We start from the raw sequence: 251,565 nt of genomic DNA on the forward strand, positions 1-251,565 counted from the left end.
GCTCCGGGGCTCATGGCCACATCCCACACAAAAGGAAACCTGAGAAAACGGAGAGCTTTACCTGACTCACGGATTGGAAAATTCAATACCACAAATGTGAGAATTTCTCTCAAATTAGTATGTAAATTTAGCAAAATGCCTACCAAAATCTCAATAAAGATTTACAAGCCAATTCTAAAATTCACGTGGGAGAGAGAAGGCCAAAGAATAGCTTAAGTGACTGTGAAGAAAAACAAGAAGACTGACCCTGCCAGCTATTAAGGCCTATGAGGAAGCCACTGATCTGAAGGAATTCGTGCAGGAATGGAATAGACCAATGGGATAGAGGGGAGAGCCCAGAAATAGACCCACATGTATCCGAATACCTGACATATGACCAAGGATAGCCCATTCAGTAAACAAGGTCGGATAATTGGTTTCCATACGGAGAAGTGAAAATTCAAGATGGAACTCAAGAAAAAAAAAAGAATGTGAGACTTTTTGGAACAGAATGTACATATAAAAGGCTATAATTATGGCATTCAGGTAAGGAAATATTTTTTAGAGAGAAAGAACAACAACAAACCCACAGACCATAAAGGAAACAATAAATTTATTGTAAATTAAGATTAAGGCAAACGTTCAAGGAAAGACACAACCAAATAAAAAGATGAGATGCAGACTATATCCCGAATAAGTAAAGAACTTCTACAATCAATAAGGAAAAGGCCACCTAGCAGAATATAATGAACAAAAGGTATGACTTGGAAATTCACAAATAAATGACACCCAAATGTTCAATAAACATAAGCTTCACCTCCACCGTAATTGGGAAAATGCAGATTAAAATAACAATGAGGTATTTTATCCCCATCGGATTGGCAAGACTTTTAAAGTCTGATAACGCCAACTGTGGATTGCACTGGTGCATTCTGGGTAAGACAGCACCGATGGCAGGAAATAGGCAGGATCCCTTAGGAGAGCAATGTGTTCCTACCTAGTGAAGATGAAAATAAATATTCCCTATGATCCAGCCATACCAATTCTACACATGTAGGAAAAACTCTTACACGTCCAGAAGGAGATATACACAGGATGTTTTCGTGATATCAATTATAATAGCAAAAAAAAAAAAATGTCTCTCAGCAGGCAAATGAGCAAATCAAATGTGTTACAGTCACTCAGTGGAATACTAATCAACAAAGCAGACCCTCATGAATAATTTTCAAATATCAACATGGATCAATCTCAAAGACAAAGGTAAAACATCATAATTTCACAGTATGAATTCATATCAAATTAATGTTTAGAAATATGAAAAACATTACAAAACCTTGTTTAGAAATATATGCCTGTATGGTAATGGTGTAAAAATATATATTAGAATGTTAAGCACCATGAAGAACACCATTCATGAGGAAAGGGAATGTATCCCTTCGGGGTTATGATTACCTATAATGGTTGTGTTTCTAAAAAAAAAGAAAGAACAACAAAAACATCTGAAGCAAACAGGGCAAAATGACAAGATTTGTAAAGCTGTATGGTGGGGATAAGACTGATGTGTTATGCTTTGTTTCCTTGTTCACAATACTAGAAGAAAGTCCCCAGGTCCCTGCTCTCTGAGTTTCCTTCAGATGCACAATTATGGCTTGGGAGAACACAGGGCAGAAAGGTGTTTGCCTTATATTTATACCCAGGAATTTCCCCAGAGACTGTGCCTCTCCTAACACGTTTCTCACTTATGGCATTTGATGACTTCACAATCATTAATTCAGTACCAGTTAAGTGCCATGCGCTGACTAATTCAGGTCTGCCCCTTCCTAATATAGGAGTTTACAGGCTCTTAGAAGAGACACACAGGTAAATGGTCATGCCGTGATCAGCGCTACAGCTGAGGTGTGTTTAAAAACATTGGGGTTAGTACAGTAGGAGCGAGCAGTTCTTTCCGTCAAGGTGTGGGTGCAGGTAATGCAAGACCTTGAAGGTTAAGTTTGCAAGACATAGGGTTTCAGGAGAGTATAGCATGAGTAAAGGAAATGAGGCATGGGGTCCCTGTCGTGTTATGGGGCTGGATATCAGCCTCCAGATTGGACATGTGCTTCATAAACATTTTCCCCACAGTGGTGGAAAAACCCAACAAAGCAAGGAAGCTGGTTAGGAACCCACTGAAGGGGTTTCAATGAGAGATGATGAAAGCCTGAACCACAACACAGTGATTTCGGTTATTGTTTCCCCCACGAAATTGCAAACTAACCAAGGGCAGGCACAATGGCTTAATCGGGTTTTGTTGATCTCTGCACCCCACAGGGTCTACAGTTGCACCCAACGTCTGATGGGAGCTCAGTGAATGCATGTTGATGGAAGGGAGGGAGGAAGGGAGCGGCCAGGCCCATAGTCCTACTCCCTCCTTTCACAGATAAGAAAACGGAGAGCTGCGGAGGGTAGTGATGTTTTCAAGGATGTCCTTATCTGGATGCTTACCACTGCCTCTAACACAGCAAAGAGCCCTGCAACCACCCTGCTAACAACGTAGAAGCACGTAGGATTGTAACGACAGAGACCTTGCAGGTGAAAAGTTCTGATACAACGAATCCTGTTATAAAGCTGTGCTCTTCTGCGGAAGTGCTTTCTCTTCCTCCCAGGCAGAAAAAGAGTTCCTTTAAGACAGATGAAATTCTCTGAGATGAATAATACAAAACAATAGCCCTTCACCTGGCCTCCTGCAAATAACAGGCTCTATTCAGGTGCCTCTGAAAATACCTGATTGTGTGCTGTTGGCATTGTGGGCCGGGCAAGCCCAGCAGCACTGGGAATTTTACAAGTCTTTTGTTCTGCCACCAACCAGTAATTGGCTCTCCACCCCCACATAGTAAACTTCCAGTCACCTGAACACAATTCACCGACATTAACAGACTGTAAAGGAAAACAACCTCCAAATCGCACACAGGTGTGAAGCCTTTGCAGCCTCCCTGGCCTCCTTACCTCCTCGCTGTGATTCCTCTTGTGTCTGAGAGAGACCCATCCTCCTCTGGTCCAAGGCTGTCCCTCCTCCCATCTCCCGTGGATCTGGCCACGGCAGGTGTCGAATCTGCCCCTCTTGACCCTTCAACATCTTTCTGCATCTAAACATGCTAAGGCTTTCAGCGGAGAAATGAAAACCCCAGAAACCACTCTCTGTTCTGCCTCTTCCTAGTCTGTGTGTCCCTTTCTAGTCAGGGGATTTTGCAAGGAGTCCTCCATATGTACTGTCTACCCCACCTCACCACCCATTCACTTCTTAGCCAACCCAGGGAGTCTGTACTTAATATTTATCTGGTGGGGGGGGGGGCACACTTGGGTGACTCAGTTAAGCGTCCAACTTTGGCTCAGGTCATGATCTCACTGCTCATGAGTTCAAGAGCCACGTCGGGCTCTGTGCTAACAGCTCGGAGCCTGGAGCCTGCTTCAGATTCTGTCTCCATCTCTCGGAACCTCCCCTGCTCACTCTCTGTCTCTGTCTCTCTCTCAAATATAAAATAAAACATAAAAAAATTAAAAAAAATTTATCTGGGATGGAAGGAGGAAGGGAGAGAAGGAGGGAGGGAGGGAAGGAAAGTGGGAAGGAAGGATGAGAAGAAGGAAGGAAAGAAAGGGAGGGAGGAGCTGACATTTATTGTAACTATGTACCAAACAATGTTCTAAGAATTTTTCATGTAAAAACTTATGAAATCCTGACATCACTGTGATGTAAGAGCTATTTGTATTTACATTTTATAGATGAAGAAAGGAGGCATTGGCAGCTGGGTATTTGCCCTGAGTCATATCAAGCCAGAATTTGGGCAAAGGCTCTCTGGCTCCAGAGCCTGAACATTCTTACTTTGTACCTAGTTCAAGGTGCCTTGAAGTTAAAAATACACCAGAAGATGGCATGGACTTGTCCCATTCATTCATTCAGTCAGTCATCTGTTCATTATTTAACTCTTATTGAAGTCTACCATATGCAAAGCAGAGGGATAAAGACACAAATCTGCCATTAAGATTCTCAAAGTCCAAAGAGAGAGGACAATAATATGGGGTGAAAAGAACTCTGGTTACTTGGTAGGCGGGGAGCTGGGGGAGCCCAGAGGAAGCAGCCTGCGTGGCTTAAAGCAGTGATTCCCAGACTTCACCATGCAGTGAAATTGCCTGAGATCTTTAAAAATGACTGATGCTTGGCTCCCACCCGAGATGTTAGGATTGAATTAGCCCTGGGAGTTTTAAAAGCTCCCCCAGGTGATTCTAATGTTCAGCAAAATCTGGAAAATACTGACTTGAAAGGTATGAGTTGGGACTTCAATTTGCAAGTAATAAAAAAACCTAATTCAAACTATTTTAAGAAAAAAAAGAGTGCGGAAATGTGTTGGCTTACATTTACAAAAGAGACCAAGGGTATATGGTTATGGGTAGGGTTTGATCCAGGCCCCAAAAGATGTCACTGGGGTGAGGTTTTCCTCTGCCCAGTGATGGCCCCAATCTGAGGCTCTCCTGGGTCACAAGATGCAGCCATTCTAGTCTCTGTACCTTCTTCCTTTATGTCCAGTGTAAAGAAGAGGTCTGATTTCCCCATAGCTCAAATAAAAGCCCAGAATTGTGTTTCATTGGCTCTGACTTGGGCCTGAGCCAATTACTGGGGCCGGAGAGGTGGAGACTGCCAGTTGGCCCAGACTGGGTCACGTGTCCCACCCCTGGGGCCAGGAATTGGGAGCAGCTTCACCTGAAAGCCCACCCATGCTAGAGAGTGGAGGATTTGTGATAGCTTCTAGCATATTCTGGGGGCTGAGGATGAGGAGTTTAACTGTATACTCTAGAAGACGGAGATACTTAAATAGGAGAACAACCTGATTGCTTTTGTCTTTGGAACATGGAATCCTGACAGTTATGGAAAGGACACATGTGGATTTTCAAGAGGTTGTTGTAGTTGTTGAGAGATGTTGGGACCCAAACTAAGACTGTGGCAACAAGGCGGGATAGGAGGGAGGCGACCCAAGAGAGGGTTCTGAACTATACCGACATGCTTTGTTATCTACTTGGAAAAGAAAAAGATTTAGAAAAAAAAGAGAGGAACCACAGAGGACTCTGAAAATTCTAGTTTGGGAAGTGGGGTCCAACGTTAGTAAGATTAGGAATATTTAGTGCGTTTTGGACAATTCAGTGCGCATCTGTTGAGTGTGAGATGTCTCGAGGACTTCTGGGAGGTCCTGGGGGCAGATGAACGCAGGGATCTGGAATGGAGGAGAAGTTGGAAGTGGCCGGTGTCCGTGTGATAGTGGGCACTGGGGCAGCGGATGTGATGACCCGAGGGGAGCTGTGGACGGTGAAGAGAAGAAGGCACAGAGACTGAGGCTGGGAGGCCAGAGGCATAGGACAGGAGGTGTCTGGGAATCAAAGGAAAGAGGGTTTTGAGAAAGGGGAGGGGGCAAGACGTCATGCGGTGCAAAAACATGACGGATGACGAGGATGACGGCTGGAAATAGAACATGAATTTGACAACCAGGAGGCCCCCCCACCCTCAGGAGAGAGCCAGGCGACAGCATTTGGGGTGAGGGAGCCTGGAGACAGACAAAACCAGCAGGGACAGAAAGTTCCTGATGGGACTTCTAGGGCCTCAAGGAGAGGAGCCAAATCGTTCCTCTGTGTTTGCTTGTAGTTTTGTGTTTGTTTCCCTTTCTTTAAGTTTGCTTTAGTTTGTTTGGAGAGAGGTTTGAATGGAAAGCTGTCAGGAAAATCTGAGGGAGAGACAACGGTTGAAGAGAAAGTGATTTTCCTTAGAGATTGAAAGCAGATTAGTGGTTGCCAGGGGCTGGGGCAGAGAGGAGTGGGGAGAGCCAGCCTAAGGGGTGTAGGATTTCCTTTTGGGGTGCTAGAAATGTTCTGGAAAGAGACAGTGCTGATAGTTACTCCACATTGTGAATTTACTAAATGCCACCGAGTTTCACACTTTGAAATGGTCGAAATGGTGAATTTCTTATTATGGGTATTTTAACACGTACATAAATGCACACCACAAATGGTGATTTTATATGTCATGCTTGGTGGACTTTCTGTGGATCATTTCATTTCATCCTTACAACAACCGCATGACAACTTTGTAACAACTTTACTGTCCCTATTTTATATACCAGACAACTGAGATTCAGAGAGGGATTAATTATCTAAGGTCACACAGATGTCAGTTTAAGGTGATTCAAATACAAAACTCAAACTTGTAACCCCTTTCTGATCTTGCCTATATAGCCACACAATTTCATAGGTGCATATATTGATACTAGAAATAGGTCCATATCCAGCAAGGTATTGATTCTCCAAATCTCTGGGTGATGACATTACTTTTTATATTCCTCTTTTTGATTGAGCACAGCTTTGATTAAAAAAAGGAAAAGCCTGGGGCACCTGGGTGGCTTAGTCAGTGAAGCATCCAAGTTCCGCTCAGGGCATGATCTCATAGCTAGTGAGTTCAAGCCCAGAGCCCGCTTCGGATCCTCTGTCCCCCTCTCTCTCGCACCTCCCCTGCTTGCCTTCTGTCTCTCAAAAATAAATGAACATTTCTTTTAAAAGGAAAAAGCCTACTTTTAATATAAAGAAGGAAAGGATGCAGGAGATACGGCCCTTCTCTGAAGACGTGACACATGTGTAAGAAAGAACTGGAGTGTCACAGGGACACAGTGTTCACAGGATGTGGAATGAACATGAACCAAGGCGATGAGGAGATGTCACAGGGTGGTGATCTAGACAAGTCTGAAAGGGAGTGATGGTCCTTGGTGGGAAAGCAAGAGGAAGGGCCCTTTGGAGGGAATAGTGGTATGAAACTCTGAGGCCAGAAGGGCTGGGGGAGGAGTGGGGAGATACAGGCTGGAGCCAGTGGGGTGATGTTTTATGTCACCTCTTTCCTAGTCCTCCCTCTGCCCCTCTCCCATGTCACTCTCCTCCTATTCTGCCCTTAATGAGCCATGCATGCCACATAAATTTGCTTTGCTCCATTCGGTCCACGGGACAGCCATGGCCTCATCATAAGATGCTTCCCTCGGTCCTCAGGGAAATGGAAAACCTTGAGGGCTGGCCTCTCAGGCATTCTTAGAAGGCCGCTTTGGCCATGCCTCCCTGCTTTGTGCTGGGATCCTGTGACTCTCAGGCACAGACCCAGAGCAGCCCTCACTCAATTGCTTCTTTGATTTTCTCCCAGTTGGACTGTCAGAGATTGTTGGCCAGTGGGAGGGTGTTGAGTGGTGAACTGTGCAGAGAACCAACTACTGCATTTCTTTCTGCCAGAAGTCAGATATCTTTTCAGACATGGCTGTACGGAGAGCGATCAGACCCCTTCAGCTGAGACACAGCCTAAACCCATGTGCTTAAGGTGCAACTTGTATGATGACCAGCAGACCTACAATGCATTTCCTCTTGGCAGTGCTTGTACACCTTTTGGGGTAAGTTCCATTATCTTTTTTTGTCACCTCTTTGGCATCTTGAGCATTTTAAACTGATAAGTCTAAGAGTCTTTCCTATTCCTAATGAGTATACATCACATTTGCAGCCTTTTATAATTAATGGGATAATGCTCCTGACGGGTTTCAGAGCCAGTGAGTGACAGGAGTTCAGGCACAAGAGTGAGATACACCAGGGTTTGAATTCTAGTTCTGCCAGTTACTAGGACACAGTATTTAACCTCTTTGGTTTGGGTTTAGCCAAGTGTGGTGGTTAATTTTATGTGTCAATTTGGCTGGCCCAGATATTTGATTAAACATCATTTCAGGGAGTGTCTTTGGGGGTGTTTCTGGATAAGAATGGGTAGAATGCCTGTTGCCCTCCCCAATGTCAGCAGACCTCATCCAATGCCTTGAGAGCCTGTAAAACAAAAGGGCAGTAGAAGGGGGAATTCACTTCTTAGCCTGACTGCTGAACTGGAGCATTGGTCTTCTCCTGCCCTTGGAGGAGGCACGACTCTATGACTCTTGCCTTCGGCTGGCTGGTTCTCAGGCCTTCAGATTCAGATTGGAATTACACCACTGGCTTTCCTGGGTCTCCAGCCTGCAAAGGGTAGATTGTGGGACTACTTAGTCTCCATAATCACATGAGCAAATTTCTCATAATGAATCCATTTGTCTATCTGTCTCTATATATCTCCTATTGGTTTCACTTATCTGGAACCCTAATATAAAAAGTGTAAAATAGCGTCAATAGTCTCAGTCAGTAATTCTCAGAAATTCTCACAGTCCTATGTGGATGTTGTGAAGAATAATAATGCATGTGCCCGTGGTCGGCTTACAAGAAGTGGCAGTTTTATTTACCATCATACCAGGGATTGATCAGGGAAGCAGGATCATGCATGGGATCTGGAATAAGGTATGATCATAGGGACTGGAGTTCACAACACAATGGTCTATGGAAAGCAGGCACCTCGTGTCGGCTGGTGGGCCCAAAGTTGTATCCTTTGGCAGAGCTGGTAAGTGGGAAGAAAATTTGGATGGGAGTGGGAGAAATTAAGAGGAAACTCGAACCCGGGCAACCCGGAACCCTTGAGGAGAAGCTGGGATTTGTATTTATTTCTCACCACTCACAACCTTAACGATGCAGTGACCCTTAGAAGCAGCTTGTGCATTTTGCCAAATTGGTGCATGAGCAGGGGCCCCGGATTCAGGGTTGCTGGAGGAAGCTACCGCCAGGAGCCCAGCTACTGCCCCCTACGCCATCAACAACACGCATGCGCGGCAGTGGCGCCTGAAGCCCGGCACTGACCTTCCCGGCGCGCCCGCAGCCTGCTGTCCCTTTCACCTTCCTAGTCTCCTAGGGGCTGGTGCTTGCTTGGAACCCTCCAGGAAAGGGTGTTCTGGGAACCCCAAGGGGGTTCATGGCAACCCCAAGCAAGTTGCCATGAAATAAAATCGCCACACTCACAAATAGGGGAGAAAGCAACTGACATTTAATGAGGTCAACAATAAGCCTTCACGTTTGTCATCTGATTTGCTCCCTACTCTCCCCTTATGAGTAAGGGCTATTCTCTTCATTAACTGGCTTGCTGGAAGTCACACCATTATGGACAGCAGAGGTTGCAGACAGGTTGCTGGAGCCTGAACACTTTCCACCAGGATTTGACCTGTGTGGCTTGCTCAGGCTTTTCTGTCCCGGGGCTCCAGCTCCATCACGGTGATACCGAGCGCCCCTGCATACTGCACTCCTCTGACAAGGGGAGAACAAGCCGTTCTGAACCCATCAGGGGTCAGGTTGCACTGCGCAGTCTAATGCCATCTGAACTGCATTGAGGGGAAAGATTTGAACAGAAAAGCAGTTGGGCAGGAATTCGATTTTAATTAAAATGTATTTACTACAGGATGCACTGCACTTAGAAGCTTAACGGGGGTTGGTATGTGGGGCAGGTGGGGGTACAGTGTGGACGGGGGGAGGTCAGAATGACATGACTCTCTGAGAGACAAAAAGCACGAATTCATTCTGAGAGTTCATATGTGCCCTGATCTGTACCAACCCAGCACATGGCTGTGTGTCCCTCCTTCCCTTCCTAACTGTACTCTGCTTTCGATCAAGCGACGGCCTCCCTCCCGCGCAACCTGGTGTCTCAGGGGAGGCTGAGTCCCCCCAGAGCTAGGCAGGGGCCCCGCCCTGCACAGCCAATCAGCACATTCCAGTCCTCTGCTTACCCTAAGAGTTCAGGTGGGCATGTGATGCAATCCAGGCAGAGTGGGTCTTAGGACTCCTGCTTGGAATGCTGGGCCGGAAATGTTCTCTTTTGGATAAGGTTGCTGGTGGCAACAAGAGCTATTGGCAGTAGCTACAATGAGGAAAACCAGACTGAAGACAAAGCCAACTCAGAGGAAGGCAGAACCAAGAGAATTGCAAAGAAAGGTTGTTGGGGATCTCACTTCTGGTCTCTGCAATCATAGGAATCTCTTTCTCTCCTATTGTGGTTGGGTCTCTTCTGCATGGGGAACAGGCTGACAGCTAGCCTTGACTTCTTCGGAAAGAGATAGCTCTATCTACACACTGGTCCTGAAGGCGAAATCCGCTTGGACCATGGGCACATCTGTTGGACCAGTCACCACTGGGGCTCTGGTGTTGGCCAGGCCTGGGAGCTGTGCCCAGTCTGGTAGCCGGGAATATGTACAGAGCACAGGCTCACACGTCAGCCAGTCAGATTCACCCTGCCATATGCTGGTTCCTGCGAGAGCTTGAGGGAGTGACTTCACTTCTGCAAGATTCCATTTTTTCATCTCTAAGGTGTGGATGATAATCGTACTCTCTTCAAACACACAAGTTTAGAGATGGGAGTGGCTGTGTCCCTGATCTGGAGTTGCTTATAATGATGCCTCTTAGAGACTCTAGTTCCCTACATCCTTATTAATATCACCCCTCATTTACTTTATTTAAAAACATTTATACATAAATACTATGTACCAGTCACTGTAGTATGCACACATCTCTCTATTACTATTCCCCTATTATAGGTGAGGAGCCTGCTGTACAGAGAGGTTAAGTCACTTGCCCAGGGTCACACAGTTAACACATGGCAGAGCTGAGATTCAAACGCAGGCATCTTGACTTCAGAGACTATGTTACTAATTACTTAGCTAGAACGTCTCTTAGAATAACTGCACTGTACATATTTATGGGGTGGATATATGATGAATGGATGGGTGGGTGGGGGGGTGGATGGACAGATAAACTTGAGTGAGTCCCCTCCATGAGCTGGAACAGAGAAAAGTATCCCTGTCCTTGCTCCTTGCCAGCTGCACTATGGAGGATTTGGAAGCGGCTTCCCTAGCTCCGTGCAATTTCAGCAGTGTGCTCTAGAATGGGTGGCAGGTTTGCATGAACGCGAGTCTGCCTGAGCTGCAGGTGTGGCCCAGCCTGCCTGGAGGATGCAATGGGTTTTATAGCATTGTTTCACCTCTTGTGTCTCTAAGGACCAGACTTATGTCCTTGTATTTCACAGTTGGCTTTGAGCTTGCACGTGTGCACACAGACACACAGGCATATACACTCCCCAGGGTATCTGGGCCTGGGGATAGACAACTTTCATAATCCCATGTCTCACCCTCTGCACACCCACTCTCTGTCTCTATTTGCTCTGGTTGGGATTTCATCTCCTTCCTGCTCTCAGCTCTCCAGCACTGACTTTCCCATCATTGCTGCCAACATGCACACAGTCCCCAAAGAGCTACAGGCATTACTGATTTTGACAGGTGCCATTTCTCCCCCAAACTGTCTCTGGAAAACCCACCGAAAATGTGGTAGGCCTGATGAGTTCCTACGGACCTTGAAAACATTTATATGTCTTCTCTATGGAAAATGGAGCATTCAGAGCCCTATCAGGAAGATAACGGGCTAGAACAAGGACCTAGTGATCTTGCTTCTCATACACTGTTTGAGGGAGGCACAAATGTTTCCACTTCCTGGCTTAGGAAGTCCTTCTCCAAACATAGCTCCTAAGGTGGCCTGGGACCAGTCTGCCTTTTGTCATCATTTAAGAAGGTCATTGGACTTTGTATAGATACCAGTCTTCCTGTTTCTTCTGAAAGCCCAAAGGCTTTTGGTAGCAGTGTGGGGATGAAGCTGATGAGAACCAGCTTTCCTGGAACATCAGTACAGGAGGAAGAGGTCTGAGGTCCTGGACCCTTTTTCATTTGGACGGGGAGACACAGGTGGTATATCTCTTTTTCCTGCCATTCAAATGCCGTGAGAGGCACCTTGGCTCCCCCACAGAAAATCTCTGCTTCAGGAATCCAGGTAATGGGGAATCTAAGAAACAAAACAGATGATCATATGGGAAGGGGGTGAAGAGAAGAGAGGAAAACAAACCACAAGAGACTCTTAATGACAGAGAACAAACTGAGGGTTGATGGAGGGAGGTGGCTGGGGGATGGGCTAGATGGGTGATGGTTACTAAGGAGGGCACTTGTGATGAGCACTGGGTATTGTATGTAAGTGATGAATCACTGAATTCTACCCTGGAAAACAATATCGCACTGTATGTTAACTAACTAGAATTTAAATAAAACTTTGAAAAGGAAAAAAAGGAATCCACTTAGTTCAACTCTGACCTTCAAGCAAATTGCTAGGCTGGAAATAAAAAGAAGCCAGCCCTAACACCCCCAGAGCCTTTTCAGAACCCATCAGGTAGATAACCAATGATGACGGAGATCACCAGCTGAAGTTTTTTCCAGGGAGGCACGTATGTGCTGGTAAACCCATCGCTTCCAGTCTGAGATGCAGATATTTTTAGGGATGAATCTGGGCCTTCCTTCTCTCCCTCCCTCTGATGCTAATGTGGCCATCTGTATCTCCCAGACAACCTTCACCAGCACACATTCTCCGTCCTGACAGAGTGGGCTGAGGAAGAGATTATTATTAAATATAGCATACTGAGCCACGGCACAAGGAGTGTGAGCTTGCCTGCGTGCTAGGAGTGAGGCGGGGGCGTTAGAGACCTGGAACCCACTCCCACGCACCGTGACACTCACGAGCACCTTCCCTTCCCTGCAGCTCCGTTTATTTTTCTATTTCTTTAATCTGTTAAGTGAGGGGCTTAGCTGATATTTCCTCCATGGTCAGCTCTAACATTGCATGGCCTTCTCTTTGAAGAGCTCAGTTGTATAAACTCCCAGACACCAGTCCAGCAGGATATGCCATGGTTACTGCTCTGTCCAGAGGGGGTGGCATTGTCTCCTGTCTCTTTTTCTATCCACCCTTTGGGGAGATGGCCAGGAAGGGTGTCTTGTGTGTGGTGGTGAGGGGCCCTGGCCACTGGCTTGCGAAGTCCCGAGGCTTATCCTCATCCACGCAGTTAGCCCCCATCAGCTCCCAGCTTGCCCTAAAAGCTCACCTAGCAAGGGTCTTTCTTACCCAAGCCCCAGAGTTAAAGAGATTGGGTGGGAGTAGGGTGGGGGAGAAGAGAGGAAGAGTCTAGAAAGGCACTGGTAAGTTTCAGTTTTTTGAGCTAATCAAACTTCTATACTGAACAGTGCTATCTTGCAAAACTTGGTTGGCCCAAAGTGCTCCTGAAGTAGTGTTAAATTTAACTTGGAGAACATTGTGCTAGAGATAAGGTGATTGGAATTATAAAAAAAAAAACACATAAAAGTAATATAGAATACAGTTCCCATAACACCTTGTACTTATGCTTATGAAGCATGAGTTACATGAATGCAGGAAACACATTCAGCTTCAGCTGGCAATAGCATTTGTGAATTGAATGAATGACTATCTCCAGCTAGATCCCCAACATGGGTGTCTCAGACACAGGCCAGAAGGAAGAGGCCCTGTGTCCACTGAGGCTTTGTGGTGAGGGTGTCTCCTGAAGCTCCTCTCTGTCTAGGGTTTCCTATATCAGTGTGTGAATAAAGCAGGGCCAGGCTGCTCTCATCTCTCGCCCTGACAGTGCCCAGGCCTGAGCTCAATGGAATGTTTGGGCAGGTCAGGCCCCAGAGCAGTTCCTTTAGAGATAGACGTGGCCTGTCCAGTGCTCCAGAGGCACGGGCAGGACTGTAGCGGCCCCAGCGCACTGTGGTTAGGCATGCACATTCTGGAATCAGATAGCTCTGGGCTCAAATTCCAACTCTGTTACCTATTAACCATGTGACCTTGACAAGTTACTTTGCCTCCCTGAGTCTCAGTTTCCACATCTGTTAAAGGGAAGGATAATAAAGATACGTACCTTACAGAGCCATACTCAGGATTCAATGAGAAAACGTGCCCAGAAAACACTCCATCAACTGGCCTCACAGGGGGAGTTCTTTCTGAGTGGAGAGCTGCCCCTCTGGGAGCCACTGCTGTTTTACACACGGAGCAGGGGCGGCTTTTGCTGAGGCTTATTTGCAGGAAGTTGATTGAACTCGAAAGATGCCAAGAGAACTACCGGGTAGGACAATCCCTGGGAAAACTCAAAAGGCCTGGAGTAGGATCACCTGGTAAGGAGCAGAGAGAACAAAATAAACCCCGGGTTTGATGGGGGCCAACTGTTCTGTTGGTACTTGCCTGGCAAGGGAACGTAGTGTCTCTAGAGGGTGGTCCCGTGCTGTGGAAACTCCAGCAGCCTGGAGCCACAACACTGTTTTCTCACTGCCCAAGCTTGCCTGTTCTCTCCCTGGTCAGCTCAGTTCCAAAAACCTTTATTGATGCCTACCTGGGGCCAAGCCAGTGATAGGCCCTGGGTCTCAGAGGTGACCAAGATATGGCTCCTGCCCCTGGGATCCCTGTTTCGTGATCTCTGCTATACTGGAGAAGTCCTGCACAAGCTATGTGTAGTATTTGCCGCTTACGGAGTCGCTTTGCACCCCTCGCTAGGCCCCACGCTGTTCACACTGTATTTTCTGTGGATGGTGCCCTCTGGAGCTGAGGGGGTCTGGGCAACCCAGGAGCGTGGGCAGAGCAGAGATTAAGGTAGTCATCTGACAGCCAAGAGAACAGGGTGCTTCGGTGATTTTGACGAAGGTAACACAGGTGGTCTGTACTACCCTTCCTCTTCCCACCAGCTGTATTCGAAGCAAGGCCAGTCCAGGTGAAAGGAAGAGCCTATTAGCTAGGACGTTTGCGGAAGCCCAGGGTAGTCAAGGAGCAAAGCAAGAAGGGAGGTCCACGACCGTTACAGGAAGTGCCATGCTGCTCCCGCACTTTCAAAAGGGGAAGCTGAGGCTTGCTTTCCAGCTGCTCAAGCCAAGGAGCAGAGGCCCAGCCCCAGCCTCTTCCTTCACACTAAGGTTCTAGCGCCCAGGTTTTCATCTAGCAGCACCATCACGCCCTGCCTTCATTGGCCCTCCGCTGGTCTGGGTGGGAGCGCCCGGGGCTCCCCGCGCTGGGGGCAGGCTACAGCCCACGTGCGCCCGCGGCATACTCGGTGACAGCTGGCCCCATGGGGGCGGAGCGGGCGTGGAACGGGGGTGGGCTCCACGCCGCACTGCCATTGGCCGCGGGCCTCCGATCGCGGGCGGGCCGCGCCCCCGGCTGCTCTGTCATTGGCCGCGCCGTCGATGGGGGCGGCTACCAGCCGGGTTGGCCGCGCCGAGCAGAACTGCAGGCGCTAGCCCGGCTAAGCCTGCGCGGGGCTGCCTCGGTGGCTCCCAGCTCCGCAGGCCGCCTGCGGGTCCTGAGCGCCGCGTCCGCGGCTCGAGGCGAACGCAGAAGCTAACCCGAGGCTCGGCGGCCGGCGCAGATCTCGGTAAGGGGGTGGGGTGGGGAACCGGGCTCCAGGGAGGGTGGGCGGGTGGGGACCGTGGGCAGCCGAGCCTGGACTCTGCGCCCTGGCCCGCGCCGGGGAGAGTCAGGTGCGGCCGCAGCATCTCTTGCCTCAAACCCACCCCGCGGGGAGCCCGGCAAGCAGGTGGCCCTGCCCCAGGGAGGCCGGGGCTGCCCGATAGGTCTCGGAATCGATTAGAACGCAATTAAAACTTGCCACTCTAGCCCGAACTACCTCTTACTCCTCCCCAACAACCAAACCTTGTAATTCTAAGCCTAGAAAATCCCCAAACGTCAACACAGAGTGGGCGCCACGCGCCCGTAGTACCGCATGACACCGGGGCAGATCATTCCCAAACTTTGCTTTCCCATAATTTGGGCTCCGCTCTGTTCATGCTCTTTCCCGGCTCTTCACTGGGCACTCCCCTACCCAGCCCCAGTTCTCCTCCCTCCTTAACAACAGGAAGTTAGGTTGGGCCAAATGGCAGTGGCCTGCCTGGCCTCCTGCGGGCTGGGTTTGGGACTGAGTCCGGGGCGGGTGGTGGAGGTGGCCAGGGGGCCGTGGCGCAGTCCTCTCTCTGCCGCATACCCTGCCCCCCCCCCCCCCCCCCCCCGCCCCCTGCAGCCCAGGCGCAGCCCAAGCGCACCCAGGTTCGGGAGCACCCCACCGGGCATCTGCCGCGCCTGCCTTGCTGTTGCCAGACTGGCTCTGAGGGGAAGTGCGGTCTTGCCCGAAGTCCCTGCCACAATTTACCTGGCTTCCAGACTGGAGCGGATAGGGTTAACTTTATCCTAGGCCGGCCTCCCTCCCGGCAGAGCAAGGAATCGCCTTTGCTGGATGGGGAAGAGGCGTGTTGAAACCAGAGTAAACGTGTGTCTCCTTCCACATTGTTAATTCTGTAACCTGGTTCTTAAGGCCAAGAGAGCTTTTCTCTGGAAGCCTCTCAGGCCTTAGGGGGCTTGGGGTGGCAGTGTATGGACCCTTTTGCTGTCAGTCCCGCTTTCTCACGATAGTCTTCTGTGGTTTCAGTGAAGGGTGAAGTCACTAACTGGCCCCCTTCTGGGCAGGTCCCTCAGGAAGAAAGCCAGTAGCTGGCTGGCCCTCTGATGTTTATGTGCCTGGGGGCTCTGGCACCTGGGCCAGTTCTGTTCTTGTCTTCTTGGCAGGGGAGGCAAACCCAGCAAGGGGGCCTCAAGTCTCCAGGGAAGCCCCCGATATTCTGAAGACTCTTTTTGCAGTAGGAAGTTGCCTTCAGGCAGAAGGCAGATTTACGAAGTACCTACTGACAGATCCTGTCCTGTGGCACTTTTGCAGCAGATTGTGTGGTTGCTCTCCAAAAACTCTGTTTTTCTGTCCTCATTTTAGACTCAGGTAGGGTAAGTGCCCAAGGTCCCACCGAAAGTGGTTGAGGTAGGATTTGAACCAGGCTCTGCCAGAACTAAACCCAGTGCTCTTCCTGCTGCCCTGTGGCTGTGGAAAGTGAGGTGCTACAGAATCACACCTCCACTGTGTGCCGATTGGAGCCTCGTGGCCTCTGAAAAGATTCTGTCCAAAGATTCGGGGGCTCCTGCTTTGGCAACGCACTTGAACTGACCCTGGTTAACCCAGGTTGTTCAACCTGCAGACAGCTTGCTCAGTCTGTCCTCCAGTCAGGGATGAGTGGCTGGTGTTGGTCAGGTTGAGATGGGGAGGGATTAGCGGCTGGTGTTTGGGTGTTATCTGGGGGGGGGGGGGGTGTGAAGGAGGAGAGCCTGCCTCTGCCACTGACTTGGTCTCACCCCTGAGAGTTGGCTCCTGGGACTGTCTAGGAGGGCTATTACCTGGAATAACCTCTACCCCAGATCTGATTCTAGTTTTGTTTGTTTTATTTGCCGGGGCGGGGCTGGGGGGCAGTTGTTGAGGTTATGGTTGTAAGATGATTGAGATCCTCAGCGTGAGCATACCTTTATAAAAAAAAAAAAAAAACAATGACATCACTCTGGTCCCTGACTCCTTCCTTCCTTCAGTCCCAGAGCTCATCCCAGGCTTTCTGCTCATCCCTCTCCTTAAAAGCAAATCATGATTAGCCAGATACCAACCAGTTGTACTTTAGTAAAAAGCATCTTATGGACTAAGGTTGGTTTTAGCTGTGGTCGTCGGAGGCCCATTCCCAGGAGCTGGAAGGAGCAGAGGAACAGCTGGGTAACCCTCCCTCTGCCTATAATTGGGGCATGTCTTCTCTCCACCCAGGTCCCTACCCTCATCTGGGTGTCTCTCAACCACTGACCTGCCCCTTTCACTGCCTGCTACTGAAGGGTAGAGGTCTTGCCTTGTTGGTGGAGAGCCTTGATTCTGGCCAGAAGGGTAGGGTAGGAATGTAAGAAGGTTTGCTAATCCTAGAAGCCCTGCCAGGGCTAAAAGTATCTGTTGTTTAAAGTGCCAGGGAAGGGAATACTGGGATCGTCCCCATTTTATAGATGAGGAAACTGAGACTGGGGCAAATGAGAGCTCCTCCCCCCCCCCCCCCCCCCCCCATCGCTTGGCTAGTGAGTAACCAAGCTAGGATTCTGGTCTCTGTCTATATGAATGAGGTTTATATGGTGAATTAAATACTGAAGAAAGCAGGAAAGCTGGTGGCTGTGCTCTGTACTTGGAGGGCTGGTATGTGCATCTCTCTTTGCTATACTTCCTATTCCCCAACTTCTGTTGTAATTATTTGTGAGCGAGTCTTCCCACGCCACTAGGACATGGCATTGAAAACTCTTACAAAACTTAACCCACTTATTTCCTGGTTCTCCTTTGCTCAGTATTTTGTACTGAGCCTTCTGTACCGGAGCCTTTTGTACCGGTCTTCATTAACCTATCCACCACAATGTACTGCAGTCCTCTATTTTAAAATATCCATGAACATTTCCAGACACAAAAGGAGAGAAAATAGTATAATGAGCCCCATCTACTCATTATCTAGCTTCAATCGTCAGCAAGATTATGCCAGACTGGCTTCATCGCTCTCTTTTCTCCCCTTCTATCCTGAATTAAATTTTTTAATTTATATTTTAAAGTGTATTTATTTATTTTGAGAGAGAAAGAGGGAGAGAGAGAGAAAGAGCTTGCACATGTGCAAGCAGGGAAGGGGTAGAGAGAGAGAGAATCCCAAGCAGGCTCCGCACTGTCAGCAAGAGACATCATGACCTGAGCTGAAATCAGGAGTCGGACGCTTAACCAACTGAGCCACCCAGGTTCCCTTCTTCCTGAAGTATTTGAAAGCCAATCTCTGGTATCCTGTCATTTTGCCCCTATATAATCCAGTATAGATCTATTTTTAAAAGAATGTTTTCTTTCATAACCACATTGCTGCTACTGCATGTAATTAAAATTAACAGTACTTTGCTCTTATCTGTCTGTATTCGGATTTCCTTGTCTCAGAAAGGACCTTCACAGTTGGTCTGTTTGAATCAGCATCCAAAGTCTGTATGCTGCATTTGGTTGCTAGTCCTTCTATGCCTATTTTAGTCTGGAGCAGTCTCCCCTCAGCCTTTTACCCAGCCGTTACCCTCCGTTTTATATGCCCACCTCCTCCCCCCGGCCACCAAACCCTCTGAGACTGGGATCCACATCTGTGCCGTGCTGGATGCCCTTGTGGCATCCGGGATGGGGCGGAGCCTTGCTGAGCATCCGTCCAGTGGTGTAGCCACTCAGGAAATGCATTTTGAGTGAATGAACCCCGTCCCGGGCTCGCGTGGCTGCCTGTGACTGTGTTTAGATAAGAGGTTTAAAAAAAATAAAAGGACTTGCTCGCGTGTGGAGGTTTCCCCAGCAAGCGTCAGTCTGTAAACCTCGTGAAATAATAGGAGAACTATTTTCTGGGCTCACCGCGCCGCTCTGGTTTGTGGTGGGGAGCCCAGACGGCCGCCTTTGTGCCCTGGTCAGCAGTTGGGCTTCCCGGATCATGTGTGGGGCTGACAGGCTCTGAGGTCATTTCTGCCAGGGCTTGGAATCCCTACTTAGTCAGCTGCAGGCACCACTGCATTCTCACCCGGGCACTTGGTGTTCGGGCTGCACAGAGACCTCTGCCCACCTCTGTCTGCACAGCGCTTCCTCTCTGTGCCTTCGCCAGCCACCTCACCTGCCCCACACCTGGCCAGCTGTGGAGCCTTCTCAAGTCACTCTTCGTCTGCAGCTGGCTGGTTGGGACCACCAAAGACGGACGCTTGGGACCTTTCAGTGTCTTGTCTGAATTTGTACCACCTCTGGCACCTTTGTGGGAATCCTAATGAAGGACACTGGAGGCTCCGGAGGGAAGGAAAGGTGTGCGTCACTTGTGGATTCCTTGTCGAATCTCCAGATGGTCTGATGCACCCAGCAGGAGCCCCCTCTGCAAACAGCCCTCAGAATGAGGAGGTTTTTCTTCTTCGTGTTTTTGTTGTTTTGTTCGTTTTTCTTTTCTTTTTCCCCACGTAGACAGTCTTTTCTGCTAGGTGGAAATATAACAAAATTAAAAATTTTTAAGTCCTTTTCTTTTGATAACCGTGCAAGAGTCGATTTGTTTCCCTTTATCTTTAGTAGTCTTTTTAGCATTTTCTTCAAATTTTTAACACTAAAAATATTTTATTTTTCTAATGGAAAATCCAAATATTTGGGGTTTTTTTCTTCTTAAAAAAGAGAATTTTCGGGGCACCTGGGTGGTTCAGCTGGTTGAGAGTCTGACTTCAGCTCAGGTCATGATCTCCTGGCTCGTGGGTTCAAGCCCCATGTCAGGCTCTGTGCTGACAGGTCAGAGCCTGGAGCCCGTTTCAGATTCTGTGTCTCCCCTTCTCCGCCCCCGCCCCTGCATGCTCTCTCTCGCGCGCTCTCTCTCTCTCTCTCTCTCTCTCTCTCTCTCTCAAGAATAAATAAACATTAAAAAAAGTTAAAAAATTTTCTTCAACGTGGATGGGTGGACAATGTTATACATGCATTTTGTACAGCTATGTGTGTGGAAAAGGTCACAGAGCCATTGGCATTTTGATATTTGCTTATTTTGTTTTACGACATTATCTTAACATACCTGGGCTGCCTCATTTAGGGAATAAAGCTGGGGCTTAGGAGACAGGCAGCCATAGAACCCACGCAGCCTCACCCTCTCCCATTCTACCTGCCCCCCTTTCCTTCCTGAGAATTTCATTCTGGTTTCCCTAAAATGAAATCGTTCTAATGTTAGGCTCTGATTTCGACATTTCTATTCAGGGAGGTTGAGATATCAGAGGAACACAAAATAACATGGTTGTTAAGGTAGGCAGGGCAAAGCTTCTGGCCCCAGTGGCCTGTCTTGTCCTCTGGGGAGAGCGCCTGACAGTCAAACACCCTGCTCTCCTCACTTTGGGAGGGGTGGTGGGTGGGAGTGGTGGGGGGGGGGGGAAGCTGACCACTCCCTCCACCATTTCTGTTTTCCTCCCTGCATTTTCGCCGGAGGTAGAAAACATGGCTGGTGTGCCCTGATAAGTCTCCTCCTTCCTAAAGCGCTGATCATCTGGTCTCACAAACTCAGAGCTGGCAGGGATGATAGGGGACATGGGCCCTCTGATCACAAACAAACTTTCCCTGCAAGGCTGGATCACCATGGAGTCTGATGTTTGAGACCCTTCCCTTCTTTGTCAGCTGTTGAGGAAGTGTCCACCTCTGTGTCCCCTACGAAGAGCCTTTTTGATGGCCAGGTGTGGCCATCGTTTCTTAAATGCAATTGCTCTGTGCTCTTTACACACCTAGATATTACTGTAGCTCATTCTGGGAAAACCTGGCCTGGCTGTATCTGCATTCCTTCCAAGGCTTGGTCAGATTTCTCTTTGGGGAATACACACGTAAAGGCAAGTCTCAGAATCGGGACTTATTTCCTGCTGGTTTGGGGCTCAGGTTGTTTTCTCCTTTCCGGGCCGTGAGGGATGTGCAGTGCAGATGTCCTTCCTGCTGGCACAAGAGGAGGGTGGCAAAGAGTTGGACAGTGGCTCTTGCTCTCCAACCTGCCACAAGAGAAGGTTTACGGGACGTTTTCGGGCATGAGCTTCTGACACACCCAGTCCAGAAGCCTAGCCACGCCAGAGGCAGGAGTGGGAGTTTAGGAACATCCTGTTCTGGCCTTGCTGCCGAAGCATCGATGTGTTATAACAGATACGGAAACTACTTCTTTGCTCTCATGACTCTGAAAGGCTGGCCTTGGCTTCTTATCTGAGTGCAGACGGTGACTGGTAAAGATTTGCAGGATCTCGGGGTTTAACTTGTACCGGGGGCCAGGAGAATGAGGTGTCTGGGGGGGGGCATGAAAAGGTTCTAGGAAAAAGCCACTTGGACCTTTTGGTCACCAGGAGAGATGTTGCCTGGAGCAGAGTGGGCCCAGGGCCTTCGGGGGGCTGGCAGAGCTGCTGACCTACCCTGTTGGACAACTGTTCATCCTGGACGAGCAGAAGGGGGTATTGACGTGTTGTGTGTGGAGTTCGTGGCCACTGTAAAGTCAGAGCGCTGATGGCTCCATGTGTCAGGACAGCTGGGCTTTTGCACAGCTTGATACAAAGGTCAGGAGGCCCCTGCTTGAAGGAGGTAGGGGTCTGATAGCAGATGACAGAGATACAGAAGAGAGGAATAGACAGGGGTATTGGGGAGGCCTCTTTCCAGACTTCAGAGAGAGGACTCGGTGTATCGCTTTCCTCAGGGAGTGTCCTGTGGGGCTTGTGCAACTGGTTGGGGCTGTGGGGGGAGAGCTCCTCGGCCTTCTGCTGGAGCCGCAGGACATGACTGTTGTGAAGGAAGAGGAGACTCTGGATGAGATCTCCAGCTTCCTCTGGATTCCAGGTTTGTGGCAGTTGGAGGCCCAGGAGTCCTGCTCACTCCGGGTTTCCATCTCCATCTTGGGTGTGTCTGTTATCTTGTACCTGACATCACAGACTCTCTTAAAAAAAATGACTCACCCGCCCACACACAGACACACACAGATGCTCAGCACTCGCTCCCACACACATGAGTACATGATGGTCCCATACTCACTCAGGACAAAGGTAATTCAATGAAAAGTCTCTCTCCCTCCTGCCCTCCAGCCCTCAGTCCTCTTCCTCGATGGCATCGGCTGTCGCTAGCCTCCTGTGGACCCCCACAGACAGAATCTAGGCATCCGTTTGTGCCTGTTCTCCCCTTTGCTCCTCTTTGGACCTGCTGGGAAGCAACCAGGGTGTGAAGAGGCAGGGCCCACGGGGCCGCTGAGCCCCAGCGGTTATTTGTATTAGCCGAAGCTTAACTGTTGTCCTTCCCCCTTCCTGTGTCCCCTCTCCCCTTGTGGAATCTCCTTGCGTGTGATTCGTGGGTGTAGAGAGCCTGGACATTGAGAATACACCTCGGGGGCCTGTTCTGGATACAGGTGATACAGGCACAAACAAACCGTCCTGCTAAGACAGATCTGGGCTCGAATCATAGCCATGTGGCCTTGGGCAAGTCCACGAACACTAGTGTATTTGAGTCTATGTGAAGGAGGACATTATACCCATCTCAAGGGGTAGATGTAGAGATGAAATTGGAATATTTGTGAAGCACCCTGCATACATAGGTAAGCACTCAAAGGGGTCTTTACTTCCACTTTGAAGGAGCGGCCCATTTTCAGAATGAATGACACCTGCATGGAATCCTCTGGATGGCTTCCTGGAAATCCTCTCCGTGGGCTTCCTGAGCTTTTCTTTCCCTGCAGAAGAGGACTGGCTCTCTATTTTCTATCCAGTTGAGGTCCTCCCCAGCACCTCCTCAAGCCCTGGGGAGCCCAGCCTCTCTGCACCACCTCCTTCTGGGCCCCTCCCCACCCCCACCAGTGAGCAGGATGTTGCTGGCTGCCTGGAGAGGGCTCTGGGCTGTTTATGGTTGCTCTCCAGGGTGTTTATGTTGTGATCTCTTCAGAAGCTCCTAGCATATGTCTGGTTATTGCTGAAACTTCATCTTTATCTTCAGCGCAAGAGAAGAGAGAGGCTATTTTTAAAGATGTTTAATTGGCATGGCTGCACAAAGCGGCCTAGATTGCCTCCAAGCTCTTTCCCCATTTTGAAACCTTCCGATCCAGGCGCAGAGACCTTATATGTCCTGATTTTAGAGCAGCACTTAAATTTGGCAAGCGGTTGTAATCTCTTAAAAAGGTAGGTCAGGGAAGCAAAGGCGACCAGCTGTCTTTTTCCAGGCTGGGACGTGAATGAAAGTAGCATTTCTACGTCCATAGAAACCAACACCTGCCCCCAGCTCTGCCCCTTCCCTCCACCTGTGGTGGCGAAACCCCCTGTCCCCACATGCTGCCTGCCTATTGGCAAGGAGATCTTATCGTTACGTTTCCCTTTGGACTCAGGTGGGGCTCAAAGTGAGGAGGGAGTGGAACTAGGGTAGTTTCAAGTGATACCTCCCAGGAGGGAGGGAGAGAAGGAGGGAGGCCGTGAGTCACAGGACCTTGGGATGTCAGACTGGAAGGGCTCTCTGAGGTCATCCAGTTCTCACTCACTCCTGCCACCATGGTTTTTACTTATGGGGAAACTGAGGCTCAGAGGCTTGTTGGTACTGAGCAGAGGCCAGGGAGGGGCAGTTCTTTGCTCAAAGTCACCCAGCCAGGTGGGAGCCAAATCTGTTCTCCCTCCACCATTTCTGCCAGGCTGTGATCCCTCCTGTGGTTTGTCTTGGGCAGCTTTAATTGCAGTTGGCCTTCCCTTTTGAGGACGGGGCCCCACCCCCTTTCTCAGTTCTGGCATGCTTCGAATTTAGGATGCATACTCTTGCAGCGCTGGCTTGCTCAGTTGCTGGGTGCAAGATCTTTCCTTATCAAAAATACCTCCCCCAGAGCCTTGGAGCCTAGAATTCCCACCTTTGTTTTCAGCCCTTGTCTGAAGTCCAGAGGACTTTTGTTTAAAAAAAAAAAACAAAAACATACATAATTTAACCGGGAAGGATAGTTGACAGATTAGTCGATCTCTGATTAGCTGTCAGCTGAAGGCTGAACCTAAGGAGATGAGTCAGCTGGGAAGAGGTGGGAGGGGGCAATCAGGACTGTAAATAGGACGCTGCTAGGGCAGGTGTGGAGCACCCTGGCCAGGGCTCTGGAGCACCGTGTGCGGCTGTCGTGCTGGGGATGTCGTGCTGAATGACAGGTGCGGAGCCCTCATCTAATGTACACAGGTGGTCTAGACAAGCGACTGATGCCCAACCGCCAAGGTAGAGTGTGGAATGTGCTTTGGAGAGCCTCACAGTGTGGGGGAACCAGGGGAGGTGGCACTTGGTGGCACTTGATGGGCCTTAGGAAAGAGGATTTCCACAGGCAGAGGTAGCCAGTGGTATAGCACACAGAAAGGTGGAAGAGTGAGGCCACGTTAGGGGTGCTGTGCAGTGGCAACACGGGAGCTGCCTTGGGGGACCGTGGAAGGCTGGAGTCAGGCCAGGCCTCAGTGCTGGGGGTGGGGTAGGGGGGTTTATGCAGGTGTCCAATGCTCGTGGAGCATTGTGGGCCAGCCTCTGAAGTGACCGCGTCTCCCTTGCTTGTAGCCTCACAAGCACCTGAGTATCCCCTTCAGGTGGGTGCCGCCCTGGGTTTCTGGCGCACACTTTGAGGTCACTTTCCCGGTGAAGGAGAAAGCTCGGGCATGCAGGTGTGGCTGGCTTGATGTTTCCAGGCAGCTGGAACAGTGGGAGCTTGGCTGACCCCCCAGCCTCTGGCCAGCTGGCCATGGGGAAGGGGACAGAGGCTGAGCTTCTTCCAACTCCGGTGTTAACCTGGCAGGTGGGAGACATGGTAATCTGGTGCACTTAAGGCTTTGGCATTCGAGCAGGGCTGCCGGCACTGTTCTCTGCCATAGATGTCTCAGAAACACCCTGGCTGTATGTGATGGGATGAATTGGTCCTGTGAGCAGCAAATGGCATGAGTTTAGTGCCTGTGGGAGCTGTTGATGGGGGTGGCTGGGGGGTGGGGGAAGGGAGCACTGAACCAGCTTTCATGTTTCTTTTCTCTAGTATCAGTGCTACCGATATGAGACCACATTGGTTCATTGACGTGACTGATCAATTAATTGTTCCATTTATTCATTCTGCAACCAAGACTTCTGGAGTTTCCTTCACGTGAAGCATGTTGCCACACTGGTGGTGGTCTTCAGAGGTGTAAAACCTTTGGCAAGCCCCTTACTTTCTCTGAGCCTCAAGTTTCTCTTCCGTAAGAGGGGAGTGATAATATCCACCTGTCAGAGAGGCTGTGAGGATTATATGGGGCGATGTGCATGGCACACTTCATGGTGCCCGGCACATGGTGGGCACCTTTGGTGGCTCTCCCTTCCTCGAGCCTATTTCTGAATTGGCCCACAGGAGTCCGAGAGCACAGATGTGGGTGGGGCTCCTCTTGGCTTCTGGCTTCCCATTCGGCACTGATCCCTGAGTGGCTTCTACCTTTAAGTAGTAACTTTTTAAGAGAACGGCTCAAAGCACCTGTGTGTGCAGCAAAGAGAGATGGGGGTGCCTTTCTTTCTCTTTCTGGTGACATCTTAGACCTTGGAACTGCAGGGCTGTTCCTTCGGTGCCTGATTTCTCCACCGTGGTGGTCCAGCCTGGGCCTGCACGTCAGAGCTGACCTTGGCCATCTTTGGATGGCTCCCCCGGGCACGTCCTTGATGGCTCCCTGCAGCTTCCAGCATTTGGTCTCAGGCTTCCTTCTTGAAGCCACAGAGAATGAGTCTCCTCTTTGTCTCCACATGTCAGCTCTGCAGATACGGTTTTTAAATCCAATCTGTGATACCACCATTTGGAAGATGTACCACTATTCTGTGTACCTTCAAGAAAGAAAAAGTGCTTCCAATTAAATTGTGGAACACTGCTTTGTGACTGTCGGAAACTTTTATATTTACTGAAAGAATCCTTTTAGGCCTTAGACATAATTTTATATTCCATAACACTTGCATGTACATAAAAAGGAAACATGGGGCACGTGGGTGGCTCAGTTGGTTAAGTGCCCAGTTTCGGCTCAGGTCATGATTTCGCAGTTCATGAGTTCGAGCCCTGCGTCCGGCTCTGTGCTGACAGCTCAGAGCCTGGAGCCTGCTTCGGATTCTGTGTCTCCCTCTCTCTCTGCCCCTCCCCTGCTTGGACTCTCTCTCTCTCAAAAATAAATAAGCATTAAAATATTTTTAAAGGAAAACAAATTAGTTAAGGCATTTCTAAAATATTTTCAGTTTTGGACTCTGACTCTTGCATTTCACTTTTTGACTCCCCCATCTTTGTGGCTCTTTTGGTACGTTATTATATTTTGGTAAAGTGATGATCCATTTCTTAATCTTAATTAGATGTTAAGGGGCTGTAAGATACATTCTGCGCTCAGACATTTTATAATTGAAGAATGTGCATCTGAATGCACATCTTCTAATTAGTAAAACATGATATTTAAAGGCAGCCCTCTTACTTTCTTTGGAATCTTCTTCCATATTAACAATCTGTGGTGTGGGTTCAGTTCTTTTTACCTTCCCTGTGGTTCTCCTCTGAGCAAACTCCCATTTGTTCATATTCTTCTAATACACTGAAGGTAGTGCCCACGCCGTATATGGTATTCATGGTGTGGTATGACCACAGCAGAGGAAGGGAGCCATCACCTTCTTAGTTCAGGCCATTCTATTTCTATTAATGCAGCCCAAGATTGCATGAACTTTTCTAGAAGCTACATCACACCATTGATTCACTGACATTACCACAGACTAGATCTTTTTAACATGTGGTGTTGGTAAGCAGCATCACCTCTGTCCTAAACGTGTGTGGCTTTAGAATTTAAATACAGAGCCTCCTATTTTGTTCCCATCTGATTCAGAACAGCCATTTCTGTTAAATTTCAACTTGTTAATTTCAGGGCAACCATGTTTCTTTGGGCTTTTTCAGGATCCTATTTGAGTATACCTTCTATAGCACATTACCAAAAAAAAAAAAAAATTAAAAAAGGCAGGGAGCCTGGGTGGCTCAGTTGGTTGAGTATCCGATTTCGGCTCAGGTCATGATCTCACGGTTCTTGTGTTTGAGCCCCGCGTCCGGCTCTGTGCTGACAGCTCGGAGCCTGGAGCCTGCTTCAGATTCTGTGTCTCTCTCTCTCCCTCTGTGCCCCTCCCTTGCTCACACTTTCTCTCTCTTTCTCAAAAATGAATAAACATTAAAAAAAATAATAATGATAAAAAATATGCCTTCTATAGCATCACCCACATCCTGATAAATTGCTTATCAGGAGACAGCCCTCTGGCACACTACTAGAGACCTCTCCCCTCAGACATTAAATCTTTGATCAGCTTGCTTGGGGAACGGCAGTGTGGGCTGCCCCTTTCCTAAGTCTCTTTACTGCTTTTCTGACCTCTGGCCAGATGTCTTCTTGAATCTGGATATGCCACGTCCATTGGCAATTTTCCATCTCCCACCAAGTATCCTATCACAGAAGGAAGTGAACTCTGGTTGACATCACATAGTCTCAGTTCCCAGAGGGCCCCCAGACTGCTTTCCTGTGTCCCCAGGCTGCCCCACAGTGATGCAGTAGGAAGTGCATCCGTCTCATCTGCAAGAGTTTCCAGCAGTCACTGACAGTATCTAAATGTGTGTATTTTAAAAACCAAGCTCATCCCTGATCTGAGCTCCCTTTGTCATCTCCGTGTTGATCTGTACTTGTCAGTCTAAAGACCCCTCTTTTTGAGAGGGGTCTCTATGCATTTGGAGTGGAAGCCAAGGTCAGACTTCCCGGGGCCCCTTTATATCCCTGGACCTCTTGGTTCAAGATGACCCACATGCCTTCTTGCCCTCTGCCCTCTGCCATGTGGCCACAGCTCATCCCAGTCTTGCCTCCTCCGGCTGACACGGGGCCAGGCCTCGCATCACTGTCTCTTAAGATCTTCTTGGTTATGCATCCTTCATCCAGTGATGGGATGTGGGCCTTTTGACAAGGAGCCTTGTCCAGGCTTCCCTCTGCAACCACATGGCTTCTATTCTGCAACACTTCATATAGCGGTTACCTATGTGCCAAGCTCTGGTATAAGGGCTTTGTAAATATAAACTCATTTAATTCTTGTGCCAACCCCATGAGGTGAATATTGTCATCCTCCCCGCCCCCCACTTACCAGTGAGGAAATTAAGGCACAGAAGGGTTAATTGACTTGCTCAAGATTTCACAAGGGAAAAGGGGGGAGTTAGAATCTAGCCAGTTTGTTCCCAGAGTCTAGCTCCCATTCTCTATGGTGAGCTTCCCGCTTCCCCTTCCTAAAAGGCCCTCCTCCTCTCCTCCTCCTCCTGCTTCCTCCCCTTCCCTGCTCCAGACAGCACCCCTCTCCCTCTCCACTCCACTGCAGAACTAGAACTGTAATTCAGAGTCTGAATCATTGACTTCCTCGATCTCAGGTCCTAGAGCCCTTGCATTCTCCCAGCCACGTGAAGTCTGTTTTCTTACAGTCTCAGGCACCAACTTCCCCTTCTTGGTCTCTCTCCAGTTTCAGAGGAAATGATTGCTTTTCCTCCACAGTTCCTGTGTCCTCCTGGTCACTAACCCATTCTGCTATTGTTGTGGGGATTAGGTTAGTCCTGTCTCTATGGATACTTCCGTTCTCTTCTGGAAGGTGAGGCCAGTCAGAGACTTCAGCCAGTGGGGCTTCCACACTTCCCTGTGGTGGTTCCCCTCTGCCCCCCACAAACCACCAGAGCTCATCTCTGGCTGGCCTGAGATCCTATCAGCAACTGACCTTTAGGTGCCCGTGGGGACCTTCCCGTTATGCCCCAGTTCTTCTCTGAGCACACCTGTATCCTGCAGAATATTTTCCTCTTTGTTTCATGCATCTTTTTTTGTTACATAGAGATTCTCTATCTCCCCATCCCAAATCTGTTCCTTTAAGAGATAAAAGCTGGGCACTGAGAAGTGTGTGTCCTTTGCCATCAGTTACGTAAAGAAAAGAATAAATATTTATATTTGTGTGTATACACGTAAACGTTGTCAGGGATGAGACACAGGCAACCAATAATGGTGGTTCCCTGGTTCAGAGTGGGGACAGGGGTAGATGCAGTAGAAGGGACACATTTCCTGTATACTTTTGTGTGTTTAGATTTTTTTGTTTTTTTAAATTTTTTTTTTAACGTTTATTTATTTTTGAGACAGAGAGAGACAGAGCATGAACGGGGGAGGGGCAGAGAGAGAGGGAGACACAGAATCGGAAGCAGGCTCCAGGCTCTGAGCCATCAGCCCAGAGCCCGACGCAGGGCTCGAACTCGCAGACCGCGAGATCGTGACCTGAGCTGAAGTTGGATGCTTAACCGACTGAGCCACTCAGGCGCCCCTGTGTGTTTAGATTTAAAAAAAATTTTTTTAATGTTTATTTTTGAAAGGGGGGGAGGGGCAGAGAGAGGGGGCGGGGACAGAGGATCCAAAGCAGGTTCCATGCTGTCAGCACAAAGCCTGATGTGGGGCTCAAACCCACAAACTTGTGACATCATGTCCTGAGCCGAAGTTGGATGCTCAACCTACTGAGCTACCCAGGCACCCCATGTTTCGATTTTTTTCAATGTATTTACTATCCAAAATTAAAAACCAAAAAACAAAAAAAAACAAAATAAAACAAGAAAGCCCACAGATAATCTGGGACCCCTGCTCTGCGAACTGTGGAAAGCGTGTGACTCACCTGGTTGAGTCAGTGCTCTGCCTCCTGCTACCACACTGGCCTCTGTTCCTCAGGTGCGCACCGGGCTAGTGACAGCCTGTTCACCTTACAGGGGGGATTGAAGGGGACCCTCTTTTAGAGCCTGGCACACGGAGGGCCTGCAGTAAACAGCCTCCTCCCTGACTCTCTTCAAAGGTCGGAAGTAACTTGAGACTTTGCCGCCTCTCATAATCACAGTTTACTAAGAGCTGGTGCTCAACAGGTGCACCTGGGCCTCAAGTGTTGGTTTCCTTTTTCTTTTTTGTTTAAAATTTTAATTTATTTTTAAGAGAGGGTGGAAGGGCAGAGAGAGAGGGGGACAGAGGATCTGATGTGGGCTCCGTGATGACGGCAGAGAGCCCGACATAGGGCTTGAACTCACAAACCGTGAGACCATGACCTGAGCCGAAATCAGACGCTCAACCCACTGAGCCACCCAGGCGCCCCTCAAGTGTTGGTTTTCTGCTGTGACTCACGTAAAAACTCGCACCATGGTGTTTTTTTCCCCTTCTGTTGAATTCCAGTATTTGAGGAAATTGAAACACTCTGAATGTCTGGGTTTGTCTCCAAGAACTATGCACGTTCCTTTTCCAGACCTGCAGGACTTTACAGACCATTTCCTTTCCCATCATACTCCTCTGCCCAGCTCAGGGGGGTATAATTAGAATGTGTCTAACACCCTGTGAAAACACAAGCCCACGACTGGATTTGCAGATAACCAAAGTCAGAGCAGACCCTGAAGACAAAATGTAGGGCACTGGGAGTAGCCAGTCCAGGCACCTGTAACTGAGGAAATGACCTGATTGGAAGGTGATTTGTTTACCTTGGGCAGTTAATGGCAAAGCATGCTTTGAGCACCTACTGTGTACCCCAGACCCTGTGCTATGGGGATGGCAATGTGGGTAGGGCCCAGCCTCACCTCCCAAAGCATTCACCACACACTTGGGAAAATAAGTCCTACATATTCAAAAAAATTAAGTAGGAGATTTTGGTAATGGTTCAGATCATAGAAGGGAAATCACAAGGTAGTTCGTGACTAATTCCATATGACTGGTAGAGATAGCAGTGGGTGTGGGGAGTGCTCTCTAGGGGCTGGAGAAGGTCTAGAAAGCTTGGAAAGGAAGGAGGGAGGTCGGGGAGAGGAGGAGGCTGCATTGGATCTGGATCTAGAGGGGTCCAGCACTGATGGGTACATGGGAGGAAGAAGAGAGCATTTCTGGTGAATGTAGCAGCTTGGGAAGATGAGAAATGGCTTGGTTTGAAGGTGAGCAGAAGGAGATGAGGCTGGGCAGAGGCATGTGGCCTTCAGGCCTTCAATATGCAGGGATAGAGGGAGTGTGTGTGTGTGCACGCATGTGCTCCAGTCCAAGTTCAGGGATAGGAGGATACGGGCCCAGGGTCTCTTAGGGAACTCTTGTAAATCCTAGGGGGAATGACGAAGAATTGGTTGACGGCCGTACATCTTAATCTTAAGCAGAGGTCTACAGCCTGTGCTCCAGAAATGTCCTCAGGAGCAGGAAAGGAAGTCAGAGGAATGCTAGCCATTCCCCCACCATTGTTCTATTTGAACATTTTTCTTCTTAGGCATGTTAAATGTCTGGCCATTCAGCAGGTATTTATGAGTTCTTATTCTGGTCCAGAAGCTGTTCTAGGTGCTATGGTTACAGAAGGGCAAGAGAAAGGTAAAATCCCTTGCCACATAGACCTTCTGTTCTGGGAGAGGGGGAGGGACCATAAACAATCAGGTTATGTATGGGGCCAGGTGATAAGGTGGAGGTAGAGCCCTAAGCAGGTAAAAAGATAGGATGTGCTGGGGGCAGGTGGAGGGAAGCAGTTGAGGGGAGGGCTGGAATTTTAAATGGGGTGGTCACTGACTTGCCCTGCCCCTGGGACTTAAAAGGCAGCAAAAGAGAGGTGTGGGGCCAAAGGGAAGGAGACCAAGCCAGATCCTGCAGGATCTTGAGTCCCAGTTGATCCTCTTCCACCCACTGGTGGCTTCAGCTCTAGGCAGCAGGGAGCCTTTGAGTGTGCTTGAGCAGAGGAGTGCCATGTATGGTAAGATATCCCTGATGACTTCGTAGAGGATGGGATATAGGGGGCTCCAGCAGAGAGGCTGGGCGGGAGGCTGAGATTCCAGATGACCAGGGCCTAAAAAAGCCCACTAGTTTCACACCTCTGACTTTAGTACAGTGGGGCAGGGCTAGGAAGTAAGAGCCGTGGGGCAGGGGTGAGGGGGATAGCAGGTACTGGCAGAAGGGGGGTGATGGCAGAGTTTAGGTTGGAGGGGGAATGATGAGAAATGCACTGAAGTGTTCTCAGAATTTAGGGCATGGGGTCAGTTCAACATTCTTGCTGTGACTTTTCTTTATTTTAGAATAATCCAGCGCTTAAGAGTGTGGGCTCTGGGTTTGACTCCTGCCTAAGTGACCTTGGAAGAGTTACTTAACCTCTCTGTGCTTCAAGCCCCACACCTGTAAAATGAAGATAAAGAAGTATTTATCCTATAGGTGCATTTTTGACAGGATGAAATCGGCTACTGAATGTAGAATGCTTGGAACATTACCTGGGGTACAGGAAGTACCATGCAGAAGGTGATTTTCCGGTGGAAATCCTTTGTAAAGTCATTCATTCAACCACTGCTTCTGTGTCTATGGTGTGCCAGGTGCTGCACTAGCCATGCTATCTTATTTCATCTTTGCAACAACTGCCCGAGATAAGCATTGTCAACCACATCTTGTAGATGAGCAAGCTGAGGCTCAGAGACACTAAGATCTGCCCAAGGTCACACAGCCAATAAGTAGCAGAGCCAGGATTTGAGAGGTTTCCCTCCCCCCGCCCCCACCGTCTGACATTAAAGTACCTTTTATAAGAACTGTTATCCCAGGAGTGATCTGTTATGTAAATGTATACTGACATATAGGCTACATCAGTCTCCCTTGGTATGTGGTGCTGACATGGAGCCTTGGGGAACATAGAGGCGTGGCCAACTCCCCAGGTCCGCCAGGGGCCGCGTCAGAGGTGAGACCCTGGGCCGGAAGTCAGAGTTGCACATGGGTGAGTAAAAGTTAGCACCTTCCCCCAGTGACTCATCCTCACAGGCCTTATCAGAGCTTTTCAGCCACCTGGAGAGTCTGTCTGAGACCTGTCTTGGTTGACTCAGCCCCTGGTGTGCTGGAGGAGCAGAGTCTGATGGGTTTAAATCCCAGCTCCACCACCCCTCAGCCATGTGAGACAGAGATAGGAGGGAATTTCTCTGTGTCTCAGTTATGTTCTCTGCAAACCCTTGTAGGGATTTTGTGAGAGTTAAATTAGGTTGGCCATGCAAAGACTCAGAACTCCCTGGCCCCAGCAAGCTCTAAGAGTTAGCATTATGTGAATTATTATCTTATAATGTTATAAAAGTCTCCTGTGACCTCTGAGGCCAGAATAAAATGTCCCATCCCCTCTGGATGATCCCTCCAGTCACATTTTGTTTTGCCTTGTTATGTAAATGTGAGTGTAGCTCTTTGCCAGACTGGGAGTGCTTGAGACCAGGGAATAGGTCTTCGTGGTTTTTGTTGTTGTTGTTTGTTTGTTTGTTTGTTTGTTTGTTTGTTTTTAAATCCCTGGAGACTTGTCCCTTGTCCTAGATGATGTTGAAGGAAGTTTGCCAAATGGAAAGGGTTCCTAGTTTTCCACTTCCCTCGCAGCCGCTTACTCTGACCTGCAGACCCCACTTCCCAGGATTATGGACAATGTCTGATATTTCGAAGGGTGCTTTACGGTTGGCCAAGCACATTCACATTCATACTTTATCCTGTCTTCAGCGTTTTTCCCTGTGACCATTGACTCTTATCCCCATTTAATGGGTAAGGAGACCGAGCCTCTGCAGGGTTGGGTAATCTGTCCACAGATTCTCAGGCAGAAGGTAACAGGTGTCTCCCTGCCCATCCCAGGAAGCCTTGGTCTGGAGGCTCAGATTGACCAGGCCTCTCCATGAATTCCCCTGTGCCCTTCTCCTGAGGAGAGCTGGGAGGAGAACTTTACACAGTTTCCTCCTCCTCCTCCTGCTCCTCCTGCTCCTGCTCCTCCTCCTCCTGCTCCTCCTCCTCCTCCTCCTCCTCCTCCTCCTGCTCCTCCTCCTCCTGCTCCTCCTCCTCCTGCTCCTCCTCCTCCTCCTCCTCCTCCTCCTGCTCCTCCTCCTCCTCCTCCAGGTCCTGTTACTTCCAGAAAAGCACGCAACAGTGGGCCTGAGCTGAGCCAGCGATCGGAGTTGCTTAAATCCCCCCCACTCCCATTTCCCTTCCCCGTGGGTCTGAGGCTCAGCTGGGGCTCTGGGCTTGCGGGGAACAGAGACAGTGGGGAGGGCGTTGTAGCTTGTAGCGTTTGGAGCCATGCCTAGAGCACAGACAGTCCTTGGAGGAACCTGCAGCTGGAGGCGGAGGAGGCTGGCACCTGTGCTTCTCCCAGGAGGAGGAGTGGGGCTAGCTGCAGGGCCCAGAACCGTGTTCAGGGTGCAGGGGAGCCTCCCGGGGGTGTCACAGGAGAGATGCTGGGGGCAGTGGCAGCGGCACTTCCTTTCTGGGAGGCAGACAGGCAGATGATCCTTCCAGCAAGGTGGGACGAAGCCCAGGGCTCCGGGACAGACTGTAATCCAGACCTACGAAACTCCAGAGCTATTGCTTAAGTGGAAGAATCTTCTGTTCAGTTTAGCCTAATAAACAGTTATTGAGAAGTACCTATAATGTCCCAGCCGATGTGGGGAATACAGAGTCAGTGAACCAGGGACCCAGCCCTGTGAGGAGCTCAAGTCCTACAGCTCCCTTTTCACCTCTTCTCCCTCCTGGGAGCCTTGAATGTTGGGTGGCAGTGGGGATACTTCCGTGCACGAGGCTGCATTCAGATTCCTGGCGTCCCAGAGCTGAGGCTAGAGTTTGGGCCTGGCCGGTTGGCAGGGCAGCGCGGGCAGGGAGCTGGCAGATCACCTGCTCGTCGAATTGGGTGCCAGGTCTGCTGTGGGGACAGAGGGGTTATTGGGCCTTTACGGTTGGGATCCCTGGTTCCCTCCAGGATTGTCATATGACCAAAGGAGCAGACACAGGAGTGTCTCTGGGGTGTGGGTGAGAAAGATTGTAGGTGGAATGACTTCTAAGACCATGGCTCCGGTGGCCCATCCCTCCCTCAGGCCAGTCCCCCTTCCTTTCTTCCTCCAGCCTGGTCAGTCTCTGCTGCTACGCGCTGCCCACCTGCCTGGTCATCTGCGCCTCCGGCTCCTTGCTTCGGTTTTTCTGGTCTGCGTCTCCATCTCCTAAGGCCTGGATCAGCCCTGCCTATTCCAGAAAGGCTTTCTAAACTCTCTCAGCCAAAACTCCCCTTCCTTTCTCCATGCGCCTCCCGGGTGGAGAGCCAGCAGCCCCAAGCTGAGCTCCGCATTTACATGTCATGTAATGTGTTCTGAGCACCTACTAGACAGCAGGCAGCACAGCGAGGCCAGGACTTCGGAGTCTGACCGGCCTGGGTGTATGTTCTAGCTGGGTGACTTGGGGCAGGTGCTCTGATTTTGGAGTCTCAGTTTCCTCTTCTGAGCTTGAGGATGTGGTCCCCACGTCACAGGGAACTTGTAAGGTTCTGCTGAAATAATCCGTGCAAAGTACTTAGCATGCAGCTCTTGGCTTGCAGTAAATGGCTCTCACGTGGCAGCCTTTAACAGTCTTTGCCATGTATTGTTTTGTTTAATCCATACCCTGACTTTAAAAGGTAGATCTCAACCCAGAAAGGGGGACAAATGAACCTACGTGCTGAAATGAGTCGTCCAGCGTCTCAGGACACATGGGCACTGAGGCTGGCATTGGGGGGGGCCACAGTGTTCTTTCTACTGTCTCTGCTTCCCACGTCCAGCCCCGTTTCCCTCACTTTTGGGTGTTCTTCACAGCCTCTGCCAGGGCACTCAGCAAATGTTGATTGAATGGTTGTTTTCCTGGCTGGTTTAAAGAGAACCAGGTTGGGGTGGGAGTGGGGGGAGGGGGGAAATGGGACCCTCTCGAGCATTCCAGCCCCTTTCAGATTTGTAGCTGACCCAGCAGAACCCTCCAGTGTACTGCCTGCCCCTCTAACACCAAGCAGAGCTGTGTAGCCTGCACCTAGCCCAGTGCGTGCAACCAAATCATGCCCTGAGGGAAAATCAGCCGGTTCCTTCTGATTTATTTATTTTTAAATAGCAGAGCTATTTATACGGCAAAGCTTTGAAAAGAAAAAGAGAAGTAAGGGAAATACCTGCCTGGATAATCCCCTGTGACTTGGGGCTGCTAGAAAACAAAAAGAATGGCCATTAGCTGGCAGATGGGCTCCAGGCAGCATGTGGCGTTGTGAAATGTGTGCCTGTGAGGGTCAGTGGGAGAGGCCTCTTGGGAATGGCTTAGCCAAGCTCCCCCACGCCCACAGGTGCAGCCCTCACCTGGCCAAGGCCACTCTGCTCCACCTTACTGTAGTCAGGGCGACATGTTGGAAGCTACCTTCTCCGGCTGAGTCTCCGTCTGAGTCTCCGTCTGTACCAGCTGGCGTTTGTGTCTCCATAGTCCTCACTCCGCTGGTTGTTTCCTTTTATTGCCTGTGCCGACTTCGGTGTCGGGCTCCGGGGACCTCGCGTGCTGGTGTGCGTGTTCACCCCACGGCTAACGGCTGCAGGAGACGGGGAGGCGATCAGTGTGTTTTTGTTCTTTGTTTTTGCTCCCAGGCCGGGGTTTTGGTTTTTGTTGTTGTTGTTTTCTGTTTCTCTAAAACTCTTGAAACCGCATGTGGAGATAGAGCTTCCTTTCCTGGAGGGAATCGAGAGGCTGCTGTTAGGAGGCCTGGGGTACAGGAGACTGTCTTTGGTGATGGCCCAGAAGGCGGTGAGACAACGGGACGGGGTTTAGCACAGGACTGCACCTGTAGCTGCACCTGGTAAGCCAGCATCTCTTGGGAACGGTGACTGAGAAAAAAACAAAAACAAAACCCCAGAACCCACAGAACTCTCCCCGGGATCTAACAGGTGTGGCCTGGCTAAAACCCCCGGAGACATGCTGTCTCCATAGCATCGCACTGCGGCTCTTGGAGATGAAAATAACTAATGTGCAGAGAAGGAAACGTGCCCAGGGACTCACTCCGGATATCCACGATGCTACCTGTCCTGTCAGTACCTTATGGCAGCCCCTTCCTCTGGGAAGCTGTCTCTGGGCAGGGGTGGAGGACGGGTGGTAGATGAGGGGGCAGCGGCCCAGGACCATCTTGCTTGGGTGGTCTTAGCACAGGGGTGAGAGGCAGCAGAGGGGCCTGTGTGGGGAGGTCTCAGGCTCAGGACCAGAGCGTGCTGAGGTGGCGGCATGGCGGGCGGACCAGGCATCGGGCACGAACACTGTGACCTTGCTGAGTTAGACATCCAGCTTTCTGCGTCTCCGTTTCCCCAACTGGAAAGTGGGTCAGATGAGCATCCAGCTCCTAGGACTGTGCTGAAAGTTCAAGGCGATTGCACCAGGGAAAGAGCCACATGTTGAAGGACTCAGTGTGGTTTCCCTTCTCTTACTCCCCTTCCTTCCTCCTCCGAAGAGTTGTTTCAAGCAACTGCCTGGTGTTGTATTTTCCCCTGAACCACAGTGAAGCCCATGAAAATGCTCATGGCGAGGAGGACCCACATCTGAGCCTGGGTTCCCATCCACGAATGCCAGGACTGGGCTGTTCACATGTTTGGTTCTGGCATCTTCCTCTGCCAGGAAAGGCATCGGTCCAGGGGCTTGCAGAGGCCTCCTTTGACCTCAGTTTGCAGAGACACCTTGCTGCACATGTTTGCTTTTCCTTGGCTGCCTGGGGCTCCCTGAGAGTGTGCAGCTGGCTTTACTTCCTGGGTGGGATTTAGCGATGATAAAGCGGCCAGTTGCTGAGTGCTATTGTTAGTTGAGACTCTTGGTTTCAAGTGACAGGAGTCCAACTTGAATGAGCTTAAGCAAAAATGGGATGCCTTGGAAGGTTCTAGTGGAGATTTAAAGACCCAAAGGAAATGCTGCAGAATCCAGCCCTAGGGAGAGAGCAGGTGACCTCCAGCATCCCTGCTCAGCAGTCCATGGCTGCAGGCAGCTCCCAGCTGACCCTGCACACACTTCCACGCATTCTGAGGACCGGGCCTTTCCCAGGTTTTTCAGATTAGAATCTGGCCCAACTTGGAGCAGGTACACACCCTTTGTACTCAAGATTGTGGCCAAGGAGTAAAGGTTCTCTGATGAACCTGTCTTGAGTCCCATGCCAATCTCTGTGGCTGGGGAGTGGGAGGTGGGGTGGAATCTGTATTGGAACAAAGGGAGAAGGATGCTTGTAATATTAGTAATTAAGAATAATGCTAACTTTTCTTGAGTGCTTACTTTGTGCCAGACATTCTTCTAAGGTCTTTACCTACATAAACTCATTTAATCGTTGCAATCAATCCCACTTTCTATGCTAGGGAGCTAAGGCACAAAGAGGTTAAGCAATCTGCCCAAGGTCCCATGATGAGCTAGTAGGGAGAGCTGGCATTGCACCCGAGCAGAGGACTCCAGATGTACTCCTAACCACCCGCTCTAACCCAGATGATACAATGCATAGACGTCACCTCCAAGCACTTTGAACTACACACCTGGGCCACATTGTTAACAGCAATACCTCACTTGTTCTTCACAACCACCCTGCGGAGTGGGTACCAACAGGAGTCCCATTTTTAGATAGGAAACTGAGGCTCACAGAAATTATGTGACTTGTCCACGACCATCAGACTCCTTGAAAGTGGCAGAGCTGGGGTAGGAGCCCAGGCTTGCCTGGTTCCAGGATCTGAGCTCCTGGACCACTTCCCTGGGCAGTCTTGGCATTCAGGTGCTTCTCTTGCTCCGGTGACTGTGATGGAGAGCGGACCTGGGTCAACATCTGAGCCTTCATCCTTTGTCCAGGGGGTGGGGGTGGGGCTGGGGTATGGAGACCTTGGCACACCGCTGAGGGGCCACCTTGGTGGTTCTGGGCCAGCCAGTCTTGGTGCATCTCACACTAACTTACCCCAAGGGGTTCTTGGACAAGCCTTACATGCCTCTGACCTCTGGATTTCTTCATTCCTTCATTTGACAAGTATTGATGGAGTGTCTGGTGGTCCCAAGTGCTTGGGGTCCCCCAGTGAAGACCCTGACGCGATGGAGCTAGAGCAGAGGGAAAGGTCCCCTGAGGTATGCTCATGTCCCTTGAGATCATGAGGCTACTCGAATACGGCAGGACATCTTTGCTGCACCACCCAAGTCAGGTCCGCAAGGGCCTGGAGACTTCGTGCCTCTGCTTGGGACTGGTGAGGTGGCAGGTGTCAGAGGAGACGTCGTTCCCTCGTTCTGTTACAAAGGGACGCTTGTGTCAGGGAGCACACATGGGCATGGCATCAGGCCAGCTCCCCTGGGAGTCCCAGGCTGCTGTGGCCAGTGCTGATCGCGTCCCCAGGTAAGGCTCTTGCCTGTGCCATGCCTCAGTTTTGCCCTCTGTGATGTGACTGTACTTCCTGCCCCACACGGTGGCTGGGAGGATTGTCTGAGATAGCACGTGCTAACTACCCATCACAATGCCCGGGCGCGGATTAATCCTTTAGATTCGTCTTTTAATAACCGACTAGCTTTGTAGGTGGCTCTAAAAGTCAGGGCCCATAGAGGGGGGCAGCTAAAGGGTCTTTGGTGAGGAGTCACCAATTAGGTCCAGTTTCTCATTCTACAGATGAGGAAACTGAGGCCCCTTGAGGGGAAGGGAGGTGCTTGGCCCTAGGACCTTCTGGTTTAGTGGATTTAAGGGGAGTTCGAAGTGTGTTTAACTGTTGGTCAGACAGAGGGTTTGAGTTCGTCCTTGGGTTGGCTGGATTGCAATGTGCCCAGGCCTGTGTGGGAATCTGACCCTCACAGACTGGTCCAGAAATGCCCACCTGCATCCCACTGTGTGGACAGTCCAGTGTGCTTCCCTTGAGAAGCAGGTGGCAGATAAGGGGAGCCCTCCGGCCTCTCTGAGCCTACAGCTCAGGCTGATAGAATGTGGGTGAGGCAGGCTGGCCTGTTTGCCAGCCGCCATGTTCCAGACGGCCCGAGAGGTGTGGCTTGATAACGATGATCACGATGGGCATGGTTGTAGCCTCTGCCCAAGTGGCTGCCCTGGGAGCTCACCACGGCTGTCCTAGGACCCCTCCCACCTCGGTGTGGTGGGAAAGACCACGAGCAGAGGGTCAGCCTGCCCTGGTCTTAAATGCCACAGAGCCATGGCAGGGGCTTTCTGCTCTCCAGACCTGTCTTCCTGTATGTGAGGAGCTACGGAGACGGACCACGTCTAGTCGAACAGTGTGCGTTCAATGCATGGCCAGTGCTCAGTACATAGTAGCTACTTTCCTGTTCATAGTCTGAAAATTCCCGAAAGTGAGCTCAAGTCCCAGGTGCTTAACACAGTTCATTGTGCATAGAGAGAACACATGTGTGATTATGGGGGCAAGGAGGTCCACACCCCTGTTGAGCGAAGTGTGCCTCTGTCTCTGGAGTATGTGTGTTGCCTCTGGCACATCTCAAACTTCTCATCTTAACTTTTGAGGCTACCTCTCAGGAATTTGGAGTAGTCAAAGTAAATCCTTAGAAATGTTTTCTAACCCTGGGCTCCATTTCCAAACAGGTGTAGAGGTATTTTCTGCAGAAGCGGTAGGATGTGACCAAACCATTTGGGTGGTCATCGGAAGCCAAGATAATTGTTTAGGAAACTCAGCCATGATCAGATGGTCCACTTTTATAACTTCCTAGTTTATGTAGTGTTTTGGATCCTTTCCACCTTGGGAAATGTGACAGATTTCGCGCTGGTGACTTATTACCAAGTTTTTACACCAGCTTGACTTACTTTCAGCGTGTCTTCAGCTTAGAAATTCTGGCACTTTCTGTTTCTACTAAAGTAATCTTTACCATCTTACTTTCTCTGCAAGTCTTCAGGTAGAGATGTGATTAAACCCTTAGGGTGCCCAGACAGTGGACACAATGGAATTTGTTTAACCACCTTGCAATTCCTTTATTCATATGCAAAACTTGGAGCACAGAGAGAAATCCTCTGTGCATTTCCTCTAGTTGGGTAGTGTTACTACAGGGCAAAGTACACAAACTGGGGGACCTCTTAGCAGGGAGAAGATATGAGGCTGTAATGTAAGATAATGTAACTGACATTCATTGCCGGGCTCTTGTTTTTAAAGGAACATGGCAACCTGTGCGTGGCTCTTCCTGCAAGATGACTTTAGTCACTGCGATGCCTAAGGATCAAGTAAGTCTCTTTTCTACCATCGGGTTGACCTTGGGGAGCTGGCGTCAGGCTTCAGAAAGGTGTAAGGGCACCTGCACTCTTTCTTTAAACCCAAGTGAATTGTGATCTGGTTTGGAGAAGCAGTGGCTGGTGAAGGCCTCCGTTCCCACACCCCGCCCCCCCTCCCGCCCTGTCTCTGTCTTTGCCCCACAACCGACAACCACCCCACCATTGCACAGCCCTCCATGCTGTCAGAGGAGGGAGGGAGGCGGGGCTTGAGACTGAGATGTGGCTGGGACCTAAGTCAGTGGTCTTTGGTCAGGGGGACACTCTGCCCCTTCTCCCCTTAGTCAGAGCAGCAGCTCAGATGTCCCGACTCCAGTCCCAGTTCTGATGGCGTTTCCGTCTCCTGCTGGCCCAGATGTGTGCCAAGGCAAGAATCTGGCTGGGCAGCTCCTGCAGGGAGTGACTGCACAGCACTCCACCACTTGTCCAAGATTTGAAAATGTGATTGCGGCATCTTCCTCTGCTTGGCTTCCCTTCTTAGGAGAACAGACCTGTTTACCTCTTTCTGTAGATTTGGCAAGTCTACGGAGGCAGGCTTGGGGGCCTGGGAGGCTTGGTGTGGGCAGGAATCAAAATGACTGATTGGCATAGTCACCCTCAGGAACTGTCTTGGGAGCCCCCACTGCTCTCCCCAGCTCTGCTCTGTTCCCCTGCTCTGTCTCTATGCGCTGCCAGAACCTCCCAGAAGACAATCTGAACATCACTGTCCCGGTGGCCTTCAAGGCCCCCTCCTGCTAGACCTCAGCCTCATTTTCTGCCTCTCTCCTTTGCCCTGACTTCAGTCCCACAACTCCTGGAATAGGCGTCCACATCTGGGACATGCCATTCCTTCTAGAAGCTTCCCTCCCTTCTCCAGGCAAAGTTGGCGCCTCCTCCTCCTCTCCACTCCCATAGTGCTTTGTTCAGACTGCAGGTGCATGACCGGCCAAGTTAAGGTTTGCTCACTTGTTTGTCTCACTCCCTAGCTGTGGGAGCCTTGAGAGCAGCGACCCATCCTCCAACCTTCCTGTCCGAGCCAGGCAGTGCCATCCTGGAGGCCCAGTATTGGGCACGTGGCAGGGCGTCGGCAGCTGTTTGTTGACTCAAGGAATTCAAACCCCAAGATTTCTTCAGGGCTTTGTGGCTCATGAAGCTCGACCGCAGTGTCTGGTGGGAACCTCACTCCCTGGGAGGAGTGGTCCAATCAGCCTCACGTATTTTATAGACCTGGAGACAGAGGTCTGGGCAGTCAGCTAACTTGCTCCCGCCCTGGCTGCAGCACATAAGAACCAGGACGCTTGTCTCCTATGGCCAGGCTAGTCTGGTTTCTGTAATACTGAATTTTATAATTAGAGAGAACCCAAGAGCTTATTTAGCACAAACACCTTATTACCAGATAGGGACACTGAAGCCTGGCCTGAAGATACTTTCTCAAAGTTACCTACCTAACTGGTGCCAAATGGAGAATTGGAACGTGGGCCCTGGACTTCCAGTCTGGCATCTTTCCTCTCCTCCCCCTTCCTCCTCGGCCTCCCTTCCTTATGTAGACACCAGAGAACATTTTGGGACTATCATTCTGCAGTACCAGGATGGTGAAGGACTTCTAGAATGCCCTGAGTTAGAGGGAACATAGGGAAGAATAGAACTGGCCCTGCCTCTAGGGGCTTCCCTGGAGGTGTGAGACTGGGGTGGGTCCTGGTGGAGGGGGAGGAGGGGATCAGAGAGCATCATTGCCCAACCCAAGGCTGGAGCAGGGTGGGGGAGGGGCAGCAGGCAGCCAGGTCTGGGCATTTAGAGGCTGGCCTGGGGGGCACTGAGGAGCTATGGGAGGTGACATCCTAAACAACAGACCAGGAAGGGGTTGGCTGGACCTGGGAAAAGCTACTGCAGGAGTTCTGATTCTTAGTGTCCTGGCAAAGAGGTCCTGATAAGACCATCTGCTGTGGCCTGAGAATTCTGCCTCTTTCCTAGAGAAACAGAATATAGAATGTGTCCCCAGAGAAGGGTCGGGCAATGGGCAGTGAGTTCCATCGTTGTCTGAAATGTATATGGGGAGGGATGTGTATGCCAACTCATTCCTGTTGTGCCCAGATGAAGTTTTGTTTCTGACTGACCACACTTCCAGGTGGCCTTTCCCCCGCTCTCAGTCATAGGGCTTTCCTGGGTCTTTCATTTACCCAGGCCAGATACAGGGCCAGGCAGGTCCTGAGTCCTCTGTTTATACTCTGCCCCTTCTTGCACCTTCTGGGGCATACCGACCGGAGACTGGGACTGACCACAGGCTCCATCTCTGCTTGGCAGATTGAAACATAACCTTTGCCCAAATTACAGGAAATGTGAGTTTTGCCACAGAGGTACCTCGGGTTATTTTCCAAATATGGCCAGGTCAGAAGCTTCTCTAGGGCAGGAAAAGCATGCGGCTTCTCTCATTATTGTTTACACCTCAGGTTTACTTGGACTTTCCATTTTAAAAAGATCAATTTCACGTTCATAATAAGGCAGGAGGATTCATTCCCATTTTGCAGATGAGAAAGTTAACTTAATTTTCTACCTTGCCCAGGGTAGTATAGCCACCTAAGGTCTGAGCTGGGACACTGCCCGGGCCTCCTGTTTATAAATTCCATGATCTTTCGAAGCTGCTAAGCTCCAGCCATATGTAAATCCTTGGAGGGCATAGGACTTCAGAGGAGCCCAGTAACTGTTTGTTGAATGAATGAACTTTGGCTCTTTTGGGGAGGCAGGCGGGAGGCACTCTCCACCATAAACGGATCCTCTTGGGCAGCAAAGGGAACACTACCCAGTGAAGTATTTGCATTTCTTGCCATGATAAGGAGCTGGTGAGTTCTCTTCTCACTCAGCCTCACCTCCAGGAACTGGGTCATGCACACTGAATAATTAATTCCTTGAATCTTTTACTCTGAGCTTCCTCCTCCTGACGTTGAGGTGAGCTGTCCAACATGGGTCTTTGAAAGGTCCTTGGCAGAGGCAGATCCTAGCGTTGTAATAAACATTCAGATGATCCATCTAATTGCTCACAATGACTGTTCTTGACCTAATCAGGCCAGGTTTCCAGTGGGTTAATTCCATCTGCCACTTTTCCCCACTGACCTCCTTTAGACCGAGGAAGAGGGAACCTTGTGATCATCTTAGATATTCAGGTTTCTGTAAGACAGGAGGGCTCACCCCTCCCTTCTCACTGACCTCTAAGCTCCTCAAGATTTTGTGGCAAGGGCTGGAGAAAGAACAATTAAACCGTGTCAGCTTGGGAAGGAATGCATGGGGGGTCAGGGAGACAGTTATCAAAATATCTTCTGGGCCTGCTCTTCCCCTAAGTGGCACTTGGGTCATGTTTCTTAGAGTCTGTAGGGGATCCAACTGGCCTCATTAGAGTACCCTAACTAGGTCTTGAGGTCGACGGAGTCGAGTGGAAAAAAGAGTGGGCTGAGGCCAAGACCCACGTTCTAGTATTGATTGTCCACAGCTTAGCTGCATGGCGTTGGGCCACTCAGAACTTCACCTGTCCCCAGAGTTATTAAGGAGATAAGGGAGGCATCGAGGGTTGGGTAGCATCTTAAGGAGCTTCCTGGAATTCTGTGATTTTTCAGTGCTCTCTCTGTCCTTGTGATTAGCTCTGTCACCTTCTCCAGGTCACCTCCTCCTAATGTGGCTGGAGATTGCTTCTGTAGACACTTTTCTCCTGGCCTTCGTAGCCTCTCCCCTACCCCACCCTGGGACATACCAGAGTACAGATAAGAACTGCCTATTGCTGCCCTAGTCTCTTGCCAAGCACCTTGGGGAAAGTCTAATGTTTTGATAGAGAGTCGGGAACCCAGGAGGTGCAGGTGGTATTAGAAGGGAGTGAGAAAAATCTTTGAGTGGAAAGAAGCCAGCCCAGATGACCAGGGGTTGTTGGGATAGCCAAGCTCTGAATGCCACAAGTTACCTGGAGTTGAGTTGTTTGACCAGAGAGATGAGTCCAGATGAGTCCTTAAGAATACGGCCTCAAGCGTCTCCTCTTCTCGGCCAGCCAGGCTCTGTGCTCAGGACTGACCAGACACTCTGGAGCAGTAAAGTTCTAGTGTTGGTAGAAGCCTGCTCAGTGGGAGCTAAGAGATGTCTCAGATGGATAACTAGCACAGAAAGGGGAAGGGCTGAGAAAGGTGGGGTTGCCTCTAGGATTTGTGATCTTAGTGTGTTAAAGCTGGGAAGAACCTATAGAACATGGAATCGAATTCTTCTGTTGTATGGGTAAAGAAATTGAGGCCCAGAGAGAGAACTTACCAAGACCCAGAAAGCAAGCTAGTGGGAGAATGGAGATGAAGGCCAGGTCTCCCGATTCCCAACTTTGGGTATCAAAAACATCATATGAGGGGCACCTGGGTGGCTCAGTCAGTTAAGCGTCAGACTGGCTCAGGTCACCATCTCACGGTTGGTGGGTTCGAGCCCCGCGTCGGGCTCTGTGCTAACAGCTGAGAGCCTGGAGCCTGCTTCGGATTCTGTGTCTCCCTCTCTGCCCCTCCCCTGCTTGCTCCCTGTTCCTCTCTCTCCAAAATAAATAAACATTTAAAAAAACAACATCATATGAAGTGGCTTTCCCCCCAGCGCCCTGCTGCCTCCTCACATGGTTCCAGCCACCACACTTTCCACTTCTCTCTTTGACCCTGCGCTTGATTGTCTAAGGTGTGAGCAGGGCCCCACTGCTGCCACCTCATTGTTTATTGGGGGCCTAATAAAACCTGGGTGCAACCGCTCGGGGAGGTGGAGGCTTCTTCTCATGTGCGGGCTGTTTGGCTTGTACTTAGTGACTTACCACTGTTGAGCCAGCATTATTCTGTTTTATGGCGTGTCTTGGGGTGAAAGGTTAATTTAAGACCGGAAACGAAGGCTCGGATCTGCCAGCCTCGGCAGGAGTGGCCTCTTGTGGGTTTGCCACTCAGATGTAAATCACCTTTGTTGCTAAGCAGGCCTCGTCCTGAGATTCTGAAGCTAAGGGTGTGGATTGAGTGTGCAGCCTGCCCTGTCTCTTACTCTGAGAGAGGCCACTTTGGGTGGCAGGCTGGCCACCTTGTCACCATGTTAATGGCCCATGAACCGGCGCGGAAGCCATTCACTTTTTTAAAGTAGGACCCCACTTGTTTTCACGTTTCCTCCTGAGCTCCATGACACGAGTGGGCACAAAGTTGTGTGTGTTACCTTGTCTGTTCCCCTCGGCAGCCCTCTGAGAGGTGGCCATACTTGTTGTACTGAGAAGGAAACTGAGGCAGACACAGGCTACTGAACTCACAGGGGCCAGGGCTCAGAGGCTGACCCCGCCACCTGTTCTCGTTCCACATCTCAAGTGGCCTCTCTGTTAGCACCGAGAGGGGAGGGCTGGGGCTAAATGGGCCGGGCGTTGATTGGGGCGACCAACGTTTATTATGCGGTTTCTGAATGCTGGGTCCTGGGCTGGGTTGTGGGGATGCAGGGGTGAGTAAGCCCTAGTCCCTTTATTCCCAGGAGCTTGTGCCTTGGCCTGACAGCAGGACAGGTGCATACGAAGTTACAGCCGCCATTCTAACTGTTGTCATAGACACATCAAGTGTTCTGGAAACACTGAGAAGAGAGCCTCACACAGAGTACCTGCACTGAGCACAAGCTGGGGGACTTGGGAATTGAAGGATGAATAGGAGATTACTAGGTAGATAAGAAAGCAGGCTTCCAAGAAAATGTGTGGTGGTATGAAAGGGCTTGATGCAGGACTCACAAGTAAAGAAGAGTTTTCTTCTTCGCTGAGGGTGGAAGGGGTGGGACATTTAACTGAGAGATAAGCTGGGGGAGGAGGGGGCGTGGTTGGCACCAGAAGGTTAAGGGCTTTTGTGAAACACTTGCTAACTCTGTAAGAGTCATTGAAAGAAACCTCAGTAGGGACCAGCGAAGATTCTCCAGATATGAATTCTCCAGGCACCTGAAGTACCTTTCCCTGTAGACACGTGCACGAGGCTTGTTTTCAGACTGTCTGTGTCCATTTTTTACCTCTTGTGTGTCACGCACCAGTGGAGGTGTTTATTGATAGGGCGAAGGCATCAGAGTGGGACCGGCCACACTGACAGTTCATGTGTAAAATGTCTCAGATTCCTCTTGCCAAATAAGCTGATAACAAACACCCTTGTGAGTTCATGCGCAGACTGTCTCTCCAGGGACTGCTTTGCATTCCAGACAGGGCCACACAATCTTTCTGCAGGAGCTGGGGCTGGAGTGAGAAGGCTACTTAAAAATAAAGACCAATGAAAATATATTGCTGTTTTTAAAGATGATATTTACAAGGCAAAAGGATCCAGGAAGCAGATGATTTGCCATGAGAGAGAGCAAGAATCTTTAAAAATATCAGCTCTTTAGAGTGCGAGGAGTCACGGAGAGAGAGAGAGAGAGAGAGAGTGAGTGAGTGAGTCCTGTGGGAGCCCTGGTCTCTCTCTCCATGGATGAATCCTTGTGGAGGTCTGTCCCAGGAAATCCATTTTGGAAACAGAGCTTTGAGCCTCACTTGTCCTTCATGTGAAAAACCGGAGAGCAATGTGGAGTCGAAGCCTTCATGCCTGCATCGGTCTCTTCTGTAGCTCCTGGGTTTTGTGTTTTTTTTGTGTGTGAAGAAAGAGAAATTCCTTTCTGAGACAGCTGCTGATTATTTTAGCGAATGTGTTTGTCAGAGAGGAGTCCAATATCTTTGTTGAGCCAACCCAGCTTTCTTATGTTGGGATGGTAGGACACTGTCTCCCTAACCTCCACAGAAAAATCAGCAGCATGGTCCCACCCATGATCTTCTCCCTGCACTGATGTCTGTTGGGCTGTGGGGCAGTGAGGGGCAGGGGTCAGGGTAGTCTCTGGTCCTGGAGCGCTAATCCCAGCATCTCTGAGCTCACAGACCATGGCCTTTGTGTGTTCACTGGGAGAGCTGGGCGTCCGTGTCCTCAGAGCCATGGTGCCCTTCCACACAGGTCCACATTGCTCTCTCTGCCAGCCTCGTGGTCATGTGCCAGTGGTGTGGAATAACCTGTCAAGCCAATAATCTCAGGTGCACCTGAGTGGCTCAGTCACTTAAGCATCTGACTCTTGATTTTGGCTCAGGTCATGATCTCATGGTTGGGGAGTTCAAACCCTGCATCACGCTCTGTGCTGACAGTGTGGAGCCTGCTTGGGATTCTCCGTCTCCTCTCTCTGCCCCTCCCCAGCTGGCATGTGTGCATTCTCTCTCTCTCTCTCTCTCTCTCTCTCTCTCTCTCTCTCTCTCTCTCTCCCTCCCTCCCTCCCTCCCTCCCTCCCTCCCTCCCTCTCTCCCTCTCTCTCCCTCCCTCTCTCTCAAAATAAATAAATAAACATTAAAAAAAAATCTCAGAGGTCAGTTCAGCAGTTTAGTGTCTTTTAGGGACTTGTTCTGCCCTGTCTTATCAGAGAGACCTTTCTGTATTTACTATCTGGAAACTTCATTGGCTTTATAGAACTTTTGGGAAAATAGTTCCCAGGAGGCCTCAGTTCCTCTGCACAAATGAGGAAATGGACCAAACTCTCTCTCTCTCTCTCTCTTTTCTGCTCAGACATCTAAACTGCTCTCTGATAACAGTGTATTTGACTTGGACAGAGAACCCCCTTGGGTGGGTCCTGCTGGAGTAGAGAGAAACTTTCTCAGAGCTTTCTTGCTCTGCCTCTGGCCCATTCACTCCTCCAAGGTCACATCTGAGAACTTTGCAGCTGTGTTCATTTTCCTGGCACATGGTCATCAGTGTCTGTGGGGAAGGTATGGACAAATAAGTAGGCAGCAAATAAATCCTCCTGCTTTCCAGCAGAAGCGAAAAGGAAGGGAACAGCTCTCAGACTGGGCTGCCAAAGTGCTTTCCACGAAGGAGCATGCCCTCCAGGGAAAACCCCTTTGGTCCTTGGTGCAAAGGGCATCACAGATCTTCCCTCCCTAGACTGAACCTAGAGGGAGGGCCAGATGATCTTTAAGCCGCATCCAGAAGTGTCCCCACTCAAGACCAAGTCTTGTTTTTAGGGCGTAGAACAAATAAACAAACAAACCACAATGACAACAGCATTACCACTGGAAATGCTGGCCCCAAGGAAAGCAGAGTCTGTCCATTCTTCTGGTCACCCCAGCTTGCCCAGCCCACTCCCGCTTGGTGGAATGTCCCGTGCTGGGGCCTCCCAAGAACCTCCTGCTGAGTGTCCCTGTTTGGTCGTGTGTCTTGTCTACAGCACAGGGGATTTCACACTGAAATCACAGATCCTGGCTTCTCAAGTGCGTTGACATGTCCGTAGGCTTTGAACAGCCCATTGGGCTTTTCTGACTCAGGCAGGGCTTACCCAGCCCTGCAGGTGCACACACCTGCTTATAAAGGCTGAATGCAGTTTACAGGTCCCTGTGTGGAGACTGGGGTCAGGGGTGTGGCTGGCTGGTCTGCTAGCTGGGTGGAAGGCTTAATGAGAGGAGTGGGCAATCATGTCCTGTGCCCCTGCCCTGGGCATAGCCACACGGAGGCCGGCTGACTGCCAAGGTCCAGGGAGGTGTTATTTACATTGCTAATAACATTCATGACAGTATTAACAACAAAGCAGTATAATTACATATCAGGAAATTGATTCTGAAATTCAAGGTCTATAATTCAAATGAAAAAAATTTGGGAGGCTTTCAAAAGCTAACTCTAAAGGTGTTATAGCATAAGCTGTTCTGTCCCTCCTGAAACAGATCGTTGACTGCTAGAGGTTCATTTATTCAACAAATGTGTAGTGCCTACCTACCAGGAGTGGGCACCTCACTGGCACCGAAATGACAAAGGTAAAAATGAGTAGACGGCTCGTTAATGGCTGAATTCGTCAAATAGGGGCATAATATAAAAAGTCGAATTGTTTGAATCTTTGACACCGATTGAATGCCAGTTGTGTACCCAGAACTGAGCTGGGTACTCTGGGAAATGCAGGGAACCAGACAAAGGACAGTGGCCTTTTCCTTAAGAAGTTTATACATGAGTCACCCAGACAAGATTAATGCACAAAAAATGTGTTGGGGTTCAAGGCTAAATGAAGTGCCAGATAGTCTGGTCTCTGCCCTGTGTACGATCCCTGTGTTATGACTGCTTGTCTCCCCCTGCCCCCACCCCTGCCCGGATAGCAGTTTCTCAGAAGCTGGGGGCGCAGAACTTGTCCACCTGCTCTCCAAAGCGCCTGGCGATGCCCCAGCTAAAGCAGGTTCTCAGTGAATGGAACGAGCAGAACTCTATGTGGGTAGTGATTCCCAGACCTGGCTGGGCCACAGAACTCCCTGGGGAGTCAAAAGCATTCCCCTCCCCCCCACCTTGGCCATCAGGCTACATAGATTCTGTTTGGGAGTGGGGCCAGGAAGCTGTATTTGGAGACCCTTCCTGGTGAATCGATGGTAGAGCCAGGTTGGGTGGCCTCTGGCGTGGACTCCAGGAGGAAAAGAATGCATAGGAAAGAAAGGTCAGTAAGGGGCCGGGAATCTTCTGTGCCTCTGGTGCCACTTCTCTGAGGTTTTCTTCAGGCCGCCCGTCACTCCATCCTGTGTGTCCACACCGCTCAGTGTCACGGCAGCCATTACCCATAATTATTATTGAAATGTGATCCCCTGAGTGGACTGTGCAGTTCCTTTGGGAGACAGGGCACGGTAAGTCTTCAGTTAGCATCGTGGGGCATGCCCCCACTCTAGAGGATGGGCAAGATTGGAGCAGGGCTGGGAGGAGGAGGGTGGAGGCTGGATGTGGAACACTTCAGGGGCCCACCTGTCTGACGCAGCCACAGGGCAGCGCTAATACCTTTGGGAATCGAGCCTAACAAGGAAATAGGGGCCGCACCGGAGGCCTGGTGAGCCCATCAAGGGGGTTTACACAGAGGGGTGTAGGGAGCCCTGAGGGCTTTGGGAACAGGGTGGGGGCGGTTCTGGCTGAGAAGTAGAGGCTGGGTGGGAGGCCCCTGCGGTAATCCTGGTGGCCGTAAGATAGAGCAGTCACACTTCGAGCCGCCACATAGCCTGGGTTTTGTAGCCACTCTTGCTTGGGTTTTACCCACAAGCAGTGGTCACTGGGCACCTACCATTGCTAGAGGCACAAATCCCAGGCTCGAGAGCTCACAGTCCATTGAGGCAGGCAGACCTGTAAGTGGATCCACTCAATAGGATATGTGAAACGATCATCGGAACCTCCACAGGGTACGGTGTGGGGAAGGGGGTGAGTGGAGGCCCGAGCAAGACTTCAAAGGAGAACAGTGCAGCCTAGAACACTGCCTAGCCAAGCATCATTGTGTTTCATCCTCACGTAGCCCAGTGGGGTCAAGACTATTATTATCCCCATTTTATGGATGGGGAAACTGAGGTTCAAAGAGGTTTGGTAACTCATCCAGGCACACACAGCTAGTAAATGGTGTGTCGTGTTTCTAATAAGTCTGCCTGACTCCAGGGTCCAAACTGGGACCCCTGGTACTGTGCTAGCTTTGGTATTTCAGCTCTAGAGCCCCCCAGGTTTTCACCAGATAAAAAAGAATGTGCATGGGCATGTTAGAGACACAGCACAAGCTAAGGCACAGGCGGGGAGTTGTGGAAGAGCCTGGCTTACTAGGGACTGCAGGTGGCTCAGTAAGCCAAGAGTACAGGGAAGGGGAAGCATTGGGGGGCAGGCCAAGGGCAGGCAAGAGGTGAGTCACAAAGGTGGTTTCTGTTTTGCTCTGCTAGGATGTTCAGATTTGGCCCTGAAGATTGTTGGGGGGGGTGGGGGGCTGCTGCTGAAGGATGAAAGAGGAACAGATCCTGAGCAAATGTGCGTTTTTGATGTAAAGGTGTCTTTGGTGGTAGCTTGAGAAATAGGCCGATGGGTTGGAGGGGGTTGATCAGGAAGCAGGAACAGCTTGAGGAGGTTTTGAGGGCTCAGATGAGAGCAGAGAGGAAGGAGGGTGGTAGTGGATGGGGCTGCTAAGGCAGGACTGGGTGATGGGCCGCTCAGGAGGTGAGGGACTGGGGCAAGGAGGGGACTCTGACAGTGTGACTCGGGGGTCTGGATGCAGATGGTGCTGTTCGCTGAGGTTGGGGGTGCAGGGGAGTGACAGGGGAGGTCAACTGACCACACGTGAGGTCTCTGTATGGGAGTCATTGAGGAAGTGGGTATTTGGCAGTTGGCTTACAGACCTGGAGATCCCATGGAGGGATAGCTTGTTGGGTCGTAAGGACATAGATATTGGTTGAACTATAGGAGTGTCTAAGGTCCTTGAGGGTGAGAGGAGAGTGAAGATTAAAATCTTGGGACACAGCAAAATCTCAGGGGCATTGAGAGAGAGAGGAGCCTGCAAAGACTGAAAATGGGAGAGGCAGTGAACAAGGTAGGGTCCCAGATGGGATGGTGGAGTTGGTGTGGCAACCTTGGGTGTGAGGCCAGGCCCGGACTGTGTGCATGGGTGGGAAGCAGACTGCAGTGGATGGAAGGGGAGGTGGAGGTGAGGGAGTGGACATGGCCGGGGAAGCCAGGCTGGGTGGGAAGGACGGAGAGTGCCATTTTGTTTTCTTAGGCGAAGGCAGTATAGACCTAACTATGATGGAGTTTGCGCACATTTTTGAGACTGACTTCATGTTGATAAATTCACACGAGAACAAAAAACCCCACAACTTTTGTCAGGCAATGAAGAACAAATTTTTTGCCTGGGGGGGGGGGCGGTTGACAAATGCATTAACTTGGCACAACTCTTTAAGGTCTGGGGCCTTTGGAAGACAGGCTCCGTGAGACACTGCTGGGCTGTGAGCTTCTCAGGGCGGGGACTGCTCTGTGGTCGTCCCAGGCTCCTGGCTGGGGAGCTGTGTGTGGAGCGAACAGGCGTTGTTGAGAAATCCTTTTCATGTTCGCTTTGCTATGGCTTCCGTCTCCTCCTCGGCATCCCCCTCTGTCCTCCGGACCAATTACTGGAGTCCAAGTCCCTGAGACCTAATTTCAGCAAGTCAGGAGATGTAATGCGATCCAGATACAAAGGTTCACCACAGGGAGTGACCTTAAGGGCGTGCTAGAAACCAGCTCAGTGGAAAATACACGTTTAGCTCTCCCATCCCAGCCTAAGTTAGATGAACGGGAATGAGCTACCCTTTCCATTTGTGTGAAAATGCACCAATTTCTACCTTAGTTTGGCTTGGGCTGCCTTGAGCTTTGAGGTAGTGGGAGTCATTCCCCTGCAGGTGCTGGAAATGACACTTAGCACATCCGTGAGAGCGCACTATGAGGCACCTCATTTACGTTTCACAGAGACGCTCTGTTTATGACTTGTTCGGTAGAGTGCTCAGTGAGCTAGAGTCCATTCGGTTTCCACCATAGCACATCGCTTCCAGGGACTCAGGGCGGGGGACACGGGGGCAGGCACTGAAACCAAGGAAATGACTAGCTTATCTGTCCTGTTCTCCTCTATTATTCTCACGTAGAGAAAGGATGTGGATTTTCAACCCAGGATATATATATATGGGACGGGAGTGCTTAAATAGAGAGGTGGGCAGGCGTATTCTGAGGGTCAAGCAACCTTTTTAGGATATTGAGGACCTAGTGGAAGGTAAGATATAAAATGGCGGATCTGGTTGTTTTGGAAGTTGACCACAACGATGGTGGTAGTGAGAGAGATGCTCATTCATGTGACCAACATTCTTTTTTTTTTTTTTTTTTTTTTTTTTAATGTTTATTCAGTTTTGAAAGACAGAGACAGAACATTAGCAGGGGTGGGGCAGACAGAGAGAGGGACACAGAATCTGAAGCAGGCTCCAGGCTCTGAGCTGTCAGCACAGGGCCCGACACGGGGCTTGGACCCACGAACCATGAGATCGTGACCTGAGCCAAAGTCAGACGCTTAGCTGACCGAGCCACCCAGGCGCCCCACGTGACCAGCGTTCTTACTGGGAGAGAAAGCTTTCTGACACAGGCCAAATCTGACGTACCTACCACACTGTGGTTTACCTCCTGTATTACTTAAGGGGACGTTTCCCACCTAACAGATAAACCCTCAGTTCTCAGTGACTTCATATACTTGCAGTTTATTTCTCATGTATGTGAAGGCCAAATGTTCCTCATCACAGAGGGCTTTCCTCCCAGGGCACCCAGGGAATCTGGCTCTTTCCTTCTCCTGGCTTTGCCATCTCCCACCTGTGGTTTCCAAAGCTGCTGTGCTCTGGCAGAAGTGAAAAGAACGTGGACGGTCACCATGGGAGGTTCTTATGGGGCATGCCCGGAAGTTGTATATATCACTTCTGCTCATAGTCCGATTACCTAGAGCTGGTTGCGTGGGTTCACAGCTACAAGGAAGGGCTCAGGAGGAAGGAGCAATGCGTGTGGCAGTCAGCTAGCCTGTCTTGGCCATACCCACCAAAGCCTGAAAATTACCTCCCAGCTGAGTTTTTATTGGCAGATTAGCCTCTGTCCTCATCTGATAGTGCACCAAGATCTCATTACCCAGATCTTAGCATTTTGGAGTTTGATGGAAGAAAAGGAGTCCCCGGCCTAGACCAGAGACCCTGTCTGCTGTGGTGTGCCGGGCAGCACTTGTATACCTTTGGCTGCGTTCACTTTGTGTGGGAGCAGTATGGGTATAGTGGTTAAGGATATGGGCTCTGAGCTCTGACTATGGGGCTTCATGTTACACGTTCATGACTTGTGACCATGTGACCTCGGGCAACTTGCTAACTTTCCTAATTCTTTACAAAATGGAGATAATGGAGAGTCTAACAATGCCTGGGTTTGTTACAGTGATTAACTTTAATACATAGGAAGCTTTTAACACCTTGCCCAAGACTTCATAGATGCTCATTTAATGTCAACAGTTCTTACGGTCCCAAGGATTGTATATTCATTCATTCATTTAGCACATACTATGTACAGAGGGTCTTGTGCTAGGAACTGGGCATAGGGAAATAAAAAATTCACAGAAGAACTTGCTGTAATTGAGGCAAGTAAGGATGCAGTGGGAGGGAGCCAACCCATTTGGGGCTAGGGAGCTAAAATGTCTGGAGGGAAGGGGCCTTGAAGAGGAGGAGTTGGTAGGGCGAGGATTTGCTTACATCCACATGCTTAAGAACACCAAGGATGCTATATGATATATTGGACCTAATGTTTTTTGAAATGGGGAAGCTTTTTTGTCTTACAACAGGATTCTTCAAAAGGCTTCTTACCCAGTGTCCTTGAAGTTGATGTTAGCCAATGAAAAATATGCCCAGCCCTGACTTTGAGGGACAGGAGTGTCATCTCATGACACAGCCGTTATTTCCACTCATTCGAGCCCAACGGCATGTCCACCTGATCTGAGCTGATCTGGACCTGTCGCCAGGGAGCTTTTAGGGAATCTGTACACTGCTGGGAAGAATGTTCCCTGCTTTCACAGAACTGCAGTCTGCTGGCCTCACTGCTTGGGGATGGTCAGAATGCAGGAGCATTCTCTCTGGGCAATGCATGGTGGGCTCAGGGAGCAAGGACCAGGGAGCCGGGTGTTGAAGGAGATGTTACTGGTGCTGAGCATACGGGGGCAGGGGTATTGGTGGTGGTTGCCTGGGGGAAGCAGAACAAGACATAAAATTACAACTTGTCAGGACTGAGCTTCCATAGGCTTTCTGGAGTCCAATAAGATTTGGAAGGAAGAATGAGTCTAGATGACCTACCAAAAAAAAAAAAAAAAAGGTGAAAATGATTTCACTGAGCCAAATAAAAACAGCAAGATTCTTTCATTAGCCCAATGATTTCTTTTGCGTATTACATTTTAATTCAAAAGTATTTTAGAAAATTGACTTCAGCGTTAATTAGGTCACAAATTCCATACTCTGGCCTTGGACAGCTCCTACTGTTAGGTGGTGATGGTGGTTTTGTTTTGTGCATTTTATTTTTACTTTTGTGGGAAAATACATGTGACATAAAACTTACCATTTTAACCATTTTTAAATGTAGAGCTCAGTAGCACCGAATACATTAACACGGTTGTGCAGACATCCGCACCATCCACCTCCAGAACTTTTTCATCTTGCCAAATTCAAAGTCAGCACCCCTTAAACACTAACTCCGCATTCCTCTCTTCCCCCTGCCCTCTCATCCACTGTTCTGCTTTCTGTCCCTGAATCTGCTTATTCTCAGTACCCCCACTATCAGTTCTGAAATAGGATGGCCTCCTGGAACTCAAAATTGAGAGTTGACAGTTTTCCTGGGCACCCAGTATGTCACCAAGATGATTTGGGGCACACGTAGAATGGACTGTTCAGTTTTTGTTGTTAAGATGAGCCCAGTGTGTGTGTTGAGATCCACGTAATTTTGTCACCTCTTGGCCCATAAGCAGGTATGCAGGTTTCCTTCTTGTGGGTTCACGGGCAAGGCATCCTGCAGGCCAGGCTGAGATGGGCTCAAAGGCATGGCTTCTTGGGAAGGGGCCTGCCATGCTGGACCCAAGGACCTGAGATCCAGAGGGCAGAGCCATGGGGGGGAATACAGCCTTGGGGCCTTGTCCCACCCCTGTCCCTTGCTGGCTGGAATGTAAACACATTCACCAAGTTAGCCTGGTGCTTCTTGCAGGATGGCCCTTTGTTTTCGGGAAGAAAAGTACACTGCTGGTGTGGTGGAGGCCTGCAGGTACTTGCTGGCCCAAGGAAGGTACAGTCCAGAAGCCCACCTCCTGTGGCTAAGACCAATGGTCTGATCAGGGAAAGAGGCTCCTGGACTTGGAATGTGTGCATAGGAGGGGTTTATACAAGTTGTACATGCTCTTGGTAGAAAATTTGGGAAATGCAGAAAAGTATGAAGCTAAAAATAAAAATAATCTGAAAGACCATCTCCCCCCACCCCATGCGTGCACCCCCCCCCCCACACACACAATGATGTTCATGTTTAGCTTGTTTTTCTTCTTCTATAGATATTGCCTTATGGGGTTGGAATCCTATAGCGTACCTGAAACTGTATCCAGCTCTCCTCACTCTGCAGTAAGGCACAAGCATTTCCCCATGGATTAAATGTCTTCATGAATACTATTTTTAAAGAACTGCTGAATACTTTATTATTTGGTTGCACCGTAACTGATGAAACCACATCCCGTTGTTGACACCTGTGAGATCCTCAGAAGCTCTAGAACTGGATCATTTCCTGTATACGGTGGCTGCAGCAAAAGCTGGTCGTGTTAGCTCTGTCTATGTGGCCCCTATCCAGTGGGTGACTAAGAGTGTGGATTTTGAAGTGAGATGGAGTGGGGCTCCTTTCACGGCATCCCTAGTCACTGCCTATGGGATACTGGGGAGGTTACTCTGTAGTCTGTCTTGTCTTCTGTCCAACAAGGATGGTCAAATGAGATCACAGATGGAGGCATCTGGGACAGGGTCTGGTGCACTGTCAGCAGCTGAGCCACGCTGCTGTTGGTGTCCTCATGAGGCTGGTGTCAGGGGCCGGCCCAGACTCCTCATGCCCAGGCCAGAGTTCTGTCCACTCAAAGGCTTTGCTTCTCTGGAAAGGTCCTTGAAGAGAGGCTTCGTGGTTCAAGCAGAGATGTGGAGCACTGGCTGGAAATCCTTATTGAAAAATGTTTAAAATAGGTATGTGTGTACACATGTAGATATACACACATGCGTATTATACATGAACATATACACACGGGCATATACGTGCATGCATGTATATGCATACACAATGCACATATATATACACACACACCTGCATATACATATATACATGTGTCTTATACACGCACATGTACACGTGGGTATATACACACATGCATATATAAGCATACATGAATACACAATGCACATACATATATATATACACTTGTGTATATATACACTCATGCACACATGCATGTATATACACACACATACACACACAATAGGAAGCACATATGGCAGACTTACACTTGCTTTATAGAAAATCAAGATGGGGGCACCTGGGTGGCTCAGTCGGTTGAGTGTCTGACTTCATTTAGCTCAGGTCATGATGGTTTCGTGGTTTGAGCCTCACGTTGGGCTCTGTGCTGACCACTCAGAGCCTGGAGCCTGCTTCGGATTCTCTGTCTCCCTCTCTCTCTGTCTCTCTGCCCCTCCCCCACTTGCACTCTTGTCTCTCTCTGTCTCTCAAAAATAAATAAACACTAAAAAATAAAAAAATTAAGATGGATGAGTTCTGGAATGGCCCCTGGCCCCCAGGGCTCTTGTTACAGAGCAGAAACAGGAAAGAAAAATAAGGACCACCCCACCCCACAGACTTGTTGTGAGGACTCCTTAGGATAATACTGGTGAAAAAGCCTGGCCTGCCGTGGGCCTCTGGTCACATAGGTCTCTTCCTGGCATTCTGACTGGTCAGCACACAGCACACTGGTCTCTGGCCCACTGGAGCAGGGAGGGAGGTCATCCTGGGATCTGCTTCTGAGATTGCAGGAGGAAGTGGATGGAGGTGAAGACATGGGAGTGTGTGAGGTCACTTGAAGCCAGACCAATGGAGAAAACTCACTGTTGGAAAAGAGTGAGGAGAGGGCTGGGGCTGGAAGGGCAAGAGCCACATGGCCTTGGGCTCTCAGTGAGGGGGCAGCATAGAAGGTAGAGTCTGAGCTCCCCTCCCAGAGCAGTGTAGACAGAGGGCACTATCTAGACCCTTGCGGCAGGCTGGGAACTTGTTTGGGCTTTCACGGTATGTCTCTTGAATGCATTGCCATTGGCCTTTCCTATTAGGGCTTCAGATGGCCTGCGTAAGAAAAGTTGCATGTATGCGTTTAGCCTGCATGTAAGAAAGGGCTTTGACTTCCTGTGGGTGATCTCTGGGGTTAAAATAAGGAACAGAAAGAAACCTGTGGAGAGACAGGATCCATCTCCCCGGGGAATGACTGAGAAGACTTGATCCCACTGAGGCTCTCCTGGTCAGAGGAGGCAAGGGTGCAAGAGGCCGCCCCAGGAGGCAGTGTGATGTCCATCTGGGAAGGTGAGCAGGGCAAGGCTGGGACCCCTGGTTGGAAGGACATGGCAAGGACAAGGGGGCCCTTTCAGTCTCTTCCCAACTCTGAGGAATGCCCCTTTTGGTTCTAGATGGTTGTTGTAAGTCCTTGTAAGATGGAAAGCCAGGCCTCCTTGGGCCAGGTGAGAAGATGTGATCACCTGTGAACCTGGGCTCTGCAGAGATGCAGTGTATGTGGGAGACATTCCCCTGGCTTCCTCTCGCCTCAGCTCAGGTGTTGGATCCAGGTGGCTGTGACTGAGGGTCTTCTGTGTGTGACACTCGGAGCTGGGGCTCCTTATCTTCTGACCACCTGTGAGTGCGTGGGGGTGAACGGCTTCCTTTCATTGCCTCTGGAATGGAAACTGGTCCTGCGTGGGGGTCTGTTGGCCAGGTACCTAGGAGATGGTAAGTTTGAATGAGGAGCTTGACAATGTCAATGGTAAGAGGGTTTGGTTTTTAGTTTTGATTTATTTTTTCTATTTATTTAATTGAAACATAAGTTGATATATAATGCATTAGTTTCAGGTGTACAGCATAGGGATTTGACAGCTCTATATATTATGCAAGGTGCATCACAGTAAGTGTAGTTACCATCTGTTGCTGTACAAACTTATTACGGTATTACTGACTATATTCCCTGTGCTGTCTTTTTTTTTTTTTTTATCCCTGTGACTTACTTCATAACTGGAAGTGTGTACCTCTTAATCCCCTTCACCTGTTTATCCACCCCCACCCCACCCCAAGGGTTGGTATTTACCTTGAAGCATATCTTGTCTGTGAGCCTTGAGGGTGTGGTTCAGGGCTGAGCTTTTCTCCTGGGCCAAACAGCTGCTTTGTTAGAAGGTTCTGTCTGGTGTCCCTCCAGCCCTCAAGTTTTTATAGAACCCTGTCATTTATCCAACACGTGGTCATCCTTTGTGATGCCATTTGGCAGATGATGAGGCCCAGGGAAGACAGAAGGCTGGGGGTCTTAAATATGAGTGTACTAGAGAAACTCTTTGGCCAGAAGGTTTCTTCTTTCATTTGAGAGGTACTTAGGGACTCTGTGTAAACCTTGAACTTGTCCTTTAGATGCCCTGGACTGAGCCCATTACTCATGCTATCACTGGCAATCGGAAGCCCTGAGTTTTTGGTTTTTGTTTTTAATTTGTATTTATTTATTTATTTATTTATTTATTTATTTATTTATTTATTTAGAGAGTGCACGCACATGTGCATGAGGGGCAGAGAGAGGGAGAGAAATATTATTTATTTATTTATTTATTTATTTATTTATTTATTTAGAGAGTGCACGCACATGTGCATGAGGGGCAGAGAGAGGGAGAGAAAGGTTCCCAAGCAGGCTTCCTGGTGTCAGTGCAGAGCCTATCTCAGGGCTCAAACTCATGAACCATGAGATCATGACCTGAGCTGAGATCAGCAGTCAGACTCTTAACAGACTGAGCCACCCATGTGCCCCTGGAGCCCCTGAGTTTTAATTTGTAGCAGCCAGAGACAGGGAAAGGGGGTTGTTTTGTGACTTATGAAGTCACACAGGCAGAACCACAAATAAGGGACTCCAGTTGGCAAAAACCAAATTGCTTCAAGGCTATTCTTAGAAACTAAAGCATCACGTCCTGTTTCTTCCCAGAAAATGCAGAAACCTTTCATATTTCTGGGTAGTTGGTTTTATTTATATTTCATATCAAACTCTAAAAAGCAACAGCTGGGGAGTGGTTGACAAGGAAAATTTTAACAAGAGCTTTTATCCAGGATCCTCTGATTTAACTAACCCTTGATTTTCTTTTGGGGAAGGAGAAAGGGTATCCACCAAAAGAATTACACACCAGTCTCTGGAAGAAAGGGCTTGGAACGCGGACTCAAAGAGTTCTCCTAAGTCAGCCTTTCTAGTTCATTAACAGAACTACCTCATACCAAGGATGCTTTCAGTTCATTACTGAAACTTCCTTGTTCCCCAATTTATATTTGGGGAAACTTAAATCTCAGAAGTTAAAGTGAGTTGTCCAAGCCTCCATAACTACAAAGTAGATTTGAACCATATATTCTGAATTGAAAGCCCATGGCTTCTAGTTTTATAACATATATAATTCCTTGACCCGGGAAGCTAGTCCCTTCCTTCTGGTTTGATGACCTGTGCACCATTTGAAGAATAGTAATGAATGCTGGTTATCATGTAGCTGCTGGGTGCTAAATACATCACATACATGACTGAATTTCTTCCTTGCAAGCCTATGGAGTGGGTGTGATGATCTCCTCTTATAGATGAGAAAACAGGCTGAGAGATACGCTAGATCAGGTGTGCCTAGCAGGTGCGCGAGACCAGGTGCACGCCCCCATCTGCCAGACTAACCCCTCTGAGGCTCTTCCTGAGGAAACCTACCCCACGTGGGTGTTAGAGTCATTTTTAAGGTCTTTGACTTCAGTGGGAAAGCTGATTTTATAGCCTGAGACCAGACCCTTCAGACCCAGGGATGCAGGTCTAAGCCTTGTGTGAGCTGCTAAGGTACAGTCCAAGGCAGCTCTGTCTGCCGTCCTGCCAGCTCTTTCCACCTCTCTGAACCTCTCTCTAGATAGCAGTGCATTCCTGAAGCCCCTACACCCACCCTGTGCCCTCTGTACCACCTTCAGCTCTCCACTGGAGCCCTAAAATGTTCATTTCTCTTTCGGGGGGTGGGGGGAAGGAAGGGAGGCAGCTGGTGTTGGAAGGAGACAGGTTCTTCCAGTTTGTAAATTATTCTCTGGGAGTCAGGTTCAGCATCATTCTAGGCAAGGAGGAGTTGGAAACTTGGAGACTCCATCTTGCAAAAGTATTTTTCAAACCGGTACGTTCCCCAGACACAAACCTGCCCGCTGTGAGGGATGTGGCATATGTCTCCACATCGGCCGAGAGCCACCCGGGGCCAGCTCTGCCTTCACACACGTATCTCACCCTCTGCAGCAACCCTGCAAGGTGGAGACTGTCACATCTCTTACAAAAGAAGAAACTGAGGCTCAGAGCTTACGTGGCTTGTGTGAGGCCACGAGGGCAGCCAGGGGCCAAGCTGAGCTTTGGACTTGGGCTCTGATGGCCTTAAAGCCTGTAGTTTTCTCTGCACTGCCTGCCCAGCCCCAGAAAGGACTGCAAGATACTGGCTGAATTCAAGGGGTTTCGTATTTGTCCGTCCGCTGCCACATCCTTCATTCGGCGCTGGGCAGAGAAGTGGATCCAAGGATAGAGAGAAACAAAGTGTTCATTCGCTCTGAAAAGCAAAGGAGTCTTGCTGTCTGTTTAGCTGTCTTGGTGGCGAGTCTTGTACCTGGGGCAGAGCTAAAGCAGGAGGAGGCCGTGTTTATGTGAGCGGTGCCAAAATTGAGCACTGCAGATGTCACAGGAGCCGAGAGTGCATCTGGGAGGGAATCCGTGACTTAGCAGCATCTGGCAAAGCACAGGGCCAGCTCTCCACGTCTGCGGACTTGGTTGGGCTGCAGAGAACAGAGCGGCCAGGTCAGTGCTCGCAGAGGAGAGGGGCCTGGCGAGAAATGGAACTTGGCGAGGCCTGGAGTGGAATGTGCCTTCAGCTGAGCACGGTGCCAAGCACGTTGGAGGCTCCTGGGGCAGAGTGGGGGTGGGGGTGGGGTCCCATGCTGTTGTCAGTGCCCTCTTGGCTGGCAGTGTCTGGGTGTCTGCCCCCGGCAGGCTGCCCCCTACAAGTGGTGCCCGCCAGGCTGCTGTACAGCCTTCTCGCGTGTGCTTCTGTCTCCCTGTGCTCTCCCAGCTGCTTTGGTCCTCGCTGCCTCCCTCTCCTGTGCCTCCCCACCATCTCCTCTTCCCAGAGACTCCTCTCAGCCCGCTGCTCTGTCTCTGCACCTCACAGCCCGTGGGAGGAGCAGGCCCCCTCCATGATCTGCCCTGGATGCCCCTACCCCTTGTCACGAGTTCTGAACTCCGGACACCTTGACCTTGCTGTCATTCTGCAGCTGTACTGGCTCTTTCCAAATTCAAGCCTGTATGGTATTTCCTTTGCCTGAGAGCATCTACTCCCTGGTCTTCTAATGAAATTCACTTTGTTCCTAAACTTGTAGCATCTTGGACATTTTGCCCCCATGGCTCCTCTGGCTACCTCTAGGCTCCGTTGGACACCTCCTGATCTGGCTTCCATGCACTGAGTTCATATTCTAAGACCACTTGCCTATTGTCTTATAACCAACTCTTTATGCACCTGTCTTCCTCACTAGGCCCCATCTCTGCATCCCTAGCACCTAGGGCAACCCATGGCTTCTGCTTAGGCACCAATAATTGTTGCTGAATGAATGAGTAAAGGATTAAGGAAGAAGACAAACACCATTCTCTGCTTTTAATATTATAAGGCCAGCCCACAATCCACATGCACCCACAATGGCATTTCTGTCTAGAGTGGGAAGCCGCCCAGCCCAAGGGCCTTGTCTGTGTGTTTGCCGACCTCCTCCTGCCAGGCCTCTGTCTGGGGGACCTTGGTATGCTGTATTCTCTTGTTTACAGACCCTCTCGAGCCCTCGTGACAGCTGGGCCGGCCCTAGTTCCTCGACGCTTGTCATCTTGCACTAGCTTTGGATTCTGGAAAAACAGCTATTGCTTTGGAAAATCAGCCCTAACTTATTTTTGTTCCTTTGAAACTTAAATGACTTTCCAAAGAAATGCCTGAGGTTAGAGTGGTGCACAGGGAAAGGCTGATGGCCAAAACCCCGGCGAGCTATTTTCGTGATGTGAATGAATACCCATCGCGTTTTTCCTTCAATCAGCCTATGCACTTGTTCCAAACAGCTCACAGCTTGGGCTCACAAAGCACAGACTCCTTTTGTCCATCGGGAGGAGACCCACATGTATCTGTGACTTTCTGTATGTCTGACCCAGGTGGATCCCATGCTTCCAGCAGGTACTGGCAGTAGAGAGAAATTTTGAGAAGTTGCTGTCTGTCACCTATGTAGGGGAAAGACCTCTGGTGACTAAACGAAGGAAGACTTTAAAGTTTGGTGTCTAAGGACAGGTGGGAAGGTCATGAAATCTAGGGAGGCGTGTGCTTTGAATTTTTTGGTCTGTGCACTAATGTCATGTGGCTAGATTACAGTAATATTAGTCATCTAATTTGCAGCACCACGAACTAGATGTTTTTGGTGGTGCTAGCTAAATCTGTTGTGCTTTTCTGCCCCCCCCCCCCCTTTACCAGTTATTATTTCTAGAACTACAGTATCTGGCTCATAGCAAGATCGACCAGGTAATGCTGACATCAGCCAGGGTGTATCTTTGAACAGTCTGTATGTATTTCTTTTTAGCCAGTGAGGGGAGTGGGGTGTTGGTGGGGAGGCAGAGATTGCCAGCAAGACAGGATTGCCAAGTCAGAAGATATGATTGTATGTCTTCTATAGATGATTTATGTTTAGCACTCATTATTACGCTTAGGGTGTTTAACATCTTAAAGGAATTTTATTTTTCGCTCTCGGCACCCATCCCCCCTACCCTGTCCTCATTGCCACGGAGCTCACCTCTGCCTCCACCTACCTTTGCAGGTGTGACGCTTCTCCAGGTACTTGATGGTGTTCTCCTGCATCCTCTCCTCACCACTGCTCTACACGGCTCCTAAAACATGGGGGAAAACGAGGACGAGAAGCAGACCCAGGCCGGGCAGGTTTTCGAGAACTTTGTCCAGGCTTCCACGTGCAAAGGCACCCTCCAGGCCTTCAACATCCTCACGCGACACCTGGACCTAGACCCTCTGGACCACAGAAACTTTTATTCCAAGCTCAAGTCCAAGGTGACCACCTGGAAGGCCAAAGCCCTGTGGTACAAATTGGACAAGCGTGGATCCCACAAAGAGTATAAGCGAGGGAAGTCTTGTATGAACACCAAGGTAAGGAAACACCCTGGGCGGACATCTCTTACCCGAGTGGGGTGTGTGGGTTGGCTCGTTGGGAGGTCAGGAAGCTGTTGCCGTCTTGCCATCCTGAGGTTCCTAAGAGGCATGGGTGTGTATTCTCAGTTTGCTCAGTTCAAGGTTTCTTTTGTACCTGCACAGCTTATCCTGGGTGGGAGCTCGTGTCTTACCATGGTGGCCTCAGCTACTCTTCTTGTGCCCTCTCCAAAGCAGACGGAATAAAGGCATGCCTGGCATTATCCTCCTTCTACTATTACCATTTCCACTACTACTTTTAGTAGTTACTATTTATTGAGCAACTTTTTTGTGCCGGGCACTTTATAAACGTGGTCTCAATGAACACTACATGGTCCTTTGGGTCATTTTAGAGCTATGGAAACCAAGAGTCCATTATCTTCCCCAAGATCACACAACAAGAAGGCAATCTTGGTCTGTCTGATTCTAGAGATTGTGTCCTAAATTCCACTCCCCTGGGAGCCAACATTGTAGAAAGATCCCTTGACTTTAATTGGCTAAGAAATAGGTCTTTGGTCCTTACTGCCTTTTCCTCCCTCTCTCTTTCTCTACTGCCTCCCTGCCCTCTTCCCCAGGATGCATTTCTGTGCTCAGGATCTCACATGCAGTTAACCCTCCACAGCTGGTTACTTCCCCCATTGTTTTGCCATAGGCAACCTCGGTGAACATGGCCTAGGAAGCGCATCACCTCTCTTCTAGCACCGCAGTGCCCATTGCCGAATGGGCAGCCGGAAGTCATGACTTCCCGGCTGGCCCCTGGGGGCTGTCAGCCCCGGGCAGTGGTCCAGGCCGTATGTTTGGGTTAAAAGTGAGCGTGCTGAATTTAGACCTCACAGGAGGTGGTTCAGCCAGAGCCCTTGGAATTTTAGTCGGTGCCAATCCCAGACAAGAGGATTGAACTCTCCATGGCGATCAGGACTGTTGTGTTTTTGTTTTGGTGATGAGGAGCTGTTGAGTGTACCGTGGGAGATGGCTGCTTTCTCCTGTCCCTGGGGACATGGCTGCCAGAGCTCCTCCAGGTCTGGGGCGCACTGACTTTATGGGGCATAAGAAGAGCATTGCACCAGGCCAGCACTCCAGCCCAGAGCTCTCGCCATCCAGGTGGTGTCTGCCCGTAACCCGCCAAGCTTCAGCCCTGTGCAGAGGAGATGAAAGCTTTAAAGAAAAACGAGAGCAAGGGGTGTAACTGGTATCCGAGGCAGCACCCGGGCCTAGCTGCTGTAACTTCATGGCTCTGGGAGGCTCTTCAGACACAGAGAGGGGGGAACTGTTTGTTTTCAAAGCATCACCCTTTTCAGTAGGTACATTTGGCGGCGTTCTTTTAGAAAGGTCCCAGAGAGGCCAGGTGACCGAGCTGCAAGATGTTTTCTCAGGGAGATTTTTAGAGGCCTTATTTTATTAGGAAATGCGGTGGCCTCATGCACTCACGAGTTTCTAGCTGTTGAGGGGACTCTCTTGGAGATCTGAAGACAGACCTTCAGACGGAGTGAGCCAGCAGGGGGATGGGATGGAGACTTGACCGCCAGGATGTTGGGCATTTTTCAGAAATCACCGGTCGGTTGCCTAGCCTGTCTGGCCGGCCCCTATTTTACAAGGTTTGATGGGTGGAACGAGAAGAGTCCTTGTGGACTCTTGTGGTTGGCAGGTCACCCCTGGGGCCTGAGGTACAAAGGGAAAGCACTAACATCTGTAGTCAGTGATGCTGGGTGAGAGTGTATCTTGCTCAGAATTTTATACCTTGTGGGAGGAGGAACACAGACATTTCAGATGTGTGGTAGCCAGATGACCTAGATCCTTAAGTGTGGAAGACACATTTGAAAATGTGCTCTAGGGGCACCTGGGCAGCTCAGTGGGTTGACTGTCCGACGTTGGCTCAGGTCATGATCTCACGGTTTGTGGGTTCGAGCCCTGCATCGGGCTCTGTGCTGACAGCTCAGAGCCTGGAGCCCGCTTCGGATTCTGTGTCTCCCTGTCTCTCTGGCCCTCCCCCACCCGTTCTCTCTCTCTTTCTCTCAAAAATAAACATTAAAAATTTTTTTTGAATTATATAAAAAAAAAAAGAAAGAAAATGTGCTCTAAGTATGGCTGTGACTGTGTGAGGTCACTTGAGCTGCACACTTCAGAAACCCAACTCAAATCTAAACAAAAAGGGAAATCATTAACTTGTATAAACAGGGAGGTCCAGACACTCAAAGTCTTTCCCATCCTCTGTCCTTCCATGTATCCCTTGGATGTTTTGCTCTATGTTGGTTCCATTCTTCCCTCCTGCAAACACATTTTCTCCATGTTGGTGGCCTGTACTTCATATCTTTATAGGTGTGTGACCCAAAGACTAGATTCTCTGTCCTCCTGCCTAATGCTGATTACAATCTCAGGGAAGGATTCTGATTGGCCCATCTCTGGACCAATTATTGTGCCCAAACTGAGGGAAACGGCTACTGTCTTTGGTGGCCCTTTCAAGCATCACATGATTGATATGAGGGAGGAGCAGGTTCCCAAGGTCATAGAGGTGTGAGACAGATAAATAACAGGTGTCTTCTGTGGTGAATATTTATTTGCATTCCGGTCATGGTATAGTCTCTCTCCGTACTGGGTTCATGTGGATGGGTAATGCCCTGCTCTAAGAGCATAGAGTTTATATCCTCCTTGTTGTGAGTCAAACAAAACACAGAACGTGGCTCCTCCCTCTCCTGACATGAACAGACACTGTCTCGCTCACACACCCCACTTAGGTATCCTTGGGTGTAGTGGTTTATGCTGAGCATCAGCCGGACAAGAAATGCTGGGTATTAGCATGCACATGGGTGATCATTAATGCTGAGCCGTAGAACACAGCTGTGTCAGGTACCAGGCATACAGCCAAGCTCCTGGTCAGGACACAATTAGAGTAGAAATTCATGAAATTTAGCCAGAAGCCCCACCTTTCCACGGATGTGGACACATCTGAGCACCATCTGGAGTGGATCTGGGCTTCAGCATTTCACAAGCTTTTATCAGCAGCTACCACGTGTTCAGCATTGTGCTGCTGTCTCTATTCCAGCAGTGAGTGGTGTGTGTGTGTGTGTGTGTGTGTGTGTGTGTGTGTGTGTGTGTGTTGGCAGTGGTGGTTGGGGGAGATGGACCAGGATCTGTTTGGAGAAGAAAGTCTCTGGTGGAGTTGCCAGGAGACCGGGAGAAAATCAGACAGAGTTGTTAGAGCAGTGGCTTTAATCTAACTTGCACAATCTCACTTGGGATCATTGTTTATTATTGATGATTAGTTATGAGGGTTTTGTCAGGCACTTAATCATTCTTTCTCTGGGTGTGACTTGTTTGGATAAGGATAGAGTGAACCAAGGATTGAGCCGAATTAACTCTTTTTGGACTATTATTGGCTCTGCATTATGGCAGGACCCAGATCAAATGTCACGTCCACCTATGGAATGTTCCTGGGGAAAATAGCCCGGGAGGGAAAAAAAATACAAAGTTTAGTATGGGAATTGCCATCATTGCAAAATTGTTGAGTCTGGTCTTTTATTTTATATGTACCCAATACCAGAAGGGACTTGAGAGAATGTTGTGTACAATCTCTACATTTGACAGGTGACATACACGGGGACTCAGGATCCTGAAGTTATTTATGTGAAGCTAGCAGGTGGCATTGACAGGATTTGGGTGCTGTTGATTGGTTTTGCTCAAATATTCTTTGGTTCATTCACTTGATCTTGGCCAAAAGGCTGAGAAGCGATTCTTCTTTTGTTCATTCATTCAGCAGGTATTTCGAGTGCCCTGTGTCTTACTAGGCACCTGACAGGAGAGATGGCTTGAAAGGTAAATAAGAGGTGGCTCTGAGTGGTTCAGGAGATAGAAACATAATTATGTCTATGTTTCTTAACTTACTTAGTCATTCACAAGGTGAATAATGATTGAGTAGCTACTGTGTGCCAGGCACTCATCTAGGTACCAGTCAGCCACTAAATAGCTCTGTGGCCTTGGGAAGGTTACCTAAATCCCCGATCCTCAGTGGTATTCTCTGTAAAATGAGGATAAGAATGGTCCCTCTCTCATGGAGTTGCAGTGAGGATTAAATAAGACAGTCTTTGTGAAGTATTCAGAATGCTGCGTAGTACATCATAAGTGATCGGCAAGTGTTGAGCCATTATTTTCAGTGCTTTCCTAAGTGTATGAGACAGGTGTGAACGCTGTTCTGCAAGAATACAGAAAAGCAATGAGTAAGTATGACTGGAGCAGTCTGGGAATGCTTCCTGGAAGAGAAGGTGTGATTTGGAGCTTGACATCGGAGTAGAAGTTTGCCTTGCTGAGCTGAGGGATCACAAGGCAGAGAGCTGTATTCCCGGAAGACTATGTTGCTGTGTAACAGGAACGAAGGAGTGGATGAGGAATGGGGAGAGGGGAGGGGGTGAGGGCCAGAGAAAGCAGAATTGATGGATGCAGGGGCAGGCCAGAAAGAACGGCCTCCTGGGGCCAGGACGTGAGGAGAGGGTCTCGCAGTCAGAGGACCTGGGGGACCATTGAGGATGGGCTCCAGATTCCCAATCCAGGGTTCCTCCTACCACCCTCCCTGGGGTTGCTCAGTAATCACAGATAACCAAGGCAGACCAGAAGGCATTTGTACATCACCGCCATCAAAACATGCTTGCAGGAAATGACTCATGGGCTCTTGTCACCAGCAGGAATGGGGCCAGCCTGTAAAATGAACACTGTTGGGTTATCTGGTGAGAAGGAAATGTCCGTATTTGGGGAACATCCAGCAGGGTCACCCCATACCTTTTGTCCCTCACTGTGACCCTTGCCCATCTCTGCCTCTGCAGTGGCTCCCCAGTGGGTGGCCCGGGCCTGGGTGATGCAACTGGTTCCCAAGCTTCATAAGCAGAGCATGGCAGGAGGCAGGGAGGTAGGGCAGGAAGGGTGAAGCTAGGAGGGAAGGCTGCTATCTCCTGGCCGAGATAAGGCTATCTGACATTCCGGACCTCTGAAATCACCCACCACGGCCCTCGAAGCTGGGCTCTGCTGCACTGGCTGGGGCACGTCAGGTTCCAGTTTGCCTAATATGGACAGCTGCAGGCATAGCCAGCCGACAGAGCAGGAGATGGTCTCTGCGGGGTGAGACTCTGTCGGTGACCTCCGGATTTGTCCTCTTACCTGGAATGGCCTCCTGGCACTGGTTAGACACGTTTTTAAGCCTGGGTTACAATGGGCTTGGGTTAGTTCCTGTGCTTGTCACCTCTGCTCCACACGGAGGTTGCAGGCTCAGCATGAGAGCATGCGCTGGACATTCTATATGAGCTTCAGTGACTCCAATCCTCCAAATATTAAACCGAGATAAAAAGCTCTCTTTTTTGGCTGTCTTCGTGGGAAGTGGTTAATTTGGGTTCACTGTGGTTCATTTTTATAAGTACACTTATAAAGACTTCTTTGTCTTTTTAAGGGAAAAAGAACGAATTAGTTTTCTTTAAAAAAAAGAAGTGTGTGCTTATGATTTTAAAAAAATTCAAGCAGGACAAGAACATGTACTAGGTGTATGAAATGTATCTTTTCCCCACGACCCCAGGTCCCAACCATAGAGGCCACCACCATTTCCACGTGCTCTTGCTGACGGTCTACATGGGTACGCATGGCTGCGTGCATGCATTATGGATGTGTACATCCCCCCACTCCTGACTTTTTATGGAAAAACGTTTTGGTTTTTTGTTTTGTTTTGGTTTTTTGTTTTTTGGGGGGTTTTGTTGTTGTTTTTTTACATATTGTGCATCTTTCTTTTTTCACTCAAATCTATCTTGGAGATTGTTTTATATCAGTATGTGGGGCTCTCATCCTTTTATTATTTTCAGGGTTTTTTATGGCTTCCCGTTTCACAATTTATTTTACTGCTTCGCTCGTTCAGAGTCTATTGCCATCCTAAATGGTGGTGCAGTACATTTCCGCACAGACTTTATATATACGTGAGAGCATGTCTGGGATAGTTGTGAGGATTTCTGAGCCCAAGGGTGTGTGCATCGCATTGGAAATATTATAGGCATTGTTGTGTTCTCCCTGGACCTTCTTTTGGGGGAAGCTCCCCACCAGTGGGGCCAAGAAGAGCCCATCTCTGAAAGGGGGCTGCCACAGCAGGATATTGCCTACTTGGATCTCTTTGGCCTTGCTGAGTGGGCATTGGGATGGACACCCCTTGAGTCCTGGAGTCTGGGCGGGGTGGCCTCGAACAGAGCAGTCCAGTAGCAATAAGACAGGGATGGCTGACACCTCTGAAGCCATCTCAGTCACAGCCAAAACAACTGAATTGCTATTGTTATTGCCCAACGTCTGCATAGTGCTTTACAGTTGCAAATATAGTTGTGTATACATGGTTTCTTTAACAGGTTTGCTTTATCAGTGAAGGTGAATGCTCTTTAAAAGGGGAACAACTACAAGTGTGTATTTTTCTCTTCGAATTTCATCAAATAATGGGAACTTGTAGAGCCATGGCCCACAGAAGATCTGCATGGCTTGTGCTGAACATGGACCCCTTCCTGGCCTAGCTAACTTGTTCTCTGTGTGATCCAGTTTAAGCAAGCATCACCTTCTTCAGGGAGCCCTCCCTGAGTTCTTCTCTACTTCCCCTTCTCTTATTCCATCTTCAGTCTGGGTTTTGTGCCCACTGGGGACTCCCAGACTCTGGTCCTACCAGATCTTGCTGATTGGTGTCTCCCCACCTTGTTTTTTTTTTGTGTCTCTTTCTCACTGTGGGCTCCTTGGGGACAGAGACATGCCTGGCTCATCCCCAGGTCTCAAGCACCCAGTTGGTTTTTAAACCAGGTATCAGTAGAGTGATGGTGGCTATATTCTCTGATTCTCTAGGCGGCTGTTGTCTAATAGAAATATGATGCAAGCCACATGTAATTTAAAATTTTCTAGTAGCGACATTTAAAAAGCACCCAAAGTGGTGAAATTGATTGTAATAATATGTTTTATTTAATGTATCTACAATATTATTTCAACCTGTAGTCAATATAAAAAAATACTACTGAGATATTTTACATTTGTTTTTTTTAATTAAATCTCTGAAATCCCATATGTATTTTACAGCTCATCTCAGTTCAGACTAGCCACATTTCAAATGTTCAATAGTCACATGTGACTAGTGGCTGTTAAATTGTATACAGCACTCAATGTTCCATCATACTTGTCACCTTGTAGAAGCAACGTGGCTGCTGCAGTTCCAGCCACCACATCTGCTTCCAAGACAGGAGGAAGGTAGAAGGTGCTGCCCTAGCTACAAACATTGCATTATCACGTGTTTCCAGAAACCTCATTAAACTATGAGATCCATGGGGGCAGGAGTTGTTGTCTACACTTTGCTGATTCTCCAGCACCTGGCAAATGGTAGGTATTTGTCACAGGTTAGATCTTCAAAACCAGATGCTTAGAAGATGTTTGGAGTATAATGTGTTCATTAGCAATCAACAGTTGTGAAAGCAATGGGAGAGGAAGTACCATTGGACAGAAGAAGACTGTACAAAGAGAACCAAATGCCTGCAGGTTCAAGCAGTTGGGTTATTTCCTACTTGGCATTTCAGCAGGTGAATTCTTCAAAAGACAAGGTAGGAGGCCACACAGACCTCAGGGTTACAGAGTGGTCAGTTATGAGCTTCCAGTTCTCTCTATAGCATGTTGAACCTATATGAATACAAACAGTATACTATATAACATATAGTTACAAGAGTGCAGAGTTAAGGACGGTAAGTTGTAAATATAATAACATATACATGTATTCTTTTGTATATCACATATTACATAAAAACTCTTCACCTTAAACTTCAATGCAGCTTTTTGGGAAGAAAACCCAGATATGTTCCAACTTCAGAGCCTGCTCAGAGCCTTCAGCTATATGTAACATATTTTACTTGCCACCTGACGTGCTCCCCACCTCCTCTTATGCATCATAGTCTTAAGAGATATAAATACAGCTTTGCAAGCTGTCACCAAACATTTGTCCATGGGAGTTCAGCAGTGGGAAGATTTTTTTATTCTTGCATCCTTTCTCTAGGAGAGAGCTGTCTAAATCTGAGGAGCATACATGGGAAAATTCCTTTCTGTCCAAATCCACAGAATAAGCCGGGGAAGTTTCCTTTACCCCTTCACCCAAGGAGCTAGCGTGTCAGTGTTCACAACTGTTTATTGATTTCTATAGCTTTAAGAAAGTGATCTCTTCATTTACTTTTCCCCCACCCCATTCCTCATGGCTTTTTTTAAATTGTGGATATGCATGAAATTTGCTGTTTTAACCATTTTAAGTGTATAATTCAGTGACATTAATTACATTCACAGTATTATAGAACCATCACCATTTTCCATTTCCAAAATTTTTCTTCACCCCAAACAGAAACTCTGTACCCATTAAGTGATAACTCTTTTGTCCCCTCTCCCCCTGGCCCTGGTAACCTCTGACCTACTTTCTGTCTCTATAAAATGTCCTATTCTAGGTATATCAGATAAGTGGAATCATATAATATTTGTTTTTATGTGTCTGGCCCTTATCTCACTTAGCATAATGTTTCAAGGTTCACCCACGTGGTAGAATCCATTCCTCTTTTTCTCCAACCTTAATAATATATTTTATTTAACCCAATGTATCAAAAATATTACCATTTCAACATGTAATTACTGTAAAAACCATGAGTAAAATATTTTACACTTTTTAAACTAAGTTTTCAAAATACATTTTACTCTTATAGCACATCTCAATTTGGAGGCTTAATTTTAATCACAAATACCTAGTCTGTATTTAGATTCCATAAATTTTAAGTAGAGAAAGGAGACTCACATATCCAAGTTATCCCAACCATACTTAAAAGATTTCCAGTGATTGAATCCAGTATGAGAGTTTTTAAAATTTTTATTATGGTGAAATATACATAACATTTACCCTTGTAAGTATTTTTAAGTGAACAGTTCAGTGGCATTCGTGCATTTACATTGTTATTCAACCATCACACCACCCGTCTCTCAACCCTTTTTTTTTTTTATTCATCCAACCTGAAACATCCCAGACTGTACTCCGTAAACAATAATTCCCTACTCTCTCCTCCCCCGTCCCCTAGCAATCACCATTCTGCTTTCTGCCTTTATGAATCTGACTACTCTAGGTGCCTTAATAAGTGGAATCATACAGTATTTGTCCTTCTGCGACTGGCTTATTTTGCTTTGCATAATGTCCTCAAGTTTTATCTACATTGTAACATGTCAACTTCCTTCCTCCTGAAGGCTGAATAATTCCACATTGTATGTATATATACCACGTTTTGTTTGTCCATTTGTCCATCGATGGACACTTACTTTGTTTCTACCTTTCGGCTCTTGTGAATGATGCTGTTGGGAACCCTGGTGTACGGGTATCCATTCAGGTTCCTGTTTGCGGAACATCTGGGACATCTACTGAGGAGCAGAATTGTTGAGCCATGTAGTAATTCTGGGTTCAACTTCTGAGTAACAACCCAACTGTTTCCACCTGCTTGTGTTTATTTTAAATTGCCATCCCTGAGTTAAATTTCCCACAATTATTATTTCATTAAAGAAATCATTTCAAGTGTCTCCTACATATATGTCAGATACCAGGTTACCTCAGGAAAGAGAACAGAAAAAATTCTCTGCCCTCTTGTACTTTGTGTTCTTCTCAGTAAGAGGCAGAGCATGTGTGCCTGTGCGCGTGGTCAGTGCTAGGATGAAAATAAAGAGAAGAGAAAGCAAGGTGAGGGGGATGTGGGTGTCCGAAGCAGAGGTGGGTTGCTGTTTTATATAAGGACGTGCTGGGAAGGCTTCTGTGTGACAGTAACATTTGAGCCAAGAACTAAAGAAAGCGAGAACATGAGCATATGGCTCCTAGAGGGAAGAGAGTTCTAGACAGCGGGAACAGCAGTAGGCGCAGAGGTACCGACAAGTGAAGGTGCTGGGTATTTCTGGAAACAGCGAGAAGACTGATGAGGTTAGATGGCCCCAGGTGGGGTCCAGGAAGTGAGCCCAGGCTGTGTGGGCCATGAGGCCTCTGGGAGGGCTTTGCCTTTTATTCTGACTGAGATGCAAAACCATGGAAGGCTTTGGAGTAGAGACCCACAAAACTCCATCATGAAAGGGACTGTGGGATCTGAGTGATGCTGGATAGTGATGCTGAGTGAAGGTAGACCAGTCTTCCAACTGTGCGTAACAGCTGTCTCAGCCATAAGGAATTTATTGCGTCCTGTGCTTGTTTGCCTTAGAGGGAAAGACGCAACAGATTAGGAAAAGGCTAAAACCAGCCTTGCTGCCCAGGTTTGGGCAGACCTGGTCATTCTGATTTAAAGTCTTGGAAAGAAAGAATCCTCCGGACTGTCCACAGAACTGAACCCTACCCAAGAAGAAGTATTCTCATTAATTTACTCCTTTACTCCCTCATCAAGTGGCTGCTAAGGGCTGACTATGTTGGGCCCCAGAGAGAAAGATGAAGACACAGAAGGCCCCTACACTTGCAGGGCTTTCTGTCCAGTTAGCAGGGAACAGAAGCACACAAAGATAACTTTATCCTGTCATCCCAAGAAGGACATTGTGCTGTGAGTGTTGTGATAGACCTGGGGAAGGGAGATGATTCTAGATACGGTGACAGGGAGGTGGCATTTAAGCTGAAGTCTCTAGGTGAGAAGGAGTCAGGCAAAGAATTGGTTGTTCAGAGAGGACAGCAAGTGCAAAGGCCTGAGATGGGAAAGCTCTTGGTCATTTGGAAGAAGCAGCCAGGCAGCCAAGACAGGACTAGGGTGAGCCAAGGGGATAGTGATACAGGGGAGGTTGGGGTGGTGACTAGGAGGCAGATCATTGAAGGGCCTTCCCTTTACCAGTGTTTGCCTTTATTATGAGAACTCTCTTTGACTGCTTACTAAGTATTATGATGCTGCCTCTGTTTCTTCTTCTGTGAAGTGGGAATAATAATAGTTATTATCTTACATGGCTGAGGTGAAGGTTATGTGGGAAATATACCTAAAGCACTTAAAGTACCTGGTAGCGGTTAATTACCTCCTTCTCCTTGAAAGGCTCCTGTTGCATTTGTGACACAACTTTCCTGATCCATCTTTTGCAGGTGTCTTCGTGTTCTTTCTTCTTTTCCATAGTGCGTACCCCAAGGGCTTGTGCCTGACTCCTTTGCTTCTGCTGGGGGTGCTCTCTCAGGAGAAGCTTTTGCTACACTCAGCTGTCACTCCCCACAAAGATGACTGTCTATAGTCCCTACCTTCTTGAGCACCATGGCCCCATGTAGGCACTTCTGGATGTCTTTAGGATGCCCCTTGGGCACTTTTAAGCCACATTCACCAACTTCTTTCTGACACCTGCTTCTCTTCCCGTTTCTTCACTTGCTCTCATCATTTCCTGAGTTGTGCTGTGCCTTCCTTTACAATTCCAATCACGCCTGTCCCTTCTCTCCATTCCCACTTGGGAATGGCGGCAGTGACCTCCTACCCAGGTGATCTGGTCACCAGTCTCTGAACTCCCCTTTGCCTTTCTCCCTCTCCAGCCCTGCCACCCAGCCCTGCCACCCAGCCCTGCCACCCAGCCCTGCCACCCAGCCCTGTGGAGCCTTCCTTCAGAAATAAGGATCTGACTTCGGTTTGCTCAAATCTGTGGCTCCCCAGTGTCTGTCATACCCTCCCGCCCCCAGCTTGGCCTGGTGCCCTGGCTGATCATCCGGCTCCTGCCTCACCAGCCTGGTGTTCCAGAACAGCCTTCCATCCTGTCCCATCCTAGCCACACCGCGCCCCTTGCTCCCCGCCTTCTCCCTCTCCTGCTCTGGCCAGTGGCCCATGGCCCCTCCCCCCCCAAACCCTCTCCTCGGAGGCCCTCCGCCTGAGTGGTTCCAGCAGCTGCCACCTGCCACCTCTGCCCTAGCCACCCCTTCCCAGCACCCAGCACTGCTCCGCCTAAACTCCTCTGAAATGCTCCTCTCCAGTCATGTCTCAGAGCTGCCACTGTTGTGGCCAGGCTGCCCTCACCGGACCTGGTGCTGGCCCAGGCCCCTGTCCTCTGCCAGCTCCTCCCTTGCCTCCCCTTGCCTTCATGTCCCTGCCTGCCCTGGAGCCCATGCTCATTCCCTGCGGTTGTGTTGGGCAGCTTCTCAGTGCCCTGACTGCAGGCTGACCCTGCCTTGGGAGGTCTGCCCTGAACTCACCCTGGTGGAGAAGGTAGCAGAGTGGACGGGTGGTCTCAGGACCACCCTGTGCTGAGCGTTCTGGTGCAGCCTTGTAAGAAAGCCCAGCCAGTTTTCTAACCCGCTCCCTTCCTCTGGCTCCCTATCCATCCCTCTGCCCCCTTCCTTTAAGCAGCCGTCGCTTCTCATAAAACTGATGGCATCAGATCTGTTTCTTCTCTTCTCGACCGAATTCTCAGGGAAGATGACCTCTGTACCCCTTCCTCCATGGCTTCACCTCCCTCTTGTTCTAGCTTCCTTCCTATCACACCAGTAGAGACGATTTTTTTCAGGGTCACTGGGGGCCCTGCAGACCATGACACCTGGTGTATCCTTGCCTACTCGGCACCTTGCAGACGTTGGACGTGGCGGAGTCACCATCTCTTGAAAGTCTTTTCCCCGGAGAGAGGTGCCTGGGTGAGGTCCGTGAGCCCTGGCCCTTGGGGGAGGGGAGAATGTAGGTGATGCTCCCTTGCAAGGAACTGTAAACCTGATTATCACCAGGTTTAAATTCTTCCAGTGTTTCCATGCTTTCTTGGCAGGAGGGGTTGCCATGAAAAGCACATCACTGGCCTTTGTGCTGCTGCTGCTGCTGAACTCAGCGACAGGTGTGGGTGGTGTGGAATTACGAGCCCTGCGAGTGCTGCCGGAGCCTTTTGTATTCTCCCCTCTCAGATTTACTCCAGGGCTCCAGACCGTACTGAATGACTTCTCCTTTATTAGAACTTACTGATGCATCACAATGGCATAAAGCTTTTCTGCTCGTGAAGCAATTTTGCCTCTAGCATCTCACTTGATTCTCGTACCAACTCGGTGAGGTAAAAAGGGCCGGGGTTACCATCCCTACTTTCTAGATGGGGAAACTGAGGCTCAGCCAGATTAAGGGACTTGCCTGGAATTTCATGGGGATAAATGGAAGAATGCAAGAATGTTCAAAACCAGGGGTCCCAGACTGCGGTGCCCAGTTAATTGACCTTTGTGTGAGGACCTCACTGTAGGCAGTGACTGTCAGAAATACGATGTCCATCGTACCTCCAACCACACTGTTTCTTCAGCACTTAGTACTGAGTGTCAAAGATAGGGTGGGGAGGGGGGATTCAGATGTCATTCTTACTTTATTTTCAAAAGAAATCCTGTCTGAAATATTTAAGGTAGACAACAGCATTGCTTTGTATTTATGAATTCATGATTTTAGAATTTCACATTTGACTGTTGGCTTATTAGATGTTCTCAGCTAATGTCCCGGTACATGAAGCCCTTTAGATGGATGTGGCAGTTTGAGATTTGGGGTTAAAGATGGCATTTTCAGCCTTATATCAGCTTCAGCAAATAATTTATTTCATTTTATTTACACAAATGTAAAAAGGAGGAGTTTCAAGTAAGAGTTTTTAACAGCTCGCGTTGCAATCTTTCTGATGCAATAATTCATTATTTCAAATAGTCCGTTAGGTAGATCTATCTAACTTGTTTTAGGATTCAACTTTGAAACCCAAAGTTTCTGATCTGCAAAATGAAGGTAATATCACCCCCTTTCAAGGAGCTGTTGTAAGTAGAAAATGCATCCACTTAGATGAGAGCCCACAATGTTGTAAGCATTCAGTAAATGGTAACTTCTTATTTTGCCCCACAGGTTTGGGGAAAAGGTTTACAAGTGCCCCCTGTGCTGGGGATTCATGGCAGTGCTGCTCTGGTCTGTGGTTTTTTGGGTTGGGGGGTTGTTTTTTCTTTATTTTTTTTTTTCAGAGCAGTTTTAGGTTCACGGCAAAATTGAGGGGAAGGTACAGAGATTTCCCATATACTCCCTACCCCTACGCATGCACAGCCTCTCCCATTATCAACATCCTGCCCCAGAGTGGTATATTTATTACAACTGATGAACCCACACTGACACACATCGTCACCCAAAGTCCACATTTACCTTAGGGTTCACTCTTGGTGGTGTTCATTCTAGGGGTTTAAACAAATGTATAGTGTCCTGTGTCTGTCATTATGGTATCAGACAGAGTGTTTTCATGTCCTAAAAATCCTTTGTGCTCTACCTGTTTATCCCTCTTCCTGAACCTTCCCGGCCACTAGCGACCACGGTCTTCTTACAGTCTCCACAGTTGTTTGACCTTCTTTTCCAAAACATCACATAGTTGCGATCACATAGTAGGTAGCATTTTCAGACTGGTTTCTTTCATTCAGCAATATGTATTTACATTTCCTCCATGTCTTTTCATGGCTTGGCAGCTTGTTTCTTTTTAGGGCTGAACAATAATCCATTGTCTGAAGATAGCACAATTTTATCCATTCACCTAGCGAATGGACATTTTGGTTGCTTCCAAGTTTTGGCAATTATGAATGAGGTCACTATAAACATTGCTGGGCAGGTCTTTGTATGGACATAAGTTTTCAACTTCATTGGGCAAATACCAAGGGGCCGATTGCTGGGTCATATGGTAAGAATAGGTTTAGTTTTGTAAGAATCTGACAAACTGTCCTCCAAAGTGGCTGTACCAGTTTGCATCCCCACCAGCAACGGATGAGACTTCCTGTTCCTCCACATCCTCGCCAGCACTCGGTGTTGGCGGTGATCGGTTTTGGCCACTCTGATAGCCATGTTGTGGTATCTCATTATTGTTTTTAATTTGCATTTCCTAATGACAAGTGGTGGGGAGCATCTTTTCATATGCTTATTTGCCACCTGTTCTGTTATGAGGTCTTGTTTTGTTTGTTTGTTTTATTCTCAGGAGTCTCTGAACTGGGGTGTCATTTTCTGGGACAGACAGAACGGGACATTCAGGAGCTTAGCGTCCCATGGAGAGACTGTAGACTGGCCCTTTCTCCAGTTTTTATTTTCACCCACCTCTAAACTGAACTGTAGCATCGTCCCCAATCATGAATGTAGGCAGCACACCTGTATTAAGGGTGCCTGTGCCTTTATCACCAAAATAAATTGCAGATGTTTCCAATTGTCCTCATAAGTGTCGCAGGTTCCTTAGTCTCTGGTTTACACTTAAGGCTGTTTGGAAATCATGTAAGGTGTTAGACTTGGGGCTAGATCTTATTATTTAATATATTACTAGATATGTTACGTGTGTTAACATTTTGCTTTGTGCATTTAAAGATACTATTCTAAGAAGGGGTCATTAGGTTTCACCGGGTTGCCACAGTGACCCCTGGCTCATACAAGGTTAAGGACCCCTGGTCTGACGACCCTTAGGAACTGGGGATCAGGAGCTGTGTGGGGCTTGCCTGTGCACGGCGGCAGCGGGGCATGCTAGGAAGAGCCTGGGAGCGACTCAGGTCAAATCTCAGCTCTTTCACTTACTAGTTTGTGACCCGGGGCCAATCACATCAGTGGTGTGAGTCGCAATTTCCTCTTCTGTAAAACAGCGATGTTAAAATTAAAACATACCTTACTTGCTTCGGCATGCACATCAAGCACCCTTGCTAGCACGAAGGAAGTCCTCAAAAGTACAATTCCTCTTTCCCTTCCTCCCTGTTCTCTTCTGTGTCCCCTTCTGTGACACGCAAGGTTCTAGCAGATGGCCTCTTCAAGGCCTCTTCTAAATGTGGTATGATCCTGCGTCTTTCTTTTAATTAAGGCCAGACCAGGCGGTCCATTGTTGTTCAAGTCAGAGCTGGTGTCCTCATGCCCCATGGGATTGCCAGCCTCCTTTCCCAGAGCAGCAGTGAGAACCGCGAGCTCTCAGACCTTTTCTGGCCCTTCCTCTGTCCACCTTGGCGTTCTCTGGCTCCCCTCCAGGCTGCCTCATGGGTTGGGAATGCGTGGGCCGATCTGCCCGGAGTGCCTGCGATAGGGCCTTTGGCGTAGCATGTTCTGAGATCAGTGCCGACACTTCGTGTCTGGAACAGCTGATAGCAGACCTGGGAAACCCATTAATCAGTGTCCTCGGTGGCTCCCCTCTCCCGGCTTCTCCATCTGCAGCCTCAAGCCAACTGTCCTGAGGTGGAAAAACGTACCCTATTGTTATCTTGGTGAAAAGATGCTAAAGTGACAGAATGCTTCATTATACAGGAAGTAGGAGTATGGGGTGGGGGGAACGTGGCCAGATGCCATCATGACTCCACATCCTGCTCCTTTTTTGTTTGCCTTCATTAAGCACTGAATCAAAAAAGGCTTTGTGGTCACTGAGTTCAGATGACATGTGTTATGATTTTGTTTTCTGTCGTTTCACTATCCTGGGCCTTGGAACCATACTCTGTTCCAGCCCAGTCTTCAGAGTAGGTGAAAATGTCCGGTGTGCCAGCTTGAACGTGGCACTCTTTGTTAAAATGATTGCTGGAGCCTCGGCCTGATGGCATCAGCAGGGGAGAATCACTGTCCATACCCTGCATATCCTCCTCCCTACTCCAGCTCAGAGCCCAGAATCTCACCACCTCTGCTCCGTCCAGGCCTACAAGAGAGCGGAGTGTGAGGAAGCAACTTTCTGAAACTGAGCTGAGCCGAAAGGGGTTGGTGTTGTGTCTTCTGTCTTCGATATCGCCGGTGGGATGCAGGCTGGGACTGTCAGGGCTGTGTGACCTTCAGCATGGTGCTTAGCCTCTCTGTACCTCAGTTTTCTCAACTGTAAAGTAGAGAAGGCAGTGGTTACCCAGAGAATCGGGTGAGTAGGAGACCTGAAGAAATTCATACAGTAAAGCACTTAGAAGAGTGCCTGCACAGAGTAAGGTCACTGCCTTGGTCATGATGACCAGCTGCCAGAGCAAAAGAAATCTGAACAGCGGGGCTCTTGAGACCTCGGCTGGCCCTGTGGCCTGTGAGCCACTTCCCTGTCCACCTTCCTCCTAGTGGTGTCCGTGTCCCAGGGGAGAGCCGTACCCACGCACCTGCCCGTGGAGGCTGTGCGTTGGAGCTCAGCCGCTGCTCTGCAGTCCCAGCCCAGGAGAGGTAAACTGGAGAAAGGGCCAGTCTACAGTCTCTCCGTGGGGCGCTGAGCTCCTGAATGTCCCGTTCTGTCTGTCCCAGAAAATGACACTCGCGTTTCGTGATGAAATCGTCTAGGCTCTCTGAGAGAGGTTCCGGACATTATAGGAAGCCAAGCCCACCCCTAGGCCTTTCCGCATTTTTACTGATGCAAGAATGAGCTTCAGGGAATGGCTTTAGGGATCCCTCCCTTCAGGCTGTTAGGAGAAGCGGGTTGGGCAGAGCTTAATTTAGGGGGTTAATAGCAGCAGTGGTAACCAGTGCACAGTAGGTCCTATGGTTTTTAATTTCTGTCAAGCCCGGGGGGCTGGTAAATCTACCTTAAGTGCTCAGCCTCTAGGTGCCCAGAATCTGTCCAGTAAGCTGGGCCTTTTGAATCTCTCTGCCTTACATGTTTACAAAGCAGGAGGGGAGGAAGCAAGGTTTCACGTGGCCTGGAAAGTTATAAATAAGGTCATTGGCCAAAGGAGGGATTCCTCACCTGTCTCCCCCAAGATTCCTCCTGTTTCATGAGGTGTTTATAAAGGGCCTAGAGCAATAATTAGCTTTACTCAACACACACACACACACACACACACACACACACACACACGCGCACACACACGTATACTTAGGGTCATGATGCCAGTGTTCTAGATGCTGGAGAGAAAGCAGTGAGCTCTTAGTAAATGGTTGCTGCTAGAATAAAACCATTATTTGGTGCTGGAGGGAATATTCCAGAAATATTCCACATTTTATCAGTTCTAGAGCACTTTCCCATACAGAAGACCTTCCTTGTCTGCATCCTTTCTTGTTCTAAGCCTCTGATACTTCCAGTCCAAATGACAGAATCTGGCCATCTCTGAGCCGTCCCCTGCTGTGTTGTCTGGGGCTGGAATCTGAGCCTCTTGGCAGTTCTGTGATGTGGGTAGATATTTCTGGTACCATTTCATGGATGAGCAGACTGAGGCTAGGGGAGCCAGGATCCTAAAATGGAGGAGGACTTCAGTTCTTGGTTCAGGTCAGGTTAGTGTTCTTTGACTACACCGCACTGCTCGGCTGTCTCCAGGGAGGTAGGCTGCAAGAATGTCCAGATGTGGAAAAGGAGAAGTTCTGGACCCTCTAGAGGCCTGGAGGATACCAGGGTGACACCCTGTACCCTGGCATGCTTCCCCTAAAGTGCTTCACAGCGAGCCCCACCCCCACCTGCAATCATGTTTCCAAACTGTGGCCAGAGACCTTGAAATCCTACATCTTCTTCAGCATGGAGCATATGCCTCCCAGCACATAGTAGGTGCTTCGCAAAGGAGTCCCAGAAGTAGAAGGTGGGCTGAGTTGCTTTGACGGGGGCGGGGTGGGGGGGGGGGTTGGTTCCTGGCGCTGGCTGGGGTTTTCTTCCTTACTTGGGGGTTGGAAGCTCTAGAGCCAGCTGCAGGGGGAGGCGATCCCTTATGGGCTTAATTGGAGCCGGCACTTTTGCTGGAAACTGTGGGAAGCAACAGAGAGCTCTCCAAGTGCTTAAAAAGTGGGTTTTGAAAAACAAACAAGACCTTGCCCACGCAGGGATGAAGCGGAGGTTAGATACAGCCTTTTTTTTTTTTTTTTTTTTTTTGGCTTAGTTGAATAACATACTAGAAGGAACTCTGTAAGCCGGCCCCAGTCCCTTGGAAAGAGGGCCATATGTTTGTCGACAGGATGTTATACTCTGTATTAAGAGTCAACTTAGTAACTGTTTATAAAACTTTATAACTTATAGAGCCCTTTTCACATGTATTGTGTGTGTGTGTGTGTGTGTGTGTGTAAATACCCTATGTAACCTTCCCCTTTAAGGCTATTATATTAATAATACACATACTCTATAGTGGAAACAACACAGGTTGGTTTTCAGTCTCTGGGGCTCAGCTTTCCCCATCTGCACAATGGGGATGACAGGTTCTATTAGGGGACATGGTGCGAGAGAATGTGCCTCTCCCTGGTTCAGGGGCCTGGTGGGAGCATGGGGAGCAGGAGTGGAGTTAACTCTGAGAGTGGTGAGCAGTTCAGGGGTGCCCAGCACAGCTGGTGGAACCCAGACATCAGCTAAGGGGAGGTGCTCTTCTGGAACTACCTGCTCAGAGGGTGGGATGGGCCTCTTCTTGGAGGCAGGCAGGAGATTTGCAGGCCCCGAGGACCCACGGACAGCCAAACTGCAGGCTACCCTCCAAACCTAGTTCTCAGGGATATGTGACCGGGCCTCTGGCCACCACCATACTTCTTGTCAAGTGGGGCCTCTGAGTGGGAAGGTGTGTTTCTCCCCAGAGAGTACGAGAGAGCAGCGACCCAGTCTCGGCAGAGCTGGGGTAGACAGCATCATCCTGCTCCCCGCCGGAGGCCCGGTGCTGGTCCTCCCTTCTCTATGAGCTCTGGCTATCCCCTCTCTGCTCTCTTCCCCTGCAGGAATCTGCCTCTCCCCTTGTCCCTTTCTGTTTGTCTTCTCTGTCCTCCCTCTGCCCGCTGGCCTTTCCCGTGCCTTCTTCCTTCTTCAGTACACAGAGCTGTTTTATTTTTTTTTTCCTTGAAAAAATATTTTTTAATGTTTCTTATTTATTTTTGAGAGAGAGAGAGAGACAGAGTGCAAGCAGGGGAGGGGCAGACAGAGAGGGAGACACAGAATCCGAAGCAGGCTCCAGGCTCTGAGCTGTCAGCACAGAGCCTGTCGTGGGGCTCACACTCACAAACTGTGAGATCATGACTGAGCCGAAGTCGGACGCTTAATCAACTAAGCCTCCCAGGTACCCCAGAGCTGCTTTCTTTTTAACTGCAAAAGGTTTTCTGTTTATTGTTCCTTCTATAAAACATCAATTAGTTAATGGATTTCATATGCAAGGGAGGACCATTGCTATGTTTTAACTTGAATTGTGTGCTTCAGTTAAGGTTTTTTTCCTTAAATAATTAGTGAAGCGTCATGGCCCTTTCCAGCAGTGTGGTCCTCTGTCCCCATCTGCACAGTGGGGCGAGTGAGACTCCTGCCAGAGTAGCAGTGGCCAAATGGGTGAATAAATAAGTCCAGACAGCGGCAAGCCCCCAGCCCTACCATCTGTCATTGCAAAGATGTGTTGATCGTTGCTGAGTGGTCCCAGGCAAGGGCCTCAATTTCTCTGGATCTGGCTCTAGATTGACTAAGACTGTGGTTTTAGGGGCTTTGTTTCAGCAGTTACTTGGACTGGGATCAGCCCTGAGTCAACGCTGCTGGTGGAGGTGACTCTGGGCGTTTCCCAAGTGTGGATGAGTTGTCTGTATCTGTCTTACTCCTGGACTCTGCCTCGCCTGGTCTGCTTGCTGCCTCCCTGAAAGCCTCCAGTAACTCCCTGTTTTCTGCGTGGGTGGGCTTCCCAGGGCCCCCTCCCATGGATGCTCTCTCTCTCTTTCTTTCTCTCTCGCTCTCTCTTGGGTTTCCCTCCACCCCTCCTTACCAGATACCTTTTTTTCACTCCTCACTTGTCCCACCCCAGCCCACGGGGTAAGTAGGTTGCTGGTAGGGAGAGATACTTCTCAGAGGGGAAAGGAAAAACTTGAACTGTGAACATTCCCAGAAGTTGCCTGTTATACTCTCTGACCATTGATTTCAGCAGCGTCTTGGGCTCTTCTGCCTCTACCCATTCTTAAAAATGGGTAAGCTCCTCCTTTTTTCTTCTAGATCTGTGTTGTTCGTTATGGGAGCCGCTAGCCACGTGGTTAGGGCACTTGAAGTGTGGCGAGTCCAAATTGAGATGTGCTGTAAGTGTAAGATACATACCAGATTGCAAGGAGTTAGTATGAAAAAAAGATTGTATGATACCCCTTCAGTACTTCTTATATTGACTGCATGTTGAAAGGATATTTTTGATGTGTTAAATAAATGTATTAAAATTAATTTTCTCTCTTTTTTTCCAGTTTTTCCAAAAAAAAATGTGGCTGCTAGAAAATTAAAAATTACACGTGTGGCTCACATTATATTTCTGTTGCAGTGGCTGTTAACTGGTGGCGATTTTGCCCCCCAGGGACATTTGGCAATAGAGATATTTTCTATTGTCATGCTCAGGGCAGAAGGGGGTTGCTATTAGCATCTAGTTGGTAGAGGCCAAGGATGCTATTAAACATCCTGCAGTTCATAGGTTAGCCCCCGACAACAACAAATGATCCAGCCCCCAATGTCCATCGTGCCAAAGCTGAGAAACTGTGTTCTATTGGACACTCTCACTTTGGGTCATGTGGTCTTATGGGCAATGACTTCAAGATCAGAGGTCCTAGGGCATCGTAGAAATCGCATAATGGCCATCACCGGATAACCTGCAACTATGGGCAGGCAGGTTACTTAACATTTCACAGCCTCCATTTCCTCATCTGCAAAATGGCATGTTTCTAATAGTAAATGAAATCAGCATACATCATGAGTAATACGTAGCAGACTTCCGCTAAGTAGAAGTTACTGTTACTGTTAAAAATCAGAATCTTTTACTCTGTTGGCTCTGTGGATCAACTACAGGGATTTCTACATGCCTTCCAGATTTTTCTGAGTACCTGACACTCACACAACAACTTGGAAACTAAATCTCTTAACCTTTATGGGCTAAGGGTGTCTCGTATAACCCTTTCTATTCCCAGCTTCAGGACCTCTTCACCCAGCCTGAGAGTGGCTTCCTTCCAGGTTTCTGCCTCTGCTCTTTCCCAATCCCACTATGCATGTGCTTGGTGAAGTCCACCCAATTCCAGAAACTTTAGTGTCTTTTTTTTTTCTTTCCTGTGCTCAAGTGGGAGTAGCTGTGGGCAGAAAATGTGGCCTGTCCATCTGTCTCCCCAGCCCTCAACATGATGCCTAGAAAAAAACTGTGTTGAGTGTTATTTGAATGAATGCATGGGCAAATGAATGATAAATATCCTTTCTTCTTGGCTCCTGGGTAGGACAGCTTAAACCTTGTCCTTGCCTACCTCAGCACTCCCCCTTCCACCCGCACCTGTGTTTGCGTTGGGGCCAGCAGTTTGTTTGTTCTATCTGGAGGGTTACAGTAATTCTTCCCGTGCAGGCTCGCAGCTATGGTGCAATACGCCTGGATCCCAGAAGTCCTGCCTTGTGTATGTGGACTTAGTCAGCCAGCCTAAGAGGGGATGCCCCCAGCCATTCCAGTGGCCCAGGCATGGCCACTTCCAGAGAGTAGGAGCCCGAGATGCCCAGGCATGCCTCCTTCTTGGTGGCAGAGAGAATTCCCCAGCAGCCCCCAGCAGGCGGTGAGGAGAGGCTTTCCAGAGATGTGCCCTTCGAGATCCTCTGATAAAGAAAACACAACATGTTCTTTGGCAGGTTGTAATCCTGGGTGGGCAGGATGGTGTAGGGTTGGAGTCTCCCAATGTCTAGACACTGTGATCTACTCCCAGTTTTGAAAACATTTTAATTACAAGCCACTTTACAGTGTCAGGTTAACCCACCTGGAAGTTACGGGGAGCTTCTGGGCGAGCTTGCTCATTTCTTTTGTGTCAGCTGCATGTGGAGTCAGAACTGCATTGGGTGAGAATGGCCCAGAAGGCATGTGTCAGATGCTGTTATCTGCTGGTATCTGCAAGCTGTGAGGCCTCTTCACTGGGGAAGGAGTCTCTCTGGAAATAGACTGGGCTGTGTCTTGTGCACATCTGGATTTGGGATTTCCCCATTTAACCTTCGGTGGATTGGGTATGGGATATATAGCCCAGTCCTGGGAGGTGGGTCAAGGTACGGGGACCATATGGATTTTCCCTTGGGATGTGTCAGGATTTGCTGTCATTCCTAACTGGCTTTGTGATACCTGAAGTTGTTTCCCCTACCTGACCCTAACCGTTTCTCTGGTGAAAGATGAAAAACCCCATACTTCTTGGCGACTTCATTTCTTTCCTTCTCCCCCAAACCTGTGCTTTGAAACAAGTTGTTTAATAGGCCACACATTTTAGATAATGTCTTCCCTCCATTGTTTGAAAAGTCCCAAGGCACATCATTGCTTACCAGCATTTCTAATCAGCCACAGATAATCTGTGTTCCCATGAAATTGATAAAACAACAACAACAACAACACAAAAAAAAAAAAAAACCCTGCAAAATTAAGCAAGAGGGTGGTTAGTCACTTGGGGCCAAGTTGGACGGACCTGGGTTTGAAACTTAGCTCTGCCTCTTCCCAGATAAATTTTTCAGCAGTGGGACCTTAATGTCAGTGTATCCCATGAGTTACTTTCCATCTCATTTGATAAGATAGTATGTGCACAGCCCCCAAGATAGTGTCTCAGTGAATATCGACTATGACACGGGGCGCCTCGCCTCGGTGGCTCAGTCAGTTGAGCGTCTGACCTTGGCTCAGGTCATGATCTCACAGTTCACGGGTTTGAGCCCCGCATCGGGCTCCGTGCTGGCAGCTGAGAGCCTAGAGCCTGCTTCGGATTCTGTCTCTCTGTCTTGCTCTCACTCTCTGCCCCTCCCCCTACTCTATCTTTCACTCAAAAATGAATAAAAACGTTAAAAAAATTAAAAGAATATATTGACTATGATATTTTGGTTAGTGCTGCAAACATCTTGTTTGGGGGAAACATACGATTGGACTTGATTCATTGATTTATTGGGCTATGCAGGTCTTCTGGGTCAGTGGCTCTTCTGGCCTCTGGGGATACAGCGTGACTAAGGGAGACACGTTAGTTACCTGCTTTGTTGGAGGTTACACTGCACTGCAGGTGGAGGGAGGCACAGTGGACTAGTTAACAAATAAAAAAGACATTCTGGGTTGTGGTCAGCACCCTGGGAAAACAAGGAAACGTGAGAGTAAATGGGGTGGGGTGGGGAAGATACGTCTGAGGAATGCGATGTTTGGGGCGAGACCTGAATGGCGAGAGAAGCCTCTATACGATGTGCAGCAGGGCTTCTGGGCAGCAGGAGCAGCAAGGGAAGTTCATCAGAATTCAGGAGATACTGACAATGGCATCCGGGCTTTCGTGAGTACCTCCTTGGACCCCCTAAGATAAAGGGGACGCTGAGGAAGGAAGCACCAGGCAGGATGATCCAACCCAGCAGTTGGCAAAAAGTCTAAAATATTTACTGCCTGGTTCTCTGCAGAAAGAGTGTGCTGACCCCTGACAGACTGGACAGTACGCACACCTATGGCCTTGGCAGACACAGGGCAGCTCGCGGGTGTGGGGGTCCGCGGCCTGGCAGCCTTCTGGGTGCCCAGACTCCAGGCATGGCACATCTACCCTGCTAAAGCACCCTGATAAAGGCCAATACATCTGCCCCCAAGGAATGTGAAACACCCCCAGCCTTCAAACTGGCGGGATCACCGCATCCGTGTCCCTGGGTGAGCTGGCCCGAGAGGTCTTGGAGGCGGAGCCCTGCTGCTTTCACTGAGAGAACTTCTGCTCAGGAGGAGGGGAGCAGGGAGGCGAGCTGTCCGTCATTGCTGTCACGTAGCGAACGCTTACCGCGTGCTCGGCTGAGTTCTGCGGTCTATTGACTCCATCCCCGCAACAACCCTAATTCCTTGTTTATGGTGGAGGAAACGGAGGTCAACCCACTGGAGCCTAATGTGCTGCTGTGCTGGAAGTCACACAGCTGGGAAATGGCCTTCCTGCCTCCCAGCCCGGGCCCCTCCCTCCACGGCCATGTGCATTGTTTCCCTGTGGAGTTCCTTGGAGGGCTGTTGGGGGGAGGGGGACGGGGTTCACCTGTTTGCATGTGTGAATTACGTCCTGCTTAGACCCTAAGCCACATGCACCCAGCCACCTGCCTGTGTGGCCGTAGACCCTATAAAAGAGGAAGATGAAGGAAACCAGCGTGTTCTTAACAGCGTGTTCTTATAGCATATTCTGACCTGCTGTGTCCTCCTTGGGAAACACTCCAGGGCTCTTGGCCGAGTGTTTGCTGGTCCACATATGCCTGTGGAGAGGCGGGGTGGCCTTGTTCTCCTTGGGCCCTCGGCCCAGCTCTGGGCTGGCTGCAGAAACAGCCGCTGGGCTCAGGTAAGTAGTCTCTCCTTTGCTGACCTCAGAGCAATAGGAATCTGTGAACACGGAAGGAACACGTGGCCTTTTCTCATGCAGATGCATTACCATGTCCATAGTGGCCTTTCTGTAGAGGGCAGCCCAGGACAAGCCTGCTGCCCACTGATTGGGTCAGCCTTGCTTAGCACCGTGCGTGGTCACAGATGAGGCAGCCCCAGTGAAGGAGTCAGAGTACCCAGGATGGAGAAAAAAAATGGGCCAGAAAGGGATAGTGAACCCAAACATGTGGGAGAGAGGTGTCAGGGAGGGCGATATGAGAAGAAAGCGCCAAGGCACCCAGGTGGCTCCATTGATTAAGTGCCCACCTTTGGCTCAGGTCATGATCTTGCAGTTCATGGGTTCGAGCCCCGCGTGGGGCTCTGTGCTGACAGCTCAGAGCCTAGAGCCTGCTTCGGATTCTGTGTCTCCTTCTCTCTCTGCCCCTGTCCCGCTAGTGTGCCCTCCCCTCTCAAAAATAAACATTTTAAAAAATTAAAGAAAAAAAAAGAAGAGCTTGATGGTAGAGTCACAGGGACCTAGTAGAGACTCCTGGCTCTGTGCTTTGTTAGCTCCGTCATCTTAGGCAGGCGTGACGCGATGGACGTGAGTTTGTGCTTTGGAACTGGAAGCCTGGGTCCGAATGTCAGTTCTTCCTTCCTAATGGTGTACAACCTTGGGCACTCCACTTAGCCATTCTGTGCCGTCATTTCCAAATTTGGGGTGGTTGTGAGGTTTGCATGAGTTAACGTGTGAGATGCCCTTGGATCAGTGCTTGACACAGAATTAGAGTTCAGTAAATGCCAGCTCCATTCATTCACGTCACCTGAGGCTCAGTTCCTCAGCTGTACACTGGGCAAAGCAATGCGGCTTTCACAATGGAAATGAGTGCCTGCACCTAATGCACCGGCTGTAGGTCGGCATGTGGGAGATACGAAGTACGTTCTTCTCCTGACCTCAGGTGGCCCCCAGTCATGGCACCTGTTGAGCGGAAATGTGTGTCACCAGGAAGACTGATGACTGCTGGGCACGGCCCGGGCTGGGTTCTCTGGGCTGGGAAAGTATACGTTGGTGGATGCTCAGACTGTGTTCTGCCTTTCTCGTTGGATTGAGTTACCATGATGTTGGCCCCTTCCAGAAGTCCCCAAGTCCTGGCTGGAAGGGGTGTCCTGCCATTGCTGTAGTTTTCCTGCTGGATCCTGCCAGTGCGTGCTCTTCTCCCAGCCACCTCACCAGTTAGGCCCCCAAAGGGTACTCGTCCACCCAGGGCCTGCTATGTATGCTCACCTCTCTTTTTTCTAATCCTCACCGAGCACTAGCCCTGTGCCAGGCTAGTGGCGTGGGACGCAGAGGCAAGCCAGGTATGACCCTGCCTTTGAGGAGATCACAAATTAAAATTCACTGAGAACCGGAGCAAGGGAGGGCTGTTGTGGATTCCCAGTCCGCTCTCTCCATGCCCCTGTCACCTGCGGTGGTCTCTGTGGCCCAGTGACCAAAGGCATGGTCTCTGGAGCCGAGTGCCTGGCTTCAAGTCCCGGCTCTGCCTCTTACTAGCTACAGCTGTGACATTGGCAAGACAGGTACAGGTGTCCCTGAATGAAGGACAGTGAGTGCTGCCTATTGTTGTGTAATGTGGGGACCCCTACCTGACTGGACTTACAGGTTCTAAGAGCCTTAGCAAAAAGAGAAAGTGGTAACAGTGACCTAGCGTGTCTATTTCTGGATCCCGGATGGTTTGTGTATCTTAGCCCTACTTTTCCCCCACACGTGGATTATAACCCGCCTGAGATTTCTTAGCTTTGAGTATATCTGGCCTCAGCCCATTGGAGAAGGCTCCTTCCCCTGTTCTTCCTCAAGGAATGTGAGATTCCTCCACACTCTTTTTTTGGGGGGGGGGGGGGTCGTGGAAGGCCCTGGGACTTCTGTTCTTAGGGAGAAGAGGGAGCCAAGACAGCCGGCTGCTCGGCCCCAGACCCGCACCTTGACTAGAAACTCCTGGCTGCTCACTGCTCACACACCAAGATGCCGGCACCAGAGCCCAGGGGACAAAAATGCACGGGGTCAACTAGAAGAAAGACCAGTGAGGGAGAGCAGACTGATAGGCTACAAGGGACAAAAATAGTGTAATTTGTCACATCAAATGAATATATTTAAGATATGTGCATTTCTTTGCCTGTGAATTGTATCTTAAAAAACAAAAAGGGTTTGGGGGCACCTGGGTGGCTCAGTTGGATGAGCATCTGACTTCGGCTCAGGTCATGATCTCACAGTTCATGGGTTTGAGCCCCACATCGGGCTCTGTGCTGATAGCTCAGAGCCTGGAGCCTGCTTCTGATTCTGTGTATCTCTCTCTCTCTGCCCCTCTCTCCCAAAAATAAACATTAAAAAAAGAAAGTGGGGGGGAGCATTGGACACATCTCAAACTCCAATCAGTGATATCCTCAAGTATTTGGAAGGAAATGTACTGATTCTGCAATTTAGTTGGAATGCACCAAAAAAATAAGTTGATGAATGGGTAGAGGGACGGACGGATGAATAAATGTGTGAGAAAGCAAGGAGAGCAAAATGTAATTATAGAATCTAGGTGGTTGGTACTTGTTTGTTCACTAAAATTCCTTCAGCTTTTCTGTGTATTTGAAAACCTTTGGGAAAATGTAAAGAAAATACTATAAAGCTATAAGATTACAAACAGGAAAAAAAAAAGAGCCTACAATAGAACAATATACATGTACATCTGGAAATATTTACCAACATTTAAAATGCTGTTTGACTCAGTGCCTGGGTGGCTCAGTTGGTTAAGCGTCCGACTTCAGCTCAGGTCATGATCTCACAGTTTGTGCATTTGAGCTCTGCGTCAGGCTCTGTGCTGACAATTCAGAGCCTGGAGCCTATTTTGAATTCTCTGTCTCCTCTCTGTGCCCTTCCCCGTTCACACTGTCTGTCTCTCAAAAATAAATGTTAAAAAAAATTTTAAATGCTGTTTGGAAAGTTGGATGTTAATATGAAGAAAAATAAAACTAGGCCTACATATTGTTTTGCAATAGATGCCCTTTTTTATATTAGAAAAAAATATATTTTTTACTTTATATGTTTATGTATCTTATATGTTTTATATATAATTTTTTTTAAGGGAAGAATGTTCCAGACAGGGGGCAAAGCAAATGAAAAAGGCCCTGTGTGTACATAGTGAGGCCATTATGGCTGGAGTGAAGAGAAGGAAGGAAGTGTGGTAGGAGCAGAAGACAGGAGAAATTAGAGGGCAAGGTCTTACAGGGCCTCAAGGCCATGATAAGGTCTGATTTTGAGCTCTTTGTGCCACGGGAAGACCTCGAGGTTGTGAGCTGGGAGTGAATGATCTGACTTCAGAAGGCCCTTTCCACTCCTTCGGGGGAGGGACTGTAAGGGAACAAGGGTGGAAGCTGGGCTGCCCACTCCCTCCAAACCCTCCCATTTTCTGGCCCAAACCTCGGTGTGCCATTTCTCCAGTGTCCACATCCTCAGCCTCAGGTGGCCACTCATGGACCCTCTCCTAGAGGGACTTCTTTTATGAAAGTCACCCATCTGTCCCTCCAACAAGGTTCTGCAGTCTTCACAGGTAATCCCCAAACAATGCAGCATTCATGATCTCCGTTTTATTTTTTCTCTGGTCCCAGCCAGCTGGTCTCTGAGGTTTCTCTCGTATCCTCTGCAATCCCACAGGGTGCTCAGCGATCCTTACATGTTTTAGTGGAGGAGGGGACATGTTAACAATAGACCACTGAGCACCTCCCGGAAACCTGGAAGAGGTAATATATAAGCTTATGACTTCAAGCATGGACTCTGGAGTCCCAGGTCAGCTCCTGCTCTAGTTCTGGGACCCTGGTCACGTCCTATAAGCTTCCCAAACTCCAGTTTCCCAGTGCCAGATAGTAATGAATATGCCTAACTCGGGGTTTCGGTAGGAATGAAACGAGACACATTTCTTACAAAGGGCTTAGCACTGTTCCTGCACGTTGTAAGCAGGCAGCAAGTGCGGGCTCTAGTTTTTATTGTTGCTGTTGGGAACACTGTGATTACTGTTGCTTTTCCCAACATGGGAGATACAGGCACCAACAAAGGTGGGACAGAGTTGGCACTGTTGATTAGGTACTTCGACATCTGCAGAGGAAGGGTCCTGTGCTGTCCTGCCAGCGGGGGCTGGATGGGGCCTGGCACACATGCCCTGACTTCAGGGTGCTTGTGCCCAAGCGGGGAAAGACTGTGACGTATGACCAGCACCCAGAGGCAGGCGGCACCACCTTGAGACCAAAGCCCCAATACAAGCGGACCCACAAGGCCAAGGGGCAGAATGTTTGCAAATGAAACATTTGTAGACCCTGTGGTGGTTGGTCGCAGGTGCACCTCAGAGCGCTGGCTCGAGCTGGAAAGGAAGGACCGGGAGGAATGGAATGTTTCTCAGAGGCATTTGTATTATTATTTTTATTTTTATTTTTATTTTTTTCAGAGCAGGCAGGGAGAGCAGGATATCTTTTTCCTTTTCCTTTCTGTGAATTTCTGAGGTTAGTGAGTGGTGTTCATTGTTACTCAGGAATAACTGGGTGTGACCCAGATACAGGAGAGCCAGACCGGGGCGGGGCCTGTCAAGTCAGATGAGATTTAGCTCCCTGCCCAGAGTGCCCCTTGAAATCCCCCGCAAGAGCCCCTGTCTGACCACCCAACCCACGGAGACTCCTCCATGGCTAGAAACTGAAGTGGCTACGTCTCTCCACTTAGTGCTGCCCTGCGGAATGGGGGTGTGAGGCCAGGCCCCTGCCGCAAGCCCCCCCATATTAGCGTGTGGGTGGCACTTGGGATGGCAAAGTCTCTGTCCTGTGATTCTGAGATGAGCTGTTTTCACCCATGGTAACCCAGTAACAGGGCCTTCCTGCCTGGGTTCAGATAAGCGCTTGTCCTAAGGGCCAGTGAAGCTGGGAAGCCACATGAGGAAGTGGGGCGGTATGTCCCTGGAACCAGAGCGCTGCCCCAGAGAACCGGCTCCCCCCAGGAAGATGGCACCATGCCTCACCTCCCATCGCTCGGCTCTCCGCCAGGGTTGCCAGCCCCCCAGGTGCACTGGAGAAGGCTTGCATTGTCCGTGGCCAAACCCCTCACTGCCAAGGCACCTGCCAAGGTGGCTTCCTGGACTTGCACGAGCTCAAGGTCCATCCAGCCCGTAAACTCCCACCCCAGGGAAGCATAGGAGGCTCAGCCCAGACCCAGGCCTGTAGGCCTTCTGGGCACCCAGCCTGAACCCCAGCTCCGTTCAGCAGGCCGAGGTGTGCCCCACGCAGGGAAACGGTGAAAAGCCACCTTCCTTCGTCCTGACCGCACCCCTGACCGCACCCCTGAGGTCTGCTTTACTGTCATGTCAGATACGTGGTTCCGAGCACAGGTCTTGGACCCCCGTTGCCTCCGTTTGTATCCAAACTTGACCACTTACTCATTCCGTGACCGACCCGAGGGACTTTCTTCCTGTCTTTTGCTCCCGTTTCTTAGCTCAAAAATGGTGATACTAAGGGCACCTGGACCAAGTGACTTCACTTTTTCTGTTCCCCAGTTTGCTCATTCACCGAGCTGAGATGATGAGGACACTGACCTCACAGGGCCGTGGGAACGACAAAATACATAAAGTGATCAGGACAGTGCCTGGCAAGTAGAAAGTCCTGGGCCCATAGAGTTTAGATGCCGTACTCCTCCTTTTCAACAAGGTGCAGAGCGCTGGGGAAACGCAGGCCCCGGCCTTCCTGCCGCCTCCGGGTGCTGGCTTTCCGTGCCCCTCCTCACTGGAACGACTGCACACAGAGCCCCCAGGGAAACTGGAGGCAGAGTTCAGAAGCGGAAATCAAATCTCCAGACTGCTAACCCCTGGCTTAGCCCCTGGTCCCCTCGGCACTTCCCTTGGGGGACTGAATACCTTTAGCATTCTTGGCATGGTCCCAATACACCCACCCGCTTGTGGATCGGAACATGCATCATGCCATCAAGAAGTGGGTACTGCCTGCTCGGCTCCTCTTGGATCGTGAGAGAGTCTTGTGTGGCTGAGGCTGCCCCAGCCCTGTGCCTGAAGCATGATCGGTGCCTCGACTGTGGGCTAGTCTGCTCATCCCCCGTTCCCACCCCTTGATAAGTAAGAGCTGATTTTTCCATGTGGTGTTTGTCTCTCCACGAATGCACTGCCAAGCTTATCTATACAATGGATTTCCTGCTGGTGTTGGGTCTGCCCCACTCCCCACTGGGTAATAAATCGATGTCGCCTGAGCACGCAGATCTGCTGACGTCCGTAATGCTGGTGGCCTTGGCAGACCCCAGCTAACCCCCGCCTGGGTGGGAAAGGCAGACATAAACCCTGGCTGACATGAACCGCAGATCCCAGTTACTGATAGAGAGCCAGAACTGGGTGGGCGGGGTGGGTGTGAGAAGTTCGTGTGCATCTACCAACTGTTTATCTAGGCCGCCTGTGTGCCAGGCCATGTACTGGGCTCTGAGCATAACAGAAATGCAGGGGACACAGGGAGAGAGTTTGAGGAGCACCCACGCTGGCCTGGGAAACATGCAGATCATTATAACGTCAGAGCCTAGCTCTGGGGTAACATTTAGCATGGACCCTGTGGACAGAATGTACCGTGTCACTTGGGGCTCGAGGAAGGCCTTGGGGCTGAGTCCTAATGAAAAGTTTTCTTTCCTTGGCACCCGGTCCTCAGCAGCGAGAGCCCAGACGGGTCTAGGAAATGTGGAGAGTTTTTCACAATGAGTTATCATGAGCCTTTGCATCTGGGGTCTGTTTGCACTACACCCAACATCCGGAGCATCACCTGTGGGCACGCTGGGGAAGCCTCCTTCTCTCCTGTCCTCTGCCCAGGCCCGGGGCAGTTGCACTTTGTGGCCTCTAGTCAGAACTCCCAAGTTCCCATGTTAATCATAACAAGTGTGTTCCGAGAGGAACCGGCCCGGCCCCTGCCGGCAAGCCTTCTCTCCTGTCTTGATAACATCTGCACCAAATTTGCTCCCTTTATATAATTGGGCCTGTTGGTATTTGCTTTGACTTTAGATTACAGTATGCCTGGCGTCTCTGAAATTTCAGGCCCAAAGTATGTGCTGGGGCCCAGAGTGGTGGGAAAACTGACCTTTTGCCGGTGGGATTTCAGGTTTAGCTGGGAGGGTAAGAAACAATACCCTGGCTACTGTTTGCATGAAAAATGTACAGCAGCCCCTGCCCCACCCCCCGCCTCACCCCACTGGTGGGAAAGGGATCTCCTGCCTTGCTCTGGGAGTGGTGCTGGGTCAGGCCTGGTGGATAGAAGGGTGCAGGCGGGCTCCTCTCCTCCTCCTCCTCCTCCTCCTCCTCCTCCTCCTCCTCCTCCTCCTCCTCCTCCCCCTCCTCCCCATCTTCCCCCACATCCTCCCACCCCCACACCATCCCTGGCTTTGGAGTGACAGCACTCAGCAAACAGAAGAAGATGCACTAATGGTAAAGAAATGCAGTGAATCCAGGCTTAACCCCAAAGCCAACCTCAGAGTGTCAGGGTTCGGAATCTTACTTTGAAATGCCCGTCATGGTCTGGCCAAGGCAAGCCAGAGGAGCTGTTTGGGGTGTGAGATAAGGAGTGGGGGTGGTGGCTCTCCCCAGTGTGCTCTATCCAGAAAGGAAGCAAATGGATTTGCACGCCTGTTCCCCGACATCTCTGGAGTGAGTCGTATCTCAGTGGTGACTTCATTTCCCCTAATGGGGTTTCTGCAAACTCTCTGGAAGGTTCCAGCTGGTAAGCCACGCTGATTGTGGTGTGGGAGTTTGTGATATGCTTGTTTGCACTTGCTCTTTGAGACCCCAGAGGCCCCAGATGAGTGATAACTGGATGATGGAATATTTGCTAGGGGAAGGGACGTGCATTTTTCAAAGATAAGGTTTGATCCTGAGCAGAAGGGAAGCTTCCAGATGCCTCTGACATGTTGAGCAGTGAGGTGTGGGTGGGTACAGATCTCTTTCCCTGTTGCCTTGCTGGGGTATCCGCCCCAGGTGCACTCTTGCCTCTTGAAGATGCTTCAGGGACCGCCCAGGGGCAGGGCGGGGTGCTGCCCAGGGGTCTCTGACTCTTTCAGCCAAAACACTGTCGTTTTCCTGTCTAGATGTTCTGGCACTCCCTCATGATTTTGTTTAAATGGAAGGGCTTTTGCCTAGTGTAACCAATGAGGTCATTACATGTTGTCCCTTCTCTCGTAACAGGCTGTAGCTTCCTTGGGGAAGGGCCCTTGTCCTGTTCAACACTGCAACATCCATTGAAACCTAGTGTGGGACTCGTATAGAATCCGGTCCTGTCACCTCCGCTCACCACAGCCTGCAGGACCAAGGCCATACTCCTTCACTTAGTGTTTCAGACCCTTAGCATCTGGCTCCAGACTGACTCTCATCTCTTCTCCCTCCTTCCTTTCCCTTCCCTCCCCTCAAAGTACCCTTCTCTACCCACCTTAAAGAACTTCTTTCTTTTTGAACGGATGCTCCCCTCTGCTGCAACGTTCTTTCTTCTTTTTATTCCTGGTAGAAGTCGTACAGCAATAGGAGCTCAGCCTGATGGGCTCTGGAGTGAGACCACCTGGGTTTGCATCCTGATTCTGTTCCTTCGGATCTGGGAAGCCAGGAGCCAGTTCCCTCGCTGCGTTGTGCCTCAGTTTTCCCATCTGTGAAATGAGGATGACAATAGTTTCTTCCTCTCGTGTCTGTGGTGAGGAGGAATCACTAACCACAGAGGGCTCTGGTTACTTACTCCAGAAGTCTGAGTTTGCCACTAGGCTCAGGCTCCCTTGAAGACAGGGACTGGGGCTCAGCGAATAACAGAGTCTACACTAGTGTGTACCAAATTCCATACCATATGCTTTTTCTTCTCATGCAAGCATTTTCTTAAGATATGACTCACACACCATATCAGTCACCCTTTTTAAAGTATGTAATTCAATGGTTTTAATGTAGTCACAAAGCTGTGCAAGCACCACAACTATCGAATTCTCGAATGTCTTACCACCATAAAAAGAAACCGCATGCCCATTATGGGTCATTCCCCACCCCACCCCCGTTCCCAGGCAACCCCTAATCTACTGTCTGCCTCCCTGGATTTGCCTACTCTGGACATTTTACATAAATGGAATCATACGATATGTATCCCCTTGGGTCTGATGTCGTTTGTTTGGCATGACGTTTTCAAGGTTCATCCATATATCAGTACTTCGTTCCTTTTCATAGTTGAATAAGCAATTGTATCAATAGACCACATTTTGTTTATTCATCAACTGATAGACATTTCGGTTTCTATTTTTTGGCTCTAATGAGTCATGCTGCTGTGAACATTCATGGGCACGTTTTTGTGTGAACATATGTTTTTACTTCTCTTGGGTATAAACATGGGAATAGAATTGCTGGCTCATATGGCAGCTCTATGTTTAACTTTTTGAGGAGCTGCCAGACTGTTCCAAAGCATCTGTACCATCTTGCAAAGCATCTGCCTGCCAGTAACGTATGTGGGTTTCAATTTCTCCACTTCTTCACCAACACTTGTTTTTGTCTGAACTTTTTGATTATAGTCATCCTAGTGGGTACGAGGTGGTATCTCGTGTGGCTTTGATTTGCATTTCCTTGATGGATAAGGATATTGAGGATCTTTTCACGTGCTTGTTGGCCATTTGTATATCTTCTTTGAGAAAGCGTCTATTCAGATTATCTCCTGTTCCTTAATTGGGTTGTTTGTCTTTTTTTTTTTTTTATTGGCGAGTTATAAAATTCTTTATATATTTTGGATACCAGTCCCTTACAAGATAGATGATCTACAGATATTTTCTCCCATCTGGGGGTTGTCTTTTCACTTTTTTTTAATTATGGCCTTTGAAACACAAAATCTTTTAGGAATAAAGTCCAATTTATCTCTTCATTTGTTGCTTGTGCTTTTGGTGTCACATCAAAGAAATCATTGCCTAATCCAAGGTCACAGAGATGCACCATAAGCTTTTTTAATGGAATCTTCTTTTCAATAATTCCCCAAGGAAAGAGCAGTAGACCCATTCACAGATGAGGAAGCTAAGGTATCAAATGCCAGAGCTGGGATTTAAGCCCAGTTCAGTCTGACTCGGAACCTCAAGTGTATCTGTGCTCCCCCCAAGTCCTTTTACTTCTGTGTCCTTTGTAGGGTGTGGCACAGTGCCTGGTTAGGCCCCCAGATAATGTACCTCGGGTGGATGAATGGCAGGTCCCAAAAAGGTGCTTGGTTTGTACTTGCTGGTTGATTTGCGTGGACCAGTTAGGTGTTGACTAGGAGTTTGTGTCCACAATGCTAGAGATCACTGAGTGTTTCTCTCTTACCTCTACAGTGTCTCATTGTTGGGGGAGGACCATGTGGTTTGCGCACTGCCATTGAACTTGCCTACCTAGGGGCCAAAGTGGTTGTGGTGGAGAAGAGGGACACCTTCTCCAGGAACAATGTGTTGCACCTCTGGCCTTTCACCATCCATGACCTACGGGGACTGGGAGCCAAGAAATTCTACGGGAAGTTCTGCGCTGGCTCCATTGACCACATCAGTGAGTAGAGCCAATGGTGGCACCCCATTCAGGGAGGGGTCTGACCCTGGGTGGGGCACATCTCTCCACACTAAGGAGTCTCCAGGATGTTCCAGCTTACAAGTCCCTGGGGGATCCATGCATTCAACTGGCAACATTTCACGAAGGGCTTGCTTTGTGCCTCGTGCTGGCATCTATGCTGGGTATGCCCCACAGAGCAGTAAGCACGTCTTGTTCACCAGAGTATCTCCAGGGTGTAAAAGAGTTCTTGGCACATAGTAGATGTCTGGTAAACTTCTGTTGAGTGAATGAAGTGTGGGAAACCGAAACAGAGGCAAGTGACATGGTCTGCACTCTCAGAGAGCTCACGGATCTTGTCAACAATAAACTGCACTTTAATAGAGTGGTCAGACTTGCTGGAGGAGTTCAGAAGAGGGAGGCACACAAAACCATTAAGTGGGCCTCTTAGATGTTATGTTGTGGTGCTGGGGGAAGCCACGGCAGGTTTTAGAAGAGAGGAATGACACAATCGGCAGATCCCGTACCAAGTTTCCTTGAGTTATTCCAGGCCCTGGGCCAGCCCTGTAAGCTTAGCATGCTCGGGTAGGGCAAGGTGAGCACTGAGGCCCTTTGGCTCTGCATTCCTCAGGCCTGGGTCTCTCCAGGCAAGATCTGTGCAGACCAGCTGTAGGACAGACTTCCCCTAATGCTTAACAGGGAGGAGGTCTTTAGCCACCTTGTATATAAGACTGTGACCCATAAAAGTCAGGGAGATTAACACTATGGGGAGAGTTCAAGGGTTTGAACAGATCTGGGCCCCAAATTGGTCTTGCCCATTTGCTGTGTAACTTGGGTCAAATTCCTTAACCTTCCTCAAGCCCCAAGTTTTGTCTCCCGCACATGTGATTAATGCCTGCCTACCAGGACCAGGATTAAGTGAGGTCAAGTTTGTGATGTGCTTCTCACTGTGCCTGGCAAGTAGTAGGTACTTGGGAAGTGCTTTGCATCCGCTGGTGTGCAGTGAGCAAGAAGCGGCCGGGGTCCCCAACTTGAGGGTTCAGTCTCTCAACCAGTGGGCGGGAGGAGAGCCCTGAGAGCCACGTTCTCATGAGGACAGGAGCCGACGGGAAAGGGCGTGGGGCTCAGAGGAATGACTGGAGACAATGGTCAACCACATAGGGTGTAATTTAGTCACAAGTAAAGAGAACCTATCAGCAGTGGCCCCACACTTTATTCCCACTCTGGGATGAGAAAATTCCAGGAGTCCATTGGAAAGAAATTTGGATTCGCTCATAAGGCCGCAGTGTCAGCTTTCAGGGTATTCCCTACCACCCACAGAAGAATTTTTGTTGGTTACCAACCCAGGATGACAACATTGAGTGCCACGCTCTCATCAAGGCTTCCTGAGAGGCAGAGCTGGGTCCTTGTGAGGGCCCCAGTCTGTTGGGCTGCCTTCCCTGTGGGCCAGGAGCCCCTCTGTGCCCCATTGGTGGGGCTCCAATTTAACCCCTAGTTCTTGGAAAAGTCCCAGTATGCAGAAACACTGGCAGGACTCTGGATCCCAGCTTCTGGCATTCAGGGCACTCATTGCCAAGAGCAATTCCAGTGCCTGTGAGAAGGGAGGCAGGGAGAATTTTTTGAACACCTAATGTGTGCTGGAACAGGATAGATTAGCAACCTTGAAATGATGAGGAGAGACCTGGCCTGTTTCCAGGCAGGAAGGGGGATTGGGTTCTTTGAGCCCCAGCTGATTGGCTTCTTTCCAGACCAACCGTGGCCTCCAGTCCCAGTGGCGCCCCAGCCCTCAGCACTGCTCAGCAATTCTCCATGGTCCTGTGTCAGCATCCTCCTCCAGTCCCCAGGCGGCTGCTCTGAACCTCCACCACAGCCGCCTCCTTCTGAGCAGATGGCCTTCCTCCTGTGCTCTGGGGAAGAGAAGCCACTGGCGGGTACTCCTCAGTCCCAGCCCCCTCCTTCCTCCTGCACTCGCTTCCACCCCAGTACCCATTCCTTCCTCTTGCCCCATGTAGGAGGCAGAGCTGGCCGCTCAGCTCCCCTCTCTCCCTCCTGGCTTCCTGCTCCCCCAAGCCCTCTGTTATTTCCTTTACCGTTTTCTATTTCAAAACATTTATTCTAGAAAGGGAGGATATAGACTTTGTCTGTGCCTCTCCTGTTCATGCCTCCTTCCTTTGTAATCTGACTTCTCCCCCACCACCCTGCCAAAGAGATTTCCACAGAGATTTCCACCCCCAGGAAGCCTCCTAACTCCCAAGCGCCTCTTTGTAATCCTTAATCTGTCTGTGGGGATCTGGTATTCTCCTGGCTTCCGGGACTGCAGCTCAGGCGCTGTTCTGCCGCTCCCCTGCCCCCAATCACCATGCTCTGACCCAGTCTGTTTACATGTGTTTCCTCCACTAGAGTGAGTTCCATATCTCTTGTGCCTCCCATGGCACCTGGCCCATTGCAGATGCTCAGTAAATGTTAAATGAACAAAGCCCAATAAATACAGAGGGACCCACAGAAAGTTTCTTGCTCTATAGAAAAATATTTGGAGACATCCCCACATGTGCTGAATGGCAGGGCCAAGGGAGAGATAGGAGGTGACACTTACTGGGAAAGTTTAGAAGAGTGGGTGGGAGGTGAATTATCACGAGCCCAGTTCCATAGGGAGAATTCCCCAGCCGCCCCTGACCGTGGGTGGCTAAGAGCTTAGGCTCAGTCTGCCATGAGATGAACCATTTTATCACTGACTTTACTTGTGACCATTTACTCTCTTTGTCTACTCCCCTTTCCATCTCTACCTTGTCAAACTTATAGCCTATCTCAGGAAGGAGGCAGGAAAGAGAGAGCCTCCATTATTATGGCATTATCTAAAAGCTAGAGCACAGTGTAGGAATCAGACAGATCTGGGTCCACATTGTAGTTTTGCTGCTGTGTCACCTTGAGCAAATCACTTCACCTCACTGAGCCTCAATTTCTTATCCATTAAATGGGAATAATTATCCCAAAGGGTCACAATAAGGGTTAAGTGAGAAAACACCAAGTGGCTGTCACATAATTAGTTCTCGGTAGTGATCACGGTTGGTACATGACTATGCGCAGAGATCATCAAGGAGTGATTATATAGTACCCTGTATGCAGGAGGCACTCAAGCACTACTGCTGACACGTCTTCTCTTTCCCCTTTCCTTTCTAATAGGTATTCGTCAGTTGCAGCTCATCCTATTCAAGGTGGCCCTGATGCTGGGCGTTGAAATCCATGTGAATGTGGAGTTTGTGAAGGTTCTAGAACCTCCTGAAGATCAAGAAAATCAAAGTACAGTATACTTTTCCTTTCATATCTAGAAATCAGATATCACAAAATGGAAATCGCATTTGTAGTTCTCAGAGGATGTTTCTGTAAGAGTTATTCTTGTTGGGGATTGTTTGGTATAATTCCGTCAAGGATATTTTACCTTTTTGGACCAGGGCTACCTACCACTTTAGTTTTTCTCTTCTTCCCCCCGGGGGATTGGTTATGCCATTAAACCTGTAATTTTGTTACCCTGTCACTAGGGGGCAGTAATTTGACAAATGAAGTAATAAGTAATTAGGATAGAAGACCTACATTTGGTTGTTTGAAAAAGTTCATTCCTATGCTCTTCCAGCTATGTGGGAAAACACACAGTTACTTGGATATTTTGTACCCATATGATATTTTAAAATCCAGTTAGAAATGTGAAGCTTCTAGAGAAAATATGAAATAAGTGCTCATGATATAATTTGGCATATAATATTTTTAAGCCTTACTAAAGTATAATTTACAAACCACAGACTTCGCCCATTGTGGGTGTCTTATTATTTAGTAATGCTTCCCTTTCTCCTTTAATATGTTTATGTAAATGCTGATCTCTCACACACCACGGACAGAGACTTTGTTCCTGATGCCTCTGCATCTTATTATCAAAATCTTCTGCTGAGGCAGGACCTTCAGTTTGGGCAACTTAATGTCAGAGACCTCAGAGCTCCATGTGCTTATTCAGTTCTGACTTCTCCTGTCCTCAGCCCAGGATATTTGAAAATTTAGAAGAGGCTTTAGGTGGCTTTGGTAGCCTCTCTCAAACCTCTGGTGGATGTTAAATCCCAGTTATGGGTGACCAGCAAGATTTTACCTGAAAATGTTATCATAGAAGGCTGTGTACTGCCCGACAGAACATTCTGACCATAATGAAGTGGCAATTCAAACTGGTTTCTACACCCTGCACATCCTCCGGGTCTGGTCAGTAATGGGAGGGCAAGGAGGAATATAGGGGAAGATGAAGACAGCAAGGTAGAAAACACTGGGAAAAATAAGGTTCAAGTAAGACTAGTTTAAGAATCACTGAGGATAGTCTCCCAACCTGCACAGAAACCAGTTACATCAAGCATAGGGTTGACGCTGCTGGTTTACTTTGTCCCGGATTGAATTGATATTAAAGCCAGAAGGAGTCCAGATGAGAGTATGAGTTGGGATGACTCTGGGTCTTTCCTCTGGCAGCTCTGTCTGGGGTGCCTACACCTAGGGGTATTATCCATTTTTCCTGGCCGACACCAAGAGGCCTCCCACCTTTCTCTGCCAACTCAAATCATTTTTCTGTTCTGGCAGAAATCGGCTGGCGGGCAGAATTTCTCCCTGCGGACCACGCTCTGTCGGACTTTGAGTTTGACGTCATCATTGGCGCTGATGGCCGCAGGAACACGCTGGAAGGTGAAGACTGTTCCTGGAGCTGAGGAAGGGGGTATGGGAGTGAGGGAGGGGGCAGTGCAGAAAAGCGAGATGGCAGGTGCTAAAGCTGGGTGGGGCCTTCACAGAAGGGCAGATTGTCCTGCTGTGCCTGAGGCTGAGCATTTCATTGTCTCTGAACCTCACTTTTCCCACCTGGAAGATGTAGATAACAGAATCTTCTCAGAGCATCGTTTTGAGGGCTAAGAAAGGACTCACATGTAAAAGTGTTTTATAAAGATAAAGTGCCAGGGAAGTTCAAAGTCAGCATACAATTACTGAGCACGTGTCAATGTGCAATCCATGGCACTAAGAACTTTCATACCTCCTCTAAGACAGCCGTTCTTCTACTATGAGTGTGTTCTTTCACCGTCACGTGTAATGCTCCAGAAGAAGGAGCCCCTCTCTTTTTGTAACTTTTCAGCACACTCACTGCTGGGCAGTAAGATCTGTTTTCCCCAGACTGTCAAAGCGCAAAACCATGCTTCCCTGAGTTCTGAAGTTGGAAGCATAACATGTTTTCTTGGAGTAAGGGCTAATCAGGTTGGGAGAGGAGCACCACTGCCAGAAATGCCTTCAATCACCTCCCCCTCCACCCGCCCCCTGCCGAGATTAATTGGTGCGTAGGTTGTATGGATTTGCACTAACTGTATCCGCGTGAGACCACAGATGGTGGACAAAATGGCCTCACATGGCATCTCTTAGACTGTGGCTACATCTGCTCTTCAAGCTTGCCCTGCTTAAAGGCTGCAGGCTGCAGAGGTCTGACCGGGAGGGCATCTCCTCTGAGGGCAGAACTCACTCCCTGAAAGACGGTAGGTGTTGGAGGCTTCCAGAGGTGTGGTCTGCCTAGCTGGGCCCTACCACTTGCTGGACCATGAGGGCCCTTTCCCCGCTCCCGTGCCTCTCTCTTCTCCTCCATCCCTACACGTGCCCCATCCCTGCAATCAATAACCAATACCTGACAAAGACCTTTTAAGCTGCTAACCTGGATATTGTGCCGTTAGCATTTATGGGGATATTTTGGTGGTTTGGTAAAACTGTTAAGTCTGAATATTTGCAAATCCAAAATCCACACCCTGTCTGAGTATAGTTTGGCATTTCGTGCACAGGAAGAGAAAGGTAAGAAGGAGAAGAGCCACTTAGGCAGCCTAGCACCAAATAAGTAGACCTGCAGCCGGGTTTTTCCATATCGACGCCGTTGGCATTTGGAGCCACATCATTTTTTGTCCCGTGCACAGTAGGATGCTTAGCATCCCTGGCCTCTCCCTGCTAGACACCAGTAGCACCCCCAAGTTGTAGCCACCGGAAATGTCTCCACACTTTGCCTAACTGGGAGCCAAGGTCACTCCCGGTTAAGAAATACCAGACTAGACCATCATGGCCATTTCTGATCATTTCGATAAGTCTAATGAAGGATGACTTAAAAGAGGAGGTACTGAGATAAAAACCGAAGGTTTCCAGTCCAAGGGATTTTTGACCAAAGTTTGGGAATGCGCATGAGGTTTGCGTATACTGCAAGCAAATGTGGGGGGAGTTCTCAGGGGAGGCTGAAGATAGAAGCATGTCCGCCAAGCCTGCTCATGTGATGAGCGCCTTGAGTTAAGCAAAGTGCACGGCATCTGGGGCAGAGGGAAAACTGGGGACTGTGGGCTAGCCAGCTGCTAGAAAGAAAGGGGGTTGGCAGAAGAATGAAGTCTGACCAGCTGCTTGGGGTCCTCTCTGTCACCGCCATTAAAAAGCTAAACCATTGACACAAGCACCCCAAGGAATCATTGTACCAAATCAATTGCAAGTTAAAATTTTGTCTATTTATTCTATATTTATTGAGCGTGGACCGTGTGCCCGTCACTGGAGACTGGAAATAGGAAATTTGTTAAAATCCCCATCCCATGGGAGCGCCTGGGTGTCTCAGTCAGTTAAGCATCCGACTTCGGCTCAGGTCATGATCTCACAGTGTGTGGGTTCGGGCCCCACATCGGGCTCTGTACTGACAGCTCGGAGCCTGGAGCCTGCTTCAGATTCTGCGTCTTCCTCTCTCTCTTCCCCTCCACCGCTCACTCGCGCTCTCTCAAAAATAAATAAACATTTAAAAAACTTTTTTTTAAGTTTAAAATCCCCATCCCACAGGAATTGAGTCTCATAATCCTTTTCAAAGGGGGGAAAACATGAAGAATGCTAACAATGTAGTCTTAATCGTCAAGTTCAAAGTGCGTGTGTCATGAATGTACCTAGCAACAGCGCCTAACAAATCTTTATCTTTTTCATTAAAAAAAATTTTTTTTAACATTTATTTATTTTTGAGAGACAGAGAGAGACAGAGAATGAGCAGGGGAGGGGCAGAGGGAGAGGGAGACACAGAATCCAAAGCAGGCTCCAGGCTCTGAGAGTCAGCACAGAGCCTGATACAGGGCTCGAACCCACGAACCGTGAGATCATGACCTGATCCGAAATCAGGCACTTAACCTACTGAGCCACCCAGGCGACCCCCTAACAAATCTTTAAAAGGATGAGCTCTCGGATTGCCTTTAGGAAGATCACTTTGGCCTTTTGTTTGTAGAAGCCTAACCAGAATAATTGGTCCTATAGATTTCAGGAAAGGAAAAAGTCCCACTGACTTAGGCCTCTGGTGATGTGTTTCTTCCTCAGGTACAAACCTTGACATTTCCACCTGCCCTTATTCTCTACAGATGCAGAATTCTGGTTTCAGGGGCCCGTGAGGCATCTGAGAATAGCTTCCTCAGTAATCTTTTTCACTTTTCCCACCAAATCCAGAAGAAAGACTCCCTTTTTCTCTTTGCCTCATGCAGGGTTCCGAAGAAAAGAATTCCGTGGGAAGCTGGCTATTGCGATCACCGCCAACTTCATAAACAGAAACAGCACAGCTGAGGCAAAGGTGGAAGAGATTAGCGGGGTGGCTTTCATCTTCAACCAGAAGTTTTTTCAGGACCTTAAAGAAGAAACAGGTGGGACCCTCACCTTTCTCCAAACCAGGCCATGTCCATGCTGGGCTGTCCCAGTTTTGGGGATTGGGAGCCTCACTCTGATAAAGCAGAAGCCCAGACTTCTCCTTAGGAGAGAAATGGGTAGGATTCCTTCAAGGACAAGGGCAATTCTTGAGAAAAAGTTCTGGCTGTTGTACATGAAAATGGCTAAAGATGGATTTACTCAGTCAACGTTTACTCAGTGCTCATTATGTGCCAGTATCAGTATCATGGGATACAGAGTTGAGGTTGACATGGTCCCTTCCCCAAGTGGATCCTTGTCCAGTGAGGGACAACCATCCTAATGCAGGGAGGTTGGTCTATGCCCACGTCACCGTGAGCTTCAGAGAGCCCTCTGAGGAGAGAGCCAGTAACCTGAGGTTAGCCCCTGAAGAAGTGTAGGTACTTCTGTGCAGTGTGCCAGCCGCCCTTCCCCACCAGGGACATCCAGGGATGCCCAGGGAATGTGTACTCACCCCAGCGCATCAGTGTCCCCCAGCTGTGGGCCTTGAGGAAAGAAGATCCTCATTCCTTTACTCAACAAATATTTATTGACTGCCTACTGTGTGCCAGCTGTTGTTCAAGGGCCTGAGAAAGAGCGGTGGGCAAAACGAGACCCCTCTCTTGGAGCTTATATATTCTGCTGGGGGAGACCGTTAATAAACAGACAACTAGTACGTCAGGCAGTCAGAAAGATGGTGCAGAGAAATCCAGCCCAGGGAGGGGAAAGAGGGGGGAAACGCTCCTGCCAATTACGGAAATCCCAGATTTTTCTTTTCACCTGATTTTAAGATAGGTATTTCTCCTCGAAAGGCAGTATAACAACAATGTTGGACAAAATTTTCATACCAGAAGTCAATCATCCACACCGAGTATCACCTAGCACAGAAAGAGTTCTCATGTTCACATACTTCTTTTCAATAATCGTCTGCCCGTAGCCCCACTTTTCACCGGGCTCTGGCTCTTCTTGGGGTGTCAATACTCTTTGTGAATCTGATTTTCTCCTCCAGCATCACATTTGAAATATTGTCCACACTGCAGCCAGGTCCTCCTGATGGTCAGTTTTGCAGCCACAGAATAGCTCATTAAGTAGATGCACTGTCACCGCCTAAGCATTTAAATTGGAGGCTGGCAAACTATGGGCGGCCACATGTTTGTGTTGCCTTCGAGCTAAGAGTGGTTTTAACGTTTTTGAATGGCTGAAGAAAAAGCAAAAGAAGACTATTTTGCAACAAATCGAAAGTTACATGAAATTCCAGTTTCAGTGCCCATAAATGAAAGTTTCTTGGGACACAGTCACACCCACTTGTTGACGTTGCTACCTGTAGCCATGAGTGGTTGTGGACCCTGATGGCCCACAAAGCCCCAGCTACTTACTATCTGCCTGTTACAGAAAAAAGTCTGCTGGCCTCTGGTATAGACCTTCCAGTTGTGCACTGTTACAGGTCAAACTGCTCCCCGGGAATATTTCAAGTTAGTTTCTAGGAATGGTATTCCTTATTGAGCCAGACTGTGCCACTCACTGGCCATTATGATGTGTGCCCGTTGGGCGATCCTCTGAGTTTCACCACAGTGGCATGATTTTATTAGAGCGGGGTTTTTTGGTTTCTTTTCTTTCTTTTCTCTTCTTTTTCTTTTCTTTTCTTTTCTTTTTCTTTTTTTTCTTTTCATTTCTTTTCTTTTTCTTTTTTTTCTTTTCATTTCTTTTCATTTCTTTTCTTTTTCTTTTTTTTTTTTTTAGGATTTTATGTTTTATTTCTTGTTTTTTTTTTTTTCCTAAATATAATATATTGTCAAGTTAGCTAACATATAGTGTATATAGTATACTCCTGGCTTCGGGAATAGATTTCCATGATTCATCACTTACATACAACACCCAGTGCTCATCCCAACAAGTGCCTTCCTCAATGCCCATCACCCATTTTCCCCTCCCCACCCTGGCCCCCATCAGCCCACAGTTCTCTGTAGAATGTTTTCATTCAGCGTATTATGTTCTTCTGAATGATTTAAGAATTGTCCAACCCTCCCTTCCTCTCAAAAACCAAGAAGATAAATACTTCAATAAACCACCAAATATGAATTATGACAGGACATTGAGTGTGTTTTTCCAAATGTCTCAGTGAGTTTCCTTTACATTTCGCTGGGACGGTCACCTTTGGCCATTGTTTCACAGTGCCCCTTTCACAGTGACACGGATGAATTTCCTCTGATTCTCAGGGGAGCCCTCTGCATTGATGGCTGTTTCCTATTTAACGGTAATAAAGGGGTTCCTCTGGTTACCCAGCACACCTCTATGTCAGCTGCTGTTAAAGTTGTTACGTGTCTGTTCCTTTCTCTCCAAAGAAGCTAAGCCAGTTCTCAAATTTGCACGTGCATCAGAATCCCCTCTCGGGCTTGTCAAAGTGCAGATTGCTGGCCCTACCAACAGAGTTTCTGATTTAGTAGGTCCTATGTGGGGTTCTGATCATGCACACTTCCAAGTTCTCAGGTGATGCTTCGGCCAGGCACTACGGCTTTGTTTTAAAAGCAGAAACCTAGTCTCTCGAGTGTTTTTGCATTTGCTGGAAAGTACAAAAAGATACAACCCAGCCCTCCAACCTGACTTGTTCCTGCCAGGACACCTGGGTTTTCCCACACACAGGAGAACGGGAGAAACATGGCTTAGCACAGCCTTGGGAGAATTGACACCACTCTCTGACTCTGTGGTCACATGGAGGGCACGGTGGCGATTGGGAATCAGACCGTCTGGGGTTCAAATCCCGGGACTACTGTTGCTTTGCTGCTATGCTGTGGACAACTCTTGGCCTTTCTGCAGCGCTTAGCTCTAACTTGGAAGTGCTGGTCCACAGCCCCTAAGGACTTTGAGGTTTTTTTTTTTTTTTTTTAAAGCGCTTTAATCATATCGCAATATATAAATATACCAAATCAATATATCGTACACCTTAAACTTATAACATGTTACATGTCCATTATATCTCAATTGAAAAAGCACATAGGGTCTTAGTGGGGCTGTAAAAGCTAGCTGTGTGGAGTTAGATAAATTCTAGCACTCCGTTTTCTCTTTCCCAGCCTTGTGTGTTTTAAAAACTTGCCCAACATGAGTATATGCAGGGAAACAACGGCACCTGTAATGCAGCAAAGTAGAGCTCTTGGCATACAGCGAGCACTGAGGGAATCAAACTGAGTCCACACATACTTCTCTCTGCAGGGATTGATCTGGAGAACATTGTTTACTACAAGGACTGCACCCACTATTTCGTCATGACTGCCAAGAAGCAGAGCCTGCTCGACAAAGGTGTCATCATTAACGTACGTATCTCTTGGCTGGGGTGTCCTGTCTTTCCCTTTGTGACCCAGCAAGTGTGGGAGCAAGATGCCGTCCTGCCAGAAACCGAGCAAAGCGGGAGGCAAGAAAAGGACCAGCATTTTCCTTCTGTGTGGTGTCGTGTGAGTGTTGAGTGAAGGAGCCGATACAGGCAGAGGTGTTTCTGCAGAACGCTGGGGGGTGGCGGTGGGGGCTGAGACCCTCCCCCGCTTGTTGGTGTGAGCCTTTGCCACCGGGAGATGGGCTGAGTCTTCTCCTTCTCCATGTCTCATTCAACCCTGCTCCCTTTCCTGGGAGGTCTCATGTCATTCGGAGGCAGCTGTGGGCTCCTTGTCCGAGTGGAACATGGAGACAACATTCACTGGTGAATTTCACATGTGGCCCTCTTGTCGTAATGTCCGGTGGAACCCTCTCTTCTCACAGGCACAAAGGCTCAACTTGAATCTTGGCTCTGCCACGGATTAACTCAGGACTGTGACTAAACGCTGCTTAACTTTTCCTGAACTTCGGTCTTATCTGTAGAACAGGAATAATGGTTTCTGTCCGAAAGGGTTGTTTGCAGGAGTAAATTTTAAAAGGTATACAGAGCAACGGGCCCCATGCCTGGAGCATATAGGGGGTTTGTAGATTCCCTCTGTCATTTCTGTCTGGTTTGGACACCTGCTTTTTGGTCCTGCTGGCTTCCTGGCCTCTGCTTCCTGCCTGTGCATCTTCATGCTTAAACCGAGTACGAGGCTAGAAGAAAGGAGCACACAGAGTGGTGGGCCCTGGGCTGGAAGCTGCTTTGGGCAGGTTTCCAACCTATCCAGAGCCTCTGTTCCTGCTGCCCCTGCTGTAGCCTCAAGATAACGATCATGCAGTCTGAGGTCAGCCTGCTCTCCGGGTGGCGGCCTGCAGCTCAGGCGGCATGGTGACTATTCAGTGTCGCTTGTCGAAGAAGAATTTGCCTGTCCTCTGATCACTTTGTGCTGGCAGCCGGCCGGGTGGCATTAGTAACCCAGCCCTCCCCTGGGCCTCCTCTGCGTGGCTCAGGGCTTGCTGAGAGCCTGAGTTACAGACAGGAGGCTGTGAATGGGGTGGATGGGAGTTGAAAGGAACCAACTGAACACAGCCAGGAGATGTGTGAGCAGTGGGTTTTGGCATCTGGTGCCCCACGGCTGACCCGGTCTGGGGGAGGTGGGGTGGTGTCCCCTTCTTTCCTTTATTCCATGGGCATCCCTTCCAAAGTTGCCTCCTCCATCGAGAGGCCAATGGCAGGTAGTGAAGGACTATTTGGGGTCTGGGGCTTGAGGAACAGTGGAAACCTTTGCAAAGGAGGGGCTGAGGAGGCTTTTGTCAGCACCCACCTCTCACCATGGGAAGTCAGGCAGAATTTGACATGGGTTTCTTATTTCACTGGCTGAGTACTCCAGCCTGTGGGACACTAAGGTTCCCTCAGGGCATCCCAGGGCATTTGTCCAGGCCACGGCATGTTGCTCATGGTGATTCAACTCTTTGGCAGTTGTCAAAGCCCCTCCATACCCCCACGTCCCTGTCATCACACAGGTGGGCAAGCGTGACTCACTCTAACCCCATAATGACCGTGGAAGATCTGGGAGCAGATCCCAGGCTCGTGGGTGTCCTCACTGGGGCTTTCTTTCCCCTCAGAGAGTCCAAGGGCATCTTCTGAGCTGGTGCTGAGGGGCTTTTAAGATAAGACAGGAACTCTCCTCTAGAAGTTCTAGCCCACAGGCTGGACGTGAGAGGGCTGGAAAGTTCTTTGGTTCAGGAGCTCTGGCCAGGAGTCTCCATGTGCCCGGCCAAGCTCTGTAGCATTTGCATAGCTGGGAGCTGGTCCATCTACCCCGAGCCACTCAAATTAACATTCTTGTCATGCTCCCAGAGGAATGGCAAGTCCTCTCTCGTTTCCTCTCCCTGCATGGGTCAGCATCTTTCTGGAGGCACACAGAGTGCTGAGTGAATGTGTGTTGAATGACTGACTGACCTGCTTCCCCACCTATTCCTACTGACCTCTGGTCTTCCATGGCTACTGAAGGGAGAGTGAAGTTCCTCCTCAGGAAACGATGGCTTTGGGCTCCCAACTCTGCCCATCTTGCTCTCCCTCACAAGGAGGGTGGCCTGTCATCCTGGTGCCCTCTCTGGGCTGGCCCACATTCATATAGGCGAAGGCTCCTGGATATAGCAGGCTTGGTCTCGCCATGGGGGGAGGGAGCCTTGTTTCCAGGTGGGTGAGGCGAACGTACATCATAGCTGGTCTCCCAGTGCTGAGCCCAACCTCATTCGAAGCCATTGCCTGACCTTCTCTTCTGATCTCCAGCCTTCCTTTCAGCTCAGCACAGGGGTGGGGAGGTAGGGGTGACTGCTCTTCCCATCAGGTTCCCCGCCCTGTACTCTTCTTGCCGCGTCTCTCTCTACTGTCCTTCCTCTCTGCTGAGGACGCAGCCTGTCTTCAGTACCTATGCGTGTGGCAAACGGGGTCCACCTTCATCCTCCTGCATCTGTCTTAATTTAAAACTACTTCTCCAGGCCTGCCCACTTCGCTTAGGGTCCCTTCCCACCTTTCTCTCCATTGTCCTTGTTTTCACCCCCTCCCCGCTGCTCCCTGTCCTGCTTCTGTACCGTCCCCTCACCTGGGACCTCCTGCCATACGAGGTCCCGTGGCTCCTTCCAGCCAGCCCAGCCCTGCAGGTCCCCATACCCCTGTTCGGGACACCAGCACCAGGCGTGACCACACTCCCCCATCACCCAGCCCACCTCACGGGCGCTTGTGGGCCTGCTTTGAAGAGGGAGTATTTTCAAGACCTCTCCATTCACCCTTCCCCATCTCATCCCCACGCTTGTAAGGGAGGAAATTGGTCATGTGACTGGAGGAGCAGGTAGGAGAAAGGAAAGGCGAATGACAGGAGCTCCAGCCTGAACGCCGTGACCCGGCAAAGCACCCTTGGGCCACTGCTGGGTGCAAACTGGGTGATGCACTATGGTGTGAACATATGAGAATTTCTGCGATGAGGTATTTGAAATCACGGCTATGAGGAAAATGGACACAGTAGGTCGCTCTGTTTGTAGATGTGGCTGTGCCTTCCAAGACCTTTATAAATACTCTTGTTGGTGCCTCGGGGTGGGGAGCGGAGGTCCAGGGACGCGCTTCCCCACATGCTATGTTTGTGCCATCGTGAATTATAGGGAATGGAAATTCCCACTCACTTTGCTCTTCTCACATGCCAGACGTCAGGCTGGGGATTTTTATGTCTGCGACTTCCCTCAGTCCTCACGGTATGAGGTGGATTTTGTCATTCCTGTTTCACAAACAAGAAAACGGAAACTCAGAAAACTTTGATAACTTGCCCAAATTTACTCACTGCGTAGCAGGGGTGGACTGTGACCTGATGCTCTGGATGGCCCCACCAGTTCCCGCCCACACTCCACCCTCCTCAGGATCTGCACTTCTCTGCCACCTTTCGGGAAAGATAGTCTTCTGGTTCCTTAACCACACGAGGAGCAGATTAGACTCGGGGGGACATGCTATGGGGCACTGCCGGAGTCCCTCCAGGATGGGTATCCTGGTGCTGGGAGCCAGTGCCCTTCAGGGCTGTAGCAGTTAACACTGTGAGAGCAGAACAGGGCCCTGAGCAACCCTCAGCCTGGCCAGAGAAGAGATAACTGATTCTGCAGAGACATTTCAAGAGTTATGCCAGTTACCCATTTCTTTTCTGGTCCTGTTTGCCCACTAAACACAGTATGTCCAGACCATATTATTAGCTCAGCTTGGTCGGCTATAAAATTTACTCGCTCTTTTGTCTTTTCATTTTTGCTGAAAGTTATCGCAAGAACCAGCCATATGAAATTTACTTCCGTGTTTACCACAAGACCATTACTGAGTAAACTGTTCATTGCAACACTGTGTTCTCTGTCAAAATTCCTACGTGAGATAGTTCTTTTAGAATTTAGTGCCAGGAAAAAATTGCCTCCCCTAGGAATTTCTATGCTTCCTTCTTTCTGATAAGGAAAGCCTTGCCATACATCACATTTCCCTTTTGCCTCGGATGCCAGGAAGCTCAAAGTCAAGTGCGATGCTTAATCACAGCTCTGTTGGCCCATACAGAGGGCTGATTTGGTTCCTCTTGATTCCTTTGGCCCTGATTTTCTGTTTTGATCAGCCTCGCTGTCCAAACCCATTCCAAGTCCTTTTGCAAAGATATGGGTATGAACACTTGCCCTTTCCAGGGGCAGATTGCAACATTTTGCTCCTGTTCTCCCCCCCAGGACTACATCGACACGGAGATGCTGCTGTGTGCGGAGAACGTAAACCAGGACAACCTGCTTTCCTATGCCCGTGAGGCTGCAGATTTCGCCACCAATTACCAGCTGCCATCGTTAGACTATGCTATGAACCATTATGGGCAGCCCGATGTGGCCATGTTCGACTTCACCTCCATGTACGCCTCCGAGAACGCGGCCTTGGTGCGCGAGCGCCAGTCACACCAGCTACTCGTGGCCCTGGTGGGCGACAGCCTGCTTGAGGTAGTGCCCCCCATTCCCGGTAAAAGACCGATCCCTGCATTTATGGTGTGGCCAGCAGCCTGTGCTGTCGTTCAGCCAGGGGACGGACGGGTGCCCTGCCAGTGTGCCGGACTCTGCCAAGCCCGTGCTGGTCTCCAGCTTGCACCTGTCCTTTGACCAAATACAGAGAAGCTCATTCTATCTTCCTCTCCTACCTCCGGGCTCTTCGGGCTGACCTCTTTGTCAAAGTACAAAATCGGTCAGCCCCGCTCTGGACTTCACAGGCTGGCCTCCTGAGAACATGCACGCCCTCAGCTGGACCACAACTTCTTCCTCGCATGGGGAGCTCTCTCTGGGGCCTTGCAACATGGAGATTGTAGAGGATATAAGAAGGCATATGGGGCCCCAAGTCCAGTTTCTGTCCATGGCCTCCCTGCTCAAAGTGCTTCCCAGAGAATCAGCAAATGCAAGGATCCTTAGATAGAATGTTTTCAGAAGGGTTACATTTTTATCTTTAAAGTCAGCACTAACCAAAAAAAAAATGTGTGTTTATTCCAAGTAAAAGTCAAATTCCAGACTATGCTTTGGGTGCCCATGGGACAGTTCAGTTAGAACTTAGCTTGGTCAGGGGCGCCTGGGTGGCTCAGTCAGTTAAGCGTCCGACTTTGGCTCAGGTCATGATCTTAGGGTTCATGGGTTTGAGCCCAGCGTTAGGCTCTGTGCTGACAGCTCAGAGCCTGGAGCCTGCTTTGGATTCTGTGTCTCCCTCTCTCTCTGTCCTTCCCCCACTTGCGCCCTGTCTCTCTCTCTCTCTCTTAAAAATAAACGTTAAAAAAATTAAAAAGAACTTTATTTGGTGAACCAGCCCTTGCTCCCCGTGGTGTGTGGGCTGTGACCTGCCCCCCACCCCCCCCCCCCCCCCGTCTCCCTTCTCAGCATTCTCTCTTGCCACCCTCCTCTGCTCCTCTACCGGGCACCATCATTTTCCAGCCACCATGCCTTTGCCCATGCTATTCCTGAACGGATCAAGATGAGAATCCTACCCATTCTTTAAAATCCTCACAAATACAACTCTTTTGCGAAGTATTCCCTGATTTCCATCGCCTTCCCCAGGGTGGGGATTTGCCTGTGCCTTTTGTAAGCCCCAAAGCAGTTTTGCTGTTCCTGTGATACAGCACCCTTTACACGGGACTTTGTGCTATAGCTAATTGTGTTTGTGGTGAATCCTAGGGTCTGTCCTGTCACCCCTCACCCGCTCCAGTGCCTTGCAAGGGCCTGGCAAGCCCCAAGTGCTGGATAGAATGGGAAGGCAAAGTGGGGGCCTTTAGAATTAACGGGAATGTTCCACACTTTCTCCTCCAGCCGTTTTGGCCCATGGGCACAGGCTGTGCGCGAGGCTTCCTGGCAGCCTTTGACACGGCATGGATGGTGAAAAGCTGGGACCAGGGCACCCCTCCCCTGGAGCTGCTGGCCGAAAGGTGAGTATCGGTGGCAGGGTTTCGGGCTGGGGGCAGGGCTAGTTCCAAAATCAGACAGGAAAGAGAGCAAGGCTGGCCCTTAGGCGACTCCCGGATGAACCTGGGATGACTCTTTCATTTGCCTTCCCACACGGGCCCTGATTTGATCCCCAGCATCCCCAGGAAAACTTTCTCTGTCATGCTCTGCCCTCTTCAGTGACTTCTTTCTTGGGGCCAGGACCTTACGACCTGAATGCAACAGGGAAATCTTGACCTGGAGCGGCCCTGAAGTTGGGGTTCCCAGCACTGCCCGGTCACTGCAGAGCCAGAAGAGGTTTAGGGGGAAGCCTTCACTGCAGCACTGAGTGTCCTCCTGTGGGGGCTGGATTTCTGACCTCCCAGGCGTCTTCTGCTGCTGAGATCCTCTGGGGCTTCTGCCCAGACTCCTGCTGCTGGCCACGTGGCTGTAACAGCTGGTGGACCGGGGGAAATCAGGGCTGGTGAATGGGACAGGCCTCTGCTGGTCTTGGGTGTGGAGGCCAGTGGTCATGGGGGGCAGGCCATAGGACGCAGCTTAGCTGAGTGGTGGTTATAGCAAAACCACAGGTCCCTCTGCTGCCAGCTGTGTGTCCCTGCCCTCTTCTTGGGGGAAGAAGGCCAGCGTCACTGCCTGTGGACCCCCCTCCCACCTCCTCTCCAGCCCTTCGAATCTCCCCCACTTTGTGGATCCATGAGGAACCATGAGGGCCAGGCTTTGAGGGGAGGAGTATACAGACATATTCAAGGAGCCTTTAAGAGCAGAGCAAGGGGTGGGGGGGGGCACAGACAAGGGCCTGAGGCTGCCCTAGCAACCCCTGACCCCTGGGCTTTGCCTCATCCTAGAGAAAGTCTCTATCGGCTGTTACCTCAGACTACCCCAGAGAACATCAACAAGAACTTTGAGCAGTACACGTTGGACCCAGGGACACGGTACCCAAATCTCAACTCTAACTGTGTCAGGCCCCATCAGGTAAGTCCTTCCCTGGGCCCTATCGGGGCCACCCGTCACTGAGCAGTGGGTGGGGGTCATGTAAAACCTTGCCACATTCCAGATGAATCACTGGAATCTACTCCTGAGATCGTTGTGACACTGTATGCTAACTAACTTGGATATAAATTTAAAAATAAATACATTAATTAATTTAAAAAGAAAAAAAAACAAGAAACTTTGCCACATCCCTGGGACTGAGGCCACCAATGCCTCTTGGCTTGGGTGTGGGACCACTTCCTGTCTCCAGGAGAGCTGCAGGAGAAAACTAGAGTCAGTGTGTGTCTAGCCCACAGAAAGAACTAGAACATTTGTGGCGTCCACATCTGCACATGTGCTTACGTGTTTATTGTCACCGCGCATATGCGTGGCTGAGCATGCCTCCCTCAAATAGTCTCCTCAGCCAGCCATCAAGTCCTTTCAGTTCGCAGTCCAACAGTCCCTTTTGCTCCCGTTGACTCAGAAACACACAACTGCCAACTTCTTCAGGCAATGGTACGAAGAATGGTGTGATGTTCTTAAAGTTAGCCAATTACATTTTCTCACGCCTGAGTCCCCCACATTTGGGTGGACAACTGGGTGGGACCCGTTGCTCTGTGTCTCAGGTTCCCCGGTTCTCTTGCTGAAGGCCATGCCCTCCAGGGAGAGAGGAAAATAGATGGTGGACACTGGGTAGAGGCTGGGTCAACCCTGAGACTGGCTTTGGGGGAAATACTGGTGGGCAGCTATGTGGTCTCTTTAAAGTCAGTGCTAACCAAAGTGCTTGCTTGCAGGTGAAGCATTTATACATCACTAAGGAGCTGGACCAGTGGCCTCTCGAGAGGCTGGGCTCAGTGAGGAGATCCGTGGGCCTCTCCAGGAGGGGTAAGCAGCCGACCCGGGTCCTCGGCCAAGCTGCTGGCGTAGGGGTGGGGTGGCCATGGGGGCACAGACCCTGCAGTCCACTAGGCTATTCTGCTATGAGCTGTGTGACCTTGGCCAGGGACTTCTCCTCTGTCCTGCAGCGTCCTCTTCTCTAAAACCAGGACAGCAACAACGCCAACTGTAGATGGGTTGGAGAGGAATTAATATGCATGAAGAACTTAGGACATGAAAGTGAACTGGGGAACTACTTTATTGGGGCCTTGCTTTTCTTTCCCTGTTGTTTCTAGTGTGGGGATCTTGTCTCCCCAGCTAGATAAGAAGTTCCACATGCTACCCTCTTTTCCTGGTGGAGGGAAGGGATAGTTACACCATCCATTGGCCTCGCTCAGGTCCCCGTCCTGCTGAAAGAGCTCTCTGGCTTCTGTTGCCTGCCTGGACCCCACATCCTCCCAGTCTCTGGGCGCACACAGCCTTACTGGCCACCCCTCCTTCCCTTCATGCCCCACGCCCCACTGCTGCCACCCCTGTAACAAGCTGTTGCACGTAGCCTGGCCGGCCTTTGTAGATTCTTGCCATGGCACAGCCCTCTTCTGTCTTCCCAGAATGCCTTCTTTTGTCTGATGAATCCCTAGACACTCCTCAAGCAGCAGGTACACCTGCTCCATGACTCTCACTTTGGCGAGTTTCGCTGCCCTGGCAGATGAGGAACAGACCTGCTCGCGTGCCCCCCGTACCCACATCTCTGCCATCACAGCATGGTGTCATCGTCACCTGCTGCCATGTCTGCCTGCCCCACCAGATGAGATGTTGGCAGGGTCTGTCCACACAGTGCTCCCCGCTGTGTTCGTAGGTAGCCTCTGACTGGCGCCTGGCCATAGGGGGTCTCAGGGATTCTGCTGCAGGAGAACATGTGTCCTGTCCCAGTATCCTGCCCTCCCTCCCACCACGCTGTTGGCAGGGTGCCTCGGGGCTGCACCCATGCCCTTGGCCCTTGCCTTGGTGCTGTTCTTCCTGGTCCCCAGGGAGGCTGCTGAGACTTCCCCAGAGCCCATCACCACTGTGTGTCTCCCCTGGCTGCAGAGTCCGACATCCGGCCCAGCAAGCTCTTAACCTGGTGTCAGCAGCAAACCGAGGGCTACCAGCACGTCAATGTCACCGACCTGACCACATCCTGGCGCAGCGGCCTGGCCCTGTGTGCCATCATCCACCGCTTCCGGCCTGAGCTGATGTGAGTCGGGGGCTCCGGTTGAACCTGCCAAGCCCTTCATGGCCCAAGGGGACCCGGGCACAAGGGGGATGAGAGCTGTTCTGCGAGATGCAGAATCTTGGCTCGAAACATATCTTCTATTGGAGGTTTTCTTAAGTTCTTTTCCATTTGCACTGATTACTCTGTAAGCAGCTTGCGTGACCTGAGTTCCTAATCTGTGAGTCGGAAGAGCAGCTCAGGCCGCATGCGTGTGCCTGTCCCTGCATGTCCCCTCTGTCACTGGGGAAATGGAGCCTCTGCCCCTGGGCACTCTACCCACAAGAGAAGAATTCCGGGCAAGACCTCATTCTGGGAACCAGTTTGAGTTTTATAGCCAAAAGAATTCGAACCAAGATGTAGACCAATCAGCTGTGTGGCACTAGGCAGGTCACTTGCCTTCTCTGAGTTTGTTTCTTCGTCCACATATTGGCAATAATGGCAGCATCATTAGGAACGCTGGACACACTTTGTGATGTTGAAGGCCCAATAATACATCTATTGATGCTGGATTCAAATCAACTGCAGAGTAACTGCAGGCCCACGAGTACATTCATCCAAAAGGAGGAAAGGAAACCCACCAAAGGGTTAGCAGTCGATACCTTTAGGAAGTGAGGTTGCCTCAAAAAGGGGATGGGACGCTCACTTGTCACTTTATATGTCGTATACACCTTGATTCTTTTTCTTATGAGACATTCATGTTACTTTTAGAATTAAAAGCACAAGAACATAAAGGAACTACTTAAAAATAAAGTAGCAAACAGGTGTAAATTATCTTCCCATTGTTCCAGCCCAGGCAGCGATGCCTAAATCTGATTTGGTCCCACCCTGAGTGAGAAGGAGCTTCCCTGGAGAAGCAGCGGGTGTGTGTGTGGGGGAGGGGGGGGGAGGGGCAGTGGGGGGGGGTGGTGCTGGTGAGGGCAGCAGGAAGCAGGAAGGGGATGATGGGGGCAGGGGCTGGGGCCACACCTCCCTCACCACACCCCTGCCACTGAGACCCGGCAGAGTGTCACTCATAATGCTCCTTGTGGGTAAGTTTGTTCAGCTCTTCACACCCATGTCTCCTGTCCTTGAACTTCACTTTGTTTTGATTCTCCAGCAACTTTGACTCTCTGAATGAAGACGATGCCGTGGAGAACAACCAGCTGGCATTTGACGTGGCTGAGCGTGAGTTTGGTATCCCCCCGGTGACCACAGGCAAGGAGATGGCGTCAGCCCAGGAGCCTGACAAGCTCAGCATGGTCATGTACCTCTCCAAGTTCTACGAGCTCTTCCGGGGCACCCCGCTGAGGCCTGTGGGTAAGGCCCTGCTTTGGGGCGAGACTTTGCTGCACCCTTGGGCCATCTCTGCCCCATGCCCATGTCTGGCTGCTCTGCTCTCTGGTGTCATCTGTTCTGGGGCTGGCCCCTTCCTTTCCTCTCACTTTGAGGCCAAATGGGAGTGGACCCCACCCACCCAGACCTGTGTGTGTAAGTGGGTGTGTGTGGCAGGTGCCACGAAAGGTTGAAGGTCTACCCCTGTGGCTGGGAGGTCATGGATGGAGCTACACAGCCCCTACCCAGCTCCCTTGTATCTTTCGTTACGGGTAAGGGAGTTATTTGGAGGGACCTTGTAGCAATGACCCCCTCCCCCACCGCCCCGAGTCCTAGAGTCGCGGTGGTGGGGTCTAACCTCCGTCATATTTTTATTTATGAATAGATTCTTGGGGCAAAAACTATGGAGAAAATGCTGACCTCAGCTTGGCCAAATCCTTCATTTCTCACAACTATCTCAACCTCACGTTTCCGAGGAAGAGGACCCCGCGAGTAAGTGTCGACCTGCTTCTTTCTGTTTGGTGTCTCTTTGCTCATGGATGGGGCAAGGGGGAGGGCAATGTCCTGCTCTCCGTCTGTTAATGCTGATGAATTACACAGATAAGGTTCTCACGGAAGACACGAGCAAAGCTCAGTTTAGTGACTGACCGCTTTTGGAAGTCGCCCCGGCACCGTGTAGCTGGCTTCAGTGACCTGAAAGTGGTTCTAGGAAGGGCGTGGCAGAGAGCTGAGAGTTCACGCGGCTGGAGCGTTTTTTAAAGTAAATCAATATTACGCTATATGTTAACTAACTAGAATGTAAATAAAAATTTGAAAAAAAATAATAAAGTAAATCAGATTAGCCCTGGCTGCTAAGCGGGGAGGGGAAGGAGGAGACGATTTCTTCCTTGTAAAACAGTTTAGATCAGGATCACAACGGCCGTTAGTGGCAGAGGTGTGTGGGAATACTACACTGACACAGTCTGTTCGGTTAATTTCACTTCCTTCTTTCCTCCCTCTCTCCCTCCCTTCCGCAAATGTTTATTGGGCCCTACTGTTTGCCAACGTTAGTGCTGAATTCTTTTTGACAAGTAGCAAGTATACAGAGGTGAAGAAGGTATGCCTTTGAGGAGCTCAGAGCCTAAAGAGCTTCCCAAACTTGCCTGACTTACAGCACCATCGGTCCCTCAGTAATTTTTATCACAGTGCCCCTGGCTCAAAAGAAACCCCTAAAAGTTCGGTTTGCTAAGTAGGTATAAGTCCAAGTAACTTGGTAGGGGTATTTTGCAAGATGTATAACAGACCTCACCGTGTTTCCCTAGAAAATTTAAAGTATCCTATGACTCTTCTGCAAGTACACTATGGGGCCACGGGCTGCCCTGGTAGACAGTTTGGGAATTAGGAGCCTAATGAGAAATTGTCATTTTATTTGAATGATGGCATCGCCATGCTAGACAGGATACAAGTTATCTTGCTCAACGTGCTTATTTTACAGATCAAAAAATTAGAGGCCCAGAGATATCAGGTGGCAAGTACTCACACAAAGCTCGCCTCCCTCCACAGAGCGGCGGGACAGCCGAGAGTGCTGCGGGCCTTTGCGTGTGTCTCAGTCTCTCTAGGTTGCCGACAGTCTCCTACTCGTGGTCAGTCGTGCCCGGTCCTGTCAGCCCTCCACCCAGGGTGGGGCTGGGGCCACGTAGCCTCCTTTCTTTCCCTCAGTTGTGTGAGCAGTGGTCAGTTTTTCCACTGAGGTCTAGGCTCCCAGGAACGTCGTAGCCTTTGAGCTAACTCCAGGAGTGGGCACGTAATGTTCTGCCACACCCTGTCTACGGGACGGAACGGGCCAGCAAGGCGAGGGCTGAGGCAGGAAGGTGTGTGGGTCGGCACACCACAGCTAAGGGGCCACGCCTCGCCCATACACAGGCTCTGTGCAAAGGCACCGTGGCCTACCGCACGTCCTACTGAGTGCAAGCCACCTTCTGGAGCCCAGTCATAGGCTTATTTCACCCCAGCCCAGCTAGCTTTCCTCCAAGGATCCCCACTTTGGGCTTCCCCATTCCAAGCAAGCCAATGCAGCCTTTCTGGAAACAGAGGCAAATATTTAACCCCTTTCTCCATTCACCGGCTTTCTCCCACCACTCAGCCCACAACTGGGAACAGCAGGGGGAACTGGAAAGGAGTGTTTACACCTATCACTCACCCCGCCTCTGTTTACAGAATGACAGAATTGAACCAGCCTGGCCAGCTCTGGGTCACGTGGTAGGAATGGTCAGCAAGGCCAGCCAGGCCCTCCAAGGGCTGCTAGGTCCTCACCCTACTTCTCGCTGGCTTTGCTAGAAAATGCAGGGGGAGTGGGTGGGCTCTGCTTGGCCCCGCCCCGGCTAAGTTTGAACCATGTCCAGTCACCCCCAAAGTGTGCTAAATGGACTGCCCATCCTGCGAGGGGTCCGGTCCCTCCCCCTGCCCCATTTATGTCTAGGATTTGCCACGCTGTTTGGATAGGTAGAAAGAGTAGGTCATTGAAGTAAGTGCTTGGCATGGGCATTATCTGTCCTCTTGCACCTCAGATTGATCGAATGCTTCCCCTGGGTGGGCTGGTTAGTTAGGCCCCTGGATCACATTCTGCCTTAGTCATCACTGACTAAGAGACAGTCCACCGCTCAGTGCCAGTGCAGTGATCAGACCACACACAAGGTACCCCCTCCCCATCTGACCATGTGTCTTCTTGTACCCGCACACTATTTTGGTTTGGGGAACCTACCTGCAATCCTCTTTGGCCTTGGCATTTCCCACAAGCAGGGTACTCAATACGCTCCAGCTTCCCGCAGGATGGGCACGGAGGACGTCTGCACAGGAGACTCTGAAAACTGCACACACCCAGAGGCTCCACCATGGTCACACCCAGAAGGTGTCGGTGCAGTTAGACACACAGTCCTCAGCGCCCCAGCTCAGGCGCCCCTGTGGACCAGCCGTGCAGGCTAGACCTTGCCCACATGACTATGCCACAGCACACAGCCAGGATCTGTACACATAGGGGCATCTGTATTCAACCTCACCCCCTTTCCCCATCCCTCCCTGGCCCTGCCGATGCCCTCACTAACTTCCAGAGGAGCATCTTGATATGGGGATCGAGGAGCCCATATTTGTTCACAATGCGGCATCTTAATCTGGAGAGGGTCCGTTTTTCTCTGTGGAGCCAGTCTTAAAAATTTCTCTCCCTCTCTCCTGGTTTTCACTGCTGGCGTTAAATTGTTGTCTCATCCCTAAGCCTGATAGCATCCAAATCCCAACCAAGCTGATCAACTCCAGGAAAAATAAAAGACTTTTTACCTCCAAGGACCTTGTTTGCTTTTAGAGAATATAACTTTCCCCTCAGTCCGCCAGGAGGATCGTCCCTCTGGTGAGTGGTAAACGACTGAGGTTGACTGATCACTTCCGGAGACTGAATGGCCATGCCTGGGGAAAGAAGAAGAGCTTGGGGATTATATTTTCCTCTTTAAAAGCTCTCAGTCTGCTTCTGAAGATCTGCCTCTGGTCCTGTGGCATAGGAAAATTCCCGGGGACTCCAGAGCTCCTGTCACCATGTACCACAAGTCACGCCTGAACACACATACGTGGTCCCTGTCCTCCTGGGTATGTGCTCCTAGACCTACTGCTTGTGGGTAATGCCTGCATTTATGGCCACTCCAGTCACTGCATACAGTATGTTACAACACACTCGGGGCGCCTGATCTTTGTTTCCCCATTCTGAGCCCACTCCTTGGAGGACAACACAACACAGAGGTGTCCCTTATTCATGACAAGCCCATCCCAGAAGCCACGTTGGCAGCCCCAGGGTGTTCATCCTGCTCAGCTGGCTGACTGTGACCCAGGCGGCGGGCGTTCTCCATCAGCACTGATCCCGGGAGAGTGGAGTTCACAGAGCATGGCTCGCGTGGGTGTCTGGTCTCATCAGTGAGGGTGCCCGCCCAGCTCTCCCCTCCTCACTCCTCCCACACAAACACTTTCCAAAGAGCCAGGGGCATTAGGTAAGGAAGTCTTTCTTCCATCCATATTTACTGAGCGTCTATATTATGTGGGGTTCTCCTGTCGGCGCTGAGGGTAGAGCAGAGAACAAGACAGGCAAGGAGGCTGCCCGAGGATGCTGACTTTCCAGGGGCACCATCTGAATTCCTCTCCCCTTCCCCAGCTGCTCTCACAGAACCTCCACCCAGCAGCCAGGGCTCCCCACCAGCTTTCTAGTACTTCTCAATTCAGAGATGTGAAGAAAGCCCAGGAGGGTCGAGAGCACCAGGTGCAGATGCTGCCCGGCCGAGCAAGCACCAGGCCTTCGAGCCGCTGCTGTGGCACCTGCGGTTTGAAGGCTGATCTCTCTCCTGTTCTCTGTGCAACACAGCAGGGGATTCTGAGCTAACCTACAGAATGGGAATACGTTTGAAGCCAGGCAGACAAAACCATATTTAGGCCTGCTGGGGATTTGGCACACGTTTGAACCTCCCTTTGCTTGTCTGCAAAATGATGGCACCAACCTCAACACGGCACTGCTCCAGTGCAAAGACTGTACGAACCAATGCAGGTGCGAGCCCCCGCTCTGCCTGCCGTGTGAGAAGGGCTCCACAAATGGTAGCTGCTGTCCCTGAGGAGTTGTGAGTAAACGGAGATGCCTGTTTTCTGAGATGAGGCAAACTAGTTGGACTGAACACTTGGTTCTGCATCGCAGCCGTGATCGATGCCGCACCTTACAGCGTACGAAGCCGTTTCATGCGTATTTCGTTTGCTCCTTGTGTTACCTTTTGAGGAAGGTGGGGCATGTCTTCTCCTCCCAGCTTTAGAGAAGGACAATCTTGCATGTGGGGGGATTAAACTGCGATGTCCCATAGTGGTGGTGAAAGTCAAGGTCAGAACTAGAATTCAGATTTTCTAAGTCTCTTAACTAGCACGATCCTAATTAACAGTGTGCCACACTTCCATAGCCAACCTGATAAGTGTTGTGTGTACGTGACTTCATTAATCCTTACAACAACTTATGAGCTAGATAGTACATCTAGGTGAGGAAATAAGAGATGAAGAAGCTGATGTCAGAGACGTTTGGTGATTTTCCTAAGGTCACACAGCTGGGAAGTAAGTCATGACTCTGTTACTGAAGAAGAGAAGAACTCCCTTGCCAGTGTCACTGGCCATCTTTCTAAATATCATGGCTGCCTCTACACATCCGGGCATTGCCTGCAATGGCTAGTCTCTCTTCTTGTGCCCCAGATCTAAATCTCTCCAGGGTTAACCTACACTAGCTAGCTAAATATAAAGGCGGTTTCCTTTGAACTAACATCACGTGAAGTTGGGCTTTATGGGAACATGATTATCTTGCACTGATCAAATAAATAATCAGTTTAGCAGGTATATGTCTTTGATTATTTGTTTAAATGGAGACACCAATTAGATTAATAAATGCCCCGTAGTATATGGACTTTTTCAAATCTTTGGGAAATCATCATAAGAAATGTGTTCTTGGGGCGCCCGGGTGGCTCAGTCAGTTAAGCGTCCGACTTCAGCTCAGGTCACGATCTCGCGGTCCGTGAGTTCGAGCCCCGCGTCAGGCTCTGGGCTGATGGCTCAGAGCCTGGAGCCTGCTTCCGATTCTGTGTCTCCCTCTCTCTCTGCCCCTCCCCCGTTCATGCTCTGTCTCTCTCTGTCTCAAAAATAAATAAACGTTAAAAAAAAAATTTAAAAAAGAAATGTGTTCTTGGGAGAAAGGCAAAAAAAAAGCGAAAGAAAGTGAGCTATTCGTGTATTCTCACGCTGTCTCTCACTGGGCACAATAAATACTTTTTTTCCCTTCTTGTACTCCATTCTTCGTAGAGCAAAATAGAGTCCAAGGAGATGGGGTAATAATGCAACGTTGGCTTCCAGATAGAGATAAAGAGATAAGAAAAAATTAGGTAAATCCCTAAGTTTGAGTTTTTTTCTGCCTTTCTGTCTTAACCTAGCTCTTTAGTTGAGAATCAGTGCTTCCAAGATCAATTCATAAGTAAGAGTAGAGACCGTTTGTGTATGTATGTAGGTAACCTTTCCATATAGACCGAATGTTATTGTCCCATAGCTCAGGCTGAATCAGAAGAGTGGAGGTTACCCCATCCACTTCCTTTATTTCCCCCAAAGGATTTGCGGTCATCTTAGGTGGTACTACTGGGCACATTCCGTCCTAGAAGCGCTTTTTGTGAGCCTGTGGCTAACATACTGGGTTTGGATCTCTACAGGCTCTGATGTTGGAACAGTCAAGCCCTAAGCTGTCAAACGAGAGTAAGATGTGTTGCTCTTTGAGAGAAAAGCCAAGTCTTCATTTAAGGTAGAAACAACACAACACAAAACAAAAAAACGCAACAGAAAACCCTAAGATTATGCATGGAGAGTTCTTGTTGGATAGGACATCCTGTACTTTCTTGCGCTCCGGTCTCCCCCAGCAAACCATTCATAGGCGCTAGAGCCGGGGGCCCAGACAGCCTGCGCCTCTAAGACCCAACATTGTTGCGAATAAGGTCATCTGTTTCTCTTGGTGTTTGCCCAAGCGTTTGGGTTGAAATCATTTCCATTCACAGAATAATGATTTATTAAAAGCTGAAGGAAATGTTGAAGGGAAGGCAGGGCCCTCAGATCTGCTCTTTTGTGCTGCCTGAACAAGGGAAGGGTCAGATTTCTGAACAAATATCAATGACTAAACAGTGGTTGATCTTATCTTTCAAAATATTAAAGGTGCTGGTGAATGTGGAAAGGGAGCAGAGGAGACGGGAGTATAAAAGCAGGGGAAGCAGGTGCTTCTGCTGGGAGCAAGTGGGTACACAGCAGTGTGTGTACTGGGGGCTCCAGGAGTTCCTGGTGCAACACAAGCATGGGGTGAAGGGGCTGTACTCCTGGGTTTGAGGGGAGAGAGTGGCCAGCAGCCCTCCCACTGCATCCTTCCACTGCAAGTGGAAGAAAGCCTGGGATTTCAGCTGGCATGCTATTGAAAGCCTGTCTGTGGGTGGAGGCTTCCCAGGGAAGGGAACATCCATGGCTCTCGGGGGCCCGGCCATTTGGAGAAGACCCCAGCTAGAGACTGATGGCAGGATTCCGGGTAGTCTCACCGTAAACGTCAAGAGGCAATTTTACTCTAAAAGAGAAAAGCACAAAAAATAAAAGATGGGCATTCGTTGAAAAGGACATAATGAAACATGAAAAACAAATAACCAAATTCAAAAGACTTCATTGTGAAATACAAAACGTTTGGATACGTCCAGAGTATGTAGCTAGCATGGCGTAGATTCATCGTGACCTTGTGCAAATAACTGGTTTCATTTTGTGGACTGGACTTAAACACTGGTCTTCGATCTTTGGTTCATCCTGTTACATATTTTTTGCTTACTGATTGGTCTCCTTGTTGGACATGGCATGTTTTCTTTTTTCGCTAAACGTTCTTCCTTTAGTGAGAGAGGTATCCATTTCCAAATCCTAGGAAACCTACTCGCTTTATGTTGCTTTGCAAGCACCCTGCTATTTACTCTTGGCATATTGTCACATGTCCATTGATAGACATCCCAAAGCTCTGTGGGAAATGTGGGTTCAAAACTCTGCACGGCTGCAGAGACCATTGCCAGGGCTAAGATTTGTAGAATGTGAAAATGGGAGCACTATGCCCATGGAGAAATGAAACCAAGCTGTCAATCAGTTGGTGAAACCAAACTGTCCCCCAGTTATTTTTGTAAATCTGTTACAGCAACATTGCTTTATATCCAATTAGTTGCATGGTAAAAATGCTCGTGGCAAAAGTGCTTGAAGCAAGGATGTCTGCTGCAAAGATGCTTATGGCTAACATGCTGGGCATGGGGAGGGAGAGCGGTGTAACCCCAGGGTCAGGATAGACTTAGCTGGCAGAGTGCAGTGAAGGCACCCAATCCAGCCCAACCCCCAGACTCAGCTCCATCGGTGCAGTCCCGCCCATTCCCTCGAGGTCAGGAGGCTGACCGTGAGTGTAGCCTTTGGTGGTCCTTGCAGGGTTACTGCAATGGGCGTGTATAGAGGGGGGTTCCCAGATTTAAATGTTCAGGTTCAGGCAGCAGAAAGGAGGCTGTCAGGGCTTATTGGTAGGGCAGCCATGTGATTTACTGTCGAATCAAGGTACTTTTGAGAGGGAAAGGGAACACTGCATAATTCAGCTGGGGAAAACGATACATCGAAACTGTCCTGGGCAAATAGGGCTGTATGGTCACCACAGTTTTCAGACCATACCTGATGCTACTTTGAAGTTGATAGAATACCATTTATTGGTATTTGCAATTGCGAATGAATGGCGGATTAATTTGCCATCAAATCCCTGGACGGCTGATCGGAACCCTGGGAATCCCCACCTGTGAGATGGGCAGTACCACTGCTTGTGGGAGGTGGTCTCCATGTTGGAACATGTGGACAGGCATTAGCAGACCTGGCTGGGACTGCTCTGAGCCCAGGGTCACTCTGACAACAGAGACAGTCCCTGCCTTGCCCCCAGAACAGAGATTCTTTGTGCTTTGGGAGGTTTCAGGATGATCTTTTGCCATGTGATTCCCACCCCTGCCGACAGAGCCCCCTCTAGGTTCAGGAAGGCTCCCTCCCGTGCGTCTGAAGGGAACTCTGTGATAGTGTGTGTTACAGAGCAGGGTAATTTATGTCCGTTTGTCTCCTGGGCTGGCGACTGTTTGCGGGCAACAGCTCAGGGCCAGCTCCGTGGCGTCGGGCTGTTAGTGGAACTGCAGACTTCGATGGCCCTGAACTCACCATGCTTTCTTGGCCGCTGCAGGTGGACGTCCAAACTGAAGAGAGCGACATGAACAAACGGAGGCGGAGAGGCTTCAACAACCTGGATGAGGTTCGTGTGTCAGTTTAAGCAAAGGCTGGTTGCCTGATGGCCAGTGGCCACAGTGCTGGCCCTTCCTTCTTTCCTCTCTCGTGAACCACTTGGTTCTAAGCTTGGCTTGATGGAAAAACCATCGGGTTCTGGTCCTCCCTCCACTACTTACGAGGTGTGTAACCTGGAGAAACAGAGCCTCTCCGGCTGTGGTTCACGTCTGTGAAATGCAGGCGATAGATTTGAAATGTATGGAACTTTTGCAGGATTTTTAAAGATTAAATAAGAGGGTGTATGATATCATGCCGAGCATGATATCTGGCACCTGTGTTAATCAATATATCATCGCTATTAACAGCAAGTAGGAACAGGGCACCAGCAGCCCCTCTTGTCTCCCAGTCATTGTTTCTACCTTTTGTTTTACGCATTTCTAGTCCTTAAGGCAGATGTCCCAGGGCCCACAAGTGCCACCTTCTGGTCAAAGTGGAATATTACAAGCTACTTTGTCCAAACCAAGCACCAGTCTGCCTCCTGCTGAAAAATCGATCTGGCCAAAAAGAGAGTATCCGTTCCTGCTTCCCCAGGAAGCTCTTTAAAGAGACCGGAGGTACTCATACCATCTGAAAAAGCTGTCCTAACCCCACAAAAACAAGCATAGATGTTGTCAGTGAACTGTAGGATGCCGGCTTTAGCTAGCGTACAGGCGGATGTCATAATTAGGCCCCAAAGGCATGCGGGACAGTTTGTATAATACATTTATACCTGAGTTACAGGACTTAGAAAAGACTACCTTATGTGGATGAAGGTGCATTATTGCTGTATATTTTTAGGACACTGTTGTTCATGTCTGTGACTTGCTTCATGTGGAAGCCTCGACCGGGATCCAGACACTGGTTCTCAACATAGTGACCTTTATAACAAAGAAAGTTACAAGGCCCAACCTGGGGGGGTGGGGGAATTGCCTATTGTTCATTGCATTTTCTGGAAGGGGCAAAGATGAGCTCTGTTCAAGGAAGCGTGGAGTTCAGCTCATGTCTTAAAATGTGTACAAATACATTTTATCCAATGAGTTCACATCACCCTTTTCTAAACCGTTTCTAGAACTTCTTTGATCCCTTCAAGAGAGTTTGTTTCTCTGTCTCTTGGCTCTTGCGTGCGCAAGAAGCCAGTGAATAGGGAGGTGGTTGAGCAGAGGAAGCAGAGGCTGAGGAACAGGGTAGGAGAGACCTCCCACTTTCCCCAGTATGGGGTGTTGGCTCTCACTTACAGTGCCTGTGATCTGCCCCTCCCTCCTCCCTAGAGGCTTGCCTGTGATGCGTGTCTCACGTGGAAGTCTGCTCCTGCCTTTCATCCGCGGCTCATTTGAGGGAGTGTTTGTGCTCTTTCTGTAGATGGCAACACAGGAGTCAGAGTGTGGGAAGAAATCTGGTTACTCCTGCCCCATCTGAGATGTTGCTGGACTGTGATTGGAGCCAGCCATTTTGTTAAAGTCAGATTTAACTAAGGAATAATTCTTTCCAAATACTCGCTGCTCAAAATGTAGGCCAGGAGCCAACAGCAGCAGGATCACCTAGCAGCTGGTTAGGAATGCAGTGTCCCTTCCCCCAGACGCCCCCGAATCTGAATCTGCATTTGAAAGAGAGCCGCTGGTGATTCGTATGCGCATTAACCTCTGAGAAGCGCCAGTCTGTGACCCAGTGTCTTGGCCCACTTTGGCCTTGTGCAAACAGTGACCACTCCAGTAAACCTACCCTCTTCTTCTCAAGCCTGTATTGATATGCACAGTTACATTCCGTACTTTGAAGTCGGAGTGACTCTGTGTTTGTCTAACACTTCAGAGTGGCTATATGCCTACAAGGTTTCCCCTGGGGCTCTTAGGGACTCTTCAGAAGAAAAAAAAAATCATTAGACCTTAGCTTGCTTCTTCCCATGACTTTCTGCTAAATGAACATTTCTTAGTCGTCTTGAGAACATCTGTTCCTTTGAAGGAGGTTCATTGCCCCCTTGGGAAAGCAGACTGCCCACCAGATATGATGGTATTTACTTCTGAGGCCTATGGGAGCAGATTCTGTGGTAAGGAGAGAAGACTTTCCATGAACACCAGTTATTTTCCAGGTTCTAGTGTTTAGAGGATGAGCCGAAGAAGTCTTACATAGAATACCTTTTGATAAAACAGCATAACCAAGTAATGGTCACACTGATAGCACCTACCCTGATATAAAGCAAGGAGGACACTTCTGAACTTTGTGGCATCTTCTCCAAAACCCACAACCTTACTCTGATCATGAGGAGACATGCAGACCAACCCAGCTTGAGGGACCCTGTACAAAATAGCTGATCAGTCTCCTTCAAGACTGTCAAGGTCATGAAAGATAAAGAAAGATGGGGAAACTCTTACAGATGAGGGTGATTGAAGAGACGTGATAAACCACATGCCATGTGGGACCTTGACTGGTACCCTAGAACCTCACGGACATTGGTGGCAAACTAGAGTAGTCTGAATCAAGTCTCTAGCTTACCTAATAGAATTGTGCCAGGTTAATTTCTGAGTTTTGGGATTGGTAGTATGGTTATTCCAGATGCTAACATTAGAAGCATCTGGGTGAGGGTATATAGGAACTACCTGTGCTATCTTTGTAGCTTTTCTGTAAATCTAAAATTATTCTAGGGGTGCCTAGGTGGCTCAGTCAGTTATGTGTCTGACCCTCGGTTTTGGCTCTCAGGTCATGATCTCAGGGTTCATGGGATCGAGGCCCGCATCGGGTTCCGTGAGGTCAGTGCAGAGCCTGCTTGGGATTTTCTTCCTTCTCTCCACCCCTCCCCTGCTCTCTCTCTCTCAAAATAAGTAAATAAACTTAAAAAAATAAAATTACTTCCAGATTAAAAGGTATTTTTTTAAAGATAGCAACAACAGAGAAGGGCTGGTTGAAGTTGGGATTGGGGTGCAGAGGAGAGAGGAGAAAGAAGTCCAAGGCCCGTTCCTTGCCTGACTGATACTGCCTCTTGCTTCCTCACCCCCATCCCCCCCGACCCTTCACCTCTGATGCCACATGGTGTATTTAGAAAACTGTTCTGCTTGTCACTTCATTATTGTATTGGAGTTTTCCAACAACCAGAGGAAGTGGGTTATGCTCCCATTTGACAGATGAGGACACTTCAGAGAAGTTAAGTAAATTGCCAAGGTCATGGGGCTAGGAAGTGAGTCCATTTTCAAACCCTGTCTGGCTCCCAGGTGGGTGCGCCTGTCCTTTGGGAAGATATGAACATTGTCTCAATGGGCATCACCTCCTGCTTCTGCTTCACTTCCTCGGACCATGGTGTCCTTCTTCAGGAAACTAGTCCCCCGTCTTGAGTCCCCAGGCCCCTTCCTGATATCTGGGTGCCAGGATCCAACAACCAATGTACTCAATTTGGCCTTTGCAGCCTTCAACCTTTTCCACCCGGAGCCTGCGCTCCAGTCAAGAGTGCGGCAGCAATAAAGAAGGTGGAAATCAGAACAAAGTCAAGTCCATGGCAAGTCAGCTGCTGGCCAAGTTTGAGGAGAACTCTCGGAACCCCTCGCTCGTGAAGCAGGTGAGTCCTGTCAGATGCTCGCTGGACCTGCCTTCCTGGTGACCAGAACCTGCTGAGAAGCCAGCAGAAACCAGAAGCAGAAGCCAGTTGAGGCTAGTGGTGGATTTTCAGGTAGGCCAGCCAGGCCTGGCTCGGGTGAGACTGGCGCTCCTTCTAGATCAGAAGTCGGCACACTTTTCCAAGAAGAACCAGATAGCAAGTTTAGGCTCTAGCAAATATTTTAGGCTTCGGGAACCATGCTATCTTTCTCACAACGGTTCATTTCTGTCCTAGTAGCATGACAGCAGCCAGGGGCAATACCTAAACAAATGTGCATGGCTGTGTGCAAACAAACCTGAATTTACAAAAACGGGCAGCAGGCCAGATTTGGCCCGGGGCCCGTAGTTTGCTGATGCCTCTTCTGCACTGGAGGAGAAATCCAGAATTTGGTTCCACCTTGTAACCATGACTTGGTCTGCAGCCATCTTTGAGATGCCGGCTGCCGAGGAGCCTAAGGCCAGAGTGAGAAGACATGTGCAAACCAGGGGAAACTGAGTCACGGGTCTAAGTTCCGGGGGACCAGCCCTCCCCAAGGGTTCTCTGGCATCCCCTCTCCCGTGTTCACTGAGGTCAGGCTAGCAGGGCCATTGTGTCTGAGCAGGGGTGGCTGTGAGGCCGAAAGAGGCAGAATGCCGTGGGCCAGGCTGCACACTGCGCTGACTGCTCTCCAGACTCTGACTCCAGGGTCTGAGCTGCATGAGGTTCATTTTGCTCCCCTGAATTCCTTTGGGATGCCGCCGTCAAATTACAAGAGCTTGGGATGAGGGGATTGGTTCTCTTTTAGAGAACACCTGGTTGATTGGGTTTACAGGCAATCATAAATGTCTGTCTGGCCTTGATGGTGGACCACGCCCCCTCCGGGACAAACCGACCTTCCCCAGGGAGCCAAGTTTTGTTGCTATAAGGGTGCCGTTTTCCCGAGACTTACAATTCTCTGAATTTTTTTTTTCTCTCAATTGCCCCTTCTGGAGGCTTTGCCCCTAGAAGTCCCCAAGTGTCATTGAGGGTTCTCTTCCATCAGAAGGAATGTAGCATCTAGTGTTCCGGGAGCTTTGCCAGTTCCAGGAGGACTCGAGGGCTGGCCACCCTGGCTTGGCATGGCCTGGCGGCACAGGCCCAGTGCCCCGGGTCTAAGCCAAGAGCAAGGCCTCCCTGGGATTTACACGTTGTCCAAGAGAAGGGGACTCCAGGACTTGTTCACATGGACGGAGAGCCAGGGTTCAGGTTTCCCAGCAAGGCCCAGCTTGCAGGGGTGCTGTCTCTGCCCACCTCTCTTCTCCTCCCTCCAAGTTCTCAGTCTGACTCACCTTTTCCTTCATGTTTCCCGTGGCTGCTTTTTTGGACTTCCCTTCCTCCTCCCAGGAATGCCGCATCTCAGGGATAGGTAAGCCTGTCCTGCGCTCTTCCTCTGACCCACCTGTTAACTCTCGCTGCCCCCGGCCGGAGGAGCCCACACCCGGCCCATCACCTCCTCTGAAAAGGCAGGTAGGGCTCCTTCCAGTGGACGCTGTCGTGCCGAAGTCAGAGGGGACTTTCACCCCGAGGGGCGGGGTCAGTGGCTGGCTGTGCAGCCCATGTAGGGCTCACTATAGAATCTCTGGGAAGGCAGACACAACTTGGGGTGACCGCCCTTATAGGTAAGACTAACCAGGCATGCAGCATCTGGAAATACCTGCCAGTCAGGAGTAACATCTGCCCAACGACTACGCCCTCGATGCTGCATCTGCTTGGGCGAGAACCGGCTGTACCGCGTGGGGGATTTTGTGCGAAGCTCCGGGATACGTAGCTTTATTTGCAGACCACTTGAATAGGCAGATTTCGAAAGGGATGGATAAGCAGCAGTGGTGTTGGGCTGAGCTCAAGTGACCGGTTGGCTGCGCACCATTGGAGGGGTGAGGCTGGGATGTGGTGAAGGCCTCCCCCGGTGCCCGAGCAGACCAGGACCGGCTGGGGCCGGGGAGGCGACTGGCAGCCGTGGGCTGAGGCTTTTTCCAGCTAGCATCTCTGGGTTTGGAATTGGAACAGAAACACTGTTGTGACCACAGTACTCAGAAGCGGCTCATCAGCACCAGGAGTTTTGTGTCGCTCCAGGTGGTGGAGGCCGAGCGAGGCCCGTGTGGGTGTATTCCAGCGGCTTTCCGTCTGTGAGCGTCACAATCACCTAGAGAGCTTTCTTTTTCGTAATTTAGTGTTTACCAATTTTTGAGAGAGAGAGAGCAGGGGAGGATCAGACAGAGAGGGAGACACAGAATCCAAAGCAGGCTCCAGGCTCCGAGCTGTCGGCACAGAGCCTGACGCGGGGCTTGAACTTAAGGACCGTGAGATCATGACCTGAGCCAAAGTCGGACGCTCAACCGACTGAGCCACCCAGGTGCCCCTAGAGAGTTTTTCAGAAATATCTGGAACCCACCTCAGACCAATTAAACCAGACCCCCGGCGGGTGGGGCCAAACTTGGGTTACTTTTTCTAAGTGTCTGAGGTGACCTCAGGGTGCAGCTGGGACTGAGACCAGCCTCGTACAGGTCTTGATCCGGTGAGTTGGGGGGGAGGCCCGAGACTGTGTATCGTTACTGAGGATGTCGGACGGTGGAGAGTCGGGACCCCGGGTTAACAGGGAATCTGACTGATGGCGGCACCTGCCGTGCCCTCTGTCCCTGGTCAGCTTGGGGATGGCTTATGGTGGGGTGGGTGTGAATGGGCCACAGTCGGGAAGGAAGCTTGATTTTCCTTCTCTCCCAGTTCCCCTCGGTGGTTGTGACGGGGCACGTGCTCCGAGAGCTAAAGCAAGTGTCTGCTGATTGCGAGTGCCCGAGCAGACCCTGGAGAGCCAGAGCCAAGTCTGACCTGCAGCTGGGTGGGCCAGGAAGCTCTCCTGCTCTGCCCCCTGCCTGCCAGGGAGCGCTGGCCCTTTCCGGGGTGCTGCGGCGGCTGCAGCAAGTGGAGGACAGGATTCTCCAGGTGAAAGCTTTGCTCCGTGCCCCTCCTCTGCCTGTGTTTGGGGGTGCCTTCCTTCCCTCCCCTCCTCCCTCCGCCCACAGTGGGTTCCTCCTCTTCCTCTTCACTCCCTGTCTCCTCTGTCCCACCGAGACAAGCCTGCCCCTACCCCCCAAACCCCCAACCTCTCTCCTGACCCTCACGGTCTCTGTTGCTGTCTCTTTTTCTTTCCTCTTTCTCACCTGGCCTGCAGAAGAGGGCTCAGAACTTGGCCAACAGGGAATTTCACAAAAAGAACATTAAGGAGAAGGCGGCTCACCTAGCCTCCATGTTTGGACATGGGGATTTCCCACAGGTAAACAAGGGGCTTTCAGAGCCCCCTCCCCCACCCAGGGATCCACATGTTGGACATCTAGCAAAGTGACCACATGTTGGACATCCAGCAAAGTGACCACGACTCAGTCTGTGCAGCTTCAGACCCTCCCCCTCCTCCTTCCACGGCATGAGGAGCTATTGACTTTGCAAGAACTTGGACCGGCATCTAAAAAAGACCCACATGAGAAGATGCAAAAATATGTAGATAAATCATGACAAAGGGAAAAGCGAGGTAGTAAAGTGGGCTCAGGTCAAAGGAAACAGAACCGAATGCTTTTAGATCCTAGAGGGGTCCAAGTAGGCTCTGAGCGTCCTGAGAGTCAACACGGAGAAGGAGAGCTGGCCTGTCAGGAATCACATCACAGTGACTTGACCGTGAAGGACAAGTTGCTCATGACATTGGAAGGCATGATGGGGGAATCTCCCCGTGGCCCCGACCGGGGAGATCCTGAGTGATGGGGCCAACCACAGGCTGTAACCTGTGCTCTGCTTTCCCAAAAGGCGGCATCAGCCAAGAAGAATGGCTTTGCCTGAGAATGGGAAGCACAGCCCCCTGCAGGCCAGGTACTCCTTTCAAAACTCACTGAAGAGAAGAGCGAGGGCTGGCGAGGAGCGGGAAGAGCTGACAGTGAGGTCCCCACAGTGGATGTGTGCGTAAGGCGCCCCCCCACCCCCGCCACCGCTCGCAGGCAGCCTGGTCCCTAGGACATAACCCCTCTGCTGTTTTCACTCCATCTCCTCCAGACCTGTGTCCTCTGCTTCTTGTCAGAGTCACTGACAGTGGAGGGATGCTTTGCATCTAGTTCACTTCTGGGGCCCAGGGGCCAGCCTCCACAGTAGCCCAGGGTTCTCCTTTCCTAAGTTTGCAGCTGCTACATGACCCCAAACTCCAGAGCGAGAGCGTCAGGCGTTAGCGATGGTATCTGGAGCAGACAGATGCAGGACTAGGACGGAACGGCTGCAGCTCTTTTGGTGTGACGAGGGAGCTGGAATAGTTGTAGCAGAATGCCGTGTACCCGGGAGCCAGGCGGTCCTGCTGGGCTCCAAAGATCGAGGCTTCTTTTTTGTCCTGAGACCCAGGCCTGGATTTCTTTTCCCGTCCTTGAATGCGTAGGCATGGAGCTGCACTGTGGAGGCGAGCATCACGGTGCACGCCCCAGGGATAATCACAGCTTCCTCTGTTTCTGTTCTGTGCAGAATAAACTACTTTCTAAAGATCTGTCTCCCGAGCACCCTCCGGCTTCTCCCTCCTGCCTTCCATCTCCTGATCCTGCTGCTACTTCCTCTCCATCGACTGTTGACTCTGTTTCTCCTTCCAGAAAGGTAGTCGTCCCGTACCATTAGCTTCCCCCACCCTCTGCATGTTCTGAGATCTTCTCCTCTGCCCACCCTGTGCAGACAAATGCCAGGAGCTTGCTTTGGAGGCGATGAGGGTTTGTAAGATGCTTTACAGCAGTCCCGGATTCATTTGTTTTTGTGTTGGAGCAAGCCCCAAAGTAGAACAGGCAGCACACAAAAACTTGCCGGACAGTGCTGTGCATCTTGGCACCCACCATATGCCACCGCGTGCCGGATGGCGAGACGGGGTGGGCGGCACGGTCCTTTTACTCCAGTTTTGATGATGAACAGCACAGCAGCATAGAAATGAGTAACATTTTACATAGGAGATGGCCAGTATTTGGTCGTTTTTGACCTAGCAAAATGGCAGCTTCACACGGCAAACCTACTACTTGTCAACACTATCCATTAATTCCGAGGCACAGAAAGGGCAAGTTTATACGAACCCAGGGAGGGGGAGAAGTCTGGAAAGGATTCACAGAGTAGGCAATATGGGAAACAAGTGTCGAAGGTTACACAGAAAGGGAAGGGCATTTCAGAAAGGTCTAGCATGTGCAGAGGAAGGCAGGCAGGGCTTGCGTGAACGGAAAGAGAATTCTGGTGTAACTTGCTTTGGGAATAAAAGTATTTATGGGAGTGTGGAGGATGAGGGTGAGAGTCAGTCCACTCTTGGTATTAAGGGGTTTCATTCTGTCCTCTTATAGCCACAGAAGCCACTGCTCTGTGTTCTAGAAGGCTGACTCAGGTAGCAGTGCAGAGGTCGGCTTGGAGCGGGGGTAGGGAGCGAACTTTAGGTAGATAATGAAATGCGCCCTTGAACAATTTTTAGATTGTGGTTGTGGAGGAATTTCTGATTTCCCCCTTGTCCTCCTGTCACTGAGTATGCTGAGAACACTTCCAGGTGGGGGTGGGAGAGGGGTGGTCTCTGGGAAGCTTGGCCCCTAGAGTAGATGAGCCTGAAAATGGATGTGAAGCCCACTTTGTCTAGCTGTTGCTCATGAGGAGGCTTGGTCCCTTCCTTGCAAACCGTGCTTCTCTGAACACATCTGGTCCATCTAGCTCCCCAGGCTCGTCTGGGCGTGCAAGGCTGAATGTCCCCCATCACAGTTACTGCTCTTTTGCTCCCGTGCTTTAAGCTAAAGCTCAAACACCTGATGTTACCTGAGTGTACAAGAGGAGCTGTCTCTCGGTTTGTAGTTGGGAGTCCCACCCCCAGTGACTTCCCACTGCTGTGGGGAGAAGAGTACAGGGAACGTCACTAAGAAAGGAGCAAGGAATATTATCAGCCCCCCACTCCTCCACAGTCCCAGTCGTGGGTGTGAATGACCCCCTGGAAGGGCAGCGAGAGGTGACATGGAGAAACACAAACACCTCCAGCTCCATGGAAGATAGCCATAGCCAAGACGCCTAGCGTCTTGTTCCAGGTCAGCCATTGGTCGGCTCTTTGACCTTAAGTCTCCTGACCTATCTGGGCTTCTGTATTTTGTCATCAACAAGAGAGTGGTTCCTGGCTCATGTGATAGTGAGCTCTCTGGGTGGAGACTGGCAGTTTTGTCATCACCATCACCAAGGCTGCGGAGCAGCCATTTTGCCCAGCTTGGGAGAGGAGCCTCCCCTGGTGGGGACGGTACTTGCTGCTGTGGCAGCCATGACAGGACGAGAAGGGGCGAGGTTGCCTGGGCACAAGCAGGCAGTGGCTGGTGCTCCTGGCTGGGCAGCCAGGCCCACACCGTGCTTCTCTCCCGCTCAGCCGCTCTTCAGTTAGCCCTGGTCAAAGTCCCTTCTTGTCTCTGCTTTTCTTTCATGCTCATGGTGGCCTGGCCTGAGGGCAGAGCTGGGACAAGAAAAGCTACCACCCTTCCCAAGTTCCCTGACTTGATTTCTAGTAGGTGTTTGATCTCTAAGTGCTGGCGAGGCCACCAGGGTCTGACAGAGGCACTTCTGTCACGTCTGTCAACGTCAATAGGCACGTTCCCCGTCACATCTTCATCATGCTCCACTGGAGCCCTCGGCTGCTTCTCCATTGGGCTCTTCAAGGAGCTTTAAACCAATGTCACCCATGAAGCAAGGCAGTTAGTGAACATTCAGCCATTCAACAAACATCTATTAAACAACAGACAGCTCAGTGTTAGGCACTTCAGGCTCTTGGGATAGGCCTCAATGGAGTTACATTCCTTCCCTGGTGAGGCTTATATCCTTGTAGGTTGAAATAAATGGTCAATGATAATATAATATGTGAATAAACTGTACAGTACATCAGAAGACAAGACAGTACATCCTATGGAAAAATTATAGCAGGTAGCAGGGACCTGGCAGGCTGGGGACGGGTAGGAATTTAAAATGGAGTGGTAGGAGGGCTCTTCCTGGGAAAGAGAACTGAGCGAGAGTAGAGCCACAGATAGGAAAACAAAGGTGCAGAGAGGCGACTGGTACCCAGCGCTCCTGACCCCAGCCCAGTGTGAATGGAGTCCTTGTCAGAGGCACCAGCGCAGAGGCTGTGACTGCGTAGAGCTCCGCATGGAGCATGGAGAACCGCAAGTAGAGTGGGCTTTGGGATGGCCAATCTCAGGCCCTCTGCTCCCCCCTACAGCTCTGTTCCTTGTTTCTACCAGGTTGTGGTAGAAGAGTCACCCCTATTTCTTATTCTTATTCCATTTCTCTAGCCAGCCTTGACCATCAGGCGATAGTATAATTGAGCTTATTAATTACAGGCTGATGTGCCTGTCATAGGGTGGCTGGCAGTGAGTGGAGAGCTCTTAGAAAGGGCCACCCTGGGACATTGGGCAAGCCACTCACCTTCTTTGTGCCTTGGTTTCTCCATTTGTAAAAAGGACCCAGTTTGGACTCAGCATTCACAATACCCTTCAGATCTCACTGTGAAGCCCTTGTAGACAGTTAGGAATGAGTGGTGAATTCCAAGTTTCAAGCATTCTTGGAGAGGATATGGCCAGTGGCCCTGCACTCCCCGCCCCCACACACCACCAATATCCCTCCCTCTCCTGGGCCCCACCCTACCACTGATTCAACACTGGACTTTGTGCATGTACAGAATCTGGCAGGGTGATGGCCTCCTCTGAAGAGAGGGTTGGCTGCCCCTTAAAGTAAGTGACAGCTTGGTGACAAACCACTTCATTCAGTCCTGAAGGAGCTCCGGGAGCCTCTCCCCTGGAGAGAGCCTGAGGCCTCAGTGCTTCTTTCCAGCAGATTATGGGCTGTTCTCACTGCCCAGGGCCGCAAGCTGGCCTCCATTCAGGGAAGCCAGAGGAAGGAAAATGCACTTAGAGACTGATGTTTGGTCCCTGGCAAACTTCAGGCAGGCACCGTGTCTCTATTCCTGCCCTAGAGCCCTACACTCCAATTCTGAGGATCCAGGGATAGCCACCTCCACCTGGGAGCAGACCTAGCCAAACTTGTATGAGGACCACGTGTTCCTCACAGGGATACAAACTTGGATCACCAGTCCCTAGATATGTGGCCAGGGCTCTGCCTTCAGATTCCACTTGCCTGCCTTCTCAGGTGGATATTTTGCTCTAAGATTCAGTGATGCCACTGGGAGTTTGGCCTGAATGGTGTCACATGGCTTCCTTAGGTCCTCTCATTTAGGATCTAGATCCTTACCAGAGTCTTGTCTTCCAAGGACTGGACTAGGGATCATGTCCACTCGTATATTCCCAGCACCATTCAACTCATCCATCCCATCAGACCGGCCCTCCTGTGGTGGCCCCCTGGCCCCCAATCAACCATTAGTTAACCTCTCTTTTCAAGCAGGGGGGCATGACTGCCAGTCCTTTGCCAAGGCTGGTGAGCTCTTGTGAGAACAAGATGGCGGCTGAGTGTTTGTGCAGCGGGGCAAGAGGGGACTGTGGGTCAGTCTTCCTGGGTCAGAAGAGCAATTCGCATCACAAAAGGAGCTTTCTCTACATGGGGCTATTTGTTCCAAAACTCGATTTGCAGGGTTTGTTGCAGAGATTTGTACATTGGAGCAAAGCTAGGTGAGTCTTGGCTGGTTGCTATGTCTGTTTCATTTGAGACAAGCCTAGATCTCAAGGCCTCCCTCAACCTCATCGTCTTTCTCTTTTTTCCTGGGATAAGAGTGCCTTTGGAAGTGTACTATGTGTATCCCAACATGGGGAATTTTAGTTAGTAGAGTGCTGTTGTGTCTCAGGGAGGCAGGGCGCTTCAGGGAGAAGAATATGAGCTTAGGGTCGCACTTGGGTTCAGAACACCAAGTACTCACTGTGTGACCTTGGATGAGTTGGTGGGCCTCTCAGCGCCTCAGTTTCCCAACCTATAGAATGGAGGTGACAGCAGCTAGCCCTGAGGGTGACAGGAATAATGCCATAAACTGACCAATGTAACATGCCTGAAGGATCCAGTAAACATACTCTTTCCCCAGTGGAGGAGAATTCCAGAAGAAAGCTCATTTACCTGAAATGCATGTTGATTCCTCTCTTTCTAAAGGCAAAGAAGTCACCTTCAGGTTTCCATTTCCATCCCAGCCACTTAAGAACAGTGCGGCCTCAGGTGAGTTAGAGCCTCCCTGAATCTCAGCTCTCCCATCTGCGAAGGGGGATTATGAGACCCACCTCGCAAGGCCGTGAGCATTGCACACGGTTGGGCACAGCACGGTGCCTGGCACCAGTGGACACAGGTGCAGATGTGGGTGCCCACTGGGAGGTCACAGCCACAAAGGCCTGCCTGAGTCTCAACTCCAAGGGTATAATTTCTGGTCCTCCTCAAAACAAGGTGGTTTCGATCCTTGTCCTCTCTCCCCCATGCCCTGAGCGTATCCCTGGGCATGCAGGCCCACCGCCTGTCCTATGATGTTCCTCACGCAGGGACTCCTCAGAGAGGAGTGTCAGCCCAAATATGCCCAGGAGACCTTCTCTGGCCCTGCCTGTCAAAACTTCCTCTTCCAGTGAGCCCTCAGCTTGGAGGCCCTGGAAACACCTCCTCACCCTGCCTGAGCCGTGTGGGCCTCATGATGTTCACAACAGGCCAGGTGGTCATGGGGACCCAGCTCTGTGGAGAAGCCCGGCCCAGACACCTGGTATTCTTGGCTGAGTTCCAGGCCCGAGGTGGTGGGGGGTGGGGGGAGGCGGAGGGGGACGTTAGCATTGTTTGGCCACAGATGGGCCCAGGAACCTGTTTCCTCCTTCCTTCAGAGCACATGCCCTGTGCCCGGAGTGTAGACATGAGTAAAACACAGTGATGACATTAGCGAGTGCAAACCAGAAGGGAGTGGAGAGCAGGGTGAGAAAGGCTTGTCCTGTTCTGAGCTCAGGCTGCCAGGGTTGCCTCCTTTTGCGGGGGGGGGGGGGGGGGGGTGTCCAGCCATCTGCTGCAGCCTCTGGGATCGTGCTGGTGACAAGAGTCCTGTCACCATGTTTGACTCATCGAAGAGAAGCCGGTGCGCTCACCCTGGCTGGGCTGTATTGGTCTTACTCATGCAGAGGAGGGAACCCAAGCAACCTAGAGGTTTTCAGAGTGAAGGCCATCTAAGAAAGGAGAGAAGAAGTTCCAGAACATGGAAGTGTAAAGCCACCCCAACGGCAGTGCTTTGAACTATCTGCCAAGTGCTTCTTGGGAGCCTAGTGCCATGTGAGGTGTGGCCCAGGTTCTATGGGGACCCTTTTTTGCAGTCCTGCAAGGATGGAGGTGGTCTCTCCATTTTATAGATGGGGCAGCTGAGGCTCACAGAAGGGAAATAGTGTATGTGAGATTATTCTAATGGAATGTGAGATGTTGGCCTGCTGGAAGTGTCCAGCCATTCCAGCTTGTTCTAGTCAATTAACCAAAAAATAATTAGAATTCAGAAGAGGAAAGAGGGTAGTAAGAAATACTCCGATTCTTCAAAATTACAAGAATATTGAAAGATACATAAAGGTTTGCAAAAGCAGCCCCACAGCCCTCTGAAATGACCAGTTCTTTAAAAACTAGTGACTGGGATGTGATCATTTTTGGCTAAATCTTTTTATTTGGCCAAACTCTCCTGAATTGTCAGCTGTCCTCATGACTAGTCCTCTGCAGGTCTTTCAGTGGGTGTATCTCCTTGTTGAGAACCCCTGGATCTCGCTCTGAGGTCAATATCAGGATGAGTTTTCTGGAAGTTTCTCTACAAATTGATCTCTCTATTTCTCAGCATCCCAAGAGCCTAGTAATTCCTTGGTTGGCTGGGGCAGTGCTACTCCAAGTGTGGTCCCTGGGCAGGCACTGGTCTGTGACCCGGTGAGCACAGCAAGTGAAAGTGAGCATTAGACACCTGTAGAGCAGTGTGGCATTGCCATACAACCAAGTGCACAATCATATCTCTAGCAATTCCCTTGTGTTGTGTCCAGAAATACCAGGTCACAATAGATTAGAGATTTTTTTTTTAAAGTAAAACCTGGTTATTTACCACTGATTGTTTGAGGAGCAGTGAGCTAGCACAGGTCTGTCGATCATGTCCTCAATCTTCTAGAGCCAATAAGGTATCCTGTTAACAAGAAACATAGAGAAGAGAACCCATAATCCCCAGGGCAATGTTTGCCTCCACACTGGTCATCGAGGGTAGGCTTCTGGGGACCCCCCTCACCTCTTGAGATTAGTTCTCCATCTCCTAGTCTCCTTGTGACCTCTCCAGAAAGTCCAGTCCACTTCTTGGTATTGGCCAGTGGTGACCCTGGGATGGTTTCTATCAGGTTAGGAGGGGCACATGCAGACCCAATGCCGCTTTCTTAAGGGTGCTTTCCTTATTCTTGGTAAAGCCTCTGAAATGGGGTGGGGTCTGTGATTGCAACTGGGAGAAAGGAGCCTTTATGGCCCATACTGAAAGACCAGTTTTGTCTTTATCCTGGATTACCTGGCCAGGTGACCCTGGATGGTGCCCTGTCCTGGTAGAAGAACCACGCAGGCCCATGACGACACAGATGTGTTTGGCGACACCCACCAGCAACCTTACAGCCCTCGGCAGGCTTCTGTAATTGCTCCTTAAGTCAGGATTGCACAAAAGCTCAGCAGCACAAAGTGCCTATTAGCTAAGTGGTTAATAAGGTCCCATTAGGGGCTTGTATTTAAAGCCTCGGAAAGTACAGTCTCAGTCTCTGCTAACTCAAGGGAGGCAATAATTGCGCGTGGGTATCATGGCATCGCCGTGGAGTCTTTCTGGGAGAGTGCCTCAGAGCCAGTTCACACGCTGGGCCATTGGAGGCAGCCCCACAAGGGCAGTGTGGGCAGGCAGGTAAATCTCACCTCCGCTGTCTTCCCTCCCCTCTTTGTCTTGATATAACCCCAAGAAGTAGTTGGTATTCTACAGCCTTTGTCTGAGGGACCCATGTTGGGGGTTCCCAGTAGGGGGTGCAACAACAGACGAACAAAGGCTTGTTGTCCTGCGCCCGCGCACCTGAACCCTTCTCGGAAACAGGAGCCAAGTTCCTTGGCATTGGCAAAATCCTGCAAATGGTGGAAAGTGTGCCTGGAAGCAGAATCCTAACCTCTCCCAGGCTGGGCCAGCTTGGAGGGTGAAATGGGTATGGGGTAAGTGGCCTGGCAGCTGCTGCTACTGGGAAGGAGCTGGCTTTGTAAAGCCTGGAGGGGCCCCGTCTGTCTGAGGTGTGAGGTCAGACACCCTACCTCACAGGCCCACGGCCGTATTCCCTACAACCCCAAGACCCACACGTGGTCGGCGCAACTGTTCCAGAGCGGCTGTCAGTGTTAGGGCTTCCTTGATGAGAAAGGGAGCAGGAGCCTCGGGGAGAGAGCCTCACTCTCCCCCACCTGCTTGGCATCCTTCCCTCTTCTTCCTCGTATAGTGGCTGTGCTCTTGCAGGAATCCCATGAGTTGGCCAAGGCTCTGAGTATGGGCCCTGCTATCAGGAGGTGGGGAATTGCTGCCATTTGCCCATTGGCTTTGCCGTTCCCGGAACTTCCTGCCTTACATCTGAGCGTCTCGTAGCAGATTAGATGTGGCCTCCCAGGAGCAGTCCTGGGTTTAGATTGAGGGCATTCCTTCAACCTCACACATCACGGTTGCTCGTTGTTGCAACAGCCGTCTGCCTGTGCCACTCCCAGAAGCTGGATACAGAGGCCGCGGAGGGTCTGGAGCCTGCTTCCTTCTGGAATCCTGGGATGCGAAACAGTGTTTCCAGAATCCCTTACTGTGGTGTGTGCCTCTCTGAAGAGGAGACTACAGTGTTCCCAGGGTGGCCTTTCATAGCTGGTGGGAAAGGGGGAGCAGGTTGGGATTTACCGGAGGGTGTGTGTGTGATTGTGCCCTATCTGCTTGGGCTCCAGCAGCTGCCCCAGCTCCAAGGCACATTGATGGGGACCCAGACAGGTGGGCATGGCCATCATGCCCTCCAAAGCACAGGTACCCGAGACCAGGCCGTGATGCCCAGGGCCCACATGGAGCTATCTTGCCAACACCAGTCTGGGGCCTCTGGGCACCGCCGTCTGGAGCCCACAGTTGAGTACGCTCTTGTTGCCTCCTCACTCCTGTTTCAGTCACCGCTCTGTAGGCCCAGGGAGACTCAGGTCAGACACCACCCTTGCTCCCTAGGGGTGTGGAGGCTGCAAGGCAGGCTGGGACCTACTGAACTCAGGAAGCAGGGAGGGAGGAGTCTAGCTCATCTAGCTCATCCTGGCTCCGCCCTCAAAGCACCAGGCACTTGGATATACATTCTCTCCCTCAGTTCTTACCCCACATCCATGAGACAGACACCATTTTCCCCGTTTTACTGAACAAAAGAAACTGAGCTCAGAAGTTGAGAGTTTTGTGCTCAGTCTCAGAACTGGTTCATGGTGGAGTTGGGGACTTAACCCTTCCCCCCCCAGTGTGGTCTGGGGCAGGGAAAGCCCACTGCTCATGAAGCAACAGCTCACAGCCCTCCAAAGAGGGGCGGTCTCTGGGGAAGGGCGGCTGCCATCCAGCTGTCTGTCCGTGAGGTCGTGGTTCCTTAGTGCGTGAGGGCACCGGGCTGGCGGTCAGGAGACCTGGAAAGTGTTCCAAATCTTGCATGTATGTGCTCCGTGGCCTTGGATAGATCCCTCCCTGTCTCCGGGATTCATTTACCCCATCTGTGAACCAAGGAACTTAATGAATCCTGGAGGCCTTGCACCTCCCCATGGTGGTAGTTTTCCAGGTCACCTGGCTCACCCGGGCCACGGGGTTCCATTTCTGTGCTTCTCTCCATCTCCAGAGTGCCCGCTGCCCACTCCAGGCTGGTTTTGCCTCTCCTGGGATGTTGGGTGCTATTTGCATGTGGGTGTGGAGCCCTCTCCCACATCCAGCCTGTTCGTGCTTTCCTGCTCGGTGCTAACTGGCCTCTACCTTTGTCTCTGTCTCCTCTGCCTCTGCTCTTGGGTAGCTGACGGTAGGGAAAGTGTCCAGTGGAATAGGGGCTGCGGCTGAAGTCCTGATCAATCTGTACATGAATGATCACAGACCTAAGACCCAGGCCACCTCTCCAGACCTGGTAAGGATGCGCACCCCTCAGCCTTCACCCACAGACACCAGCTCTGACCTCCCAGAGAGGATGGCCTGGCCCACCCAAGGCCCTCTTCTCATAGACGGGAGGCCTGAGAAGGGGCTGGACCAGAGCCGGGGTTTGAGGGGGCTGCATTTTCTGACAGACGAACCTCACTCGGCTCCCCAAGGGGTCATTTCACAAGGCAGGGTCTCTCTCCTGCTGTCCAGGGCTCTGGAGAGCTCCGTGAAAAGGCCAGGCAGGCCAACCGTGTAGCCAGGCACCCCTTACCATCAGTGTTGGGCATCCAGTCCGAGTAGCCCTTTTGCACTGGACCGAGAATCCAGTAATGGAGAAACCCTCCTCCCTTCGAATTCTCCCTTCTCCAAACAAGGCTGCCTGCTGCCAATGGCAGCCATCGGACCGTACAGTTCTGGTTTCCTTTGAGCGCGTCCCGCCTGGAATCCAGAACCCCCCAGGTGCACCACTGCCTGGCCCTCCTCCTCCTCCTGCCCCCTTGGATTTAGGGATTTGACTGGCAGTCTGGGGGCTAGAGGACACAGTCTCTCCCTTCCCTGCAGTTCTCTGGAAATTCTGATGCCACAGGCTTTCCTCACCTGACTTAAGTCACTGCAGGAGGACAAATGTGGAAAACATTCTTTCAGGGACCTCTCTCTAGACCCGGGCAGCCCTTAACCCCCAGGACAGATTCCTGGAGACCGCATCTCCTGGCAGGCATGTTTGTGAGGGCTGCCTGCTCCTGCCCCCAAACCAGAGCAGCCGGCCTTGGGAAGAGCCCCTCCCGGGCCTCCCTTGCTGCCGGCTGGCCAGCCTGGTAGCAAAATGGACCACAGTCCCTGGAGGGTTGGGGTCTATGTTGGGAGCATTTCCTCCCCCACCTCACCCTTTGCTGCAGAGACATGAACAGCAGACGGGAGCCCACGAGGTCCCCGCGATTGAGGTCGGCAATTCCAAGAGCGTCAGCCTCACATTGCAAGACACAGTGTCCGTCCTAACGCACGGTGCTTCTCTCCCGCTGCCCTGTGCCCCTAGGAGTCTATGCGGAAGGTGTTTCCCCTGAACCTGGGCGGCAGCGACACCTGCCACTTCTGTAAGAAGCGCGTGTATGTGATGGAGAGGCTGAGCGCAGAGGGCCACTTCTTCCACCGCGAGTGTTTCCGCTGCAGTGTCTGTGCCTCTACCTTGCGCCTGGCCGCCTACGCCTTCGACAGCGACGAAGGTAACCCCCGGGGGCCCGGGACGGCACTGCTCTGCGGCCTGGGCTTCTGTGCTCTGGAGGCTCCGGGACGCCCAACACTTGCCAAGGAATGCAGCGTCCTCAGGAGAGTTGGTCAGAGAGCCGGGGGATCCTGCTAGAGAGACAGGTCTTCTGTGGGCAGGCCAGGGACACCCGGGAGCGGTCCTGCACCAGGCGGCACCTGCTGGGTGCCGAGTGCTTTACATATGCGTTCTCAGCCAGTCTCACCACCTTCCATCCCCACCACCCCCCACCCCGTGTGGTTGGGGAATCAAACCTGGAAACCTAGTCACGTGCTCGGCACCGCACCTGGCTTGTGGCAAGGGCCCAACAAATGATGGCATATCAATGCTGTGATTTATAAAGTGTGTATTATGGAAGTAATCATAATAGCAACCTCCCCTCTGAGAAGCGGCCTGCCAGAATGTACCATTTACTAGCCATATAACCCTGGATTTAGGAATCCGGTTACCTCTGGGTCCCTCAGTTGTTTCATCTGTAAAATGAAGGTAATAATAGTTCTTAGGTCAAAAGTTTGTTGCAAGATGGTTCACACGAGTTCGTTCATGGGAAGCATTCAGAATAGTGTCTGGTATATTGTGAGTCCTGGAGAAGTTTTCCTTGTTGTTACCATCATTAACTGTGCCTATTATTACTCTTGTAATGAATGGTGAACAAAGCAGGCTTTTCTGGCAGGTGCCCAATGGTCCTGGGCTGTGGCCAGGGACCCAGTGTGTGTCTCACCTGGGTCTTTTCCTCCCCATCACTGCCGCCATCTGCTCCAAGCCTTTCCCACTTCCAGGGGGCCCCAGGAAGGACCAGGAACTGGAAACAGTACTGATATTCAAAGCTGTCCGTTTTGCAGTCTTGCAACCAGCCTTGGGAAGGGACTTGGCCTCAGTTTGGTTTGGGGAGTGTTTTGTTTGAGGGTTTCGGCCCCGTCCCCAGCATCCCTGCGCTCCTCCCCCCGCCTTGCTACAGCCTGCCTCTGAGGCAGCAAAGGGTTCTCATCTCAGTGCTGCTGCTTTAAGACAAGTGATAGAAACTGCTTCCCAAGTTTAAGGTTTCCTAGGCTTGCTCCCATTATTGGTATTTTCTGACCTTGGCTTGTGTCTGCTGCAGCTCTCATTTACAGGAGAAAACCTGTGTGTGCCTGTGTGTGTTTCTTTTACAGGCAAGTTTTTCTGCAAATCTCATTTCATTCACTGTAAAGCCAACAGTCAGCAGAGGAAGAGACGGGCAGAGTTGAAGCAACAAAGAGAGGTATGTTTTGTCTTGAAAGCGCTGGTGAAACAGGGCAGGCCCCTGGACAGGAACTCATTTGTGAGGGTTCTTCCAAGTTAGGCCAACGTTTCTGGCTTTGGAGGAACTGAGACCCACAGGTAAACACGAGAGTCTGTGCTGTGCAGTGTGGAGGGTCCCTCTTCCTTAGCCTGTTCAGCAGGCCTCTGGGCTTACCCCATTCTAGAGGCCAGCTCCCAGGTGAGCGGCGGTGCCAGCTTCTCTCGAGGAGCTTGGAAGAGCCTTCCCAGGTACTGGGCTGAGACTATATGCCCAGCCATGCGAAGACTACAGGGTCCCCCTGCCCCCACCCCTGGCCTGGGTCTCTCTCGGGACCTCAGAGTGTTCTATGCTGGGATGCCTTCTGTGGAGACTACCTTTCCCTAAGTTTTCCCCCCAGGCTCTCAGAAGTCCGCGAAGTGACAGCCTGCTACATATTTGGACAGTTTGTGATAGCGCCCCCTTTGGCAGCTCTTAGCAAATACCTTCTCTACCGCCTGATTGGCCACCCACCTCCAGCAAGGACCCACAACTTAACAGCCCTGTTCTGATTACACAAGTACTGTAGGCTCAGTGTAGAAAAATGGGGAAATAAATGAACGTATGCAGACAAGGAAAATTAAATCATTCATCACCACCCTGTCCTGAGAAACCCATAACTAACATTTTGTGACATTTCCTTCCAGACTTTTCCCTCTGTGAATGTATTTTAACCTAGCTGGAATCCTATCACTACGCTTTTATATCCTTCTTTTTATATATTCGCAGTATATTGAGAGCCATTCCCCAAACATTAAAAATTCTTCTGAAGACTCATTCTGGATGCCTGTAAAAGATGGTTGATAATTTATTTAATGAGGTTTATCCTGTGTCATATTTTTACCTTATAAATATTTTTACAACAGGCATCTTTGTATGCATGTCTTTGTCCCTATTTCAAATTATTTACTTAGAATAGATCATGACATAGGATTTCTGAGTCAAAGGACATGTGTACATTGGTTTTTTTTAATGTTTATTTTTGAGAGAGAGACAGAGTACGAGTGGAGAGGGACAGAGAGAGAGGCAGACACAGAATCCAAAGCAGGCTCCAGGCTCCGAGCTGTCAGCACGGAGCCCGATGTGGGACTTGAACTCACGAACTGTGAAATCATGACTTGAGCTGAAGCCGGACGCTTAACTGACTGGAGCCACCCAGGCGCCCAACAGTTGTTGTTGTTGTTGTTTTTGTTGTTTTCAAAGGACACGTGTGTTTTAAGGCACCCAGGTGGCTCAGTCAGTTAAGCGACTGACTCTTGATTTCAGCTCAGGTCAGGTCATGATTTCGTGGTTCGTGAGATCAAGCCCCAAGTCGGGCTCTGCGCTGACAGTGCGGAGCCTGCTTGGGATTCTCTCTCTCCCTCTCTTTCTGCCCCTCCTCTGCTCGCTCCCTCGCTCTCTCTCAAATAAATAAACTTTTTTTAAAAAGTAAAGAACGTGTGTGTTTTGAAGGACTGTGAACCCCTTGGTCACCTTGGCCCCAGGAAAGTGATGCCCATATTTAGCCCCCCTTCAGCCATGCATGGGGGCTGAGGCTATTGGCGGGGGAGAGGGGGCTGGTTGCAAAATGCAGGGTCTGCCATCGTCAGTTTGTGTTGGCTCTCTTCGTCTGCTTCATGGGAGGGGTCCTCGGTGAGAATCATGGCCTAAATGCCCTCCCTTTGCTCCCTCTCAGGAGGAGGGAACGTGGAGAGAGCAAGAGGCCCCTCGGCGGGACACTCCTGTGGAAAGTTCTTGCGCGGCCGCCGCCATTGGCACGCCTGAAGGCAGCCCTCCAGGTATCACCAATTCCTTCTTTAGGAAGGCGCTAAGCTGGCCTCTCAGGCTGCCATGGGGCCTGCTTCACATTCCCCAGAGCCTGCTTAACTGGATTCGGGGACTCCTGCGTGCAGCCGGCCTTCATTTCAGGGACAATGCTTACAACTACTGCTACACTTACGAGCTCCTGAGCGTCGGGCTTCCGCTCCTCTGGGTGTTCTCCGAGGTCCTGGCTTCCATGTACCGGGAGTCTGAGGAGTCCCTCGAGACCATCCGCAACTGGGTGCTCAGATGCTTCCCGGTCAAGCTCCACTGAAATGCCAGCCACCCCCGAAGGGCCCTAACATTTCCACCTTAGACGGCAGTGTGTTTGCAGTTAGCAAGGCCCTGGCCAGGAAGCCTAGCATTCTTTAATAACCAGTTCGCTCAAAGCCAAAGAGTTCCCGCTGGTCACCTGCGCCTGACTTTGTCAGGGCGAGCATCTGCTCCTGGTGCTGGGGCCAGCACGACATGAAGGATGTTTTTTATAGCTTTGTCCTCCTTTTATACCAAAGCGAGCCACATTTCTAGGTTTACATTTCAATTTTTAACTTTTAATAAGCCAAGAAAAAGCTTTTTTTTTTTTTTTTTTTTTTTTTTTTTTTGCTATGAGTGTCAATTTTTCTAAACACGGTTTGAAGTTTTTAACTGATATTACAAACCCTTTCTACCTTGCAGTCAGCTGCCGTAGTCACTGCCTGCAACATTAACGATTTGGGCTTTTATAGAAGCAGAAGTGAGTATGCTGCCTCCTGACCAGTGCTTTTAGATGTACGTCCCCTAATGCCACTTGTCAACAGGGGACAGTGTTTTGCAACACGAAAGCATGATCAGTTTAGAAGCAAGGAGTAGATCAGAGTGGAATTGAACCTACGGCCTGCAAAAGCACGCGGCAGTGTGTCATTGGCTGTTATCTGTCCTCCCGGAGGGACGGAAAGTGTTTTTGCTGCCTTATTTTGATGTACGATAGGAGCTGAAGGGTTTTTCCCCTCCTACCAAATCACAGCCAAATGCCTTAGAGCCATGGGGTTTCAAGCAGATTGCGACAAACCTCCATCATCCCTTCCCACTAACGAGCACTGCACGGGAAGCCCCTTGGCCCCTGACCATGCGGAGCTCCATCAAGCTGATGCAATGTCGAAGAGGAGCTATGTCAGTTGGTGGCATTGACGCCTGGGGTCATGACCCCTGGGACTCCCTATCAGGTCCTCAGCCCAGGCTGCAGACTGAGCCAAGGCCACTCAGGGTCTATAATGGTCAGGCTGAGGAAGGAATCTGCCCTCTCCTATCATGTCCTTTGGGACTGAGGGCGTTTGTTAGCACCTCAGGGTATTATTTCTGGGACACGAGATCTGCCCCATGAGCACTACTTACAGACATCCTGGCTGCTTAGCCGCTCGGCTGCCATGCATATTTGGTCAAAACAGCCCGACACCATTTGTTTTCACACTGTCCTAGCAAAGGAATGTGTCTGACCTCTTGTGTCTTGACTAGCAGGGGAGGCTGGGGGTGGAAGCTGTTTGTTGACTGATACAAAGGAAATATGCCCTATTAAGGGCAAACACAGGCATGGGGCCTACCTGTGGTCTTCACTCTGGGCTTCCGGAGGAGGCCTCTGCTTCCCCCCCGCCCTCCACTCTGCCTAGACATGACCACTGCTGGGTCTAGTGGAACAAAGGAGAGGCTGCCGGGAGAGGCCCACCAGCGTGCTCAGGATGTGTATATTTGCCAGGCTGGAGCTGGCTCTGTGCCCTTGTTACACTAGAGGTCTCCTCTCGATGAAGTAAGTACGGAACCTGTCGTGGGTTAGAAGCCAGGGCTCTTGAGTGCTTTGCGATGATAGGTTTCTATACGGCAGGAAGAGAGGGAGAGGCATTTCTACAAACACTTCCCTGAAGTTCTTGGATAACACAGGGATATGGCTGTGACCAAGTCCACAGGCACTGGCACCTCTGTCCTTGTTGGAACTGTTCTCAGTCTGATGACTCGTGTTGTGTTTTTCCAAATTTTTGCTGGGGTTTTACTATTCCGCGTGGTGGGAGGAACTTTTGCTTCATTCTTTGATTCCGAAAGGAAATTCTTGAGGTTGTGATGTGAACACATGCGCAGCCGTGTCATTGCTATTGTCTTCGGCTCAGGGTGGGCCGAGACGCTTTGTGGAATGCTCCACGAAGCCCGAGTGAGCATCTCTCAGAGTGTCCTTTACGGCCATGAAGAGACTGGTTTGAATTACTCTGGTGATACAGGGTGTGCCTGTCAGAAACCTGAGATGTTTGTACGTTCTGAGGCTTTGAACCTTCCTGGTGGGCAGCACCGAGACCCATGGTGGATCCCAGGAGGCACATGCCTCTCGGCCTCCCCAGCATATTCGAGAATGAGTATGAGACACTGGAGTAAAATTGGGGCCAAGAGATATGGGGGGAGGGGGTTCCCGAGGATGCGCGTAGCCCTGAGTGGAGAACAGAGGGGCACGGATCCTCTCTTGCAGAGAAAGAGGTGGTCACTACCAGAAAGGTTCACCTGACCAAAGCAAGCAACGATTTGTTTGGGGACGTCCCCCTTTTATTAATGGTTGCCTCATCTTCAATTTCTGTGCCTTTCGTGTTATCAGCCTTTCTCCTTTGTCCCCCAGACTAAATTCTCCTTTCTGTCTCTCTCTTTCCAACCTTACACTGTGGCCATCAGTTCGTTTCAGCCTTCCAGTGCTACACCCACTTCTTGGCTGACACACTTCTGCTCTGAGGTGACTGGTTTTCTTGCCGATTTTCAGAGAGTGGTACTAATGCCTAACCCGCTTTCCGCGCCCCGTCCTCCCCGCCGTGGTACTTACTGGTTGTGCTAACTGTGAACGTCTCGCATACTAATGGACTCATTCCGTGGCATGGTGGGTTAACAGCGTGGGGTGGTGCTCCGCTCGGAAGCCATTCTTCATTCTTTTCACCTCTGAGCCGGCTGCCCGGTCTACACCTGGGACATACCACGCCTCCCTCCGGCTCCCTGTACGGCCTGCATGCGTGCCTTTCCCATTGCGAAGCCACTTACCTCCCTGGGACAGTGACCCCAACTGTGACACCACACAGCAGAGAGGGCTCTTCACCTTTGAAAATAACTCTTTTATCTAGCAGCCTCTGAAAAAGTACATGCGTACAAGTGTCTTAAATTGATTCTAGTATAAAGATTATTGATCAAAACCATGGGTGACCCTTTCTGGAAGGATGTAAAAAAAAAGAAAAAGAAAAGAAAAAGAAGGAGAGAAAAAAAAAAAAAAAACGCTCCCAGGCTTCATCGCAAGCCTGACCCATGCTCTGTGTTTCGAACACACAATCACAATTTTCCTAGCAAATCCCTTCCCTGCTGCAGCCTGTGCTTCAGACACAAGGGCTTTGCTGTGGCTCCTCTTATTGTCCTTGGCTCAGAAAGCCCCAGATGATGCAGAAGCTTCACTTAGAGCAATCATTGTCACAGGCCAGGGGTGGCTTTGAGAAATGACTCCGTTCAGCCCAAGCCTGAAGCAGCCCGTGTCCACGCCCCCGGGGCTCCGCTCAAAACACATTTCCCACCCCTCCCCCACCCCTGCCGCCTCATTGCCTGCAGCAGCAGGACATTCCAAGTGCTTTTATAGAGAAACACCGTGCCAAGTACGGTGGAGCTGTTGTGGGCCAGGCCTCAGGGGCTCAGGCTGCAGGTGGTGTCTGTCCTGCATGCGGCCCCGAGCCACGCTGACCTCTCGGCCTGTCTGCACAGCCCCGCATGCTGCGCTGCTCACCGCATCGGTGCGGATTCCAGCCAGTACGAAGTCATTGCTCTTGTCTTGTCTTCTCTTGCAGAGTCTCCCTCCCTTTATAAAATGTCAACCGGAGGGGGCCCTTCTTCCCTCTCGGCCTTCTCTTTAGCTAGCCACCCCCACCCCCACCCCCCCATCTCATCGCAGCGCATGTTTGTGACCTTTGGTAGTCATTTACAGTGCCACACGGAACCCTGTATTTTGCACACGGCAAACATTGTTTAGCTTTATTTATGGTATTTGATGCTGTAAATGAAAAATAAATATGGTTCTTTATAAAGCTCATTGTTTCCTCTCTTCTTTGCCGTGGAAGCTGCTCCAACCTCAAACACGGGGCTGGTTTAGGGGGATCCGTCTTCCCTAAACCGCTGGCGGGACCTGCATCTGTGGTGACACGGGACTCTCTGGGGCTGCGCTGGGCACTCTCAAAGGAAATATTACCCAGGGGTAATATTTGGAAAATGTCACCAATGCTCCTGGGCCAGGCTTTGGGGTCTCTTTCTTGAAAGCTCATGGTACTTTTCTGTGCAGATGCTGGGCACAGCTGGGTGAGGGTCGGTGTCACATCAGCCGTTGGAAACAGACTGTCTTAACAGCTCTTCGCGCCCCTGTCCCCCCATCCAAACCATGGACCAGTAGGAGAGCTTTCCTTAGGAAACTTTCTCTAAGTGAGGCTCCTATGTGACAAAGGTCACCCTTGCAAGTCTTATGCTGGCCCAGCTGAGTGAGAGGTGAGAGGTAAGGAGGAAGGAGCAGACACTGGTTTCAGAACAGCAGCGAACATGGCAAGTATGCTTATCCAGATGGAGAGCCGTTTTGTGATCCCAAGAGACCTCCCCTGTCCCCAGAGGCTCAGGTCCCTCAGTGTCTTAGGCTGCAAAGCTCTGCCTGCAGATCCATTCCGAGGACAGAACCCGTGGCAGGCTCTGACCCAATTCCAGGCTGGCCTCCCCATACGGGAAGGATTCAGAGTCTCACTTGGCTAGTCTGGACCGCGCCAAGGAAGTCTGGTCCTCAGCCTCCTGAGGTTGGGATGCCAGCCGTCACCAGGCTGGACGTAGCTGGGCTTCTGACGCTGGTATGAGCCTCCGCCGAAGGGGCATTTCTGGGGCTCTGGGCCTCTGAGCTCAGCTGCTGGCTCCTGGAACTGCCTTCTGCGCTGCCCAGGGTTATGTACTCTTACCCAGGTGAGATATTCTTTCTTTTCCATAGAAGAAAGGGTGTCAGGGACTCAGGTCAGGAGCTAGGGTGGGCAAGTGACTCATTCCTTTATGTATTCATCCATGCAAGTATTTGTTGAACGCGCACCATACCCTAGACATATTTTAGGTCCTAGGGAGGCGATAGTGAGCCACACAAAGTCCCTGCCCCTCCCTATATCATGGATTATATGTATCTCGGTCTCATGCACTAGATTTGATTTGTTTTATTTGTACATACACTCACTTGTTTACTTAACCAACATTTACTGAGTATCTACGGTGTGCTGGAAATATCACAAGGGGTGAGGTAGACAAAAGTCCTCATTCTCATGGAACTTTACAGTTTTGACTTTTTTTTTTTTTAACTTAAAGTGGGGTTAAAGCAACATTTTCCAAAGTGTGTCAAGGGAACACTAGTTCCAAGAGGGGCTTTGTGAATCAGGAGCTCCATAGTCACACAGTTTGAGAAATGGTTTATAGCAGTCATGCTGGTCCTCCCAAACCTTGTAGATCCATGAGACTTACTAACATGGTAAAGTGTCTGAGGGGTCCTCCAGTAAAGAAGCTTAATTAACTTTGTTGAAGTGGGCTTTCCCATACCTATTTGAAATGAGTTTTTGTTTGTCCGGGATAGGTTTTTTGTTTTGCATGATACATTCTACATACATGTTGGGTAGAATATTCTTAATCCAGAAACACTGGATTAAAGACTTAAAATTTTAAAAAGGTAAAATAATAGAATTAAATGTTAGAATCAAGAATTGATTAGATCGTGGAGTGATAACTTTCTAAGCTTTATTTTGTTTTTTTTTTAAATTTTTAATATTAATCTATGAGAGAGAGAGAGACAGATTGTGAGCGGGGGAGGAACAGAGAGAGGGAGACACAGAACCCGAAGCAGGCTCCAGGCTCTGAGCTGTCAGCACAGATCCTGACATGGGGCTCGAACTCAAAACCGCGAGATCATGACCTGAGCCAAAGTCAGACGCCCAACTGACTGAGCCACCCAGGTACCCCTTAAATTTTAGTTTTTTTTTTCTTTTTAATTTTTTAATGGTGACTTTCTAAGCTTTAGAACCTTGAGAAACACGACACAAATTTGACCATAAACATTTTAAAAACTTAACAGTAAAAATGGAAATATTTAATAGTCAGTCAGACTGAGGGAAAATGTGAATTAGGTGCTATAATGAAGGAGTTCATTGCTGTGGCATTTAAAAAGTTCATGCAAAGGAGGTGTTCCCAAGTACCTTGCACAGTGTAGGTGATCAGTTAATATTTGTTGGTAAAAGACCGATGATAAATGTGCAAAGGCCATGAATAGACAATTCTCACTCCAGGAAACTTAAAAGGTAAATGCTAAAAAAGAAAGAGCAAGCATTTATAAAAATTACATTCAAAGGAATGTAAATTATCTCGTTCCCACTGAATTACTAAAGAAGAAAGTGGTGTAGATTGTAAGCAAAAAAAATAGTCTTGGGTAAAAAGTAAACGAGGACCATCTTTTCTAGAAAGCAATATGGCAACAATTATTAAGATCCATAAAAGAACTCTGACCTTTTGGCGCAGTAATCCTACCCCAGGGAATTTATCCTAAAGAAATGATCCAGCCAAAGAAACCAATCTCCCCGTAACCTGAATATTAAGTAGAGCAAGTGGGTCAGGCAGAGTGGGTGGGCTGTTCTCCTTTATTTCTGTGAACTCATTCACTTTTACAGCTTTTTCTTTAATCCCTTAAATAAGTACAAGTGACTGCTGCTTTTACTGCTCCAGGGCCAGCTGTTATTGATTGAGCGTTTCCTCCCTGCTGGGCTTGGGGCCAAGCAGCTCATGGGCAGTCCCTCATTAGCTCTTCACCTCCTTGTGGCCACCTTGAAGGTAACCTTGACATTAAAGGAGCTCTCTGATGCTAGGCAGGTGAGCTAGAGCAACATCTTCAACTGTGAAGGAACAGAGAGTCACCAGGCCCCGGCCAGGAATTAGATGCTGCTCTCAGGGGAGCCTTGGCCCTTGGGGAGGTCCTGGAGCTGGTCAAAGACCCAGCCTTGACTCCAGCGCTTTGTATGGACTAGTGGTATTGGGCAAGCCCCTCCTGTGAACTGATGCCCCTGGCTTAGGGTTTTGTGGCGGTAGAATCGGTGAACATGCCCAACAGGGCTCTCAGGCAGCAAGAACTCTCTGGCTGAGCTCTAGATAAGCACCTTCCTGGTTTTGTGCAGCAGGGAAGGCCCGAGACTTCCCAAGGAAGTCAAGAGACTTTCTTGAGCATTCTGTATCAGCTGGAGCTCAGATGTGCCGGACGGGGCATCTTTAGGTTGGAGATTCAACAGAGGTCTCCATTCACACTGGGCAGCACCCTCTATTTTTCTCCAGTGTTCTGATCTCCCAGCCTTCTTGAAGGCAACTGGTCACCTCCCTCAGACAACCCAGCCTCTGCTCTGGAGCCCCCTTCTTTCCCCTGCCACCTGGCAGCGAGACTGTGGTTTGGCTTAGTGAATTCCTGAGTCTCCGCAAAAAGGGAGCTGGGCTCTAGCCCTGCCTCTGGCTGCCTACTTGACATCTCTACTTAGATTCTACCAAGAGTCTCCAACCTAAATATCTACCTCCTGCTCATAATATTCCCCTGAACAGACTTGACCCTTGGCCTTCAGTCTCTGGGCACAGCAATTCCATCTTTCCCCTTGCTTAGCTCAAAGGCTTGGAATCATTCTTGATGGCTCTTTCACTTGGCCTCACATCCAGCCAGAATCTGTTCCCTTGTCGACATCCCCATGCTACCTCCCCAGCCTCAGCCACTGTTCTCTCTTCTGGAGTTACTGCAGTGGCCTCCAACACGGCCTCCTGGGTTCTACCTCGCTCTGCTCAACCTATTTTCAACACAATCCTAGAGTAAGCCTTCCAGAGCTTAGATCTGTCCTCTGCTCAGAACTTTCCAGCGGCTTCCCAGCTCACTCAGAGCAAAAACCAGTACATGTAATGGACTCAGATGGCTCTGGATGGCCTGGCCCCTGTTTTCTGACCTACTCTACTCCTGCTCTCTCTCATATACTGTGTCTCAGCCACACTGGCCTCCTTGAACACCAGGCACGTTCTGTCTTAGAGCATTTGCACTGGCTGTTCCCTCTGCCCAGAACACCCTTCTTTAGTATCTGTACAGCTGACCCCACCCTTCATTTAGCTCTTTGTTCCCTTGTCTCCCTCCCAGGGAGGTCTCCTGTTAATACTGCAATCCATACCCCCAGCTGTCCTGATCCCCCCTACCCCACTTACTAGTCAGGTGTTCATAGAAATGATCACCCCTGACCATATCATGTAATTCACTTACTGATTCTGGTTATTGCTTATATATCCCTCCTTGCCAGAACATAAGCTCCTGGAGGGCAGAGATCTCTGTCTCTTTCGGGCACTCCTATAATTCCCACTGGTAGAACAGTGCTTGACGCATACTCGACCCTTGATAAGTTTTTGCAGAACAGATAAAAGCCCTACCTTCTGGGCTGGACCTCAGACCGCAGAGTCTGCTGCTGTCCTGGGCTTGAGAAGGTCTTGCTGGCATCGATTCATGGGTCAGAATGACATGTGACATTGTGTGTCCTGCTGTGTCCACAGAGCCTTTTGATTGGGAGAGGGGAGGTTCGACTTGCATTCTTGCCTTTCGGGGGGTGGGGGGTGATCTTCACACAGCATCTCTCGCAGAACTGGGTGACCGGTGGGAGCCAGTGTGAGTTTGGCAGCAGAAAGCGGCTCCAGCGAGATCCCCTTGGGTGTCAAGGCCCAGGCCACGGAGCCACACACATCATCTCCCTTTCCTGGCATTCTGATACAGGAATCCAGGTGGCAGGTCTGAGACAAGAGGTGGGGTGGGGAAGGCTCTGCCTCTGCGCCTGGCATGTGGTTTGCTCAACGTGCCTTTGACCTCCTGAGTCGAGTCATCCTGCAAGTGTCTCTCATTGAGACCACAAGAGGGCAGGCAGCAGGGGGACCAAGGAAGAGGGGTAACCCCCCCTCACACACACCTCACCCAGACAAAGTAGCCAACTTCTCAATCTTGGGGGACCTAGCAGTGCCAGAAGATCAGTTCTCTCTCCTCCAATTCCCACCCGCATGAGGCCCAGCCAGGCCTGGCACGTCCCTGGGGCTGTGAGGACTTCATCCGGGCCTGGCAGCCATGCCTGCCATTCCCATCTGCCCTGAGGTGAGCTGTGGCACACTGGGATGGCCTGCCACCCAGCCAAGGGGCGTGTGCAGGACGGAAGGCCTGTGGGCCCCAAGGCTGTTTCCCTTCCTGCTTCCCTGGGCTGCTGTTAGGATTCCTACCCAGAAACTTAGAGTTCTCCACCCCCAACGTCATTCAGAGAAACTTGCATATAGGGTACTGGCTGTGCCCAAAGTTGGAGGCGCAGAGCTGGCCTGACACGGCACCCATCGTGGCGTGAGGAGGAAGAAGAAGAGAATGGAGGTCTGAGGACTAAGGCCCTAAATCTGCTGCTATTAGCAAAAGAAAAGGAGAAAAAGCCGGCTGTGTGGGGGCCCGCTGATCTGCTGGGAAGTTACCACGGGCCCCCTCCCCTCCTGGTCCTGATGGAGGAGACCCCGCTGCTCACACCAGGTTCTGGGTCTGTCCGTAGACGGCACTCCCCTGCTGTCTGACCTCGTGTGCAGGCAAGAGGGCCCCACCGCAGGAGCAGGTCGGCTCTGGTGAGCTGTGAGGATGGAACCCACAGCTGGGGAGTCCTGAGCCCTCCCCCTAGCTGGCTTTTAGTTTACTCGGGCTGGCCTCTGCACAGAGGCTGCTTCCAAGGCCAGGCAGGGCCCTTTGAGTAGTGCTCCCCACCCTGGTTGAGGGCAGCAGAGCGTGGGCCTGTGAGTACACACGTCTGCGCACAAACAGGCTTAGACACTTGGCCTGGGGATACCTGGCTAGAGTACAGGAGGGCGGGACAGAAACACCAGAGGCCCAGGGCTCACCATCAGTTTTGCCATTCCCTGAAGACCCTTGGGAACTGGCATTTCTGGGAGTCTACCCTGAGGTGTCACTCTCAGAAGCCTGGATGGCAGCTGTACCGTCTTTAGGCACCTGTGCCTTTATCCTTTAAGGGTACATGCACTGTGAGGGACCCTGGTACTGGCATAGACAACTGTGCCATCCCCTGGCAGTGAGTGGAGGGAATGCCTGACACAAGCCCCTTCCCAAGCCCCTCCCCCATCCTGCTGGGGGCTTGTCAGTGTCCCCTCAGTCGTCGCTGTCCACCTTACAAGATGGTGGGGAGACCGCTCTATGCTTAGTGTCCTGGACATTTGCCTGTTCGCTCTGAGACATCCTCCCCGCCCTTCCCCTGCTCTGCTCTGTAGTGAACAGGTGTAATCCCTGCAAACTACATTTCCCAGGCTCCCTGGCAACTGGCTTCCTGTTAGGCCTGACCATTGGGTGCACTAGTGGGAAGGTGGAGGGCGGGATGAAGGGAGAGGCCAGGGTATTTCTCCAATTCTCTGCATCCCGGGCAGTGAATGTGTCTTCCCCGTGGTACTTACTCCTGCCTGGCAGCCCTGGCCTTTGGACTCACCGTCTCCTCCCACCGCCCCGTCAGCAGGTGGCTTCCTGCTATTGCTCGTCTCTGGGTTGTCTCCCGATCTGCACTTGGCTTTCCGGCTCATCCGACACCATCGTCAATAGTTTCCTGTAGTAACTTTCCTCTGTTGAACTTTCTGGCTTGAGTTCTATTTTCCTGACTGGATCCTGATAAACTTAGTTTCGTTGCTCTTTTTAAACTTGGTTCTTCAGAGAGAACAGTGCGCAAGACAGCAGAGGGAGTCTTGCCAAGCCCCGAGCCAGAAGTAGCTCTGGCAGTTAGGAGCTGTGTGACTTTGGACAAAGAAGATAACGCCTGTGAGCCTCAGTTTCCTAATCTGTAAAATGGGCTTAATAACAATACACAGGAGAACGTGTTGCTTTGCTGTCTCCCTGGGTTCTGGGGGGAGCGTGGAAGGGTCTCTAGTCTTGGGGAGAAAACAGGAACAATTTCAGCAGCAGAACCAAGGGTCTTCACCCTGACACTGTAGCTGGGGTCTGGCCAGATAAAGGCCTTGGGACTTGGCTGCCGGGGGTGGTGTGTGAGGACAGACACAGCTTGGCTCCGCTGCTGGAGTGTCCTCTATCACCAGGCAGCAGGTGTCTGGCTAGAGCGCTGGGAGGAGACTGAAGTGCTCGGCTCTGAGCAGAGCTGCTTTCCTCCAAGAGGCCAGGCTCAGTTGCTCTGGGAGCTGCTGGATCATTCTCACCCCCACCCTCTGCACCTCCTTCCTTGGCAGCCCCCAGCCCCACCGGAGTCTTGGATTCTCCCTATGGAAATACATAACTTCAGGCAAAACGTACGACAAGTTGCAGACAGGCCTGGGGGAGGCAGCAGGTGAGCACAGCTGGACCCTCACCTGGGGCTGGCCACTGACACAGCCGTTGCGTGTCCCCGTGGTGACTGATCCAGCTGACTCACTGGGGGGCCCTGGCTGAGTTCTTTTCTGGGTGCCACGTTCTTGCACTCATGCAGTGAAGGTGACAGCACCATCCTTGCAGGTCGTCAGGATGTTAGAGATGGTGGATGTTGATAATGGCACTCAATAATAAGTTGGTGTTACTTTTGTTGTTGCCTTCCATTGCTGATGACTTCCATTGCTGGTACCAGGACGGCTCGAGCTAGGACTACTGGTATGTGCATGCAGATGGGTGTTGTCAGGGAATGAGAGAGGGGTCTAGAAGTAGAAGCTTGAGTGAAGCAGTTTCCTCCTGGGCATAGCACTGAACCCCAGAGACCCAGCTGGAGCCTTTGGCCCAGGCCTTGGAGGGCAGAAGGAGGGGAAGAGTATGTCCACCTTTGGGGCTTTTTACCTGGAAAAGGTGGTAATAAGAGGAAGCTCCAGCTTCCTTTTTTCAAAATCCTCACCTCCCAGTGCTCCCAGCCCCTCCACTGTTATCTGGACTCCGTGGTGAGAGATGCTAGCTCTGCTGTCCTGAGGGCTCATCAGTCAGCCATGTCCCCAGCCCTCTAGAAGCTCAGGGAGCTAGCCTAAGGCCTTATGCCATTCCATCCCTCAGCCCTGCTGGCCAGGCCAAAACTCTCTAGAAGGAGGAAGGAGAAAAGCAGACCCCCAGAGCGTTCCTTGTAGGTCTGGGCTGGTCCCCAAGGTGATGCTACCACAGCCTGGCACAGCTTGCCTCCACTGCCTGCAGATACCTTATCCCCCCCAGGCTGCTCTCAGCAACCTCACTCCCCTCTTTTCTGGCTGTGCATGCTCAGCCTTTCATTCTCCCCCAGGTTATCATAGCCCCTTTCCTAGTCTCCCTCTCCCCTCCTGTTGGGTCCTCCAGTCCGCCTTCCACTCAGTAATTAGAGCGATCTTTCTCTGAGGCCAGTCTGGTGATACCAGTCCTCAGCTTCCGACCCTTCAATGGTTGCTCTTGGAGTGACATCTACTCTTCACTTTGCCATTCAGGGCCCTTTCTGGTTCAGTGTCCATGCAGTCATTCCCACTGGCTTCTTTTATATACTCTCCTGCCCTCCAGCCAAACAGGGTTATTTTCTGTTCCCACGCAGATGGCAATGCTTTCCCACATGGCTTTTGTTCACAGACGTCCATCCCATGGAGCACCACCTCTCTCTTCTCTGATCAGAACCGACTTGTCCTTAACCCAGCAAAATGGTGCCTTAAACCCAGTGTTTATTGTACGGAAGTCCGATCTCCCTCCCCTTCCACCTTGTCCCGCCTTGCTCTCAGACCATCTACCCTGGTAATGCAACTATGTATGAATATGCCTTATCTCCCCTGTGGGACAGGAAAAGAACCTTGAAGGCAGAGAGAGCATGGCTGATTGGTTTCCAAACCCCGAGCACAGGCCTGGATCAGAGGTGGCCAAGTAGCACCTGTTGACTATGTATAGCCAACCACAATATTTGTGGTTGTGGTTCTGGCTCTGGCACACGCACCTATACTCAGATAGAAACCAGGTAGACAGTCAGGTCTCTGCTACAGTCATTCTGTGTAACAAGACTTCCAAATCTTAAGGGCTTGTAGCATCCATTTTTCCTGCTCACAGGTCTGTGGGTTGGCTGAGTGGCTCTGCTTCAGGCTGCAGGTTTAAGGGTGGCCTGAGCTCCCATGGGATTGGCCGGGCCAGGCTCCAGGCTCGTTCCATGTGCCCACAGCCAGGGACCTAAGCCGAAGGGACAGTGGCCATCTGGGACAAACTCTTCTCATGGCAAACTAGCAAGAATGTGAGTGGGCTAGCCAAACAGCAAGGCCATTTGAAGCCACTGCTCACGTCACATCTGCTCATTTGCACTGGCCAAAGCAAGTGTCCCAGCCAAGCCTCATGTCAGTTGGGCAGGGAAGCACACCTACCTGCCCTAGTAGGAAGGGCTGCAAAATCACAGGACAAAGCATGGCTCTGTTGCGGGGAAGGGGAAAAAAACTGGGAACATACTCCAGCCCAAACTCCCAGAATAAAGGTCACGCACATTGGCGTCCATGGTTCTGTTCTGCTCACAGCTATGCAGACTAGTCCCTGTCCTCTGATGAAATACATGACCATGTGGTGGTGTGTTAACCTCTCTGTGCACCTGCTTTTTTTTTCAGCAGCAAAATGGGGATAATAATACTTGTCTTAGAGGGCTCTGTGAAGTTTAATAGACTTGATACATGTTAAACACTTAAATAGTTCTCCATAAAAGTCTCAGTAAAAGTAAGCTGCCTCTATTATTACTGCTGCTACTACAATACAGCCAAGCATCCAATTTCACCCCTACTCCCCCTGTGCCTCCCACCCACGGCCACACCTGTGCAGAGGTGTGCCCATGTGTGTGCACAGGCAAGCATGCCCATATGCCAGGAGTGGCCAACTGACAACCCATTGACCGCATCTGCCTGCGCACGTGTTTTCACACGTGTTTTTGTTTGGCCTATATAGTATTTCAAAACATAAAAATAAAAAATGTGTTGAGTTATCCTCACAGATGGTAAACACAGTTATGGAGTGGCTAACCTCTCCCAGGTGGAGGCATGAAGAACCCAGCACTTAAGGGTTGGATGCAGCCTGGGAGGCAGTGAGAGAACGTGTCCCCAGAGCAGGGAGGGGTGAGGGCGGCAGCGGCTGCAGGAGGACCCCAAAGCCTTGTGAATTGGACTTAGCACTAAGGAGGGCATGGGGGACTTTGAAGCAGTTTGGGAAGTGGCAGAGGCATGGGCAGGATTACAGGGATTGAGAAGCTGGGTGATAGTAGGTGAACAAGTGGAGAAGTGAGTGTAGCCAATTCTCCCAAGATTGGCTGGAAAGGGAGAAGAGGAAGAAGAGTTGGCAAGGGGGGGGGGCGGGCATGGGAATTGGGTTAAAAATAGTTTTCTTAAAATGGGAGAGGCTCCAGCACATGCAAATACTGATGGAAAAGGTCCAATTGAGACAGAAGTCTGGGACACAGGGAACAGAAGGTAATGACTGCTGGAGGGGGTGGGTGGGGAGGAAGCCAAGTGCAAGTGCGGTGTCAGAGAAGGGGTTGCCCAGCTAGTTCATGGCCAAGATGGAGCTGGGCCTCAGGCTGCCTGTTTTGGTCATTGGTTCACTGATCATTCAACAGGTATTCATCGAGCATCTACTCCTTACCAGGTACAATTCTAGCAAGAAACCAAACAGACAAAGATCACTGCCTATATTCTAGTCATGAGAGAGAGATAATAAAGCAAAATGAATGAGAAAGTTGTAGAGATCATTAGAAGGTGAGACGTGTTGCAAATAAAAATAAAGAGGAATGGAGAACGCTCAGGGCATGTTTGCAGTTAAAATAGGATGACAGGGTAGGCCTCATGGAGAAGGTGCCATCTGACCAAAGACTTGAGGCAGTGAGTGAGCGAGCCTTGCAGGAAGCTGTCCAGGGACAGCATCTCCTGGGAAGAGGCAAGATCGGTGCAAGGGGCCAAGATGGGGGGACATGGTCAGAGCAGAGACAGTGGGGCAGTAGTGGGAGGTGAGGTCACAGGGTCCACTGGAGGGTATTGAACAGGGGAACATGATCTTATATTTAACAGTGAGTTGGGTGGCTGTATTAAGAAAACTGAAGGGGGGTGCATGGTGAGAGGGAAAGTGGGGAGACCTGCAGAGGCTGTTTCTATAATCCAGGTAAGAGATAATGGTGGCTAGGGCCAGGGTGGTAGCAGAGGAGGTGGTGATGGGTGACTGGATTCCTGACATATTTTGAAGGTAGAGCCAACCGGATTCACTGATAGCTTGAGTGAAGAATGAAAGAACAAGAGACATCAAGGATGCCACGAAAACATTTGACTTGAGCAGCTGGAAGGCCAAGGTTGCCATCTACCGAGATGGGGAGGGCTGTGGGGGAAAGCAGGACTGGGGAGCAGTGGGGATGAAGAGCTCCACTTGGACATGAGCTTGATGTGTCTGCTAGACATCTACATGGAGGTGCCAAGTAAGCAGTGGGATATATAAGTCTAGATTCAGGAGAAATGACTAGGCTGGAAATATAAATGGAGGTGTGAGTCATTGTTATCTGGGGTTATTTGAACCCAGGAGACCAGATGAGATTATCACTGGCATGAGTCTAGGTAAAAGAAGAGATTCAAAAACAGCCCTGGAGCCTTCCAGTATCCCCCAGGTCAGGGGGAAAAGGTGGAACTAGCACAGAAATAAGGAGAGAAGGAGACAGCCAGTGAGGGGAAGGGAATGAGGCTGTGCTATCCTGGAAGCTGAAAGGAGAGCTGCTTCTAGAAGGAGGGAATGATTTGCTGGGTCAAATGCTGCCAATATGTCAAGACAAGAATTAAGAAGTTGCCACTGGGATCAACAGCATGTTGGACATTGTGATTTTGACAATAGCAGTGCAGAGGCTTGTGGGCCTGAGGTGGGCCCTTCAAACATTTCAGGACCCTCCTGTGGGATTAAGTGAGATAGATATGTGCATTCATGCTCTATACACAAAGGTGTGCTCTAAATGCCGGGGCACCTGCTGGGCTAAGTGGTGGGAATCACACGATGGTACAGAGGACGAGAAAGTCAGTCTTGGAGTGTCCAAGTAGATGTAAGTCCTGCTGCCCTGCCTACCCCCTGCCCCCAGCAGGCTTCCCAAGCTTCTGGACGGGGGAGCAGGTACCCTGCAGGGCCTGTTTATTCACACCATCTCTCTAGACCCTCTTCTCCTCCCAGCAGATGAGCCAACCTCCCCCAAGAAGCCCAAGAGTGTTCTGGAGCCAGAGCCCAGTGATGTGGAAGGTGGAGCCATCTCTCTCCTGCCTTCTGAGTGGACCTCAGTGAGGATCAGCCCTGGGGAGGACGTAGTTGGACAAGACATGATGGCTGTGTGTGTGCTGGTCAACAGTGATGACAGCAGGTATGCTCAGGCTGCTGCAGGCTGGGGACAGAAGAGGGACTGGACAAGGAGGACAGCATTTAGAGGCTGGCCTTCTCTCCATTCACTGGCAGTGTGGCCTCTCTATACCTCTATGTGCTCATCCCTAAAATGGGGACAATCGTAACACCTGTCTCATGGACAGTTGTAAGAATCTAACAATTAATATATGGAAAGTGTATGGAACAATGCCTGGCACATCATAAACACTGTTAAGTGTTAGCAGTTGCTATTTTCTCAGAGAAGGGACAGGCTCTGGCCCCACTGTCTTCTCTCCAAAAGGCAATTGTCATGATGGCTGCATCACGGGGTGCCGAATGGGTGTCACTGTCACAGTAAAATGTAAGATGGCAATGCATGGTGATGGGGAGGCTAGGCTGGGGATTGGAAGAGGCATGAGAAGTGAATCTCTGCTGCCCTAGAGGAGTATTTCTCAGAACGCCATCCTTCCCACCAATACCAGAACCACACAGAGTGGTCGTTAGGAGTGCAGACTCCAGGCCTCCCCGGGATGCTGAATTCAGTCAGGAGGTCAACCAGCAATATGTACTGATTGTTTGTTATGTTCTAGACTCCGAGGGCATAGCAGTCACCAACATAAGACAAAGGCCTTGCTCTCACAGGGCTTTCTTTCAAACTGGGTAGACAGCCAGCAAACAAGCAAATAGTTAACAGGAAAAATATCTCATATGTTCCTGCTAGAAGGATAAAATAAGAATGTATGATAGAAAGTGACTTGTCAGCTACTTTAGAATAGGTGGCCAGAAAAGGTCTCTTGTATCAGTTATCTATTCTCACAATCATGCTGAGTAACGAAACACTCCAAAGGTTGGGGTGTCAAACAACCACTATTTATTACACTTAGGATTTTGTGGGCTAGCAGGCTCAGCCCTGCAGTTCTTCTGGTCTCAGTGAGCTCCCTTGTGAATTTGGGCCAGCAGGGTCCCACTTGCTTCTGGAGCATGGCTAACTGTCAGCTGGGGTTCCAGGGAGCTGTTGGCCATGGGTCTTTCCTCCTCCAACAGGCAGCCCAAGCTTATTCACATTGTCCCATGAGAAAGCAGAATGTGCAAAGTCTCTTGAGGTCTTGGCTACCCCTATCACATTAGAATGGCCACAACAAGTCACAAGGCCAGCCAGGATTCAAGGGGTAGGGAAATTGGCTCCACCATTATGGGAGGAGCTACAAAGGTCCATTGAAAAAGGGTGTGGATCCAGGAGGGGGATGATTGCAACTGTTTTTTGCCAACAATCTACCACAGCCTCCATGAGGAGGTGACATTCAAGCTGAGAATTGTTGACAAGAAGGGACCACCATGTGAAGACTGAGAGAAGTGGCATCCAAGCAGTGGGATGCTAGTACTTAGGCCTCTGGGTGAGTGTGGCCCAGTGTCTTCTGATGTGGCTGGCATACAATGAGGGGAAGGAGAGTACGATACCCGAAAGTAAGGCAGGAGTAAGGTTTAGTAAGACAGGGCACGGAGTTCAAATTTTATTCTAGGTCTAATTGAAAGCCATTAGGTAACTCTTAAGTCAGAAAGAGACATCTTATTTCCAATATCCAAAGATCAGCAGGCCTTGGTATGGAAAATGCATGGAGCAGAGATAGGTAGGAGCAGATGTAGGGAGGCCAGGTGGGAGCCTGTGGCTCCAGTAAGAGATGAGAAACTTGGGCCACAGTCAGGAGCAGAGGAGAAGATATGCTGATGGACTGAATGTGAAGGTGAGAGAGAGTTGAAGGGTGGCTCCCAGACTTTGATCTGAGGAACTGGATGAAAGGTGCCATTGTTTCTAGAGTAGCCTTGAGGAGGAGAAGATATCAGGGAAGATGCAGCTTTGTGGAGAAAAGAGTTCTGTTTTGGACCTGGTCGGGGAGTGGGGGGGTTGAGATGTCTATCAGAAGTCTTCATGCAGATGTCAAGCAAGCAGGAGAACAGAGAAGTGTCTGGGAGGCAGGGCTGAAGACCATGATTTCGGGGCCAGTGGCATATGGAGCCTATGAAACCAAGGATGCCGAAGAGTTACCTGTGGAGTAAGAATATCTTCTCACAGATAAAGAAGAGCTGAGCCTGGAGGAGAGCCCCAGGACATTTGAACAATCACTGGGCAAGCAGAGAAGGGGCTGGCAAAACCCACAGGAAGGAGAGAAACTAACGGAGGCTGCGTTGTGGAAGCTGAGAGGAGAAAGGAGAAGTTTCGAGAAGGAGGGGGTGGCTCACTGTTTCGGATGAGAATGGAGAATTGGCCTCTGGATTTTCCAACAAGAGGATCAGAAACCTGATTGGAGTAGATGTGGGAGGGATGTGAGGAGAGAAAATGGATACTGCAGTGTAGATAACTTCATGAGGTCTGGTGTCTTCTGACTCTTGAAAGGGGGCCTAGGAAGATACATTTTAGTAAGTCCCACAGGTGATTGTGACACATGTCTGCATGAGAGCCACTGCCTTGGAGTGCCCTTGGTGATCACTGAGGTGAGAAGGAAGGTCCTGCCCCAGTTCTCACAGCCTTCTGGGCCTCAATTAGACTGGACCATGTCCATCGTAAGAGGCAGAAACCCAACTCAACCCAGCCTAATTAACAAAGCAAATACTTCGTTTCCTTTCACTGGGAAGTCCAAAGGTAGTTCTCTCTCCAGGCAAGGTTGGAACCAGAAACTCAAACAACCACTCTCCACTGCTGCCCCTCTTACAGCGGATTTACAACCATCCCCAGAGAGGCTGTATCCACATGTGGAACTCTCAGCTGCTGAGGGCCTCAGCCCACATCCATCAGTCCGTGCCCATGTACCAAGATCTCAAGGTAGACCTCCAATGGGTACGGTTCACTTTGCATTGCACCTGTGGGACTAATCAGTGAAGAGCACTGAGCTGCCATGACCGGCATGCTTGGGCACCAGGATGGATGGAGAGTCCACCAGGGTACACAGATGGAGAAGGGGCAGTGCCCCAATGGACACATACAGGCTGGACTTATATACATAGAGAATAAATACAAGTGGTCATTAAATTCACAGCCCTACAGGTTTGCGCCTCCCCCAAGCCCCGGGCGGGGGTGGGGGGGAGGGACTGTGTTTTTGCTATCCCTGCTGCCTAAGGATACACTGCTTCTACTTTTCTGCCACTTGAATTCCTGCCAGTCATCCAAGACCCAGAAAAATACTCTCCCTCCAACCCACTAGTCCTCTCTTTCCCCCATCAATTCCCACAGGACACAAGCGGCATTGAAATGCCTGAAGGTTTAGGCCCAGGTCCTAAATGATAAGCTCATCTTACCCCGGAGAGCCAAGGAATCCTGCTCAAGGATCCTGAACGTAGGAGGACCCACCTTCGTGCAAGCACATCGGCATATATTTGCTGGGCTTCGTCCTGCTTGGGTCCGTGCTTATATTTGTTGGCTAGGGCCCCAGAAAGTACCAGAGCCAGGGCAGCTTAAACAACAGAGATGTACTCTCTCGTAGTTCTGGACGCTGGAGGTCCAAGATCAACGCGTTGGCAGGCTTGTTGGTTCCTTCCGAGAGCCGTGAGGGGGAATGGTCTGTTCCAGGGCCCTCTCCTCAGTTTGAGGATGGCTGGCTTCATGTGCACATGGTGTTTCCCATCTATGCCTGTCTGTGTCCAAATCTCCTCTTCTTGAGGGACATCAGTCATAGTGGATGAGGGTCCACCCTAATGACCTCATTTGAACTTAATTGTCTCTTTATAGACCCTATATCTACATGCAGTCACATTCTGAGGCATGAGGGGTTAGGACTTCATATGAACGTGGGAGGGGGGGCGATAACAACGCCTGAGGTAACTACACCACTGTCTTCCCCCAGAGCCCCGTGGTCTGCTGGCCGCACTGATGGGCAGGACACGCTGTGGGCCTGGGGGGTGAACTACTGGGCCCTCCTCTTACCCACTGTCTCCCCTTGTTCCTCCAGCTCTGAGGCAGAGCCAGACTGCAGTGGCAGCGAGGCCTCCAGTGCAGAGCCCCGTGAGGAAAGACCCCGGCGGCCAGAGCCCCCACCCCTACCGCAGCCCCTCACCAGGCACAGCTCCCTGAGGGAGGCCCCGACCAGAGAAGTCTCTCCACACTGCCCTGAGGAGCCCCAAGCTGTGCAAGGTGAGCGGACAGCCTGCCTGGATGGGAGCCAGGCTTGCTTGATCCTGGGGCACAGGGAGGGAGCGGAGACACCCCCCCCCCCGCCCCGCCCGGCAACTGTTTCCTCACAGAGAATGAGGGGCCAGTAGGCCCAGCCCTCAGGCTCAGAGGCAGTGAGGCCAGGGTATATGTGGGGGTGAGGGGACTGGACCCAGGCCCAGCCTCTTGCTCCATAAGAAGCTTTGGAATCTCAAGTGGGGTGTATGGCAGAGGGGCCTGACTGACTGGCTGCGGTGTGTCCCGGGCTGGCAGAGATAAGGGGGGCCCCGGCACCCTCTCGCCTAGAGCAGTCTCCTCTTTGATATCTCTTTAGAGCATTCCATAGCCCCGCTAGAGAAAGATGTGGCTCAGTGCATGGACCACAGCCATCTGGGTGGCACAGCTTCCCTGGGGGCCCCTGGGGACAGCACAGGGCCATCAGCCGTGCTTGGGACACGTGGCACGCACTAAAACTTGACCTGCGCAGGAATAAATACACTCTCACTAAGTACCTGTTTGGTTTTCCCAAACATGGCCCCATGGCATCCTCAGGACAACCCCGCTGGGGTCGGTAAGCTCACCATTTTACCTGTGAGCAAACACACTGTGTTTTCCCTAGGTCTCACGGCTGGTAATCGGTGTGGCTCCGTGCTGGGGCCCTCCGCACCCTAAAAAGTCGTTGCCTTTAGCAGCCCAGCTTGTGTTAATAAAGGTGGCCTTGAATTGAATGTTTTGATTCAGTCAACAGTAACTTGTGACCTCGGGGCTGGGAAGAAGCAGGCTCACTGAAACTTCCCACCTGAGGCACCAACAGCTTCACTGCCCTGGGAGAGCGGGTACTCAGCTTGTCCTGCACACCCCTCTGGTGGCCGAGAGCAGAACTTCCGCCTGAACCGAGAAACAATCTCCCAAGGCTTGGTTTCACAGGAAAACCCGAGCGGGGCCGGCCTCCTGGAAGTTCTGGATTTACCCTCCCCTGTGAGCCTTTTTAAAAAAGGGCACATTGGGGCGCCTGGGTGGCTCAGTGGGTTAAGTGTCCAACTTCAGCTCAGGTCGTGATCTCGCAGTTTGTGAGTTCAAGCTCTGCGTCTGACTCCGGGCTGACAGCTCAGAACCTGGAGCCTGCTTCAGATTCTGTGTCTCCTTCTCTCTCTCTGCCCCTCCCCCACTTATGCTCTGTTTCTCTCTCTCTCTCTCTCTCCCTCTCCCTCTCCCTCTCCCTCTCCCTCTCCCTCTCCCTCTCCCTCTCCCTCTCCCTCTCCCTCTCCCTCCCCAAAATAAACATTTAAAAAAAACTTAAAAGTTATTTTTAAATAAGACAAATTGTCATCAGGACGTACTTGTTAAAAACCACTGTGGTGCCGTCCAAAAGGCTAAGCATATGCAGGGGACAGAGCGCTAGCTGTGCTGTGCCCAGCTGAGTGCAGACTGCCTCTGTCTGGTTATGTGTGGCCTCTGTCTCCTCTCCCTGGGCTCCGGCCTCCTCCTTTATAGATATGAAGCCTGCCTGCCTTTCATCCCCTCCCTCCATTTTCTCCTCTCTCCTCAGTTGCCAGGGGATTTTAGACAAGTTATAAAAAAGACATAATACAAAATTACATGTCACTCTCTATAAAAGATAAATCCCCAAGGTCAAGGTTAACAAAACCAGTTTAGGAGTTAGAGACTCCAGCGAGGCAGGCTGTAGTCCTAAATGGTTGCTCTAGTGGGATCATGAATTTCATTCTGAGTTTTCTGGCAGCCAGAGTTTGAAAGGAAACACAATTATTATTCATAATAATATTCATAATTCAAAACAATGTATTGGCTTGTAGCAAGTTTCAGATCTGGTACCACTTTTCCTAGTGCTTCACTCTGTAGAAATTGTCCAGCTCATGTTAAATAGATGGCATTGAAGGATTCAGGAGTCCCTGTCTTGAGCGAGGCTGTCTCATGCAACAGCCCTGGCTGGCAGGTGAGGGCATGGTGGCAAAACATGGCTCAGCAGGAACACTTCTTCCAAGGGGACAGGGCTGCGTCAAGTCAACAAGGCAGTGTGGCCAACGCATTTTGTTCCTGACAGTCTAGTTTGATTCCAGAATGAAATACAGAGTAGACAGAGAAGTGGATAGATGGCATGACGTCCAGGCAATCTTTTATTGATTTCGCCTCCATGCATCATGTTTTTGATCGTTGCTAGGCAGACCACATTGTAAGGTTAAGATCTCTGGTACCATCGAAGTGTGGTGTTTTGTGTTGCTAGTTATGGTGAGTCTGTTATTTTGCGAGATAATATAGGGTTGTTATGTTGTGCATGTTAATGGAGCTTCATGAATCACAATGTTCCCTTGGATAAATGGCTCAGAGCTGAGCTGAGGGAATGCCAAACAAAGCCGAGATACTGCTTTAAGAAGACTCCTGGTTTGCACACCTATGCCCATCCGGCGTTATTTACAATTGCCAAAGGGGGAAATGCCCCCAAGTTCAACAACAGGTGACCAGATAAACAAAGTGTGCGATATTCATATAATGGAATGTTATTCAGTGTTAAAAAGGAATGAAATTCTGACACACTGCCACATGGATGAACCGAAGCCAGACACAAAAGGACAAGCATTGTATGATTCCACTTCTACGAGGTCCCTAGAATAGCCAGATTCATAGAGAGAGAAAGCAGAATGGTGATGACTGGAGGGGGTGGGGCGGATAGGAGTGTGGGGAGTGACAGCTTAATGAGTATCAGTTTGGGATGTAGAAAAAGTTCTGGAAATGGATGGTGGCGATGGTTACACACTGTGAATGTCCCTAAGGCCCCTGAGCTGTAGACTTTAAAATGGTTAAAGTGGTAACTTTATGTTACATATATTTTACCACAATTTAGAGAAAGACTTCTGGGACTACCTTGGCTCATCAAGGAACCTATTGTATCTTCAAAGTTCTTCAGCATAGAGCCTGACCAAGATGATGGCCTGATATAGAATTTAAGCCCTGTGGGGGTGCCTGGGTGGCTCAGTCAGTTAAGCATCTGACTTCAGCTCAGGTCATGATCTTGCGGTCTGTGAGTTCGAGCCCCATGTCAGGCTCTGCGCTGACAGCTCAGAGCCTGGAGCCTACTTCAGATTCTGTGTGTGTGTCTCTCTCTCTGCCCCTCCCTGTTCATGCTCTGCCTCTCTCTCTCAAAAATAAATAATAAAACATTAAAAAAAAATTTAAGCCCTGTGTTATCGAGGTTCAGTGGAAAATGTGCAGTAACGCTCCCCTAAGACACCTAGTTCAGTGGTTCTTAAAAATCTTGTTTGAAAGGCAGATATCTAGGTCACCACCTTCAAGAGATTCAGATTCAGTGGATCTCAGTGAATCAAGAGATTCAGATTCAGTGGAGTAGAGCCAAGTGTCTGCATTTTATGTAAGTGCCCCAGCTCCTTCCATGCAGGAGGGCCACGACCTACACGTTGGGGAATCACAGAGGAGCAGCTCAAGAGAGACTGTCTGCGTAAGTGTGTTGTAAAATGCACACCTAGACAATTAAATGAATCAATCAAGTGTATTAGGTTTTGGGCATGAGCTAATTGGAACTGGGGGGGGGGGGAGGGGGGGTGGCAGACTGCCCCAAATTACTCTGGCTTAGAAAAGTTGGTATTTATCCATTTTTTTCTGACAATAATTTGACGACAGGATGGCCCAGTGACCTATGGAAGATACTACTCGTTTGTAACAATAAAATGATATCATTCACACCATATGACAAAATACTTACCCTTATTCGTTTTGTAGCAACTCAGGCACTAAGATCTCCAAAAGTGCTCCCTTAAAATAAATATAAATAAAATATAAACTGGGGGCACCTGGGTGGCTCAGTCGGTTAAGCGTCTGACTCTGTCTCTGGTCATGATCTCAACATTTGTGAGTTCGAGCCCCGAATCAGCCTCTGCTGTCAGCAAAGAGCCTGCTTCCGATCCTGTCTCCCTCTCTCTCTGCCTCTCTCTCTCTCCCTCCCTCCCTCCCTCCCTCCCTCCCTCCCTCCCTCCCTCTCAAAACTAAAATAAAACATTAAAAAAATAATAAAAAATAAAATATAAGCTGAAAATAAGGGAACCAGGCTTGCTTTATGCTGCTCAAAACGACTGGATCAAATCATTGCCACCCACCCTGCTGTTCCTGCTGTGGTAAAATAGGTGTGCATGTGGTAGAGAAACCAGAGCTGCTCTCACCGAAGCCTGGAAGCTGCAGAAAGTTCTACCTCTTCTCCCCCTTCCCTCCCAGAGCCTCCCAAACCCTTTGGGAGTGTGTGCACGCGTGTCCTGTAAACACCAGGGATGGAAAAATCGCTTGTGAATTGTAGCTACTTCTAGTAAGTTTCATTCCACAAAGAGAAAAGCCGAGGAGAAGCAACAAGAGCTTTAAGCAGTCTTCTGTGTTTCTTGAGAAATTTCGCCACTCTGTGATTGAAAGGACAGCGCAGGTCAGCGAGATGCGGCTGCCCTGGAGTCCTGCTCGCCCCTGACGTACACTGTCCAGCCTGGCCAACCCCGACCTGCGTCTGCGGGAGGAGCGAGCCAGATCCGTAGGTTGTGAGATGCGGAGGCCGCACGCTGCACCTGTCCACACGGCAGGGCTTGATATGACAGCAGGCCTGTGGGACAGGGAAGCCACAGGAGAGAACGGGCTCAAATTGTCTCCAGGTGGAGTCAGGGAAAGAGGGGAGCCAGGGGTCTAAGGAGCTGGAGGATCTCGTCCCCAGGAAAAGAAGCCCCGGAAGTGGCTGCCGCCCGCACCTCGCAGCCTGGCTGACCAGCACCGACGCCCAGCTCTGAGCCCTGGCAGGACTTGGGACTTGGGCCTTCCTCCCGAGATGGGGGCAGGGCGAAGGGAGAGAGAGAGCTGGGCTTTGGCTCCAAACCTTCCCTACGCCATTCTCCCACACCTACATCGCTCTCAGAGCGTCCTTTCCTTCCGTACCACCCAGTCCCACCAGGGTGTGCATTCGTGTGTACGTGTGGCACCCCATTCTACATCTCCAGTATGAAGGTCCACCACAGGGACCCGGAGCCTGAGGCCAAATCTGAGGGCCCAGTGTAGGAAGGAGGTACATCTGCATTTCTCACACCCTAAATGGCCAAGACCATGGGATGTCTTGGGATGTTCGTATTGCTCAGCTAATTCTCAAGACCCAGATGGGTGGAGGGTCTTGAGTACACAGTCCACAGAATCCTGGTTCCCAAAGGGTCTGGAAGGCTCTGGAAGGGAAGGAGGAGAGGAGGTAGAACACTCCGCAGCTTCCAGGCAGGCTTCAATGAGCACAACTCCGGTTTCTCTACTACATAAATGGGACATTGATGTGAGACTCCAGCTTTGAAGAACTGCTCTGTTAACAAGCAAGCGTGTGCACACATGCATGTATGTACACGGGCATGCATGTGTGCACTCAAACAGGTACACACGTATGTTAATTATGGGTGACTTAGAATGATGGCTCATAATCTGAGGCATTTTCTGAATGATGGCAGTACCTGTCGCATAGCAGGGTCTCAATACATATTCGATGAATGACTGAATGAAAAGCTGGAGGTGTGCGTCGTAGGGACAGGGAGATGTGGTCTGAGAATGGTAGGTTATAATTATTGGTCTACAAAACGTGCCACAAGAGAAAAACCCTGTGGTTATTCTGCGAGTTTAACAGACTCTCCCTCCCTCCCCATCTCCCCTGCCCCTTTCTTTTTTCCACCACAGCTCTGCTCCGGGCCAATAGCTTCCAGTCTGTAACTCCCAACAAATACCAGAGCTGCAGAAGAAAATTCCAGTCCAGTGAGTCATGAGCTCTCTGGGAGTGGGTGGGGAGGGACAGGGGCAGTGTCCTCTGGTTCATTCTCAGGGGCAGCTGTTCTCATTCCATGCGTGTCCTCTCTGACCTGGGCTCCTGGATGCGAGCAGCAAGGAAAGAAATAGTAGTTTGGCTTTGTTTCCACTGCTGACTCGGGGAAGCATTTTCCAAGGATTTGGGACCTTCCCTGCCTCTTCAGCTCCTCAGTCTGGAATCATGGAGCCTTACAGCTCTACGGTTGCACCTGGAAGGGGTCTTAGCAATCACTGGCTCCAAGATTTTTGAAACACAGGTGGGGAAACTGAGGTCCAGAGCCTCTTTGTGTTTTCATTCCAGGCACTGGAGTTCGACTGGGGGCATCAGCCGAATGATCTCATGCAGTCATGGGCAAAGCAGTGAAGGAAGCCACACCCACCCACACCCACTCACATACCCGCCCGCCCAGGCACACACACCTGCTGCTTCATCTGAGCAGGCTTTGACCCCAGCGTCCCAGAGAAGAGCAGGGCTGGGTGAGGGCCAAGGGCTGCCGCGGATGCATTAGACTCCCACTAGGGGACGCACTAACCACACGCACGGTTGCACAGCATCCTGGGGCTGGCCACATTCTCTGTGCTGCTCTGCAGCCCTTAAGGAGCAGGCATGCATTCCCTCCCCGGTCCTGAGAGAGGGACAGGGACTCTCAGTCCATTTCCAAGTCCACCTTTCGCCTCCCCCTGCTCCCACACTCCCTCCTGGGCCTTGCTCTGGAAGAGGTGGACCCAGGAAAGCCTTGGGTTAGACAGGGGTTTCTAAAAAGAACCATTGTTGAAGTTGGAACAGAGCACTAGTTAGTTGGCTCCTTCCTTGTGAGTCAGTCCTGACTCCTGGCCCATGAGTCATTCTCATTCTCCCAGCAGCCCTCAGACTCGAGCCCCCCCACCCCACCTTCCTTGGGTCAGGCTGGGATAATGGGTGCCTCTGGGGCTGTACCACAGCTGCACACCTGCAGGCCATTTCACCTGGGGGCACCCTGAAATGGCTCTTGAATCATCTTGCAGTCCCAGGCAGTGAGGGCCACGAGAATAGGGAATGTTTACTGAAGGCCTGAGTCACTTCATTTCCTCAGCCTCCTAGCCCCTCCCCAAATCACAAGAATTCTGCTTCCACCGGTGGGTCCATTTGGGTAGGTGCCATCCAGTGCTTCCAGCTGACTTTAAGGAGTGCCACGAGCACAAGGGGCTCTGCCCTGCTTTTAAGAAGTTCTCGGTCTGGGCTGTGAGCAGCGAGTCTGGGGGCCCCTCCCCCAGCAGGTTAGAGGGTGCTGGAGAAGGCGCAGGAGAGAGAGGACTGCTAACCAGAAGCATGGTTTCTGGGATGGACCTGACGACCTCAATGTGTCTTTAGTTTTCCTAGGTGTTAGTTCTCGGGCCTCTGAGGGCCGGCCTTGAGTTGGGATCGTATCTGTGGGCCTGGCCCAGAGGAGGCACTCAGTTCTAGCTTGCTGAATGAAAGAGAAAATGAGTGAACAAACATATGAACCAAGGAACAAGCCTCCTGCCCCTAGAGGGCGCTCTGAGACCTCAGGAAATTTGAGTATTGCCTAAACACCAAATTCTGGGAAGCTGCACCCTGGAATCCCAGTCTTTGTAAAAATCCTCACGGCCATCTTTTTCGTCCTCTTCATTTTGCCCAAGAGGAAACCCCAGTGGGCAACACTGGTCCTGTAGTAGTGAGCAGAACCTGGGGCACCATCTCCTCGGTCCACTCACTCCCCTGTCAAGGCTGGTTCTGGCCCCAACCCCAGGTGGGAGGACAGAGGAAGCTGTCACCCTCCCCCAGCTGACCATAGTCACCAGAATGGCCTCTAGAATCGAAGGGAAAGGTCACTGCCGGAGGGCCCAGCGAAGAGACAGCTGAGCCAGAGGAGGCTTGGGGGGCTGTAATATGGGCCCTGGTCTGCTTATCAACCCCTTTGCATGATGGGACCAGAAGGGCCAGCAGCACCCAGGACTGAGGCCCTGGCAGAGGGCACAGCAGCCTGGCTGGACCATGCCAAGCCTTCAAGGAAAACAAGAAAGAACCCGCAGAGAAGGATCTGAGGTGGTGAGTGTGGAGTCCCTGGGCTTACAAGTTAGAGAACTCTTGGCCATAGTTGGGGTCCATAGCCCCCTCTGGAACAGGTCAGCAGTTCAGCAGTGTCTTTATTGGGCACAACTCATGTGCATGGGCAGAAGAGAAGGATTAGAGTTAATATTTAGCTCGCGTGCAGCATTTACTTGGCATCCTACACCGGGCACCACTTTTTACCCCATTTTATCCCCTCAGCCTCCCCATGAAGCAACGCTAGACTTCCCGTCTTTCACATGAGGAAAGTGAGAGTCTAAGTAACTTGCTCAGTGTCAGGCAGCTGGTGTGGGTGTGAAGGAGGCGGGCTTCCAGGCTCCCCCTTTGCCATCCTCTGAGGGAACCCTAAAACCTCAGCCACCTCAGGCAGGTGAGATTTCCTGTCACCTCTCAGCTTACCTCTGGTCTTCCCCTCCCAGGTGGCAGCTTGACGGGCAGGCATCCCTTCAAGCCCTGCCCAAGTTGTCCTGAAGTGGGTGTGTGAGGAACATGAGTGCAAAGAGGCCTCACTGGCAGGGGTGGGGGCAGGGGTTAAAGAAAGGAGAGAGGGAGCAGCCTCCGGGTCACGACCTTGCAAACCCCAAGGCTTTCCTGTCAAGTTTGGTTCCCTAGGTGTCCCTGGCACTGTGTCAGAAGGTTCCAGAGAGCTCCTCAGGGGAACAAAGAGTCAGTCTGTTGAGCTGAGGGGACTTTGAGACAAGCTCAGGAGTTTGATTTGGGAGGTAGCTGAGGGAAGAGAATGAGGGGGCAAGGGAGAGGAGGAGAAGGAATTTGGCAGGAATTTGGCAAGCCGAGGACAGGAAGCAAGGCAACAACTGACTCACAGCGTTTGCCTTTTTAGGCTCGAAACATCTCATTGTGGGCCGCAACGGGGGCTGAGGGTTTGGGTGACAAGCTGGCCAGCCGCCTCCCCCGCATGGGCTCCTGGCAGCCTGGGGCCTTCTCCCAGCAGCTCCTTCCTGCCGCCCTCGGATCTGTTCCCCTGAGTTCTCCTCTCCCTCAGAAGCATTCTGGAGGGCTTCGCTTTGGAAGCCTGCTGAACTTGTGTGTGTAGTGACTGTCTTGTCAGAGCCCAGGACTGGGATACGCACTCTGACACACATTTGTGTACAAGGAAAGCAGGACAGAATCCTGAAGAACCCCCCGCCCCTGTGTGGTTCCCCCATGCGGATGGGTCTGGAAAGAACTCTTCTGGGGGTGGGGCTTGGGTTTGGCCTGGCCTGTGTGGGCTCCAGAGCAGGAGTGTCTCACCCAATGCTATGGGGAAACTGAGGCCAGGGGGTTGTATTGAGTTAGGAAGTGAGCTAACATCTGAAGGCTGGACACCTCGGAGGGAAATAGGAACGGGTCAGCTGAGCAGCCAGAAGCAGGGAATCTGACAGGAGTGGTTGAGAGACGTTGGTCCTGGGAGGTCTCCGGGGGATAGACTCTACGTGCTGGAAGGGTTCACAGGAGAGCTGGCTGGGCTGAAGGGTCAGACACAGAGTGGACAAATATGAAAAGGAGCATGGCATTTTCTGAATCCCTCTCAGGACATATTATTGGAATGGTCCCACGTGGAAGCAAAGCCCTCGAGATTTTAGATTTAAGGTTACCAGAGGGCATATTTGTGCACACGTACACACGTGTGTGCACTCGGGAGAGGGAGAGATGGATCTTATAGGCTACAACTGTCACAATTCTGCTGTTACCAGACTCATTGACTCATTGATCCCCAGGGTCCTGGCCACACTCCTTTCTCATGTTGGTCTGAGCACATACACTGCATCTCATTTGTTCCCTGACCAACAGGAACTTGGCATGAACCCCACTCCATATGCTTCAAATGATTTGATACTCATTATAACCTCCCTCCCTAGTGTTCTCTCAAAATCTCAAGCTAACCATCCTGAGAGCCCCTTGGTGCCCATGTGAGAAGGAAGAGCCTGATTCATTAGCAGTGACTACCTACCCTGTCCGTGCCCACAGCTAATGGCCAGGCATCTTGTGGGAAGAGGCCTCAGATGGTTTATTGACCAAGTGAGTTAACGCAGTCCAGATGCCAACCACAATGGCTTTGGGGGAAACTTCAGAGGTAGCCGTCCATTTCCAAGAAACGCCCTGGAGATATCTCAGGAACGTTCTCATGGGAGTGAGAAGTGCAATGGTTCTTAGACTTTTCGTCCTAGGACCTCTTCTCCCCCACAGGCTGTCATTCCTGCACCCATTCCTCCAAGGTCAAACTCTGGGCACTGGAGTCTCAGAATCAGTCTCCAGCACCTTCCACCCTCTGGCTGTGTTTATCCAGTTGGAGCTTCTCTTCAAACCTCCACCTTTTCGTGATAAAATAACGTAAAAAAACAGCTCTGTAATGGAGAGTATGTTCTTTCCTTGGCAGGTTCGACACCAGTGAACAACAGAAGAACCATGTCACCTTCAGAGGAAGCTGCCCCTCTTTCTTCTTCCTCATTGTTTTCTCCTTCATCTTCTCCTCCATCTTTGTCTTCAGGCGGTGTCCCAGGGAATGTCCTGGATGGCTTCTCCCCACCTCAGGTAAATGCCCCTTGGGGCCCTGCCCCGGTGTTAGGAAGGTGAGCTGCCTGTGCCCCTCCTACCCCCGCCCTTAACTCTGGATTCTTAGCAGTCTGAGGTCCCCCAAGTGCAAAGCCAGGGCCAAGAAATGCCCACCCAGGCCTTTTTCACTTGTGCCCTTCATGAAAGCTCATCCATCCTGCTCCTTCTCAGCCAGCCCCAGGGCACAGCCACTCACTCAGCAGACTCTGTGGGGCATGGACTCTGGGCAGGACTGTGGCATGCGGAGATGCTAGGACATCTGCTCTGCCCTTGAGGGCCTGGCAGAGAACGTTGAGGAGCTCACAGCTGACGGATGGCAGACACGGAACTGAGGCTGCCTTTGACAACAGCTGAGACTCTTGGAGGTCCATCCCTCTTGAACAGAAAATGACATCACTGAGATACTCAGGTTTGAACTGTATCCTCCAGTATGAGTTTATCAAGCCTCTGTTACCTGCCAGACCCTGGTCTGGGCTCTGGGAAGTAGGGTGCACGAGACAAATCAAGGTACGTGCTCTTGTCAAGCCCCTGTCCTATGACCTGCCCTTAGGCACCAGAGCTTTTAGCAGGGCACAGCCACTTCTAGAATGTCCCTATGTTCTTCCTTTGCCAAGGGGCCAAGTCCCTGCTCACTACAAATGGCTACTTTCTCAGTGGAGCAAGGCATGAGTCAGTTCTAGAAGGGTCAATGGAAAGTCCCGACGGCCATCTTTCTGCCACCACAGCTCCAGCCCAGAAGGGTAACTGTCTCTCCTTCGCTTAATAGTCTCCAAGGAAGAAGCCTTGGCCTCTCGGTTGTTGGAGGAACACACCTATCTACGGGTAGAATGTTCCCTTAGTAGGAACTGTGGCTAAGTTCGCCTTGGGGCATCTGGTCTGGCCACACATAGAGGCCAGGCCAGCTCTACCTGGCTGGCTGGCTGGCCCAGGAGCTGGTCAGTGCAGTCACCTTCCATTCTGGCTTCCAACCCACCTAATCCAGCACCCAGCAAAGCCTTTGATCACTGCTGATACAGGGCTCTAGGCAGATCCCAGCAGGTCCCAAGGCAGCCACTTAGAATGAAGAGTGGCCCTTTGAAATCATCCTAGGCAGAATTCTTTTTTACTTTGGGGTTTGGAGATCTGAAGCGAGGCAGGGAGGGGGACATGGGCTGAGAAATGCCTCCCCATATAAATAAATGCTGGGAATCCCTAAATACCCATTAATTTTGCCCATCTCCTCTAGGTGATAGATTACAACCTGCCCTCACAGGTCTCAAGAGGTCACTTCAGCCCTTCTACCCCAATCTTTCTGAGGCGCGCCAGAGCCCAGGCAGCACCCAAGGACATGCACCTGTATCTGCCTCATGACCAAGTGCTGGAGCGGGCAGAGTACTGCATGGTGAGGCCCCAGACACCCAGCCCTGCAGAGACGGCTTCTGATGGGTGTCAGGAAACAGAGTCCCTTCTTGGGGATGCCAGAAGCATCCACGGAGGCCCACACCCTGCTAGAGGGAAGGACAGGTGCTTGCCAGACCAAGAGCTATCCCCCGGGGCTGGAGAGGACCCAGGAGAAAGGAAAACAGAATCCGGAAGGAGAGAGGAGGGTGGGTCACAGCTGACAGAGGGGAAGAGGCTGGGCTTGAAGAAGTTAGTCCTCACCCCGGAGCAGAAGACAAAGCTGCTGGACTGGAATGACTCCCTTCCTGAGAGTGTGAGCCTGGAAGCTGGGGCACAACCTGCCCAGAAAAGTGCTGACAGTGGTCGACGAGGCCATGTGCTGAAACCAGTCAGCCCCTTGCTGCTCCCCTGGAGAGTGCGAGAGACCCCGCCAGCCCAGGGAAAGGCTCAGGAGAAGACGGGGACCCCAGCTGAACGGGCTCCAGGGGAGCCAAGCGTCCCTCCACCCAAGTCCCCACTTCGGCTCATAGCAAATGCCATCCGAAGGTCCCTGGAGCCCCTCCTCCCCAACTCCACCAAGCCAGAATCAAAGCCCTTGCCCACCACCCAGCCACACTCCTGCACTCGCTCGTTCAGCCTTCGAAAAACCAGCTCCAGTAAAGACTGCAGCCAGCAGTCCCCAGGGAGAGACATGGCACGCAGGACCTCAGCCTTCTTCTCCTGGGGCTCCCCACCTGCCAGGGCTGCCCAGCCTCCGCACCCTCGCCTTCCTGACCCTGCCTTCCGTACCCACAGTTTGCCCAACCGACCATCCAAGGTGTTTCCTGAATTAGTGTCCCCATCCTGCCACAAGATGGAAGATGTCCCCACACTCCTTGAGAAAGTGAGTTTGCAGGAGACCTTCCCAGATGCTTCCAGGGTTCCAAAGAGGAAGATCTCTCTCTTCTCCTCACTCAGACTCAAAGACAAATCTTTTGAGAGTTTCTTCCAAGAATCCAAACAAAGAAAGGACCTCCAGGACCTCTTTAGCATCCACAGGGGCAAAGGGGAGCCCGTGGACAGTGCCCAGCCCCTGGAGAAGCTGGCACAGCCTTTCACTAGCACCTGCCTGGAGCAGAGGGTCCATCCTTCTCCAGACAAAGATGCAAGTAAGTGGCTCTTTCCTAACGAAAGTCTGCAGTTCGTGCTGGGCAGTTAACCATTCTTACTGGACTAACAACGGGCATCTTTCCCTTTCTTTTGCTCCCCAAATTAAATTCTGACAAAAGTAGGAAAACTTGAATTTGAAAAACGTGAAAAATTGGGGGAAAAAATTGAATTTGAAATTACATTACAGAAAGTTTTGAAAGAGACAAAGAATCGACCATAATCTCACCACTTTCTCACTCATTATCCATGTATGGCAACTTTTACTAAGTTTTACCCCCAAAATTGTATTTTTCATTTTTTTAAAGTTTATTTATTCATTTTGAGAAAGAGAGAGAGAGAGAGAGAGAGAGAGAGAGAGAGAGAGAGATTGAGAGAGAGAGAATGTACGCATGAGCAGGGGAGAGGGGCAAAGGGAGAGAATCTTAAGCAGGCTCCATACTCAGCACAGCCCAATGCGGGGCCCAATCCCATGAACTGTGAGATCATGACCCGAGCCTAAATCAAGAGTCAGATGTCCAGGTGCCACCCAGGTGCCCCCAAATTGTATTTTTTTAATCAACAATATAGCATAACTATTATGACAGTCACACATAGTCTACATAAATGCGATTTAATGGCAGTAGAATGTTATTAACACTAGTGGATATGTTACTTCATTAAATGAATTATTTTCATCTAGAAAATAATAAAACTATTTTTTCAATTTTTTCAATTTTTAGATGTTTATTTATTTTTGAGAGGGAGAGAGAGACAGAGTGTGAGCAGGGGAAGGGCAGAGAGAGGGAAACAGAATCTGAAGCAGGCTCTGGGCTCTGAGCTGTCAGCACAGAGCCCGACGCGGGGCTCGAACTCATGAACCATGCGATCGTGACCTGAGCCGAAGTCAGACCCTTAACCAACTGAGCCCTACAGGTGTCCCCAAACCGTTTATTGTTTAAATTATGCCTATGAATATATTTATATTTTATATATGTGGTATTGAACGAACATTTTTTATGCATATAGGTTTTTCTTTCCTTTGAATTATTTTTTTAGGATAGGTTCCAAGAAATGAGATTACTGGATTAAAGATGCAAATTTTTTTTTCTTACACTAACATTGTTTCTTAACGGTGTGGATAAAGGATACATGGGGCCTCTCTGTGTTATTTCTTACAACTGCATGTTGTCAGTTTCAATTAAACCGAGAGAAAGGTAACAGTTTATATTCCACCACTAATGTATGAAGTACCTTTTCCGCCATACTGTCATCTGTATTGTCTCATATTTTAAAAATATTGCTGTTTTACTAGTCAAAAAATGGTGCCTCTTTTAAACTTAGGTTTTTTGTTACTATTTAAAAACAGTTATGTATGTGGTTAACAATGGAAACCTAGGCTTTTTATATTTAAATCTGATTATAATTTTTAAATGATTGAATTAATTAATAAATTGGAAGAATCTGACAATGTGAAAATATATTTTTTAGAAAGTAACATATATTCTCTGTCCCACTCCTCCTTGCCAAAGTTTTGGTATGTATCTTTAGAGACAGTTTAAACACATGATTTATTTTTTTTTTAATTGTTGATAGTTGGTTGATGGCTTTAAATAAACTGTGACTCTCCTGTCCCTATTCTTGAGCAACTTTGTTTTTATTTATTTATTTTTAACTTTTTTCTTTTTTTAACTTTTATTTTGGAACTTTAGTTTTCAAGCAAAAAATTAATTTCCTTCTTTGGTGCCTTAATCAGAAAGCTGTACAGATTAACAAGAGACTTTATTTTCAGCCAAGCTGAGGATAGGCACAAACAGGCTGGAGTTCAATTATACCCTTTATATCACATCGTAAACTTTAATGTGTTGTGCATTTTTTGATAGATAGTACATTCGTGTAGTTTAAAAATAAAAGGGTGTAAAATGCACAAAATAAATAGTCCTATCTCCCTTCCCTGTCCCTGAGCCATCCAGGTCCTATCCTTGATGACAGATGTTATCATCAACCTCTTAGGCATTCTTGCAGACAGAATTCATGCATATAAGAGTAATTTTATAAATAACAATATTTGTTTTTTTTTTTTACATTAAGGTAGCATGCTAGCATATCGTACACACTTTGTATTATGCTTTTAATTTTATTTTAGAGATCATTGCATGTGGGCACATAAAGACCTTTCTCCTTTGTTTTCTAGCTGCACAGGATCTCTGCACAGGTGTAGATGTGGATTTAGGTAGCCAGGCCCCCAGGATGGAAAGTCAATTGCATATCTTTTGCTACTGCAAACAGTGCTGTTGTAATTAACTGAGAACTTAGGCCATTTGTCATATGTGGAGTAGTAGAGGTAGAAATACTGGAACGAAGGATATGTGAATCAGGGATTTTAATCGAGATTGCCAAATCCGCCATAAAATGGTGCCGGTTCAGCAAAATATGAACGTGGTGTTTCGACACTTGCACTAACCAATGGGCTATCCGATTTTTTTTTTCATCTTTACCAATGTGACAGGTGACTGAGTACCTTTTCAATTTAAAAAGTCATTTGTATTTCCTTTTCTATGACCTATTATCTCTTCTATCCAGTTTTCTGTTGTACTGTTGGTATTTTTCTTAATGATGTGAAGGGACTCTATTAAAAGGGAAATTTAGCCCTTTTGTTGTGACAGGAATTACAAATATTTTTTCCAGCCTCTTGTTTGTTTATGGTGGATTTTGTCACATAAAAGTTTTATTTTTATATCGTTGTTATAAGCAGTTTTTCATTTTATGGCTCCTAGCCTTTATATAATAGTTCAGAAAGTACTTCTTCCAAGTTTTAGAAAAGAATTTTCTTACAGTATCTTTTAGGTTTTCTTGTTTGTTTTTAATTTTTTACATTTCAATATTTATATCAAGAAACAGTCCTAATATAAAATGTGAGGTGTGGATCCAGCCCTGTTTTGGTTTTGTTTTGTCTTAAGCTATCTCCCTGGTTATTCTAAAATAATTTAGTGACTAATCCATCTTTTCTCTTATGTGAAATGACGTATTTGTCATGTATCAAATTCCTGTACTTGGATGGATTTCCCTATGTGTCAGTACCACACTGTTTTAATTATTTTACTTTATATATTTATACCCTTTTAAATTTATGTATGTACTGTCAGATAGGAACAGTATTCCATGATTGATCCTCTCTTTCAAAATTTCCTGGCTCTTCTTCCTTGTTTGATATTCTATCTGAACTTAGCCTCAGCTTGTTTATGTACAAAAAAAAAGATCCTATGAGTATTTTCATGGCATTAAGTTTACAAACTAAGTTGGCAAGAATTCACAACCCTATGATATAAATTGCCTTTCCATTTGCTCTCTGTTTTATGACACCGCCCCCAGAATATTTTAAACCTTACATCATACAGGTCTTGCATATTTATTAAGTTTATTATAATGTATTTGTTTTTATTATTGCTAGTGTAAATAAGACCTTTTGATATATCTTTCTACTATTGTTTGTATATCTGAAATGTATTGACTTCTGTATAAATACTTTTTGCCCATCCATTGTGCTGCCTTCTACTTGCTTATGAAAGCTTTCCAGTGGCTTCTCCTGGGTCCTCCCTGAATATGCAATCCCAACATCTGTAAATAATGATAATCTTACCTCTTGTTTACAAGACGTATACCTCTAATTTATTTTGTTTCCTTAGTTTCTTTGGTTTCTAGAATCTCCAGAACAGTATTAACTAAAAGTGGTGATGATGGTTTCCTTATGACATTCCTAACCTTAATGAGAATGCACCTCATTAAGGAGAATGTTTTCCCATCTAAGCATGATGCTTGCTTCTGGGTTGACTGGGATATATTTAAACACTTCAAGGAAATTGCCATCTAACCCTACTTTACTGAAAGTATTTTAAATCGTGAATGGTTGTTGAATTTTATCAAATGATGCTCGGCACCCTTCAAGATAATGGTATGATTTTATTTTCTCCATAGTTTGATTAATACTATGAATTATGTAATAGATTCACTGATATTGAACCATCCTTATATTGCTAAAATGAATACCACTTGGTCATGGCATCTTATTATTTTAATATAACTGTTCTGTTTGTTAGTATTTTATTTAAGATTTTTGCATTAAATTCATTCAGAAGATTGGTCTTTACTTCATTTATTTCACATTTAGATGACTTTTGTATATGCTGATTACAATAAGTGGGGGCCAGTGTGTTTTCCTGATTTATTTGTCACGGAGAGCTCTTTCATTTACATTCACTGAGAAATGGTATGACTTCCTTGGCTTGGAACAGAATGAGAAGGTAGAGAATGGAATTAGGTTAAGGCTGACCAGCCTTAGAAATAGTGCCTGGGCCCATTTCATGGAAGAGTTTGTCTTTCTCTCAGGTGTTCTCAGGTCAATATCCTAAGAATGCAAAGATTTTCCCTACCCTATGAGATTAGGCTCAGATTAGTTTCTTTTACTACTTTTTAAATTTATTTATTTCTTAATAAAGGAATTTATTATTCCTTTCATTTCCCTGTCCAGCCCACCAATCACACACATACACACTGACATTGCTCTCTCCACAGTTAACCTGTGGGTACGCTCCCATGCAATGGAGAAAAAGAACCATATCATAACTGAAAATGAGAAACTTTCAAAACGTACTCAAATGGACATACCTCAAACTTATGATCACTTGAATAAATCGGCTGAAATTTAATTTTTCTCTTTTCCACAAAACTTCCTGGGTTCATTGATAGTATACATAAACTTCTCAGGGTCCTTGAATTACTTAGGGGCATAAACTGATTTCAAGCACTTCCCAGTGCCGATTTTATACAAACAATTTTGAATGCGAGGTATCATTCTCGTATATAATTAAAGCACCCCGAGAACCTCCTTTTTCTTTTTGCATTAAATCTTTATTGTAGTATAAGATATACACATTAAAGTACACAACTAATGAATTTTTGCAAAGTGCACATTTACTTAAATACGCCTGAGATTAAGATCTAGAAAATCACCAGCACTCAGAAGCCTCAGTCATGCTTCTTCCCACATACATGTGACACCCAACAAAAGTGCTTACCATCTGACTTCCATCATCTCGGATTGCTTCTGCAGTTTTTTGACTTTATAAACGTTGAATCATTCAGTATTGTGGTAGGCAGGATTCTCAGAGGGCCCCATGCTTTCTGCCCTGCAGATCTCATCTTCCTGAGTATGGTGGGAACGTGAACATGATGGATCTCACTCCTGTGATTAGGTTACCAGAGTTTGTGAATGTAATTAAGTTCTAAACCAATTGACTTTGGGTTAATCAAAAGGGAGATTATCCTGGGTAGCCCTAACCTAATTGGAGGAGCCCTTAATAAGGAGGGGGCCCTTCCTGAAACTCACTGGGTGAGAAAGATAGGATCCTGCTGGCCTGGAAAAAGTCAACTGTCATACTATGGGAGGCCCTACGGACAGCGGGCCTCTGAGAGTGAAGATGGGCCTCCAGCAGACAGCCAGCGAGAAAATGGGCCCCATCTCCTATGACCACCAGGAACTGGATGCTGCCAACAACCTGAATGAGCCGGGAGAGAACTCTGAGCTGCAGATGAGACCCCAGCATGGCAGACACATCAATCGTGGCTTTGTGAGACACCCAACAAGAGCATCCGGTTGAGCTGTGCCTGCCTCCACTTTTGACCTATACAACTGTGACATAATAAATGGGTATCATCATAGGTGCCGAATCTGAGTTCATTGCTTCCACAACAACAGAAAATACAAGTATGTATTGTGCCTGGCTTCTTCCGTTAAACATTATTGGCGGGGGCAGGGCGGGGAGGGGGATGTGGGCAGGGTTCAATATTGTTGTAGGCAGCAGTGGTTCATTCTTTGCATTGTCACCTTCTATTCCCTTTTGTGAATATGCCACGATCGTGCATTCTGAAGCTGGGCATTTAGGTGTTCTCAGTTGCTTTTATTGTGAATAATGCTGCTTTGAGCATTTTTATACCTATCACTTGTGTTGGCTATTGTCAAAGATAAAGCCAGATGCCATGAAAGGTGTTAAGGACAGATTTTAACTGATAATACACTATTGCAGCAGAAAAGAGAGTCCAACATGAAGTGAACTCACCTTTGAACTTTACAGAGGTGGCTGGGTGTTCTACAGGGTGATTGAGGGAATAGGGAGGGGCTGAGCAAAGGCTCAGTAGAGTCAAGGAAGTGAAGAATTATAAAGGTTTGGTCGGCATAAATGCTGAATAGGCTAGTTGTGTGTGTTAGCTGGCAATTATTGAAGTTAGGATTCTATCTTCCCATAGAGACTGGGAGACAGAGGTCCTATCCTTCCTGATGATTACCTTTCAAAGGACTGGCTTTCAGGTTCTTGAGAAAGACATTCTTGAGTGGTAGGAGATTCATATACATCTCAAGGGGACCAAGGACTGTAAGAAAGGGCAGTCAGAGCCCTATCAACAGGTGTTGACTAGAACAAACACTAAATTGCTTTGTCAGTCAGCCTTGAGTTTTCTCAGGTAGGTACTTTAAGGAGGGCTAGGGTTATCTTAGGGATGTGACTTTGAGTTGTTAGAAACTGTTAGTGTTCAAGTCTTTTCGCATAGGAAGAAGTGGGTGGGCTAAGTAATTTATGTTGAGAGTCTATAGTTTTTATAGACTATAAAAAGTTGAGGCCTAGCCACGAAGAAGCTTGCCCAGAGTTTGTTCAAAGAGAGAAGCTTTATCAGGGAACACCTGGGAGTGGATTTGATGCGTGGTAGGGTAGGCATGTAGGTGGTTTGCGTTAGAAGATACCGTCAGACAGTTTTCCAAAGTGGTTGTACGAGTGTTTATACATTCCAGTAGGAAATGAGAGCTACCCTTGACCTACATTCTTGCCAACACTTGACAGTCTCAGTTTAGTTTTATGTTTTGCTCTCACCATGTTTATGAAAGGTATCTCATTGTTTTAATTTGCATTTACCTGATAATGATGTTGCACTACTTTTGACATTTTCTCTCCCTCTTTTTTAAAGTTCATTTATTTATTTTGAGAGAGAGCAAGAAAGAGCACATGAGCAGGGGAGGAGCAGAGAGAGAGGGAGAGAGAATCCCAAACAGGCTCCGCGCTGAACCCGACATGGGGCTCGATCTCACAAACTGTGGGATCATGACCTGAGCAGAAATCAAGAGTCAGGTGCTTAACCAACTGAGCCACCCAGGCATCCTCTATTCAGATATTCTCTTGTATGAAATCTCTATTCAGACCTTTTTGCCCAGACCTCTTGCATAGATGGTCCTTTCCTTATTAAGTTGTAATCTGTGTAGATTCTGGATACAAGTCCTCTGTCAGATACATGTGTTATGAGTATCTTCTCTCCCTCTTAGGCTCACTTTTTCACTCTTTAAAAAAAAAAAAAAACGGGGGAGGGTCAGAGAGAGAGAGGGAGACACAGAATCTGAAACAGGCTCCAGGCTCTGAGCTGTCAGCACAGAGCCGGACGCGGGGCTCGAACTCACGGACCATGAGATCATGACCTGAGCCGAAATTGGACGCTCAACCGACTGAGCCACCCAGGCACCCCTCACTTTTTCACCCTTAAAGGTGTCTATTAATAAACAGAAGTATTTATTCTAATGAAGCCAAATTTATCAATAGTTTCCTTTATTGTTGTTGGTTTCTGCATCCTGTTGATGAAATCTTTCCCTATTCTGAAGTCATAAAGATGTTCTATTTTACTTTCTAGAACTGTGCCGTCCAACATGGCAGCCACTACTGCACACTTCAGATATGGTTATTATGAGTGAGGACTGCATTTTTTATTTTATTTCATGTTATAATAAATTTAAATTTAAAAACTGAAGCAATGCAAAATATTCTTCTAGTAAACACAACGTTTTGCTTTTTGAATTACATTTTACTTTAACCATTAAAATTTTATCACCTAAACAGGAATATTCTTCTTTTACAGAAATTTTTTTTAATGTTTATTTATTTTTGAGAGAGAGAGAGACAGAGTGCAAGCAGGGGAGGCACAGAGAGAGAGGGAGACAGAGAATCTAAAGCAGGCTCCAGACTCTGAGCTGTCAGCACAGAGCCCAATGTGGGGCTTGAACTCACGAACCATGAGATCATGACCTGAGCCAAAGTCGGGCCCTTAACCGACTGAGCCACACAGGCACCCCTAGCCAGGAATGTTCTGTAAGTATAAAACATGTGCCAGATTCTGAAGACTTAGTATGAATGCAATAATGTAAAATATCTCAGTAATTTCTATATTGACCACATGTTGAAATGGTAATATTTTTGACATTTGGGGCTACATAAAATACATGATTAAGACTAATTGCATCTGTTCCTTTTCACATTTTTTAATGTGGCTAATGGAAAATTTTGAGATACATGTATGGCTCATATTTCTTTTGGACAACAGTTATAAAAGTTTTATTCTTCTACCTTTTGCAATTTAGTCTAGTACGAAAGTAGGATAGATATTTGTGTATTCTGTGAGGTAGAGTGAAGGTTTATTGGTTGTTTTTTTTCTTCTTGTTTTTCTTGATTCAGCAGCATTTATTTTTAAAAGGCCATCCTTCTCCTCCATTTCATTGCTGTGACTTCTGTCATAAATTAGGCAGGTCTGTTTTTGGCCTTCTATCCTGTTCCACTGGTTGATTTGTCCTTGCACCTCAGTCAGGAAGTGGTTTTATAGTAAGTCTTCATAGCCTGGAATAGACCCTCCACTTTGTTCTTCTTCAAGACTCTCTTGGCTATTCTTGGCGTTTTGTATTTCCATGTGACTTACTGAATCAATCAATCATTTTCCACAAAAATATTTTCTGAACATTCGATTGGGATCACATTGAATCTATAGATCAATTTGGAGACAATTAACATCTTTGCATGTTGAGTCTTCAAAGCCACGGACATGACATATCCCTGAGGTGTTCTTCAATTTCTTCCCGTGTTTTGTGATTGTAGAGATCTTGCACAATTTTCATTAGATATATTCCCTAGTATTCGATTTTTTGGTGCAGTTATAAATGATACAGTCTTTAATCGATTAATTTACAGATATTTGGTAACTTTAGAATATTGAGTCTTCTGATCTAAGAATATACAATAGTCCTCTATTTAGCCAGAGTTCCTAAAATTCTAGATATAAATCCTTCATCAGACATGTGTTTGCAAATATTTTCTCCTAGTTGATGGATTATCTTTTTATTATCATCACAGCATCTTCCAAAGAATGGAAGTTTTTAGTTTGATGAAGTCACCTTTATCAATTCTTTTATAATTTGCGTAATATTTAAGAAATCTCTGCTACACCTAAAGTCACTGAGAATTTCTCCTGGGTTTTCTCCCAGAAGCTTTACAGTTTTTAACTTTCAGGCTTGGATCTACAATCCAATTCTAATTAATTTTTTATAGTGAATTGAAGTCAAGTTTTTTGGCCTGTAGATATCCAATTGTCAGCACCACTTGTTAAAAAGTCTATTCTTTCCCTCATCGAGTTATTCTGGCACCTCTACAGATAATCTGTTGACTATACATGTGTAGGTATCACTCTGTCCTCTTTAATCTGTCCGTTGATCTACATGTTTAGCCTTACACTAATAACATGTGCTCTTGGTAACTGTGGCTTCACCTGAAAACAGGTAGTGGGAGTCCTGCAGTTTTGTTCTTAAATATTATTTTGGCCACTCTAGGTCTTTTGTGTTTCCATATAAACTTTAGAATGAGCTTGTCAGTTTCTACCAAATAAGCCCGTTAGAATTTTGATTGATATTGTTTTTCGTTTATAAATCAGTTTGGGAAGAATTGACAACTGAGTTTCTGTCTGTGAAAATGGGATCTCTCTCAGTTTATCTAGGTTTTCCTTAATTTTTCCTAGAAAAGGCTGTTAGTGTGCAGTGTGTAGTTCTGCATATTTTTTATTGAATGTGTCCCTTCAGTGTTTCATTTTTTTGTTGTTGCTATTATAAATGGAATGGCTTTCTTAATTTTTATTTTCTGTTGGTCATCGTTGATATATAGAAACACAATAGACTTTTTATATTGTCCTTGCTAAACTCACTTATTATTCGAGGAGCTTTTTAATGGGATTTTCTATATAGATAATCATGTTGTCTATAAATACAGTTTGACATCTTCCTTTCCAGTTTTTATACCTTTTATTTAAATTTCTTGCCTTATTTTTCTGCCTGGGACTGCCTATGCAATTGTTAAGAATGTACATCATTGTCTCCCCCCACCCCCCCCCTATAACGGAAGGATTATATTTCACTGCTGAATATATTGTTTGCTGTAGATTTTTAAGGCAGGTACTTTATATTAAAGAAAATTCCATCTTTCCTTAGCTTACTATGACTTTTTTCATGAATAATGGATAAATGTAATCAAATTTTTTACATCTATGGAGATAAATTTTTTTTTTACTTTAATGAATAATGTGCTGAATTACATTGACTGATTTTTTTTTAATGTTTCTTTATTTTGAGGGGTGGGGGCATGGAGAGAGGGAGAGAATCCCAAGAAGGTTCTGCACTGTCAGCACAGAGCCTGGCTCAGTGCTAGATCTCATGAACCTGTGAGATCATGACCTGAACTAAAATCAAAAGTCGAACACTTAACTGACTAAACCACCCAGGTGTCCCATTGATTGACTTTGTTATAGAGATTTGAAAATGTCACACCATTATTGTGTTCTTGGAGTAAACTCAACTTGGTCATAATGTATTGTGTATTATTATGTATCAATGTATTGGATTTGCTAACTATTTTTAGTAGTTTTGCAGCCATGCTCATGAGAGTTATTGGTCTGAAGTTTCCCTTTCTTGCAATATCCTTGTCAGGTTTTGGATTTTATCCTAGCCTTGTAACACAAGTTGGGAAGTGTTCCATCTTTTTCTGTTCTCTGGAAGAGGGTTTGTATTTTTTTTTCAACACTGGTGTTATTTGCTCTTTAAACATTTGAGCACAAATGAAGTCATCTAGCCTAGCACTTTCTCTGTAGGGTGGTTTTTAACTGTGGAGTTAGTTTCTTTAATAGATATGTAAGTATTCAGATTTTCTATTTCTTCTTATGTCAGTTCTGGTAAGTCATGTTTTTCTTTATTTTTATTTTTATTTTTATTTTTATTTATTTATTTATTTTTCAGTATATGAAATTTATTGTCAAATTGGTTTCCATACAACACCCAGTGCTCATCCCAAAAGGTGCCCTCCCCAATACCCATCACCCACCCTCCCCTCCTCCCACCCCCCCGTCAACCCTCAGTTTGTTCTCAGTTTTTAAGAGTCTCTTATGCTTTGGCTCTCTCCCACTCTAACCTCTTTTTTTTTTTTATCTTCCTCTCCCCCATGGGTTTCTGTTAAGTTTCTCAGGATCCACATAAGAGTGAAAACATATGGTATCTGTCTTTCTGTGTATGGCTTATTTCACTTAGCATCACACTCTCCAGTTCCATCCACATTGCTACAAAGGGCCATATTTCATTCTTTCTCATTGCCATGTAGTACTCCATTGTGTATATAAACCACAATTTCTTTATCCATTCATCAGTTGATGGACATTTAGGCTCTTTCCATAATTTGGCTATTGTTGAGAGTGCTGCTATAAACATTGGGGTACAAGTGCCCCTATGCATCAGCACTCCTGTATCCCTTGGGTAAATTCCTAGCAGTGCTATTGCTGGGTGAGTCATGTTTTTCAATGATTTTTCCATTTTATCTAAATTTTCAAACTTATTGTTATAAGATCATTTGTATAATAGCTTCCTTGAATACTCTGTAGGGCTTTTCATCCTCAATATTGGTTATTTGTGTTTTCTGTCTCTTTTTTGTTAATCATTCTTCTTAGAAATCATCAATGTTATGTCTTTTAAAACAACCAAATTTTTGCTTCATTAATTTTCTATTTTATTTCTGCTTTATTTTTATTGTCTCTCGTCATCTATTCTTATCTTGATTATTTTCTTCCTTTTAGTTTCTTTAGGTTCAGTCAGTGGTTCTTTTTCTAACTTCTTGAAATAGATCATAGGGCATTAACTCTCAACTTTTCTTTTGCACAGTGTGTGCATTTAAAGCTCTAAATTTCCCTCAAATCACTACTTTAGCTACATCCTAGTTTATGTTGTTATGCCATATTCTTATCCCATCAGCTTAAATTTATGTTTATTTCTTCTTTGGTCTGGAGGTTCTCAGAAAAGTTCTAATCATGTTGAGATTTTATAGTTATATTTTATATTATTGATTTTTAGCTTAATCTCACTATGTCAGAAGACATACTTTGATGACCTTAGTCCTTTGAAATTTGTTGATACTTTCTATGTTCACCAACCCAGGAGCTCCTGGATCCTGTACTTTAGAGATTTTTATGGAGGCTTTTTCACATAGGCATGATTGATTATTAATTTATTTTCCAGTCCCTTCCCTGTCTCTGGAGGATCAGGGGTAGAACTGTAAGTTCCAAGCTCTGGTCACAGCTTGGTCTCTCTAATGGCCAGCCATCCTCCAGGAGCCCACCAAGAGTCACCTCATTAGAACAAAAGGTGCTCCTATCACCAGAAGTTTCAAGAGACTTAGAAACTACTCAGGAATGACAACAGTTTCAGGAGCTCTGTGTCAGGAACTGGAGTCAAAGACCAGATATGGGTGGGAATGGGGGACAGAGACCAAATTATGTATTTCTTCTTAGCTCACACTATCCTATATTAAATAGCCAATTATCTTTTAAAGAAATTAAATTTACCATTCCAGAAATGGCTCTTCATAGAGCCATTCTAAGCCATTCATGGGTCTTCATTCCATGTGCTATATTCCTTCTGCTACAGAACTTCTTTTAACATTTTTTAATTGTATGTCTTCTAACAACAAATTATCCTAGCTTTTCTTTTTCTGGAAAAAAAAAAAGCCTTTATTTTTTCTTCATTTTGAATGGATCATTTCACTGGATATAAAATTACAAATTGACAGACTTTTCTTTCAACATTTTGATGATCTTTCATTGTCTCTTAGTCTATTTAGATTCCAATGAGATGCCCATGGACATTCTTAACTTAGTTTCTCTGTGGGTAATATATCAGTTTTCTTTGTCTGCTTTTAAGATTTTATCTGTATCTCTGGTTTTCAGCAATTTTATTAGCATGAGCCTTGCTATGATTTTCTTTATGTTGACCTTGCTTATGGTTTATTGAGCTTCTTGGAACTGTGGATTTACAACTTGCATTAAATTTGTGTGGTTTTCAACAATATTACATCAATGACTTTTTCCATTTCTATCTCCCGCTATCTCCTTCTGGCACTCCATCCATATGTGTTTTAGACCCCTGAATATTATCTCACAGATCACTGAGGTTCAGTTTTTCAGTCTGTTTTTTTCTCTGTGTTTCATTTTGGATGGTTTCTACTGCTGTAATTTAATTTCACCATTTTCCTCTGCAATATTTAACCTGCTATTAAGCTAATCCAGTGAAAGTTTCATTTTAGATTTTATATTTTTCATCTTTTTAAAAACAGTTTATTTATTTTGAGAGAGAACACAAGTGGGGGAGGGGCAGAAAGAGAGGGGGACAGAGGATCTGAACCAGGCTCTGTGCTGACAGCAGAGAGCCCAATGTGGGGCTCAAACTCACAAACCATGAGATCGTGACCTCAGCCAAGGTCAGATGCTTAACCAACTGAGCCACCCGGGCACCCCTGTATTTTTCATTGTTGTAGGTTCCATTTGGTTCATTTTTCTTTTTTAAAAAAATTTTTTTTCAACGTTTTTAATTTATTTTTGGGACAGAGAGAGACAGAGCATGAACGGGGGAGGGGCAGAGAGAGAGGGAGACACAGAATCGGAAACAGGCTCCAGGCTCCGAGCCATCAGCCCAGAGCCCGACGCGGGGCTCGAACTCACGGACCGCGAGATCGTGACCTGGCTGAAGTCGGACACTTAACCGACTGCGCCACCCAGGCGCCCCCATTTGGTTCATTTTTCTATATTTTTTACTTCCTCATTCTATTTATGCTGTCTTTTTAAATTCTTGAGCGCATTTATAATAGCTGTTTTTAAATCCTTGTCTGCTAATTCCATTTATTTCTGAGTCTGCTTTTGTTAACTAATTTTTCTCTTGATGATCAGCTTATTGTCCTGCTCTTTTACATATACTTCCTGGCTGCTAGATATTGTGACTATTACATTGTAGAGTGTCTAGACTTTGTTTCTTCACTTAAAGAATGTTAAATAGGCAGTAAAAATATTTGGTAGGCGGTAGTGTAACTTGAAGATCAAGTTGTTTCTTTCAAGGTTGTTTTTTGTAAGCTTGTTTGGGTGAGTTTATAATAACCTTTACTCTAGGGCTAATTTATCCCTGTTACTAAAGTATGACTCTTCTGTGGCCTCTACTCTAATGCCACTAAAGTTTTTTCTACCCTCGCTGGGTGGAACTTGAGTATTTCCCAATCCTGTAAAAAGCTTTAGAGATTATTTAGCCTATAATTCCCAGCAGTTATTGGCCCAGCCTCATGCAGTTTCTCTCTATGGATCTAAAGTTTATTATTAAGCAATAGACTCAAGGAGACTTCTGTGCTTGTTCCTGAAGTGCCTTTTCTGCATAGCTCTCTACAGTTGTCTCCCCCACACATTCCAGCTGCCTCAACTCACTCAAACTCTGGTCTCTGTCTTTTCAACTCAGTGAACCTGCTATGCGCTGTTTAGGCTCTTCCTACCTGCACTGTGGTCTGGAAAGTGCCTCTAGGCAGGGAGGTACTGTGATTGTACGGCTTCATTTGCTTCTGTTCTTACCTTTATCACAGTCCTGCGCTGTCTGTTGTCCAATGTCTGGAAATAGCTGCCTCATATATCTTGACCCGACTTTCAGTGCTTTGCAGTTGGAGATCAATCCCAGAATCAGCCCCTCCATTACAGAGTGAGCAATGCTGCCAGGTTTTGTTAACTTTGCCCTGGAAAAGTTAACTCCTGGAGTCAATGGTTCTGTGGTAGAAGCGGGGAAAGGGGAAGAGATTTAGAGGCACCTATATAACTTTTTTTTTTTAATGTTTGTTTATTTTGAGAGAGAGAGAGAGAGAGTGAGTGAGACCCACATTCTTGACAGTCATTATGAGCATGTCAATCCCTGGAGAGGAAGGAGCCCATGTCTTTAGTCTTGGTATTTCCAGCAGTGTAGCTTAGCGCTGTTCCTGCACAGCACCATGTTTATTGGTTTTGTCAAGCTCAGCTATTGAGTTGAATGTCATGGATAACATGTGGCTTACTCCTCCTCACGTAACAAACATACATTGGGCACCTATTATGACCCAGATCCTATGGTAGGAATAGAGTCGTCCAGAAGATTGAGTCCCAGTTCCTGGCTTTGGGAGCTCAGCCGAGTGGAGTCAGTGAAGCAGACAGGCATTTGTAGTACAGGATGATGAATGCTTTGATAGGCATATGTCCAGAGGACTCTGACGGCACACAAGGAGGAACCTAGCCCTGTGTGGAGGGTTGTGCAAAGTTTGGAGGTAGCAGAGGTGACCATAGAACTTTACATAACATTTACCAGAAGTTTAAGAAATGCGTTACATTGAAAAATATTTTCCTCTCAATTTCAAAAGAAAATCCAATGGCCCTATAACATTTAGTTTTGAAAGTTTCTACTTTAGGCTACAAGAGTTCTATAAATGAAGGCTACTCAGGCAGTTTTGTTAATATTGCAGTATTGTTGATTTGGATCGACGATCAGGATGAGGCAGAGTTGCTGCCACTGCTGACGATGACGACAAGATTTATTTAGGCACCGCTAATGAACCAGGCACTGGGTCAGGCTCTTTTCATTGATTACCTTTACTCATCCACTACAGTGCTGCAGGTTAGAAGTTGTGAGTTCCAGAAGCTCAGGGAGGTGAAGTTAGGTCCTCAGGCTCACACACTCAGAAGTGAATACTCCGTGACTACTTTACTCAGTGGTAATTGAGTGGCTGGAACTGGAGGACAATCTGAGCTCACCACTAAGGGTGCCTCCTTCCGTTACTATGATGTCCTCTGAAGCTCTCTTTACCTGAGCTCTCGCATCTGGCAAACTGAAATGGAAAACAGTGAACTCCTTCCCCAGAGAGTCTGTGCTGTTATATAGATGGTTTGCATTATTTTGCTTTGAATAACAGCATATGTAAATGTGCTCCTGGTGGTTAAAATTACCCTTGTTTTTTTTTTGTTTGTTTGGTTTTTTTTTTTTTTTTTTTTTTTTTTTTTAATGTGGCCTCTTCCACTGGGGTAAATAGTTGAAAATTATGGGGAGGAAAAGACAGGCTGGAGAGAATGCTAGTCACATGGAATTGCTTCTCCTTCCCCCTCCCCACCCAACACATACTTCTATTCAGATAGAAGCTGCCACGGCAGAGTAAAGATTCCTACATTTCCCAGCACGGAGTTCTCGCTGGTTCTGAGAGTCAGTGTCCAGAGTGGGTGCATGCAGACAGACATTACTATCAACTCTGCATCAGGATGGTGTGCAAGGGCAGATGTTCTCACTGAGAAGAATAAAAGCCTCCTGTGGCACCTGGAAGACTTCACCACACACGGTCCCCAGCCAGATCACAAAGAGATTAGTGAACACGGGCCCTTTGCCGCCTTTCACCATCCACCTCTTTTTCAGAGATTCGCATATCTCCTCGCCTTCAGCTCTCCCGTGGGCCCTGCATTGTTGAGCCCTCCCTATCTTACAGTGCCTTTCCTGGCATTTGAATCATCACTTCAATGATGTGATAATATCTGCAAGTTGGGAAAATAAAAGTGGCATTTGTTTAGCCATAATTAATGAAATATTTATGTTGCATGAGACTATGTGATAAAACCTTAGGCTTAGAGTCCTTTTGCTTCTGATTACATTTGGGATTTTTTTTTTTCTATGACCAGACATTCTGACGCCAGCTCTTTTACACTGAGCAGATGTCATGTAGTAAAAATGGGTGCCAGATGCTGTGAGCCACAGAAGGGCGATTTGTTTAAGAGCTGGCTCCGACTTTTTTGCATTCAATTACTCTGCAGAACGAACCTTACACGAGCATTTAGGTAACTCAGCTAACTTCAGACAAGGATTTTAATAATAGATTTCATCTCTGAATGCATTCTAAGCAACACACCATATAAATGGTGTTTAAGGAATTAATTGATTTCTGCATAATACCTTTTTTTTTTTAATATGAAAGAGCTGCAAAGCTCTTGGCAGGGACCCAGAAATGTAATTAACGTGGAGGGCCAAATTTCCAGTTGCCCTTAGGTACTGCCTCCTCCTGCTCACTGGCAGGTGCAGTGAGGGAAGGGCAGGGAGGAAGGGGGTGAGGGGAAGAAGGGAGGAGGGAGAAACAGCTTTGGGTTGGGAAGCAGCAAAGAAGCTGAGAGTTCAGTGAGTTCTTCTGTTCCCATTTCAGGTCCCAAACACACCCCTATCCGAGTGCAGGTGACAGGGGCCGCCTCTTCTACGTCTTCCACCGGCTCCTCCTCTGGAGATGAAGAGTTTCATCCCCAGCCTTCGTTGCAGTCAAAGGTAACAAGACTTGGCAAACTAAGAAGGGCTTTTGGCTTATGGGGGCCACTCACCATCTCGATTCCAGACCCAATGTGGTCTCCAGCTGCAGTGGTTTCGTTAGAGGATCGTGTTTCCTTGCATCTGACAGCAACCGCTTTTTACCTGGAACACCCCAAGAATTATCTTTTCTTTTTTTAATTTTAACTTTTAGGAGCTTGCCTTTCTTAGAGACTCCAGCTGGCAGAAAAAAAAAAACAGACATATTTACTTAAAATCATTTGGTGACTGCAGCTCTTAAAGTGGGTTTAATATGTGGTCCAACAAGCAAACCATCGAAAAAATTACAACAAGCAGATGCATATTTCCCTGGGGGAAACACAGCTTCATTTAAGAAGCACTAGAGGCAGATTGCATGGAAAATGTTCTGTTGATTCTAATCAGAAATATGAAATGGACCATGCAGTTGCATGTAGACATGGATCTCCAAGGGTCCCTGCTGTGGAAGGGGCTAGCTGCGTGCCGGCTGGGGACATGGCCGTCCTTCTCTTCGCTTAATGAACAGATTTCTGGGAAACACTTTAAACAATTCCCATACTCATAGATTTAGAAGTACAAGCGTGGCTATAGGTCCTTAAATGTGTCTGTATGTCACATACGTGAAGACACATCCCATGACCAAATCTCACTGTTCTTTGCTTTATCCACTGGGGCTGGCGCCTTCTCCCTGGGGCTGGCGCATGAATGGTTGGACCTAAGATGCTTTCCAGGAGAACAGAGAAGCAGTTCACTGTACTAACAGTGTTTATTTTTTGGAGCAGTGGGGATCTGAGGAGAAAGGGAGAGAACCACATTTATTTACTTAGACTCAACTTTTCCATATCTGGCATTAGGAGCTTTGGCATCATCTGAAGTCACTCAGGGGTTCCAGCCCCTCCATGGCCCAGCTTAGAGCAAGTCAGGAGGGGAGCCAGGACAGGGCATGAGTGGGGTGAGGGGAAGAGAGGGAGAGACAGAGGGGAAGAAGGTGAGAGGGAGTGGGGGAGGGAATGCAAAGGAGAGAGAATATGTAGGGCTTTCTCCTTTCTAACTCGGGGCATCTCTGATTAGTTCAGTACTCAACACAAATGAATTTGGTGTTATGTTGATTCCTGCGGTTTCTTTACTGTCCCTCTCTCATCCCTTTAAGCGGCCCTGAGTTAAGTCTGTATTCAAGTGAATACAGACATTCATCAGCCGTTCTAACAGCCATTGCAGCACTCACGGAGAATAGAAGAATGGAATGGTCCAAACACATCGAATAGCAAGACGATGAGATCCCGGGCAAGCCTTGCAAGTAGCTCCTTGTCCTCCTGCTGGCCCAGAACAGAGCCTGTCAGCACTTAAGCCCACACTGTGGAAAAGCTTGCCTGCTTCACCTGGCTTCTGACCACTCTTACAGGGAGGGAGGGCGGCCAAAAGGTTCTTTACTACTTCCCAAGGGCTCACTCTGAAGGAACAAGGGTTTCCCCCTCCGCTCTGGTTTCTTTATCTCTTCTCTCCCATACAGGTGTGTCCCTGGCCACTTGGCACAGAGCCCACGTCAGCTCAAATGAAACTTTGCACAGGAAACTGGACATGGGATGTGCACACTCCACCCCTTCTCTTTCCTTCGGCCCTCCCCTCCCCCTGTCCTCCCAGACCCATGCCTGGACCTGGGAGAGTGGGGCAGGCAGCCGGACCTTGGTCCTGCCAGACCTCTCCCTTTCTCTGTCCTTTGTCTTTTCCTTCCTCGCCTTTTTAAAAAATATTTTTAAAGTTTATTTATTTTGAGAGAGAGAACAGGGGAGGAGCAGACAGAGGGGGAGCGCGAGAGAGAATCCCAACCAGACCCCACACCATCAGCACAGAGCCCAATGCGAGGCTCGATCCCACAAACCCACAAGACCATGACCTGAGCTGAAATCAAGAGTCAGACACTCAACCGACTGAGTCACCCAAGCACCCTGCCCCAAGCTTCTTTTTCCTTTTCTCTCTGTGCTGTCATTGCCACTATTGAGGATATAAGGACTGTGCCTGGCACATCAGATGGCTATATGAGCATTTGTTAATAAATCATCCTTCTTTTCTATGTCAACATCTTTTAATAAAAGGCAGTAATGGCTTTCTTTCCTTCTCCAGGTTCTGTTTTGCTAACTCTTGATAAAGCAGTAAGGGTTTGGCTCTGCTGCTTGGAAAAGTGTTAAGAAGCTGTCAAGGCATCCCCCCCACCCTGAAATTATATTAAATGATCTTAATTTGGGGGGGGGAGCTTTGACATTTCTCTAAGGCAGGGGTCTTCGATGTCCCTGCACATTATTGGGCACAGGAAAAGCAGGATAGACCAGATGAAAATGTGGATATTGGATTCAGGCTCCCTGGGCTTAACTCCTGGCTCTACCAATTACTAATTGTGCCATCTTGGGCAAGTTACTTAACTCCAAGATTTGATTGCCTTATCCATAATGTAAGTGTAATTTGAGGAATAAGAGATATGTGAAGTAATTAGTATAATACCTGCCACATAGCACTTAGGACGTGCTGGGATTTATTATGTAAATTAATATAATGGAAGCTCCAGAGATACTTGTGAGTCTTTGTATAGGTTGAGTTAGACAATCTCTGGATAACACCTACCAGCGATCTCTACCTTGCCCCTCCACCCTACCCTTTCCAGAAATGTCCTGGCTGCTTAATGGTGAGGTTCCCCCAGCCCAGTGGCCCAGACCCTCTGTTCAGACTGATGGACAGTAAATCTGGAAGCTATCTCATAGAAATAGAGATGATCTGATATGGAATAAGTTTGAGTTCTGAGAGCTAAAATTTCCTTCCAAGGATGAAGAGGAAGATCCTAAGGAGATTCTAGAAAAGGACTCTAGATCCTAAGGAGAATTCTAGAAAAAGGAAATTTCATCATAAATGTTTTCACTGATGACCTGTAGACACTCTGAAGCCTCAAAGCTGGCTGTCCTGAGGAGTGTGATGTTCCATGTCCATAGAATGGGTGACTGAATAACCAGGATCCACGTGGCCCTGGAAGCACACACACATTTTAGGCATAATCCCTGACCTCTGTCGTGGAACTGGATTCCTCTGGCAGTTTCTGGGGTAGGCCTGTTAGGTCTATTCTTCCCTTGTGGATTTATAATCCCTTTAAGGGGCAAACATTCAGTTCAACCTGAATGCCCAGGCACCAGGCTAGCTGTAATAAATTTTTAATTCCATATTTGTTTCTGCCAGCATTAAAAAGAAATCGTTAGCATGCTCTAACCTTTATCCTAATATGTAGAAAGTAGATGAGTATGCTCAGAGAAGACGAACTCATAATGAAACTAGTCCAGTTTAAACATTTACTTTGTGTGTATAGGATATGTATGTATATCCATATACATATATATGTGTGTGTTATATATACAGGCACACATGTATGAAAAATGCATTGATTTTAGTAAATTATAATCATGCTAATTTATAAGATGATAATCTAATAGCCATGCCACTGAATAATAAAAATCATGGTTGGGATGAGCACTGGGTGTTGTATGGAAACGAATTTGACAATAAATTACATATAAAATAAATTAATAAAATAAAATAAAACAAAATAAAAATCATGGTATTTACTGAGTACTTATCCCATATCTTTTTAAAGACATTCTCTCAATTAATTCTTTTTTGTTCATTTATTTTTGAAGAGGGCGTGAGTCGGGGAGAGGCAGAGAGAGAGAGGGAGAGAGCAGGCTCCATTCCATCATCACGGAGCCTAACACAGGGCTCGAGCCCATGAACTGTGAGATCATGACCTGAACCGAAGTCAAGAGTCAGATACTCAACTGACTGAGCCAGCCAGGCACCTCCCTCCATTAATTCTTATAACGTCCCCACCAGGTGGGCACTAAATCATTTCCTTCATTCTGAAGAGGGCACTGAAGTTCAGAAAGTTGTGTGCCATGCTGAAACTTACACAGCTCAGCTGGGATTTGATGCCAGCTTTGTAGGGTGCCTGGGCCCAGCGCTCAGCCAGCATTCTGCTGTTTCCCAACCGAAAGTGTCTCCTCTGATTTCCAGTATGTGGAGCTGGCCACACCATTACTTCTCCTTCCGCTGGTGTTTAAAACCTAAGAGTGACACCATCAAAATCCAGACATCTATTTTCCATACATGGATTTTGAGTGCTCTTGATTTTACAAGCCTAGGCACACACAAAACCCAGTGACGTTAATGACATATTTGCACAAGCAAAGTGAAGTGGGGAAGGGAAGCAATCTTATGCCTGCCTCAATCCAAGAAACACTCGCATTTGGATTATTTAGATACCTTCCTCTATTCCCAGGCTCAATTGGGCAATGTAGACCCAACCTAAGGACTGTTTAAAATTATTAAATGCTTTTCATGGTGTGTGTGTGTGTGTGTGTGTGTGTGCGCGCGTGTTTCCCTCTCAGGCTCATCCTTCTTGGGCCTGTGGTAGCACCTGTATAGAGTATAATTTTTCTGTTATTCTTTTCCTCAAGGGAGCCAAGTCAATTCTCTATAAAGCCACTCCCACCTACATATGTACATATACACCCCCTCCAACACACACACACACACACACACACACACACACACACCAGTTTTCCAATCTGGCACCTCCTAGCCTTTAATAATTTTAAAATTATTAAAATGAAGTGAAATTTAAAATCCAGCTTCTTATTCATGCTAGCCTCATTTCAGATATCCAATTGCCACATGTGGCTAGTGGCTTCCATATTTTAGACAGCACAAACATAGATAGTCCACCATTGCTGGAAATTCTATCAGAACATCGTTGTTCTAGAAGCTAAGCAGGGGTTCTGTTGGAAAAAGAAGAAGCCTGTGTCATTATTTTGAAAATTTCAACCCCATTTTTCTTGAATATATTTTTTCTTCTCTATTTTGTTTTTTCAGGAGAGGGAGACACTTAGAAGAAGGAAGCTGGAGAACGCAATAAAACAAATGGTTAAGCAAGAAGAATTGAAAAGACTTCATAAAGCTCAGGTCAGAATACAAACTTAACATGAGTGAGTGAGCCTGGGGACTGGGACCTGGTAATTGGATTGGGAAGCCCTTTGGGAGTCTGTATTGTATTGGGGGAGATGGGCTGGGAAAAAGGTCAGTCTCTCTTCTGTGAATGACCAGATTTGTGGCCATTCTAAAAATCCTAACTCAATGCTTGGTTGGACTCTGAGGCCTGGAGAGCCCAGGAGTTGAGCTGGCCCCTCCCAGCTGCCTTTCTATCTGCAAACATGTGTCCTGCAAAGTAAGCCTGGAGTGACAGGCTACCCATGGCCTTGGGAACCATCCCAAGCCCTGACTACCACATTGCAGGGACTTAGTTTTGTCCCCTGAGAGGATACAACCTTCCCCTGACTTCCTGACTGTGTCCCTGCTGAACTGACCACTATTAGGAGCTGTCTTTACTCCAAGGTTCGTCAAAAACATGAGCATCCAACATTCCAATATAGATTTCCTCATTTGATTGTTAGTTCTAAACATTCCTGCCCAAATTGGTCTGCCCACTTCTGTCACAGACAGCCAAAGGAAGTAGGAAGTCAAGCATTCTCCATCTCCCTGAGGACCCCAGACTTAGCCTTGAAGAACAGTGGGGTTTTAGGACAGAAGGACTTAGAATGACCATTCGTATTCATGCAGTGTACCCTTATATTCCTTTCTGCAGTTATTCCCTCTGGCCATATAGTTCTGTCGAGGAAGGAAGTCACATTCCTTCACCCTTCAGAGTGACTGACAAGGGAGCCACTCCTGTCACCTAGCGGACAGGGAAAGTCCCTACAAAGTCTCTGTCCACTCCCAACTTCTGAAACAGGTTTCCTTGAAACATTGTAACTTTCCCTTGTGAAAACAAGGTAAGTCTCTATGATATCGATTGGCCGACCCAGCAACCCCCTCCTCGTGTTCTCCCTCCAGACAGTAGGTGGTGATAAGAACCATGATGCCTCTGGAGTCCCCATCTGTTAACGCTCACAGCAGCACTTGTTAGTCTCCAAGATTTTCACCCTTGGTTTCCAAACAACAACCGCTGCCGTAGTCTGTTCAGGCGGCCATAACATCACACAAAATACGTGGCCTAAAAAACAGGAATTTATTACTCATAGTTCTGAAGGCCAGAAGCCCAAGATGGAGGGCCTTCAGGATTGGTTTTTTGTTTGTTTGTTTGTTTGTTTGTTTGTTTTGTTTTGTTTTGTTTTATCGTAGCCTCTCTTCCTGGCCCGGAGACAGCTGCCTTCCTTCTGTGCGCAGGCAGAGAGGGAGATGTCTCTGGTGTCACTGCCTGTTCACAGAAGGTCACCAGTGCCAACGGCATTAGGGGTCTTATGATCTCATTTAACCTTAATTCCTTCCTTAAAGGAATACAGTCGCATTGGGGTTAGGGCTTCAGGACATGAATGTGGGGGGACACAATTCAGACTGTAACAACCACAAAGCCAGAAATGCACTAGAGTCAATCATAAAGTCATTGAAATGCTGCCCTTCCATTAGCGATTCTACGCCACGCCATTGAGAGACGGATTTATAAAAATATAATTGTCTTTAAAAGAGCGGCAGAGGGCACAAAATCACAGGAGTATTTCAGAGAGTCCCCGTCTATTTCAGATTTTAGGTTACACCCCGGGACTTAACCACTCTTAGTCCCTGGCAAGAGGAACCAGGTGGGTACTCAGGCCTGACCCCTGCTCACACCTCTTCACAGGATCAGAGGCCCTTCAGCAATTGTAGTCTGAATGCAGGGGAGACTGAGAAAATGTGGAGCTCAGGAGGAGTGGGGGTGAGACAGAGCTGCAATGGGGTGGAGGAAGAGGGACACACACCTTCTGCCCGCCCAGACAGCTGCCAGTTCCTTTCATTTACCTGTTCTGCCAGGTGTGAAGTCAGTTCTGCCAAGGGCTGTGCCGTCTCGGCAGCATGCTGCTGGAAAGCAGAGAAAATTGATGGGGGGAAAAATGTATATGGGCAGAGGCTGTCCCTTGATTTTCCTTCCTAATACAGACAGGAGAGAAATAGCTGGTAGGGAAAATAAACGGGTAAAAGCAAACCCAGCCGTGACTCCAGACATTAACTAGGGAGGATGTGAGGTTGTCCCCTAGTGGGATAAACATCTTGGGTCTTGTCTTAATCAGCTGCTAGTAAGCCTCCATATGCTCCCATGGTAAGAGGCACCCGGGTGTCAGCCCTGCGGTGCGGTGAAAGAAGGAGTACAATCGATAGCCAAGGACAGGAGTTGGACAAACCGAGCTCAGCGTCTCCTGCTCCAGACAGGCTTCTTGGGAGGTTTCTGCTGGTTCTTGAGAACATGGAAAGCGACCATGCCCTCCATTTGCTCCCAGAGCCTCGTCCTACTCTGAGTAGTAGCTGCCGCTCTGTGTATGCCACGACCATAGTCAGAGTTCAAGGCTTGGAGAGTCCGGGACAGTGAGAACCGCCCACCTACCCCAGCATCCTCTGCCTGAGAGCACATCTGTGTGGTTGGCCTGAAGACGACTGTTCTAATGTCTACTCGGGGGCGGATTGAGCTTACGTCCGGCCTCCTTGCTTTATGTGTTCACTCTAAGCGAGGGAAACATCAAGATCTACGATTTGGAAATTCAGAGGTGGTTACCCGAGGGACATTGCAAGGGATAGGGCCTCTTCTGCTTGAAAACTAAGCGGTAGAGTCAGCCCCCTCATGCGACGCTGCACCTCAAGAGTCCCCATGTGACGTGCAATCCTGACATTGCAGGCCATCCAGAGGCAGCTGGAGGAGGTGGAGGAGCGGCAGAGGGCTTCTGAGATCCAAGGCGTGAGGCTGGAGAAGGCGCTGAGGGGGGAAGCAGGTAGGTGGCCCCGCCGATCGCAGAGGCGGGCCTGGGCCGAGAATGGTGCCGGTCTAACTGAGCCGGCCAAACACTGAGACCTCGTCACTGTTAACGGCACTGTTAACGTGGGCAGGCGGCACTGAGGTCACAGCTGCTCCACATTTCCAAAAACAAACTCATGGTCCAATTTGAAATTCCTAGGGCACTGGTCAGCCCATGGGCCTTGTCCCTGGGTTTCTGGCCCGTCCGGCCTCCCTTATGCAAGTGTGAATGTTCTTTGCAACCCGGGGGTTATGAGAAACTGTTCTGAGATAGTCATGAGAGCTATTTGGGTGTTCAAGCAAAGCGGGGAGCGATTCAAAGCCCGGGCTTGGACTCAAAGTCCTCATCCCTCCCTTTTCTAGCTGTGTACCTTGGGCTGGTCACGTTCTAAACTTTTATGAACTTTCGTTTTCTCCTCTAGAATAGGGATATTTGTGGTTTCCTTTAGAACTGATATAAGGATTAAAGAAGAAATTATATATATAAAAAATATATATGAAGAGGGGCACCTGGGTGGCTCAGTCAGTTAAGCATTGTACTTTAATTTTGGTTCAGGTCATGATCTCATGGTTTGTGAGATCGAGCTCCACATCAGGCTCCAGGCTGACCGTACAGAGCCTGCTTGGGATTCTCTCTCCCCCCCCTTCTCTCTCTGTCCATCCCCTGCTTGCATTTTCTCTCTCTCTCTCTCTCTCTCTCAAAAAAAAAAGTTTAAAAAATTACATATATGAAGATGATAAACTAACATGTTGCCTGATACAAGAAATGGTAACTCTCCCACCAATAGCTTCAGGCCCTTAGATTCAAACAGAATTCATCTGATGAAGACCTACCCTGGGGGAGACATGAAGACAGTGGGTCTATAACGATGAGTATAGCACAGTTTCTGCCTTTGAGAAGTTCATGGTCCATTGAAGGATGCAGACATGTAAATAAATAAACAGCAATACAGGAGGACAAGTCCTGTGATAGGAACAAGCGTTTGGGGAGGGGGGCATGGGGACACGATCACAGGCTTCCTAACTGATCTTGGGGAGAAGGGCATTCAGGCTAATCACCTGGAAGGGGCAATCCATTATGATGAGACCCAGAGGAGGAGTAAGAGTTAACCAGTGAGGTGAGGAGATTGTTCTAGAAGAGGGACATTGCTCCAGGAGACGTGAAGTGCCTCAATGAATACGGAGACAGCAAAGGAGTCCAAGGTGAGGCATGACATAAGACCCCTACATTTTTTGGAAGCCACCCTAGCACTAGTTTTCAGCTAGTGAATTGGAGAGGCCCTTAGAGTTAGTGGGTGGGGGGTGATATTGTCTCCTTCGTTTGGGGGTATGATGTCTTTAGCCTTCTGCATTTCGGGTATAGCCAGACACTGAAAACATATCTCTGCGTACAGTCGTGTAAACATCTTACTTGTTAAACAACATGGCGGAAGTTTAGGCTTTCAGTTCTCTTAAAAGTTCAGCTGTTTGAGAGCGATGGTATCAGCAGGGGCAGACCCAGATTTTGTGAAGCCTGAAGTTTGTGCACAGTCACGCAGGCAAAATTATGAGGGCTGCTCCCACAGCTTTGCAAGGACTCAGCCAAGTGAGGGTCCCTGCAGTGCAAGCGTTAGCACTTGCGTGCGTGGTTAGCTTGTTTCTGAGTCACAGGGAAATGCTGGAGTCTGACTTTATCCCTCTGAGCCCGGTTTACGAAGTGGGAGTGATCATCAGACCTGTTTCTTGGATTTGTGGTAAGGACGGGCTAAAACAGTTTATGAGGAAATCCTAGCACAGGACAGATGATCAGTAAGTATTTGTTCCTTTTCTTTCTAAAACACACCGTGCACTTCCTTGCAATGCACACATCCACCCATGAGGAATAGACTTCATGACACAAATAATAACTGTTTCTTGCTTGCAGTGAGAGACACTGCCTGTCTCTACAGCTGTTTTGGGGACTTGCAGTAAAATGAATTGCCCTTGTTTGACATACCGCCACATTCCCCGTCAAGAAGGCTCTGCACCGCTCTTTGGGAATCCACAGATTTCAGCAAGAGCCTTAGAAATGAAAAGGATAAACCAAGAAAGCTAGAGCATGTTTCAGTTTGCTAGGGAGGCAGTGTGGCATGGTGGGGAAAAGAGAATTATAGGCATCAAAAAGCCCGTGTTCAAATTCTGCTCTGTTGCATTTATGCTGTGTGGCCTTGGGAGAATCACTTAACCTTTCATGCTGCAGATTCCTTATGCCAAAAATGGAGCTAATAATCCTCACACTCCCAGGTCATTCAGGGCATTGGTGGGCAAATTGCCTCTGAGAGTTTCTACCACACTGCAGGCATTCAACGGATGCGACCCGATGTCATTTTTACAAAGTATTCTTAAGTATCCATCTACACACATACACTGTTAAAGAATTGACTCACTCGGGATACCTGAGTGTCTCAATCTGGTTAAGCATCCGACTTCAGCTCTGGTCATAATCTCACGGTGGTCTGTGAGTTCAGGCCCCACGTCAAGCTCTGTGCTGACAGCTCAGAGCCTGGAGCCTGCTTCAGATTCTGTGTCTCCCTCTGTCCTTGCCCCTCCCTTACTCACACTCTGTCTCTCTCTGTCTCTGAAAAATGAATAAACATTAAAAAAATTTTTTTAATTATTAAAACAACAACAAAAAAGAATCGACTCATCTTACTGCTTGAGATTTAAATTCTAGAAACCAAATTTTCATGGCTTCTGAAAATCTCCCTCTCCCTCAAGCTTAAAGAGAGGCTATTTTGAACTATCAGCCAAAGAAAGTCAACTTGTGGTGTTTTCAAAGGTGTGTCAGCCCAGCCAGAAGATAGATTCCCTTCATTCCCTTTACATCCTTAGTAATTGAATTCCCCTGTTCAGTTTATGGGCCTTTTCCCCCTTGATTGTCCTTGTGTGGGTGACAGATACAGATCAACATGGGGCTGGAGGCTGGAAGAGTTAAGTTGAGGAGAGTGGCCCCGAAGGAAACCAAACAGAAGATGTGCAAACCAGGCATCGAAATTAATACACTCTAACTTGTAATAACATTTGTGCAGTAATAATATTCCTTTGCAGTTTAATATTCTATTCAGCCCCTTTAAAAGATTGCCCTGGTGCTTAATGAATGACCAATGCTTATTAGGTTAAGTTGTATTTGAGCTGGCCTGTGCTGCTCTGGTTCAAGTGATTTAATGGGAATTATTTAATAGGTATTATTAGGATAATTAGAAAATGATCACAGTTAGGCAATAATATTGAGCTATGAAGGTTGTGAATAACCAAATTTAGAGACAGGCCTGAAAACATGAGTAGTCTGTGACAGTAATGCAAGGCTCCTCTAATAATTACGTGCGCCAGCCTGAAAGGCTCTTTTGTTCCTAGGAGTTATTCATTAGGCGGGCATTGAATTAGAGGAACATGCGGGGGTGCAGGACGGAGGGCAATGATGGCTGATGAGCAAAATGAAGCTTTGATGAGCTCCTAATTGTCGTGACAACAATTCCTTCTTTCTTTCTTCCCAACAGTCAGAAATAAGCTCCCCCACCCGCAGGAAGGGTTGTTCCCCATTTTGTTTTCAAGGAAGGGGAAACAAAGAAAAACGAAAATCCAGAAATCCACCCTAGATGGCAAGTCATGATGTCCTGTAGGGTGTGTGTTGGGAGGTGGGGAGAAGTGTTATGGATGGATGTCCTTGAGGCATGGATTCCCCTGGTGGTCCTAGGTCCCAGAGTAAAGGACCAGGATATGCAGGGGCCTGATTGCCCTGGGCTCCACCCCCATGAGGAAAACAAGCCAAGCATTGCCAGCCCCTTAGATTCTTCTTGGTCAAGGCACTGTTACCTACTGATTTGTTATCAATGAGGTGGTCCATGTTAAGTGCTAAGGCAATGGAATTTCCCAATTTTGCAGGAGACCACCATTCAGATTAAGATGGTGTGGATAACAGAATCTGTGCTTTCTTTCAACGCCTGGAGGCAGGTGAAATCTGATGAAAACTTGAGAGCAGCTTGGAGGGAGAAAAGATTTGTCCCTAAGGGAGGTATATGGGAATTAACTTTGCCCTCACAGTGTTACCAACTTTTGGGGAAGGTTTACCAGCTGGTTGTCTTCATTGAGCTTCTTGCTTTTTTTTTTTTTTTTTTTTTAAGAGCCAGATGGCTTCCCTTCACAAAGATGGAGTTTACAAAGAAATAGCCGGATGTGTGAGGCTGCCAGTAGGTGGCAGCAGGAGCACATGTTATGACAAGAGAAATTGCAATGAAAACCTAGCCAGGAAGAGGGAAGTAGTTTGGCTTGCACTCTGTGGTTTTTATCTTGGCTGCTGCTGAGGAACAGAAGGAATAATACTTTCCTTGAAAATATAACAATGAGGTGTCCTTAAAAGAACACAGACACTGGAATCAGACACTTGTGAGTTTGAAGCCCGATGCCATTCATAGAAAATGGCCAAGAGTTAACAAGAGTCCAAAGCCGACGGCTAAGCAAGCAAGGAATTTGGATGGGTTTGCCACAAGTCTATGTGCCGCAAGTGAACAGTGAAATCCAGTCCATCAGAGCACGGGAGTGTTTTGCTCACAGCCCAGCAAACGGCAGGAAGGCAGCATGGTACAAGTTGCCCTGGACCCAAGTGTCACCGAGTGACCTGCTAGGCCTAGATGGTAGCTGTGTACCCAGTGGACTGTGCCATGGCTCAGGAGCTCAGGGCAAGGTACATGGCAGCCTTTACAGAAAGCACTGAGCACACCAGCCCCTTTCCCTGGAAGCAAGAAGTTGTATAGCAGTCATGCTGTGGTAGCCTGACCTACTTCTCAGAATCGCCTACTTGGCTGGTTCCAGGAATGTCTCAGGGCTGGAGGATGGTTAGGCCTTGCAGTATGGCACTCCCACCAAAGACATGCCGGGATGCTCGGGGTCGACTGCATATCGCCTTACTCAGCAAATAAAAATCATCCGCTTATTATGGTGTTCATCTCTGCTTCTGGCCTCCGTGGCCACTCTATAGAAAGTGAGTGGCCTTACAACAAAGATGGGCCCACTGAGGGTGAGACTGAGATTCTCTTCCTGAAGAAGCCTTGGGTCCTCTCCACTGCATGGATTCCCGGGGCATGGAGGTCTCAGAGTTATGTGCCCTCGAGCATTGCCTTACACACAAAAATTACCATGAGAGCAGCAAGAAATGCATTTTATATCACAAATTAGTACATGTAAATATATAACTGAAAAATTCATCAGGAAATAATACTGAATTTTGCTATATATAAAAGACTAGTACTTTCCATTCTATTTTACTTTTAGTGCTTATTCTGACCCATAAAGTTAATTTTGCAACCCTCAGATTTAAAAAAATCACGGTCATAATGATTTTACCTGGAAAAACATTTGAAACTAGATTACCAAATGGCCGACTCGGCCAGATGCAGAATGCAGTTCCCAAGAAGCACGGAGCAGCAGAACTGTGGACTAGATACTACAAAAGCCCGTTCACTACAACAAGTATACTTTCAAAAACATTGCTAGGCTCTCTCACGTAAGTGAGGTAAGCCTCTCAGGGCCAAGAAGGACAAGGATGAGAAGAAGAAAAGTATGCTGAAACTTCCATGTGCCGGGAAGGGAGGAAGCATCAAAAAGAAATCCAGTGTTGCCTTGAGGATAAATATCAGTGGTTTTAATGGCTAAGCCTTGGGACTAAAGAAAAGTAGGGAAGCTAACCTCAAAGTATCCTGCATTGTGCCAGTTCTTTTAACTCCCTGGAAAACAAGTATAGATGCTCTATGAAAGAAACCATGCTTCAGTTGATGCTCTCAGGCTTCAGACAAATTAAGTTCAACAAATCATTAAATGATAAAAATAAGTAATCGTCCAAAACACAAGGAAGTAAGCCACTAAGAATGGCAAAAACAAGTTTCAATGGCCAAGAACTTCCACTATATTAATTATTACATACAGAATATACTATGTCTATATGTCAAACATTTACAGAAATAGACTACACATAAAAATGAGCAAGCAAAACCAAAAAACACTACCAAAGTGAACAGACAACACCACCTTCAGCCTGACCAACCGTAAGCGCAGTCAAACTTAACATCATAAGCTTCCTGCTGTGATGTACCAAGAAAGACGCATCATCACTTATGCAGCAGAAATGCTCAACTTGAATTTAATAATAAGAATAAAATCCGACGATTGCAGAGTAAGAGACAATCTGCAAAATAACTGGCAAATATCAATGCCATAAAAAAGGGGAGGGGTGGAATCTAGGAACTGTTCTAGATAAAAGGAGACTAAAGGAACATAACAACTAAATATAGTGCTTAATCCTTTAGGTTTAATTTTTGTCAAATAAAAAGTTGAGGGGAAAATGGCTAGGCTTTTTTTTTTAAATAATGAAATGAAGAGCCTGGAAATGAAAAATGCATTCATTGAAATTAAAAACTCGATGAAAGTACTAAATAGCAGTTTGGACACAGCAGTAGAGAGAATTAGTGAATTGGACAATATATCTGAGGAAATGAACCAAAATGCAGCACAGAGAGAAAAAGAGATGGAAAATATAAAGGCGTAGTTTGTAGCCATAGAAAATAAAATGAGAAGATCTGGTATATGTTCAATTGGAGTCCTGGAAGGAGAGAACAGAGAAAATTGAAGTTGTGTATCATTTGGAGAGGTAATGGATGAGACATGATAGCAAAGCACTTAGAAAGGGTCTGGGGCCCAACGAGTGGTTTATAAGTGTTAGCTTTCTTTTTTCCCAAATGAGTGAAAGACGTGAATCTACAGAGATTCCAGGATACAGAAATTAGGATAAATTTGAAATATGTCCACCCTTACTTGGCACAATGAGTGAAAATGTAGAACATTGAGGACAGAGATGATGTTAAAGTGGACAAAGAGTAAAGATAAGTCACCTTAAAAGGGAAAAAAATTTTTACTAACAGCCCTGTTCTCAAAAGCAGTAATGGATGTTACAAAACAGGGAAGTAATAGTGTCAAACAGCTGAAAAAAATAACTCTCAAGCTAGAATAGTGTATAGAGAAAAAAAAGGTATTTCAAGAATAAGTGCACAATAAAGACGTATTAATTTTTTCTCGAATAGAGTTAACTATGTATAAACAAATTCCTATAGGGGGGAAAAAGATACACAGAAGGACAATCTATAATATGAAAGAAGAAATGGTGAATAAAAAAATAATATAAACATGCAAGTAAATCATTGTCAATATAAAATAATATGGATTTTTATTTTCATGTATTTATTTTTAAAGTTTATTTATTTTGAGAGAGAGAGCACAAGTAGGGGAGGGAAAGAGAGACAAATAGAGAGAATCCCAAGCAGGCCCTGTATTGTCAGCATGGAGCCTGAAGCAAAGGCTTGAATTCACGAACCGCAAGATCATGACCTGAGTGGAAACTGAGTGGTATGCGTAACCAACTGAGCCACGCAGGCACCCCCACATAATATGGATTTTTAAAACATAGAACTGAAGCACTGGACTAAAATAGAGGTTAAGTTTGGAGTTGAATGATTGGAAGTCAAGAGTTCCAGGGCCCTTATGTTGTTTAAAAGAAGGCTAAGATATTAAGTTTAGGCTGTTAAGGTATTAAAAACACCTATTTATGTTTTAAATGTAGTCACCCAAAACAATAGAAGTAAAATGTATAACATCCAAATCTGTGGAGGAAACAAATAATATTAATATTAATATTAATATTAATATTAATATTATTTATATTAATTATATATAATATAATTATATATAAATGTATATTAATATTATTTATAATAAATAATAATCAGCCAAACAAAAATCCCAACTCAATTCTAAATAAAAATAAAAGAGTATTCTAAAAGGATAAAAAGCACAAAGTAAGACATAGACACAAGTCAAATATGTCAGTAATCATCATGAAAGTTAATGAACCAGACAGTGACATGCTGTTTAGCAAATCTGCATAAAACATTAATACACAAAAAGTTTTAAAGTAAAAGGATGGCAAAATATATGCTAATTAAATGAAGCTGGAGGTAATGCATTGTGTTTAAAATCCTCCACAAAAAAATATTTAAGAAATGAGAAAAAAACTGGAGGTAATTATATTAAAAGCAGATAAAATAGCCTTTAATACCACAATGATGATTAGGAATAAACAGGGTTACAGCATAATTTTTAAATGATCAACTTACTAAGAAGATATCACAGTTTTAGATGAGTATGTGCTGACTCTAGCAGGCTCAAACTATATAAAACAAAAAATTATAAACTACAGGGAGTAATTTCTGCTACCGTGGCAGGAGATTTTAGTATATCTTTTAATGATTGTCAAGCAGACAAAATATTAGCACAAATGTGAACAATGTAACTAATAACCTTAATTTAAAAGACATTTATAAAACCCTGTACCTCCATATTAGAGAATAGTATATTCTTCTCAAGCTCACATGTGATTTATAAAAATTAACTCTATTAGTTGATAAATCTCAGAGAACCTAAATTATACAGACCTCTTTCTTTTAAAAAAAAATTTTTTTAATGTTTATTTTTGAGAGAGAGATTGCAAGTGGGGAAGAGATAAATGGAAAGGAGACACAGAATCCCAGGCAGGCTTCAGGCTCTGAGCTGTCAGTACAGAGCCCGACGCAGGGCTCTAACTCATGAACCCTGAGATCATGACCTGAGCTGAAGTCGAACTCCCAACCAACTAAGCCACCCAGATGCCCCTATACAGAACACATTCTAAAGTACAATGTACTTAATTTATAAGTCAATAGCCAACAAATATTTTTTTTAAACCATGCATCTAGGAAGTTAAAAGATAAATTTCTCATGGATCAAAGAAAAAAATCAAATGGACATTTCTAAAAATACGTGGAAATTTAAAATGTACTAAATATGAAAAGGAAAACCAGTAGATCAAAACTCAGAGGTGCAGTGAAAGTGGTGTGGAGAGGTATTGCCCTAAATACTCCTTTTAGAAAAGAAGAAAGGCTGAAAATTAATGAGTTAAGTGTCCAACTTAATTTAAAAAAAGAAAAGGAAGCCTAATAAAGAAGATAATAAGCAGAAGTAAATGAAATAGAGAGTCATAACAACATGGAGAGGATCAAGCAAGCCAAATGTTGGTTCTTTGAAAAGACTAATGAAAAACTAGAAGCAATGATATTAAATTGATTTTTAAAAATAAAATAGAGGTGCCTGGCAGGCTCAGTCCATTGAGCATCCAACTCTTGGTTTCAGCTCAGGTCATGATCCCAGGGTGGTGACATCAAGCCCCACACTGGGCTCTGTGGTGACAACGCAGAGCCTGCTTGGGCTTCTCCCTCTCCCTCTGCCCCTCCCCCCCCCCCTTGCTTGCTCTTGAAAACATAAAATAAAACAGAAGATAGAAATAAATAAATTAGGAATGAGAAGGGCAAACAGAACCACAGATATAGCAGATTCCCCCAAAAATAAAAGAATATAATGAATATTTAATGCAATGCAATTAATTTTAAAATTTGGCAATCTAAGGGTGATTTAACAATCACCACATTAAGAAATGAAAGAGGGAAACCATATGGTCTTTTCAGTATAAGAAGAAGATATCATTTGACAAAATTCAACACTTGGGACAAAAACTTTCAACAAAAAAGGATTAGAACAGGATAGAATGTTCTTAGTTTGAAGAATATCTTCCAAGATGCTGCAGCAAATATCACTGTCGGATGGTAAAATATTAGTAGCATTTCTTTAAAAATCAGAAATAACAGAAGAAGGCCTACCATTACCTCTTATATTCAACATTGTACAGGGAACCCTAGCCAGTGCAGTAAGACAAGGAAAAAATGGCATAAGGTTTGGAAAGGAAGAAACAAATTTGTGTTGTTTCTCGATGATAGAATCATCCATGTGAAAAGCATCCCAAATTGCACAAATAAATTATTAAAAATAAGAAGAGCCTATATGACAGTGATTGGGTATAAGCTTAAAATAGAAAAAGCAATTGCATTCCTAGATCTCAGCATAAAGCAATTAAAAAATGAAAGAAAAAAGATGCCCTTACATTAGCATAAAAACATATGGCACCTAGGAGTAAATCAAACAAAAAATGTATACAACCTTTATGGAGCCAATTTTAATCCTTCACTGAAAACGACCAAGAGACTCAAACATAATTTCACATATACAAAAACCTGATTTAAGCCTACAGTAGCATGCAGATATATAGAAATAAGTGATTCTCAGACAAGTAATTTTCAACAGAGGAAAAAAATTGAGCCTTACATCATCCAAACAAACCAATTTCATAAAGATTAAAGTTTTTAAAATTAATTTTAGTTAATTTTTTAATGTTTATTTTAGAGAGAGAGAGAGACAGAGCAAGTGGGGGAGGGGCAGAGAGAGAGGGAGACACAGAATCTGAAGCAGGCTCCAGGCTCTGAGCTGTCAGCACAGAGCCTGACACAGGGCTCGAACCCACAAACTGTGAGATAGTGACCTGAGCCGACTGAGCCACCCAGGTGCCCCCAAAGATTTTAATATGAAAAATGAAACTTGAAAAGTTAAGAAGAATCTTTTTGACCTCAAGCTGGTAGTCTGTAGACACTATAAGGGAAAAGATAAGCCACTAATTCAGAAAATACATTTGCAACAAATATAACCAAAAAAGAATCAGTATTCCAGAATATGTGAAGAACCCTTAAAAATCAATAAGAAATAGGAAAGCAAATGTTTGCCTTTATAAAAATAGGCAAATAATAAAAACATATCATGCTCATTAGTAATCAGGAAAATGCAAATACAATGAGAAACTCTTTCAAACTATTAAATTACCAAAATTTATAAAACTTGATAATACTAAGTATGTGGCAAGGTTAAGAAACAAGGGGTACTTTTATTCAATGTTAGTGGGAGTGTAAACAGTCATAGCTCTTTGGAAAATGCTTTGGCTTTCTGTTTTCTGTGAAACTGACCATTTGCATACCATACTAAGGAATTTTATTCGTCAGTGTGTATTCCAGAGCAAAACATGGAGAGGGACTTAGACAGCAATCAACAGGAAAATGGGTCAATTACGGTATGTTCAAAGATCCCCCAAAGTGATTTTGACTCTTGAGGAAAGACAGATTCTAAAAAAAAAAAAATTGTTGTAAATTATTCCATTGAAAGAAAGGAAATTGAATGGAATGATTCCATTCAACTCATGTTTATTGAGTATTGTGCCAATAGAAGTCAGTGTGGCTGCACAGGTTACTCTCTCATGGACCACATTTTAGAAGGTCACATAAGAGAGATTAAAAAGGGCGCATGTAATGTAGGATTAAAGTGGGTATCATGCAGCAAAGAGGCTCACTCTGAAAAAAAAAAAAGGATACTCTAAAGACAGCAAAATAGTGCCTTTAAAGCTGTTTCTTTTGGATTGAGAACAAGGAAAGGAGAGACCCAGGCAGATGGTGTAATGTTACAGGATGAAAAAAGACAACTCTTTTCCAACTCTCAGCATTTATGTTTTCTTTATCAAGGAAAATAGTCCTCCATCTAGAAATGTTAAACACATCTAGAAGAGGGAGTTGAATCTGAAAGAGAAATCTAGGTGAGAAAAATGAGAGAGCAATGAATTTAGGTTTCTTTCACGGAGAACGATGGCACGTATACTAGTCTTGTTGGGTGTGGCGTTCCTCAACCAGAATTTGTTGAATGAACCAAATTAACCAGTTATTTCAACATGGCTAGATATAACCTCAGTCTTTGAAAACTCATGGCGAATTCCAGAACCAAAGACTAAAGGCCAGTCTATTTTCTGTGTTTCACTTCACACGGGAAAGAAAGAGGAATTCTGATCCTTGTCAAGATTCTAGGAAGGATTATTAAAGAAACTGTGAATATTTAGAAAGAAACTTAGTGATTATGAGAAGCCACTGGTGTTTACTGAGAAGCTGTGAACAACAAATGTCATTTCCTTTTCTGGGTGGAGCTGTGAGGTTTGTAGTGCCAGTGGACACGGCAGACGTTGTGAAGCTTGATTTCAGGAAATTATTTTACCGAGGCTTCCTGTAACAGCCTCATGGACAAAATATAGAAATGTGTGCTGGGTGATAGAGTGCATTTAGAGTCTGTAGAACAGCCTCACCCAAAGCCTGAGCAGGGTCCCTAATGATGGGCCAGATGGCTCTGTTCTTGGTCCAGTCCCATCTGACATTTTGGTTTTCAATATTGCATAAAGGTCCAGGATGCCCATTTATCAATACTGCAGAAACCCCAAAGCTAGAACTGTGTCGCTGGAGGAAATATTCGAAAGATTTCCCCATGATGGAACAAAATAAACAAGATGATAGTTAACAAGATACATATACAGTCTTGCATTAGGTTAAGGAAAGGCTGAGTTGCACAAACAGAGCATGAAGTCGTCAGACTTCACCAACACTCGTGTGGAAAGGCCACGCTCGTTTGCAAGGTAGGAAGAGCCCGGTGAAGACACAGCTGCCAAAAGACCTCAGCAACCCCAGGGCTCAGACAAAGGTGCAAGAAGATCTCTCCCCTCTGAACTGTTGGTATTTTGTTTGATTCTGGACTGTCTTCAGGTTGCATCCTGGAACACCAGAGGGCAAGTGGAGGTGGGCAGCCCTCTTGTGACACAATGACAAATGACCTAGGGGTGTTGACTCTGACAAAAGAACACTCTGAATGCCTTCTGAGTGTTAAGTGTTCTCTGTTTTCCCATGGAGGCAAAACTGGACTTGGCAGCTGGCGGCCAGCCCATCAAAGGCCAATGGAAAGAAGTTTTCTATACTTGGAGTACAGAGCCCCGCAGGGATTTCCACCATCACATGGAGAGTTATCACAGAGGCTGGAGAGGGAAGAAGGTAGAGGGAATCCCCGGAACAGATTACCCGTGAAGGTTCTTTCATCGCTTATGTCATATGATTTGAATAATGACCATTACCATTTATTGAACTTAAACTGCGTACCAGGGCTGGGTTAAGGTCTATTGTGTACACAGTCAATCCCACTGTATCTTCATAACAGATGAGGAGACTGAGGCTCAGGGAGGCTACAGTATGTGTTCTTAGCCCACATGGTAGGAGGTGCAAGAGTGGAAGTTTGATCCCAAGTGTAAAGTAACTTTTATGCTATAGATGATCTCTGGTCTATATACCTTATTCTTTCATTCCTGTCTGTGTGGCCATAGCAAGGGGCACATTATCTTCTATTTGGCTGTGCGGTGTTGGCCTTCCCCACTGAACTGCAAGGTCCCAGTTGCCTGTCATCCAAGAAACCTAAGGAAGAGTAACGTTTGGCTATTTCTCTCCCCCCCCCCCTTTTAATCCTTCCTGATTAAAACTTCACTTAGATCATCCTACTCAACCACTTTTAGTGTCCTTTTGTGTTCTACAGCATAAAGTACAAGAGTCTTAGCATGACGTTCAGGGACCTCTAGGACAAGATCCTCATACACTCCCAGACCTCACCCTCCGCCCCACCATGCCCCTTTAGGCCTGCCTGATCTCTGTCTCTACCACTTTCTGTTCCATCCCCTTGTCTTTGCTGACATTGTGTCTTCTTGGAAATGTCCTCTCCCATCCTCATTAGTTCCTCTCCAAGTGTTATCCATTCTTCAACACCCCAGTTCAAGCACCACACTTCTTGGAAAGCCAACCTCACATCCTGACCGGGAAAACCCTCCCCTCTCTACATTCCCAGAGTGCTTTTATGCTGCTTAGTTGTGGTTAAGAGTTTTCTAATGTTCTATTTTATTCTGGCTCTTTAAATCCATCTGCTCCAGAAGATTCTCTAGAAAAAATAATAAAGAGAGATGGCAGGCCTTATGCTTTACTATCTCCAAATTTCTCATCACATGTAGCATTATCTGTCACTGTATCCCCATTACCCAAAGCACTACCCAATACCTATTCAATAAGTAGGTGTTATTGGATGAGCAAATGAATTTATGCATGAAGGGACAAATGGATGCATTCATCAGAAGTCTAGATCTGCCTTGTGGTACCAATTTCCCCTAAATTGTGTAATTTGGTGCATTACACATGAATCTCTCTGGACCCAAATGTCCATATCAACAAAAAGGTGGTTAAGAAGACAGGGAGGAAAGGGAACTCATTTTTATGAATGACTTGTTACAAGCAGGGCAACGTGTCAGGCGTGTTACTTGCCCTACAAGCCTATGAGAAGGAGGGAAGGAGTGAGGGGGAGTGGGGAGTGATACAAAGAAGTGAAAAGCTCAGGACAAAGCTCACTAGGGTTCAAGCCCTGGTTCTGCCACGTAATAACTGTGAGCTTGGGAAAATTGAGCTTTTAGACCTCTGTTTTCTCCAGCTATCAAGTGGTGATTATAAAAGAATCTACTGGTGAGTTTCTTATGAGGTTTAAATGAGATGTCCCATATATTGAGGTTCCTGGGTGGCTCAGTCAGTTGGGTACCTGGCTTCAGCTCAGGTCATGATCTCGCAGTTTGTGGGTTTGAGCCCCACGTTGGGCGCCGTGCTGACAGCTCAGAGCCTGGAGCCTGCTTTGGATTCTGTGTCTCCTCTCTCTCTCTCTCTCTCTCTCTCTCTCTCTCTCTCTCTCTCCCCCTCCTCTGCTTCCTTTCTGTCTCTCTCTCAAAAATAAATTAAAAAACATTAAAAAAATAAAAAAATAAATGAGATGTCCCATATAATGCACAGAGCCCACTGACTGGCATGTAATCATCAGTCATAATATGGCATAATAAATAGTAGCTTCTTACTACTCTATTATTTGTGTGTCTTTTTAAAATATTTTTTTAATGTTTATTCTTGAGAGAGAGAGGGAGAGAGAGAGAGAGAGACAGTGGAAGAGGGGCAGAGAGAGAGAGAGAGACACAGAATCCAAAGCAGGCTCCAGGCTCTGAGCAGTCAGCACAGAGCCTGACACAGGGCTCGAGCCCACAAATCGGGAGATCATGACTTGAGCCAAAGTTGGACGCTGAACCGATTGAGCCACCCAGGCGCCCCTCCTTGTGTGTCTTATTGTTCATTTTAACCAATTAAGAAGCAAAGGCTCAAGGTCACACATATGTTTTGTCTGCACTATTTTCCCCTCTGCCTATGGGATACTCCAGTATAAATCCTTCTAGAATGGCCATGAGCCACAATACAGCCTGTGTTCTCATTTCAGGGTGAAATACTAAAAAACCATCTCCATGTTCCTGCTTCTCAAATATGCTTAGATTTTTAGCATTTTATTATGTAAACATTTGACATCTAACATTGTGCATCCAAAAGCAGCATCAGTTTTTCTCATGGTAATTCTTATGTTTAATAAAGGTCATAATCTAGGGGTGCCTGGGTGGCTCAGTTGGTTAAGCGACCGACTTTGGCTCAGGTCATGATCTTGCGGTTTGTGGGTTCGAGCCCCACATCAGGCTCTGTGCTGACAGCTCAGAGCCTGGATCTTGCTTCAGATTCTGTTTCTCCTTCCTCTCTGCCCCTCCCCTACTCATTCTTTCTCCCTCCCTCCCCCTCTCTCTCTCTCCCTCTCTCTCTCTCTCTAAAATCGACATTAAAAAAAATAAAATAAAGGTCATAACCTAAGTTATAAGAAGATATGAATAGAACTTTCCCAGTGAGACTCAAAACTAGTAACTTTTTTCCCCATCATTTGGCTTTTCTTTGTGTAAAAAATTAAGATGCCAGTCACCACTCCTCTATAATTAAATGTGGTGTGAGCTTCTCTGCCCCATGAAGGGAGCCACACCTCACCTGAGCACCCAGTAATCATTGGATTTGGGGAAGGAGAAGGAGGAAGAGATAGTAACCAGCAGAGTTACTAAGGTTTTCTTTGGTGGAGATTTTGATGCATCAACATACAGAAGTTTGGGGCCCCTGAGTGGCTTAGTAGGTTAAGCGTCCAACTTCAGCTCAGGTCATGATCTCACGGTCTGTGAGTTCGAGCCCTGCGTCAGGCCCTGTGCTGACAGCTCAGAGCCTGGAGCCTGCTTCAGATTCTGGGTCCTCTCTCTCTTTGCCCCTCCCCTGCTCAAAAAGAAATAAATATTAAAACAATTTTTGTTAAAACATACAGAAGTTTTACCAGTAGACAGGAGAAGTTTCATTTATGGCAGGACATTATCGAGATTATATGAACCTTGGAGCTGAAGTATTCATGCCCTAAATGTCCAAGAGGACGGCCCCCAGAGCATGCACAGGTGGGTTTTATTTTTCACGCCTGCAACCTGAGGCATCAACAGGCCATCAGGGGGGCTGCTGCCTGTTGAGACTTTTTCTGCTACAAACATGGCCCACCAAAGTAGCTTCTAAGCAGGTTGATCATGGGGAGAAAAATGCCAATCTAACCCATTTGCCGCTGATTTCTTAAGCAGATTCAGGCACACAAGATGAAGCACAGCTTTTGCAGGAATGGTTTAAGCTGGTTCTGGAGAAGAATAAATTAATGCGATATGAGTCGGAGCTACTGATCATGTAAGTAAGGCAACACAGATAACAGCGAGTCCTAAAAGCAAAGGGGGTGGGAGTGGGGTGGCTCACCCTCCCAGGTTGAAGTCCCAGGAATTTTTCTCCTTGTGCATACAGAATCGTGATTGAGGCAAATTGATATTTGGTGCCTTGCATATCATGCTGGCATTAGTGCAGAGAATCTTCAGTTGTCTGTTCCCTCTGTGGAGTCCTATGGCTAAAACAGACCTCAAGTGATGGGTCTGGAGCTAGAGGGCATTTGGATAAGGTATTTTCAATCCATCCTTGTCCCCGAGACCAGTGGGGGAGGGGGGCCACCTGCAGTCACACACCTGCAATAGGGAAGCTTATGTCTGGGAAGAGGCTGGGGAGATCTGCCTGGCCACTTCCTTGTGGCTTTAACATACAAGGACTGTGACCTCCCTGGCTGTCTTCTCTGAATAAGAGAGCAGCCTGGTGGGAGAACCAGAAAGTAGAGGTGGATGTCATCGTACTCTGAAAGAGTTGAAGGTCACTCAGCGTGTGGACATATCTTTTGGGGGTAACCATTCAACCCACTGCACTAACCAGACCCCAGAATTAGACATACTCATCTATGTAGTTACAGAAAGTAATGGACCCACTTGCTTCTTGGGGGCAAGACTTTTACCCTAGACCAATGTATCTCAACTGGGGGCAATTTTGCCCCCCCGAGGATATTCAACAATGTCTGGAGGCATTTTTGGTTGTCATACCTAGGAGGTGCTACCTGTGTCTAGTGAGTAGAGGCCAAGAGTGGTACTTAACATCCCACAATGCACAGGATGCCCTGTCTCCCCCCACCAACTATTGAAGTAAAATGCCCATAGCATCAAGATTGGGAAATCTTGCCATAGACCTATGGCAAGGCTCAGAGTAATCAAGAACACAGGTCTGCTGCAGGCAGGCTAGTCCCAGGAGAAAAAGGGTGTGAGCTAAGTTCACCTAGTCTCTTCCCAGATTTACCTCTCCCAGGTTGAGAGTGAGTAGGAGTGGAGACTGGGGAAGGAGACTAAGAGTTCTACTCATTGAGCTTCAGGGACATGGAAGGAAAGTCCGGGAAGAAAGCATCCTCCTTAGTAACTATTTTTTCTGTCACTATTTTTTAAGTTGATACACATGCTGAGACTCAGAGCAACACTTATCCATGCCCGCCTGACTGCAAAGCCTTTTTTCTCCAATCATACCGTCTGCCTGTAGACCAGATCTGAAGTACAAAGTTCATTCAACAAAAATGTATCCAACACATTCTGTGTGCCAGGAACTGCTGGGTAATATGGAAATAAAAATGAGTGACACCACAGTCCCTATTTTCGAGGATCTCATGATTTTAGGGGAGAAAGACGTGCTAACACATAGCATGCTAGCAATAAGAAAACATGGCAAAAGCTCCATGGAAGTTTGTAGAAGGAGCATTCGGTGCATGGGCTCTACCTGTGAGAGTCTGAAAGTCAATGACGGCTGCTGTTACTGCTTAGTGACCAGCTTCCCTAGTTAGTCTGCTGCCAGGGGGAACCTTCGGCTCCAAAAGAGGCCAGAGGGAAGCTCAGGCAGGTGAGCTAGACAAAAGCAGGAATGGTTTAAGCTGCTAAAGGATAGGTTTTAGTTTAGAGAAAAGACCTGGTTGAACAGAGAGAACCATCTTGGGTAACTGACTTGGGTGCTTTGGGAAAGCAGATACCAAGACAAGATTGGAAGTCCAAGAAATGTACTGGGATAAAGGGAAATAGGAGGGGGAGTAAGAGGCAAGTCTACAGACCCTCTTCGGTCCTGATACCTGTGAAAGGAGAAGGGGAGGAAAGGGAATTGAACAGAGGAACCTGAGATGGCCCTGTAGCCCTGAGAACATCTTAGCCAGGCCACAGGGAGAACCAGAGCTGAGATGCCATCAGAGGAGTCCAACTCCAGTACCACCGCTGTGCTCTGACATTGGCTGGGAGCTGCCTGGGGACAGTGTGGCCACAACATGACACTGAGTGGATTCTGCCTCAGCAGTCAGCTTGCTGTACTCTGCCCAGAAAGTTCTCTCTTAAAGGAAGGCTTGAGTGGTACACTTCCATTGGCTATCAGAGCGGGCCAAGAGAAGTTCAGGGTCAATAACAAAAGGCAGAATATTGAACATGGCAGGGACCTTGACCCAAGTAGTAGTAAAAATAAAGGCAGCAACGACAGGGCATAGCAAAGTGTAGCAGATACCCATGCACGCCGTGGGTAGGGTGCAAGTGAAGGCCCCATGATGTCAAACCCAGGGGCCTATTCTCAGCCCTCACCCTCTTCAATGTCTCTGTAGCAATGAATCCCCTCGACCTCTCTCTTCTCTCTCAAAACTTTCTCCTCCTGGTTTCTGTGATGCTGAATTTCTTGTTTTAATTGCTTCTCAAAGTTTTGATTGCTTCCTCCCTGGTGACATCTGTTTTGTTTGACTTCCAAATGTGGGCATTTCCAACCTCGTTGTCTTCAAATTTTTCTTTCTCTGTAGTCTTCCTCTGAGGGATCACATGACTTCACCCACCCTCTCTGATCCCTGTGACCTCTGTTTGTGGTCCTCATTCTCCTGAGAACTCCAGAGTTGGGTTCCCAAAGCTCTGGGGAACCTCCACATTACACATGGCCTAGCATGTGGGTGCCTTGCATACACGAGGGATACACAGGGAATAGCCCCAGGCGTTGAAAGGTTGAGAAGTTCCAAACTGACCTTTACCAAGAACTAACTTCTCTTCTTGACTTTGCTGCTCCTATTGGTGGAAACACAGAGACCCCAAGCGTCCCTGATCCCTCTTTCCACATCTCCTACAACCAGATGGACAGCGTCTGAATTTTATTGCCTCCACATGGACACAATGGCTCTCTCCTGCCTCCTCTTCCTTGTTTTGCTCTTTATCACAATCAGGGATTTGGGAGTTGTTAGAGGTGATACTTGAAGTCCCTTTGCCCCTAAAAGAGAAAAGATTTTCAGATTGTCATTGCTTCTCTCCTGGATTATACTAGTCGTTTCTTGATGATGCATCCCCAAAGGGCGGCCTGAGTGGCCTTCCAAACACCCACTGAGATCACATCACAACCTTCAGCGGCTCCATGGTCTTTCCAGTTCAGCATATCCCAGCAGTCCTTCTGGGCTCCTTCAGTGACCCCAGCAGTAGCAGAACTTTCCGTTTAGAGATATTCCAAGACCTCAGTTTTAATGAGAAAAAAAAAAAAAAAAAAAAAAAGGCAGTAGCTGTAGTCAGTGAGCTTCTGTTTCTAGGCAGATCGTCAGTTTTTACAAGGTCTGAACATTTTCTCATCTCCAGGGCCCAAGAATTAGAACTGGAAGATCATCAAAGCAGACTGGAACAGACATTAAGAGAAAAAATGCTCAAGGAGGGTGAGTACGATGACATGTTTGGGGGCCCTTGTTAAAGACATTTTTCCCCCGAGAGGCACTTGCACAGAGCACCCTGCAAATCCCAGAGTGGGACGCTCTTCCTGTCTTGTGCAAGCAGCCTGGAGGCAGAACGGGAGGCTGGACGGGTGGAAACTCACCACCCGCCCAGCAAGTCGCTTCTGGCTTTGTTCACCTGGGCTATGAGGGCAGCAGTTTACTCCATCCCATGAGCTAACAGAGCAAAATCACTCATTCGCTTTCCCATTTATTCAGTTAAGGAGTATTTGCTGAGAGTCTAGGGGGGCCCTGGCAATAGAAGAAGAGCACCCCTGCCTTGTGGTCTCACCGGGGAGGCCAACATGCAAACTGGTGTTTGTAGTACAATGAGATGAAGGCCAGGACAGAGATGCTTTGGGAACACCAAGGAAGGCGGGCCTAGTTCTGCCAGGCACCATAGATGTACAGGAAACACCCTTCCCAGCACAGGCCGGACCAGGTCAACACAAATGAGAAAATAATTTCCACCATAAAGGAGGGAAAGCTGACATAAATTCAATTCACATGCTATACTGATTTATGCATTCATTGGTTCCAGCCCAGTAAGACACCGTTTTGTGGCTGTGTGTTCATGGGACCAGATCCACGCATGGCTTTCCTACACTTAGGCCTAGGTCTAAAAGGACAAGTTCAACAATTTCTTTACACCTCATGGACCAAACATACTTACCTATGGGGTTGCCTGGTACAGGGCAAGCACCTGACATATTAGACGTCATCTTTATGATTGTTTTTACTTAGGCATTTTATCCCCATTTTACAGTTTAGAAAACTGAGTCTCGGAACTTAAAAAGTATGTTCGAGGTAAGTAGTGAGAGGACTAAGATTCAGGCACAGACTACTAAAGAGGGTCTCCTATTCCTTCCCACGTAGTAATGATTTGTGGACTTTCTTTATAGCAACAAAAAATTCTATTTCTAGCAAAATCTTTCTAGGGCTGCACTGTATAGAACAGATAAAAGTCATTTTTATTCGTCAGAGGGCTCGCATGAGTCCGTTGATGACAAGCCAACATTGAGGGAGGAATGTTTTATTTTTCTGTGTTGATTATCAAATAAGGAGCAACGACACTGGAATATACCCAGATTAACAGATCATAGAAGGAGTAGGAGTAAGATGGGTGAGAAGTCAGGGTGCTCTGGGTTTTCTTCCTCCCTCAAACACAGCTATGTTGAGGTCAGATGATTTGGAACAACCAGGAAATTGATCTATGGAGTGTCAGAAGGATCTCCATGATTGGAGGGAGACAGCGTGCCAGGTACAAGGTGCATGGACATGAACTTGGGGAGAGAGAAACAGCAGTGCCACAGAAGAGAGGGAACCCTTTCCATGGAGAGACAAAGGGAAAGAAAGAGAGAGGGGTTGAGAGAGTGCGGCATCAGGTTTGCACAGGAGGAAAACCGCTCTGGACCAGGGACTGGGGAACAAGAAGTACTAAGTATAGCAGGGTTTTGGTTTTTTTTATTTTATTTTATTTAAATCCAAGTTAGTTAACATATAGTGTAAAAATAGTTCAGGAGTAGAATGTGGTGATTTGTCACTTACATATAATACCCAGTGCTCATCCCAGCAAGTGCCCTCCTTAATGCCCATCACCCATCTAGCCCAACAATGTGGATGGAACTGGAGTGTATTATTTATGCTAAGCAAAATAGGTCAGTCAGAGAAAGACAGAAATCATATGATTTCACTAATAGGTGGAATTTAAGAAACGCAACAGATGAACATAGGGGAAGGGAAGGCAAAATAAGATAAAAACAGATAAAAACCATAAGAGACTCTTAAATACAGAGAACAAACTGAGAGTTGCTGGAGGGGAGGTCGGGGGGATGGGCTAAATGGGTGATGGGCATTAAGGAGGGCACCTGTTGGGATGAGCACTGGGTATTATATGTAAGTGACGAATCACTATATTCTACTTCTGAAACCAATACTACACTAACCTGGATTTAAATAAGTTCATTAAAAAATAAATTAATTAAAAAGAAAAAACCATAGAGCATAATATCTGATTTATACATCAAATAAAAATTTCAGTTTGCTCTGTTTCTGGATGGTAAAATAAAAACCACCAACAGTCCCCATTAGCCACCTTTGAACCTTTTTTTTTTTTTTAAGTTTTACTAAGGAGTGAGGATCATACATTTCTTCATTCCCCTTAGCCGATCTTCCATAAAAGCTCTAGCCCACTAGTTAGCAAGAGAGGGAAAAAAAAAAGAAAAAAGAACTTTATTTATCCCTCTCTAGTAGACTCGGTCTGATGCAATAAGTTTAACAATCCCTGTAGAAATGCTTAGTCTCTTTGGGATGAAAATGTTCAGCCTTGGAGATGGCCAGCTTTTCCTTCTGCTTTCCTCCCTAAGGACGGGTAGTAGGGAGAGGCAGGTTTTGTGACTCCGCAGCAGTAGGTATCTGGGTTGGTTGCTCTGATTCACTGAGTCCCCACCCAGCTGTGTCCCATCATCCGGCTGCCACTCTCTCTGCTGGCATTTGCAAGCTGAGGTGTATGGCTGGCATCGTCCATAGCCTGGCCACTCCTCAGCATGCCTGGAGCCTGGTGGCAGTCCCTGGCTTTCTCAGGCACACCTCAGCACATCCTCCATTCAGCTTGTCCAGACAGACTCCACCGTGGGACCACGTCACTCCTCATCGCGGGGGAGCCCTCTGGGAGGCTCACTGGCCAGCTACCTTTGGTAGCTCTAGGGCTGGTGGGCATTCTTAAGCCCCATGGCTGCCACACACAGCAGATTGAGATCTGGGGAGCCACACTCAGACCCTTCTCTGCCCAGCCACCGTATACTGCCCTATGTTTATGCAGAAGGCACCCTTCCAGCTGGCTTCTTCCCAGAATTCCAAACAAGGGGCTGGGTAAGAATCCTTGAGCCCCTGGTGTTCCCTTTAAATGGTATGATGTTTCCTGGCCCAGAACAGAGAGGCTAGAGCTAACCCTCTGCTTCTAATCGTCTCTTGCCTATAAAACACGAAGTACCGAGGGAATGGTGTTTCTCTATTTCCCTTTTGTCATATATGCCTTCTTCCTGACCCCATCCTCTGAACTAAGACTCATGTGAGAAACAGTGGCCCTTCTTTGCTCCAGGATCAGGCTCACCACCTAGTCCCTGGCATGTTAAAGGGAACGGGCTCAGGTATTTATAAAGTCGTCTCCCAAGGCAACAATCTGGTTGACAAGACTTAAATCTGCCTTAAAATCTATTTTGATTGTCAGAAAATCATTACTACCTGTTTCTTATCCCTTCCCTTCCTTTTGTAGCAATCTTATGTCCCCCGGGGCAATGGGATGTGTCAGGCCAATTAGGAAGAAGTTCTTGTACTCTTAAGACAAAAGAGAAAACATGTTCACAGTCTGGAGACACCATCCCATTGGCCAACCAGAGCCTTATTTTGCTTCTGCCTGGTCTCTCCTCAAAGGGCTGCAATTTGTCATTAACTACAAAAAAAAAAAAAAAAGAAAAAGAAAAAAAGGATCCTCATCTTTGAAGTCCTAGCCCCCGATGCAGATGGTTTGTTTAGAAACTTTTCTCATAGATTCCTTTGTTGTAGTTCAGACATGTTTAGGGAAAACAGCCTTCTTGTTGTTCCGTTGGTTTCTTTTTTTTCTTGCAGGGGAGGGGAGGCTGGAGAACTCTGTGGGGCCTGGCTGATATTCTTTTCCTTACAAAGGGATTTCCCCCTGTTTGCTTTGTATATACTCTCAAGATGAAAACTGAGCTGACTGCAGCACAAAGCACCCTCCTTGCTAATCTGTGGCTGCGAGAGAGTTCCCTGGTGTTAAATTCATTTCCTTGTTTCCTCCATGGAAATTAGAAGGCAGAACAAGTCCGAAACAATCAAGAATGCCCGTGCCAAGATCTCTCCCTCGGCCTGAATGTTACCTGAGGCCCAATGCTTGCCGTTTTTTTGTTTTTTAGAGAGCCAGAAAGATGAGAGCGATCTGAACGAGGAGCAAGAAATACTCAGCGAGATGATGCAAGTAATTGAACAAAGGGACAGACTCGTGGACTCCTTAGAGGAACAGCGCATAAAAGAAAAGGCTGAAGACCAGCACTTTGAAAGCTTCATATTCTCCAGGGGCTGTCAGCTGAGTAGGTCGTGAGCAGCCCAAGGCGCTGGCCCTGGATGCTGGCTGAGGATCAGGCCGGGCACACCTCACTCACTCACGGTTCCTTTGGCAGGATTTGCCATACGTGGAACTTAAGTGATGCCCTATTGCAATTTCTTCTTAAAATTCTCCCATATGGAGTACAGCTGCCCAAGACCCTTCCAGAGATTATAATGACGAATATACAAAGATGGTTAGGGAATTGGCAGTCACTTTGGCATGTCTCACATTGGAAGTGACCTTGGCAGATGACCAGCATTGTTTTCCCTGGAAAGTGACACAGGGATCGACTTTCCTGCTGTTTTTATCATTTATCTCCCCAATTCATTGAGTTACACATCTTAAGATTTTTACAAAGCTGCCTTTTCATTAATATATCCATATTTGCCCTTTTTTTTTTTTTCATGGATGACCAGTTTCCAAATGTCAGAAAGAAGCAGCCACAGTTTAAAGATTAGGTTAATATTTAAAAATTGTGTTTCCAGAGAAAGAGGAGAAACCTTGAGATTACTGATTACATAAAGCAAATAACTCATATAGCAGGTGTTAATTCAATCCAGGGTGAATTTAATTTACCAGTTGTATTTATAAGCCTTAATATAATATACATAAGAAATGAGAGTTTAATACAACATTTGAGCCTTAATTTCATTTAAAAAAAAGAGAGAGAGAAGGAAATCAAACTTTAACTTCATACTGGCAAGACTATCAGTGTTCACCAAATACTGCAGGCTTAGAAAAGCTTTTGTTCTCTGAGTCCTCTCCTTACTGGCCCTGGAACACAGTGAAAAGTGTTTCTTGAAAATGAATCATTTTCCAGTGCATTTTTATAACCGTTGGTAATGGCACTGAAAACACACACACTTGTGATCCAAGGTGAAGAAGGCTTCCCGGTGACAGCCTTCTCAGGTCCAAAGAGAAGTGTCTCCAGCGCTCTCTCCAGGGACTCCCTGGGAACTCCACAGGACAAGGACAAAACCACTTCTGACTTCACCCTAGAGCTGAGTGCAGCGACCCCATTTACCAAAGGCAGTGATCAAATCCCAAACTGGGTCATGGATTTTTTTTTTTTTTAAGTGACATTTTCAATGTGAAAAGAAAGCCAGGAGATGGAATTTGTGCACTGACAGGAGATTCCTGGGTCGTTTTGATGGTTCATATGGGAACCAAAGAAAAGATTTTAAATAGTGATCTGTTGTCATAAAGTATTTGATTGTTTACAGTCAATGGGATTCTTTGAAGAGTCAGCCTGTTGCTGACAAGAGACAGACTGAGGAACTCTTTGTTATATGTTTGGCCTCTCTCATTTCTGCAAGTGTGTAAATGTGTCATTGAACAAAAGGTGCTTTGCAACAGTTGGCTCTTGAGACCTAACTCTCCTCAGTTCATGTTGACCATGAACCACTGCTGTGTGAGATGCTGTCTATGTGCACCAGTCTGGCCAGCTGATAAGCCAGAAATCAGAAATGTAACTGGATTTCTCAAGTGCGCCAATGTTTTGGGTGGTATTAAAATGCAACCTTTCCATGGCAGACCAAATTCCGAAGGTTGTAATTCTTTTTTCCTTCCTTCTTCTTCCTTTCCCCTTTTTAAAAAAAGAGTCAAATCTTCTAGTGCCTGAATTCTATTGGGGAATATGTGCAGGCATCTATCTAGCTGTCAAAACTATGCCATTTATGGCTATTTACCTCTTCTTATTTATTTATATATTTGGTGGAAATTGCTAATACAGTTTCCTCACAATTCTGATTTTCCTGTATTATAACTTGGAGAAGGTCTATTGGCACTAGGGTGTATCGGTATATAAGCTATTTAATATATAAGTAACCCAGATGTTTGGGGCAGTGAGCTAGTTGTATAGTATTAAAGATTTATGGAGATAGTTAAAATAATATTTTCGGCCTTCAGGCATTTAAAATAAGACTCTGGATACTCAGGAATTTTAATTCATTTAAAGAAAAAGATCTAGAACTTCTGTTTTTATTCTAGAATATTTAGAAGTATTCAAACCCAGTGTTTTCTGTCAGTTCTATGAAAGCATGCTACTTGCGACTTGCATATGTTTAACGTGATGCTTACCTGTGTGGTGTCTGGATTGTTTTGATACAAAAGAATTTATTGCCACTTATTTTGATTTGTTCTATTTTCATCTAAAAGAAAGATCCTCCTGAGGGGGGCCAAGAAACACCTTCTTTCTGTTAATAGATGAGAAAGGCAATTTGTTCATTTTCTCTTTCAAAGACTATGTTCTGGAGTGGAAGGCTGAGTCTTACGTGGCCAGGTTGAAACACATGCTCATACCTAACAGCCTTTTACTTACGCCAGCTTTTAGTTTTACCAGCATGTAAAACCATTTCAATGGACATTTCCAAAATGACACAAATATTGTAGCTGTTGAATTATTTTGAACAATTCCATTCCTATTCACAATAAAGAATGTTCTAAGACCGTCAAAGTGTAAAATATTGTACATTTTAAAGACAGTTTCTTTATGCAGTACGGGTAGGATTATGGCGAAAACAGCTTCTTCTGTCCCATAAAAGTATACTTGTGATCAAAGCTGAACAAGTTAGGACTCTGAACGAGACATAAAGCCCCAGCTCCGGGTCGTATTTTATAGCCAGTCTCACACAGCTTCTAAGTTAAACTAAAGGGCTCATGTTAGTTGCTAGTTTAGGATTTTACATAAGTTGAATCAAGAGGACATGTCTGAAGCTTGCTCTCGCAAAGCATTCATTTGTTGATCTATTTGTGTAACAAACATTCTCTGAATGCCTGTGGGGTTGTGCAGCTTCCATTAGGGGAGAATATCAGTCCTCCACTCTACCCCCAAATAACTGCAAAAATAAACAAGTACCACTTGCAAATAAATACAAAGGTAAAGAACTATTTTTCATTATAAGCATCAGTCTATTCTACTCACGTTTATCTCAAGTCTAAAGACATTTATCCCCAACTCTTGTAGTGCTTCTTTGGCAATGAAAATAAGTTCGTTTCTAAAACTGTGAAAAATACTATCAGGTTGTACTGTTTCATTTAGACCTTGACTTTGGCAGTGTGAGGCTGCTTGGACTCAATCAATGCTGAGATGCAGCATGTTAATTGCGACTGAGAAAGGAAGTGGCAGGTGTTTCCAACTCTGATGAGCTGCAATGAAATTGATGTTTTCTGCATTCGGGAGGCAAATGGCAATTCAGCAGTGTCTGTCTTCCCAGGAAGCAGACTTACAGGCTTTTCCTTCCAAACTGAAAATGGCAGCATGTCCCAGCCAGGTGGCTGATCAGAGAACTACCTCAGCAGGGCAGAGGTGGCAGGGGGCAGCCGGGGCTGCCACACGAACAGAGAGAGTCGCAGTCATTGGATGTGGTGAGCTCAAATGTAATTTATTGTAATAGGAAGGTTCACGTACAGGGGAGCGTGTACTGTTTCGCCTACTGTTTATCTTCTAACCTCACTGCTGAGTAGCTTGTAAAAGATTAATTTGCTCCGACAATTGGGAACTATTCATGTGGGCTGAAATGCGTTACATGGGCACTGCTATAAATACTGAAATGAACCAAAAATAAATGGTTTCCTGTTGAAGGAATCAAAACATTTTCGTGTGGGCTTGGTCTGGCACCTCCAAGGGCAGTGTCCATTTCATTTCTTCCTTTCTAGTGAAAGGAGCGGGGCAAAGCTTTGATTTCGTGTGGGAGTCTGTGAATTAACAGTTGGATGCTTTATTCCCCCCGGGGCACCTGGAAGGACTTACCTGACTAGCACATTGGACTTGATTGGGAAGAGGAGTGAAGAAGTTTTGCCTTGGGTGTATTCTTTCAACAAAGAAAGTTACCCTCAGGGATGGGGAGGCAGAAAGGTGGAGCCAGTCCCGTTTTACCTCCTCATTCCTCTCACCTTCTTACCTGGCATGGCCTGGTTTTATATTTCAGTTCCTCTGCAGAAATGCTCCCATCTGCCCTGAACTGGCCTCTTTCGTCAATGTACACTTTGAGGACCGGGCTTGTTTGTTTCTGTTCTTAATCCCAGTGCATGCAAGCCTTCCTGATATGTGAGAGCATAATGCCTCAGAATTGCCACATCAGGTTAACCAAGTGGTCAGTCCCCAGCATTTCACACGGAGTTCCCCCTTTGTTTGAAAGCTTTTGTCTGCTGTTGGAATATTTGCAACGATCCATTTGTTCCCATCTAAAATCAACAAAAAGTAAACATAACTGCAGATAAGAGCCCCTGTTTTGCAAGCATTGTGGCAGCAGGGAAAGCCCCAAGGAAGGCCAGCCATTTTTGATGGCACTTTGCAAGTTTTCTTTGTGCCCATGCTGGGGCTCATCTGCCCTCCTCTGGCTCTCAGAGTCACGGACTCTCAGCCATTAGCTGGTCTATTAGCTGCAGCTCACCATCACTCAGCCTTCGGGGCATGTGTGGTAGTTTCACACTCACTCCCTCTCGCAGCTTGTTTCTGCAAAAACGACAAGCACAACCAATGTTGTCAGGGATCCCCTGAGGAGCCCCTCCGACTCTGATCAGGGTACTGGATACTGTGAATTCAGCTCATGTCACCTGCCAGGTGCCGTAATAAGCTCTATAAATGTATTGTTTCATTTGATCCTGAAAGCAAAATCCTTATACCCCATTTTTAAGATAAGACTGAGACACAGAGGCTCAGCTTACCTGCTGTTCCAGGTACAAAGTAGTGGAACTGGGGCTAGATCCAGATGTCAGCCTCCGGAACCTGGGCCCTTGACCACCAGGCTATACAGCCTTATCCTGTGTCCCCACCCAGACCTGTATCTTCTGTTTACCTGTTCCTTCCCTTGCTTTCCTAAATCAGTTCCCATTGCCATAGTCCCCCAGCACCTCACTGCCCTGCCCTGATCAGGGAAAATAAGGGAATGGAAGCCAAAGCTTTCCCTTTAAAGTGCCTTGTGTTTCCTTCTATACTGCATCTATATATATACTCTAACATGAAAACAATGATCTAGAATGGTTATCTAACCTCCACCACCCCTCACAAAAATCTTTGAGTAAACATGACACTCTAGGAAGATGCATCTTGTTTACACTGGGAGATCAAGTACCTGGGACACACTGCCATGGACCTACAGGGCACTTTTGTGCCCCAAATTGAGAAGCATGGCACTACCTAATCAAATCTCAGTTCCCAAGGGTAGGGAAGCAAGAGCACAGGGGTGGAGGGATGGGAGAAGGCGTGCATGGAGGGAGAGTCTTGGAGACCAACTGGGAGTAAGCTGGTTTTTGCAGACCCTTGGAGAGACCATGCAGAGGCGGTGGGGAGCAAGAAAAGTCTCAAATACACAGCCTCACTTTATACCTAAAAGAGATAGAAAAGGAACGGCAACTGAAGCCTGGAGCCAGAAGAAGGGAAGTAATAAAGATGAGAGCAGGAATAAATGACATAGAAGGAAATAAAACAGGAGGACAGATCGATGAAACCAGAAGCTGGTTCTTTGAAAGAATTAACAGAATTGATAACCCCCTAGCCAGACTTATCAAAAAGGAAAGAGAAAGGACCCAAATAAATAGAATCACAAATGTAGGAGGAGAGATCACAACCAATACCGCAGAAATACAATTAGAATATTATGAAAAATTATATGCCAAGAAACTGGGCAATCTGGAGGAAATCGACGCATTCCTAGAAACGTACAACTACCAAAACTGAAACAGGAAGAAATAGAAAAAAATTTTTTTTAACTCAGGGATTTTTAAGTTTATTTTGAGAGAGACAGAAAAAGAGTGCAAGTGGGGGATGGGCAGAGTCAGAGGGGGGCAGAGGATCCAAAGTAGGCTCTGTGCTGATAGGAGACAGCCTGACATAGGGCTCAAGCTCAGGAACTGTGAGATCATAACCTAAGCCGAAGTCAGATGCTTAACTGACTGAACCACCCAGGGCCCTCAAGAAATAGAAAATTTGAACAGGCCCATAACCAGCAAAGAAATTGAATCAGTAATCAAAAAATCTCCCAGCAAAGAAAAGTCCAGGGCCACACGGCTTCCCAGGGGAATCCTACCAGACATTTAAAGAAGAGTTGATACCCATTCTTCCCAGACTATTCCAAAAAATAGAAATGGAAGGGAAGTTTCCAAACTTGTTCTACGAGGCCAACATTACCTTGATTCCAAAACCAGAAAAAGACTCCACTGAAAAGGAGAATTACAGTCCAATATCCCTGGTGAACATGGATGCAAAAATCCTCAACAAGATACTAGCAAATTGAATCCAACAGTACATTAGAATTATTCACTGCCATCAAGTGAGATTTACTCTTGGGCTTGAGGGGTTCGATATTCACAAATCAATGTGATACACCACATTAATAGAAGACAGGATAAGAACCATATGATCCTCTTGATAGATGCAGAAAAAGCAATTGACAAAATACAGCATCCATTCTTAGTAAAAACCCTCAAGAGAGGATAGATGGAGCATACCTCAACATCATAAAGGCCATCTATGAAAAACCCACAGCCAATATCATCCTCAATGGGGAAAAACTGAGAGCTTTTCCTCTATGATCAGAACAAGACAAGGATGTTCACTTTCACCATTGTTATTTCACCTAGCAGTGGAAGTCCTAGCTTCAGTGATCAAATAAAGAGAAACAAAAGCATCCAAATCAGCAGGAAAGAGGTCAAACTTTCACTGTTTGCAGACAGCATGATACTCTATGTAGAAAACCCAAAAAGACTCCACCAGAAAATTACTAGGACTGATACATGAATTGAGAAAAGTTTCAGAGTATAAAATCAATGTACAGAAAAATCTGTCTCATGTCTATGTACCAATAATGAAGCAGCAGGAAGGGAAATTGAGGAATCGATCCCATTTACAATTGCACCAAAAACCATAAGATATCCAGGAATAAAACTAACCAAAGAGGTAAAATATCTGTACTTTGAAAACTATAGAACACTTATGAAAGAAATTGAAGAAGACACACACACACACACACACACACACATGCAAAAACATTTCGTGCTCATGGATTAGAAGAGCAAATATTGTTAAATGTCTATACTACCCAAAGCAATGTACACATTCAGTGCAATCCCTATCAAAATACTACCAGCAGTTTTTCACAGAGCTAGAACAAACAATTCTAAAAGTGTTATGGAACTGCAAAAGCCCCAAATAGCCAAAGCAATCTTGAAAAAGAAAAGCAAAGCTGGAGGCATCACAGTTCTGGACTTCAAGGTATAACAAACCTGTGGTCATCAAGACAGTATGGTACTGGCACAAAAACAGACACATAGATCAATGGAACAGAATAGAGAACCCAGAAATGGACCCACAAATGTATGGCCAAATAATCTTTGACAAAGCAGGAAAGAATATCCAATGGAAAAAAGACAGTCTCTTCAACAGATAGTGCTGGGAACACTGGACAGCAACATGCAGAAGAATGAAACTAGATCACTTTCTTACACCACACACAAAAATAAATTTATAAATTTAAAAGATCTAAATGTGAGACAGGAAGCCATCAAAATCCTAGAGGCAAATACCAGCAGCAATCTCTTTGACCTTGGCCACAGCAACTTCTTACTAGACACATCTCTGGAGGAAAGGGCAACAAAAGCAAGAATGAACTATTGAGACCTCATTGAGATTAAAACAAAACAAAACAAAACAACTGCTATACAGCAAAAGAAACAATCAACAAAACTAAAAGGCGTCATGTGGAATGGGAGAAGATATTTGCAAATGATACGTTCGCTAAAGGGTTAATATCCAAAATCTGTAAAGAACTTCTCAAACTCAACACCTGACAAGTAACCCAGTAAAAAAAAAATGACCAGAAAACACAAATAGACATTTTTCCAAAGAAGACATCCAAAGGGCTAATAGACACATGAAAAGATGCTGAACATCACTCATCATCAAGGAAATGCAAACCAGAACCACACTGAGATACCACCTCATGCCAGGCAGAGTGGCCAAAATGAACAAATCAGGAGACTAGAGGATGTGGAGAAACGGGAACCCTCTTGCACTGTTGGCGGGAAGGCAAACTGGTGCAGCCGCTCTGGAAAACGGTATGGAGGTTTCTCAAAAAGTTAAAAATAGAACTACCCTGTGACCCAGCAGTTGCACTACTAGGTGCTTATCCAAAGGATACAAAAATGCTGACTCAAAGGGGTACATGCACCCCAATGTTTATAGCAGCGCTATCAACAGTAGCCAAATTATGGAAAGAGCCTAAACGTCCATCAACTGATGAATGGATAAAGATGTTATATACATACATACAATGAAATATTACTCAGCCATCAAAAACTATGAAATCTTCCCATTTGCAACAGTGTGAATGGAGCTAGAGTATATATTATGCTAAGTGAAATCAGTCAGAGAAAGACAAATAGCATATGAATTCGCTTCTCTGTGGAATTTGAGAAACAAAACAGATGAACATAGGAGAAGGGGGAAAAAAGAGAGAGAGAGGGAAGCAAACCATAAGAGACCCTTAGTGATAGAGAACAAACTGAGGGGTGATGGAGGGAGGTGGGTGAGGGATGGGCTAAATAGTTGATGGGTATTAATTAAGGAGGGCACTTGTCATGAGCATTGGGTGTTGCATATGTGATGAGCCACTAAATTCTACACCTGAAACCAATGTTGCCATATATGTTAACTAACTGGAACTTAAATATCAACTTGGAACAAAACAGGGTATGCCAAAAAAAAAAAAAACCACCAAAAACAAAAGAATGTGGGGGAAATGCATGTGTGTTTGTGTGTAGCAGTCTCAACACCGTAAGTGTGGGATTTGAAAACAGATCATTGATCTGTTCAGGAAATTGATCTAGCTCAGGAAAAACAAGTATGATCATTCTAAACACGGTAATCTGAGTTAAAAGTCACTAATTCAGGGCCCGATTTCTAGTTCCACCACTGCTCACTGGATAATTTGTGCCTTAGTGTCTTCATCTGTGAAATGGAGCTGACCCTCCTTCCCTTCCTCCCTTCCTCCCTCCCTCCCAGGTTCCTTGCAAGAGTCAGTCTGCTCTACCTAGGTACCAATTTTAAAACAGGAATGGCCAGACTATGACTTTGTAATTGGAATGGCCATGGTGAATCTTGAACCGTTCTAATCCCAACAGCAGAAACAGAAAATGATACCTCAAATCTCAGCAGAACAGGTAAGAATGGGCAGTTCCCAGGAGAGGAGATAGAAGCTCTGAACCAGGCCAGGGACGGCACTTCCCAGAGCATTGCCACCTCCCTTTTGGGACTCTCTGTCTCTGAGCTGGCCTCTGCTGACGAATTTGGCCAAGGTTCTCAAAGTACGCCCTGAAGACACCATCTGGCCATGGTGACTGGGTTCCAGCTCATGGTTAGATGTAATATTGCTTACCTTCCTCCCTAAAAGGAAACATTAAAATATAAATAGCCTTAATAGCTTCCCTAGTAAAGATGGACGTGCAGACTCTCGTTCCTCCAGGCCACAGAATCAGGAGGCAGGTGTGGGAGGCAGGTGGATTATAACCGTGACAAAGAAGACCTTGCTCCTCCAATGACACTGGCCTGGGGAAGGGTAGGGGAGACCATGGGAGTAATATCGTGGCCTGTGACACAGGCACAGATTCTATTATACAAATAGAATCACTGGGATGCCAGGTATTCTTGCCTGACTGGGTCTGAAGTGTCTGATGACTGCTTCTCGCTATCCTTAAAAGCTTTGCCCCTGCTCTTCTTCTTCTGGAGTGTTCTCCATTCCTTTGTTAGACCACTCAGATAAGAGCCACGAATTTTAGAGTTCCCTCTGTACATGTAGTTGGCACTGAGCTGTCATGCTCAGGCGAGGGATCCCCCTTAAATGTCTACAGTTCGTTATTAGACTCTTAAAGGGTAGGTAAGTGGGCTGCCTGCCTCAAAGATCTTGGGACGCATTCCACCACGGCTGGGTCGGAGGCCATCTGAACGGCATCGTCCTGTGTGATCCTCGACAACACCCCACCCTCAGTCCCCCATGTCGCAAACCAAGGCTGAGGTCTTCCAGCTTTCCCTGCCCTGACGCTTTTCCTCATGCCCCACCCCCACCCTACCATCTGCTGCCTTACTCCAGGCAGGCAGGACTCTTGAAGGACGTGCTCGCTCGCTCGCGGCAGCCTGGCCTTCAAAGGCCACTGCTAATACCCCAGGGTTCCCAAGAGGGACTCTCACTTAAGAGGTCTCACTTAACAGTCCCACTCCAGAGCCATTTTATCTCACACATTCTTTTCATCCCAAGAGCACACTTTACTTTCAGTGATCAAAGAAGTCCCCAGGAAGCTCTGGCTGGCTTCTCTTTACCCAGAGCAACCCCCACCCTCTCCCCACCCAGCCCACAATGCTTTGATGTGGTCAAACAACCTCTGATGATTGATTAAGATCCAGACCCTTTGTAGAACCCTCTTCATGATCTGCAGGGGCCTCCCATTTTGTCCCTCGGATGGTATACTAATTTTGTAGGCCATCCACAACGGACCACGAGCTGGATGGCTGAAAACAACAGAAATGTGTTCTCTCACAGTTGTGGAGGGTACAAGTCCCAAATGAAGGCGTGCCCCTGCAATGCTTCCTCCTAAGCCTCCCCAAGCACCCCGTGGCTTACGGCAGCATAATTCCAGTGGCTGTCTCTCTCCTGTGTGTCTTCAAGCCATCTTTCCTCTGTGCACGTCGGTGCTCAAACCTTCCTCTTTTAAGGACACTCGTTTTACTCGATTGGGAGCCTATCCTAGTCCAATTTGCCTGACATCCTATTTTAACGTAACTAAGTCCATCTGCAATGACTCTATTGCCAAGTAAGGTCACATTTTGAGGTTCTGGGGATAGGATTTCAATATATATTTAGGGACACTGTTCAACCCATAACAGATGGTATTCACGTTTGGGAAATGTAAAAGTTTCCCCAGTGAAAACTTCCTCCAGTTTGACTTTTACCTCAATTTGAGACGTTTGGTTTTCCCCTACGCCCTGGGCTTTTAACCTATACAACAAAAAAAAGTAACACAACAAAATAAAAAGAAAACAGAATGCGAAAGACGAGTTGCTTTGGGGTGCCTGGGTGGCTCAGTCAGTTGAGCATCCGACTTCAGCTCAGGTCATGATCTCATGGTTTGTGGGTTTGAGCCCTGTGTAGGGCTCTGTGCTGACAGCTCAGAGCCTGGAGCCTGCTTTGGATTCTGTGTCTCCCTGTCTCTGTCCCTCCCCTGCTCACACTCTCCCTCCCTCCCTCTCTCTCTCTCTCTCTCTCTCAAAAAAAAAAAAAAAAAAAAAAAAGACAAGTTGCTTAAATATGACATATAAATTATAAACACAATTTATGAGATCTTTCTGAATGGCACACACAGACTGCAATTTTCTCTCCATTATCTTACTAGTTATAGTTACTCTTTTACTATTTTTTAATGGTTACCCTAGAGGTTACAACATGATTCTTGATTTATCAAAGTCCAATGTAAATTGTTACCTTTACTTCTTCCCAGAGGGTGCCTGGACCTTAGAACAATAACTCCATTTACTCACTACCCAATTGAAATCCTTTGGCTTTTGTGTATTTTCATATGATTTCTATGTTCTTAAACCCTATAAGACAACATGATTGTTATTTTATTTAGTTAATATCCTTTTGAATTTACCCATGTGTTTACCCTTTTGTTTTTTCTGCCTCCCTGTGTCACCAAGTTTCCAACTAGAATGATTGTCTTTCTGTCATGCACGTTAGTTCTGTTTGGATCTGCGGTTAACCATTTTTCCCAGTGTGCTTTTTAGTTTAAATGTCTTTGTTTTCTCTTTGTTTACTAGAAGGCAGTCTTTTAGCAAGGTGGGATGGGGAGGTTCCTGGGGGCCCCTGGCTTGGGGGCCCCTGAACATCTGTCTGCTTATCCTCGTGAGGTTTGGCACCTGCCCTGCTCAACCTCCTAGCTTCTCAGCTGCTTCTTCTGAAATTGGCAGGTGCCCTGGGGGAAAGCAGTCCCAAGTGATGGGCTCACCTCTTGGGGTTCCTTTTTTTCTGAGATTGTGGCCCTGTGAGTTTTGTTAGCTTTCCAACACTCTCAAGATTTATTTTTCACTTCGTTTAACTTTTCCAGTTGTTCTCAGCGGGAGGTGTGGCCTGTTATGTAGTCTGATGATATGAGAAACTGAATACTCTTGTCCCATCTCTTTGTTAGGAAGATTCCTGGAAGGTGTTACACAACATGTTTGGTTACATCCCATTGGGTAAAGTTTAGTCATGTGAATGCACCTAGCTAAATATATAATCTTTATTCTGAGGGAACATAGCTGAAAATTGTGTGTAGATATTTGGGAGAACAGATTCTAAGGGCTATAGTATCTGTCTCTCAGTTATTGGCTATATGATCTGAAGGAAGTTATTTAAACTCTCCGAGTTTCAAGTTATTCACCTGTAAAATAGAGATAATGATACCATTTATGAATTTACAATGAGATAATAAACCTGAGACACAGAGAAATTAAATCACTTGCACAAGATGACACGGATACTTGCCTGCAGAATGGCGATCGGAACCCCAAGCCTTCCCCACTACCTGCTCCTGCCTTGTAAATTACACGGCCCTGCCTGTTGGAATTGCTGAGGGAAGATGTAAGGGCCAGGACAAGAACAATCCTGGGGGGCTGAGGGTAGAACATGCTTAGCTACAAAAATGATCTCCTAAGGAAAGGTCTGGAGACAGAAGTGACCTAGTTTGAGTCCTATGGATTTGTGAGTGATGTGGGTTACCCAGGGAATTGGAGAAGGAGACCATGGAGCTAAAAGGGACCCTAACGGGGATGCAGTCCTATGGCTTCATTTTATGTTGAAGTACCACATACATACAGAAAATTGTTGAAATTATTAAGTGTATACTCCGGGAGTTTTCAAAGCGAGCACACTCACGTAAACAGTACCCAGATCATGAAAAAGAACATTACCAGTCCAGTAGCCTCCGTCACGCCTTCCCACCCACCCTGCCCGGTTCTAGTCACAACCCCTCTCAAGGCTCATCATTATCCTGACTTCTAACATCAGAGATTAGTTTTGCCTATTTTTGAACTTTCTATGAGTAGACTGGTAGAGTATATTCTCTACTTGCGTCTAATTTTTCCCCCTCAATATTGTGAGCTACATTTCTGTTGCTCCTTGTAAATTGTTCATTCTCCTTGTTGTGTAATATTCCACTGTGTGACTCTCACAATTCAGTTACGGATTCAACTCTTAATAGGCATTTGAAGGGTACTGCCATGAACTTTCTAGAAGATGTATCAGAGTGCACAAATGTACTCATTCCTCTTGGGTATAATCTAGATTAGAATTAGAATATAGAATATAGAATAGATTAGAATTGCTGATCATCATCAGGTATGTGGGATGTTCGGCTTTAGTAGGTACTGCCTTCACTTTCCTGACGCTGGAAATGGAAGGACAGAAAGGGTGGCAATTGGTCCAGGGTCACCCAGCTACTGAGCCAGGGCGGGAATACGGGTCTGTTCTCTCCTAGGGCAGTATGTCTAGGTCCAGATTTCAAGGAGAGACTGACCTAGAGAATCAGCAGAGTCTCACAGCAACACACATTTCATTTATGAGCTGTCCTTATCATCAACCCTCGGGTAAGATGAGACCAGTGATGAAGCATGAGAGGGAAAGCTCCTCAGTGGGGCCATGATTATAGATACCGATTTGCTTCGGAGGGAGCTGGTACAGGTTCTTCTATGTGTCCTATCAAAGAACAGCATGAGATGCGTGTCCTTGATTAAGCAGGATTTAAATTCAGTCTACTTCAGTGCCAGACCTTGTGTGTGATGCTTTTCTGTGCATTAACTCATTTAATCTTCCGAGTGAAAACTAGATCAATTCATATCCATAAGGACCACAGAGGCAAAATATTAAAAGAGAGCATATGAACTCTAAAAATGGAGCCGTTTAGAACAGTGCTTCCCAAAGGATCTGTGGTGAAGGACCAATCCACCCTAGACCAGTTTGTTTGGCAAATGCAATAAAAAGAAATACCAGAAAAGTACAATGAAAAGGTAGTTCAAATACAAGCTTCCAGTTTTTATTATTATATTAAACTGCTATAAAATTGCATTGCTAAAATTCTATAAAAATGTCTAAACGCTTTCAATTTCTGTATTTATGTCATTGGGACTCAATAGCAGTTTGTGGATTAGTACTGGTTTTCAGAATACACTTTGAAGGGCACTGATTTATTTATTTGTTTGTTTATTTAGCTAGTTATTTTTTAAAGTCTTGACTTTTTTTATTTTTTATGATTATTTTTTAATATAATTTATTGGCAAATTGGCTAACATGCAGTGTGTACAGTATTACCTTTGGGAGTGGATTTTGGTTTTGGGAGTGGATTCCCATGGTTCATTGCTTACATACAACACCCAGCGCTCATCCCAACAAGGAGGGGCACTGATTGATGATTCACTCTTAATTTCCCAATGGGAATCGCTCTTAAAAGAGAGATTGATAATTTTCTTAGAGGCAGATAGGTTTGAAAACAACATCGGCAAAATATTGAGACCCTGGAAACCATTCACACCCATACAGGTTACTGTTTATATTAATGGGACTTCACCATTTCACTGTCTTTATCAACATAACTATTCCAAAAATATATTTCATAGAAAGATACTAGTTACAAATAACTTTATTGTGCTTTTTAAGAACTTTTCCCAAAACCTTACTGAACTGAATGTAAAACGCTTAAGCTTTTCAATAGCATTGAAAAGACTATTAACTCTCCAATACTCTTTTTTTTTTAAAGTGTATTTATTATTTGAGAGAGACAGAGAGAGAAAAGGAGGGGCAGAGAGAGAGGGAGAGAGAGAATCCCAAGCAGGCTCTGCACTGTCAGCCTGGAGCCCAACGTGGGGGGCTTGATGAAGGGCTAGACTTCACAAACTACGAGATACTGACCTGAGCCAAAATCAAGAGTAGGTCGCTTAACTGACTGAGCCACCCAGGTGCCCCACTCCAAGACTCTTTAGAAGACTTGCCTTTTATCCACCACTCCGAAACTAGTATGATCCTTAGCCAAAATTAAACAAGCACCATCTCATTGAAAGACTTGTCTTAAACCAGATTCCCAAACCTTATAAATATCCCCCACTTTGTCCTCCCCAGTTCAAGATGCTACAAGACTCTGCCACGGCAGGCCTCTCCTTACTGTGGTGTACAATAAATTCAATCTTTGTCTTCTATACAGCTTATTTTGCTGGTATTTTCTGGGAGCCAGCTTTCAACAATCAAGACTTTGTTCTTCTTTTTAGTCTTGCTCAAGCTGCTTTCAAAGTTGGTATGCAAAAAAAGGCCAGAAAGACTTGTGTATTCAAAAGCATGCATGAGCAAAATTTAAGAGGTTTCCGTGTATAATTTTGATCATGCCATAGGACCTGAGTCCAGCGCTTGGTGAGAAAAGAGAACCCCAGGATGTGAGGGCTGGAAGGGGTTCTAGGTGCCCAAATATCAGTGCACAGATCAGCCCCATCAAGTCACCTGATGTAATCCCTACTTAAAATACCTATTCCTTAGGGTGCCTGGGTGGCTCTGATGGTCAAGCATCCGACTCTTGGTTTCTGCTCAGGTCATGATCCCACAGTTTATGGATGTGCTGCAGCATGGAGCCTACGTGGGATTCTCTCTCTCTCTCTCTCTCTCTCTCTCTCTCTCTGCCCCTCCCCTGCTCATGCTTCTGCACTCTTTCTCTCAAAATAAATAAACTCTAAAAAA

At 48.0% G+C, this 251,565-nt stretch overlaps 1 protein-coding gene across 4 annotated transcripts; it reads left to right on the forward strand.

Moving 5' to 3' along the window:
* Window positions 1-15,029: 15,029 nt before the first annotated feature.
* On the forward strand, window positions 15,030-235,866 carry MICAL2 (microtubule associated monooxygenase, calponin and LIM domain containing 2). Of its 4 annotated transcripts, XM_042906713.1 has the most exons (37): window positions 15,030-15,157; window positions 41,037-41,104; window positions 64,594-64,934; window positions 100,439-100,646; window positions 103,824-103,940; window positions 105,249-105,350; window positions 108,176-108,331; window positions 111,558-111,658; window positions 115,938-116,195; window positions 117,537-117,652; window positions 118,514-118,640; window positions 119,432-119,522; window positions 120,603-120,750; window positions 121,865-122,064; window positions 122,465-122,571; window positions 130,865-130,933; window positions 134,336-134,485; window positions 135,887-136,009; window positions 137,264-137,482; window positions 137,712-137,813; window positions 139,031-139,156; window positions 143,633-143,695; window positions 148,516-148,623; window positions 149,668-149,854; window positions 151,047-151,135; window positions 152,868-152,970; window positions 169,182-169,362; window positions 173,303-173,484; window positions 179,212-179,286; window positions 183,786-183,940; window positions 185,187-186,489; window positions 203,860-203,975; window positions 208,899-208,988; window positions 211,726-211,819; window positions 228,170-228,269; window positions 231,572-231,645; window positions 235,632-235,866. In XM_042906713.1, the coding sequence occupies exons 3-37, from the start codon at window positions 64,671-64,673 to the stop codon at window positions 235,814-235,816; spliced, it is 5,889 nt and encodes a 1,962-aa protein (XP_042762647.1). In that variant the 5' UTR covers window positions 15,030-15,157; window positions 41,037-41,104; window positions 64,594-64,670; the 3' UTR covers window positions 235,817-235,866. The 4 variants fall into 4 exon arrangements, with proteins under 4 accessions (XP_042762647.1, XP_042762646.1, XP_042762644.1 ...); XM_042906712.1 differs by lacking the exons at window positions 135,887-136,009; window positions 137,264-137,482; window positions 137,712-137,813; ... (10 more) ...; window positions 231,572-231,645; window positions 235,632-235,866 and adding an exon at window positions 155,675-157,053; XM_042906710.1 differs by lacking the exons at window positions 135,887-136,009; window positions 137,264-137,482; window positions 137,712-137,813; ... (11 more) ...; window positions 231,572-231,645; window positions 235,632-235,866 and having other exon boundaries at window positions 152,868-157,053.
* The last annotated feature ends 15,699 nt before the right edge of the window (window positions 235,867-251,565 follow it).

The sequence above is a fragment of the Panthera leo genome, chromosome D1 (assembly GCF_018350215.1).
Source record: "Panthera leo isolate Ple1 chromosome D1, P.leo_Ple1_pat1.1, whole genome shotgun sequence".
Taxonomy (NCBI): Eukaryota; Metazoa; Chordata; class Mammalia; order Carnivora; family Felidae; genus Panthera; species Panthera leo.

Coding starts and splice junctions, on each gene's coding strand:
- MICAL2 (XM_042906713.1), top strand. CDS start 64,671: ATGGGGGAAAACGAGGACGAGAAGCAGACCCAGGCCGGGCAGGTTTTC. Junction 100,647..103,823: donor TGGCTCCATTGACCACATCA/GTGAGTAGAGCC, acceptor CCTTTCTAATAG/GTATTCGTCAGTTGCAGCTC. Junction 117,653..118,513: donor CTGGAGCTGCTGGCCGAAAG/GTGAGTATCGGT, acceptor GCCTCATCCTAG/AGAAAGTCTCTATCGGCTGT.